This window comes from Schistocerca nitens, chromosome 6 (genome assembly GCF_023898315.1).
Source record: "Schistocerca nitens isolate TAMUIC-IGC-003100 chromosome 6, iqSchNite1.1, whole genome shotgun sequence".
NCBI classification, from domain to species: domain Eukaryota; kingdom Metazoa; phylum Arthropoda; class Insecta; order Orthoptera; family Acrididae; genus Schistocerca; species Schistocerca nitens.
Genome location: NC_064619.1, coordinates 222,702,816 through 222,991,173, shown reverse-complemented (window position 1 = coordinate 222,991,173; position 288,358 = coordinate 222,702,816). Strand labels below are relative to the sequence as shown.

Below are 288,358 nucleotides of genomic sequence, written 5' to 3'. Positions count from 1 at the left end.
TTGAAAGATGCAATCGCCATCTCCGAATTGCTCTTCAGCAGTGGGAAGCAAGAAGGTGCTTAAAACATCATGTATTGTGATAGTGCCACGCAAAACTAGTGGTGCAAGCCCCTTCCTGAAATCCACGACCACACCATAACACCACCGCCTCCGCATTTTACTGTTGACACTACACACGCTGGCAGATGACGTTCACTGGGCATTTGCCATTCCCGCAACCTGCCATCGGATCGCCATATTATGTACTGTGACTCGTCACTTCACACAACGTTTTCCATTGTTCAATCGTCCAATATTTAAGCTCCTTACACCAAGCGAGGCATCGTCTGGCATTTACCGGCGTGATGGGCGCTCGGCCATGAAATCAAAGTTTTCTCACCTTCCACCTAACTGTCATAGTACTTGCAGTGGATCCTGATGCGGTTTGGAATTCCTGTCTGATGGTCTGGATAGATGTCTGCTTATTATACATTACGATTCTCTTCAACTGTCGGCAATCTCTGTCGGTCAACAGACGAACTCGGCCTGTACGCTTTTGTGCTGTACGTATTGCTTCACGTTTCCACCTAAGTATCACTTCGGAAACAGTGGACATAGGGATGTTTAGTAGTGTGGAAATCTCGCTTACAGACGTATGACAAGTGACTCCCATCACCTGATCACGTTCAAAGTCCGTGAGTTCCGCGGAGCGCCCCATTCTGCTCTCTCACGATGTCTGACGGCTACTGAGGTCGCTGATATGGGGTACCTGGCAGTAGGTGGCAGCACAATGCACCTAATATGAAAAACGTATGTTTTTGGGGGTGTCTGGATACTTTCGATCACATAATGTATTTACAGTATGTAAGTTATAATATAAAAAACACCAAATATGGGATCCATCTGCAAACGACGTAATCCAATACATCTTCTAACACCTGTTTATGATGTAGAAAGCGATTTTGCATCTCATTGACCACGTTCCCTTCCACGAAGCAACACGCTGGCGCATACGATTCTGTCTTTCGTGCTTGGAAATGCTCTCCAACGTGAGATTCCCCGCTGTGACGTCATAAAATTGCACCACCTCCACGTCGACGTTCGCTTTTACGTCTCTTGTGAAAGGCAGATTCAAGAAATACATATTTTTGCAGTGTGAGGAGAAACGTGGCCAATGAGATGTAATATCATTTGTACGTCGTAAGTAGAGCTTAGGAAACGCCATATTGTACTATGTCGTTTGCATCTGTAGCCGGTATTTGATGACTTTTATAACTTATGTGCTATGAATATATACTGTTACGAAGTGTCATCACAATGACGATCTCTCGAAAATAAGCCGTTTTTGGTACTATCTTTTATAATAAAATAACGCGAGACGACATATCCATGATTAAAGGCTATTCATTTTTCGTACTAAAACTTGGGTCTTATCAAAGTATGACGTTCCAAGCCATCGGTACACTGAATATTATCAAAAGCATGTCGTTTTTGTTACAATTTAATTCAGTATCAGGTAACGACATAGCGGCGGTTAATGCTTCTGTACATGGAAAGATGCATGACATAGACCAAAAGAACTACTCTCAGCTGTAGTGTGGTGGACAGACGGGCGAACTGTGAAGTCAAATTTAATGTTTCCATAAGGTGAGGTTCAAAAGTCGTGAAGTATTTTATAAAACGCAATTTAACCGTCACCTGTTTATTTGTCCCATTAGTCATCTACCAGTTTCTTCGACGTTGCACTTCATATCAACACTATTGCTTTTATTACATTATTCGTTTTGCACCGTGAACCAGGTGTACACATTTGTTGTTTCCACTTTTATCTGGCGACTGTTTTTACTGTACCTTTTAGTATTGATGTTTCTTTGTTTTTGCTTATGTTCAGTCAAAGATGTTGGTTGATGTGGTCTATTCCTTCACTTTACCACTGATGCAAAAGTATGTTGTTATGTACGTTGTCATGTTACGTCCACCGCCATGTCAACCGCCCGCCATCTTATCCCTAGCCTTGCGGTGCCATGCAGGTGCGGTGTTGAGAGCCGTGTAGTCTATCAGTACATCCCTCTCCCAGCCGGTTTGCAGACGCTTCAGACCGCGGAGCCGCCACAACTCGTTCAAGTAGCTAACTTGACTGCTGAGGTATTCTTCCAGTACTTATTTTTTTGTGATATCTGTCTATTCGACATGGGATATGATTATCAGTATTCTAAGACAAATTATGTCAGATGTTTGTACAATTTCATTGGATAATTTCGATATTGTTCAGCTTCAAAGCAATATACAATGCTTTTAATTAATCTGTTGTACTATATAAGGATACAAATTGAATTTTGCACTCATATACTTTTTGAGTTTTACTACACTCCTGGAAATTGAAATAAGAACACCGTGAATTCATTGTCCCAGGAAGCGGAAACTTTATTGACACATTCCTGGGGTCAGATACATCACATGATCACACTGACAGAACCACAGGCACATAGACACAGGCAACAGAGCATGCACAATGTCGGCACTAGTACAGTGTATATCCACCTTTCGCAGCAATGCAGGCTGCTATTCTCCCATGGAGACGATCGTAGAGATGCTGGATGTAGTCCTGTGGAACGGCTTGCCATGCCATTTCCACCTGGCGCCTCAGTTGGACCAGCGTTCGTGCTGGACGTGCAGACCGCGTGAGACGACGCTTTATCCAGTCCCAAACATGCTCAATGGGGGACAGATCCGGAGATCTTGCTGGCCAGGGTAGTTGACTTACACCTTCTAGAGCACGGTGGGTGGCACGGGATACATGCGGACTTGCATTGTCCTGTTGGAACAGCAAGTTCCCTTGCCGGTCTAGGAATGGTAGAACGATGGGTTCGATGACGGTTTGGATGTACCGTGCACTATTCAGTGTACCCTCGACGATCACCAGTGGTGTACGGCCAGTGTAGGAGATCGCTCCCCACACCACGATGCCGGGTGTTGGCCCTGTGTGCCTCGGTCGTATGCAGTCCTGATTGTGGCGCTCACCTGCACGGCGCCAAACACGCATACGACCATCATTGGCACCAAGGCAGAAGCGACTCTCATCGCTGAAGACGACACGTCTCCATTCGTCCCTCCATTCACGCCTGTCGCGACACCACTGGAGGCGGGCTGCACGATGTTGGGGCGTGAGCGGAAGACGGCCTAACGGTGTGCGGGACCGTAGCCCAGCTTCATGTAGACGGTTGCGAATGGTCCTCGCCGATACCCCAGGAGCAACAGTGTCCCTAATTTGCTGGGAAGTGGCGGTGCGGTCCCCTACGGCACTGCGTAGGATCCTACGGTCTTGGCGTGCATCCGTGCGTCGCTGCGGTCCGGTCCCAGGTCGACGGGCACGTGCACCTTCCGCCGACCACTGGCGACAACATCGATGTACTGTGGAGACCTCACGCCCCACGTGTTGAGCAATTCGGCGGTACGTCCACCCGGCCTCCCGCATGCCCACTATACGCCCTCGCTCAAAGTCCGTCAACTGCACATACGGTTCACGTCCACGCTGTCGCGGCATGCTACCAGTGTTAAAGACTGCGATGGAGCTCCGTATGCCACGGCAAACTGGCTGACACTGACGGCGGCGGTGCACAAATGCTGCGCAGCTAGCGCCATTCGACGGCCAACACCGCGGTTCCTGGTGTGTCCGCTGTGCCGTGCGTGTGATCATTGCTTGTACAGCCCTCTCGCAGTGTCCGGAGCAAGTATGGTGGGTCTGACACAGTGGTGTCAATGTGTTCTTTTTTCCATTTCCAGGAGTGTATTTTTTATGCACTGCCCTTTCATAATTTTTGTAAATCTTGATGTTGATAGACCTCCTGGATGACATTAGTGACTCTCGACATTCAAGTGGATCTTCGGGGTTGAGAGAAGATCATTTAAACGCATTAATCCACAATGCTCCACGTCTCTGTACTCGTGAACTGTCAAATCTGATGAACTGTGATCATTCCTCCACCTTGTGACATTCGCATGCAATGCAGAACGTTCAAAAATTGAATATTTGGTTACCACATGCTCTAAGACAAAATCTCAAAAATTACCAATTGGCTAAAAGTGCATCTCTGCTTGCTCGTCATTAACTGGCTCGTGAATAACACCGACCATTCCTATCCTGTACCGTTCAAAGTGACGAAAATAGTGTCTTAATGCTAACATAATGGAAAAAAGGAATGGTTGAGTCCAAAAAAAGCACCGACGCCCCATGCAGATAGCGCACATCCATGCTATGCATGTGGTGGAACAGTGACGGTGTGGTGTACAACGAATTGCTTTCCTGAGGTGTAACTATCACTGCTGACGTATACCGTCAACAGCTCACACGTCTTGCATACGCAGTCCAAGAACAACGACCAGGAAGGCTGCATGAAGTGATGTTACTCCACTATAACGCCCACCGACATTCTGACAGGCTGACGAAAAACACTAAACAGGAATCGTGTTGGCAAGTAACTCCGCACCCACCTTATTCACCTGATCTTGCGCTCTCAGTTTCGCATCTTTGTCGGTCTCAACCCACAAGGAACCTTATAACGCTAACTTGCCACGTATGATGCACAAGCGTACCATGAAACAAGGTAAATTGACCATCTGAGAGGATTTCGAATTTTTGACTGCACTTGTATCTAATGGATAAAGGTATCGAACTATAATTTTGAATATGGTGAAACTAACAGAAAAACTAAATGGACTTTAACCTTGTGAGTTAATGAAAGTGGTAAAAATCATATGTGAATGACAAAAATGAAAGGTCTCCAGCCCAATTAGGCTCATTAATTTGGAAATATATCCTTAAGAAAATTGAACATTGGCTATTACAGTTACTTTCGTTGATATTTCCCTTTGAACAGCGCACAGGATACAAACTGACACAGGGCTCTCTGAGCTCTGTGTAGCAGCAGTTATGAATATCGCACACACCAGTAATTATAGAAAGCGAATATGTACCAAGCTGATTCTAATAACAGCCACACTCAAGATCATTACTTGAACCAATACTGAAATGTTACTGCATGAAGTGCAGCGCTAAATTTGGACATGAGGGGCTTTTATCTTAACTGACATGTAAAAACACAAATCAAGATAAATAATATCATAAATACACTGTTTATTCTCCTCTACATATATCATTTTTCCTGCACTGGCGCAGATCGCAAGCGTTTGAATTTAAGCTCGTCAAGGTAAGTAATTAATTCTATAATAACTGTCAATTAAGTTAATATTAGACCGTAACAAAGTTAGAGTATTTCATATTATCTATTGAAGGTTTTACTCGTTTCAAAGTATTTCTCGAAAAAAACTGAAACAGAACCTAAGGGCTGGTTTCCGCGTAATTTAGATGTACGTTTACATACAAATTTAAGACATTTCTTTAAGTATTAAGTAAAGAATTTAGGTTGTTTTCATTACACATATATTTAGTAGTGCCGTATCTACTCGTGGAATTAAAGTTTCTAAGTTCTATCTTTTATTTCCTTTCAAAATGTGTAAAATACGTATCGTACATACACGATCGTAGGCCTAATTTTTCAGATATACAGGATTTGAATTTTAGCGTTAGTTTAACTGCATTATGTTACTACATTATTAATAGTATACACGTATATCAGTGTTTCACATAACTTTAGTGACTCTTGTGACCTGTAGTTAATAGAATATTACTGTTATTGCCTAGATAAATTTTGTAAAAAAACTGTAAACTACCATGAACGAGAAGTGTTTGAGCTGCGGTAGGAACGTCAGTTCTGGGGTTCTGTGCATTTGTTGTGGCAGCTGGTTACATTGGGGTGAATGTAGTGGCATGGGAATCAGGGATGTAAATGGGTCCTTCCCATGGTATTGCAGATTGCGTACAAGGGATAGGAAAATAGCGGAACTGGAAGGGAAGATTAGAGCCCTTCAGGCTGAACTGGATAGTGCTAGGGAGAAACTGATGAAGTTAAGGGGGAAAAAGGGTGAAGATAGGTGGGAAGTGGTAGCAAGGAACAGGGGCCACAGAAAAAGAACAGTGTCTGACAGTTTCATCATTGGCACAAACATTAGGTTTGCCTTGCTTCCTCAGTCAACTAAGGAAGAGGCTCAAATAGATGTGTCGTCAGCACTCAACAGACTTTCACTAGGAAACAAACTGTTGTAAAAAAAGTAGAAAGTAGGATGAAAGTTCAGTTAGGTAGTAGCCATGGCAGAGGTGAGCGCCAGATCTTGCAGGAAAAATTAGGTGACAGGTACCAGGTCACAAGTATTTTCAAGCCTAGTGCATGTCTTAGCCAAGTGATAGAGGATGTAGGATAGTTGTGCAAGTGTTTTACAAAGCAGGATCATGTTGTGGTATTGGGTGGAGTGGGAAACAGGATAGGGATCAGGACTAAAATATTGAGTGTGATCTGGTAAAAATAGCATCTACAATGAACCATACAAATGTTGGCTTGGTTTCTGCTTTCATGCAGTATGATCAGCCCCAATTGAACAGTTCTGTGAGGGGGTTCAATATGGAGCTAGATCAGCTGCTTCGGGCAGCTACTTTGTCAGGTATAGGTTTGGTTCCTGTTGATGGTATTGGTAGGTGGGACTTCACAATACATGGCCTGTATCTCAGTAGGAAAGGTAAGGGTAAACTGGCTGGGATGATAGCAAAATCTTTAAGGGGGGGAAGCACTGAAACTCATGGGAGTACTTTTTTACGCTAAGATCAGTGCCCACTCATCCTACATTGATTGAAATTAAGCTTAATGAGAAGTTCAGACAGGTAGGTACTAGAGATGTGAAAATATCACATGATCCTCATAACAGTACAGTGAAAAATAATGTTAGTATGTCACAAGATTCACATAAAAGCGCAGTAAAGAATAATGTTAATATATTGCATCAGAATGACAGTGGATTAAAAAACAAAGTAGATGAGCTTCTTGTTTGTTTAGAAGATTTAGAAACTGAGTGTGAAATAGATGTACTATGCTTGTCTGACCATCATATAGTCACAGATACAGAAATGGTAAATGTAGGTGGATATAAGCTTTCAGCACATGTAAGTAGAGACTCTATGGAGAAAGGAGTTGCCATATATTTTAAAACGTGTCATAGTGTGAAAACTTTGGAAACTAAACAATTTTCTGTAGAGCAACATATAGAAGCATGCGCATGTGAGCTTAAAGTAAATGCCACTTTTATAATTGTAGCTGTGTATAAGTCCCCATTGAGAAATTTTGAACTATTTTTGAAAAACGTGGATTCTTTGTTGTGCTATCTGTCAGACAGAGGAAATCAAATTATTGTTTGTGGGGATTTCAATGTAGATTTTCTGAAAGAGTCCAATGGAAAGCTTGACCTTGAAGTATTACTTGGTTCTTTCGATTTGATATCAGCTATTGATTTTCCTACTTGGATGGTACAAGAAAGCAGATAGATAATGTCATAGACCAAGATAAATTTAATCGAAGAAAAACTTTCTGTCTGATCATGATGCACAGCTAGTTACAGTATATGATATGGTTCTATACAGTAATGCAAAACAGTGCTCCAAATAGTGTGTTCAATTAACAATTCAAAATTTTAGGGAAAGCTAGGATGAGGTGTACAGGGAACATGATGCTAATTTAAAATTTAACCTATTTCATGACACCTTTGTGAGTATATTTGAAAACAGTTTCCCTAAGAAAACAGTGAAATACAATTGTAAGAAACAATATAAAAAGTCATGGCTTACTAAAGAGATAAAAATATATTGTAAACAGGAAAGGGAAATGTATCTTATAGCTAGGTGGAGTAATTATTCCAAAACAGTGAAACATTATAAAAACTACTGCATTGTATTAAGAAAAGTTATTAAAAAAGTCTGGAAGTGTGTGCATTATGTCTGAAATTAGCAAATCAGATAATAAAATTAAAACAATTTGGAATATTGTTAAAAGGCAAACAGCGCAACTAAGAGCACAAGAAGAGTGTATTTCTATCAAACACAATGAAAAATTTGTTAACAAGAAGTCAGAAGCAGAAAATATTTTTAATAATCATTTTTTAACTGTTGTAGAGAAAATAGGATCCAGTTATTCAATAGAAAATGCAAGGCAGTGTATGGAAGAGAGAGTACCTATGCAATTTGATAAAATTGAAATTCAACCCACCTCTCCTGCTGAAATTAGGAAAATAATAAATTCACTCAAAAGTAAAAGCTCACATGGAATTGATGGCATTTCCAACAGAGTACTAAAACCTTGTGTTGTGTTGGCAGAAGAGCCAACACCGTGTTACTAGTGGAAACTGAAATGCACGCGTTTTAGCTCATGCAGGCTGGCGTGAGGAGGGAAGGACTATACTGACGTGAGGTCTGGAACATTACAAGGAGTTAGAATTCAGAAAGCGGACGTAATTAGTTTGATACTTAACTTTAATCCATTAATGATGAACGTCGCTCTTGACAGTACATGATTCACAATATTATCTGTTCAGAATACACTCCTAGTTACTGAATATGGCGCCTTGCTAGGTTGTAGCAAATGACGTAGCTGAAGGCTATGCTAAACTGTCGTCTCTGCAACTGAAAGCGTAAGTAGACAGTGAACCATCGCTAGCAAAGTCGGCTGTACAACTGGGGCGAGTGCTAGGAAGTCTCTCTAGACCTGCTGTGTGGCGACACGCGGGTCCGACGCATACTAACGGACAGCGGCCGATTTAAAGGCTACCACCTAGCAAGTGTTGTGTCTGGCGGTGACACCACAGCTTTTTCCCAACAAATAAGTAGTAGCTTACTGAAACAGGGCATTTTTCCAGACAGACTGAAATATGCTATTGTTAAACCATTGCATAAAAAAGGGGATAGATCTGATGCTAACAACTACCGCCCAATCTCACTTCTGACAGCTTTGTCCAAAGTTCTTGAAAAGGTAATGTATTCAAGAGTAGCATCACATATTTTTAAAAATGGAGTACTAACAAAATGTCAGTTTGGTTTCCAGAAAGGCTTTCCAACATAAAATGCTAGGTATGCTTTCACTGACCAAATATTAAATGCACTGAATAACTAAACACCACCCATTGGGATATTTTGTGATCTATCAAAGGAGTTTGATTGTATGAATAATGAAATTCTTCTAGATAAGCTTGAATATTATGGTATGAGTGGGACAGTGCACAAATGATTTAATTCATATTTGACTGGAAGAATGCAGAAGGTTCAACACATTTTTCCAGACAGACTGAAATATGCTATTGTTAAACCATTGCATAAAAAAGGGGATAGATCTGATGCTAACAACTACCGCCCAATCTCACTTCTGACAGCTTTGTCCAAAGTTCTTGAAAAGGTAATGTATTCAAGAGTAGCATCACATATTTTTAAAAATGAAGTACTAACAAAATGTCAGTTTGGTTTCCAGAAAGGCTTTCCAACATAAAATGCTAGGTATGCTTTCACTAACCAAATATTAAATGCACTGAATAACTAAACATCACCCATTGGGATATTTTGTGATCTATCAAAGGATTTTGATTGTATGAATAATGAAATTCTTCTAGATAAGCTTAAGTATTATGGTATGAGTGGGACAGTGCACAAATGATTTAATTCATATTTGACTGGAAGAATGCAGACGGTTCAAATTAACAGTACAGATAATCTGAAAAACCCAGCAGAGTCCTCTAGCTGGGGAGATATCAAGAATGGTGTCCCACAGGGTTTAGTCTTGGGTCCCTTATTGGTCTTGATATATGTTAATAACTTGCCACTATATATTCGTGAATACGCAAGGCTAGTCCTTTTTGCTGATGATGCAAGTATAGTAATCACAGCCAACAAGCAAGAATCAGCTGAGGAAATTGCAAATAATGTCTTTCAGAGAATTATTAAGTGGTTCTCTGTAAATGGACTCCCACTAAATTTTGAGGAAACACAGTTCACACAATTCTGTACAGTAAATGGAATAACACCACTGATAAATATAGACTATGAACAGAAGTCTGTTGCTAAGCAGAATACTCAAAATGTCTGAGTGTGTGCTTCGATGAGAAACTGAATTGGAAGAAACACATCAATGATCTGCCAAAACGGTTAGGTTCAGCTACTTATGCTATTAGGGTTATTGCAAATTTTGGTGATAAACATTTCTGTAAGTTAGCCTGCTATGCCTATTTTCATTCATTGGTTTAATATGGCATCATATTTTGGGCAATTCGTCATTAAGAGAGAAAGTATTCATTGCACAAAAGCGTGTAATCAGAATAATAGCTGGAGCTCACCCAAGATCACCTTCCAGACATTTACTTAAGGAGCTTGGGATATTCACAGTACCTTCACAATACATACATTCACTTATGAAATTTGTCATTAATAACCCATCTCAGTTCAAAAATAACAGCAAAGTGCATAGGTACAACACTAGAAGAAAGGATGATCTTCACTATTCTGGAGTAAATCTCACTTTGGCACCAAAAGGGGTGAATTATGTGGCCACAAAAATCTTCGGCCATTTGCCAAACAGTATTAAATGTCTGACAGATAGTCAACTCACATTTAAAAGCAAATTAAAAGAATTTCTGATTGATAAATCCTACACAATAGATGAATTTTTAAATATGAAATAGTAACTGTAAAAAAATTAATTAATTAATTTGTATAAAGAAAACTTATGTTAAAGTGACATATTCCACATCATTACGAAATGTCGTATTCATGATCTACGGAACAAGGGTTAATGTATATATCTTAGCAGCAGTAATAGTCCAATTATCTTCCTAATATGTGGAGAATATGATGGGAACCCATAAACTAGTATAGTGTCACTATTCAAGCTCTATGATTATTTCAGTAAGAAAGACTAATTCAAAAAAGTTAATCCTCCACTTCACTTGGAGTAGTTCATAATTTACTTTGCGAGACAAGAAATTCAGTACTGAGCTCAATTACCTTCGAAAAAGGAGCCATTCATGATAGAAATCACAACATTACTATTTTTAAAATGAGCTTAACATATTTGCCTTTTTTATCACAGGTATTTTAGACAGTAACATTTACACAATCTGGCACCATATTCCCACAAAACTATACTTTGCAATGAACTAAGAGCACTTAAGCAAATTCCTATCTAACTTCCCTTTTGTGGTTTTAACTTTAACTTTTGTTACTACTGTTATATTTGACAAACAAATGTAAAAAAACAGCACTTTGAAACACTTGAATGCAAGAATTTAAAACAGGATACTCGGTATTAGTAGCACTTAGGAGAGGATCCTGTATACATTCGTGATTAGGACAGAAGATATCGGTTCTAGGCGCTCAGTCCGGAACCGCACGACTGCTACGGTCGCAGGTTCGAAACCTGCCTCGGGCATGGATGTGTGTGATGTCCTTAGGTTAATTAGGTTTAATTAGTTCTAAGTTCTAGGGGACTGATGACCTAAGATGTTAAGTCCCATAGTGCTCAGAGCCATTTGAACAGAAGATATGGTTCTGGACACAGATTTACAGCATATGCATTATTATTGAAACCAACACATAAATTAAATGGTCCATGTGCATATACATAGCTGGATGTATGAAATTAGTAAAACAGTGCGAAGTTTTGGTGACAAGCGACATGGCGACTAACTGTAATCACAGCTAGCTTTTGTTCAAATGCTCTATAAAATCTCTTCTTGGCGTCGGATTTTCATCATATTAGAGCCATTTCTTTATGTCGAGAATACCAAATAATAGCCAGATCTACATCCGAGACAAATCCTTGGTAAGGCAGCTACCAATTGCCTCTCTCAGCACCGTCGAAATGTACCATGGTAGGGCTATACACGTACTGTTCACACCAGGGAGCCACCCAGTTTGACTGCCAAAATCACCTTTTACATTGCACCATGCCACTTCCGTTGCAGAGGGCTTCATGACACCTTTTATGTATTACAAATACAGATGCCCTAACTATGAACCAGCTTTCAACAAACATTGTCTTTTTTATAATCGTACACATATTATAATAATTTATTCTTTTAACACTTCATTTAGCTTTTTCCATATATACATTACAAAACTCTAATTTCCTGTAACAAATCAAGGACTTTAACTAACAAAGAACACACACTCCATAATTGCGGATACACAGTTACATAATACAAACCTACTTCTGATCGATATAAGTGTTACACATGCCCTATGTTTCATTGAGGTTTCCCGACAGGTATACAACAATGAAACATCAATAACACTGCAAGAAAGTGTTGGGTGTACACAACAAACACTTCACATGACTTTTTATGTAAACACTGTTTCATCAAGTATTAAAACAAAAGAGAACAGGAATTTCTGTTGAATTCAGAAAATATATACTATTCTGTATATGAGTAGTCCATCTTGTGAAAAATGTACATATAGGAATTTATATATTGCTTACATACATAGCTTTCATTACACATGGTTAGTCACTGTATGATCATTAAGAAGCTATGTTTTGTCTGCTTTTAATATTCATGCAGTTCATTAAGAAATCACAATACCCAGTACACTAGATATACTTTTCATCCTTTGTCTGCCTGTAGCTATATTTGGGAGTCCTCCATTATTTTCAACGTCAACACTAGTCTGCCTATTGACACATTTGGCAGTCCTTCTGATCATGTTCCAATATTCAATCAATGCAGTCCTTATGTAAGTCATAGCCTGGAGTTTACATGTAGTGCATATCCCATTATGTTATACTGAATCTGAAAGTTATAGACATGTATCAGTAGTCTTGTAACAAAAAATGTTTTTTCCAACATAGCAACACTTGACAACGTGTAGGGAAGTAGCCTACTCACGCCATATACAATTCATATGCTTTCCATTGTGTGCCAGCCTAGTCCGCTGTAACTAGCTATGATGTCACAAATGTTGCGCAATACCTTAAAAATAATGCAAGTAATCTGAAAAGTTGATAGCAGGTCAGAAGTGATGCTAAAATAATAATGTGTTAAGTTTCTGTTTGGTAACTTTAACAGTTTTCGAAATTTGGATATTTTACATAAAAATCATTGGCGCAACAGGAAGGAGCTAGAAACTTCAAAATTTATATTCGGATCCTTTTTCATTGTTATTTAATGGAAACAGCATGCTGGATCTCACAAAGTAATATTTTGGTTGAAATTCATGATTTTCTGTTGTGTGTCCTAAAAGTTCGGAAGCTAGATAGATTAAGTAAGTGATTATATAAAGCTAGGATGTTTAGATTTAGGTAGAAGGGAGATACGCTATAATAACAAAAATATGAGGAGATTCTAAAAGGTATCTATAAAAGTATAGCTGTAGCGTCTCTCCAAAGAGCAAGGTCAGAGCTCATCTATTGCGTGCAGTACAACTAAACTAATTTTCTCGCCAAAAGTATTTATCCTAACCATATTAAAATTTTATTATACATACTTACCTGTGTGCTGACTGCACAATTAAATTGTGAGCTTCATTGGTCTTCAGCGAATGAAGCAATTAATTATTTAGTAACTTGAAGTGGTGTTCTGCTAGGCCCAGCGGATAGTCAGTAAGGCAAATGTTGTCGGCCGCACTTTCGGCGGTCTGCACCGCGATTAAATAAATAAGAGCGTACGAGCTAGAGTAAGGCCCCAGTTCTCTTCTAGATTCGTATCAGCGCGCACTCCGTGTCGGAAGCCGCGTCGCCTTTGTGCAGTTGCCAGGAACAGCCTTGGATGCCGTATTACGTAACTTGATATGCACTTAACAAAGAGTTCGCATTGGGCTAAAGTGTTAACTGTGGAACGACTTCAGTGATTTATTCTCAGTTTGCGTATGTCGTATTTTCACGTGTCGCCGCAGAAAAGTCTTTCTACCATTACTAGTGTGGCGTTTGATGAGTATTAACATCAAATTTTGGCGAGCATTCACTTTGAACATTTACATCGATAACGATTATTGAACAGTTTCGTTATCTGTGGATAATAGGATCTGCGCAGTAGACTCTGAACAGCTCTGATAGTGCAGTAGCTGATATGGGTTATCATTTGTCTGGAATTTTACACTTTATCGTTTTCAGAATATAGTGAAAATTGTTATAGTAAACTGCATTTTCTATGAATCTCAGACATCATCCTAAATCCTCAGGGTAATAAACTTCAATAATCAATAACTTTTTCTCCATCAGAGTGGGCACAGTGAACTCTAATTACAGGCATCACGTTTTTGCAAATCACTTTCTGGTTGCCAACATTGTAGTTAGTGAACCTGTGTTGAGAACAGCAATAAATAATAGAAATAATATATAATACATAATTTTTCCACCAGCTGCCCCACAAACACAATATCATGAACAAGAACATATAGAGTAAAATACTATTTGTCCTTTATTACTCATTTCTGTGGATGTAAGTTTTTAAATCTACAATATTACGAGCACCTAATGGCTTCTTTACTTAGGATAAACAAGATAATAGGCGTCAGTGTGTGGAGTTCCTTGCACTTCAAAGGGACCATTATAAATACACTCCTGGAAATGGAAAAAAGAACACATTGACACCGGTGTGTCAGACCCACCATACTTGCTCCGGACACTGCGAGAGGGCTGTACAAGCAATGATCACACGCACGGCACAGCGGACACACCAGGAACCGCGGTGTTGGCCGTCGAATGGCGCTAGCTGCGCAGCATTTGTGCACAGCCGCCGTCAGTGTCAGCCAGTTTGCCGTGGCATACGGAGCTCCATCGCAGTCTTTAACACTGGTAGCATGCCGCGACAGCGTGGACGTGAACCGTATGTGCAGTTGACTGACTTTGAGCGAGGGCGTATAGTGGGCATGCGGGAGGCCGGGTGGACGTACCGCCGAATTGCTCAACACGTGGGGCGTGAGGTTTCCACAGTACATCGATGTTGTCGCCAGTGGTCGGCGGAAGGTGCACGTGCCCGTCGACCTGGGACCGGACCGCAGCGACGCACGGATGCACGCCAAGACCGTAGGATCCTACGCAGTGCCGTAGGGGACCGCACCGCCACTTCCCAGCAAATTAGGGACACTGTTGCTCCTGGGGTATCCGCGAGGACCATTCGCAACCGTCTCCATGAAGCTGGGCTACGGTCCCGCACACCGTTAGGCCGTCTTCCGCTCACGCCCCAACATCGTGCAGCCCGCCTCCAGTGGTGTCGCGACAGGCGTGAATGGAGGGACGAATGGAGACGTGTCGTCTTCAGCGATGAGAGTCGCTTCTGCCTCGGTGCCAATGATGGTCGTATGCGTGTTTGGCGCCGTGCAGGTGAGCGCCACAATCAGGACTGCATACGACCGAGGCACACAGGGCCAACACCCGGCATTATGGTGTGGGGAGTGATCTCCTACACTGGCCGTACACCACTGGTGATCGTCGAGGGGACACTGAATAGTGCACGGTACATCCAAACCGTCATCGAACCCATCGTTCTACCATTCCTAGACCGGCAAGGGAACTTGCTGTTCCAACAGGACAATGCACGTCCGCATGTATCCCGTGCCACCCAACGTGCTCTAGAAGGTGTAAGTCAACTACCCTGGCCAGCAAGATCTCCGGATCTGTCCCCCATTGAGCATGTTTGGGACTGGATGAAGCGTCGTCTCACGCGGTCTGCACGTCCAGCACGAACGCTGGTCCAACTGAGGCGCCAGGTGGAAATGGCATGGCAAGCCGTTCCACAGGACTACATCCAGCATCTCTACGATCGTCTCCATGGGAGAATAGCAGCCTGCATTGCTGCGAAAGGTGGATATACACTGTACTAGTGCCGACATTGTGCATGCTCTGTTGCCTGTGTCTATGTGCCTGTGGTTCTGTCAGTGTGATCATGTGATGTATCTGACCCCAGGAATGTGTCAATAAAGTTTCCGCTTCCTGGAACAATGAATTCACGGTGTTCTTATTTCAATTTCCAGGAGTGTATATTTGAATTTATAAGTTTCTTGGTTTATTTCACGAGATTTTTCATGAGTTTTTATGAGAACAAAGTAACCCCCAATTTGAATTTGGTCACTTTAAAGCCTTTATCGTGCCTTTTAGATCTGGCTTCCCCTTTTTCTTTCATTCTTTTTCTTATGAAGTCTTTTTTCTCTCTGAGATCCAGTTCTACACAGGGTGGAAATTGTAAGGTTTTTTCTACTATACTTTTGCTCTTAGGATTAAGTATAATTTCCTCAGGCGTAAGTCCTGTAGGTTCATGATGGAGGGTATTCAGTACAATTTCAAAGTCTGCAATAAACTTGCTCCATGCCTTATGATTGTGATGGCACCAAGTTTGACACAATCTACCTAGTTCATGCATATAACACTCCACTGGATTACTTGCAGAATAGTATACTGAAATATATTTCATTTGACTGCCATTCTGCTCCATCCCTTCCTTCCATATTTTTGAAATCAATTGAGGTCCATTATCTGATAGTACTGCCTTTGGTTTTCCTATGGTATTGAAATATTCAGTCATTCTATTAAATACTGCTTTTGCGGTAGCTTTCCTAATGGGAAAGAGTTTGATAAACTTCGAAAATACTTCTAATATCACTACAATGTAGGTACAATTTCCGGAAGTTTTCGGGAGACGCCCATACAAATCTACTGACAATAAGTCAAGAGTGTCTTCCGGTAAACTGTTCTGCATGGAACCTTGGTTGGTTCGATTTGTGACCTTTGCCCACTGGTAAATATCACATGATTTAATTTGATCTGTTATTTTCTTTGTTGCACTGATATTTATTATTATTGCATCAGAAAGTTTTTCGATACACTTTCTCAGGCTACCATGTCCTGAAGTGCAGTGAAAATAATCAGTTACTTCAGTCTCAAATTGAGATGACCACCACACTTTCCACTCTTCTCTATTTGCATCTTTTGGTTTGTATAAAATATCTTTAAAGATCTCATAAAACTTACTAATTTGAGGATACTTGACATTATTAAAATTTACTTTAACTGACTTCCAAACTTCATCTTCATTTTGGTAATACCGCATATTTTTGCAAATTTGTTCGATTTCTTTTTCCCCTGTCCATCTTTGATGAATCTCACATGAAAAGGGCCATCTTCGTTATTTTCCTTTGGCACATTGTCTATTCCTTCAGGTAGTCTGGATAGAGCATGTGCTACATGATTGTCACTTTCTTTAACTTAGAAAATTTCGTAGTCAAACTGCTGGAGGTACAGTACCAAACGGCTTAATCTGCCAGTAAATAAGCGGCAGTCTTTAAGAAACTCCGACGCTTTGTCATCAGTATGTATAATTGTTTTATTCACCCACAAATAATTTCGAAACATTTTCAAACCCCATATGATACCTAGAGCTTCTTTTTCTGAAATGGTATAATTTCTTTCGTACTTAGTCAGGGTTCGACAAGCAAAAGCTATTGTCCTACATTTTGATTCTACTGAGTCTATGTTGTCTTGGAAAATTTCTATGCAGAATCCATATGGACTGCTATCAGTACTCGAGAAATGGTTCACGCAAAACAGGGTAGTACAAGATATTGTTCCTTATTAATTCGTTTTTCAAATTCCTCTGTCCAAATGAATGCACTATTTTTCTTAAGTAAGCCATGTGAGTGAGGATCATTAAATGCTTGCCCCCTTGGCGAATTTGTGGTAAAATCCGCAGAGACCGAGATACGCTTTTAATTGCTTTCGGTTCTTATGTGGTGGACATTTTTCAATGGCATTTAACTTCTCTGGGTCCTTTCCAGTCTCAGAAGTGGTAATTATAGTATATCCCAAGAATTTTATTTCCTGTTTTACTAACTCGAATTCTTCAGTTTTAGTGTCATTCCTCCTGCTTGAAGAGCAGAAAGGCTTTTGTCTAATAATTCACAGTGTTCTTTCCAATTTTCCGTAGCAAGTCGTCCATGTATATGGTAATATGGCACTTAGTTCCGTTCCTAACATGGAATCTAAAGCCCAAATGAAGACTTCAATGGAAGTTCAAATGGTTCAAATGGCTCTGAACACAATGGGACTTAACATCTACATCTACATCTATACTCCGCGAGCCACCTTACGGTGTGTGGCGGAGGGTACTTATTGTACCACTATCTGATCCCCCCTTCCCTGTTCCATTCACGAATTGTGCGTGGGAAGAACGACTGCTTGTAAGTTTCCGTATTTGCTCTAATTTCTCGGATCTTTTCGTTGTGATCATTACGCGAGATATATGTGGGCGGTAGTAATATGTTTCCCATCTCTTCCCGGAATGTGCTCTCTCGTAATTTCGATAATAAACCTCTCCGTATTGCGTAACGCCTTTCTTGAAGTGTCCGCCACTGGAGCTTGTTCAGCATCTCCGTAACGCTCTCGCGCTGACTAAATGTCCCCATGACGAATCGCGCTGCTTTTCGCTGGATCATGTCTATCTCTTCTATTAATCCAACCTGGTAAGGGTCCCATACTGATGAGCAATACTCAAGAATCGGACGAACAAGCGTTTTGTAAGCTACTTCTTTCGTCGATGAGTCACATTTTCTTAGAATTCTTCCTATGAATCTCAACCTGGCGCCTGCTTTTCCCACTATTTGTTTTATGTGATCATTCCACTTCAGATCGCTCCGGATAGTAACTCTTAAGTATTTTACGGTCGTTACCGCTTCCAATGATTTACCACCTATGGCATAATCGTACTGGAATGGATTTCTGCCCCTATGTATGCGCATTATATTACATTTATCTACGTTTAGGGAAAGCTGCCAGCTGTCGCACCATTCATTAATCCTCTGCAGGTCTTCCTGGAGTACGTACGAGTCTTCTGATGTTGCTACTTTCTTGTAGACAACCGTGTCATCTGCAATTAGCCTCACGGAGCTACCGATGTTGTCAACTAAGTCATTTATGTATATTGTAAACAATAAAGGTCCTATCACGCTTCCTTGCGGTACTCCCGAAATTACCTCTACATCTGCAGATTTTGAACCGTTAAGAATGACATGTTGTGTTCTTTCTTCTAGGAAATCCTGAATCCAATCACAAACCTGGTCCGATATTCCGTAAGCTCGTATTTTTTTCACTAAACGTAAGTGCGGAACCGTATCAAATGCCTTCCTGAAGTCCAGGAATACGGCATCAATCTGCTCGCCAGTGTCTACGGCACTGTGAATTTCTTGGGCAAATAGGGCGAGCTGAGTTTCACATGATCTCTGTTTGCGGAATCCATGTTGGTTATGATGAAGGAGATTTGTATTATCTAAGAACGTCATAATACGAGAACACAAAACATGTTCCATTATTCTACATGAGTCTCCTAGAACTTAGAACTACTTAAACCTACATAACCTAAGGACATCACACATATCCATGACTGAGGCAGGATTCGAACCTGCGACCATAACGGTCGCGCGGTTCCAGACTGAAGCCCCTCATACCGCTCGGCCACCATGGCCAACTAGGCGGAAGTATTAAGACCAAAAGGGAGAACTTTATACTGGTAACATTTTCCCGCAAATAGAAATGCGGTATACTTCCGAGACCCTTTATGCAATGGGCTTTGCCAATACCCTGCCGTGAGGTCTAAGCTAGTCAAATACCGCACATTGTGGAACTTTTGCAACAGATCGTCTAAATTTTCTGGACGATCTGCTTCTCTTTTGACAACCTTGTTTAGTGTTCGTTCATCGATTACTACTTGCACGCCTCCAAATTTACCGAAGAATTTTCTTTGGTTTAACATTCTTTGCAATTAGAAAACGAATAACATATCTGATTTCACACGCGGCGGCATTTTCAATTACGGCTGACATTATAAAGAAGCACTACAAAGCACACGTTGGAAGCAGCGATCTGAAAATGGCATACATGTCTTCTCCTTGATTCAGTCTCCTAAACTTAGAACTACTTACACCTAACTAACCTAAGGACATCACACATATCCATGCCCGAGGCAGGATTCGAACCTGCGACCGAAACCGGTCGTACATTAAATAAAATCACCTTCTGTTGTGACTAGTAGCGGTTATTATTCTACACCCCATAAAGGAACAGTCACCGAGTTCAACTGCACCCACTATGGTTAAAATTCACAAAAATTATCGTGGTAGCTCCTTTTTATTTCGTAGATCTCTAAGATCCATTAACTTACAGACATGAGTGTATCAGTATTAGTATCACCATTTCTACGTCTGAATCATATTTCGTTAGCCAACTAATGGTGTGTGGCGGACGGTACTTTCGGTGGCACTATCTGATCCCTCCAACACTGTTCCACTCGCGAATAGTGCGAAGGGAAGAACGATTGTCAGTGAGCCTCTGTATTGGCTCTAATTTCTCGAATTTTCCCCTCGTGGTCAATACACGAGATGTATGTGGGGGGAAGTAATGTGTTGTCCCGAAATTTCAATAGTAAATCCCTCCATTATGCACAACGCTTCTTTTGTAACGTCTGCCAGTGGAGTTTGTTTAGCATTTCCGTAAAGCTCTCTCGTCAGCTAAACGATCCCGTGACGAAACGCGCCGCTCATCGTTGGATCTTCTCTATCTCTTGTATCAGTCCTATCTGATAGGGATCCCCGATAGATGAACAATACTCAAGAATCTGGCGAAAAAGCACATTATAAGCCACTTCTTTCGTGGATGAGTTACATTTCCTTAAGATTCTTCCGATGAATGTAAGTCTGTTGTTTGCTTTTCCCTCTATGTTTAACTCGTATGTGGTCATTCCACTTGAGGTCGCTCTGGATAGTTACGCCTAGATACTTTACGGCAGACGCTGTCTCCAGCTGTGTGTCATCAATAGTGTAGCTGTACAGTAGTGGATGCGCAATATGTTACATTTATTTACATTCAGAATCAACTGCCAGAGCCTGTACCATTCATCAGTTCTCTGCAGGTCGTTCTGCAATTTCTTACTATCTTCTGGCTTTGTTACTTTGGTACAGACAACTGAATCATCTGCGAATAGCCTTAAAGAGCATCCGACACTTTCTACAAGATCATCTATATATACCATAAATTGCAACGGTCCTGTTACACTTCCTTGTGGTACTCCGCCTTTACGTCTGATGATTTAGTTCCGTTAAGACCGACGTGCTGAGTTCTATCTGCAAGTAAGTCTTGAATCCAATCGTAAGTCTGCTCTGATACTCCGTAAGCTCGTATTTCTTTTACATTAAACGGCAATGCGAAACGGTGTCAAATGCCTTACTGAAATCAAGGAACACGGCATCAACCTGAGCGCCGTTGTTCATTGCCGTGTGGATCTCAAGAAAGGTCACAGTTCATAGTAATCGACGGAAAGATATCGAGTAAAACAGAAGTAATGTCTGGCGTTCCCCAAAGAAGTATTATAGGCCCTCTGCTGTTCCTGTTCTACATAAATGACACATGAGATGCCTCTTAGATTGCTCTTGTAAAGTCATCATATGATAAAAACCAATTGTTGAATGATTTATACAAGATATCTGTATGGTTCTGAAAGTGGCGCTTGTCTGTAAATAGCGAAAAGTGTGAAGTCGTCCACATGAATATTAAAAAGAATCCGCTAAATTTTGGTTGCAGAATAAATCATACAAATCTGGAACCTATGAATTCCACTAAATACTTAGGGATTACAGTTACAAATAACTTAAACTGGACGATCACATAGATAATGTTGTGGGGAAAGCAAACCAAAGACCACAATTTGTTGTGTAACACCCCACCCGTCACTTATCTGGTTTTGGTGTGTGTTCACCCCAGGTAATTGACTAAGAGATCAACAGAGTGCAAAACTGCCGCAATGTCGGATACCGCAAAGAAAGTAATAAGGCCCTGTGACTCCTGATTGAAATGCGGTGGCATTGGTGACATTAATTGATTCAGAATTGATCCCTTTTAATTAAAAAGGGGTGCACATTGATGTTATATGCAGCTATTGAACACCAGATGCAAATGTTGAACATAAAATTAATTAAGAAAGTGACTTGGGATTTCAACTACTTGATTGAAAACAGATGCAGTCGATTAGCACAGATTTATTTTAACTCACGACCTTCAATCATCACATTACATGATTCTCCTAACAGGCAGTGGTAACAAATTGCGTTTGCGTGGAATAAAGCATGATAAATCAAAAGTAAGTCCTATTGACTGACCCAGGCGTAATGCAAAGTGCGAGAAGAATTTTACAATACATGGCCCATGAAACCCTCGTGGAAACTTTGCCGACATGATCCAACAAATTAATCAGTGGCCAGAGCGGGCGCAATATCACCGAATTCAGCATCGCAGGGCGTCGTTATGCGGAAGTCGGCTGACCTCGTGGTGCTGTAAGGCTGCGCTCGTCTATTCACTTCTAGCTATCTTGCTCAGTACATAGCTGAACGAAAACTTTCTATCTCCAAGCTCAATCGTTCCATTTGCTAAGTCCTAAACTGCAGAGATGCTCACTCTCTCTCAGGCAAGCTAAGAACGCCACGTCCACACTCTAGGCAAGTTGGGAACAGAAGACCTCTACGGAGACTTCTGACAGTCTGCTCTTCGCCTTGGTTTCCCTTCCAGCAAAATCACTTACGCCAATTGCAGCGCAAGTCGCGTTAATATTGCGTCACTTCCCAGCGCCGACCAATGCCTGCTTTGGGAAGTGAACAAATTCCCACAAAATTTCCCTTCCTCTCAACTTCTGCTATTTAGCTCCTCCCAGGCCACCTAACAAGATTAGCGTCTGCACAAAACACCAATTTTTCCGGAATTCTGACTCCCAGGAGAGTACTTCAAATTCCTTGGTCCTATGTTCCCATCGGAGGCCGGCGTATTTCATTCTGTCGCTCTTCACCTGAATTACTTCGGACTCTGTGGACCGTGAATTCAGCGTGAAGTTGCTATAGTCACGAACACTCATATTTTGGCCTCTGTTGACCGCTCCACCGTAGCTTTGCGCGGCTTACTCGCATGTTTCACTGAAAATGGGACGACAGACATTTATCAACAGGCGTACAAGTCCTCCGTCTGCTTCCCGGTACACCAGCATGGGGTCAACCACCCACTCACTGTCACACATCTTAAGGCAGCTGGAGGCCGCTCCCCGTTACCACTTTCTCAGAGCTTGAGCCGCCCTAAGCTGCCTATTGTCGCTTCCCTTCACCGCTCCCCAGTTGGCTAAGGTCAGCTCTGTATACTTCCCTGGGATAAACTAGCCTCCAGTAAATCGACACGTTTCCACAAAGTTTTCATGTTGTGTGAATTACTTTAAAACCATCACCCGACATTAATTATTCCAATACGTCCATACTATACCCTCTACAAGATGCATTGTGCCTTGTCAGTCATTTTGTTCAGCCCTTCTGTTCGCTCAACATGAGTTAGGTGATCTTTAATGACTTCATGTAAGGGTCATAGTTCTTGCCATCTTACAATTGGTACAACACTCAGAATGTGCAACAACACGCTTGTACGCACTCTTCTAGATTAGTGCTTTGCGGTGTGGGATCCGCATTGGATGGGACTGACGGAAGACATCAAAAAGTTCAAAGAAGAGCAGCTCTTTTTGTATCATCGCTGAATAGGGGAAAGTGTGCTACAGACTGATACGAGAATTGGGGTGGCAATCATTAAAACAAAGGCGTTTTTCGTTGCGGCACGATCTTCTCGTAAATTTCGATCACCAACTTTCGCCTCTGATTGCGAAAATATTTTGTTTACTTCCATCTACGTAGGGAGAAATGATCATCATGATAAAATAAGAGAAATCAGAGCTCACACAAATATTTAAGAGCTCGTTTTCCCGTGCACCATTCGAGAGTGGAACAGTAGAGATATAGCTTGAAAGTGGTTCGATGAACCTTCTGCCAGGCGCGTAATTGTGAGCTGCAGAGTAATCATATAGATTAGACGTAGATGTAAGATGTTGTTGAGTGTTCTTAGGAACAGCAGTGATGTGGTCCTAACATATTATCCTCGTATTGTACAAACTGCCACAGAAGGATAACATCGAAATTTTCTGAGAAGATTACCGGAATCTTTCAAGAAGAAGCATCTGGTGAAGCTGTCCAAGTGGGTGCCTTTCGTCCACAACAATGCCCCAGTTCATTCTGCTCTGGAAGCACTCACAGTGCTACGTCATTGGGCCTCACCCGCCGTATTTTCCTGACATGGCTCCCACTGAAGTTTTTCTCATTCCTCGGATGAAGAAACCAATGCATGGCAGGCATTTTCACAATGAGGGCGACGTGAGTCTCGAGGTGGAACATTTCCCAAGCAACCAAAATGGAGACCTCTACAGCCGAGGTCTTTCCAAAGTGCTTCTTCGTTTGGAGAAATGCGTCACATTGAAGCGTGAATATGTAGAGAAGGACTGAAACCGTCATTAAGTTTCATTTTCACTGCTTGATAATTAAAGCATTATGTCTAGCCTTTTACATGTTCGAAATCAACTAGTAGACACAAGAAAAAAAGGAGATCAGAGAACAGATTGAAATGGAAGAAATCATGACAGTAATGATAATGCACTGGAAATGTCCATATGTTCAATAATGGACCAAAGAAGTTCTTAGATGAAAATTGATAGTAAAACATCAATACCACAAATTAATGAAAGAAGGATATATGGCTTTACAAAACATGCGCTACCAACATGTATGCTAACACACCAAGACTATAACACATGTATAACTCACGATATAGATCTTCTGTGAAGTTTGTAAACTACGAGTAAAGAACTGACAATCTGACCGTGGGAGGTGAAACATTAGTCATGCAAGATCGCTCAGTAGGTATGAAGACGCCAGCTGAAGCCATGGGCATTTGTTTGACGTTTCGTCTAGCCCTGCAGTGTTAATCCATGAACAAGTCGCTCATATTATCTTCACAAAAATTATACACTATCAGATATTGTATCTGAAACAATGCCACTGCATCGCACAACAGTGGATAAAAATATAAACAAACAAGCAATGATAACATCATTTATTTACTTATTGCTTATTTAGTCTGACCAGATGAAGGCTTTAAAGCTGTCTCTTACAACTGACCAGGAGCAGCACATGCCAAAGATATTACAATACCTTCTCAGCAACAACAACAATAATAATAGATCCAGCGATCAGAGGCCCTGCAGACCACGCGCTACTTCCACAAACTGCCTCCATTCCTTCCTGTTTTGTGCCCGGTTCCTCCAGGTGTCTTCAGTTCCCAGGGCTGCTAGGTCCTTCGTTAGGTCGTCCATCCAGCGCTGCTTGGTCGTCAAATGGGGCGTTTGGTGTTTGGTTTCCCCTCTAGTGCCATCTTCGCCTGTCTTCCATCTGGTATACGGGCTACATGGCTCTCCCATTGTATTCTTTGGCTCTTTATCTTCTTTTGGATAGTTGGTTGGCGCATCAGAAGGTAGATTTCCTCGTTTTTCCTCTTCATCCACTCTCCGTTATCTAAAACTGGTCCCCATATCTTCCTCATTATTCTTATTTCAAATATTAATAGGTTTTCCTTTTCTCGCTTATTCATGCACCATGTTTCTGTACCGTAAATTACTGCTAAGATTTTCATCTTAATGTTCACTGAGATCGATTTAGAGCCGAGCGTCTCTCTGAGGGAATGCATGCATTTCATCATTTCATTCCCACTGCTATTCTTCCCTAGATTTCCATTTTTATATTGTTGTCCGTGGCAAACTAAGATCCCAAGTATTTGAACTGGTGTACTCTCTTGAACCTCTTGCCATCTATCTCAAGAAGTTCTTCCTGCTCTCGCGCCGGCCGAAGTGGCCGTGCGGTTAAAGGCGCTGCAGTCTTGAACCGCAAGACCGCTACGGTCGCAGGTTCGAATCCTGCCTCGGGCATGGATGTTTGTGCTGTCCTTAGGTTAGTTAGGTTTAACTAGTTCTAAGTTCTAGGGGACTAATGACCTCAGCAGTTGAGTCCCATAGCGCTCAGAGCCATTTGAACCATTTGAACCTGCTCTCGCGTTCTTCCTAATTTCATGAAATCTGTTTTGTCCTGATTTACTTTGAGTCCTACCTTCTGTCCATAACTGTCCATTTTCTGGTACATTTCTTTCAACTCGTGTTTTGATTCACTTAGTACTACTATGTCATCTGCATATGCAAGACAATCTCTACTCCAGCCAACTCCTGTTGCCTACACTCTTTTATTACTTTCTCTAAGACGAATTTGAACAGAACACATGAGAGAGCATCCCCTTGTCTGAGGCCTGTCTCAATCTCGAATGTTTCTGATGTGGCTCCTCGGAAACGTACTGCTGCCTTTGACCCTTCTCAGGGATTCTGAAGTCATGCATTGCACTGTATAGGCCATTCCTGTGGATGCTGTCTTATGCACGTTGGAAATCGATGAACAGGCTGTAGATATCTTAATCATATTCCCAGTGCTTTTCAAACAATTGGCTTAGTGTGAAAATGTGATCTATTGTCGATCGGTTTGGTCGAAAGCCAGCTTGGTACTCCTGCATGTTGTTCTCTATGATGGACAGCACCGTATACGTTACATTCAACAAGCTGATTCCTCTGTAGTTACCGCATTCCGTTTTGCTCCCTTCTTGTATATTGGGCATATTATAGCCCATTTCCATTCTTCTGGCAGTGTCTCCTTCTCCCATATCAATTGGATCAGTTGATTAATTCTGATGTTATTCTGTCCTCCCCTGGGTCTTTGTTGTTTCTGAGTCCTTTGATTGAGATCTTCACGTCTTGTTCACTAACTTCCCATTTTTCTTCATCTTTCCTTTCCTCTGTAGTGTTTGCAGGCAATATCTCATCTGGGTCTGGGCGATTCAATAATAGTAGTAGTAGTACGAAAGGGCATTTAAAATGAGACAGATGATCTTAGCACATTTGTAGCCGTGTTTGGTATTGTCAGAAGCGGAGTGGGTAAAGGAAGATGGAAATGACAGTGACAGTGGCTGTTGGGACAAGGGGTATGGAAAGGTTCTGCGGGAGGAGGAGGACTGACGAGAATAAGCTGCAAAAAATTTAGGACAGATGGCCATTTTGATAGATGGTGGACCATTAGCTGTCTTTTGAAGTTCGGTAGGAATTTATCTTCTCTGATATCATGAGGAAGATCGTTCCAAAGTCGAGTTCCTGATACAGAAAATGTTTCAAGTAATAGGACCCTGCATTTACTTTGTCGAGGGCGAGTATATTTGCTGTGCTGTTCAGGCAGTAGAGTAAGAGTTGAAGACAAATAAGAGGGACTGCAGCGACTGAGAAGACGATTGAGCAAACATGAAGTATGATGCTCTGTACGCTTATAGGCACGTAGTCATGATTATTCTTCGTAGGGTGGTTGAAAAAGCGTGCGTCACAAATGTATCGTACACAAGCATTCATAGCCACTTCCGGCCTGCGTGAGCTTTCGTACGAAAGTCCTTGGAGAATGACACTACCGCAGCCAAGTATGCGGGGTATTAGTGTCTCTACGAGCTTCATTTTAAACTAGTAAGGAAATATATTTTTATATTTATGTAGTGAGTGAAATGAGGCTGACTCCTTACAGACTGCAGTTTTGTGTTCAGTCTAGTCTAAATAATGAGTGAGAACTATCTGCAAGTTCTTTGCAGACGAACAAAAGGTTATTTCTGCGATATTTAGTATTATTCGTAGAAGAGATTCTCTGAACTGAGGCTTACTATGAGGGTGAGTCAAATGAAAACATTAAATTTGCAATAACAAACCGAAATTTCGCTTCGTTATCCTGTAAGTTGGTAAGCGTGCTACAAACAGCGTGCAGAATGGCCTGTAGGTGGCAGTATAGTGCAGATGCACACATACCATCACAGTATCAGTATAAAGATGGCAGCTCCACTTGAGACTTGCGCCAGGGAAGAACAGGGTTCTGTTATTCGGTTTTTGCGTAGTGAAGGTGTGTAACCTATTGAAATTCATCGACGAATCAAGGTTCAGTACGGTGATGCATGTTTGTCAGAGCAGCAAGTCTACGAGTGGAGTAGGAAGTTCGCAAATGGTGTGACTTCAGTGGAAGATGCTCCTCGTCCAGGTCAGGCACAACGAGTTGTGACCCCACAGAACCTTGCAGCAGTTGAAGCCATAGTGAAGGAAAACCGCCGAGTGACACTGCATGACAATGCAGCATGTTTGGTGCTCCCGTTTCACAAAGTGTCTGCAAGATGGGTGCCACGGCAGCTGACTCCTGAAATGAGAGAACGACGTGTTGATGCTTGTGAACAACTTCTTCGGCGCTTTGAACGAGAAGGTGATGGCGTTCAAAAATGGTTCAAATGGCTCTGAGCACTATGGGACTCAACATCTGAGGTCATAAGTCCCCTAGAACTTAGAACTACTTAAACCTAACTAACCTAAGGACATGACACACATCCATGCCCGAGGCAGGATTCGAACCTGCGACCATAGCAGTCGCGCGGTTCCAGACTGTAGCGCCTAGAACCGCTCGGCCACTACGGCCGGCGGTGATGGCGTCCTTGCAAGAATCGTTACTGGGGACGAAACCTGGGTTCACTTCCACCAACTGGAAACGAAGAGAGCGGGCAAGGAATGGCGCCATTCCTCAACACCAAAACCAAAGAAGTCTCAAACAGAACCATCATCAGGGATGGTTATACTGCCTCTTTTGGAACGAAAAAGGCGTAATTTTGGAGCATTACATGCTTAGAGGGACCACTGTCACCAGTGCATCATACACAGATCTCCTAGAAAACATCTGCGGCCTGCAATCAAATCGAAGCGACGTGGATTGCTGTCAGCAGGTGTCCTTTTGCAACATGACAATGCAAGGCCCCACACTGCCCATACAACAGTTGCAACAATCACAGACCTGCATTTTGAGTGTCTTCCTCATCCACCATACTCACCAGACCTTGCCCCAAGTGATTTCCATGTGTTTGGACCACTCAAAGACGCAATGGGAGGAAAGAAGTTCCGTTCTGATGAAGAGGAATGCCACGCAGTGCATGAATGGTGGTGCAGACTACTAAAAGAATTTTTTTCTAAAGGAATTTATGCACTTTGTAAGCGCTGGAGGACTTGCATTGAGCGTGGGGGAGATTATGTTGAAAAGTGATACAGCTTTGTACCACCTCTGGACAATAAATATAATTAAAAAATATTTAAGGTTTTCATTTGAGTTAACCTTGTAAGTCTTATGTGAACAACTAAGATTGCTTGCGTTTTGGATGGGTTATGTTTCAAACCTATGTTCTGTGCCCACACTGATAGGTCAAGTAAATCGGCATTTACATGCTGGATGGTTGTATACAGTTTTGTTGGACTTGCTCTTAGATATAACTGAATGTCGTCAGCGTATAGGTGATATTTGCAGTGGGTGAGAATAGTTGACACATCATCAACATATAATGAGAAGAGTAATAGACCCAATATTGATCCTTATGGGACCCCTGATACTACTTCCTTCCATTGTGACCTTTCCCTTGCAGTAAATACATACTGTTGGCGAGATGTAACCTGCAGAGCAGTGGAAGAAAAAATTCAACTCGAGAGTCTAGAAAGTAGAATGTCAAAGTCGACAGTGTCGAAAGTTTTGCTGAAGGGACTGATTACATACCACGCTGTTTTCAAACAAGAGCACGTAGATTTCAAGAATGTCTAGGAACGGCATCTGTGTTAGTGGACTTTACAGGGGAGCGAAATACATTGCGATCTGCTTTCCCTGGGTGGCAGTGTAACGAAAGGGAACGAATTACAAGTGACGTCTGTCGGACTGCTTGCTGCAGTCTAACACAGAATGGCAATTTGGAAAGCTGCCATGAATAAATCATCCTGAAAGAACTTTTTGCATATTTTGTAGAGAGTGGCAGAAGTGAAAGGTACGGAAGTGCTTTCTCATATAGTGAAGACATTGCGTCATCTATCAACACGAAAGGAGAGTAACGATTTGACCAGAGGGACAGAAAGATGCTCTAGGTGGAAGAACATAGTTAGGACAGAGTTTTAGGAACTCGCCACCAAGATCTTTAGTCCTATTACGCAAATACATGGAATGGAAAAACAGGCAAAAGTTTAAAATTTTCTGTAAATGTCATAAAATACGTGATCACACTCACGTGTACAAACCCTCACACTAATGTTAAAACATACAGGGTGTTCATAAATCACTTACACAAAAATGATCTTTACTTGTGAAAAAGGTAAATAACCTACAGAAATGCTTGATACTGCACTGAACTCAGTATATCTTCAAGTTTTATTCCTGCTTAATACTGTTTGTTCTCGATTTTTGCTGCTAGGTGGCATGCGCGAATGAAGTATGCCGAAGTCACCATGGAATCGTATAAAGGTGCAAAGCGTGAGCAGTGTTGTTGATGGTTCCATGAATCCAAATCCGTGGTTGATAATATACTAAGAAAAAAGAAAGTGCATAAAATTAGACCAGTTCTGTATGCCGTCAACAGCAATAACTCAGTAGTTACAAAGCCTCGTGTAAAATCCCTCGTAGTGCCAACATTTCCGACAGCCTTGCAAAACAGTTGAAGTCTCGCAACTTCAGACCTGTATTTTATACCAATAGCATGTACAAACTGCTATTCAATAATAAAGACAAATTGCAAGCTTTGTCACAGGGTGGTGTATATAAAATCACTTGCAATCGGTGTTGAAAAGTGTACACTGGTCAGTCAGGCAGAGCTGTGGCAATTAGGCTACCTGAATGTGAGAGGAGATGAAGATTAAGGAAGGAAGAGTCAACCTTTGCTCATCATCTCTTAGCAGAAAACCACTCGTATGATGTACAATGTGAAGTTTAACATTCTGTTAAGAAAAACAGTAGGGTGGCCCTTCCAGAAGTAATGGAAATCAACAAACACATGACACACAATACCAGCCTTGTATAAAATGATCACACTCCATTTACATTTTCCCCATTGTTAAATTACGGTTTCGTTACAAATACCAGATTCAAACTGTATATTCATCATACCCCCTTCTTAGTTAAAGTAATTATCTCTATGTGGCAAAAATGTAATGTCTTCAATGTAAATACTTTGTCACTTTTTTGTGTCTTCTGTGCAAATAATATCTGTGTAAGTCGCACATCAAGTTTGTTCCACATCATGTTTATCCTCCTTAGGGACATTCAATCGTCACCTGCAGATGGCCTGAGAAGCTAAAAGCCGGTTTGTTACCAAATAAATATAATTTTGCACTCCTTTACGAAGTATTTTCCTTTTTAATACTACACCCTAAGACAAAAAAAAAAGCCGCACCTCGGAGGAATTATCCGAATGGGACGAAAATCGGTAGATATGATGTACATATACGGACAAAAATCGATCACAACTTCAGAAAAATTGGATGATTCACTCGAAAGAAACAGTTTCTCATACTGAGCAAGTCAATAACGCGTTGGCACAACTCTCACTCTTATGCAAGCAATTATTCCACTTTGCATTGAATGATAGAGCTGTTGTACACTCCTGGAAATGGAAAAAAGAACACATTGACACCGGTGTGTCAGACCCACCATACTTGCTCCGGACACTGCGAGAGGGCTGTACAAGCAATGATCACACGCACGGCACAGCGGACACACCAGCACCCGAGGTGTTGACCGTCGAATGGCGCTAGCTGCGCAGCATTTGTGCACCGCCGCCGTCAGTGTCAGCCAGTTTGCCGTGGCATACGGAGCTCCATCGCAGTCTTTAACACTGGTAGCATGCCGCGACAGCGTGGACGTGAACCGTATGTGCAGTTGACGGACTTTGAGCGAGGGCGTATAGTGGGCATGCGGGAGGCCGCGTGGACGTACCGCCGAATTGCTCAACACGTGGGGCGTGAGGTCTCCACAGTACATCGATGTTGTCGCCAGTGGTCGGCGGAAGGTGCACGTGCCCGTCGACCTGGGACCGGACCGCAGCGACGCACGGATGCACGCCAAGACCGTAGGACCCTACGCAGTGCCGTAGGGGACCGCACCGCCACTTCCCAGCAAATTAGGGACACTGTTGCTCCTGGGGTATCGGCGAGGACCATTCGCAACCGTCTCCATGAAGCTGGGCTACGGTCCCGCACACCGTTAGGCCGTCTTCCGCTCACGCCCCAACATCGAGCAGCCCGCCTCCAGTGGTGTCGCGACAGGCGTGAATGGAGGGACGAATGGAGACGTGTCGTCTTCAGCGATGAGAGTCGCTTCTGCCTTGGTGCCAATGATGGTCGTATGCGTGTTTGGCGCCGTGCAGGTGAGCGCCACAATCAGGACTGCATACGACCGAGGCACACAGGGCCAACACCCGGCATCATGGTGTGGGGAGCGATCTCCTACACTGGCCGTACACCACTGGTGATCGTCGAGGGGACACTGAATAGTGCACGGTACATCCAAACCGTCATCGAACCCATCGTTCTACCATTCCTACAGGACAATGCACGTCCGCATGTGTCCCGTGCCACCCAACGTGCTCTAGAAGGTGTAAGTCAACTACCCCGGCCAGCAAGATCTCCGGATCTGTCCCCCATTGAGCATGTTTGGGACTGGATGAAGCGTCGTCTCACGCGGTCTGCACGTCCAGCACGAACGCTGGTCCAACTGAGGCGCCAGGTGGAAATGGCATGGCAAGCCGTTCCACAGGACTACATCCAGCATCTCTACGATCGTCTCCATGGGAGAATAGCAGCCTGCATTGCTGCGAAAGGTGGATATACACTGTACTAGTGCCGACATTGTGCATGCTCTGTTGCCTGTGTCTATGTGCCTGTGGTTCTGTCAGTGTGATCATGTGATGTATCTGACCCCAGGAATGTGTCAATAAAGTTTCCCCTTCCTGGGACAATGAATTCACGGTGTTCTTATTTCAATTTCCAGGAGTGTATATTCTCCGGAGGAATATCGTGCTAAATCCTGTCCAATTGGCATGTTAAATCGTTGAAACCCTAATGTAGTTGGAGGGCCCTGCCCATAATGCTCCACATGTTCTCAATTGGAGAGACATCCGGCGATCTTGCTGGCCAAGGTAGGGATTTGCAAGCAAGAAGACAAACGTACAAAACTTTCGTCGTGGGCGGGTGGGCATTATTTTTTTAAATATTCTTTATTCACAACTTTATAATTATACAATACTAACCCACTTCCTTATGTGTTTGGTGGGTCCTAAATTTTATACAAACATTGATTGCAGCTAATTACAATTTTACTAAGTGAGCTACAGCCAGAACTAAATTAACAATGGGCAACTGATTTATTATTAATATTTTCTCTATAATACCTATGCATAACTAATCACTACTGCCTGCAGCGTCACAGGTGTGTCAGCAGTTTACAAACCTACTTTATTGCCTTGCCCATCGAGCTAATCCCTATGAGCGTGCCCCTGACACTGGGCAGGCCAAAGATGTTAATCGCTGCAGGTTCCTAACTAAATTTCCTAATTCTAATTCCTACGAACTAATTCTGTTCTGTGTCATATCCGGTGCTTGTCTTATATCGGTGGTGTTGTACCCCACTCCCCCTAGTAATGTAGGCGCCGGATTCCCGACTGCGAAGAAAGTCGGCCTGTCCACGCACAGGCGGTATGGGAATAGGACACTGGACTCATCTGGTATTAGATTTGTCTCAGGGTGTTAATTAATCAATGTCCCTCAGGTTTTCTTTCAACACTTTTCGTTATACCTCGTTAGCCAATTTATTGAGAGTTTGAAAAGTGTCTTATCGTCTAAGTAACTGGTAGGTGTCATGGTCGGGTAGTTGGTCACGTAATGTAGATGCTACATCATTGAAAAGGGGGCGCTCGTAAACCACATGGTCTGGGGTGCCCTCTGAAACGCTACATTCACACGCGGGCGTAGCCCTCTTCCCAAACCGACATATATACGTCGGGTAGGGCCCAGGACCAGTAAGAAAGTAGAACAGTCCTCGGGTTGGTTCAAAGTACTTCATGCCCAGTCGTTCCCTAACGTTCGATAGAAATTAAAATGTTCTACGACCTGTTTCTTCTGCTTCCCACGATTCGTGCCATAACTGCTCGCCTCTTCGCCTTATCTCACCCTTATCGTCAACCCCAATGCCTAATATGTCTTCTATTTTCCCGGTATTCCCTTTTTTGGCCCAGAACCACGCAGCCTGTTCTCTGATTTTGATGTCCAGTGGGCAGAGCCCCATTATGACTAATAGGGCTCCTCCTGGAGATGTCCTGTAGGCCCCCACAGATCTCAATATCATATTTCTCTGAACTCTTCTCTTGTCGGCCGGAGTGGCCGTGCGGTTCTAGGCGCTACAGTCTGGAGCCGAGCGACCACTACGGTCGCAGGTTCGAATCCTGCATCGGGCATGGATGTGTGTGATGTCCTTAGGTTAGTTAGGTTTAATTAGTTCTAAGTTCTAGGCGACTGATGACCTCAGAAGTTGAGTCGCATAGTGCTCAGAGCCATTTGAACTCTTCTCACTGTCATGGCGGGTGCTACCCTCGTGAGCTTGTGCGCCCAGATTCCCACTATTGATACCAGGATACTTATGATATATCTTTATGAGGTGAGAGGGAAGGTGAAATCTTTTATGCCCAATGGAAATCAGATTGTTTAGTACTTGGAGGGCTCTCTGGGTTACGGTGTCAATGTGCTTCCCGAAGTTCCACCTTTCATCAATGATGATTCTCGGGTACCGCGTCTCAGGTCGCCGAAGAACCAGTGAACCCTCGATTCTCACAGTTGGATTTCTGATCAGCTGTCCTTTTAGCAGAAGGTATGTTGATTTACTTGGTGATATTTTCATTATCTTGCTAAAAGCCCAGGATGGTTTATTATGGAGGACACAAAACGGGTCATAGAATATAGTCAACGTACCGCTGCAATGTAAGGTGCCGCGGATAACAACCAAAGGGGTGCTACTATGAAATGAAACGGCGCCCCAGCCCATCAGTCATGGTTGTCGGGCAGTATGGAGGGCGATAGGCAGGTTAATATCCCACTGTTATCCAGGGTGTCTCTAGACACATCCCAGCTGGTCATTGGGGTTCCGTTTAAAAGTTGGATTCAACGCTGAAGACAGTTTTACTCCATCCAATGAGATTTCAAGCCGAAGACAAGACTGGAGCCTCCCCAGGGAGTGATGGGATATCAACCTGACTGTCGCGGGCATAAGGCGCTACAACCAGGAGTGATGACCTGGGGTGGCATTTGTTTCATGTCAGGACCCATTTGATTGTCATCCGTGGTACCCCTACAGTACAGCGGTACGTCGATGATATTTTACGTCCCGTTTTGTACTCCTTCTTGCCAAGCCACCATGGGCTTACATTTCGGGAAGATAACGCCAGCCCGCACACGGTGAGAGTTTCTACTGTTTGTCTTCGTGCTTGCCAAATCCTACCTTGGCCCGCAAGGTCGCCGAATCTCTCCCCAGTTGAGAACGTATGGATCATTATTGGGAGGGCCTTCGAACTAACTCGGGATTTTGGCGATCTATCGCGACAGTTCGACAAAATTTGGCTCGATATCCCTCAGGAGGACATTCAACAATACTGTCAATGATTACCAAGCCAAATAACTGCTTGCATAATGGCTTTAAATAGACCGACGCGTAACTGACTGGCTCAATTTGTGAAACTCAAATCAAATGGTTTAAATGGCTCTGAGCACTATGGGAGTTAACATCTGAGCTCATCAATCACCTAGAACTTAGAACTACTAAAACCTAACTAACCTAAGGACATCACACACATCCATGCCCGAGGCAGGATTCGAAGCTGCAACCGTAGCGGTCGCGCGGTGCCAGACTGAAGCGCCTAGAACCGCTCGGCTACGACGGCCGGCAGTTTGTGAAGCTCTTTCTCTTGAATAAATCATCCTACTTTTCTGAAATTGTAATCATTTATTTGTCTGTAGATATACATCATATCTAACGATTTCCGACCCATTCGAGTAATTCTTTCGTGATGCGTCGACTTTATATTATTTTATTTTATTTTTCATTTATTTTATTTTATTTTTTTACTCATTCCGCGAGTTAAGCATCAAAATAACTGACAAGACGTCAGACGTGGACGATAAACAGTTCTGACAGGAGAGAATAGAAGCTTGTGAAATGTGATATTACACAAGAATGCTGAAGATTAAATGCGTAGATCAGATGACAAATGGAGAGTAACTGAATCGAAATTGGGAGGAAAATAAATTCATGGCATGACTTGACTAAAAGAAAGGATTTGTTAACAGGATACATCCTGAGGTATAAGGAATAGTCAGTTTAGTAATTGAGAGACGTGTGTGGGAGGGGGGAGGGGAGGGGGAGAGGCATAAAACTTGCAGAGGGAGATCAAGGTTGACTACAACAAACAGCTTCAAATGGATATAGGTTGCAGTAGTTACACAGAGATGAAGAGGCTTGCACAGGATAGACTTACGTGCACAACTTCGCTACAGCAGTCTTCAGAGTGAAGAAACACAGCATTACATAATCTTCATAAAAAGTTGTGTAACTAGGACCAATAATGAAAAGACAGCCTGTTTATTATGATATGGCGATGTAAGGCTGTAATAAGTGAAATAATCACTATTTTACAGAAAAGTTTCCTGGGAATTAAATGAGAATAATTGGATATCAAAGAGAAAACTTTACCACAACGCAAAAAGATGGTTATTATGTTTTCACGTTAAAAGTAAAATGTTTTATTTTAAACTAAATTTAGAAACGAAGATAGCTTTGTTTCATTCAAATAAAACTATTTTCTTTATAGCAGATATTCCCATCCTTTCTGAGACTATTACCCATGAGCGCAATCAGATATTGGCTAGTACCTGCCTCCCTTCCCCTGACCATCACCAACATTAGCGCCCAACTGAACTTCAGAATGAAGAAGAATTTTCTTTGAACGCTTTTATTGTTTAAATGGTAGAAGGTAAATTATATTAGGTTTTAGTAGTTGTCTTATTAAACATCTAAATAATGAGACGATTGATACTGTTTAATTCTAACAACATTTTATTTCTGTTTAAAGGAAGATGAAGAAATTCTCAGTGCATCGCAAGTGTTAACTACAACTCCTCCTCAGAAAAGAAAGCTAATTATCCACATTGATGGTAGATACGAGGTGCGGCTAGAAAAAAACCGGACTGATGCTGGAAAAAACATTTATTTACAATTTCATGTTATCTCCTTCAATGTACTCTCCTCCTCGGTCTCTACACCGCTCCATACGAATTTTCCACTGTTCATAGCAATGCTGCAGATCATTTTCGGTAAGTCCATACATTACTTCCGTCGCTTTTTCTTTTACTGCTTCAACAGTCTCAAATCTAGTTCCTTTCAAAGCTGACTTGACTTTAGGGAAAAGAAAAAAGTCACAGGGGGCCAAATCAGGTGAGTAGGGTGGATGATCTAAGATGGGAATGTTGTGTTTTGCCAAAAACGTCTTCACTGACAACGCACTGTGAGCTGGGGCATTGTCTTGGTGAAGGATCCATGACTTTTTTCTCCACAAATCGTTCCGTTTTCTCCGTACTCGCTCACGTAGGGTAGCCAGGACGCTAATGTAGTAATGCTGATTCACTGTTTGTCCCTCTGGTACCCAATCAATGTGCACAACCCCTTTGATGTCAAAAAAAAACAATCATCATTGCCTTGAATTTCGATTTTGACATTCGTGCTTTTTTTTTGTCGTGGAGAACCAGGAGTTTTCCAATGCATCGATTGGCGTTTAGTTTCGGGATCGTAAGTAAAAAACCACGATTCATCGCAAGTAATAACATTTTGTAAGAAGGTGGGATCACTTTCAATGTTTTCCAGGATGTCAGAACAAATCATTCTTCGGCGTTCCTTCTGTTCAATTGTGAGACACTTTGGAACCATTTTTGAACACACTTTGTTCATGTTGAAACTTTCATGAAGAATCTGCCTAACACTTTCCTTGTCAACTCCTGTTAACTCAGACACTGCTCTGATTGTTAAACGGCGATCTTGTCGAACAAGTTTACCGATTTTTTCAATGTTTGCATCAGTTTTTGCTGACAATGGTCTGCCAGTGCGAGTTTCATCACTGGTGTCTTCGCGGCCATCTTTAAATCGTTAAAACCACTCAAACACTTGTGTTCGCGATAAACAATCATCGCCGTACACTTGTTGTAACATTACAAACGTTTCACTTGCAGATTTTCCTAGTTTGAAACAAAATTTGATGTTAACACGCTGTTCTTTCTGTACACTCAACATTTTCCGACGCACAGACAAAACGTCAACTACTTAAAACAGACGCCACGGGCAGACTGAGTGCAGGAGGCAGATGAAACTCGAGCAGTAGGCGGAGCGAGAGTCACGTGACAGGCCACGCGACTTTCAGCCTTATTGCATTCGTTTTATTGTTTCACCAGTACTAGTCCGGTTTTTTTCTAGCCACACCTCGTACTTATTAAAAAGTGCTTCCTCTGCACCACTCATCTCCCTAGTGACACTTGCTTCGCTAACACCCTGCAATCCCCTTTCAATATCAATCAAGCCAATACTTACTACTTGCGTACCGCTAGATCCTGGACCTCTTTACCTCTGAAATAGTGGGAATTTGAAGACTTCAGGACGTCAGTGATTTGCGTCTGACCACTGCCGCACAGTAATATAGTAGCCATTCCATAATTACTGATGTGTTGTTATCTCAATTAGATCGTTTATTGTAGCGAAATGAATAATGAAGCAGCTTCGGTCCATTGTGGGAACTACATACAACTCAGAGAAGCCATTTTCACGGGGTACTTAAGCATATATGTATCAGTTTTACTGTCACAGATGGATGATACAAAGTATATGTCCAGTAGGTAGACTATGTGAAAAACAAGGAAGATATATTCGTTTCACAAGCTTTAACATTCACCACATTGTTTCACGAGTTAAAGCATTTGGAATAAAAAATATAATTATTGGTAACTTTTGTAATCAGTATTTGGGTTTTACGAAATAGTGAGGATAATAATAATGATCTTTTGAAAGTAGTTCAGTTTCGAGATCCAAATAATTCTTTCTTTTTTTGGGGGAGGGGGGGCTCATCAGTCTTCTAGCTGGTTTGATGCGGCCCGCCACGAATTCCTCTCAGAGTAGCACTTGCAACCTACGTCCTCAATTATTTGCTGGATGTATTCCAAAACTTTGTCTTCTTCTACAGTTTTTGTCCTCTATAGCTCCCCTCTGATACCATGGAAGTCATTCATTGATGTCTTAACAGATGTCCTATCATCCTGTGCCTTCTCCTTGTCAGTGTTTTCCACATATTCCTTTCCTATCCTATTCTGCCCAGAACCTCCTCATTCCTTACCGTATCAGTACGCCTAATTTTCAACATTCGTCTGTAGCACCACATCTCAAATGCTTCGAGTCCATTCTGTTCTGGTTTTCCCAAAGTCCACGTTTCACTACCATACAATGCTGTGCACCAAACGTACAATTTCAGAAATTTCTTTCTCTAATTAAGGCCTATGTTTGATACTAGTAGACTTCTCTTGGCCAGGACTCCCCTCTTTGCCAATGCCAGTCTGCTTTTGATGTCCTCCTTGCTCCGTCCCATCAGTTATTTTGCTGTCTAGGTAGCAGAATTCCTTAACCTAATCATGATAAGTTTCTTGCTGTTCTCATTTCTGCTGCTTGTCATTACTTTCGTCTTTCTTCGATTTATTCTCAATCCATATTCTGTACTCATCAGACTGTTCATTCCAGTCAGCAGATCCTGTAATTCTTCTTCATTTTCACTCAGGATAGCAATGTCATCAGCGAATCGTATCATTGATATCCTTTCACCTTGAATTTTAATCCCGCTTCTGAACCTTTCTTTTATTACCATCATTGCTTCTTTTATATACAGATTGAATAGTAGGGGTGACGGACTACATCCCTGATTACACTCTTTTTAATTCGAGCACTTCGTTCTTGGTCGCCCACTCTTATTATTCCCTCTTGGCTCTTGCACATATTGTATATTTTCCGTCTCTCCCTATAGCTTACCCCTATTTTTCTAGAGTTTCATTTTACTTTGTCGAACACTTTTTCCAGTTCCATAAATCCGATGAACGTGTCTCGATTTTTCTTTACTCAAATACTACTGAACCTTTTTTTTTACCCATAAGAAAATTTCGTTTTGTCCTTCTGGAGGTAATTATCCCCAAGTGAATCACTGCTTTGGATCTATAACAGATGACATAGAATCACACATTTTGAACGCAGGCATGCTAGAGACGTATCCATAGAACGGTAGCAGTAGAACCGGCAGCCGACAGGCGTTTAGTGCCACTTGCAGCTAGACTGCTCGCTCTTCGCATATGTATCCGATTCCATTTGGTTCTCGTGGACATAGTTCGTGGTTTCTCGAAGTTCTCGTTTCTGCTCTTACCTACCCAAAGTACCACAGAATAACATTCTAGAGGACTGAACTTGTAAATTTCTCAATTCTCGTATGTAAATTCGATACAGCTTGGTTCTCGAGAACAAAGTATTCAGTTCCTTGGAGTTCTCGATTCTCCACATTACTACCTGAAATATCGTGGTCTTGCATTCAGTACGTTTATGCTCTCAGAAACTTTCAGTTCTCGAATGTGTATTCGATTCCATTCGGTTCTCAAGAATACGGTTTCCCGATGTCTTGAATTTATCGATTCTGCTCATCATTACCCAAATTACCCAGGACTCGCATTGGAGCGGACTACACTCGTAAATATTCTCGGTTCTCTTGTGTGGTTTGATTCAGTTTGGTCCTCGATGTCTTGAAGTTCTCGATTCTACTCATCACTAACGGAAGTACCATGTACTCGTTTTCGGGAGGGTTGTACTCATAGAAATTCTGAAACGTGCAGTCGTTCTCATTTGGTTCTCGATTCCTTGAAATACTTAGTTCGACCCATAAATACCCTCCTAATACCATGGACTTCCATTGAGGACGAATTTACTCATATTCTTGTTCATTTATGTCCATTCGATTCCTTGAAGTTCTCGATCCTGCCCGTCATTATCCAATGTTCTCGCCGCTTTCAGAAGGACTATAGTCGTAGAAATTCACGGCTCTCGAATGTGAATTCGATTTTATCTGGTTATCGATTCCTTGAAGTTCTAGATTCTGCCCAGAAATACAACGGACTCGTAGTCGGAGGACGATGGTTCAAAACCCCGGTGTGGGTTTTCTGTGTAGAGTCCCCAAATCTGCGACAAATTTCCCTTCCCACCTTACCCCAATGCGAGCTCGTGCTTCGCCTCTAACGGCCTTGTCGTCGACGGCACGTTAAACCCTTACAATGCATCCTTCCTTGTACTGCGAAGGTCACTCTTCGGAGCGAAAGCTGCAACACGTTGTGGTCCCACGGTGTCAGGGCGCCAGCTCTCTCTCTCTCTCTCTCTCTCTCTCTCTCTCTCTCTCTCTCTCTCACACACACACACACACACACATGCAGGGCCAGTGACGAGTCGGCCAACGAGGCAGGCAGGCATTGGCCATGTAAGGCGTTGGGCGGCGAGCCGGACATTGTTCTCCCTACATGGCCACAGCTGGTCGCTGGCCGCGGTCGTAAATCAGAGCGGCCGAAATCCGGAGGCGGCACAAAAGAGCCCAGCCGCCCGGCCGCAGCCACACGCCACAGCTTACCAGTAGCACAGCCCTAGCAGGTGCCGCCTGCCCTAGCAAGGCCTCGCACGCCCGGGGGCGCCACCTAGCTCTGACAGCCCTACCTGCCTCTTCCGCGATTCCTTCATTGACACTTTCATCCCGGCCTCCTCCCAACGTCCTACAACCTACAAACATGATCCACCGTCTACTTTCTATCCCTAAGTCCCTAGAAGACTTCAGCCTGGAACTTAACACAGCAAAAACAATAGCCATAAATAATGAATTTGACCCCAACACCATTGACAAAATTTTAGTTAGAAAGATGAAGAAGCCAGCCAGTTCCCTACAGTCCTCAATGAAAAACACAAACAAACTGGAAAAGAAATTGTTCAGATTACGTTTTATAGGGAAAACATCAAATAGCATAAAAAACATCTTGAAGGCAATGGATTTCTCTTTGTTTTTCTATGCCCCTCAGACAATAGGTAGTTTCTTGTCCAATGCAAAAGACAAACAACAAGCAGTCGCAAAAAAGTGGGATTTATAAAATCACATTCCGTGAGTATCAGTCTTGCTACATTGCACAGATGGGGAGGTCAATCTGTACCAGGCTTAAAGAACACCACAGAAGCTGGAGATTGAGGAAGCCTGGTTCAGCCTTTGCAGCACATTGCCTGAACAATAACCACAAATATGTAATAGATGTACAAGTCTTACACACATAGGAAACGGGGGAAAAACTCAACCAATTAGAAATTTTAGAAATTAAAAGACAGATGTGTATATCCCCACACGTATTATTAAACGAACAAACCCAATTCAATTATTCACCTCTTTTAGGTGAGATCACAACCCGAGGGTAGAAGCTAAACTTTGGGCCCCAGTAATTAAAAAGCTCTTGGCCGAGGCATAACTTTACTCCAGTCATTGTAGTGTAATTGGGTCAATTGGCTCTGAGCACAATGGGACTTAACTGTGGAGGTCCTCAGTCGCCTAGAACTTAGAACTACTTAAACCTAACTAACCTAAGGGCATCACACACATCCACTCCCGAGGCAGGATTCGAATCTGCGACGTAGCGGTCGCGCGTTTCCAGACTGTAGCGCCTAGAACCGCTCGGCTGTAGTGTAATTGCTGAATGTGTAATAGTATATGTAATGACGTAATTGTACATTAAGCTGTGGATCGATACCTCAAGAAGTCGAGACGATATCTTCGCCTTGTCATCGTGTTTATCTGTGCATCATTATCTTTGGGAATCAGTAACGTACTTGAAAATGGACTTATAACCCGAAACCTAGGCTGTGCAGTAACATCAATAATAAAATTGTGAAACAAGGTCAAAAACAGTGTTTTTTTAGCTAAGTATTTTTTGTGTGATACAACAACAAATTGGCAATTTTTGGATTTTTACCTTTGCCTGTACTGTGAACATCACTTCTTGCCAAATTTCATGATTCTAATCCAAAAGGGGATTACCCTGTAAGTTATGATGAGTGAGTTTGAGTATCAATATATCTGGCATAAATTGCCGTATCTTTGACTGCATTGACCACAAGCTTGCATTTATTAAACCGTCAAGAGACCGTAAACTTTAGTATGTGACATAAATTTCAACTTGATATGCCCAACCGTTCCTGAGAAAAAGGCATCTTAACAAACAGACTGACGGACAGACAGTCAGATAACAAATGACGAAAAAATTTTATTTCGAGTGACCTTATTACAAACTAACGATTTGAGCATTTCTTTTTCCTTTAGTTGTACTGCGAAACCTTGCTTCTTGCCAAATTTCATGATTCCAGGTCAACGGGAAGTACCCTATAGGTTTTGACGAGTAAGTCTGCGAGTATCAGAATATGCCAGTTATATATCCGTATCTTTTGATTACACTACTGGCCATTAAAATTGCTACACCAAGAAGAAATGCAGATGATAAACCGGTATTCATTGGACAAATATATTATACTAGAATTGACATGTGATTACATTTTCACGAAATTTGGGTGAATAGATCCTGAGAAGTCAGTACCCAGAACAACCACCACTGGCCGTAATAACGGCCTTGATACGCCTAGGCATTGAGTCAAACAGAGCTTGGATGGGGTGTACAGGTACAGCTGCCCATGCATCTTCAACACGATACCATAGTTCATCAAGAGTAGTTCAAAATGGTTCAAATGGCTCTGAGCACTATGGGACTTAACATCTATGGTCATCAGTCCCCTAGAACTTAGAACTACTTAAACGTAACTAACCTTAGGACATCACACAACACCCAGTCATCACGAGGCAGAGATAATCCCTGACCCCGCCGGGAATCGAACCCGGGAACCCGGGCATCAAGAGTAGTGACTGGCGCATTGTGACGAGCCAGTTGCTCAGACACCATTGACCAGACTTTTTAATTGGTGAGAGATCTGGATAATGTGCTGGCCAGGGCAGCAGTCGAACATTTTCTGTATCCAGAAAGGCCCGTACAGGACCTGCAACATGCGGTCGTGCATTATCCTGCTGAAATGTTGGGTTTCGCAGGGATCGAATGAAGAGTAGAGCCACGGGTCGTAACACATCTGAAATGTAACGTCCACAGTTCAAAGTGCTGTCAATGCGAACAAGAGGTGAACGAAACGTGTAACCAGTGGCACCCCATACCATCACGCCGGGTGATACGCCAGTATGGCCATGACGAATACACGCTTCCAATGTGTGTGCACCGCGATGTCGTCAAACACGGATGCGACCATCATGATGCTGTAAACAGAAACTGGATTCATCCGAAAAAATGACGTTTTGCCATTCGTGCACCCAGATACGCTGTTGAGTACACCATCGCACGCGCTCCTGTCTGTGATGCAGCGTCAAGGGTAACCACAGCCTTGGTCTTCGAGCTGATAGTCCACGCTGCTGCAAACGTCGTCGAACTGTTCGTGCAGATGGTTGTTGTCTTGCAAACGTCCCCATCTGTTGATTCAGGGATCGAGACGTGACTGCACGATCCGTTACAGCCTTGCGGATAAGATGCCTGTCATCTCGACTGCTAGTGATACGAGGCGGTTGGGATCCAACACGGCGTTCCGTAGTACCCTCCTGAAACCACCGATTCTGTATTCTGCTAACAGTCACTGGATCCCGACCAACGCGAGCAGCAATGTCGCGATACGACAAACCGCAATCGCGACAGGCTACAATCCGTCCTTTATCAAAGTCGGAAACGCCAACCTTGTGTGAATGCTCTGAAAAGCTAATCACTTGCATATCACCGCGTCTTCTTCCTGTCGGTTAAATTCTCGTCCGTAGAACGTCATCTTCGTGGTGTAGCAATTTTAACGGCCAGTAGTGTACATTGACTTAGAACCTTCAAATTTTTACGCAGGCGAAGGTTCATGGATCTCGGTATGTGGAACAAATTTCCACTTAATACGTCTACGCGTTCCTGAGATAAAGGGTTGTTAACAGTCGAATAGACAGACAAAACGGACAACATAAGTGATCCTGTAAGGGTGCCGTTTTTATCGACTGAGGTACGGAACCCCGAAAAAGAAAGAAAAATTCCTCCCAGAAGAGTGAAAAAGCAATTTACAAATGACTCTAACCCTGTCCTTCAATTTTCTGCTATTTTTATGGTAAATTTTCTAAAGTTTACTTACTAGCGAATTTTCTTCGCATGTAACGTTTAACTCTCACAGTCAAAGAATGTCTTATGCTTAGCATGACAATACAGAATTAAACGATATTTCTGTACTTACGTCCCACGTCACTAAAATTATTTCAGGGATTATCTTCAATGGATTGAATTGTTTTTTCATTTAATAGCATTTAGTACGAGTCGGTCTTGGGGGTCTAGAGCTAAACAGCGTGCCTGGAGACCGAAATGTTGCAGGATCGAACTCTTGTCGGCCCACGGAAATTTTTAATCGGCCTTTAATCTAGCTACGGCCGCCTAGGAGCCCTTGATATAGCTTTCACTTTTTAACAATTCGAGGAGCCACCAGGAACGACACGAGATCCGTATTCCACGTTAAATTGTAGGTCCCATTTCCCCAGTTGGATAACTAGGATAGATTAGGGACACGCAAGTAACCGAAGTAGCGCCCAATTGAAAGACGTGCACATGGGCATTGAGCCACATGCAAGTATTGCACCGGAATAAGATTCAGAGATGTATTTCTGTAATACAGTATCGAAGTAGTATTTACTTTAAAAACAAAAAGTAATCCACCTTCACGTTAACTGGATTTATATTATTGTTAAAGGTGTTACCAACACCTCAAGGAAACAACCTAATACTGAGGGAAAATGTGGGGGTAGGGGTGGATGATAAATCGCTTGAGTGGAAAAATGTTCTCGAACCGATCCTGTGTAAACCTGTTGTCAACAACACCGCCTTTACTGTTATCCATGACCGCTAGATTTACTTCCTATTTAATTTAATTTTATCCATATTTAGCAGCTTCAAACGTGATTGTACTCAATACACTGGAGGTATGAATTAAACAGATTTCGCAAGCCACAGTTATTTCAGTAATTTTAAAGACCTATTTCAAAGTTATTTCCTACATATGTCAATTGTTTAATATTTACATCTTTAGAATTACGAATAAATTCATCTTTGACCACACCATGTTAAAAACATCTGTGAAGTGTTTACAAACATGTGTATACAAATGTGCCTCTCGAATGAAGTGACATGTACGAAAACGATGGAGAAACGAATGTTTGCTGGTGCTAAAACGTTAAAAACGCTTTTCTTGGATTATGTGGTAAGTTTACACTGTTCATCTTTTCCACTATTTCGCACATTCTTTCCGCGTTTGACTTAAGAAATTCATAACCTAATATCAAATCTTTTCATGACAGGAATTTGCATTTCACCTACTTCAAGAGAAAAAAATAAAGTCTGTTTTAAGACAAATTGCACCTGATGATAGACCCACAGGGTCCGAAATGCATCGTGTGCTTAATAAAACATGAAGAGTTGTGACTGAAGGCGTTTTTTAATTCATACCTCCAGTGTACTTTCTGTTTAAGTTTTTGAACAAGCACAGCAACCAGCCCGCTTCATATTTAGGTTTATTGATGTCAGCACGCGTTTGGGGCTTAATACACTGTATTAGTGAACCTGCAAGCGTTGCAGGTAATAGTGGGAAATAAGGTACAAGTTACAGAAAAAATGACAGATGCGGTGTTCAAGATGCAGTCCATAAAGACTTTGTACTGACGAAGACGTAAATAATGGGTTCGTTCACAAATAACTTTTCAGCTACCAATCACGATTTTCTTTTGTTCATATTTTACACGGCGTGTTCCGGGAAATGATTCTTATTTTCAAGTGTGTTTTCTCTTTATTTACGTAATTATTTCGATGTATGAGGTTCTGCTTTGTTTTGCTGACTTGACTGCAACATATAAAAACGTGCAATTTTTCGTTAGTTAGCCGGCCGAAGTGGCCGTGCGGTTAAAGGCGCTGCAGTCTGGAACCGCAAGACCGCTACGGTCGCAGGTTCGAATCCTGCCTCGGGCATGGATGTTTGTGATGTCCTTAGGTTAGTTAGGTTTAACTAGTTCTAAGTTCTAGGGGACTAATGACCTCAGCAGTTGAGTCCCATAGTGCTCAGAGCCATTTGAACCATTTTTCGTTAGTTATCGGTTTTTATATGTAGTTAGTGGCGAAATTTGGAAGAAGTTTTACTTACAGTTTTCTTATGGTCCATTTGTGCAGAGCCTCACACATACCAAACATTACGTACAATTTTCAATGCACAGCACACATCGACAATATCTTTCATAAGCAAACAGTTACAAAGAGGTTTTTAAATGTAGTTAGCAGAGATAATGTTACGAGTCTCCCACAGAGTATGATATGCTTTTACACAAGGGGTATTTATCGTAACAGTGTGGATCATACTGTGCGTGTATCTACTTTACAATAGTGCTGTGTGTTACTATTTATAATGGACAAAATCAGAAGATGTAAATCTGAAGGTGGGCGAAAGTCCGATATGTGTCTTGGCATAAATCAAGCAATACAAGAAGTGTTTCGTGTTTGTGTTTCTTCGTCACGGATAAAATAAATTTGGTCTGCCTTTATTTTCTTATTTTGTTCGCTTAGTTCTCTGAAACATTAGCCTACTCATTGCGTTATGCACCTGTTTCGTAAGCCGGAGCAGTTTAGGTCTTTCCCAATGATTCTTTCGTCCCGCCGCGGTGTTTTTGTCCTGCAGCATAATTACAGAGTTCTCGTTTACGTTTGATTGACATTTGTATTTAACATTGCAGGAAGTGCCTCTCAGTCCCGTGCAACAACCGCTTTCTCTTCTCTCTCTCTCTCTCTCTCTCTCTCTCTCTCTCACACACACACACACACACACACACACACACACACACACGAGAGAGACAGAGGGAGAAGTAAGGCGGGCAGTCCTGCGTGGCCCCCCAAACTGCAAGCGAGTGTGTGCCGGCAGTGGCAGTGGCAACCCTGCGAGGGCCCGCGACCAGTTTCGGCGCTTATTTATGGGCTGGCTTTGTTCCCGAAACCTGTCAGGCCGATCGAGAAAGTTACAGCCCGCCGTGGCCAGTCGGCCTGCTCTTTGCACACGCACGATCCGCCTCGTCCTCGCGGCTGGCCAGCGCGCATGCGCGGACACGCGCTGCCAACATAACCGTACTCCCTACGTCCCGTCAAGTGCGTTTACGTGGGCCATACTTCACGACAATCTGTGGCCGCAGCAGTGTTGCTGCAAATACCTGGCAATATTCAGGACCAAATTTACGCGAAAGCTATTTGGGTTTGCAACCTAGGGGCCTAAAATGCCTTCATAAATCAATGCAAAAAAGACAACACCATACTACATCTACATTTATGCTCGGCAAGCCACCCAACGGTGCGTGGCGGAGGGCACTTTACGTGACACTGTCATTACCTCCCTTTCCTATTCCAGTTGCGTATGGTTCGCGGGAAGAACGACTGCCGGAAAGCCTCCGTGCGCGCTCGAATCTCTAATTTTACATTCGTGATCTCCTCGGGAGGTGTAAGTAGGGGGAAGCAATATATTCGATACCTCATCCAGAAACGCACCCTCTCGAAACCTGGACAGCAAGCTACACCGCGATGCAGAGCGCCTCTCTTGCAGAGTCTGTCACTTGAGTTTGCTAAACATCTCCGTAAAGCTATCACGATTACCAAATAACCCTGTGACGAAACGCGCCGCTCTTCTTTGCATCTTCTCTATTTGCTCTGTCAACCCAACCTGGTACGGATCCCACACTGATGAGCAATTCTCAAGTATAGGTCGAAGGAGTGTTTTGTAAGCCACCTCCTTCGTTGATGGACTACATTTTCTAAGGACTCTCCCAATGAATCTCAACCTGGCACCCGCCTTACCAACAATTAATTTTATATGATCATTCCACTTCAAATCGTTCCGTACGCATACTCCCAGATATTTTACAGAAGTAACTGCTACCAGTGTTTGTTCCGCTATCATATAATCATACAATACAGGATCCTTCTTTCTATGTGTTCGCAATGCATTACATTTGTCTATGTTAAGGGTCAGTTGCCACTCCTTGCACCAAGTGCCTATCCGCTGCAGATCTTCCTGCATTTCGCTGCAATTTTCTAATGCTGCAACTTCTCTGTATACTACAGCATCATCCGCGAAAAGCCGCATGGAACTTACGACACTATCTACTAGGTCATTTATATGTATTATGAAAAGGAATGGTCCCATGACATTCCCCTGTGGCACGCCAGAGGTTTCTTTAACGTCTGTAGACGTCTCTCCATTGAGATCAACATGCTGTGTTCTGTTTGCTAAAAACTCTTCAATCCAGCCACACAGGTCGTCTGATATTCCGTAGGCTCTTACTTTGTTTATCAGACGACAGTGCGGAACTGTATCGAACGCCTTCCGGACGTCAAGGAAAGTGGCATCTTCCTGGGAGCCTGTATCTAATACACTCCTGGAAATTGAAATAAGAACACCGTGAATTCATTTTCCCAGGAAGGGGAAACTTTATTGACACATTCCTGGGGTCAGATACATCACATGATCACACTGACAGAACCACAGGCACATAGACACAGGCAACAGAGCATGCACAATGTCGGCACTAGTACAGTGTATACCTTTCGCAGCAATGCAGGCTGCTATTCTCCCATGGAGACGATCGTAGAGATGCTGGATGTAGTCCTGTGGAACGGCTTGCCATGCCATTTCCACCTGGCGCCTCAGTTGGACCAGCGTTCGTGCTGGACGTGCAGACCGCGTGAGACGACGCTTCATCCAGTCCCAAACATGCTCAATGGGGAACAGATCCGGAGATCTTGCTGGCCAGGGTAGTTGACTTACACCTTCTAGAGCACGTTGGGTGGCACGGGATACATGCGGACGTGCATTGTCCTGTTGGAACAGCAAGTTCCCTTGCCGGTCTAGGAATGGTAGAACGATGGGTTCGATGACGGTTTGGATGTACCGTGCACTATTCAGTGTCCCCTCGACGATCACCAGTGGTGTACGGCCAGTGTAGGAGATCGCTCCCCACACCATGATGCCGGGTGTTGGCCCTGTGTGCCTCGGTCGTATGCAGTCCTGATTGTGGCGCTCACCTGCACGGCGCCAAACACGCATACGACCATCATTGGCACCAAGGCAGAAGCGACTCTCATCGCTGAAGACGACACGTCTCCATTCGTCCCTCCATTCACGCCTGTCGCGACACCACTGGAGGCGGGCTGCACGATGTTGGGGCGTGAGCGGAAGACGGCCTAACGGTGTGCGGGACCGTAGCCCAGCTTCATGGAGACGGTTGCGAATGGTCCTCGCCGATACCCCAGGAGCAACAGTGTCCCTAATTTGCTGGGAAGTGGCGGTGCGGTCCCCTACGGCACTGCGTAGGATCCTACGGTCTTGGCGTGCATCCGTGCGTCGCTGCGGTCCGGTCCCAGGTCGACGGGCACGTGCACCTTCCGCCGACCACTGGCGACAACATCGATGTACTGTGGAGACCTCACGCCCCACGTGTTGAGCAATTCGGCGGTACGTCCACCCGGCCTCCCGCATGCCCACTATACGCCCTCGCTCAAAGTCCGTCAACTGCACATACGGTTCACGTCCACGCTGTCGCGGCATGCTACCAGTGTTAAAGACTGCGATGGAGCTCCGTATGCCACGGCAAACTGGCTGACACTGACGGCGGCGGTGCACAAATGCTGCGCAGCTAGCGCCATTCGACGGCCAACACAGCGGGTCCTGGTGTGTCCCCTGTGCCGTGCGTGTGATCATTGCTTGTACAGCCCTCTCGCAGTGTCCGGAGCAAGTATGGTGGGTCTGACACACCGGTGTCAATGTGTTCTTTTTTCCATTTCCAGGAGTGTATTTTCTGGGTCTCATGTACAAATAAAGCGAGTTGGGTCTCACACGATCGCTGTTTCCGGAATCTATGTTGATTCCTACAGAGAAGATTCTGGGTTTCCAGAAATGACATGATACGCGAGCAGAAAACATGTTCTAAAATTCTACAACAGGTCGATGTCAGAGATATAGGTCTATAGTTTTTCGCATCTGCTCGACGATCCTTCTTGAATACTGGGACTACCTGTGCTCTTTTCCAATCATTTGGAACATTCCGTTCCTCTAGAGACTTGCGGTACACGGCTGTTAGAAGGGGGGCAACTTCTTTCCCATAGATTCTAACGTATAAATGAATACTTCGTAAACGGTACAGCCAACAACACAGTCACTGAGACACTTTTACCCAAAGAAAAAATTATAACTATCTTCTCATGGTCTAAAATTACTCTTCACACTATTAGCGAAGTAATTAACAAGCTTGAAAATTCTAAAACAGAGGACTATTACGGAATGAGTAATTTTGTCGTAAAGAGCACATCAAATGAAATTAAAAATGCCAATGTTTTATCAAGCCAACGTAATTGTGGCAGGTGTTATTTTCCCTGAGGCTCTTGAAACTGCTGTTGCCCTCCCGGTGTTTAAGAAAGGAGAAAGACAACTCCCTAGTAACCATAGACTGGTCTCAATTGTTCTAGTTGTATCAAAAATAATAGAAAGCAGTACGCATAAACAAATATGTGAATACTTTGAAAATAACAAGTTACTGAATGCAAATCAGTTTGGCTTTAGATGAAATATGTCAACAGTAAAAGCAGTACAAAATCTGCTAGATATTATACACTACTGGCCATTAAAATCGCTACACCACGAAGATGACGTGCTACAGACGCGAAATTTAACCTACGGGAAGAAGATGGTGTGATATGCAAATAATTAGCTTTTCAGAGCAATCACACAAGGTTGGCGTCGGTGGAGATACCTACAACGTGCTGACATGAGGAAAGTTTCCAGCTAATTTCTCATACACAAACAGCAGTTGACCGGCGTTGCTTGATGAAACGTTGTTGTGATGCCTTGTGTAAGGAGGAGAAATGCGTACCATCACGTTTCCAACTTTGATAAAGGTCGGATTGTAGCCTATCGCGATTGCTGTTTATCGTATCGTGACATTGCTGCTCCCGTTGGTCGAGATCCAATGACTGTTAGCAGAATATGGAATCGGTGGGTTCAGGAGGGTAATACGGAACGCCGTGCTGGATCCCAACGGCCTCGTATCACTAGCAGTCGAGAACACAGGCATCTTATCCGCATGGCTGTAACGGGTCGTGCAGCCACGTCTCACGTCTCGATCCCTGAGTCAACAGATGGGGACGTTTGCAAGACAACAACATCTGCACGGACAGTTCGACGACGTTTGCAGCAGCATGTACTATCAGCTCGGAGGCCATGGTTGCCGTTAACATTAACGCTGCATCACAGACAGGAGCGCGTGCGATCGTGTACTCAACGACGAACCTGGGTGCACGAATGGCAAAACGTCATTTCTTCTGATGAATCCAGGTTCTGTTCACAGCATCATGATGGTCGCATCATGTTTGGCGACATCGCGGTGAACGCACATTGGAAGCGTGTATTCGTCATCGCCACACTGGCTTATCACCCGAGGTGATGGTATGGGGTGCCATTGGTTACACGTCTCGATCAGCTCTTGTTCGCATTGACGGCACTCTGAACAGTGGACGTTATATTTCAGATGTATTATGACCCGTGGCTCTACCCTTCATTCGATCCCTGCGAAACCCTACATTTCAGCTGGATAATGCACTACCGCATGTTGCAGGTCATGTACGGGCCTTTCTGGACACAGAAAATGTTCGACTGCTACCCTGCCCTGCACATTATCCAGATCTCTCACCAACTGAAAACGTCTACTCAATGGTGGCCGAGCAACTGGCTCGTCACAATACGCCAGTCACTACTTTTGATGAACTGTGGTATCGTGTTGAAGCTGCATGGGCAACTGTACCTGTACACGCCATCCAAGCTCTGTTTGACTCAATGCCCAGGCGTATCAAGGCCGTTATTGCGGCCAGAGGTGGTTGTTCTGGGTACTGATTTCTCAGGATATATGCACCCATATTGCGTGAAAATGTAATCACATGTCAGTCCTAGTATAATATATCTCTCCAATGAATACCCGTTTATCATCTGCATTTCTTCTTGGTGTACCAATTTTAATGGCCACTAGTGTATATGAGGGTGTTGGAAAGATACATAGTGCATGCGGTACGCTCATAGGCTTCAGCAAAGCCTTCGACTCTGAGTCACGTGAGACTATATTATTAAAATTAGTTGACTATGACATTAAAGATAAATCATTAAGTATATTTCGAACCTATCTGACATGCTATAATTAGTGTATGCAAATAATGAGCCATCACAGTTGTTAAAAATAAAGCATGGAATACCACAGGGACCGGTTTTTGGACTTTTCATTATACATGTATAAATGATTTCTCAAGACACATACCGTGTGAGAATGTGCTGTATGCTGACGATATCACACCGATGACAACAGCTGAAAACACAAAATGTTCAAAATTACAATAGAGACGAGTAACCTCTGGTGTCTAAGCAACCAGCTGTCCATTAACTAAACAAAAACAGAAGAAATTCATTTCAGCCTCAGAGCAATGAAGTATGGGAATAAGAATGTGAAATTACTCGGACTTTTGACTGACAAAGGATTATCATGTGATGGACACACAAATTACTCGAGCAGCAAGCTGGCAAAAGTTTTATTTTTGTTACATAAATTGAGATAGAATGTTAGTAAGAATCTGTTACTTTCCTGTTACTATGCCTTCATCCATTCAAATTTGCAGCACGTACTACTGTTGTGGAGAGATGCACCATATTCAGCTAACATTTTTCAGTGACAGAAGAAAGCCATAAAAAATATTCTAGGTCTGACTCCCAGAGAGCTTGTAGAAATCAGTTCACATGAAAAATTAAACAAACTTACACTAAGAAATAATATTCATTTGCACAATACAAGTATTAGCCACGTGTCAGATTTACTGTACTCAAGAAACTCTCACTCACTCTCTCTCTCTCTCTCTCTCTCTCTCTCTCTCTCTCACACACACACACACACACACACACACACACACACACACACACACACACAACAGCCATAAACACATGAGGCTTAAATTCTTCAACAAAATTCAGTCCAGCTCACTGGACTCCCTTACACATGTACAAGAAACTTTTAGAAACTTTGCTAAAAGAGCGAGAATTTTACACAGTTGAACTCATGGAGAGGGTAGTGTCAGTAAAATTGCATGTAATAATCATTATGTGTTTAGGTGTGTGTATATAATCATATGAGTTGTTGCTTCAACTAGCCATAAGTAATCATGAAGTGGTTCAAAAAATGGTTCAAATGGCTCTACGCATTATGGGACTTAACATCTGAGGTCATCAGTCCCCTAGACTTAGAACTACTTAAACCTAACTAACCTAAGCACATCACACACATCCATACCTGAGGTAGGTTTCGAACCTGCGACCGTAGCAGACGCGTGATTCCAGACTGAAGCGCCTAGAACCGCTCGACCACAGCGGCCGGCATCATGAAGTGTAAATGTACATAATTAATATGTACAAGTACATAACTGATACACATTTGTAATTTTGCATATATATGAGACTAGCCTTGTCAGCGTGTAATGTGTAGAGAGAGAGAGAGAGAGAGAGAGAGAGAGAGAGAGAGAGTGATAAGTATTTTAGTAACTACACTCCTGGAAATTGAAATAAGAACACCGTGAATTCATTGTCCCAGGAAGGGGAAACTTTATTGACACATTCCTGGGGTCAGATACATCACATGATCACACTGACAGAACCACAGGCACATAGACACAGGCAACAGAGCATGCACAATGTCGGCACTAGTACAGTGTATACCTTTCGCAGCAATGCAGGCTGCTATTCTCCCATGGAGACGATCGTAGAGATGCTGGATGTAGTCCTGTGGAACGGCTTGCCATGCCATTTCCACCTGGCGCCTCAGTTGGACCAGCGTTCGTGCTGGACGTGCAGACCGTGTGAGACGACGCTTCATCCAGTCCCAAACATGATCAATGGGGGACAGATCCGGAGATCTTGCTGGCCAGGGTAGTTGACTTACACCTTCTAGAGCACGTTGGGTGGCACGGGATACATGCGGACGTGCATTGTCCTGTTGGAACAGCAAGTTCCCTTGCCGGTCTAGGAATGGTAGAACGATGGGTTCGATGATGGTTTGGATGTACCGTGCACTATTCAGTGTCCCCTCGACGATCACCAGTGGTGTACGGCCAGTGTAAGAGATCGCTCCCCACACCATGATGCCGGGTGTTGGCCCTGTGTGCCTCGGTCGTATGCAGTCCTGATTGTGGCGCTCACCTGCACGGCGCCAAACACGCATACGACCATCATTGGCACCAAGGCAGAAGCGACTCTCATCGCTGAAGACGACACGTCTCCATTCGTCCCTCCATTCACGCCTGTCGCGACACCACTGGAGGCGGGCTGCACGATGTTGGGGCGTGAGCGGAAGACGGCCTAACGTTGTGCGGGACCGTAGCCCAGCTTCATGGAGACGGTTGCGAATGGTCCTCGCCGATACCCCAGGAGCAACAGTGTCCCTAATTTGCTGGGAAGTGGCGGTGCGGTCCCCTACGGCACTGCGTAGGATCCTACGGTCTTGGCGTGCATCCGTGCGTCGCTGCGGTCCGGTCCCAGGTCGACGGGCACGTGCACCTTCCGCCGACCACTGGCGACAACATCGATGTACTGTGGAGACCTCACGCCCCACGTGTTGAGCAATTCGGCGGTACGTCCACCCGGCCTCCCGCATGCCCACTATACGCCCTCGCTCAAAGTCCGTCAACTGCACATACGGTTCACGTCCACGCTGTCGCGGCATGCTACCAGTGTTAAAGACTGCGATGGAGCTCCGTATGCCACGGCAAACTGGCTGACACTGACGGCGGCGGTGCACAAATGCTGCGCAGCTAGCGCCATTCGACGGCCAACACCGCGGTTCCTGGTGTGTCCGCTGTGCCGTGCGTGTGATCATTGCTTGTACAGCCCTCTCGCAGTGTCCGGAGCAAGTATGGTGGGTCTGACACACCGGTGTCAATGTGTTCTTTTTTCCATTTCCAGGAGTGTATATATTGATATTAGCAAGTCTATTAACAACTGACATTGTGGTCTTACTAATATGTACGGTAGTTTTATTAACTCATTAAGTTGATGTATTAATGGTATTAACTCTAGTTTACATGTTGACAAGGCCAGTTGCATCAAAATGTAGTGAACAGCTGATAAGAAACATTCTAAAAAATCATCTTACAAGGAGACCGTACCTACTCATCATCACCGAATCCGTCCAAATGCATAGTAAGTCCAGGACTTGGCCAGAAGTGAAAGACACGGAAGTTGGAACTTCAGATGGCCAAGCGTTTAGAAAAAAAACCGTATTTTTGGCGCAGGTGAGATATGAACCATTTACGTTAGATTAGTCTCGAAGCAGCGTTTGGCGCAGCGGAAAGAGTGCAGAATGGTAAGATGAAAGTCATGGTTTGAGCCCCTCCGTGGATACTTTTTCTTATTTTCAATTATTATCTTACTTATTTTGCAAATAAACCTAGATAATGTTCAGTATATTGTACTCGATATGATAGATGACTGTGTGCAGGAGAACACATTTTTTCTGTTAATTGACTCGTGGGAGGATAAACGAATCCACAATTATACGACGAGATTTTTCAAGTTGATGGATTGACATCAGGCAGTATTATGTATTATCGTGGTTCCCCCTGCCCCATAGTCGCACAGCTAGTGCAACCGTGCGATGTTTATTTTTCTAGTCAGTTAAAGAATTTGATCCTAAGTTTCAAAACTGATTTTATCTCGTCGAGGGAGAAAAGGAAATCACATCCCGAGAAAACTGCATCAAAATACATCCCATTGTGCATCACACGCTGTCATTGCAAATATTCAGCGACATGATGTGTTACGCATTGTTTACTGCCAAACTGTGCGATGAGAGAGAAACTTTGATGATAAACCAAGTTTGCTTCTGTATAGAAACTAAAACGACCATGTATCTGTAAAAATTCTGCGTTTATAACTTGTACAAGACGCAAAGAAAATTACTGCTTCCACCTGTTTTTACGATGAATACTACCCAGCATGTGTAAATCAGCAACTGCAAAATAATACAATCCTTTCCTCGAAATTCATTTGCAGTCCCAGATCTTCATTTGCCTTTCGTTTACATGTCTTTTATGAAACTCTTGAGCAATACTGTGTCCTGAACATTATCCCGGTTTCTTTGCCGTGTAAGTAACGTAAGAAACGAAAATAAAAAAGTGTTTCCACGGAGGTGTTCAAGCCCACGACCTTCGCACTACCATTCGTAACTCTTTCCGTTGCGCTAAGCGGTGCCTCAAAACTAATCTAACATAAAAGCTCAATGTCTCACCCGACACGTGCCAAAAATGCTATTTTTTTCGTATCTCTCAGCCATCTGGAGCTCCCAATTCTGTCTCTTTCATTTCTGTCCAAACCTGGATTCAGCATAAATTTGGGCGAAATTGGTGGTGACGAGTGGGCGCGGTCCCCTTGTTAATATCGTGACGGACGCTCTTATAATCATAAAAATATCGACATGACTAAGAACGAAGTCTATCTACACCGCACTGTTGGATAAAACATTCTCTGACGTCTGCCGGCATAACCATTTGAAATGGACTTGTTTGGGTGCTTTTCTCAGTGGACAGCTCGTATGAATTAAGTCACTTTTCACCTCTTAAAGAGTGTTCTTGCAAGGAGCCACTGGGGGTAAGGCTCTACTCAAACCAATTTGCCACTGACATGTACTGAGCACCCCACTCAAGGTGCAAGTTCTCCACTACAGTCCAGATGTATGTAGATGAATTGTACACGACAAAACGGAAGGAAGGGTTGGCCTTAACACGTGGACCGGACTGTGTGCCCCGGTGATTATACGTTAATAATTACAAAGACGTGATGGGAGCTATCGGCTACTATCATGAAATAAGAATTACAAATTATTGACTGCAAATTCAAAATACTGCGCTCAGAACAACATTGGGCCAAATAACTCATCGCCAGGGAATGAGTGCATATTAATGCGCGATACACTACTGGCCATTAAAATTGCGACATCAAGAAGAAATGCAGATGATAAACGAGTATTCATTGGACAAATATATTATACTTGAACTGACATGTGATTACATTTTCACGCAATTTGGGTGCATAGATCCTGAGAAATCAGTACCCAGAACAACCACCTCTGGCCGTAATAACGGCCTTGATACGCCTGGGCATTGAGTCAAACAATACCACAGTTCATCAAGAGTAGTGACTGGAGTATTGTGACGAGCCAGTTGCTCGGCCACCATTGACCAGACGTTTCCAATTGGTGAGACATCTGGATAATGTGCTGGCCAGGGCAGCAGTCGAACATTGTCTGTATCCAGAAAAGCCCGTACAGGAGCTGCAACATGCGGTCGTACATTATCCTGCTGAAATGTAGGGTTTTGCAGGGATCGAATGAAGGGTAGATCCACAGGTCGTAACACATCTGAAATGTAATGTCCACTGTTCAAAGTGTCGTCAATGCGAACAAGAGCTGATCGAGACGTGTAACCAATGGCACCCCATACCATCACATCGGGTGATAAGCCAGTATGGCGATGACGAATACACGCTTCCAATGTGCGTTCACCGCGGTGTCGCCAAACACGGATGCGACCATCACGATGATGTAAACAGAACTTGGATTCATCCTAAAAAATGACGTTTTGCCATTCGTGCACCCAGCTTCGTCGTTGAGTACACCATCGCAGGCGCTCCTTCCTGTGATGCAGCGTCAAGGGTGACCGCAGCCATGGTCTCCGAGCTGATAGTCCATGCTGCTGCAAACGTTGCCGAACTGTTCGTGCAGATGGTTGTTGTCTTGCAAACGTCCCCATCTGTTGACTCAGGGATCGAGACGTTGCTGCACGATCCGTTACAGCCTTGCTGATAAGATGCCTGTCATCTCGACTGCTAGTGATATGAGGCCGTTCGGATCCAGCACGGCGTTCCGTATCACCCTCCTGAAACCACTGATTCCATATTCTGCTAACAGCCATTGGATCTCGACCAACGCGAGCAGCAATGTCGCGATACGATAAACCGCAATCGCGATAGGCTACAATCCGACCTTTATCAAAGTCGGAAACGTGATGGTACGCATTTCTCCTCCTTACACGAGGCATCACAACAACGTTTCACCAGGCAACGCCGGTCAACTGCTGTTTGCGTATGAGAAATCGGCTGGAAACTTTCCTCATGTCAGCACGTTATAGGTGTCGCCACCGGCGCCAACCTTGTGTGAATGCTCTGAAAAACTAATCATTTGCATGTCACAGCATCTTCTTCCTGTCGGTTAAATTTCGCGTCTGTGGTATGTCATCTTCGTGGTGTAACAATTTTAAGCGCCAGTAGTGTAATTATGAATCACCGGGAAGGAAGGGACTGGTAATGTTCCAACAGAATAAACCGAATGGATACGAAACGTATCTACCATTGCTAACTGACTATTAACAGTGAATTTAAATTGGTGGTGATGACTGCATTGGTAATTTAGTGCCTAAAAGAATGAGAACCCCAAAGAGCAAAATCATGGGCGAGAGATCACCTCAAAAGTAAATGATCAGTTAATATGAAACAACATGCTTATCATCCTGAACGATTTTCGTGTGCCATTTCACTGTGGAACTTACATCAATTGCATTAAATGCATTCGCAGTTGCGAATAAGAGCAACCATCAAATGTAGAATGGAATGACGACAGTGAAAATTTGTGCCGGACCGGGAATTAAACCCGGAATTCTCGCTTATCGCGAGCGGTCGCCTCACCATTTGGCTATCCGTGCACGACTCACGGTCACACCCAAAGTTCCATATGTCGTCACCCATGCGTCTACAACCTTTACGCGTTCATCCATTATACAGGGTGATTCAAAAAGAATACCACAACTTTAAAAATGTGTATTTAATGAAAGAAACATAATATAACCTACTGTTATACATCATTACAAAGAGTATTTAAAAAGGTTTTTTTTTCACTCAAAAACAAGTTCAGAGATGTTCAATATGGCCCCCTCCAGACACACGAGCAATATCAACCCGATACTCCAACTCGTTCCACACTCTCTGTAGCATATCAGGCGTAACAGTTTGGATAGCTGCTGTTATTTCTCGTTTCAAATCATCAATGGTGGCTGGGAGAGGTGGCCGAAACACCATATCCTTAACATACCCCCATAAGAAAAAATCGCAGGGGGTAAGATCAGGGCTTCTTGGAGGCCAGTGATGAAGTGCTCTGTCACGGGCTGCCTGGCGGCCGATCCATCGCTTCGGGTAGTTGACGTTCAGGTAGTTACGGACAGATAAGTGCCAATGTGGTGGCGCTCCATCCTGCTGAAATATGAATTGTTGTGCTTCTTGTTCGAGCTGAGGGAACAGCCAATTCTCTAACATCTCCAGATACTGTAGTCCAGTTACAGTAGCACCTTCGAAGAAAAAGGGACCAAAAACTTTATTGGCTGAAATGGCACAGAAAACGTTCACCTTAGGCGAGTCACGTTCATACTGAGTTGTTTCCCGCGGATTCTCAGTGCCCCATATACAGACATTGTGACGGTTGACTTTCCCGTTAGTGTGGGAAGTTGCTTCATCACTAAACACAATCTTTGAAACGAAAGATTCATCTGTTTCCATTTGAGCAAGGATAAAATCACAGAAATCGATTCTTTTAATCTTATCAGCTGCAGACAGTGCTTGAACCAATTTCAGACGATAAGGTTTCATAACTAACCTTTTTCGTAGGACTCTCCATACAGTTGATTGTGGAATTTGCAGCTCTCTGCTAGCTCTGCGAATCGATTTTTCTGGGCTGCGAACAGAACTTTTCCCTTTGCACAAACACCCATTCTCTGTAAACTGTTTATACCAACGTTTAATACACCAACTATCAGGAGGTTTAACACCATACTTCGTTCGAAATGCACCCTGAACAACTGTCGTCGATTCACTTCTGCCGTACTCAATAACACAAAAAGCTTTCTGTTGAGCAGTCGCCATATTAGCATCAACTGACGCTGACGCCTAGTCAACAGCGCCTCAAGCGAACAAATGTACAACTAAATGAAACTTTATAGCTCCCTTAATTCGCCGACAGATAGTGCTTAGCTCTGCCTTTTGTCGTTACAGAGTTTTAAATTCCTAAGGTTGTGGTATTCTTTTTGAATCACCCTGTATATAGTCCCATGCAGGTCAGAGTTGTACTTGAAAGTCGCTTGCCCGGTATGGCAAGAGAAATACGATATTGCATTGCCTCTGTTATTCTGATTACGATGCCAAGTTCCTTTGAACGTGCATGTACTTTGGTTCGAGTCCCAGCCCGGCACAAATTTTCATTGTCGTCATTCCGTTCTACAGCTGATGGTCGCTCCAGTGCCTGTTCCTTTGGACATGCATGCGTGTCTGGGGCACACAGCACGGTCTACGTGTTAAGGCCAAACCTTCCTTTCGTTTTCTCGTGCACAATTCATCTACATACTTCTGGACTGTAGTGGTGAACTTGCACCTTGAGTGGGGCACTCAGTACATGTCAGTGGCAAATTGGGTTGAGTAGACCCTTACCCCCAGTGACTCCTTGCAAGCGCAGTCTTCAAGTCTTTAAGAGGTGAGAGTTGACTTAATTCATACGAGCTGTCCACTTTGCATCGTAATCAGAATAACACAAGCACTGCAATATCGTATTACATCAATTGCGTGCGAGAAGGCCTGACGAGGTCGCAGGCGGAGATGGACACTGGCTTGGCGTGGCCCATCTGCTCTCCAGAAGACTGCTGACTGTCCTCTGAATTGTTAAAGCCGAGTCAGCTGCTCCACTTAGGTTCCAGACGACCACCTCTGCCGAACTCCGAACTTTGAATCACCCTGTAAAACTTGTATTGTCCGGAGCTCGTGGTCGTGCGGTAGCGTTCTCGCTTCCCACGCCTGGGTTCCCGGGTTCGATTCCCGGCGGGGTCAGGGATTTTCTCTGCCTCGTGATGACTGGGTGTTGTGTGATGTCCTTAGGTTAGTTAGGTTTAAGTAGTTCTAAGTTCTAGGGAACTGATGACCATAGATGTTAAGTCCCATAGTGCTCAGAGCCACCAAAACTTGTATTCCTACTCCTTCAAGAAGTGAACGCGTCAAAATTGCAGTTTAAGCCAATCTGAGATCGCGTAAACCTCCCAAACAGAAAATTTGAAACAATTTTGCTCTCGAAGCTTCGGCGGCACTTTTTGGAAGATTGCGAGTGCTGACCTCTGACACTGCTGCTCACATCTATTACTTTCCCCTCTTTGGGGAAGTGTGAGGGGGAGTTTGTAGCCTTTCGGCTTTTACTCCCCTGTGACTTGTGTGTGTGATTTTTCTATAGTTTTTTTGGTGTCTGTGACTTGTGATGTTTGTTGTGAGTGAGTCTGGTACTTGCCTGGGGTGGGCGAAAAGATTGGTGTTATATGGGAAGGAACTGGATTAGGGATTGGATATTGGGATTATCTCTTCGACTTAATCGTCGAAGATCGTCATAGGGCGCTTATGCTTATCGCGGAACATGTCATACCGACCTAGGGAGTGGATGAGCGCGTTTCCGGATCTGGAAGAACCCTCATAGAAGGCCCTTGCCAGATCCTGGAAACGCTCTCTCAGGAGTGGGATTTCGGCTGCGGCGTGCAAGTCGTCTGTGGGGAATCCGAGAGGTAGGTGCAGTGCCCTTCTGAGGGCGCGGTTCTGCAGCCTCTGGAGTTTGTCCAGGTGCTGCTTTGCCGCGTATCCCCAGACAGGGCACGCATACTCCATTACCGGCCGGATCAGGGCCTGTTAAACATTTACTGCTACTGGGCAGGGAAGGGAGCTGGTTGTGTTCAGGATAGGGTATAGGATGGACATTCTGGCGCAGGCCTTCCTGTGGACCTCGTCTATGTGGGGTTTCCACGTAAGACGAGAGTCCAAGGTTACGCCAAGGTACTTGGCGGTTCTGCGCCAGGGGAGTTGGATTCCATTTAGGTGAAGGTGGGGGGGGGGGGGGGGGGGGACGTTGAGGAGGTTCGCGCCTTCCGAGCCTGCGGGTAATCAGCATTGCCTGCGTCTTCTCAGAGTTGATGGTGATGCGCCAGCGACGGGCCCAAGTTTCCGTGTCATCTAAAACCTTTTGTAGCCTACGGATGACCAGGTCCTTGTTCGCGTTTCTCGTGTAGAAGGCTGTATCGTCAGCGTACTGTGCAGTGCGCACCAGGGGGGCCGTTGGTGTGTCCGCAGTGTACAAACTGTACAATACGGGCCCCAGGACCGATCCCTGTGGCACCCCGGCACGAATACGCCTTCTGGTGGAGGTGGTAGTTTCTACTTTGACGGAGAAAGTCCTATTTGTGAGATAGCTCTTGATGAGCTGAACTATGCTCCCGGGAAACCCTTGTGTGTACAACTTGTAGAGTAGCCCTCTATGCCATACTGAATCAAAGGCTTTGGCTACGTCTAGTAGCACTATACCGCAGTAGCCTCTGTGGTTGAAGCCCTCTGTGGCTGCTTCGATGACCTCTGACAACTCCTTGTTCCAAAAAGTTGCGAGCACCGACCCATGGCAAATCGCCATTCCCGAAGTTGCAAGCGCCGACCAACCAAAGCTGTCCCTCTAGAGCTTTCTGTGAATTTCCTTTCGCAATGTCCCCATACCACGATGCAAAAGACTCACCTGTGGAGGCGTTCTGTGGCTCCTACACAACACTGAGATGTCATCTTTACGAAGCATGCAGCATTGCGTGGGTGGTCGAGTTCATTTTGGAGAAAGCTCCGTATTCTTATTCGCTGCAGTGCTTCTGGACACTCAGCACACAAGCACTATTTCCCGTAAGAATTGCTAATCCTATCTAAAGTGTCATAGAGGGTTCAGGCAGGCCGATATCGTCGTCACCGTCGTTGCGTCGTCACCGTCGTTGTCGTCGTCGTCTTCGTCTTCGTCCCCCTCGCCCCCCCCCCCATCCCCCTCCCCCCCCCCCCCCCCCAATTGTGTGGTCAGTGACTCACCTCATTTGATGAGGCTGGTAGAAACTGCTGAGCCATAATTCCACTAACTACCACAGAAATGGGATCATCATGCATTTTACAATTCAAACAAAAAAGGAAAACCTATACAATCTTCACACATTCCCTTGGATAATACCACTCCACTATAAACACATTGCAAATTACAGAGAAAAGTGTTCTGTCATTTTGAGGAATAATGTTTGTTTGGTGAAAAAGAATGTAATATGAGACTGGCTACAGCTGTGTGAATTTCATCACCAGCCAATCCGGCCGAAAGAATTGCGACAAGGTTATCGTATGAAGACTTGTCCGAATATGGCAAGTTGAAGCAAGTCCTTTTGTGAGACCATGTCCCTAACATTCGTTGTAGGAGGTTAGATGGGATGAGAAATGCAGAACTGTGCCTTAAGGCTTGATTTCTTTTATTAAGTTTATACCTTACGCATTTGTCAAACCATCACTCTCTACCATTCGTAGGTTAGTACAATTTAATTTTACATACAGATCTGAGCAGCGTATTAACATAATCACACACATGCCTTTCCCCCTGAAGCGTCTTTCACAACCTTCTCAACTGTCAGGCACAGACTCCACGGTAGTGAGAAGACAGAAACTCACGAATTTATTCCAACTCATACTCACTCACTCAGACTAGAGATGGCTATCTCAAGTAAGCTCTCAGTTCTCTGTAAATCAAAATACATATGACAAAAATACATCATTAGAACGAATTTCATCACTAACTAAACCTAATCATACAGTAATCAAACAGCAATCAAAATAAACAACACTAGTACAAAATTCTATTACCATGTTCAATAGACGAAGATTATTTGTCACTCGATAATCAACATTAAATTCGCATCTTTACCATAACTGAAAACTTTTATATCAGCGACCCAAGTGATTGTCCACAGTAATTTAAAATGTTCCAACAGATGTAAGGTACATCACAACCCAAGAAAGTACACTAAATTATGCCATGTCGAATCTTATTAGTCTACAGAGCGGAATTTAAGGAAAGTGAGGTGGCCGCATCTTGGTCTCAGGCACTGGCTGATAGTTCGACAGCGTCAGGGCGCTGTCAGCGGCGGCAGTGGCACTGGAGTCAGAGTCGATGGTGGACAGAGAGACCTCAATTACTGGTGACATGCGGGCATTGTCGACGGCGAGCACTCAAGCTGGCTTTATCCTGTCGATGGACACAACTAAAGGGTCCCCTGTAACCACACAGTAAATATTTTGTCATTTCATTGTAAAACGAGGTGAGGACCCGAGTACTGTGGGTGGAGTGGAGGTTGGCAGGTGTCGGTGCATAGTGTACCACGAGAGCGCGACGTGAGGTTGTTGTGCACAAGGTCTCGACCTCTCCATGGCGCCATGGACGCGTTAGTTGGAGCCAGGCCATATGGCCATGATGCTGCTGGATGTAAGCTGGGACACAGGAAATAATAGAGAAAGGTTATGGCTTGGTAAGGTCACCTGGTATGGCTAGGCGCTGCTTGTGCACCAGATTGGTGGCATACACTTCCAAGTAGGCCACCTGAAGACCTAATAGGACCATTTTGTGTCATAGCAGGTAAGTGCATATTTTAAAGCAAGGTTGAAATGTTCCACCATGCTACTGGCTGTAGGGCGGTAGCTGGTGGTGAAAAGAACTATGGTGTCACAAGTCTCATACAGGTTTTAATAAACAGGAAGTGAATTCCCATCCACTATCTGATGATAACCGGTAGGGGCAGCCAAAACGTGAAACATAGGCAATGATCAACACTCCAGCAACCGTTTCAGCTAAAATATCTAGGATAGGGAGGCTGCTGATCAGTCTGTAGTCGTCAGAAGATAACAGCAGCCATCTGAGGATGACAGAGGGCCTGACGATGTTGATCTGAACGTGGGAGAACCAGTGCTCATAATGGGAAACGGGAAATGGATGGGTGAACATGACAGCCCACTTCTGCACGCTATAATGCGACGCAGGTGCAGGCCCAAAGCCGGCCGAAGTGGCCGTGCGGTTAAAGGCGCTGCAGTCTGGAACCGCAAGACCGCTACGGTCGCAGGTTCGAATCCTGCCTTGGGCATGGATGTTTGTGATGTCCTTAGGTTAGTTAGGTTTAACTAGTTCTAAGTTCTAGGGGACTAATGACCTCAGCAGTTGAGTCCCATAGTGCTCAGAGCCATTTTGCAGGCCCAAGAGGGACAGTCCCATTGGCTGCTCAGCCAGAAGAAACATGCAGGTTTGCAGAAGGCCGAGGGAGTGGGGAAGGGGGCTTAGGGGAGGTAAGAGCAGAAGTGGTCTTTGGAGCCTTGGGGTCAGGGTAGGACATCACAGGAAGACAAAGTTGGAATTCGGGTCCTGAAGTAACTGAGCTAGTGTGGGGTTGGTGGGCTGTGCTTTTGTGAGGGCCTCTACTCTAATGGAGAGCTGAGTGCACAGGATTGGCTGAGTCAATCGCAACAATTTCATGACACTAGTTATGTGTGTATATCAGTAGAACACCAAGCTAAATCTAAATACTCCTGCCGATGGAACTGTTGGGGCGAAATTTGGGATGCATCTTTCTGACGAAACCCTGTCATAAGAGGATGGTGATCATTGAAGATTGTGTAAAGGCATCTCTCAACTGAAGGGTGGAAATACTTCACTGCCTCATAGATGCCAAGCAGTCCCCACTGTACATAGCCCATTTGCGCTGGAGCTCAGCTACCTTAGTGGAAAAGAAGGCCAGTGGCTGCTAAGTGTCTATGACATACTGTTGAAGGACTGTGCCAATCGCAAACTGACACGTCAGCGATGATAGTGAGGTGGGGAGAGGGGTAGGGGATTGCCAGAAAGACCACATTGGTGAGGTCATGCTCAGTACTCTCTAAACTGGGCCATCATAGGCTAGGTCCACAGTATAGGATTGTTACCCTTCATCCCATTCAGTCGCCTTGCAGTGTGGCAATGAGAGATTCCTGAAAGGAGACTACATGTTCAAGGAAGTAACAAAAAATTTGCCATTCATAGGAATCTGTGAAGCTCTTTATACATCATGGAACGTGGGAATTCGGAAATCGCATGGATTTTATTGGGCACAAACAGAAATAGTGTCCCCTAAGAATTCAGTCTTGGCTACCCCCAAGACACATACAGGTATTTATAGGTTGAGAATGAACTCTGCTCTATCCAGGCGCATAAAGCTATCATGGTCACTGTGATCAGCTATGTCCCAGGAGTAGATGAGAATGTCGTCCAGCTAGGCAAAACAGCTCGGAGGGCTGCAGAGGACACTGAGTAAGAAACATTTCCATGTTTACACATCCTTACTGAGTCCAAAGGTCATGGCAGGACTTCGAAGAGGCCAAAACTTGTAATGATGGCCATCTTGTCAATGTGTACTGGCGCAACTGGAATCTGTGTGAATGCTTTCACACAATGTATCTTATTACGGGTGTCACAGTTGGAAATGTCATCACTATAGCTGTGTAGGAGTAGGACAGGATAACAGTTGAAAATGATTCTTTCACTGACCCACCAAGCGTATCAGGTCCTGTCCTTTATAGGTGCTAAATGAAGTGCAGAGGACCAAGGCCTTTTGGACAGTTGGAGGATTACAGCGGCAATGGGAGTCTCAATTTCTGCCTGCACAAATCAGTGCTTGTCTGGTGGGAAAGATCAGATGCAGCAGTGAACCTGTGGGCCCAGGGTGGTCGCAATGTAGTGTACAGTGTCATAGTACACATCACGGATGATGTGAGGGGGACGGGGATGCGGATGAGGAGCAGGACTTGGGAAAGGAGACCGCCAAGACGGCCAGTTTAAGAAAGTCCTTTATTGGCAGTGTGAGCATTGGGGTGGTAAGTGCAGGGGTGCAGCGACCTGACGTGACATCGACTAGGCAATGCTGCACAAGGTCAGGGAGAAGAATGGAATGGGAGATATACTCTGCACTGAACATCGAGCTGGTGACATTGTCTATTGTGAAAGTCCAAACAAACTCATCAACAAGGCTGATATCAGCTTCATGGGTGTGGGGTCTGTAGATAGTGATGAAGGAGCCATTTGCAGCAGTGAGGAGGAAACTGAAGGGGGCCGGAACAAGACAAGAGTGTGCACAGGAAGATGGATGAGTTCAAGTCAGTGTCAATGAGGTAGCCGATTAGCAAAGTGGGCCTAAGGTGGTCAAGTGCAGAAAGGCACAGGGAAATTGCTGAGCAAGTGGGCGCACCTACTGCTGGTCACAGACTGCGTTTAGGTCCCATAAGCATGAAGGTATGCAGTAGGTGACTTCACTGTCGAAGTGCTCATGGTACCACCACATGGACTCAGAATTATGTAGGTCTCCCAGCTCAATGAATGTGGGTGGTAACATATGTGTGTGGGCGTGTGTGTTTGAGGTCGCCATGGACGTGGAAAGCATGGTTACTCAAGTCATGTGAGTAGTGACCCTTGGTCACGTGGGGCTGGGGAGGTGGGGGTGAGGAAGTGGGCAGGCATGAGTGAGTGAGGACAGCAGTTAAGTTTGCCATCTCATTGCTCAAACACGCCATAATTTGTCTCAGGTCTGACTATACATCCTGAGGTATGGTCAATGGAGACACTACTGCCTGTTGTGCTACAGGGAGGCTGGGAGCTTATTACTGCAGTCCGTCTCTAATGCGCTCGTTGTCGACGGGACGTTAAACACTAATCTCCTCCTCCTCCTCTATTACTGGAGTGGCAAAAAGGGATTGGAGCACAGGTAGAAGGTGAGGGTAAGAGTAAGGGGACCAGCTGGCGGCTGTGCCCAGCGATGGGCTGAGGGGCTCAGAAACACCTGGTCTGCTATGATGGTGTTTGTGTCAGTGTCTGTATAGTCGTGTGTGGTGAACGCTATATGGATTGCGGCAAGCAAGCAAGAATTTCAGTTGTGGAATAAAAGCTTGTCTGGCTAGACAAACGGGTTTGACTAAGGCACAGAGGTACTGCAAGAGCTGGGTGGGCCTCATGTTGGAACACTCCTCTGAAGAACATAGTGCCTAGGAGCGTTCCATTTTGGACGATGACAGTCAAAGCACTCTCTTAGTTTACGGTAGCTGTCGGACTGCCAAGGACTGGTGATCATGTCGTGAGTCTCTGCTACGACAGTGTGGTAAAACATAGCAAAAAATGGGCGAACTTGCTATGTCACATATAAATCTGGACCCGATGAAGATCACCTCGGTGGAGGAAAACTGTAGGCGCAAGTCACGGGTGTCTAATGCAGGAAGGTGGGCAGAAGCTCTGTTCGCCTAAGGTGTAGAGGCACAGCGCTCAGGAGTTGTGCAAACTGGGAGAGAAACTGATTTATACCAGGCGCCTGAGCCAGTGGTTTGGACAGGATAGGTGAAGTGATCTGACTGGACGAAGCATTCTCCATCACAAATGACATTTCAGGGGTCTGCTCAGTGCAATGGCTTACCAATGCAGGCTGCACCTCGGGCATGAATGGAGGATAAATCTGACAAGCAGAAAGAGGAAAAAATATCCGCTTGGCACTAGCAAGTATGCTGGTGCAGGGTGGAAACTATGACTAAAAAACGCTTGTTGAGCAACACAGAGGCAGAGGAAACGTGGCCTAGGGGAAGGTGAGCTGCATGGAGTATGTGAGGAATGGGGACGTTGGTAGGGGGCTTGACGTGCGGACCGCCATGTGCTAATACTGGCAGCATGAAAACGATTTGGATCACCTCGGTTCCAAGAGTTCCGGAACCTGTACAGAAAATTGGAATAGAGATCAACATAAACATCATTTCCGCCCTTTTTATTGCTCATGAAAACCACACATTGCGTGTTGTACGACCATACAGCGAGACCTTCATAGGTGGTGGTCCAGATTGCTGTACCCACCGGTACCTCTAATACCCAGTAGCATGTCCTCTTACACTGATGCATGCCTGTATTCGTTGTGGCACACTATCCACAAGTTCATCAGGGCACTGTTGGTCCAGATTGTCCCACTCCTCAACGGCGATTCGGCGTAGATCCCTCAGAGTGGTTGGTGGGTCACGTCGTCCATAAACAGCCCTTTTCAATCTATCCCAGGAATGTTAGATTGAGTTCACGTCTGCAGAACATGCTGGCCACTCTAGTCGAGCGATATCGTTATCCTGAAGGAAGTCATTCATAAGATGTGCACGATGGAGGCGCAACTTGTCGTCAATGAAGACGAATTCCTCGCCAGTATGCTGCCGATATGGTTGCACTATTCGTCGGAGGATGGCATTCATGTATCGTACAGCCGTTACGGCGCCTTCCATGACCACCAGCGGCGTACGTCGGCCCCACATAATGCCACCCCAAAATAGCAGGGAACCTCCACCTTGCTGCACTCGCTGCACAGTGTGTCTAAGGCGTTCAGCCAGACTGGGTTGCCTCCAAACACGTCTCCGACGATTGTCTGGTTGAAGGCATGTGCGACACTCATCGGTGAAGAGAACGTGATGTCAATCCTGAGCGCTCCATTCGGCATGTTGCCGGGCCCATCTGTACCGCACTGCATAGTGTGATGTTTGCAAAGATGGACCTCGCCATGGATGCTGGGACTGAAGTTGCGCATCATGGACCCTAATGCACACAGTTTGAGTCATAACACGACGTCCTGTGGCTGCACGAAAAGCATTATTCAACATGATGGCGTTGCTGTCAGGGTTCCTCTGGGCCATAATGCGTAGGTAGCGATCATCTACTGCAGTAGTAGCACTTGGGCGGCCTGAGCGAGGCATATCATCGACAGTTCCTGTCTCTGTACCTCCTCCATGTCCGAGCAACATCGCTTTGGTTCACCTGGACGCTTCCCTTGTTGAGAGTCCTCCCTGCCACAAAATAACAATGCAGATTCGATCAAACCACGGTATTGACCGTGTAGGCGTGGTTGAACTAAAGGCACCACGAGCCGTGTACCTCCTTCCTGGTGGAACTCATCAGCTGTCGTACCACTTCCGTCTAAGAGGCGCTGCTCATGCATGGTTGTTTACATCTTTGGGCGGGTTTAGTGACATCACTGAACAGTCAAAAGGACTGTGTCTGTGATACAATATCCACAGTCGACGTCTGTCTTCAGGAGTTCTGGGAACCGGAGTGATGCAAACCTTTTTTTAATATGTGTAGTTCATACGAAACTGCAAACGCCAAACGTCTTTCAAGAACAGTAAAAACAGTTCAACGAAATTTATAGCGATGGAGCAAACTCTCAGGGCAGAAAGAATACAGGTTGCGCTGTCTACTGGGTACGAAACATGGAAACCACGAACAATTTCCCTCCCCAAAGAAAGGTCTGTCTTCTCTACAGGAGTATATGCCATTCGAGAAGCAGCGATGAATGGTAGCAAAGCTTCTCCCAATCATAACAGATATCAAGAATGTACTTCAGTCTTTTCAGTCATCTAAAATGTTGCGAAAGGAAAGACGATTATAGTTTAATGTCCTGTCGACTGCGAGAGCGTTAGAGACGGAGCATAAGGTCGTATTACGAAAGGATGGGGATGGAAGCCCCCCCCCCCCCCCCACATGAACCATGGACCTTGCCGTTGGTGGGGAGGCTTGTGTGCCTCAACGATACAGATAGCCATACCGTAGGTGCAACCACAACGGAGGGGTATCTGTTGAGAGGCCAAACAAACGTGTGGTTCCTGAAGAGGGGCAGCAGCCTTTTCAGTAGTTGCAGGGGCAACAGTCTGGATGATTGACTGATCTGGCCCTGTAACACTAACCAAAACGGCCTTGCTGTTTTGGTACTGCGAACGGCTGAAAGCAACGGGAAACTACAGCCGTAATTTTTCCCGAGGGCATGCAGCTTTACTGTATGATTAAATGATGATGGCGTCCTCTTGGGTAAGAATAGTCCCCCATTCGGATCTCCAAGCGGGAACTACTCAAGAGGACATCGTTATCAGGAGAAAGAAAACTGGCATCTACGGATCGGAGCGTGGAATGTCAGATCCGTTAATAGGGCAGGTAGGTTAGAAAATTTAAAAATGGAAATGGATAGGTTAAAGTTAGTTATAGTGGGAATTAGTGAAGTTCGGTGGCAGGAGGAAGAAGACTTCCGATCAGGTGAATACAGGGTTATAAATACAAAATCAAATAGGGGTAATGCAGAAGTCGGTTTAATTATGAGCAGCTAAGCTACTACAAACAGCATAGTGAACGCATTATTGTGGCTAAGATAGATACGAAGCCCACGCCTACTACAGTAGTACAAGTTTATATGCCAACTAGTTCTGCAGATGATGAAGAAGTTGATGAAATGTATGATGAGATAAAAGAAATTATTCAGGTAGTGAAAGGAGATGAAAATTTAATAGTCATGCGTGACTGGAATTCGACAGTAGGAAAAGGAAGAGAAGGAAACTTAGTAGGTGAATATGGATTGGGGCTAAGAAATGAAAGAGGAAGCCGCCTGGTAGAATTTTGCAGAGTATAACTTAACCATAGCTAACACTTGGTTCAAGAATCATAAAAGAAGGTTGCATACATGGAAGAACACTGGACATACTAAAAAGTTTCAGATAGATTATATAATGGTAAGACAGAGATTTAGGAACCAGATTTTAAATTGTAAGACATTTCCAGGGGCAGATGTGGTCTCTGACCACAATCTATTGGTTATGAACTGTAGATTAAAATTGAAGAAACTGCAAAAAGGTGAGAATTTAAGGAGATGGGACCTGGATAAACTGAAAGAACCAGAGGTTGTAGAGAGTTTCAGGGAGAGCATAAGGGAACAATTGACAGGAATGGGGGAAAGAAAGACAGTAGAAGAAGAATGGGTAGCTTTGACGAATGAAATAGTGAATGCAGGAGAGGATCAAGTAGGTAAAAAGAAGAGGGCTAATAGAAATCCTTGGGTAACAGAAGAGATACTGAATTTAATTGATGAAAGGAGAAAATACAAAAATGCAGTAAATGAAGCAGGCAAAAAGGAATACAAACGTCTCAAAAATGAGATCGACAGTAGGTGCAAAATGGCTAAGCAGGGATGGCTAGAGGACAAATGTAAGGATTTAGAGGCTTATCTCATGAGGGGTAAGATATATACTGCCTACAGGAAAATTAAAGAGACCTTTGGAGAAAAGAGAACCACTTGCATGAATATCAAGAGCTCAGGTGGAAACCCAGTTCTAAGCAAAGAAGGGAAAGCAGAAAGGTGGAAGGAGTATATAGCGATGTTCTTGAGGACAATATTATGGAAATGGAAGAGGAGGTAGATGAAGATGAAATGGGAGATATGATACTGCGTGAACAATTTGACAGAGCACTGAAAGACCTAAGTCGAAACAAGGCCCCGGGAGTAGACAACATTCCATTAGAACTACTGATAGCCTTGGGAGAGCCAGTCCTGACAAAACTGTACCATCTGGTGAGCAAGATGTATGAGACAGGCGAAATATCTTCAGACTTCAAGAAGAATATAATAATTCCAATCCCAAAGAAAGCAGGTGTTGACAGATGAGAAAATTACCGAACTATCAGTTTAATAAGTCACAGCTGCAAAATACTAACGAGGAATCTTTACAGACGAATGGAAAAACTGGTAGAAGCCGACCTCGGGGAAGATCAGTTAGGATTCCGTAGAAATGTTGGAACACGTGAGGCAATACTGAGCCTACGACTTATCTTAGAAGAAAGGTTAAGGAAAGGCAAACCTCCGTTTCCAGCATTTGTAGACTTAGAGAAAGCTTTTGACAATGTTGACTGGAATACTCTCTTTCAAATTCTGAAGGTGGCAGGGGTAAAATACAGGGAGCGAAAGGCTATTTACAATTTGTACAGAAAGCAGATGGCAGTTATAAGAGTCGAGGGACATGAAAGGGAAGCAGTGGTTGAGAAGGGAATGAGACAGGGTTATAGCCTCTCCCCGATGCTATTCAATCTGTGTATTGAGCGAGCAGTAAAGGAAAGAAAAGTTCGGAGTAGGTATTAAAGTCCATGGAGAAGAAATGAAAACTTTGAGGTTCGCCGATGACATTGTAATCCTGTCAGAGACAGCAAAGGACTTGGAAGAGCAGTTGAACGGAATGGACACTGTCTTGAAAGGAGGGTATAAGATGAACATCAACTAAAGCAAAACGAGGATAATGGAATGTAGTCGAATTAAGTCGGGTGATGCTGAGGGAATTAGATTAAGAAATGAGACACATAAAGTAGTAAAGGAGTTTTGCTATTTGGGGAGCATAATAACTGATGATGGTCGAAGTAGAGAGGATATAAAATGTAGACTGGCAATGGCAAGGAAATCTTTTCTGAAGAAGAGAAATTTGTTAACATCGAGTATTGATTTAAGTGTCAGGAAGTCGTTTCTGAAAGTATTTGTATGGAGTGTAGCCATGTATGGAAGTGAAACATGGACGATAAATAGTTTAGACAAGAAGAGAATAGGAACTTTCGAAATGTGGTGCTACAGAAGAATGCTGAAGATTAGATGGGTAGATCACATAACTAATGAGGAGGTATTGAATAGAATTGGGAAGAAGAGGAGTTTGTGGTACAACTTGACTAGAAGAAGGGATCGGTTGGTAGGACATGTTTTGAGGCATCAAGGGATCACCAATTTAGTACTGGAGGGCAGCGTGGAGGGTAAAAATCGTAGAGGGAGACCAAGAGATGAATACACTAAGCAGAGTCAGAAGGATGTAGGCTGCAGTAGGTACTGGGAGATGAAGATGCTTGCACAGGATAGAGTAGCATGGAGAGCTGCATCAAACCAATCTCAGGACTGAAGACAACAACAACAACAACTGGGATGAAAGTCGGCCGTGCCCTTTTCGAATGGATCATCCTGGCATTTACCTGAAGCGATTTAGGGAAATCAAGGAAAACCCAAACCCGGATGGCCAGATGGGAAATCGAACACTCATCCTCCAAAACGCAAGTCCAGAGTGCTAACCACTTTGCCACTTCTCTCAGTCAGTATGATGCAGACATCTGATTAACTTATTTTGGATTCAAGCAAGAAGTGAAAATAAGAATACCGTAGTTTCCTAATAGAGAATTCGAGTTAGTATTTTGCAGCCATGACTTATTAAACTGATAGTTCGGTAATTTTCACATCTGTCAACACCTGCTTTCTTTGGGTTCAAAATGGTTCAAATGGCTCTGAGCACTATGGGACTCAACTGCTGAAGTCATAAGTTCCCTAGAACTAAGAACTACTTAAACCTAACTAACCTAAGGACAACACACACATCCATGCCCGAGGCAGGATTCGAACCTGCGACCGTAGCGGTCGCGAGGTTCCAGACTGTAGCGCCAGAACCGCTCGGCCACCAGCGACCGGCCACTTTCTTTGGGATTGGAATTATTATATTCTTCATGAAATTTGAGAGTATTTTACATGTCTCATACATCGTGTTCACCAGATGGTAGAGTTTTGTCGTGGTTGGCACTACCAAGGCTATTAGTAGTTCTAATGGAATTTTGTACTACTTTTCCCTCTCTTCCTTTCCCTACTATCGAATTCCAGTCTCCCATGACTATTAAATTTTTGTCTACCGTAACTATCTAAATAATTTCTTTTATCACATCCTACATTTCTTCAATCTCTTCATCATCTGCGGGGCTAGTTGGCATATAAACTTGTACTACTGTGGTATGAGTGGGCTTCGTGTCTATCTTGGCTACAATAATGCGTACATTATGCTGTTCATAGTAGCTTACGCGCTCTCCTATTCTTTTTAATTCATTATTAAACCTACTCCTGCATTACTCCTATTTGATTTTGTATTTATAACCCTGTATTCACCTGACCAGAAGTCTTGATCCTCCTACCACCGAACTTCACTAATTCCCACTATATCTAAATTTAACCAATCCATTTCCCTTTTTAAATTTTCTAACCTACCTGTCCAATTAAGTGATCTGACATTCCACGCTCCGATCTGTAGAACGCCAGTTTTCTTTCTCCTGATAACGACGTCCTCTTGAGTAGTCCCCGCCCGGAGATCCGAATGGCTTAGCTTAGGAATATACTGGTTAAAAGACTCTGTGCGCGTTGTAATTGGTCTAATATCTTCACGCCCCCCACGTTAGTCACACGTGGGAGACTAATATACACCGAATGGGGGACTATTTTACCTCCGGAATATTTTACCCAAGAGAACGCCATCGTAATTTAACCATACAGTAAAGCTGCATGCCCTCGGGAAAAATTACAGCTGTAGTTTCCCCTTGCTGTCAGCAGTTCGCAGTACCAGCACAGCAAGGCCGTTTTGGTTAATGTTACAAGGCCAGATCAGTCAATCATTCAGACTGTCGCCCCTGCAATTACTGAAAAGGCTGCTGCCCCTCTTCAGGAACCACACGCTTGCCTGGCCTCTCAACAGATACCCCTCCGTTGTGGTTGCACCTACGGTACAGCATCTGTATCGCTGAGGCACGCAAGCCTCACCACCAACGGCGAGGTCCATGGTTCATGGGGGTGGGGAGTCACATAGAAGTAATATTTAATGAGGATGTTGATATACTAACGAAAGAGCCCATGAACACGCACAAAGACAATTTTAAACTACAGTAAAATGAAGTTGACTATGTCGTTAAAATAAAACCTTGAGAAGAAATGGAAAGCAGATAGAATCAAAATAAAATATTAACAGATAGAGGTTACGCAAAACACAGGCGAAAACTGTGGTTTACTTCGTTAAAAGAAAACAGCAAACAAGTAACGTCACTAATGAGCATGATATTCATTAACAGTTCGTTTCCTAGACATTTGCATCGAATCAAGGCTACTAAGTTCCCATGTTACGAGTGTGATTGAACATGAATTGGAGATTTTAACTATGCAAGTTTTTTTCCACCCACCAGGTGCTATGACAATAGCCAAAAAGATCTGCACAGAACAATCCTAAACTGTACCGCCATTGTTCGTGACTCCAACAACAGTGTTGTTCGTGTTCGATGTTGTCACCAGCCCTGATAGGGTAAATACGGGGTCCGAACAATACTGATGTAAACATTAGGCTGCATATTCTTCCAGGTTTGCTATTATCTCCTTGAATTTTATTTTGCGCGGGGATTCAGCTGTGTGCAGTCGGGTACAGTAATAACCTGGCAGAGTAGCTCGACCGCACAACTCAGCGATGATAACACAATGCGCAACGCTTTACCGGCACATGTTAACAGGGAAGCCGGTCCATCAAGCCCGTAGTGACGTGAACAACTGCAGATAATCGTGTGGAAACTTGTTTCTGTTAGACAGTCCACAACTGAACGTTCGTTTAATGTTGCGAGTGCTTTATTTTAACACTTCTCACAGATAGGTATTTGAAAATGCTGGAACACTGAAATCATTTGTATCAAAAGTATTAAAATAAAACATTCGGAAGCAGATTAGAGCGAACATTGAATCAGCAGATAATTAATAAAATCGACAAGTAGTAGATAAATAATAAAACTTGAAATGCCATTTAAGTTTTAAAAGGGACAAAATTAATATACAGTAATATCCTGGTAATACGCTTCTTAAGGGAGCAGACAGAAACCATACTTTAGCTAAGAAAAAGAGCATACAAAAATATTTTTGTAAACACAGTATAATTTACCTGTGAGAGAAATGTTTGATTTTAAGAAAGTATTGCAGAGATTTTGCCGTATAATGAAAGACTGAAGCCACTTAAGGTATTACTCACCTCAGTCATGTGGTAACCTCTGAACTCCTTCCATCTGTGAATGTAAGGAAGGCATTTTATCAGTGAAACTGCTGTCTCCAATACTGACGAATAGTCAATCAACAGAAACCATCGAAGAGCGCATTTCATCTTCTTTCATTATGTATTGTTCTGCAGCCACCAACGTGCGACATAAACGTGTGACAGAGCATCGGGCATTAATTTAAACATGTCTAGCAGTTTAAATGTCGTATTATTTCTTGTGGCGTGTCATTTAACTTGGCTCCAAAGAAGTTCCATGGGGTTCAGGCTGCAGTGGTAAAGCGGTGACCTAACGACAACGTGACCCGCAGACTGTGCCGTTTCATCGGTAAGGTACTGATCTACCCGGTAAATTTCATCCTGTTCAGTAACTCAAGTTTAATCGCAGAGGGATCGACATGTGCTTCCTTTTCCGTCAGTCAGTTTACAATCTGTTCTTTCCTCCAAGATTTTGTGGCCTATGATCAACCCTAGCAATATAAGACGCACTGTCCATAATTATAGCACTATTGGGCTCTAATTGGGGTAGAATGTCTTTGAACCACTTTAGGAATATTTCACCATTTATGTCTTCATGATAATCTCCAGTCTTTTTTGATTGAAAAATCAATTCAATATTTTCCACAAAACCACAGTTGCTTCCTATATGCAGTTCAAAAATGGTTCAAATGGCTCTGAGCACTATGGGACTTAACATCTGAGGTCATCAGTCCCCTAGAACTTAGAACTACTTAAACCTAACTAACCTAAGGACACCACACACATCCATGCCCGAGGCAGGATTCAAACCTGCGACCGTAGCAGTCGTGCGGTTCCGGACTGAAGCTCCTAGAACCGCTCGGCCACCCGGGGCCGGCTCCTATATGCAGTATAATTAGCCTTTAGCCTTTTTCTTTTTCCCGTCGAATTTTCTAACCCCTGTGACAGACCTGCAAAAAAAGCTTCTCTCTCATCGGTCACGGTTTGCTAGTCCACACTTTTTGTGTCACGTGTTCTGCGTTAACCCATGTTTCGTCAAGGTAGAAAAATCTTCCGTTTCTCGCACCTGAAGTGTTGAATCTGCCGGAAATAACGCCTTCTCCACAAAGCAATATCCTCTACATCTGCGTAGATACTCCGCAAGCCACCGTACGGTTGGTCGCGGAGGGTACCGTATACCACTAATAGCCCATTCCTTTCCTGTTCCACTCACAAATAGAGCGAGGGAAAAACGACTATCTATATGCCTTCGTATGAGCCCTAATTTCGCGTATGTTATCTTCGTGGTCCTTACGCGCGATGTATGTTGGTAGCAGAAGAATAGTTCGGCAATCAGCTTCGTCTCTAAATTTTCTCAAGAGTGTTTCTCAAAAAGAACCTCGCCTTCCCTCCAGGAATTACCACTTGAGTTCCCGAAGCATTTCCGTAACACTTACGTGTTGTTCGAACCTACCGGTAACAAATCTAGCAGCCCGCCTCTGAATTGCCTCGATGTCTCCCTTCTACCCCACCTGGTACGGATCCCAAACATTCGAACAGTACTCAAGAATAGGTCGCATCAGCGTGCTATATGCAGTCTCCTTTACAAGTGAACCACTCTTTCTCAATAAACTATAGCTGACCACTCGTCTTCCCTATCACAGTTCTCACATTCTCGTTCCCTCTCACATAGCTTTGCAACGTTACGCTCAGACACTTAAATGACGTGACTGTGTCAAGCAGGACACTGGTAATACTGTATCTGAACACTGCAGGTTTGATCATCCTACTCATCTGCATCAACTTATGTTTTTGCACATTTAGGGTTAGCTGCCATCCATCACAGCAACTGGAAATTTTGTCTAGGTCAGGGCTTCACAACATACGTGCTCGCGGAGCAAGCTGTGAGTAGCAAGGCGCGAGCACGGAGCAGCGCGAGCACGCTACCCCCACTACCGGACCAGAGCGGAGAGTGGGGAGAGTCACGTGGGGTACACAACAGCTGCCGCCAGTCGATGTAAATCCGCGGCCACCTGCAGGGATATCACCCACGAATTATTACTGTGACAAATGAAGCAAATAATGGAGAATGTACACGTGCCACATAATTTTATTAGCTTAGTGTATGCCTCTACCATCTGTAGACACTGAAACTAAAGAGTTCCACGACAATCCTGTATTTTCAACACTTTCTTCAACACTACTTAAAATATCACCTCCGGTTGTAGTGTTCTTCATGGCTACTACATCGAGGAGATCCTCCCTCACCTGAAGATCTCTATTAACACCTCTAATAAATATGGCAAGCTGCGCTGTTCCAGTGATATCAACACTTTCGTCCAGAGCTAGAGAATACGCCATAAAATCTTTACAGATATTTGCAAGCTGGCTCTGGACGTCGTCTGCCATGTCCTGTATGCGACGCATAATGGTCATGTTAGATAATGGCACAATCCGAAACTGTTCAACTTGAGATGGACACAAATGTTCCGCTGCAACTACCAAACATTCTTTTATTAAATCGCCATCAGTTACGGGGCGCAGGGATTTTGCTAAAAGCAAAGCAATGTTGTAACCCACTCTGAGAGCTGCCTCAGTTGATTTTTCTTCGTCGACCAGATCTTCGGATAGCTTCCTTTTAAGTTTAATAACTTCCTGTGCACAATCTGGTCAATCACATTTTCCACGTCCGTAGTCTTTCGCATGGTACGACATATAATGTCGCTGCAAATTAAATTTCGTAAAAGAATTCAACGTTTTGTGACATACTAAACATTTTGCAACACCATCTTTTTCTGTGAACAGATACAATTCCTCCCAATGGGGGTTGAACTGCGAAAACATGGTTGGGGTTACACAACGGCGACTTGACATGATTCTTAACCAGCAAAGTGTCTGCTAAGAGCTGATCGTAGTACTTTAAACGTTACACAGTCGGCGCGAATTCAATAGGCACGCTGCGGCCCTATTCAAACGTGCGCGCGCATTTCCCCTCCCTCCCCTCCCTCCCTCCCTACTCCACGACCTTGCAGCTGCTCGCGAGCACGTGCCTGAGCAGACGCGAGTACTCGCGCTCAAAACCGGCCAGTTGTTAAGCCCTGGTCTAGGTCGTCTTGTATCTTCTCACAGCCACTCAACTTCGACACCTTATTGTATACTACAGCATCATCAGCAAATAATCGCAAATTGCTACGCATCCTGTTCGCCAAATCATTTATGTATATTGAGAACAACAGCAGTTCTATCACATTTCCCTGCAGCACTCCTGACGATACCCTTGTCTCTGATGAACACTCGCCGTCGAGGACAACATACTGGTTGCTATTTTTTAAGAAGTCTTCGAACCACTCACATATCTGTGAACTTATTCCACATGCTCTTATCTGCGTTAACAGCCTGCAATGGGGCACCCTGTCAATTGCTTTCCGGAAATCTAAAAATATGGAATCAGCCTGTTGCCCTTCATCCATAGTTCGCCGTGGGAACGGGCAAGCTGAGTTTCGCGCGAGTGCTGCATTCTAAAACCATGCTGATTTATAGACATAAGCTTCTCAGTCTGAAGAAAGATTATTATTTCGAGCTGAGAACATGTTCAAAGATTCTGCAGCAGGGAGAAAAGACCGGCCGGAGTGGCCGAGCGGTTCTCGGCGCTTCGGTTCAGAACCGCGCGACCGCTATTGTCGCAGGTTCGAATCCTGTCTCGGGCATGGATGTGTGTGATGTCCTTAGGTTAGTTATCCTTAAGTAGTTCTATGTTCTAGGGCACTGATGACCTCAGATGTTAAGTCCCATAGAGCTCACAGCCATTTTGAACCAAACAGAAATATATTGTTCTGTAATTGTGCGGCTACTTTCTTTTACCCTTCTTATACAGGGTGTAACAAAAAGGTACGGCCAAACTTTCAGGAAACACTCCTCTCACACGAATAAAGAAAAGATGTTATGTGGACGTGTGTCCGGAAACGCTTGATTTCCATGTTAGAGCTCATTTTAGTTTCGTCAGTATGTACTGTCCTCGATTCACCGCCAGTTGGCCCAATTGAAGGAAGGTAATGTTGACTTCGGTGCTTGTGTTGACATGCGACTCATTGCTCTAAAGTACTAGCATCAAGCACATCAGTACGTATCATCAATAGGTTAGTGTTCATCACGAACGTGGTTTTGCAGTCAGTGCAATGTTTAGAAATGCGGAGTTGGCAGATGCCCGTTTGATGTATGGATTAGCACGGGGCAATAGCCGTGGCACGGTACGTTTGTATCGAGACAGATTTCCAGAACGAAGGTGTCCCGACAGGAAGACGTTCGAAGCAATTGATCGCCGTCTTAGGGAGCACGGAACATTCCAGCCTATGACTAGCGACTGGGGAAGACCTAGAACGACGAGGACACATGCAATGCACGAGGCAATTCTTCGTGCAGTTGACGATAACCCTACTGTCAGCGTCAGAGAAGTTGCTGCTGTACAAGGTAACGTTGACCACGTTACTGTATGGAGAGTGCTATGGGAGAACCAGTTGTTTCCGTACCATGTACAGCGTGTGCAGGCACTATCAGCAGCTGATTGGCCTCCACGGGTACACTTGTACGAATGATTCATCCAACAATGTGTCAATCCTCATTTCAGTGCAAATGTTCTCTTTACGGATGAGGCTTCATTCCAACGTGATCAAATTGTAAATTTTCACAATCAACATGTGTGCGCTGACGAGAATCTGCACGCAATTGTACAATCACGTCATCAACACAGATTTTCTGTGAACGTTTGGGCAGGCATTATTGGTGATGACTTGATTGGGCCCCATGTTCTTCCACCTACGCTCAATGGAGCACGTTATGATTTCATACGGGATACTCTACCTGTGCTGCTAGAACATGTGCCTTTACAAGTACGACACAACATGTGGTTCATGCAAGATGGAGCTCCTGCACATTTCAGTCGAAGTGTTCGTACGCTTCTCAACAACGGATTCGGTGACCGATGGATTGGTAGAGGCGGACCAATTCCGTGACCTCCACGCTCTCCTGACCTCAACCCTCCTGACTTTCATCTGTGGGGGCATTTGAAAGCTCTTGTCTACGCAACCCTGGTACCAAATGTAGAGACTATTCGTGCTCGTATTGTGGACGGCTGTGATAGAATACGCCATTCTCCAGGGCTGCATCAGCGCATCAGTGATTCCATGCGACGGAGGGTGGATGCATGTATCCTCGCTAACGGGGGACATTTTGAACATTTCCTGTAACAAAGTGTATAAAGTCACGCTGGTACGTTCTGTTGCTGTGTGTTTCCATTCCATGATTAATGTGATTTGAAGAGAAGTAATAAAATGAGCTCTAACATGGAAAGTAAGCGCTTCCGGACACATGTCCACATAACATATTTTCTTTCTTTGTGTATGAGGAATGTTTCCTGAAAGTTTGGCCGTACCTTTTTGTAACACGCTGTATACAGGAGTCGCCTGCGCCTTTTTTTTCTGTCGCCTGAGTCTGTGCTCGGTGAGAGGTTCATGATAAATGCACGTTAGGTAATTACGCTATTTCGTTTTCTACTTTCGAAATGAAAACCAGCATATTTTATCAGTTTATAAAATGTCGTTCTTTTAAAAATAGGCTTACCGCTTCGAGTACTTTGTTTATTGTAGGTGCTTGGTTCCTGAAGAAAAGTGCGTCCATCTTCGATTGCACAGCATTTATGAAGAAAGCATCACATTTTCCTAAAATACACGACTGACGTTTTCTTGTCTTTTCCGGCGTTGACAGATTACCCGTATTGTGTCTTTCCTACGCGCTTACATTACATTTGTAAACTCGGATGCTATTGCTGCAAATTCCTTTACGGGAAGCAACGAATGTTTCTCCGGTAATTTCTCAAGAACACTGAGGACTATCAGTTTTTCACTAATTTTTAACTGTGTTCGTCTCCTGTTTCCGAAACGAGTACGATGCAGTTGCAGCCATTTTCACCATACAAATAGGAAACACGAATGAGTGAGAAACATAACAATGACTGTCAGCAGGATTGTTCAGAACCGATAGTAGTGGGGAGGAAAGAGAGACTTAACGCCATTTTCTTCACTAATTGCAACGGGATAGGTTCTTTGTATCCTCCTACCCACCGGATGTTTCTTCAGAAGTACGTAACTGAACCCTCCTGCACAGGAAGATCACCACATACAAACTGAAATATGATGAACAGTGCATTCTCACACAAAGGTTGATTTTCCTCCGCACACTCCATTTACTCTCAAGCGCACAACACAGGATATATTTTCGATAAACATTAAAAAAAAAAGAGTTAACTGAGAGAGGAATCGAGCCCCCAACCTTCTATACACAAGCCAGTTACTACGGGGTGTTCAAAAAGTCTCTCTGCAGTGCCGTATGATTGTTAGCCGCGCGTACCGTATGCCGCAGTGAATGTACCGAAATGAATTTCAGTGAAATACAAGTTATTAATTTATTGAATATTCATGTTTACTGGGATAAACGAAACAGTGGAATGTTGGGAGAGTCCACTTGAAGGGAAGTAACCCAGGCAGGCGAACAATCATACGACACGCGCGGCTAACAATCATACGGCACTGCGTAGACTTTTTGAGCACCCCGTATATCCACGACGCTACCACAACTGTGAAGATTTGGAGATATTTTTATAATGATACTATAACATGTTTCTCGAATTTATTAAAAAGAAGGCGAAACCGTAAACGTTCCGCCATTTCGTCTTCAGATCTTCAAATAAGAAATTGAGAGAGTATTTACAAACGGAGCCGACATGTGCCGATCGGTGCTAGCTATAAGGTTTTGTACAGAGTTGTTCAAAGAAAGTGGCTGTACACAGAGATTTGGAAAAAACAATACATGACCAAAGCATTTAGCATACTGATCAGCAAAACCATTGCTGTATGTTAATGCTTTGGACCGTCTTAGAGTTTCATTAGCGGTGGTATAACACAAAAATCTAATACATAATTAGGCTCTTCTTCAAATGGCGTAACAACATTCGTGAACGTCTGCTACGAGCGCTGCTGACCTATCGCTGCCAATGTGTTTGTTTGCACAAGGGTCGTTCTTATGACGAACACGAGTTGCCAACCGTACGATCTGGATAGTACATTTATGATAATTAAAGATGGTGCACGAACGTACGCTCCTGGAAATTGAAATAAGAACACCGTGAATTCATTGTCCCAGGAAGGGGAAACTTTATTGACACATTCCTGGGGTCAGATACATCACATGATCACACTGACAGAACCACAGGCACATAGACACAGGCAACAGAGCATGCACAATGTCGGCACTAGTACAGTGTATATCCACCTTTCGCAGCAATGCAGGCTGCTATTCTCCCATGGAGACGATCGTAGAGATGCTGGATGTAGTCCTGTGGAACGGCTTGCCATGCCATTTCCACCTGGCGCCTCAGTTGGACCAGCGTTCGTGCTGGACGTGCAGACCGCGTGAGACGACGCTTCATCCAGTCCCAAACATGCTCAATGGGGGACAGATCCGGAGATCTTGCTGGCCAGGGTAGTTGACTTACACCTTCTAGAGCACGTTGGGTGGCACGGGATACATGCGGACGTGCATTGTCCTGTTGGAACAGCAAGTTCCCTTGCCGGTCTAGGAATGGTAGAACGATGGGTTCGATGACGGTTTGGATGTACCGTGCACTATTCAGTGTCCCCTCGACGATCACCAGTGGTGTACGGCCAGTGTAGGAGATCGCTCCCCACACCATGATGCCGGGTGTTGGCCCTGTGTGCCTCGGTCGTATGCAGTCCTGATTGTGGCGCTCACCTGCACGGCGCCAAACACGCATACGACCATCATTGGCACCAAGGCAGAAGCGACTCTCATCGCTGAAGACGACACGTCTCCATAAGACGGCCTAACGGTGTGCGGGACCGTAGCCCAGCTTCATGGAGACGGTTGCGAATGGTCCTCGCCGATACCCCAGGAGCAACAGTGTCCCTAATTTGCTGGGAAGTGGCGGTGCGGTCCCCTACGGCACTGCGTAGGATCCTACGGTCTTGGCGTGCATCCGTGCGTCGCTGCGGTCCGGTCCCAGGTCGACGGGCACGTGCACCTTCCGCCGACCACTGGCGACAACATCGATGTACTGTGGAGACCTCACGCCCCACGTGTTGAGCAATTCGGCGGTACGTCCACCCGGCCTCCCGCATGCCCACTATACGCCCTCGCTCAAAGTCCGTCAACTGCACATACGGTTCACGTCCACGCTGTCGCGGCATGCTACCAGTTTTAAAGACTGCGATGGAGCTCCGTATGCCACGGCAAACTGGCTGACACTGACGGCGGCGGTGCACAAATGCTGCGCAGCTAGCGCCATTCGACGGCCAACACCGCGGTTCCTGGTGTGTCCGCTGTGCCGTGCGTGTGATCATTGCTTGTACAGCCCTCTCGCAGTGTCCGGAGCAAGTATGGTGGGTCTGACACTCCGGTGTCAATGTGTTCTTTTTTCCATTTCCAGGAGTGTATTATTAAGGTCCCTGTAATCAACACAAAAGCGCCAACTGCCATCCTTCTTCCTAACGAGGACCACTGGTGACGACCATGCGCTCTGCGAAGTCTGAATGATGTCATTGTTCATCATTTTTTCTCTACCACGTCGCGAATTATTCGACGTTCCGTTGCTGACACACGGTATGCTCTCTGGCTTATTGGTTGATGGTCTCCAGTGCTAATCCGGTGCTTCACCGTCGATTTGTCTAATTTTCTCTTCACCTGTGGATTGAAGCATTCAGAGAACTCTTGAAGAATGGCAAGTAGCTTCTTCTGTTGTTCGTTAGTGAGATCTGGTTATAGTCGAGCTACAAGACCTCGTCTCGTAGTGGTAGCGCTAACTTCGCCCACAGACTCGGCATGGGAGGTTTCTGATGCTCAGCTGTTCTTCAACTAACGGCTCAGCGTTTGCTATGCACATGCGTCTTGGAAGGATCTGCGGTTCTCAGCGACAGTTAACTATCCACAATTCACCGAATCCGTTCTTAAACGAGACGACAGAGGCTGGGATGATCAAGTTACTCTTCAGTGGTACGCTTCTCTTACATTCCACTACAAGCTCCAGGGGTTTATGCATGGCATGACACGTGACAGTTACCTTTCTAGCGCTGACTGCAGGAATGATCACTTCATCCAGCACACATAGTCTCGACACACTCGAATGCGTATCTTCCTGTACACAGTATCTCATCTCGTCTAGCATAATCTTCGAGCGACCACAATCTATATTTGCCTGAGAAGCTTTCAAAAAGTCCCATCCGAGAATGACGTCGTGACTACACTCTTGTAAGACGATGACTTCTAAGGGCTATGTATGGACACTTATACCCACATGGATGACTTCTTCCTATAGGTATTATACAGGTAGTTACAAAAAGGTTCGGCCAAACTTTCAGGAAACATTCCTCACACACAAAGAAAGAAAATATGTTATGTGGACATGTGTCATGAAGCGCTTACTTTCCATGTTAGAGCTCATTTTATTACTTTTCAAATCACATTAATCATGGAATGGAAACACACAGCAACAGAACGTACCAGCGTGACTTTAAACACTTTGTTACAGGAAATGTTCAAAATGTCCTCCGTTAGCGAGGATACATGCATCCACCCTCCGTCGCATGGAATCCCTGATGCGCTGATGCAGCCCTGGAGAATGGCGTATTGTGTCACAGCCGTCCACAATACGAGCACGAAGAGTCTCTACATTTGGTACCGGGGTTGCGTAGACAAGAGCTTTCAAATGTCCCCACAAATGAAAGTCAAGAGGGTTGAGGTCAGGAGAGCGTGGAGGTCATGGAATTGGTCCGCCTCTACCAATCCATCGGTCACCGAATCTGTTGTTGAGAAGCGTACGAACACTTCGACTGAAATGTGCAGGAGCTCCATCGTGCATGAACCACATGTTGTGTCGTACTTGTAAAGGCACATGTTCTAGCAGCACAGGTAGAGTATCCCGTATGAAATCATGATAACGTGCTCCATTGAGCGTAGGTGGACGAAACTAAAATGAGCTCTAACATGGGAATTAAGCGTTTCCGGACACATGTCCACGTAACATCTTTTCTTTATTTGTGTGTGAGGAATGTTTCCTGAAAGTTTGGCCGTACCTTTTTGTAACACACTGTATATTCCCCATTAGCCACCTTCAGCAGAGATGTTTTGCTGTCGACGAATACGATTTTCTGCAACTGGCGACGGTACTTCTCCGAAATGACTTAATATGATGCTCCAGAGTCCACAAGAGCTCGGGCTGGTCGGCCACCCATGAGGATATCGACGTAGTTTCCTATCATTTTTGTAGTAATCGACGGCGGAAGATTTTTCTCTTCGGCGGCCTCACCTACAAGGAAGGTCGCACCCTTTAGTTTTCCAGGTTGCGGCGGTTAGGTAATCGCTGGAAGGGACAGTTTCCTTACAACAAAACAAGAACAAATGTCTAATAAACAACGGCTCTAAACGCGCATATCTTAAGAGATATGAACACTTGTTTAGTTTACACACACACACACACACACACACACACACACATATATATATATATATATATATATATATATATATATATATATATATATATATATATATGCAAGGTTAGCCGAGAGCGCTAATGTGCTGCTTCCTGGACTCGGGTAGGCGCGCCGGCCCCAGATCGAATCCGCCCGCCGGATTAACGACGAGGGCCGGTGTGCCGGCCAGCCTGGATATGGTTTTTAGGCGGTTTTCCACATCCCTCCAGGTGAATAACGGGCTGGTCCCCACGTGCCGCTTCAGTTACATGACTCACAGACATTTGAAACACATCCGCACATCGCCATGATTTACACTAGACGCCAACAGATGGGGTACTCTGATTCCGTTCCGGGGTGTACGGGGTGGCGGCAAGAAGGGCATCTGGCCACCCCTTCAAATTAACATGCCAAATCCGATTTAACCACGCCACTCCCGCACACAATGCGGGACAAAGGCGCAAGCAATAAATTTATATAGAAACACGTATGTATTCAGCGATGACAAGGCATGACAGAATCTCTGACCAGAGAGTTATTTATCGTTGCTAGTCTGCGCTTGACCGCGCGAGAGTTCAGTTCAGTTCAGTTGCGAGGCAGTAGTTGTACGTAGCGAGTCGCGAGAGCATGTAGTTCGTTCGTGCCAGTAGCGCGCGAGAGACAGTCGGAGTTGTGTGTGAGGAGTCGGCAGGCGTCGACATGGGTCTCTGGTCAAGATTCGGGACAAGGTATATTTTTTAATAAGGTAATGAAGCAGCATTGTGCACATGTGATAATGTAATGTATATTAACTGTAATTAATTTGTTCAAGAATTGCCCCAATAATAATTTTGTTCTGAAAGCAATTTTTTAAGAAAATAATAATTACAATTGAAACAATATTTCCTTTGCTTTTCCTCCCAGAATCAATTTATCAGGATGATTTTAACGTTAATTTTGTGGGGACTTAACATTTTTTCACATTTTTGTTATCATTGAGTTTTATTACTGTTGGAAGCTAACATTTGGCACTAATTGCATTTACATTCTATTCATACAGGGTGTTTCAAAATTGACCGGTATATTTGAAACGGCAATAAAAACTAAACGAGCAGCGATAGAAATACACCGTTTGTTGCAATATGCTTGGGACAACAGTACATTTTCAGGCGGACAAACTTCCGAAATTGCAGTAGTTACAATTTTCAACAACAGATGGCGCTGCAAGTGATGTGAAAGATATAGAAGACAACGCAGTCTGTGGGTGCGCCATTCTGTACGTCGGCTTTCTGCTGTAAGCGTGTGCTGTTCACAACGTGCAAGTGTGTTGTAGACAACATGGTTTATTCCTTAGAACAGAGGATTTTTCTGGTGTTGGAATTCCACCGCCTAGAACACAGTGTTGTTGCAACAAGACGACGTTTTCAACGGAGGTTTAATGTAACCAAAGGACCGAAAAGCGATACAATAAAGGATCTGTTTGAAAAATTTCAACGGACTGGGAACGTGACGGATGAACGTGCTGGAAAGGTGGGGCGACCGCGTACGGCAACCACAGAGGGCAACGCGCAGCTAGTGCAGCAGGTGATCCAACAGCGGCCTCGGGTTTCCGTTCACCGTATTGCAGCTGCGGTCCAAATGACGCCAACGTCCACGTATCGTCTCATGCGTCAGAGTTTACACCTCTATCCATACAAAATTCAAACGCGGCAACCCCTCAGCGCCGCTACCATTGCTGCACGAGAGACATTCGCTAACGATATAGTGCACAGGATTGATGACGGCGATATGCATGTGGGCAGCATTTGGTTTACTGACGAAGCTTATTTTTACCTGGACGGCTTCGTCAATAAACAGAACTGGCGCATATGGGGAACCGAAAAGCCCCATGTTGCAGTCCCATCGTCCCTGCATCCTCAAAAAGTACTGGTCTGGGCCGCCATTTCTTCCAAAGGAATCATTGGCCCATTTTTCAGATCCGAAACGATTACTGCATCACGCTATCTGGACATTCTTCGTGAATTTGTGGCGGTACAAACTGCCTTAAACGACACTGCGAACACCTCGTGGTTCATTCAAGATGATGCCCGGCCACATCGCACGGCCGACGTCTTTAATTTCCTGAATGAATATTTCGATGATCGTGTGATTGCTTTGGGCTATCCGAAACATACAGGAGGCGGCGTGGATTGGCCTCCCTATTCGCCAGACATGAACCCCTGTGACTTCTTTCTGTGGGGACACTTGAAAGACCAGGTGTACCGCCAGAATCCAGAAACAATTGAAAAGCTGAAGCAGTACATTTCATCTGCATGTGAAGCCATTCCGCCAGACACGTTGTCAAAGGTTTCGGGTAATTTCATTCAGAGACTACGCCATATTATTGCTACGCATGGTGGATATGTGGAAAATATCGTACTATAGAGTTTCCCAGACCGCAGCGCCATCTGTTTTTGAAAATTGTAACTACTGTAATTTCGAAAGTTTGTCCGCCTGAAAATGTACTGTTGTCCCAAGCATATTGCAACAAACGGTGTATTTCTATCGCTGCCCGTTTAGTTTTTATTGCCGTTTCAAATATACCGGTCATTTTTGAAACACCCTGTATCATTTAATAATAATTACGGGGAGATTACACTTAGCAGAATGAATATTCACATTTAAATATTTTCTTTTTCATTTTTGCTGGGAGGTTACACTTGGCTCTATTCCCATTAACATTTAAGTATTGTCATTTACAAAATTCCTCTTGATCATGGAGCACTATATTTGGTTTTTGCCCTAATTCTACGTTGGTGTGCCTTGTAAGAGCGTGGTGTTGACACGACAATCTGTCCACCACCGTGAGCGATGGAGACATTATGGTCCCACTGTTTGGTATAGCTAATGTACTGCCAAAGTGAAAACATGGAATATTACTACGATATTTCAGTGTCTTGGCTACGCTGATAAATACTTCTGGGAAAAGAACTTCAAATTGTCTCACTTGGTGTTGTACTTCTGTGGAAAGATATGGACTTTCAGTGCAGCTGCGTGCAACCTAAAGTGCTACAACCATGATGCAATCCTTCCCTTTCCTATCCTAATTCTTGTAACATAGTGAAAATCTTTTTTTTTTTTTGCTACAATTATTTATATTCATGGCCTATACATTTTTTTCGATTTGCTGAACTACAGTACATGTTCACTTATGTCACTTATCAACATGGTTTTTTGCCATTATGTTTATTTGTTGTGAAAATGCTAAAGAGTTTTTCAGTGCGTGTGCACTTATGTCCTTTGTTTTGTACTCATTGCATATATATTTTGTACTCGGAGCATGTGCACCACATTTACTTCATGTTCTACATCTGTATATTCTGTGATTGTAAAGTTAATTAGTTAAGAAAAAATTTGTTGCTCATGGCAAGTCCAAATGACTCACCATCGCTGCCAAAGTTCTGCCCCCCCAGTGGAGGGTTATGAAACACGAATGTATTCAGCGATGGCGAGGCATGACAGAATCTCTGACCAGAGAGTTATTTATCGTTGCTAGTCTGCGCTTGACCGCGCGAGAGTTCAGTTCAGTTGCGAGGCAGTAGTTGTACGTAGCGAGTCGCGAGAGCATGTAGTTCGTTCGTGCCAGTAGCGCGCAAGAGACAGTCGGAGTTGTGTGTGAGGAGTCGGCGGGCGTCGACATGGGTCTCTGGTCAAGATTCGGGACAAGGTATATTTTTTAATAAGGTAATGAAGCAGCATTGCGCACATGTGATAATGTAATGTATATTAACTGTAATTAATTTGTTCAAGAATTGCCCCAATAATAATTTTGTTCTGAAAGCAATTTTTTAAGAAAATAATCATTACAAATGAAACAATATTTCCTTTGCTTTTCCTCCCAGAATCAATTTATCAGGATGATTTTAACGTTAATTTTGTGGGGACTTAACATTTTTGTTATCATTGAGTTCTATTACTGTTGGAAGCTAACATTTGGCACTGTTTGCAATTCTTATTCTATTTTTTATCATTTAAAAATAATTGCGGGGAGCTTACACTTACCACGATGAATATTCACGTTTAAATAATTTTATCTTTACAAAATTTCTCCGGAGAAGTTACTATATATATGATGCTGGTATTTACAACAGAGGTTTTACTGCCAGTTAAATCTATTGAATGAGGAGTGTTTAAACAATAAAGACAGCCCCCAACACTATGTACCTGTGGATATAATTCATGGAAAAAAGTAGTCTTATCTGATTTTTGCTTCATGAATGAGTTACGAGGACCTTAAATATTCTACGTCATTTCATCTTAAGGTCTTGGCTGTGTGACAAACTTTCACAGAGATGATAGTGACCAAAGGCAAATATGCTATTAATAAAACTAGGAATGTGACCAAAGAGACAGGAAGGTGCCAACAACCTACTTAAAAGACGAAATTATAACTTTCAGTTGAAATCTGGCAAACACAGAACAGTGATTCTTAGAGGTCAAAAATGTCATAAGCTGCATCATTTACAAATTAAAGTAAAAGAAGACTGTAACGACCCATGTTGGATTGACAGCACCATTTGGCAAATGTTATGAAACGGAGATTGGTATGCTTTCGCCACAAAGAAAAATGAGAGAAAAATAATAGATACAACTTAATGGCAACTCATGCATCCTAAGAAGGGCTACTAGTATTCCTGAAATTTGTAACTTACCACGCCAGTCCTGGTGAACGTTTTATCATCAGTCAGTTCTAGAAAGTTCTATTCATAGTCAATGAACCTATCTAAAACTTTCATCCACGTTCTCGTGGATCAGTCTGAAGCTGAAATTGAAGACAGTAGATGTTATGTTATGTTAACCGGGGACCTAGAAACGACAGAGAAGCTCCGTTCCCGCCGCAGCCGCAGTGGTCCGCAACCCCACATCGACTACCGCAATCCACTTCACCCCTCCGCCGCCCCACACCGGACCCAGGATTATTGTGCCGTTCGGCCCCCGGTGGACCCCCCAGGGAACGTCTCACACCAGACAAGTGGAATCCCTATGTTTGCGTGGTAGAGTAATGGTGGTGTACGCGTACGTGGAGAACTTGTTTGCGCAGCAATCGCCGACATAGTGTAGCTGAGGCGAAATAAGGGGAACCAGCCCGCATTCGCCGAGGCAGATGGAAAACCGCCTAAAAACCATCCACAGACTGGCCGGCTCACCGGACCTCGACACTAATCCGACGGGCGGATTCGTGCCGGGGCCCGGCGCTCCTATCCGCCTATTAAGCCGTGAGTTAGACCGCACGGCCAACTGTGCGGGCATAAGACAGTAGATAGTAGTCAGAAATATAAAATTTCTACATTTCAAAACGTATTCACAAGGCCACTGTCATATCAATGTTTGATCAACGCTTACATTCACAAATGGCACGCACTGAAATAAGCACCCGATGTACTGAAAAACAAGTAAAGAACTCACCAAACTTCAATGGGATATCTGTTACAGAATTAACCTCTTCCTTAGTTCATACATCTTTCCACAAGAAAGGAGAAGAGTGTAGTTCACTCCAATTTCCAAAACGGAAGGATTCACAAAATTGCAGATCAACAATGTGCTAACTTCCATCTGTTGCAGAAACGTGGAACGTATTTTAAGTGCAAACATTGTTATTTCTATGGAGTAAAATTAGTTTCAAAGAATAAGGGCAGGTTCAGGGGAAGAAAAAACAATTACTCGAGCAATACACGTCTTGCTTTATTCACACATGACTTCCTACAGACAGTTCATACAAGAGAACAAACAGATTCGACTTTCCTAGATATCCAAAATGTCTACAACACTGTACACCATTGAGGACTATCAGCCAAGATTCGATCATAAGTCGTATTTTTAAACATACGCGACTACTTAGAGGTACGTTTGAATAATTCACTACTGGCCATTAAAATTGCTACACCAAGAAGAAATGCATATGATAAATGGGTATTCATTGGATAAATATATTATACTAGAACTGACATATGATTACATTTTCACTCAATTTAGGTGCATAGATCCTGAGAAATCAGTATCCAGAACAACCACCTCTGGCCCTAATAACGGCCTTGATACGTCTGGGCATTGAGTCAAACAGAGCTTGGATGGCGTGTACAGGTACAGCTGCCCATGCAGCTTCAACACGATACCACAGTTCATCAAGAGTAGTGATTGGCCTGTTGTGACGACCCAGTTGCTCGGCCAGCATTGAGCAGACGTTTACAATTGGTGAGAGATCTGGAGAATGTGCTGGCCAGGGCAGCAGTCGAACATTTTCTGTATCCAGAAAGGCCCGTACATGACCTGCAACATGCGGTCGTGCATTATCCTGCTCAAATGTAGGGTTTTGCAGGGATCGAATGAAGGGTAGAGCCACAGGTCGTAACACATCTGTAATGTAACGTCCACTGTTCAAAGTGCCGTCAATGCGAACAAGAGGTGATCGAGACGTGTAACCAATGGCAACCCGTACCATCACGCCGGGTGATACGCCAGTATAGCGATGACGAATTCCATTGTGCGTTCACCGCGATGTCGCCAAACACGGATGCGACCATCATGATGCTGTAAACAGGACCTGGATTCATCCGAAAAAATGACGTTTTGCCATTCGTGCACTCAGGTTCGTCGTTCAGTACACCATCGCAGGCGCTCCTGTCTGTGATGCAGCGTCAAGGGTAACCGCAGCCATGGTCTCCGAGCGGATAGTCCATGATGCTGCAAACGTCGTCGAACTGTTCGTGCAGATGGTTGTTGTCTTGCAAACGTCCCCATCTGTTGACTCAGGGATCGAGACGTGGCTGCACGATCCGTTACAGCCATGCAGATAAGATGCCTGTCATCTCGACTGCTAGTGATACGAGGCCGTTGGCATCCAGCACGGCGTTCCGTATTACCCTCCTGAACACACCGATTCCATATTCTGCTAACAGTCACTGGATCTCGACCAACGCGAGCAGCAATGTCGTGATACTATAAACCACAATCGCGATAGGCTACAATCCGACCGTTATCAAAGTCGGAAACGTGATGGTACGCATTTCTCCTCCTTACACGAGGCATCACAACAACGTTTCACCAGGCAACGCCGGTCAACTGCTGTTTGTGTATGAGAAATCGGTTGGAAACTTTCCTCACGTCAACACGTTATAGGTGTCGCCACCGGCGCCAACCTTGTGTGAATGCTCTGAAAAGCTATTCATTTGCATATCACAGCATCTTCTTCCTGTCGGTTAAATTTCGCGTCTGTAGCACGTCATCTTCGTGGTGTAGCAAATTTAATGGGCAGTAGTGTAGACTCAGTTACGTTATAGGTCTCACCGAAATGCGCATTTTAGGTAGAAACAAAAGTGTAATACGGTATCGTCGTCCCCCCCAATCCTTCCCAAAGGAGCGTGACAGAACCACTCTTGTTCTTAAAATACACAAACACGTTGTCAAATAGTTAACAGTGCAATCAGATTATTCGCTAATGATGCTGTCGTCAAGAGGAAAATATCATCGTTCGACGAACGTAAGACAATGAATAACGTTGTTGTTGTTTTTTGGGGAAGGAGACCAGACAGCGAGGTCATCGGTCTCATCGGATTAGGGAAGGATGGGGAAGGAAGTCGGCCGTGCCCTTTCAGAAGAACCATCCCCTCATTTGCCTGAAGTGATTTTGGGAAATCACGGGAAACCTAAATCAGGACGGCCGGACGCGGGATTGAACCGTCGTCCTCCCGAATGCGAGTCCAGTGTCTAACCACTGCGCCACCTCGCTTGGTCAATGAATAACGACTTGGACATAATTTCCATTCGTGTAATGAATGGCAGTTCTTAAAAGAGGATAAATGCAAGATAATGCTGAAAGGGTAGATCAGCGGAGGCTGTGTGGAGGGGACTAGGCGGTTTTTTTCGTTAGAGGGTCTCGGAAACGTGCAAAAAGGACTTCAGCTTCGAAGGATGCAGGACGAACAGAGAAAAAATGTAAACTGAGTAGCAATCAGTACTGTAGTTGTAAACTGCGTAACTGTGTTGGGAAAGAACCAGAACTCAAGCGCTGATAGAAAGCGCTGGATCTCAGATCATTATAGGTAAAGAAAGCTGGCTAATAAGCTCAGCCGAAATTGTTACAAAGGACCTAAACATGTTCAGAAAGGATGGACTGAAGCAATTAGTGGTCGAGTGTTTATTGTTGCCAGAAGTAGTTTACCCGGTACCAGTAGTGAAACTGAAGTAGATAGTTCCTGTGAGTTAGTATGGGTATCAATAATTGGTTCCTTGTACCGATGCCCCGACTCATAATAGTCAATGAACAGGTTGCAGAAAGGTTGGGTTTCCTTTCAAACAGGTATCCGACACATTCAATAATTGTTGCTGGCAGATTTCTATCTGCCCATGACATGCTGGCGAAAATACGTGTTTAAAGTCGGTGATACGTACAAAACGTCGTTCTAAATCGTACTGAATGCCTTTACAGCAAATTATTTTAAACTAGTTCAGGAGCCCACTCGAAGTGTAAATGCCGGCCAGGGTGGCCGAGCGGTTCTAGGCGCTACAGTCTGAAGCCGCGCGACCGCTACGGTAGCAGGTTAGAATCCTGCCTCGGGCATGGATGTGTGTATGACCTAAAGTTAGTTAGGTTTAAGTAGTTCTAAGTTCTAGGGGACTGATGACCTCAGAAGTCCCATAGTGCTCAGAGCATTTGAAGTGTAAATGGTTGCAAAAACATTCTTGACCTCTTAGCAGCAAATAAGCCTGACTAAATAAGGAGGATCGTGACACATACAGGGATTAGAGTAGCCATAATGTTACTTTAGCTAGAATGAATACCGTAAAGTCCAAAGCCATAAGAAATAAAAGCAAGATGCATCTATTTAAAAATGTAAATAAAGATTCGCTTGATACCTTCCTAAGAGACAGTCTCCACTCCTTCCAATCTGACCACGTAGGCGTAGACCAGATGTGGTTTAAATTCGAACAATATTCCCAAGATTAGAGAAGTATTACAAAACTTCGAAATTTAGGGTAAACTTCAAAGCGAGATGCGTTTAATAATTTCCACAATGAAACTCTGTCTCGAAGTACGGCAGAATTTCCAAAGAGATTCTGGCTGTACGTAAAGTGTAGCGGTGACAAGACGATTGTGCTCGAACATTATGAATCACCTCGAAGTAAACGATTTATTGATCAATAGCCACCACGCATGCAGACACTATCTTTCTTGAGAAACAGAATTCTCTCTTTATTCTCACGAAGTAAAACTGATCGCATATTTTTAAATTTCCTGAAGGCTTTTGGTACCGATCCTCACAAGTCACTTCTAATTAAATTGTGTGTCCGTGGAGTATCATCTCTGTTGTGTGACTGCGTTCGTGATTTCCTGTCAGATCACAGTTCGTAATAATTGACACTTGTCTGCCCTCTTCTGGAGTATTGTTGTGCAGTGTGGGATCCGCATAAGAGATGATGATTGTGAAGATGATGATGTTTGGTTTTGCTGGGCGCTCAACTGCGCGGTCATCTGCCATTGTCACGAATGATGATGAAATGATGAGGACAACACAAACACTCAGTGCCCAGCCAGGGAAAATCCCCAACCCGGCCGGGAAAGTAACCCGGGACCCCGTAATCCAGTGGCAGCAACGCTACGCATCAGATAGGATTGACGGAGGATATCAAAAACGTTCAAAGAAGGGCAGCTCGTTTTATATCATCGCGAAACAGGGGAGAGATTGTCACAGATACGCGAGCTGGTGTGGTAGCCATTAAAATAAACGCGTATTTCGCTGTGGCAAGACCTTCTCATGTAATTTCAATCACAAACTTTCTCCTCAGTGTGAAAATATTGGTGGTGCCCATCTACATAGGGAGAAATAATGATCATAGTAAAATAAGACAAATCAAAACTCGCACAGAAAGATTTAAGTGTTCGTTTTTCCTGCTTGCTATTCGAGAGTGGAAAGGGTAGAGAAATAGCTCAAAGGTGGTTCGATGAATCGCCTACGAGGCACTTAATTGTGAATTGCAGAGTAATCATGTAGATTTATATCATGTAGATCAGACAGCTGTTACAAAGAGGAAGAACCTGACACTATCCAGGTGTTAAATTTAACTTTTGGAGCCCTCTCATCGTTTAAACACTAGGGAGGGGGAACTGAAGATCTAGATTTATCAGATGGGTTATGAAAATGAGCTGTGCGTCTGTAACGAAAATTGCATTCAAGACACTACTACAACTCAGTCTACAGTACTGCTTCAGCGTTTGGAATCTGTATCAGTTAGGCATGAGACCATCAAACAAATTCACAGACATGCTGCTGGGGTCATGACAGATCAGTTTCTTGACTTCTCACACTCATGGCACAAGTTATCGTGGGTACTAAGATTTTTTCTTTCAATTACATTTACATCTCATCCAGGGAAACCCTAGATGTTATTTCATTGTTTACTACAGCCTGTCTTTGTTCCATACAATGACCGGCAAAGACACATTAAGCAGCTGGAACCAATGGTTTAATGTAGAAATAAATTTGTACACGTACATATATTTCATTAGTGGGTTCATTAATGAGTGAGTGGCGGCGATCTGTGAATACTAGAACTGCTCATAGAGTTTTTGTTAATGGGGCTGATTGAACACGTAATGGGCTCACAGTTTTGCAAATTTTAGTTAGCTTTGTGAAGGATGACCATGAGCGCTTTGTACACATGTGGGGCAAAGCTATCAGCACCTGATAGTTTGAGGGGACAGTATTGTCTCTGCATGTGGCCAACTGATCAATTCAGGATTCACACAGGAATTTGGGGCATTTAGATGTGATAGGACCAGAGAAACTGTACAACATTGTTATCTATTAACTCATTTGCGTCATAACCTATCTGTTCTGGTTGACAAGAAGAGCTCGGTAATTCCTTGACATCTGGACATAGTTAATGGCATCAACACCCAGTGTTTTTCTGGACCATTAGCTGGTGACTAGTAGAAGCTGGCTTATTGAATCCCCATCCCACAAGTAGACTGCCAATAACACCAAAACACACACTGTTGGAGTGGTGGCATACCTGGGACTTACAGACTACTACTGCGTGATGTCAAATATTTTCTGTGATGAATCTCAGTTCTGCACCATCTTGGATGACAATTACCTACGATTATCGTGGTACTGAGGGATGAGGCACTCGTGGCAAAAGTTTTGTAGACACACTGTGTTTTTACCCATACTGTCATGACATGGAGAGCTATCATATATGACTATATATCTTTGTTAGTGAGTCAGGAAACATTCGACGGCACATTATACAACAGACACCTTGTGTCCTGATGTTAATACTCTTCCACTGACAGCACATGTGTTTATGAACAGTTTGTATAATGTTGAGTTGCTCCCTTAGCTAAAATTATCGCTGTCTCCACTACAACCTGTAAGGGATCAGTTCCGATGGTAACTCTATCCCAGAACTAACATCCAGGGCCAGTTACAACAGTTGTGGGTCAACTTGCCTGAAGCAAGCAGAGCAGTGTAGCGAAATGAATGCACGCATCCATTCAAACATCCTAGCATCAAGGAACATTTAGTGTCTCGCTACTGTCAGTTTGCTTAACTTTATTTTGTAATCAATGCAATAAAACCACATATGCCATCTTATTTCTGGATCACTCAAGGTGTGCACTTTTGTTCCATTTACATTCCTCCTAAGTATCTGTCAATGACTGTGCTTCACAGACCATTTTATCCTGGAGTAAATTCCTGCCCCTTGGTAGTACTGACTGCTGTTGCACTCTCATACCACATGATTCACAAATACTGCACAACTTTAACCATGTCTTGCCATCTTTGATTTATTCTTTTCAGGTGGCTCATATATGGTCCATGTCTAATCAGATATACTATTATTACCCTAGCAGGTTGCATGTACTTTAAACTAAGCCAGATCTCAACATTAAAGTAGAAATGGGAAATATGTTTATATGTAGGAGTTCTACTCATTGAGAGTTTCCCTTACAAAACTAAGAAAAGTGCTTGCTATCGTTTCTTCTTTTTTTAACAAACTGTGTTAGGTGCCTTTTAGTTTTGAAACTTCAATCTATTGGAACAACCAGAAGACAACACAGCCTCTTGTTTCCGTCATAGTTCCTAACTGCCCCAGTATCAGTTCAAAGCCACTGTGCCAAAAGATTGGGCCTCAAATTGGGCATTGAGAACTTCTTTTGATTATTCTTAAGTAAACTGCTTTTCAGAGGCAGTGAGTTGAGCTCACCAGAGAAAACGTTTATTTGAATGCTGCATAATTTTGGTCTTGCACCTTGAGGAGGAATGTGTCAAATGGTTTACAAGTACCATATAGTGGATATTCTTCCTTGATATATTGTATAATTTTGTAAGGCAAAACAATTTCATCTCTCAAAAGTCTGCAGAACGTTTGAGCTTCATTCCATCAGACCCTGGAATCTATTTTTTGTATCTGTATTAACACAGTTACTTACTCTCCAAAGCTGTTTGTACAGAGCAACTATCATAGCGTGTTTTCATCTCTTCTCTCACCTGGTTCTGTCATTCTATATCATTTTTGTAGCTGTAAGATGAGATCAATGTTCCTATTAAAAAGCTTGTATCACTCATGACCTACCTGATGTGAGAAAAGAAACATCTAGAACAATTAAACATGACTACTGGAAATGAGGGTCGGAATCAAGGAGATATGCACCTCACTAGCCTGTTATAAGCCGTTGTACCACAGTGGACGACACACAGTCTTCGGCAACACCAACAACTTTAGAAGAGGAAAAATCCAGGCAGTGCTTGATTCTTCTAGTGATGGAAACCTGTTAGAGCAACGGATTCTTGACAAAAGTTCAAAGATTGATGAGAATCATACAGAACAAACCAAATGGAACTGTAAGCAGCATGAAGTAGGGATAATTTGCTCCCCTTTTGGACTGTTTTTTGAAACAAAATTGTATAATGCATAATAGTTTTGTAAAATGTAAATGTAAAGGCCACATCGTAACATAAAAAGGCATCAAAGATTTATTTCTGAAATTTTATAATGTTTAAAAAAATTGGATCAAAGTAGCCCCTGGAGCAGCTTACTTTCCTCCACTTAATATAAATATTAGTTTTAGACAACGTAATAACCTGAGACAATTTACTGTGTTACCTTTTAGGACCACAGCAAAGGATCATGTATGTACTCTGGCACTGAGAAAACGCCTTTCGCTTAACCCTTTTGACGGGGAAATGCCTTCAACTTTATCATCCCATTTGAGAAAAAGTACATCTTTATTTACAGGTCATTTCCAGTTATCAAGAGATGGTGTCATGGTATTTATGGATACACCATCTTCGCCAAAACTTTCAATAATACCAGTGTAACATTTATTTTAATACTGTGTAACCACAAAAACAGCAGTCTCCTTGCTGATTTGTTCCAGTTTTTCCTGTGGTTTTGACCGGCTCTCTTCATGGTCTGCAGATGCTGCTTACAGTTCCATTTGGCTGGTTCTGTCTGAATCTCATCAATCTTTGAACTTTTGTCAAGAATCCTTTGCTGTAACAGGTTTCCATCACTAGAAGAATCAAGCACTGCCTGGATTTTTCCACTTCTAAAGTTGTTTACAAGTATCTAGCACTGGTCTGGAAGCATTTTGTGACATTTCAAGCATGTGTTCCATTTCTTAAGGAGTGCAGACATTCTTCCAGATTTTCAGTGCCATAAACTACATGTTGCCAAGGTCCTGGCTTCTGTTTACACACATACCATACTGTAACAACATTAATCTCTTAGCAGTACATTTTCAATGTAATAAGATTCATCAAAAACTGAATCAGGTCTAAAACTAAGTAATGAAAATACTGTGGAGCTACTATGTCACTCGGGCAAAGTTGCCCCATTTTTTCCCAGAAAATAACCTTTATGGCTGCTTTGCTCAGAGAGTTATAAATGACATGCCAATTACAAGTTTCTGGGCATGAAAGTAATTTCTACACATAAATAAATGGAATTTGCCTTCTGTTTACGTAATTATATGGTGTGTGTATTGAACCGGGGACCTCAAAATGACGGAGAGACTTCATCCCACTGTAGTCTTCAGTGGTTCAAAACCCCACAGCAAGCCACAGCAGTCCACCCACCCCACTGCCACCCCACAAGAAACCCGGGGTTATCGTGCAGTTCAGTTCCCAGTGGACTCCCCTTCCTCCCCTGGGAACATCTCATACCAGGCGAGTGTAGTCCCAAATGTTTGCGTAGTAGAGTAATTATGGTGTACGTGTTCGTGGGGGCACTGTTTGTGTAGCAATCGCCAACATAGTGAAACTGAGGCGGAATAAGGGGAACAAGCCTGCATTCACTGAGGCTGATGGAAAACCCCCTTAAAAACCGTCCACAGGCTGCCCGGCACACCAGACCTCAACTCTTAAGCTGCCGGGTGGATTCGTGCCAGGGACCAGCACGCCTTCCCGCTCAGGAAGCAGCACGTTAGACCACACGGCTAGCCAGGCGGGCTTAGTTTATGGTAGTAATATACTACTTTCTTGACAAAAATTATCTGAAAAAATACAGTAGTACAGATTTTGCTAGCAGAAAATATTCAAGATGGTAAACGGCAGAATAGCTCAAACATATGAGCCAGGAGAAACTGTCAACTGTTATACAGAATCAAAACTGTTCTGACATTTTTATTGACATAGGTGCTATGCAGGATTGAATCTTTTTTCAGAGTTGGAGCAAAGTTACACCCCTAGGGGCAAAGTAATCTCACTTTACGGTATCAGACTCAACAAAAATAAAAGATGTTAAAAGAACGTCACTGTCAATTCTTCACACAGACAACTGAATACAAACACTCACTAATGATCCTCAAACCTACCTTCATATTTACGACAGAGGTGCTATATTTTGTCTTCAGATGAGGGGAATGGCGATTATATTGACTCTTTTTAAGATAATATTCAGATCACAATTTGACCTTATCAAGGACTAAATGGGTTAAAAAACATTCTACTCTACACTTCATGATCCCACCACTTCTCGAAGGTAAAACATTCTACAGTACATGTGAAGTCCCCGATTTTAAGTACACATCATAATTTGGTCCCGGAATAAATGCTTGTAACATTTCCCAGATTAATGAGGACCCGTGAGGGCACAGAGTATCGAGAAGTACAGATAATCCACAGTTAGCATGCACTTTAGTCCGAGAAGTTAAAGTTCATAAGGGCATGACCTTTCAGTAAAGTCCAGCTTTATTAGGTGCTGTAAACCTGTTCTGAGAGAAAATTGTTCTATTAGGTGTAACTGAAGAAGTCATTGTAAAAAGCTTCAGCCGAGTCTTTGCTAGCAATATTTTTTTCTGTCTTGAACAGCAATTTCTCTAATACCGTAGCAATGCTTTAATCAAGTCAGCTGTCCTGATGAAGCCTGAAAATTTTCCTAAAATATTCAGAGTTTATGGAACTCTCTTGCTTTCTCTATTACCCTATGACCCAATATCGGAACTCCTACTCTCTTCTGCTTGAATCACAGAGTGCTTCACCTGGCTTCCCAAAGTTGAAGTTTACAGACACTGATGCTGTTACTGTCTAGCTCAAATGTCAGCTTTGGTTGCAAAAATTAAGAACTTCTTTTTAAGTCTCTCACTGTTCGTGTGCCTAGCTGGTAATCCTGAGAAAGGTTTATTGCTAATTTGGCCTTTACTAATGTTCCTATAACTTCTAACATCTTAAAGATCATTCGAACATCACATTTTTGTTTACCTGTTATCTTCCTAGCACATGTAAAATCACTCGTATCAAGAAATCTGATACACTTATTGTCAATGATCTGTTTTAGAATCTACAGTGACATTCACCAGCAACTAAAATAGCATGTTCAACACAATTTCTTTTGGCAATGTTTAACAGTATGCAGTCATTCTGCATCAAGGTAGAAGGAATTCTGAAGGGAACCATTATCGACCTTTAGTTTCCAGGGGAAAAGACTAGACAAAGACAGGAAATCAGATGCAGAATGTTTGAAAGTTAGAGCTCCCTCATTTACCTGAATATTAAGTAGGAAGCAATGGAAAAATGTTTCACAGGGATGTCCAGCAACTGAACTGAAGATCTGCATCATCTTCTGGCAATAAAACATGAGACACTTGCGAAACAGTGTATTCCAAATGAAAATTTTTGTTACAACTCGCTGTTCCCAGCTATGCGTTGCTGTGACTCAGTCTGGTTAAAAGGAGAAGAAAGAAAAGAGAAAGCGCATTTCTAATATGTATAGGAATTGGATACATGTCCTGATCTCCTCTCCTCTCCCTCTCTTGACCTCCCCCTCCCCCTCTCTCTGCATCTCCTCTCCACTTTCTATGTCCATTTCCTCTCATCCCTCTTCCATGCCTCCACCCCCCTTTCCCCAACCACGAGCCTGGTTTATTGTTATTGTATATTCAAATTCTGTAGCAGTATTCTAATCATACGCAATAAGCCATAAATACAACTTTCCCCATTTGATAACAACATTTATACATGATCCCGTCACATTAATGGGGCCACCACTTATTTTCGACATCAAGGTGTGCAATAACAACTCATAGACAGCAGGTGGCACCACTAGCAGTAGAGAGGATACAAAGTACATAGGGGGGACATGGAAAACAGTGCAGTCATTACTGTAAAGTGAATAGACATGCAGCTGTTGAGCAACAGACTGTCCAGATGAACCAAGGGCCTACCAACATCATCTCCCAATGATCATTCAATGAACATTGCTGCATACGAACTTCCGCAGTAGGTGACTGGTACATACACCCATGCTGATTGCTGTTCATCATTGTTGAAGGCTACAATGTGCACACTGATACTGTAGTTAGTGACAAGTGGCCTTTCCAGATGAATCACATTTTATGCTCCATCGGACAGATAGCCGTTGTCCTGTATGGCCCTGCAACAATCTTTGGAAAGGTTCACTCCTAACGAGAGAGGGTTACGGTCTGGGGAATGTTTTTGTGGCGTTTCTGGGAGACCTTGTCATTCTGGGAGGTACCATGTATCAACACAAGTATGCAACTATCCTTGAGGACAATATCCACCTCTACAACCAGTTTGTTTTTACTTGCCAAAATGCCATCTACCAGCAGGACACTGCAATGTGCTTGGTTTGAAGAGCTCAAAGATGAGTTTGCTGTACTTCCTTGGCCATAAAATGCCCCAGATTTAACCCCAATTGAGAATTTGTGGGACCACCATGATCAGACTGTCTGTGCCATGGATCCTGAATGGAGAAACTTAGTGCAAAGGGCCATGGCACTGGAGTAAGAGTGGGTCCACATACCTGTTGGTACCTTCCAGAACCTCATTGTCTCTTCCTGTACATCCGCACCGCTAAAGGGTTATTCAGGCTTTTGGTCTGTAGTCACATGAATGTGACTGGACTGTACATTAAAAATATGTACAGCCTATGTCTGTCCAAATGTTCATTACAGTACTGTGCAAAAATTCAAAGTAACTCAGGCAAGGACTTCAAGATTTCTGGTACTGATACTTCCCCATTATATTATACATATTTCAATAATAATATATAAAAAATAGATATATAAAACACACGTACTCAAATACAACATTATGTCAAATTTTCAAACCAGCTAGTGAAGAACTTTCTGAGATTTAAGATTTTGTACAAACGAACATTCACAAATTTATTTTTATAGATTATTATAACATAATACTTCAGGCTTCACTTACTTTATTTTTTTAAAAAAATCATTCCACTAGTCACAGATGGCCTGAGTTTGTTGTATCATTCTTTTCACATCTGATTGCCTTGCACGTTTATGTTATTATGGCTCAAAACTGGTTTTAGCAGAGTGCAGATCGATCATCAAAAATATGTAAATCACAGAATTTCTTTTTTTTGTGTGTGTTTCTTTTTTTGCAACAAATGTAAGAACCCTAAATATAGTGAGTGGCAGATAAGAACCAGTGCACTGTAAATGTATTACCTGTTCTTTCTATACATTACTGCCTGAGGAAATTAGCAAAGCTGATGAGGGCATCCTAACGGCACTTGGAAGAACCATTCAGTCTTTAGTGATGCCAGGTAACAGCCAGTATAATGAGACAAACAAAAGCCACGGAATTTATGGTTAAATGATGATGGCATCCTCTTGGGTAAAATATTCCGGAGGTAAAATAGCCTCCCATTCAGATCTCCGAGTGGAGACTACTCAGGAGGACGTTGTTATCAGGAGATAGAAAACTGGTATTCTACGGGTCGGAGCGTGGAATGTCAGATCCCTTAATCAGGCAGGTAGGTTAGAAAATTGAAAAAGGGAAATGGATAGGTTAAAGTTAGATATAGTGAGAATTAGTGAAGTTCTGTGGCAGGAGGAACAAGACTTCTGGTCAGGTGAATACAGGGTTATAAATACAAAAATCAAATAGGGGTAATGCAGGAGTAGGCTTAAAAAAAAATAGGAGGGCAGGTAAGCTACTAAAAACAGAATAGAGGAATGTATTATTGTGGCCAAGATAGATACGAAGCCCACGCCTACCACAGTAGTACAAGTTTATATGCCAAATAGCTCCGCAGATGACAATGATGAAGAGATTGATGAAATATATGATGAAATAAAAGAAATCATTCAGATAGTGAAGGGAGAAGAAAATTTAATAGTCATGGGTGACTGGAAGGGGGGGTAAGGAATGAAAGAGGAAGCCACCTGGTAGAATTTTGCACACAGCATAACTTAATCATAGCTAACACTTGGTTAAAGAAACACAAAAGAAGGTTGAATACATGGGGAGATACTGGAAGGTTTCAGATAGATTACATAATGGCAAGACACAGATTTAGGAACCAGGTTTTAAATTTTAAAACATTTCCAGGGGCAGATGTGGTCTCTGACCACAATCTATGGGTTATGAACTGTAGATTAAAACTGAAGAAGCTGCAAAAAGGTGGGAATTTAAGGAGATGGGACCTGGATCAACTGACAGAACCACAGGTTGTAGAGTGTTTCAGGGAGAGCATTAGGGAAGGATTGATAAGAATGGAGGAAAGAAATACAGTAGAAGAAGAATGGGTAGCTTTCAGAGATGAAATAGTGAATGCAGGAGAGGATCAAGTAGGTAAAAAGATGAGGGCTAATAGAAATCCTTGGGTAACAGAAGAGATATTGAATTTAACTGATGAAAGGAGAAAATACAACAATGCAGTAAATGAAGCAGGCAAAAAGGAATACAAATGTCTCAAAAATGAGATCAACAGGAAGTGCAAAATGGCTAAGCAGGGATAGCTAGAGGACAAAGGTAAGGATGTAGAGGCTTATCTCACTAGGGGTAAGATACATACTGCCTACAGGAAAATTAAAGAGACCTTTGGAGATAAGAGAACCACTTGCATGAATATCACAAGCTCAAATGGAAACCCAGTTCAAAGCAAAGAAGGGAAAGCAGAAAGGCGGAAGGAGTGTATAGGGGGTCTATAAAAGGGTGATGTTCTTGAGGACAGTATTACGGAAATGGAAGATGATGAAGATGAAATGGGAGATATGATACTGCGTGAAGAGTTTGACAGAGCACTGAAAGACCTGAGTCAAAACAAGGCCCCGGGAGTAGACAACATTCCATTAGAACTACTGATAGCCTTGGGAGAGCCAGCCCCAACAAAACTCTACCATCTGGTGAGCAAGATGTATAAGACAGGCGAAATACCGTCAGACTTCAAGAAGAATATAATAATTCCAATCCCAAAGAAAGCAGGTGTTGATAGATGTGAAAATTACCGAACTATCAATTTAATAAGCCACAGCAGGAAAATACTAACATGAATTCTTTACAGACGAATGGAAAAACTGGTAGAAGCCGACCTTGGGGAAGATCAGTTTGGATTCCGTAGAAATGTTGGAACATGGAAGGCAATACTGACCCTACGACTCATCTTAGAAGATAGATTAAGGAAAGGCAAACCTATGTTTCTAGCATTTATAGACTTAGAGAAAGCTTTTGACAATGTTGACTGGAATACTCTCTTTCAAATTCTGAAGGTGGCAGGGGTCAAATACAGGGAGCGAAAGGCTATTTATAATGCGTACAGAAACCAGATGGCAGTTATAAGAGTTGAGGGGCGTGAAAGGGAAGAAGTGGTTGGCAAGGGATTGAGACAGGGTTGTAGCCTCTCCCCGATGTTATTCAATCTGTATATTGAGCAAGCAGTAAAGTAAACAAAAGAAAAATTTGGAGTAGGAATTAAAATCCATGGAGAAGAAATAAAAACTTTGAGGTTTGCTGATGACATAGTAATTCTGTCAGAGACAGCAAAGGACTTGGAAGAGCAGCTGAATGGAATGGAAAGTGTCTTGAAAGGAGGATATAAGATGAACATCAACAAAAGCAAAACGAGGACAATGGAATGTAGTCGAATTAAGCCGGGTGATGCTGAGGGAAATAGATTAGGAAATAAGACGCATTAGATTAGGAAATGAGACGCTTAAGGTAGTAAATGAGTTTTGCTATATGGGGAGCAAAATAACTGATGATGGTCGAGGTAAAGAGGATATAAAATGTAGACTGTCAATGGCAAGGAAAGCGTTTCTGAAAAAGAGAAATTTGTTAACAACGAGTATAGATTTAAATATCAGGAAGACGTTTCTGAAAGTATTTGTATGGAGTGAGAGGATATTGGAGTAAATTTGGGTCAGTGAAGTGCATAAATTATCCTCTTTTTTTTTCTTTCTTAACAGTTAGCTGACCTGGGATGATGATCTTCTTTCATATTCGAGAAACTACTTACAAATACACTACTGGAAATGGAAAAAAGAACACATTGACACCGGTGTATCAGACCCACCATACTTGCTCCGGACACTGCGAGAGGGCTGTACAAGCAATGATCACACGCACGGCACAGCGGACACACCAGGAACCGTGGTGTTGGCCGTCGAATGGCGCTAGCTGCGCAGCATTTGTGCACCACCGCCGTCAGTGTCAGCCAGTTTGCCGTGGCATACGGAGCTCCATCGCAGTCTTTAACACTGGTAGCATGCCGCGACAGCGTGGACGTGAACCGTATGTGCAGTTGACGGACTTTGAGCGAGGGCGTATAGTGGGCATGCGGGAGGCCGGGTGGACGTACCGCCGAATTGCTCAACACGTGGGGCGTGAGGTCTCCACAGTACATCGATGTTGTCGCCAGTGGTCGGCGGAAGGTGCACGTGCCCGTCGACCTGGGACCGGACCGCAGCGACGCACGGATGCACGCCAAGACCGTAGGATCCTACGCAGTGCCGTAGGGGACCGCACCGCCACTTCCCAGCAAATTAGGGACACTGTTGCTCCTGGGGTATCGGCGAGGACCATTCGCAACCGTCTCCATGAAGCTGGGCTACGGTCCCGCACACCGTTAGGCCGTCTTCCGCTCACGCCCCAACATCGTGCAGCCCGCCTCCAGTGGTGTCGCGACAGGTGTGAATGGAGGGACGAATGGAGACGTGTCGTCTTCAGCGATGAGAGTCGCTTCTGCCTTGGTGCCAATGATGGTCCTATGCGTGTTTGGCGCCGTGCAGGTGAGCGCCACAATCAGGACTGCATACGACCGAGGCACACAGGGCCAACACCCGGCATCATGGTGTGGGGAGCGATCTCCTACACTGGCCGTACACCACTGGTGATCGTCGAGGGGACACTGAATAGTGCACGGTACATCCAAACTGTCATCGAACCCATCGTTCTACCATTCCTAGACCGGCAAGGGAACTTGCTGTTCCAACAGGACAATGCACGTCCGCATGTATCCCGTGCCACCCAACGTGCTCTAGAAGGTGTAAGTCAACTACCCTGGCCAGCAAGATCTCCGGATCTGTCCCCCATTGAGCATGTTTGGGACTGGATGAAGCGTCGTCTCACGCGGTCTGCACGTCCAGCACGAACGCTGGTCCAACTGATGCGCCAGGTGGAAATGGCATGGCAAGCCGTTCCACAGGACTACATCCAGCATCTCTACGATCGTCTCCATGGGAGAATAGCAGCCTGCATTGCTGCGAAAGGTGGATATACACTGTACTAGTGTCGACATTGTGCATGCTCTGTTGCCTGTGTCTATGTGCCTGTGGTTCTGTCAGTGTGATCATGTGATGTATCTGACCCCAGGAATGTGTCAATAAAGTTTCCCCTTCCTGGGACAATGAATTCACGGTGTTCTTATTTCAATTTCCAGGAGTGTATTAAGCAGAAATATGTTATTTTTTGTTATCTTAAAATTTATAATCAATCAGTAAGTTTAGAATAACTAAATATTGCATTTATATATGTAAAAACAAAGATGATGTGACTTACCAAACGAAAGCGCTGGCAGGTCGATAGACACACAAACAAACACAAACATACACACAAAATTCTAGCTTTCGCAACCAACGGTTGCCTCGTCAGGAAAGAGGGAAGGAGAGGGAAAGACGAAAGGATGTGGGTTTTAAGGGAGAGGGTAAGGAGTCATTCCAATCCCGGGAGCGCAAAGACTTACCTTAGGGGGAAAAAAAGGACAGGTACACACACACACACACACACACACACACACATACATATCCATCCACACATATCCAGACACAAGCAGACATATTCAAAGACAAAGAGTTTGGGCAGAGATGTCAGTCGAGGCGGAAGTGCAGAGGCAAAGATTTTGTTGAATGACAGGTGAGGTATGAGTGGCGGCAACTTGAAATTAGCGGAGATTGAGGCCTGGTGGGTAACAGGAAGAGAGGATATATTGAAGAGCAAGTTCCCATCTCCGGAGTTCTGATAGGTTGGTGTCAGTGGGAAGTATCCAGATAACCCAGATGGTGTAACACTGTGCCAAGATGTGCTGGCCGTGCACCAAGGCATGTTTAGCCACAGGGTGATCCTCATTACCAACAAACACTGTCTGCCTGTGTCCATTCATGTGAATGGACAGTTTGTTGCTGGTCATTCCCACATAGAATGCGTCACAGTGTAGGCAGGTCAGTTGGTAAATCACGTGGGTGCTTTCACACGTGGCTCTGCCTTTGATCGTGTACACCTTCCGGGTTACAGGACTGGAGTAGGTGGTGGTGGGAGGGTGCATGGGACAGGTTTTACACCGGGGGTGGTTACAAGGGTAGGAGCCAGAGGGTAGGGAAGATGGTTTGGGGATTTCATAGGGATGAACTAACAGGTTACGAAGGTTATGTGGACGGTGGAAAGACACTCTTGGTGGAGTGGGGAGGATTTCACGAAGGATGGATCTCATTTCAGGGCAGGATTTGAGGAAGTTGTATCCCTGCTGGAGAGCCACATTCAGAGTCTGGCCCAGTCCTGGAAAGTATCCTGTCACAAGTGGGTCACTTTTGTGGTTCTTCTGTGGGAGGTCCTGGGTTTGAGGGGATGGGGAAGTGGCTCTGGTTATTTGCTTCTGTACCAGGTCGGGAGGGTAGTTGCGGGATACGACAGCTGTTGTCAGGTTGTTGGTGTAATGGTTCAGAGATTCCGGACTGGAGCAGATTCGTTTGCCACGAAGACCTAGGCTGTAGGGAAGAGACCGTTTGATGTGGAATGGGTGGCAGCTGTCATAATGGAGGTACTGTTGCTTGTTGGTGGGTTCGATGTGGACGGATGTGTGAAGCTGTCCATTGGACAGATGGAGGTCAACGTCAAGGAAAGTGGCGTGGGATTTGGAGTAGGACCAGGTGAATATGATGGAACCACAGGAGTTGAGGTTGGAGAGGAAATTCTGGAGTTCTTCTTCACTGTGAGTCCAGATCATGAAGATGTCATCAATAACTCTGTACCAAACTTTGGGTTGGCAGGCCTGGGTAACCAAGAAGGCTTCCTCTAAGCGACCCATGAACAGTTTGGCATACGAGGGGGCCATCCTGGTACCCATGGCTGTTCCCTTTAATTGTTGGTATGTCTGGCCTTCAACAGTGAAGAAGTTGTGGGTCAGGATGAAGCTGGCTAAGGTAATGAGGAAAGAGGTTTTAGGTAGGGTGGTAGGTGATCAGCATGAAAGGAAGTGCTCCATCGCAGCGAGGCCCTGGACGTGCGGAATATTTGTGTATAAGGAAGTGGCATCAATGGTTACAAGGATGGTTTCCGGGGGTAACAGACTGGGTAGGGATTCCAGGCGCTGGAGAAAGTGGTTGGTGTCTTTGATGAAGGATGGGAGACTGCATGTAATGGGTTGAAGGTGTTGATCTACGTAGGCAGAGATACATTCTGTGGGGGGCTTCGTAACCAGCTACAATGGGGCGGCCGGGATGATTGGGTTTGTGAATTTTAGGTAGAAGGTAGGGGTGCGGGGTGTTGGTGGGGTCAGGAGGTTGATGGAGTCGGGTGAAAGGTTTTGCAGGGGGGCTAAGGTTCTGAGGATTCCTTGAAGCTCCACCTGGACATCAGGAATGGGATTAATTGGGAAACTTTGTATGTGGTGTTGTCTGAAAGCTGACGCAGTCCCTCAGCCACATATTCCCGACGATCAAGTACCACGGTCGTGGAACCCTTGTCCGCCGGAAGAATGACAATGGATCGGTCAGCCCTCAGATCACGGATAGCCTGGGCTTCAGCAGTGGTTATGTTGGGAGTAGGATTAAGGTTTGTTAAGAAGGACTGAGAGGCAAGGCTGGAAGTCAGAAATTCCTGGAAGGTTTGGAGAGGGTGATTTTGAGGAAGAGGAGGTGGGTCCCGCTGTGACGTAGGACGGAACTGTTCCAGGCAGGGTTCAATTTGGATAGTGTCTTGGGGAGTTGAATCATTAGGAGTAGGATTAGGATCATTTTTCTTCGTGGCAAAGTGATATTTCCAGCAGAGAGGACAAGTGTAGGACAGTAAATCTTTGACGAGGGCTGTTTGGTTGAATCTGGGAGTGGGGCTGAAGGTGAGGCCTTTGGATAGGACAGAGGTTTCGGATTGGGAGAGAGGTTTCGGATTGGGAGAGAGGTTTCGGATTGGGAGAGAGGTTTCGGATTGGGAGAGAGGTTTCGGATTGGGAGAGAGGTTTGGAGGAAAGGTTAACTACTGAATTAGGGTGTTGTGGTTCCAGATTGTGTTGATTGGAATTTTGAGGTTTTGGAGGGAGTGGAGCTGGAAGTGGGAGATTGAGTAGATGGGAGAGACTGGGTTTGCGTGCAATGAGAGGAGGTTGAGGTTTGCTGGAAAGGTTGTGAAGGGTGAGTGAGTTGCCTTTCCGGAGGTGGGAAACCAGGAGATTGGATAGTTTTTTGAGGTGGAGGGTGGCATGCTGTTCTAATTTGCGGTTGGCCTGTAGGAGGATGCTCTGAACAGCCGGTGTGGATGTGGGAGAGGAAAGATTGAGGACTTTTATTAAGGATAGGAGTTGACGGGTGTGTTCATTGGCTGAGTTGATGTGTAGGTGAAGGATTAGGTGGGTGAGGGCAATGGATTGTTCAGTTTGGAACTGGTATAGGGACTGATGGAAAGAAGGGTTGCAGCCAGAGATGGGAACTTGAAGCGTGAGGCCTTTGGGGGGTAATGCCAAATGTCAGACAAGCCTGAGAAAATAGAATATGGGAGCGTAATCTGGCTAGGGCAAGGGCATGTTTGCGAAGGGAATGTAAATAAAACTTAATGGCATCGTTGTGGGGGTGTTGTGAGGGTGACATGGTATTAGAAGGTGGAAAGTGTAACATGAGGCTGAAATGAAAATGAAAATAAAAATATATGGGGAGAGATAAAAGTGAACTGGAAAGTAACTGGAGATCTGGTGTGAAAAAAGGCGAAAAAGTGTTGGTTACAGCTGGGCTATGTCGGACTTGGGTTGGTAGACAACGATGTGCACAAAGGTTAGGTGGTTGTGTTGCCGCCAAAACACGTTAAAGGACGGAGAAATTCGGGAAAATTTCGAAAAAACTGCGTGTAAATGTATTAAAAGGAGTGGTTTTGTGGTGGCAGATTATGAAAATGAGGCTAACAATTGTCTGACGAAGAAATAATGACGTTAAAACCAGTGGGAAGCGGTTAAAAATTATCAGTGATGTGGGAAAAACGGAAATGGAAATAAAGCGAAAGTTATTAGAACTAGCCGAAATGGTTGTTTAATAGGTGAAAGGAACTGTTTGTGAACTAGAAACGGTGGATTTTATAGCAGTGGTAGTGTTGAAAGCGGAAAAAAATTTTTTTGGTTATGGTTTGGAAGTGGGTTACGTATTATAGAGTATATATAGGCGGGATAAAATTGTATAGTAGATTACGGTAAAAAGGAGAAGGTGAATACAAAGTGAAACTATTGGCAAAAACAGAAAGAGAAAATAAGACGACAGAAAAGATTTCGAAATGCAACAGTGACAATAACAAACCTACTTGTTGGGTTCAAATTAATGATATGAATATAATATATTATATAAATTATTATATTATATAGATATTTAATTATTATTATTATTATTATTAATTTAAATTAATTATTATATTATATAAATATTGCATTTTGTACGTAACACATTACTTTACAGACAGATATCTTGTTCGAAATGATAATGTGTTTTTCATTATTTCATCATGTTCATGAGTAATTACTTAAACAAATAGGGCCAATTTTCTAATAAACTGCATTAGTTTTATGTTATCTAAGTAAGTTTACCATGGGTCCTTTTGGATTACAGGAGCCACTCCTCCTGCTTTTTGGGGAGTGGTCTCCTTTAATCAAAAAGTATTTACATTCTATCAGAACTTTCCTACAAGCTAAGTTTATTAGAGAGAAGCTACATCCCAATATCAAATCACAAATTATTCTTTCAGTGTTTATCATGGGTATCCGATCACAAAAATAATACTGATTTTTCACCTTTTCACTGACAACATTTTTGACACAGGAACATCACAAATTAGTCTGGAATTTCCGATCTGTTACAATTTGAAATCACTGATATGACCAAACAACAATATATTTTTAATACACACTAAAAAACACAATACGGTTTTGACAATTTATTCAGATGCTGTCTGGAGCAAAAATTAATTATAGCAGAGAGCACTGAAGCTATTCTACAGTCTTCTGGGCTTAAAATATTTATGTTTATTTTTATAATAAAGTACACTGTCTGCATAGAATTGCAGATCTAACGAAGACAAGAAATGTAAGCTGTTACTTGGTTCTAATCCTGGCCCAATAATCTCACCATCAGACACTGTGAGAATTTTAGTGAATGTAGCACAAATATAACTTACAAAGACTGATATTATCTCCTCTGATAGAAAGTGATCCATACTGTATTCCAGTGCTAATTACAATAGCCTTATTCCAATAGAATACAGTGCTCCACATATTCCCATGTTTGTCAGTAACACTGTCATGGTATGTGAGCACGACATTACCCCCCTCCCCCTCTCTCTTTGTGTGTGTGTGTGTGTGTGTTTACTTTCTCACAATTTCTTCTTTATGTTCCATTGGGTTCAGAAATTTTGGTTCAAATTCAGTACACCTTTGATACCTAGCAGTGATTCTTATAGACGGGACTTCAGTTAACTATGAAAGGATGGTAAGTGTGATTTTTTTAAAGTAATGGAGTAAAGTGATGGTGCCCACAAACAAGAATATCTGAGCTGGATGTGTAATATTTTGGGACCGGAAAAATTCACATAATGTGAAAAATGCCTCAGAAATTACCTAATAGACAACATTTTGTAGCAAATAATTTTCAGATGAATTATTGTATCAGGGACAGTTTGAAACAGCGTAGATCACCTGGCAAAGCAGATTCTGGAAAGATAATGAGCCTAAGAACTTGTCTGCAAAATAAAAAGTGCACAAGTGCAACGACATATTGTTGCAATCAGTGCTCTGGTGCAGATGCCAGTTGTGGGCGGTTGAATGATCTGATTAAAACACACGAAGCAACATGTATAGTAGTACTCAGCTGTGGGTCCTAGAATTTTAAAGCAAAGAAACGTGTGTGTTTATTAGCAATGACTGGTACATTGCAGAAACTTTTAACATGGCCGTTTCGGGGGGTGGATTTTTTGAGCTGTCGTCGCATCGAATGCAACTACTGTGTTAACAATTCTCTGTCAACCTCAATATGCAATTGCATGGTAGCCATTGCGTATTGCTTACTGTTTTGTTTTCTTTAAGTCATGCAAAGTACTTTTGAAAACATTTTCTGGAAACTGTCTTCAGCAGCCCACAAGCAATGGAAATATTTTAGACCCTGCAGCTACAAACAGGCCTTACCTTATCAACAGCATCAATATAGAGACGGGAATTAGTGATCATGACATCGTTATAGTGACCCTGGTTACTGACGTTAATAAATCAGTCATGAAGCATAGGAGGTAGTTTCTGCTAGAAAGAATACACAAGCAGTTGTTAGCAGCTCACTTAGACAATGAGCTTACATTTAGTTCCAGTATGATATTACCAAGTCTGAGTGGAACCCCAGTTTGGTTTTACAAAGTACTCTAAGGCACTGGCCCCTTACTTAGCTTGCATTTATCGTGAATCTCTCACCCAGCACAACGGCCCAAATGAATGGAAAAAGTGCAGGTGACTTCTGTATCTAAGAAGGGTAAAAGAACTGACCCACAAAATTACAGACCAATATCCTTAACATCAGTTTGCTGCAAAATTCTTGAACATATTCTGAGTTCAAATACAATAAACTTCCTTGTGAGTGGAAAGCTTCTGTCCATGAATGAGCAGGGTTTAGAAATCATCGCTTGTGCAAAACTCAACGTGCCTTTTTCTCACAAAATCTTGTGAACTATGGATAGGGCAAAGTCCATTTCTCCATGTTTCTGAAAAGCATCTGACTGCACACTTAACAAAGACAAAGGTTTGAGCATCTGGGATACATTCCCAAATATGTGGGTGGCTCAAAGAATTCTTGAGTAATACAATTCTGTATGTTTGTCCTTGGTTGCAAGTGGTAATCAGAGACAAGGGTAACATCAGGAGCACCCCAGTGAAATGTGATAGGACCACTATTATTTTCTGTACACATAAATGATCTTGTGGACAGAATGGTCAGCATTGGTTTACTGGGATAATTACGGGAAAGTGCAGTTCATCTGTAAATGAGACCTATTCTTGAATACTGCTTCAGTGTTTTGGATCTGCACCAGATCAGATTAAAGGAAGACATCCAAGCAATTCAGAGATGGGCTGCTAGATTTGTTACTAATATGTTCAAACAACACACAAGTGGAGGGAAGGGCAATGAAGATATGAGAAATTAAGGATCATATGGAGGCATATAGACAGTCGTTTTTCCCCCACTCTATTTGCGAGTGGAACAGGATAGGAAATGACTAGTAGTGGTGGAGGGTACAGTCTTCCACACACCTTTGGTGGCTTGTGGAGAATGTATGTAGATGTACACTGAAATGAATGAAGAGACTAATAGTTGTCTATCAAGGATTTCAATTACGACCCTCACATCAGAAATCCCTGTGATAATGTGTCAGTTCTGCTTTTGCACAACATTGTCTAGGCTGTTGCCCTGCAAGGAGGAGGCAGGATATTTCTTCCCATACCACCCCTCTCCCCTCTGGCGGTGAAAATTCAAGTTTGTTTACGCTTGCACCATCCGCTACTAAGTAGTGTTCATACTCTGGACTATAGTGACTGGAAAACAAAACCTGTCACTTATTTCAGTCACGCCAAAACTATTCCCCTAATATTCAAATACAGTTATTTTCAGTTCTACTTCTACACGAAGTGCCTTGTTGGTTCTAACTGTAGAACTGTCAAGTACAAAAAAAAGCAAATATTACCAAAAATAGACACTACATTTTGCAGTTCCTAGTAATACAGTCAAATCTCCATATAACGATTACCAACACAATGATAAACCCAGGTACAGTGGTAATTTTATACGGCCCAGGCTGACATCTTATAGGAGTATGTTAATTACCCCTCATTACAATGATGAAGTAAATTTAGCAACACCTTGTTACAACAAAGACAAAATTTTGAGGAATTTACTATTTCCTACTTCTAAGCAGTCCACTATAGCGGTAGATATTCTTTATACTAGACTTTCAGTGTTTTATTTCCAGAAGCTTCGCTACATACTACAGCACTGTATTTATTCTAGCGGTAAAGAGAATAGCATACAGCCACGGGCAAGCTGTGCTGAGCGGCAAATGTCAAAGAGCTCCTTTTTTTTGAATGAGTGTTTAGTTTGTCCAATGTTGAGCTTCAGTAGCAGACAGAAGTGTTTCGTTGGGCTCATACACAACTTATCTCCGTGACTTTTGGAATCTGTGAATGTTTTTAGTTCACGTAAATGCTTTGGGCTCGCTAAGATTTGGACAATGGCTAGAACTCAGAAACAAATAAGGTTGGAGACAAAAATGGAGGTTTTGAAAGACATTGATGCCGGAATGAAACAAGTAGAGGTGGCAAGGAAGTATGGACTTGCATAATCAACATTGGCTTTATTCCTTAAAGAACGAAAAGAAATTGAAGAAAGTTTTGTAGATTGCAAATTTAACCCTCCAAGAAAAAGAATAAAGACGGCTGCTGCTGATGATGTGGACAGTGCTACAGTGCAGTGGTTTAATGAGATGCGTGCACAGAATGTGCCAATTAATGGTCTGTTGATATGTCAAAAAGTGTTACATTTCGCTAATTTGCTTGGCGATTCTAATTTTAAGGCAAGTAATGGATAGTTGTCAAGATTTAAGGACAGGCATGGGATGATTTTTAGTCATTCCAGGAAAAGAAAAATCAGCACCTTTAGGTGATGCAGAATTTTGGAGGAAAAACACCATGTGTAAACTATTAGAAAAATACCGTCCTCAAAACTTGTACGACACAGATGAGATGGGACTGTTTCATCAACGATGCCAGAGAAGACAATGGCCTTTGGAAGACAAAACTGTAATGGAGGGAAGCAGTCTAAAGTACGCGTAACTGTTGTGCTCTGCAACAACGCATATGGGACACACAAATTGACAAAACTGGTGATTGGATAATCAGCAAACCCACAGTGCTTCAAAAATGTGAGAAGCTTACCAGGTAAGTGGGTACATACATTTACTTTTACCTTCCTTTAATTTATAAGTTAATTCAGTACAGTATAACTTCAGCTGTAATGTTTTGCTACAGCTGTGTAAATGTGATTTCTTTCATTGCAGTCAATAACAAGGTAAATCGAAAAGTATGGATTATGTCTACTCTTTTTAGTGAGTGGCTGCTTTCGCTTGATAAAGAGATGTCACTGAAGAATATGAAAATTGCATTGCTGGTGGATAATTGTAGTGCGCATAACAACATGCCAGTATTGAAGAACACTGAACTATGCTACTTCCCCCTGAACTGTAATTCAATTCTTCAGTCACTAGATATGGGGATAATTAAGAACTTTAAGACAAAATAATGTTCACGTTTAGTTCAACACGTGATCGCAAACATTCAAAGAAAGGTGAGCAATCCCTAGTTTCAATGTGAAGAGGGCTTGTGACACAATTGCTCGTCCCCGGAACAGCGTACAGCCGAATGTGATTGCAAACTGCTGGAAAAATGCAAGAATTTCCAAAATTGTATATGTTGTGGTGGATGAAGTAACACACGATGTTCAAAGTGGTCTGTAGATTTATTCAGCAGTTACTGGTAAAACCATACATGCTTCAGTAGTTGACTACCTGTCAGTGGATGGTGAGGCATTGGTGTTTGAAGCCTATACCGATGAATCTATCGTCGAGGAGTTAAAGAGTAATTCGCCTGCTGAAAATTCTGACAATGACAGTGATGTGATACGTGCAAATTCCCCTCCTCCGATGGAGCTACTAGGTCAGTTGGAAACCACTCAGCAAGTAGCATCTTCAATCCCCAATGTTTCAGCACAGCAATTGCTTGTGTTAGAGGAGAGAAGACAATATTCACAAGAGAATCTTTAAGAAAAAAGAAACAAAGGAAACTAAGTGAATTTTTCTGTATAAAGAAGTAAGATATTCTACAGTTACAATATCAATAAATGAAGCGAACAAAATGTGTTTCATTATTTGCTTTTTAACGTTATTTTTCATCGGGAAAGTACTACAGTAATGTACTTATCAGCCACGAAAACATGGCTCTTTGTTCCGAGTCATGATAACAAAACCTCATTATAACATTAACCCTGGTACAACACTTTAATTTTCATGGTCACATGAAATTCGTTATATCAAGGTTTGACTGTATTACAGTATTCCTACATACTGATCATAGCAATATATTCAGATTATAGAAGAATTTCTTTAGATCAAAGAATTTATTACTATAATTAGCCAGTTGCATTGGATTGTACATGCTAGTTTGTACAAGTAATTACTATTACAGATATAAAACTGAATGTCATAAACAAGATTTTTAGATACAAGCATACAACTTTTCAAGCTTCATTTAAGTATATCAGTCATCCATGCCAAGACAATATGTAAATTTTTGGCCTTTTAAGCACAAGGAAAGAAATTGCACAGTTTATTACAGTTAATAATCACTTGTTACAAAAGATACTCCACCAATAAAACTTGTAATACTATTTTGTATAAAATATTTATGACATATTTACAAAAGACAGGTGAAAGTCAGGATAAATAAGGAATATTTTTGTCACAACTGAACAGCTTATTTTTTCTTCCTCTTGGATGGTCCTTCTTCACTTGCTCTATCCACATTGCTTGGATTCTGTGCAATACGTCTCACTGTGGACATGCCGTCAACAAACTGCGTTCTAAACAGCACATTTGCATTCTCAAACATACCATCCTTCAAAGAAACAACGATGAACTGCAAACCAAAATTTCAATTGTGAAAACAATTAATTCAAAAACATACAATAGAAAGAAAAAAAAGCTACATGTAAAAAGTTTTCCAAAGATAACTGAATGTTTTCTGTTGTTGTTGTTGTTGTTGTTGTGGTGGTCTTCAGTCCTGAGACTGGTTTGATGCAGCTCTCCATGCTACTCTATCCTGTGTAAGCTTCTTCATCTCCCAGTACCTACTGCAACCTACATCCTTCTGAATCTGCTTAGTGTATTCATCTCTTGGTCTCCCCCTACGATTTTTACCCTCCACGCTGCCCTCCAGTACTAAATTGGTGATCCCTTGATGCCTCAGAACATGTCCTACCAACCGATCCCTTCTTCTGGTCAAGTTGTGCCACAAACTCCCCTTCTCCCCAACCCTATTCAGTACCTCCTTATTAGTTATGTGATCTACCCATCTAATCTTCAGCATTCTTCTGTAGCACCACATTTCAAAAGCTTCTATTCTCTTCTTGTCCAAACTATTTACCGTCCATGTTTCACTTCCATACATGGCTACACTCCATACAAATACTTCCAGAAAAAACTTCCTGACACTTAAATCTATACTCTATGTTAACAAATTTCTCTTTTTCAGAAACGCTTTCCTTGCCATTGCCAGTCTACATTTTATATCCTCTCTACTTCGACCATCATCAGTTATTTTGCTCCCCAAATAGCAAAATTCCTTTACTACTTTAAGTGTCTCATTTCCTAATCTAATACCCTCAACATCACCTGACTTAATTCGACTACATTCCATTATCCTCGTTTTGCTTTTGTTGATGTTCATCTTATATCCTCCCTTCGAGACACCATCCATTCCGTTTAACTGCTCTTCCAAGTCCTTTGCTGTCTCTGACAGAATTACAATGTCATCGGCGAACCTCAAAGTTTTTATTTCTTCTCCATGGATTTTAATACCTACTCCGAATTTTTTCTTTTGTTTCCTTTACTGCTTGCTCAATATACAGATTGAATAACATCGGGGAGAGGCTACAACCCTGTCTCACTACCTTCCCAACCACTGCTTCCCTTTCATGTCCCTCGACTCTTATAACTGCCATCTGGTTTCTGTACAAATTGTAAATAGCCTTTCGCTCCCTGTATTTTACCCCTGCCACCTTTAGAATTTGAAAGAGGGTATTCCAGTCAACATTGTCAAAAGCTTTCTCTACGTCTACAAATGCTAGAAACGTAGGTTTGCCTTTCCTTAATCTTTCTTCTAAGATAAGTCTTAAGGTCAGTATTGCGTCACGTGTTCAAGTATTTCTACGGAATCCAAACTGATCTTCTCCGAGGTCGGCTTCTACTAATTTTTCCATTCGTCTGTAAAGAATTCGTGTTAGTATTTAGCAGCAGTGGCTTATTAAACTGATTGTTCGGTAATTCTCACATCTGTCAACACCTGCTTTCTTTGGGATTGGAATTATTATATTCTTATTGAAGTCTGAGGGTATTTCGCCTGTTTCATACATCTTGCTCACCAGATGGTAGAGTTTTGTCAGGACTGGCTCTCCCAAGGCCGTCAGTAGTTCCAATGGAATGTTGTCTACTGCGGGGGCCTTGTTTCGATTCAGGTCTTTCAGTGCTCTGTCAAACTCTTCACGCAGTATCGTATCTCCCATTTCATCTTCATCTACATCCTCTTCCATTTCCATAATATTGTCCTCAAGTACATCGCCCTTGTATAGACCCTCTATATACTCCTTCCACCTTTCTGCTTTCCCTTCTTTGCTTAGAACTGGGTTTCCATCTGAGCTCTTGATATTCATGCAAGTGGTTCTCTTATTTCCAAAGGTCTCTTTAATTTTCCTGTAGGCAGTATGTATCTTACCCCTAGTGAGATAAGCCTCTACATCCTTACATTTGTCCTCTAGCCATCCCTGCTTGGCCATTTTGCACTTCCTGTCGATCTCATTTTTGAGACGTTTCTATTCCTTTTTGCCTGCTTCATTTACTGCATTTTTATATTTTCTCCTTTCATCAATTAAATTCAATATTTCTTCTGTTACCCAAGGATTTCTACTAGCCCTCGTCTTTTTACCTACTTGATCCTCTGCTGCCTTCACTACTTCATCCCTCAAAGCTACCCATTCTTCTTCTACTGTATTTCTTTCCCCCATTCCTGTCAATTGTTCCCTTATGCTCTCCCTGAAACTCTGTACAACCTCTGGTTCTTTCAGTTTATCCAGGTCCCATCTCCTTAAATTCCTACCTTTTTGCAGTTTCTTCAGTTTTAATCTACAGGTCATAACCAATAGATTGTGGTCAGAGTCCACATCTGCCCCTGGAAATGTCTTACAATTTAAAACCTGGTTCCTAAATCTCTGTCTTACCATTATATAATCTATCTGATACCTTTTAGTATCTCCAGGGTTCTTCCCTGTATACAACCTTTTATCATGATTCTTAAACCAATTTGTATTCTCAAACATACCATCCTTCAACGAAACAAGGATGAACTGCAAACCAAAATTTCAATTGTGAAAACAATTAATTCAAAAACATACAATGAAAAGAAAAAAAAGCTACATGTAAAAAGTTTTCCAAAGATAACTGAATGTTTTCTGTTATGGTCGGCCAATACTTTCCTTCAGGAAGCTAATACCCAGTACTATCAAAAGAACACTAGGACTGCAAGACTTTTATATAAAAAAATCTCAACAGTGGTCAAATTAACCACATCAGCAGAGCTAAGCTTTTCTTTATTTTAACATACTGATAATTTAAAAAAAATGTACTTTATAAAAATAACAATGAGGCAGAAGTCTTACACTATTATCATTTGCAGCTTCCACTTTTGCTTGTGACTGAATTCATCCAGCAGAAGGTAAAACAGTGTTTGCTTGTGATCACAAATCCTGAATGCAAACAACAGATTGCTTTGAAATAATTTTCCATACATTTTCCACACACAGGTTTCTTAGATGCGCTAAATTTGCAAATCACCTTGTTCTTGAATTTTGACACACTGCAGTTTTCAAGGAATATTTTCTAGCCACCTCAATTATGTTTTGAATCATTTCTAATTTCTACACGTGAATATGGAGCACTGAAGGGGGGGAAAAAAAATTCCCCTGACCCTAATAAGCAGACAAGGTAATCTATCCTTGCTTCATAACAATACTTTCATTCAGTGATGCTTTTCATACACTTACTGGTATATCACTTCCTAAATATTCCACTTTACCCATTAGGCTTACATCAATAGTCTTTAATATTTCGAGAAATATGAAAAACTGTCTGTCACCACACTCATTCCACCTTAAGCTTTCTGATATTTTCAGAATGGTTTTGATTCTCTGGTCGATGTACATCGTCTCACAGATATGGAAATCTGCTAAAGTAGTATTTGGTGCCTGCAATTGCTACATAAAATTTGATGCCACATTTACCTGTTGTATTCATGGTGCATTATGTAAATCTGCATCTGGCCTTAGTGGGAAACACCTGTTCTTCAACTGAAATTTTTCCTTCTCAGATTAGAATGTAGGCAACAATTTTCAAATAAATGATTTCAAACTTTTAACACCGAAGCAAATCTGTTTTCTGTCTTACTGACCCGTGTTTCTTGATACCTAAGCATTTACACTCTAAAAAGAATCTAAAGTTCGCTCTTGACACTATATCGCAAAATTTTATATATTTCAGTACTTTCGTATATGAACAGCTGCCAAGAACTAATAGCTATATGAGTTTTGCTGTTTCTCTTCACAAGTGGGGTTGGTTTTGTTGTGTAACATAAAACATTTGCTTCTATGGCTTCCACCTGCATTCACGATATCAAGATACGATTCTGAAACTTCCATGTTGGCCTGCGTTTTCCGAATTCTGAATGGCCCATGAAAAATGAAGTTAACTGACATCTACCTATCTTCAGCAGACACATCACAATTACTTTCACTTGATTCAGCAATGCCCGAAATACAATCATCACTCCTGGCTCCTATTTTTCTTTCAGTTTCACTCCCTTCTGACTCTTGTTCTGAAATTCACCATAAACGGTGAAAGTGTTCCATTACATCCGTGTCTGATATTTTCAATATCTTTGTCATGACACAGATAGGTATAGCAAGGCAATACAGAAATGGAAAAGTTATTTCTATTAAAGGAGTTCTACTTTCAATGAAATTATTACTCATTGGCACACTGATTTTTCCATTGTACTGACGACAATAATGATCTGAATGACAAGTTACCAGTATGTTAATGTTCTCCAGAACCTCAACGAAATATTATGCAGGAGTTCTGTAAAATGCCTTTGCAACTGCCCTTTGCAGCTGCCACTGAAGTGAAGTGTGCAGTTTTATGCACTGTGTGCTACTCCTAGTTTGCTTTGGAATCACACCCACCTCCAATATTAACACAGAGACAATTAGCACAAACGTCTGTTTCCAGGTAACTGTTCCTTCATGGAACAATGAGTTGTACTTTGTCATCATCTCATTACAGATTTGAAAATTGTTCATGTACTGGTCACCATGTCAATGGAGTCAGATAGTTCTGTTGTTATAAACAGTGTGTCCCATTTCCACTGGGACTGTGGCTATGAAAAATAAAAGTCATTGATGATGTTAAAAAAATCACTACATTTAATCAAAATAATCTCCCCCGAATCAAACCAACCTGAAATCATTTTGAAAAGGCAACTGCAGTCATTTTTTTGGTGTTGCATTTAGTACTGCAATACATTCTTCTTGGATGTCCTTAACTGTGTGCTTTCATTGTCAATTTCAATATGGCGAACAACCAGAAGTCGGCTGGGGCAAATTCAGTGAATACAGTGGGTGATCCAGGAATGTGAGCCACCTGTTGGCCAAAAACTCATGCACAATCTTCACTTTGTGGATGGGGGTGTTGTCATGGAGCAGCAACCAGAAACGTGCCTCTTGGTATTCGTGTCAAATTTAACAAATTCTCACCCACAAATGCTGGAGGACTCAAAAAACTTTATGGTGCCTCACTGCTCCACTGTCACTTTCCAATGAGTCTCAGGCACATACTTTTACATTCACAGCCAGGATGCCTGCTGCAAGCTAGAAATTTGATTTTCCACACAGCAGTTTTTGAAACTTCAAGGATCATAATCATGCAGCTCACCATGAGATGGCAATGCCGTTTGAAATTTCACACAAGCAGTCCCAACGGAAACAGCACACACTGTGTACATCAGTTCCAGTAAATTTCGAAACTGTCAATTCCTGTAACACTGAGACGACAATTTCTTTAGTATGAAGGAAAACCTTTCATTATCTGATACCGCTGCCCTAACTTCAGATGAATTATTTTAACAGCCCCCATAATATCTTTTCAAATACTTTGTGGGTATCAAAATTTAACATCTAGATGTAATAAACAAAATGCTTTCGATCTGACCCCACATATGCTATGGTTACCTATCTTTTGGCTTTTAACAAATTACCTGATGTTTTACCATCATCAGAAATTTCCGTTTTTAACATCATAGTCATTTATTTAATGCTTAAAGACTATCATCCATATACTGGTAGTCCATACTTACAATAGAAGTCCTCTAAGCTTCAGAGGTACCTTTAAACTATCAAAACCATTGACTCCCCTAATGATGATTATTTTATTAAACCCAAGAAAACAGTCTGGTGTGTTGTAATGTCAGTAAAAGAGAATCACGAGATCCTATGTGAATCTGTAGTGTATCACACATGCAAATCTGTCATCGAACTGTTACAAACAGATCCTGAAAAGTTTTATTGGAAAAGACTAAAAGAGAGCAATAAAACAGATTGTTCCTTGTTATCAGCTTTCACACAAACATCACTTAGGTGGTTCATAAGGGGCACCAAATAGTTATGAAAGTTGGTGAATTTGATATTGGTTTGACAAACCAGGAATATAGTATCTTCTTTTTTTAAAAAAGAAGTAATTTGCAAAGAAAGACAGGTGCTCATCACTAAACACACTTTTCAGTGTAAAAACTGTGAATAAATGTATACTGAGGTGGTTGTAGAAAGTGTTGCATGTCTCCCCTAAGAAATAATTAATGAATAAATCGAAAGACATGTTCCCAAGGTCTTAATACATGCAAGCACAAAGAGCACAGGGGAGGGGGGAGATCTTAATTTTTCATTTTATTGCATTTTTTTTACTCCTAAATGCTGGCCTGTTGTTCTATCTATGACTTGTCAACTGTCACCAAGTACAAATTCCCACCTCCCCCACCCCCACCATTTGAATGCTGTTAAGAGCATAAGCTTTAGAATGGAAACTTAATTCACTGCCTATCACACCTTAACAATGATAGTAAAATAATAGTAATAATAAGTACTCCCTCAATGCTTACCTGCGAGTGTTTAAAATGTGTTCGCAACATAGTACCAATGTTCTGTGTATGCGACAAGTCCAAAGCAGCATCTACTTCATCCAGGATATAGATTGGAGCAGGCTTGAAGAGCAACATAGCCAGTATAAGAGAGAGGGCAACAAGTGACCTCTGTCCTCCTGACAGTTCCTGTAAACCTTCTTTCCACAGTCCACCAAAACCCACTTTCACCTGCAGAAAGAGTGGAAATGAACTGGTAACATACAATATAAAGTTTGGCCATAGAAAACTATTTACCAACTACAATATCATTAATGTTACACTGAAGATACATATGATGATAAACCACATACACTACCTACCTCAAGTCCATCAAGAACGTCTTTGCCTTTCGGAGGCTGCAGACAAGCTTGTGCACCTGGTAACAGTGTTGTGAAAATTGAGCCAAAATCTTTGTTGACTTGCGTCCATGCTTGTCGAAGGGCCTGTTTCTTTTTTTCATCCAACTCTTGTAATACTAACATAATCTTGGCTCTATCATTTTCTACTATCTGTTTCTTTTGTATCAGGTCATTATACTGGAAAATTAATAAGTGAAACAGTAAATCTATGGTTCTGACACTCACTGAGGAAAAAGTTGGTTCCAGCATGAGAATTAAATTTATCTTACTAGCCAGAAGATTTACTGACAAACAAGAGGAGAAAACATAATAACAAAGCTATTTAAAGTTTTTACCAACAATTTGAATTTAAACATAATGAAATACAGTAGAAACCCACTTTTATGTTCCCAAAATTAATGTTTTCCAACTATTTAAGACATTTTTTATTGCTCGCATCAAATTTCCTATGTTTACAATGTTAACTTGCACCCATTTTTGCACTAATGTACTTACAATTTACCTGCAATTCATGCTTTATGAAAAAATGTTTGTGGAGGAAAACACTGACGTACAATGATAATGGCATGGCACTGGCTATCAAGAACTTATTTACAAATATTACGTGGTTAAGTTCCTTGACACCAGGGCAGTCTACTCAGCACATCAAAATCTGTGAAAGTCAGACCAATTCATGCTCTATCTCCTGCCGCTGCCAAGCTCTACTCAGCACAGTGGCTGATGGAAGTAACTAGGTTCACTCAAGTAAATGTATATTGACCAATCACAACTGTTTCCAAACTGTCTCCATTGCAAAAATCATGTTTTGTAGTTTGGCCACTTCAGTGCTAGCTGACACCTATGGTCACTGTGTGTTGCTCAAATATTTTTGTATTAAACACAACACATATATTTTCATGCTTAGCAAGATGGATTTCAAGAATTTATTCTCATTGTCAAATGCAAATATTTATGTATGTAAACATTTTTTGTGGTGTTTCACAAACTAACAACATGAGTCACAGTGTGTGTGTGTGTGTGTGTGTGTGTGTGTGTGTGTGTGTGTGTGTGTGTGTGTGTGGTTTCCTCCATAATGGAAGAGGCACAGTACCTTATAACCTCAAGAAGAATACGGGGCAAACACCACAAAATACTTATGTAAATATTTACACTTGACAGTGAGAATAAATTCTCGAAACACATCCGGCCAAACATGAAAAAAATACACAACAGATGCAGTGTTTCGTTATTTAAATAATGAATGTGCAGATGTAAGCTTCCCAAAAACATTGGTGCATGAAATTGAGTGAAATGTTTCTGCCTCCCAGATGGTTACCAGTTCCAGTTACATTAGCGGCTTTTTAGATAATGATCCTTTATCAGATGATAAACAAGTCCTTAAAGAATATTTTGATGCCTGTTACGTACATATAACATACACAAAGAACAAAAATGCAAGGGTGGATCCTGTAAGTAACTTTTACAGCTTAAAAATATATTTCCCACATTTTACAACACTTTTTAGTCCCTTGAATTAGTGTAAAACTGGAGTTTTGCTGTAGTTGTAATCAGTGATTTCTTCCTAAAAAAAAGTTTGAGGGTACTCTGACATTGGATATAATGCAGCAAAAATTACTTATAACTGAAGCACGGGATACCACCCGTCTGCTTTTAGCCATGACGTCATCAACATCATCACGGTAGCGGGACCATAGACACATTTATCGGTAGCTGGCGTTGGAGCTTACGAATATCCGTTTAGCACTACCATCGCTCACTATTAGCGGGCGAGGGAACTACAAGCTTGTCAAACTGGCTGCCAGCGATTCAGTTGTCGAGAATGGTTGCCACAGCTTCGAAACGCTTGAAACAGTCAATGACATCGCTTTTCCCACCAAAAACTGCACTGGTATCGTTCGTATTGCAATTACCAACACGAAAAGTGAAATAAAAAAATTACGTGCGTGAAATAAATCTTTGGCGTTCTTCCAAGTTCTCAACATCGTAAAAAAATTACTTTGTCGACGATAACGTTTAGGGGTACGCATCCCCCAGCGTTCCCTCAGAAAAACAGCATTGGTTATAATTATGAGAAGTAAGTGCACCAAATTGTTTCTTGTAAAGTATGCACTGCATTACAATTGAATTGAACTAATCAACGTTACAAACTGTTTTATTGAGAAAGCATCTGACTAAAAAGTTAACGTTATACTTATTCTAAACCTTGCCATTTATTGAGTGTCTATGATTTGACAATGCTAGCAAAAATAAAATAATCAAAAAGAAATGTAAATGTAGGCTTCTGCAGCCATTGTCACAGTCAATAAAAATTTTATGGTTTTGTTACTTCATATTCAATGTGTGAAACTACTGACATTTTGGTCACTGTTGCATGTGACCTTTTTCAGGGTGTTTTTGTTAACAGTAAAAGCTGTGCTGACCAAGTGCATTACCTGCTTCCATGCTCAACACGCAGTGCTGCGAACAAGCCTGCGCCTACCCAAAGATGTTTTTATTTACAGTAAACAAAAACACGCTGAAGGAGGTCACTTGCAATAGTGACCGAAATGTTGGTAGATTTACATATTGACAATGTGGTCACAAACCCATAAAAATTTTACGGACAAAAAGAAATGTTTTAAATTAAATCTACGGACTATTCCTTTTCAAAGTTTTTTGCTTACTCATCATCATCACCATCATCATCATCATCATCATCATCGTCGTCGTTGTCATCGTACAGCTGTAAAATTTTTATCTTCGTTGTCACAAATATTTGGTTGTTTCTTCTGAATATTAATCTGAAGGAATTACATTTTCCTGTAGACATACGAGTCTCACCATTACTTTCGATAAGAACAGAAGCTGTAGTAATGAATTAAAATTTGTGCCATGGCCGAAACTTGAACCTGTGTCTCCAGATTACCAGGCAGATGCGCTAACCATTGCATAACTGTAGCATGGTAGTCACAGTGCTATGTTGATGAAGTTATTAGCACATATGCCTAGTAAGCAGGGGACCCAGGTTCAAGTCCTAGGTGTGGCACAAATTTCAATTCATTATTTTAACTTCTATTATTCTGAATATGCTGCATTTTCTGATGTGGTTATGGTGGGACCTGAAAACATAGCTGTTTTTTCCGGATTCGTATCAGGTTTCACTTCTATTCTGACATGTCATAATGTCTCTTGTTTCCAAATGTATCATCTGCCCACCACTCTCTGATTATCTGTGTAAACCAGCAGCTGACACACCCTCTTTCTTTCCCATCATATGGCACATTAAGTTGACAACACTGCAGCACAAAACACGTAAGCCACTGGTCCCTACCTATACCTTTACAGTCCTCTGCAGAAATGACTAATATTGTCGATTTTTTGAAAAATTTTAAGCCAGTTCCATTCAAACTACAAACTGATTGAGGCAAACTGCAGTTTTTAAACATGGCTGATGTTCATAAAAAGCCAATGTGCATGGTAATAAATTTCTGTAGTTGGCAGCACAACAAAATTCGGCACCCACTCACCACTCCTCTGCCCACACTCATCCTAGCTCTCAGCCAATATGGTTCCACAACCCTTCCACAGTGGTGTCCTTGAAGAACTGTGAAATACAGACTGCAATACCTTCTAGGATGCAGGTCATATGTACAACAGCAAGTAATACATAAATAAAAGATTGCAATCACAATTCAGTCATTCTCCAATTTCAGCTTGTCCCACAATCTACTGATTCCTGCTGGCACTATTGCCACAACAGGTCTTGCTGCTGTAATTTATTCTCGTCATAACAATTGCCATCATTTTAATATGTTCTGTTTCATTTTTCTTCTTGTTTCATCTGAATGTAACCATCATGTTCTAAAACTGATTAAAAGCTGGTAATGTTTTACTCTGTATTCTAATATGTGAACAGTGACCAAAATACAAGAAGAATTTGTAAGATGACAGAGTTTAATTGTATTTCCTCCTGTGTTTCACAAAATTGTCAAATTTTAAGCAGAGCAATAAATCGTTGTAGTGGCTAGTTCGTAATCTCTCGCATATCCCTTGTGTCAGTGCTGCACAGAACAAATCAAATGTGACATTATTGATTGAACAATGTTGATATTGTACAAAGTGCTTTCGTGTATCAGAAAATCTTCGAACACTGACACCATTTGCATAGTCCTGCAAATCCAAATTTTTCAAAATAAATCTGTAAGTGACCCCCATAGCCAAAATTTCATCTGCAAGTGTAACACAAATCTTAAAGGCTCTATCAAACTATGTTAAAATAATGTAATTGGATAGATAAAAAATGTACTCACAAGTGGTGGCAAGAGAACACACGCATACAAAAAAGGTTTTATGTATGCAAGCTTTTGGAGCTAGTGGTTCCTTCTTCCAGCAGAAGGGTTGAAGTGGAAAGAAGAGGGGTGAAAGAAAAGGGCTGTTGGGTCACGGAATGCTTAGAGAACAGGGTTAGAAGGAAAGACTGACTGTTGGAGACTGCATCAGAAAAGATTCGAATATCTGAGAGCTTAAAGGTGAGGGACACGGTAATATACAAGACAGAGATTACTGTTAAAACATCATGAATGAGTTAATAAGAGTGAAAAGCTAAATGCACATTATTTGTAAGGAGTGAAGAAAGGAGTTGTTACGGTGAAGAAATGCTGAGACGGAGGAAATTAATGTAAATTACGGCCAGGTGGGCAGTGAGAACCAATGACATGTTGTAGTGCTAGTTCCCACCTGCGGAGTTCTGATTGCCTACAGTTGAATTGAATTGAATTGAATTTTATTTGATCCTGTAAGATTACATTGTGTACAGTAAATGTACGTGTAATATAGGACATGTCAAAGTATTAAAATTCTTTATCACTTATTTTCCTACACCTTTAGCTTACATTTTTACATCACTGATAATGAGTAACAATATATACAAATTTAATGGCAACTGGGGGTATGCTCCGTACTTCATTCTTCTTTCTTGTATTGTGGGTGTGTACACTAGCATTTGTAATCCAGTCCTCACTACCTTTTGTGATGTACATTATTGTTTTGTATATATACAACGATGAAAAAGTTAAGATACCTAAATTCTTGAAACAGTTTCTGCATGTTTCAGAGGTCTTTCTTCTTAAAATGGTCCTAATTGCTTTTTTTTGTAATGTGAACACTCGTTTTGTCTCTTGTTTGTTTGAGTTTCCCCACACAGTCACTCCATACTGTAAGTATGGTTCGAAAAGTCCATGATACACTGTACACAGAAGGTTCTTGTCTGAATACTGTGATAGTTGCATCATTAAGAATATGACAGAGCTCAGTTTCTTACAGACATTATTAATATGTTTTTTCCATTTCAGTTCATTATCCACAAGAATACCTAAGAATCTAGCAGATTCTACTTCTTCCAGCCTTGTTCCATCAACCTCTAAATCCATGTCTACAGCCTTTTCCTTGTTTTTAAACACTGCATACGTAGTCTTTTTTAGATTTATAACCAGTTCATTTTCCAACAGCCATTGAGCTGTGACATTTGCAGATATGTATGCTCTTCTCTCAAGCTGTTCCATATTTTGGTCACTGTTTAGTATTGTCATGTCATCAGCATACAATATTTTCTTTTCTTCCTCCTCAACACCTATATCATTAACAAATACATTAAATAACAATGGCCCCATTACCGAACCCTGCGGCACTCCATATTTGATGGATTTGGTTTCTGATTGGTACGAGTTTCCTAATGATACATACTGCTTGCGGTTGCACAAGTATGATTTTATCCATTCACCTGGTTGCCCCCGAATGCCATAGTTGCTTAATTTTTGTATCAGCATTTCATGGTCAATGGTGTCAAATGCCTTTGAAAGATCCAGAAACATTGCAGAGACAACCTTTTTCTCATCTAAGGACTGTAAAATGTATTCTGTTAGACTGACAATTGCTGATTCTGTAGATTTACCCTTTCTGAAACCATGTTGTGAGGTCATGAGAATGTTATGTTTGTCCAAATAGTTAACTAATCTGGTATACATAAGCATTTCTAGGATTTTTGAGAAACCTGATATCAGTGAAACTGGTCTGTAGTTGTTGGGATCATCCTTGCACCCTTTCTTGTACACTGGCACTACCTTCGTTATCTTCAGTTTTTCTGGAAAAATTGAATCTCTGAAAGAACAGTTTGCTATGTTCAGCAGTGGTGTTATTATCTCCTCACATACCAGCTTTATTACATGATTTGATATTTCATCATCACCAGCTGATTTCTTGGACTTCAGTTTCTGTATAGTTTTCCGCAATTCATCTTCCGTGACTGGTCTTAAGAACATAGTACTGCATGATCTTTTTGGTACCTTAATCCCTTCTGTTTTTGACTATTTCTTTCCAATTTTAGGTTTTCTACTACACTGATATAGTTATTATTCAGTATGTTTGCTATTTCCATACCATCTGTGACCACTGTGTTGTCTACTTTAATTGACCTAATACCTTCTTCTTTGTTTGACCCATCTTTTTCCTTTCTTTCAGCATTGATTGCATTCCAAGCTGCCTTTGCCTTGTTTTTTGAGTTCGCTATAGTGGTGTCAATTGCTCTTGCTTTCGCTTCTCTTATTATTTTTCTATAGTTCTTTTTTAACATTTTATAGTTTTCAGCTTCGCCCATCCGTCTCACGTCCTGAAGCTTCCTTCGCTGTTCTAGTACTTCACTCGTAATCCACTGTGCTTGATCTTGATGCCTTTCTTGTCTCTTTACTTTGGGAAATGCTACATTAAAATGGTACCATGGACATGGACAATTTTATCAACAGGATGCAGGTTTTCAATGAAATGCCGCCTGAAATTCAGTACTGGCTGCCATTAAATCAAAACAGTCAAACAGGCACCGAGGTCACAACTTTTATGTTGTAGAGCATGCTCTGCAGCAGGATATCGTGTGTTGCCGGTATACACCCACTGCCTAAGCCCATTCATACTAACTGATAACTTGGTGTTAGTCTTGCCGATATAAAAGGCCAAACAGTGTTTACATAGCAGCTGATATACGACTTGTGCCCTCAAAGGATTCTCAAAAGGCATGACATCAAGTGTATTTTTTGACCACCAGCAAAATGAATGAATTTATTGCGCTTGGTCAAAGACGACCTTGGCCTTAGGAAACGTGACGCGTATAAGATCTCATTCCAGTGTAGAAAATCTTATATTGGGCAGACATGCTGAACTGTGTTAAGAACATTGCGCCGAACACTGTCATACACGTCTGCGGCAACCTGACGAATCAGTAGTATCGGAGCATTGCCTGAACATAGGGCATTGTACGTTTGAAGTAAATTTTATCCCCTGCATCAACTTTGAGACTGTGTTGTTAAGGAGGTCATACATATTTGTACCATGGACAATTTTATCAACAGGGATGCAGGTTTTCAATGAAATGCCGCCTGAAATTCAGTACTGGCTGCCATTAAATCAAAACAGAGAAAGCAAGAACTTCAAATTCATGACTTGACACAATGTGCTGCTGAGATTTAATTCAGGTTTTGACCACAGGAGCGTCTGGCAGCACAGTCATTGCCCACAGCGCACATGCAAAAGGCCATTCTGCAGCTTCCAGCAGGGGGCACTTTCTATCAACTGCGAGCGCCTTCCCATGCATGCATGTTGCCTGCTCCCAGTCTTATAAATTTCAATGCCGCTGCGCAGTTATCATCGTCATGTCTTACAGCAGTGAAAACAGCAACTACCACCACCTGAAGATGTCTAGCAGTTGCATAGATGAAATATTGTGCAATTTACACAATATGATCTGGTGGCAAACTCGAGAAATGTATCTGTATATCTGCCTTTGTTGGCCAATACCTGCAACCTTTAGTACAGACTCCCCTCCTGTAGTAAAGACACCAACCATTTCCTAGATTGTCTGGAATCCGTGACAGTCCCACTCCTACCACACACACCTTGCTCATCACTGCTGATGCCACCTCCCTCTACGCCAACATCCCCCAAGTACATGGTCAGTGTGCTGCTGAACATTTCCTCAATCAGTACCCACCCGATTCCCAACCTATGAGATCTTTCCTGCTCACCTTAACCAACTTTATACTTACCAACAACTACTTCATCTTTGAGGAACAGACATACAAAAGAGGTCATGGGTACAGCCATGGGAGCCAGGATGGCTTCTACCTGTGCCAACCTTCTCACGGGCTACTTGGAGGTGTCTTTCATGTGTTCCATAAGCCTTCAGCCCTTTGTTTCGCATAGCTAAATTGTTGACATCTTTGTCACAAGGACTCCTGGTGAGGCTGGACTGTTAAAAGTCCTGGAATCTCTAAGTACCTTTTCCTAATTAAATTTCACATAGTCCTATTCCAAATCCCATACCACTTTCCTTAATATTGATCCCGTCCTCACTGAAGGCCAGCTGCACCCTTATGTGCACATTAAACCTGCTAACAACAGTACTTATGTTTTGCCAGTTGCCATCCTTTCTGTGTCATACATTCCCTCCCATACAGCGTCGGCATTCAGGACAAATGTATTTGTTCAGATGCAGACTCTTTCCAGCAATACACCACCATTCTCACCTCAGCCTTCACTGGACATAATTACTCTAACAGCCCAGTTCAAAAGCAGATTTCCCAGGCCATCACATCCAGTCCTGGTACTGTTGATCCCTCCAAAAAACAACTTCGGAGCACACCACTTATCACTCAGTATTCTCCTGGTATTGAATGTATTAATCAGCTACTTTGATAAGGTCATGACTTTCTAAAATCATGCCCTGAAATGAGATCCATTCTGTTTGAGATTTTGTCCAGCACACCTAGAATAGGTTTTTAGCGCTCTTCCAATGTCTGCAATATCCTTGTCAGATCCTATGTTCCTATCTCTCTGTACCATCACTTCTACTCCTGTGACCATCCCCACTGCAAGACTTGCCTTATGGACCCTCCTACCAACACCTATACCTACTCTGTAACTGGCAAAACATGTACTGCCAAAGGGAGAGCCACCTGTGAAATGGTATCAGATACGAACTGTTATGGTTTGGCCTTTTACAACAGCATGACTACCACTAACTTATTACGATGAATGGGCTTAGGCTGTGGGTGTATACCAGCAACACACAAGCAGAGCATGCTCTACAATGTGACAGTCATGACCTCGATGCCTGTTTCACCACATGCACCATCTGGATTTTCCCCCAGACACCAGTTCTTCAGAACTCTGCACAAGGGAACTAGCACTACAAGTGCTTGGTTCTCAGCACCCACCTGGCCTTAACTCATGTTAATTTCTTCCATCTCAGCATTTCTTCATAGTAACTACTCCTTTCTTCACTCCACTTTAGTTTTCTATATCTTTCATTTTTCTGACCTGTCTATTTCTCGCCACCCCCCTCCCACTTCTGTTACATATAATGCACTTAGCTTGTCGCCCTTATGAACACGTGCACTATGTTTTAGCAGTAATCACTGTCTTGTACATTACCCTGTGCAGTGCAGTCCCCAACGATGTCCTGTCTGGTAAGTCTCCCCTGACCCAGGGTTCTGGATGATTTTTCCGAACTCTACCTCTTTCCCTAAACCTCTCTAGTTCTTTCCTTCACACCTCTTTCTTCCCCTTCAACTCTTCTGCTGGAAGGAGGAGCTATTAGCTCCAAAAGCTTGCATATGTAAGATCTTTTTTATATGTTGGTTCTCCTGTCACCACTTGGTGAGTAGATTTTTGATCTATCCAATTACATTATACTGTCAAAAATTATTTTCGTTGTTATGTTAAACAATGTGAAAATGTTGACATCAGCAACAATAGTTTGATCTCTGAATATAAGACAACCTTGTATTTTTTGAACAATGAATCTGGCAAAAGACTGTCTTATAATCAGTTAAATACGCTATTTTATGCAAGTTTGCATAGGCTCCCCTACCTTGTTTCATAGAAGAACATTATAAGAATTAAATTTTTGAAAGAAAAGAACCATCTTAAATATTTCCATAGCATGCAAACAACTGGAAACATTACTTTTCCTCGAAGTACATTTCATACGCAGTACATGTTTATGGAGATATTTTGTTTTGCTATATTACAGTCTTGACATTTTAGTTCTGTTTGTAACTCAAATTGAATGAAGCAGCCACAAATTTTCAGTGAGTTACAGTAGGTTTGTGTCATATTAAAGCTGGTTAATGCTACTAACTTTAAAATTTCTCCCTTGGTGAGGAGAGGGAAAAATATGTCATTTATGAAAAATTATGTATTGAATGTAACTTCAATAACGAGAACAAATTTTACCTGCTCTTCTTCTTTATCAAGCATATTCATTGCACGGATATTCAATCTACGACCTAATTCTTCTTTACGCTCCTCTAAAGTATTAATGGTTTTACAGGCTTGTTTCATATCCATTGAATTGTAATCATATGCACCTTTAGGCTGGCCAAAAAATTTTTCTTCGTCTGGAATCCACTCATTTTCTTCAATAATCTTGGCAACCTGCAACAAATCTTGACTATTAGATAACATAAGAGGAATCTATATACATATATTCTAAACTAATGCTCCAGCAAACAAATTACAATCAAATACAAGAAACAGCACAGAAAGAGGTCATCCTCCCTGTGAATTATCACATCAATAATTTCACAAGATACCCCAATCAGTCCAAAAAGTTTTGAGACTGGATCAACAAAAAATATAGAAAAGTTAGTGGTTTTAATGTTTCAGGTGTTCTACACAGTCTCATCCCACTTGTGTGCTACACACAGACCCTTCATACAACCATGTGAAACAGTGAAAGACCTTCCTTGAGATGTTCAACTTCTGCATCATATTGGCCAGAATGTTGGTTATTTTGTCAAAACGTTGAACCTCTACATTGTTGTTCTGTGGTAGGTTTCGTATTGTTAACACCAAGTCCACTCATTCATGATGATTTTTCTCAGAAACAAATTGCCCACATTTTGTATTTCAATCAAGTTTTGGCAGGCTTCCATGTGTCGTTCTCGTTCAGGAGTCAAGGTGTGTTCGACAAACTTTACACACTTTTCTTCTTTTCAAAACATTCTGGAGAATGTCTAACACTTTGCTTACAAACTACAGTGTAACAACACCTGTGACAACACTGCTAACACACTATTCTCACAGCCCCACTATTAAGCACTGCCTGCTCACAAGTGACAAGTCAAATGCACAGCTGTTAATTCAAGCTGTTACTGTAGCTGTTTTACTGATGTAACTTATAAGCCTGGAAAAAACTTAGTCTAAGGTTTTTGGACGTACGATGTATTTATCTGTAGTTCTGCACTGCAGAGAAAGATTCTATGTAGAGCAACATTTTATATATTCACACCCAGTTCTGTGCCTTTGATTATTACTACTTGCATCACTTTGTAGAATTTGAGCACCTATTATGGATTACAGTGAAGATCTGATCTGCCTATCACCATCTCTTGCCTTCTGTTGTGCACACCAGAAAGCCTGCTCTATTACTATGGAAGCTTTGGAACAAAAATGAGTTTAACTTTTGGGCAGAAGCCTTAATTAGTCTGCTATATACTTGAATCCTCCTTGTTTCTAGTTCCCAAAATATCAAAAGTAGACGCTTTATGTCAGATGAGAGGTGAAAAAGTAAAAGGCCTCAAACTAAAGTGCATACAATAAAAGAAACACAAAAAGAATAATCTTCAGGTTTATTATTTTGCCATGTGTGTTCAGGGAAATGTCCTCTCTTGGAGTTACATCAAAATATTATAATTTATGAGTACAAAAATTTTATCAGTGTTGGAGACAGTCAATAAAACCAATGTGATAAGGTTAGTAAAATTAAAAGAGAGCTGAATATTATCAAGATGACAATAACATTTCTGTTAAAATTTTGTATAGTAAATGCTAGTTTTCAAGTAATGTATTGGATATCTTCGTCTCTTCTAGACTGGTATAAAGAGCGTCTCAGAAGGAATGGTCAATATTCAGAGATATGACAGGAACAGTCAAAGGAAAATAGTCTATTAAAAATGGGCTCTTAAATGCATACCTTAAGAGCAATGAGCATATGTTAATCTTTGCTTCTCTAAAACACACTGTTTCTATTGAACAAGTGCACACACCGTTGTGGTATGCATGTTAGAGCTCACGTTTACTACATTTTTTTTGCTTTGAATGACCTCCCAGCCATGTTCCTGAATAATGACCATTCTCCTGGGAAATTCTGTATAAGGTTTGTAGTTTTTATTTCTAACTTGTCTTACTTTTCACAAAATTTTTATTTGTTTTGTACATTGGTACATCATTTATCATCTTATTTATAGTAAGTTACAATTATACATGTCAATGGCAAAATATTTTTCAAGGGTTCCATCATGCAATGCTGAAATATTAAGAAAGGCTAGCTTGCACTGTAAACATGGCTGGCATTCAAAACAATCAAAAATTTACTCCAATGCCCGCAAGTATTGAGCATTCTATGGCAAAACTAATATTTTAAGCCTATTTATGAGTATGGTTATGCCTAGTAAATTCCCATGAAGGAATGGAATGCTTTATTGGGCCTTCATGGTCAGAAAATTAACTATTATAAGAATCGTATAAGGAATTTCAACAATGTACAGTTCCTGGTTGACAGCCATCTGAATTGCTCAGTGTCTAATCTGCAACTGAAAATGCAGAAAACTTGAGTTTTGATCACATAGACTCAACATCATCACTGAAGACCATTTACTTTTCAATTAATGAATTTAAACACGGTTGGACAAGAACCGTCAACAAAGCGCACACTGGCCGTCCAACTGAGGTTACCACAATTGCAAGACCACCAAATAAAACTTCGTGAGAGTGCTGAGACTGTACACATCCCAACTGATCAAGTGCATTATGTCATGCATGGGGAATTGACTACAAAGAAGCTGACTGCAAGGTGAGTGCAGCAAAGGAAAATAGTCTATTAAAAATGGGCTCTTAAATGCATACTAACCAAAAAATTCTGGTACACAGCCATTCGTCCACAAAGCTCAAGAAGTACATCATGTTTCCTCAACACCCCTCACTCCTAAGTTTCTACTTTTGATCATGTCATTCTTTATCTCACCACAGAACATGTAAATAACTACTGTACATATGGAATGTAATACACTTATGGGACATGAAAATTACAGAAAAAATAATCAAGCAATGAATGCAAATACCTGCTTCTCATTATCAGTTGCTTCTGTTTCATACTTCTTTTTGTCAAGACCAAGCTTCTTTATTTTTAATTGCAAGTTACCAACTTTCTTTTGAAGATCTGCCTTGTGCTCAGTCAATGCTTGAATATCTTTGTTTTTAAGACTGATTTCTTTTTTGACTTCAGAGAGAGCATTCTTCTTCTCTGTTACAACTTCCTGGAAAAGTTATTTTAATAACTGTAGCAATAACATGAACTTATGTCTTACACAAACTGCAGCACAAAAAACAAAGCCTAAAATGTGTAAATACTTTCATCATAAATGACTGGGGCAAGTAATGAATAAAGAAACATTTTATGCTACAGAAGTAGAGCAACAGATGAGTCCTTTAATTTTAAAATGATAAAACTATCATAGGAGGAAAAAAAGGGGAAACAAGAGTGAAAATATTCTATTGCATGGCACCATTCCCACTTTCCTTTCACAACATACTATAAACTGATACTAAAAGGTGGAAGAATCAGCAATGATCAACAGCATGAGAATGCAAAATGCAATGGAAACCACAGCATTAAGGGGACACAGTGTGTATCTACAGGATATGTGGCTTGTAACCCGTGGTCTAGGGGGGCATAATCCGTATCACTTCAGGCATGGGGGGTTACCTTCATGATCTCCGATGTTATTGAATTTAGCGCATGTTAAAATTCAGAAGTAAGAAAGAAAGATATTTTTTGTTTTCTCCAAAAAAAATTCCTGCCCCGAGATACAGGCCTCCAAAGATGACACTGCAAAGTGCTGTATCTTTGTAACAGTTCTAGGTATTTTGTACAGTTTTTTGTTTGATTTTTTTGTTATGATTACAACGATACCCTTCATTTCGACATATCTGTCAAGTTCTTTTATTGTTGATTAGCACCAAGTAGTACTATATTCTCTATAAAGGAGAGCTTCCACTTTTAAGTTGGACAGGTTTTATTTTAAAAAATCATTTTTTAAACTTTCAAGGGTAAATTTATATCTTCACTAAAGTTGTTTCTTATTAATTTCTTTGTTACAATGTATATTTCTATTGTCTTTGTTGCAGTTATGTCTTTTCACTTTCATTGTGGCTGTTATTTCTTACACTTTGTTGTTTCTTGTCAGTTTTTTGTCATGGTTATTCATTGCAAGTTTCTGTATTGTAGCTGTTCAATGCTAATTTGTTTACTGAAGAGGATTCTAAGAAATCTGATACCATCCAGTGAGTTCTGTGTTTATGTGAGGAATTTTCCAGTTGACACAGTTGCAGTATGTTTTGTGAAAAGGACTGTTCAAAATGTCTTCTGACTGCGGCCACAGAAGAGTGAAGTGTGCTGACTTTGCTTATCCATAAAAGAGCGACATAAAAAGACTTTGGTTACGTTGATAATAAGTGGTCTCATTTGAAGACTGTTTCAACGTGAAGATGTTTCCAGTGATGACTTTCTGTGTTCTAAATGTTTTGACAGAACAACAACAATCTCAGTATCTGAACAAGGTGAAGTCTCCATGGTGTAGATGATGCAGATTTTACATCAATAGTGGAAGAAATAAATACCCTGAATCAGTCAACTACAGAGGTAGGTGTTAGTCTTGTTAAGAAACCGTGGTCAGTGAAGTTGAGTCATGCGCTCTATGCATCAAGAAAGCACAGAGAAATTACTAAAGCTATGGATGAATACACTATAGCAAAAGTGACCACATCTTCAAAGTAGAAATTCCATCTTCAGAAGAAAATGAACCAAAGCACTCTTGCAAGGAATTTTTCACAAATATCAATTCAGCTGCTGAATATTGTGCATTCTACAGCGAAAAGATCCAATTTTTAACTATTATTCCACAGACATTTTCAAAGGAAACAATTTTGAACCAAGTTCCATCAATATCAAAGCACATGGTAGACAAATCAAGAAATGTGAAGTCTGTAAAAGGAGTCTTTGGAAGACCAGATCCCTATTATGGTCATCCTGTAGCAGCAGCTCAAGTTCAAATAGTGCAGTCCTTTTGTATGGAAGATAAATGGGACTGTTCTTGCCAGAGTGCCAACAAAAAAAGACACTATAACTGTAACAGTTGAAGGTCAAAAAGTTGTGAAAGTGAAGAGGTACATGACTCGCAGTATTAAAGAAACTTTTGCAGTTTATAAGAGCAACTGCACAACTTCACATATTGGAAGATAGAAATTTTATGCACTATGACCTAATGGGTAGTTCCACACCCACCTACAGGTGTCTGTGTGTGTACTGCACGAATTTTGAACTTTGTGTGGTAACTTTGAAGAACTTACTAGAGCACATGACATATGAAACCTTGGTTGAGCGAGTGAAGTCATTAGTAGTCTTGTGACATAAAGCGAGAGACTTGTTGGTTTCAAGAATGTGGTGACTGCCCTATAAAGGGAGGACTGTCTTTACAGACACTTGGCCTGGAAGACGTAGCAGATAACTCTGCAGAAATTACACATGTGACATGAGCGGAAAATAAACAAATTAAGAAAACTGTTGCCTTTGACAGTTTCATTGATGAACTTGGTAAATGCTCGCTGAAAGCAGTAACACACCAGCATCTGAAGAAATTGCAATGACAACACACTGCAGAAGTGAAAGGGTATGTACATCTACATCTACATCTACATCTATACTCCGCGAGCCACCTTACGGTGTGTGGCGGAGGGTACTTATTGTACCACTATCTGATCCCCCCTTCCCTGTTCCATTCACGAATTGTGCGTGGGAAGAACGACTGCTTGTAAGTCTCCGTATTTGCTCTAATTTCTCGGATCTTTTCGTTGTGATCATTACGCGAGATATATGTGGGCGGTAGTAATATGTTGCCCATCTCTTCCCGGAATGTGCTCTCTCGTAATTTCGATAATAAACCTCTCCGTATTGCGTAACGCCTTTCTTGAAGTGTCCGCCACTGGAGCTTGTTCAGCATCTCCGTAACGCTCTCGCGCTGACTAAATGTCCCCATGACGAATCGCGCTGCTTTTCGCTGGATCATGTCTATCTCTTCTATTAATCCAACCTGGTAAGGGTCCCATACTGATGAGCAATACTCAAGAATCGGACGAACAAGCGTTTTGTAAGCTACTTCTTTCGTCGATGAGTCACATTTTCTTAGAATTCTTCCTATGAATCTCAACCTGGCGCCTGCTTTTCCCACTATTTGTTTTATGTGATCATTCCACTTCAGATCGCTCCGGATAGTAACTCCTAAGTATTTTACGGTCGTTACCGCTTCCAATGATTTACCACCTATGGCATAATCGTACTGGAATGGATTTCTGCCCCTATGTATGCGCATTATATTACATTTATCTACGTTTAGGGAAAGCTGCCAGCTGTCGCACCATTCATTAATCCTCTGCAGGTCTTCCTGGAGTACGTACGAGTCTTCTGATGTTGCTACTTTCTTGTAGACAACCGTGTCATCTGCAAATAGCCTCACGGAGCTACCGATGTTGTCAACTAAGTCATTTATGTATATTGTAAACAATAAAGGTCCTATCACGCTTCCTTGCGGTACTCCCGAAATTACCTCTACATCTGCAGATTTTGAACCGTTAAGAATGACATGTTGTGTTCTTTCTTCTAGGAAATCCTGAATCCAATCACAAACCTGGTCCGATATTCCGTAAGCACGTATTTTTTTCACTAAACGTAAGTGCGGAACCGTATCAAATGCCTTCCTGAAGTCCAGGAATACGGCATCAATCTGCTCGCCAGTGTCTACGGCACTGTGAATTTCTTGGGCAAATAGGGCGAGCTGGGTTTCACATGATCTCTGTTTGCGGAATCCATGTTGGTTATGATGAAGGAGATTTGTATTATCTAAGAACGTCATAATACGAGAACACAAAACATGTTCCATTATTCTACAACAGATTGACGTAAGTGAAATAGGCCTATAATTATTCGCATCTGATTTATGACCCTTCTTGAAAATGGGAACGACCTGTGCTTTCTTCCAGTCGCTAGGTACTTTACGTTCTTCCAGAGATCTACGATAAATTGCTGATAGAAAGGGGGCAAGTTCTTTAGCATAATCACTGTAGAATCTTAAGGGTATCTCGTCTGGTCCGGATGCTTTTCCGCTACTAAGTGATAGCAGTTGTTTTTCAATTCCGATATCGTTTATTTCAATATTTTCCATTTTGGCGTCCGTGCGACGGCTGAAGTCAGGGACCGTGTTACGATTTTCCGCAGTGAAACAGTTTCGGAACACTGAATTCAGTATTTCTGCCTTTCTTCGGTCGTCCTCTGTTTCGGTGCCATCGTGGTCAACGAGTGACTGAATAGGGGATTTAGATCCGCTTACCGATTTTACATATGACCAAAACTTTTTAGGGTTCTTGTTTAGATTGTTTGCCAATGTTTTATGTTCGAATTCGTTGAATGCTTCTCTCATTGCTCTCTTTACGCTCTTTTTCGCTTCGTTCAGCTTTTCCTTATCAGCTATGATTCGACTACTCTTAAACCTATGGTGAAGCTTTCTTTGTTTCCGTAGTACCTTTCGTACATGATTGTTATACCACGGTGGATCTTTCCCCTCGCTTTGGACCTTAGTCGGTACGAACTTATCTAAGGCGTACTGGACGATGTTTCTGAATTTTTTCCATTTTTGTTCCACATCCTCTTCCTCAGAAATGAACGTTTGATGGTGGTCACTCAGATATTCTGCGATTTGTGCCCTATCACTCTTGTTAAGCAAATAGATTTTCCTTCCTTTCTTGGCTGAAGAACTATGTTTGGTGCTTCACCATGATTTTGCTGAGACCTTGTCTGTAATTCTCTCACAAGAAGTACAAGGTTATCATTGGAGTAATGACCAGGTTTCAATTTTTACAGGAGTGACATATTTTCAAATCAAGATGACAAGTGTTGCAGTTATAAGTGATGACACAGGGCATGACTCAGCAAAGGCTTTGCTAGCAATGCGCAAAATTCTTCAACTGCAAACAGGAGCAGAGAAGATGAGCATTATTTCTGATGGTGTTCCTAGTCATTAAAAATCGTTACCAGCTGTTTGAATTAAGTCGCTTGTGCCAACTGACTGAGCACACAGTGCTACTACTCACGGGAAGGGGCCTTGTGATGGGGTAGGAGGCCTGCTGAAGCACCATGCTACAAAACATAATCTTTCCACACCAAATGCAGCTGTGATTCAGAATGCTGGGGATTTTACGAGAGTCATGAAATCTTACACATCCACAGTCCTCATCCTTTTGTCCAAATAGGAAATCGAAGAATTCCGTGAGCAGAGAAAAGAAGACTGGTCCAAACAAACTACTCCTATGAAAGAAATTCACAAGACACTTTTTTTGGACTAAAGCGATGAGCGAACTCATATTGCAGGCACTTTAAAGAGCAAGATAGAAGAAATTTCATCGGTAGCCAACACCTCAGAAACAGCAGGATAATATTCAGATTCACAACCTGAGAAGGGGAATGTTTGTGGTGTGGATTGCAGAGATCAGACACCAGTTATGAGTTAAACGAAATTGTAGTGTACTTTATGCTACCACATGGAACGGTTGCTGGATATGGGTTTACAGCTGGACAACAACAATGCCATCAGTGCTCACTTTCTGTTCACAATGTTTTGAAGACTGTAAGTGCTCCAGTTCACATTGGTTAAACAGGAAGGCATCATTCTACAGCAAAGGAAGATACTGAATCAGTGCAACATATTTTTGGTTCATTGACTGGCTAATTTCAGTACAAGAGTGCACAGAAGTTATATAAACTGAAACCTTTTAAGTGTTTGGACCTTTCACATACATTTTGGAACCCTTTAAAATGCTTGGAAAATGAGTCTCTCACTCATCTTTCACAACTAAAATTATGTTAAATAAGGCTAGGTTTTGACTTTTATGAGTCTCTTATGTGGTAATAAAACAGGTTTTATGTACGGCAAAAATTTCAATTGTTTATAAAACCTGTTCAACCTAAAAGTGGAAGCTCTCCTTTTCAGGGAATGCAGAACTATATGGAACTAAACAACAGAAAAAAAAATGAAAATTTTAAGGATTGGCATTTTTGAAAAAAAAAGAAAAAAAAAGAAAATTCCATAAATTATAAAAATGTTCAAAACGCTATAGTAAAATAACTGACAGATAAGTCCAAATTGAGGATTTTTGCAATCATAAAGCAATTATCTTTCAAATAAAATAAAATATAAAAAAAAATCACTAGAACTGTTTCAGAGATACAGCATTTTAAAATTATTTCCAAAATTCACATCTTCAAAATTGTATGCGCACTGTCATCTTTGGAGGGCCATATCTCGGAGCAGAAATTCTTTTGGAGGAAACAAAAATCTGTGTGTTCTTTCATTTTAACATATGCTAAATCCAACAACATCCGAGACTATGAAGGTAAGATTTTTTCCTAGGCTGCCTGAATTGATATGGAGTATGCCAGGGGTACGGTCTTTGATTAGTAATCAAAATGTCCTTGGTCCCTGGTTCAAAATCCACCACCACTTAACTTTTGATTAATAATCAGCATTGGAGGCTGATGACTTCTGGCATAAGACGTCACCCTCATTCTGTCAATGGCCTCATCAAGGAGGGCAGAGGAGCAGACAGAGGTTCAGGGCACACACTTGCCCTTGGGATGGGAAACTGCTCCTAAAGGTGGAAGAATCAGCAATGATCAAAGGCATGAGGATGCAGAAGACAATGGAAACCATTGCATTAAAGACACACAATGTGTATCCACAGGACATATGGCCTGTAATTGAAAAATTGTCATGATGATATCTCCATTGGCAAAATATTTTGGAAAAGTCTCCCACTTGGATCTCTGGGAGGGCACTGTCAAGGGGGAGATGACCTTGAGAAAAACATTGAATAGTCAACAAGTTGGGTGTCGAACATCAGAAGCAAGAATGTGGTAGAGAAGCTAGAAAATCTAAAACTGAAAATGCAAAGGCTCAATATAGATACAATAGGTGTCAGCGAAGCGAAATGGAGAGGAGGGGGGGGGGGGGGGGGGGGGAGAGAGAGAGAGAGAGAGAGAGAGAGAGAGAGAGAGAGAGAATATGAGGATATACTGAAAGGGTAATATAGTATGTAATGGGAGATGAAAAGCTACTAGTCATGGGGGCTAGAATGCAGTTGTAGGGAGAGACACCAACTGAATTCTGTAATAAATTTCAGAGAGTAATAGCGAATACTCTGTTGAAAAATCACAAGAGGAGGTGGTATACTTGGAAAAGAAAGGGTGGTAAAGGAAGATTTAAGTTAGATTATATCATGGTCACACAGATTCCGAAATCAGATACTGGATTGTAAGGCGTACCCAGGAGCAGATATAGACTCAGATTACAATACAGTAGTGATGAAGAGTAGGCTGAAGTTTAAGACATTAGTCAGGAAGAATCAATACGCAAAGAAGTGGGATACAGAAGTACCAAGGAATGACAAGATACTGTTAAAGTTCTCTAAGGCTATAGATACAGCAATAAGGAATAGCTCAGTAGGCAGTACAGTTGAAGAGGAGTGGACATCTCTAGAAAGGCCAATCACAGAAGTTGGAAAGAAAAACATACGTACAATGAAGGTAACGGTGAAGAAACCACAGGTAACAGAAGAAATACTTCAGTTGATGGATGAAAGAAGAAATTACAAAAAGTTCAGGGAAATTCAGGAATATAGAAATACAAGTCGCTGAGGAATTAAGTAAATAGGAAAAGAATGGTAAGCTAAAATGAAATGGCTGCATAAAAATGTGAAGAAATCGAAAAAGACATGATTGTCGGAAGGACTGACTCACCATAGAGGAAAATTCAAAACAACCTTCAGTGAAATTAAAAGAAAGGGTGGTAACATTAGGAGTGCAACAGGAATTCCACTGCAGAGTAGAGAGAGGATAGGTGGAAAGGGTACACTGAAGGCCTCTATGAGGGGGCAGATTTGCCTGATGTGATAGAAGAAGAGACAGGAAACAATTTAGAAGAGAGAGGATCCAGTATTAGAATCAGAATTTAAGAGAGCTTTGAAGGACTTAGAATCAAATAAGGTAGAAGGAATAGATAACATTCCATCAGAATTTCTAGAATCATTGGGGGAAGTGGCAACAAAACAACTATCCATGTAAGTGTGTAGAATGTATTAGTCTGGTGACATACCATCACTTTTGGAAAAATATCATTCACACCAAGAACGAAACGCTCAGATTAGAAAGGGCATAAGACAGGACTATGGTATTTCCCCCCTACTGTTCAATCTGTTCATTGAAGAAGCAATGATGGAAATAAAAAGGAAGGTTCAGGAGTGGAATTAAAATTCAAAGTGAAAGGATGTCATTGATACAATTTGCTGATGACATCGCTATCCTGAGTGAAGGTGAAGAAGAATTGCACAATATGCTGAATGGAATGAACAATCTAATGAATACAGTATATCGACAGAGTGAATCGATGAAAGTAATGAGAAGTAGCAGAAATGAGAATAGTGAGAAACTTAACAGGATTGATGGTCATGAAGCAGATGAAGTTAAGGAATTCTGCTACCTAGGCAGCAAAATAACCAACGACGGACAGAGCAAGAAGGGCATCAAGCGCAGACTAGCACTGCCAAAAAGGGCATTCCTGGCAAAGAGAAGTCTACTAGTATCAAACATAGGCCTTAATTTGAGGATGACACTCTGGAAATATATGTTTGGTGCACAGCATTGTATGGTAGTAAAACAAAGACTGTGGGAAAACTGGAACAGAAGAGACTCAGAGCATTTGAGATACAGTGCTACAAAAGAATGTTGAAAATTAGGTAGACTGATAAGGTAAGGAATAAGGAGATTCTCCACAGAATTAGCAATGAAAGGAATGCATGGAAGATACTGACAAGAAGAAGGGCCAGGATGACAACATCTGCTAAGACATGAGGGAATAACTTCCATGGTACTAGAGGAAGCTGTAGAGGGAAAAGTCTGTAGGGGAAGAAAGAGATTGGAATACATTTAGGAAATAATTGAGGATGCAGACTGCAAGTACTACCCTGAGATGCAAAGGCTGACAAAGGAGAGAAATTTGTAGTGGGCCACATCAAACCATGGGCAGGGAAGGAGGGATTACTGAGCATATATTAACAGAATAACAGTCTATCATGACATGCATGTACTCTGAACCACACAGGAATGAGTATACAAAGAGTGAAACCATTGATAGCTTCTTCCACTCACCTTAACTGACTTTAACTCAGACTCAAGTGCCTGATGTGCCTCTTCAAGTTTTGTTATTTCTCCTGAAATATCCATCAGTTCTTGTTTGCTTGTCTCCAGTGAAGATTTCAGTTCACCAATTTCCATTTCTAAAGTCTCATAATCCTAAAATAAAATAATTCATAAATTTCTCTAACACTTCTACAAATACAGAACAATTAGGGCTGGTTGTATAAAGCAGCTGACATTAGATTGATAAAGAACACGACTTCAGATGAGCAACGAAATTTTGCAGATCAAGTTGAAGTCAACTGCAATTGTAAGATTACAGTCTAGTGGCATTACAAAACAATGGTTTTGTTTTGCTCAAATTTAAGTTAAAATAATTAATAAAGAAGTTGCTATTAACACAAAAAATGTTAAGTAAATATGTGAATACACCATTCTATCACTGCTGAAGCTCGACCTTTTTCCTTCTTATTCTTTATTCTCTTTTCTCTTCTTGTTTAAAAGAACCAGGAGCCAAGGTGAAGAAATTATCATCTATATAAGTAATGTGTGTAATGATTATAGGTAATAACTGACATCATAAAACGTTTAAGAGATGACTCTCATGTAATGTGATTAGTATAAGGAATTTTATAGACACTTAGAAGCAGAATAAGAAACGAAAATTCAAAATATTTTCACTGGAAAGTTAAATACATGGAGTTTGACAGCAGCCAAAAAAGACTGAACATGTCTTTCAAAACTTTCTCTAGGACCTAATAGCAGTAACTACATAACTCATATTTAATTTTTAACGACAAAACAAGTGCTTGAATTGAATATCGATGAACAAGACTAACAGGATGCATATGTAAGCTAATTTGTAATTATAAGGCAGTGGCTCAATGGTTGCATCCTGGAATGCAGTTCAGATGATACCAGGTTTGATCCCATGTCAGTTCCTGGATTTTTTTTTCGATCTGCCACTTCTTTTGCATATGGCAATGTTTGTTAGTGCATATAATTTTAATCTGTGTAAGTTTAGGACTCAGAGTAAAATTAAATCATGTGGCAGGTATTACAGTTGCAGCATTTGACTTTACCACTATATATTGTTGTCAGTGCATCAGATGAAGAGCCAGAACGAATTGTAGCTTGCAGTGTTATTTAACTCTGCACAAGAACAAGAAATTAACAAATATGTAACAAATACTAATATAAACTATCTTTCAAGCAGCAAATTTGTTTTTGAGACAAATATCTGCATCTCATCACAGGTGTTAAGAGATAGTAGTAACTGTCACTTTAAGTCTGCAGTTAGCTGCTGCCCATTTTCATTAACAGTACACCTGACTAAATTACCACTTCCAGTTTCATGCAATTCAAAGTTGAAAACTTTTGACACTGTTTATGCTCAAGTTTCCACAGCACATGCAATTATATAGTGATGAAATGTTATAACTGTAAAACACATCTTAAAATAATACCGACATGCACAGATACTTTCTTGGGTATTTTCTTAATACTGACATTCACACTTGCAAACATTTCCAATAACAATCTGTCCCCATGTTCTGTGGGTTTACCTTTTCTTTGTTGACCACAGTAACTTTAGCAGTGAGTAAGTGTGTGTGTGTGTGTGTGTGTGTGTGTGTGTGTGTGTGTGTGTGTGTGTGTGTGGTTTAGGGATGCTCAATAGTGAGGTTATCGGCACCATTACAAATATTAAAAGAGACGTGTTAGTAAAAGGGCTAAAAACGTTGTCACACCATGAATAAATAGTAAACCTACAAAATGACACTCACTCATTCACTCACTCCCACCTATCTCACACTGAAACACACAATCACTTCACCACACCCATTTTAAGGCACTATACCTAGGATTAAAACAGAAGAAAAACAACAGAAGAGCTGAAGTAAAGCCACAGGGAAATGCAACTGACTGACCACTTACAAAAAATGTGAGTGAGCCAGTCACACTGTTAATACTTTAAGAACATCTCCCTAAAATTTTAGTAAACAAGCTGGACATATCACAAAACCGTAAGCCTCGAATCAAACTCATTTGAATGATTTAAAATAGAGGACAGACTGGTCGCCAAATCTGCTGCTGCTCTCTGCTCTGAAAATAAAACACAGTCTAGAAAAATATGGCACACAGTATCCTGTGTGCCACAAGCATCATACTAGCAACCTCTGTGTAGGAGCACTGGCTTTCCATGCGCACTTTTGAAGAGCTGAAGCAAAGGAGGTAGTGAATGTTGGGGCACATGGCCCTACACATCTTTTTTTGCCTCACCATACGGGATGTGTTTCTTTGTTTTAAGTTCTTGTACCTCCTGTTCTTCAAGATAAATGCTGCAGTCCCTACTCCAGATAGGGTGATTCCCAGAGGAATTCACATACTTGAAAGGATATGAACAAATGACTCCTCCGTCAGCGGCCTTTATCACATTTACCACAAGTGGCTTCTGTACATCAGAAAGTGGTGTGCCCAGAGGGCTAGCATTTAAAACAGTACATTGGGGACATAGGGCCCATGCTTAAGCAAAGAAACCTGCCTTTTCATGCTCTGAGAGTTTTTAAAATTGAGAATAATAGAGTCGGATTTTACAGATCCCCAGCCACCTTTCTCATGATATTCTGTACACTATCAAAACCTTCTCGGGCCCATTCACCAACAATATCTTCTTGGGTCCACTCAACTGTCAATTCTTCTTTGCCGATGTCCACCAGATCTCTGCACCTACCAACACCTTTGCTGCAGTTTAAGGTGTTGCATAGCTCAGTTTCGATTGCATATTCCCTGAGGCATTGAGCTTCCTGGAGGTTCTTTACTTGTTGGGAACTAGAAGTTTCTATCAATGGCATCCCATTGTGCAATCAACTGACAGATTTTATAAAGTGCCAGCAATGACATTTAAATCTTTTTGAATATACAAAGGTGAAACTATTTCAAAGCTCCTCTCTTTCTTTTCAACTATTAGAAACATGTTCTGACTAGCAGCATGCATTCTGTTAATTTCTGAGTACAGAGGACTAACTGCACAAGCCCTCTTCTTAAACTGGGTGGTGGTACCTATCGGCAGCCCATCCATTCCACGGAGATGGAGGAGAACATTTACAGGGTTCCATCTTGATGACATGAGCAGGTACGGAACTAAAGGTCCACCCTGACAGAGGCCCACTTGCCTAGGTAAGCCTTATACAACTGAGAGGTGGCAGTTTCCCCAGAGGTTGCCCACTAATGACTGTTCCACCCCAACAGCCAAGCACTTCATTGGAGCACAGCACACCTTTAGACTGAGATTTTTTTCATAGAGTTTCATAACATCCTCACAATTCGAAAACAAATGCTAAGCCCCTGAGAGCATGAAACACAAAGAACAAACAAAAATGTCATAGCTTTCATCATGACAATGACAGCTTTCTCAAAGCTTGTCAAATAAATGAACATTTGACAGTGAAAAACAATGAATTAATGTAGAACAGAATAAGCTCATGTAATTTTAATTACTTGATGCAGTTGCACACCCGAGACCTTTTTATTTAATGTTACCGCCACGAGATTCTGAATTCTTACATAATGCGTAACTGCTTACATTCACCTGATTTACTCCTTAACTTCTATTTCTTCATTTACGTCCAACATAAATTGCATAGGCAGTGTTTTTTATCAATGCAACAAGATGTTGAATCCTCTCAAAACAGTATTTTTGAGGCAAAAAACATTAGAATGAGAAAAAGTCCTAAAATTGGTTTGAACACATGCAAAAGTGTGTAAAACTTAAAAGGCAAGTAGTCTAAAGAAAAAACAAAATGATTTGTACCAAAAAATGTTTTTATTTCACTATATCTGTGTAAACTTAAAAAGTAGACCTCGTAACATCGACTCTTCTCTTTTCATGCATAGTTGGATAAACATTTTAATATGAAGAAGAAAACTATACATTTATCTTAAATTTAAGCCTTGTGCCACAGAGTTCTTTAAAATATCACACATGCTACCTATCGGATTTATGCGACCCACAATGCCTTCAAAAACCATGTGAGAGATTTTCACATCTTGTGCGTGGTTTCTGAAGGCATTGTGGGTTGTGTAAAACCCATAGGAGTAGGGACAGCTGAATCTTCCTGTATATTCATGAGGAATGAGATGCACGTAAGATCCCTGTAATGTGATCTTTATTCAGATTTTCTGGAGTTTCCCTAACCATGCCACAAATAACAGAATGGTTCTTTGATACATTTACATCGACACTCTGCAAGCCACCATACAGTGCGTGGCAGAAGGTGCTCTGTAACAGCACTTGTCATTTCCTTTCCTGTTCCACTCACAAACAAAGCGAGGGAAAAACGACCATCTGTATGCTTCCGTATCAGCCATTATGTCTCATGTCTCATCTTCGTGGTCCTTACATGCAATGTGTATTGGTGACACAAGAATCTTTCTGCAGTCTGCTTCAAATGCCAGTTCTCTAAACTTTCTCAATAGTGTTTCTTGAAAAGAATATAATCTTCCCTCCAGGTATTCCCATTTGAGTTCCCAAAGCATCTCCGTAACACGTTTTGTTCGAAACTACTGGTACAAATCTAGTAGCTCGCCTCCAAACTGCTCCGATGTCTTCCTTCAATCCAAGCTTGTACGGAGTCCAGACACTCTAGCAGTACTCAAGAATATGTCGCACTTGTGTCCTACATGCAGTCTGCTTAAGTTGATAAGTTCAATCTATTACAGTTTTTATCCTTGCCCAATGATGATTTTGAACTTCCACTTCTAGTGAGATGTAAATGAGGTTTTACGCATGTTTTCATTCTTTTCACTGTCACATCTGCTTTGTAATTCCAAGTTTAAAATGGTTAACCCTAAGTGGTTTGTTGGGACTGATTAGTGTCATCAACTCCACTGACAGTGGATACTGTCATTTTTGCCTGACAAAGAGTGGGATAGTCATAAAGTACACAAAGACTGGTTGGTATGACATAGATATCAAAGTACATGGATATTCTTCCATACCTTAGAAAATTTCTTCATATTCAAGTGCAGCATTCATTCTTAAATCCAGTGCACTCGTCTGGGGGGATTTGTAATGTCACGAAGTCACTTGCAGTTCACTTAATGATGAACAGTAACTATTTTCTTCACCCCTTCCATGTGCTTTGTGAGGTCTTGATAATAATAGAAAGTATTGTTACTATTCCAAGGAACCCCGTATTGTGTGTCCTAGCCAACCAATTTAGCACAACTAGAGCATGTAGTATAAATTAAATACTAAAACCATCACAATAATGAACAGTGACAGTACTGATGGTGTAAATTATACTGAAATACCATCAGATGTAGTAAATTTACCTGTTGAAGTTTTTGCCATTTCTCCTGGGTTGCCTCCGATTTGGTCTTAAGCCGATTCATATCTTTCTCTGCATTTTTCCTCTCCTTTTCTATAACCTCTTTAGCATGTTCCACTTGATATTCGAGGTCTTTCACTTTTTTCGCTCCATCTTTCTCAATCTGCTTGCATTTTTCTACTTTCTCCTCCAGTTCCTCTGAAACAGTACATTTACTTGTATTACAAAATTATAATGGCAAATTAACAATATAAACCTGCACTAAAAGCTAAAAATGTAGAAAAATAAAAAGTTTATTATTCAGTTAAAGGCAGCTTTACCACAAAAACAACCACAATTTATTCATCAAAAAGAGTTTTGCATCAACCTCGGTTCCAAGAGTTCCAGAACCTGTACAGAAAATTGAAATAGAGATCAACATAAAATCATTTCCACCCTTTTTATTGCTCATGAAAACCACATACTGCATTTTGTACCACCATACAACGAGACCTTCAGAGGTGGTGGTCCAGAATTGCTATACCTCTAATACTCAGTAGTACGTCCTCTTGCATTGATTCGTCGTGCCATACTATCCACAAGTTTGTCAAGGCACTGTTGGTCCAGATTGTCCCACTCCTCAACAGCGATTCAGCATATATCCCTCAGAGTGGTTGATGGGTCACATCGTCCATAAACAGCCCTTTTCAATCTATCCCATGCATGTTTGATACGGTTCATGTCTGGAGAACATGCTAGCCACTCTAGTCAACCGAAGAAGTTATCCTGAAGGAAGTCATTCACAAGATGTGCACAATGGGGGTGCAAACTGTTGTCCATGAAGACGAATCCCTCACCAGTATGCTGCCAATATGGGTGCACTATAGGTCGGAGGATGGCAGTCACGTATCGTACAGCTGCTACGGTGCCTCCCATGACCACCAGCGGTGTACGTCGGCCACACATAATGCCACCCCAAAACAGCAGCGAACCTCCACCTTTGCTGCACTCACTGGACAGTGTGTCTAAGGCTTTCAGCCTGACCAGGTTGCCTCCAAACACGTCTCCAACAATTGTCTGGTTGAAGACATATGCGACACTCTTCGGTGAAGAGAATGTGATGCCAACCCTGAGCAGTCCATTCGGCATGCCACTGGGCTCATCTGTACCGTGGTTGCAAAGATGGACCTCGCCACGGACGTCGGGAGTGAAGTTGCGCATCATGCAGCCTATTGCGCACAGTGAGTCTTAACATGACGTCGTGTGGCTGCATGGTAAGCATTATTCAACATCATGGCGTTGTTGTCAGGGTTCCTCCGAGCCATAATCCGTAGGTAGCAGTCATCCACTGCATCCCTTAGGCGGCTTGAGCGAGGCACATCATCAACAATTCCTGTTTTTCTGTATATCCTAACATCGCTTTGGTTCACTCCGAGACACCTGGACACTTCCCTTGTTAAGAGTCCCTCCTGGCACAAAGTAACAATGCGGACACAATCAAACCGTAGTATTGACCGTCTAGGCATGGTTAAACTACAGACAACACAGGCCGTGTACCTCCTTCATGGTGGAATGACTGGAACTGATCGGCTATCTGACCTGTTTAGATCTTTGGGCAGGTTTCGTGACGTCTCTGAACAGTCAAAGGGACTGTGTGTGTGATACAATATCTACAGTCAACACCTGTCTTCAGGAGTTCTGGGAACCGGGGTGATGCAAAACGTTTATTGATATGTGTATTTTAAAATCAGAGGTACTGACATCTCTCAATGCTACCTACATGTCTCGTATACTTGTTTATATGATTTCAAGCCTGAATTATAAAGCAAAATTAATCCTTTAAGCTGACCACCAGAAAAATTATTCGTAGTACTTCTGATTCTTTGTCTATTATTTATGTACTGAAAATTTAATTTTTCCTTATTTATATCATAGATAAATAAATTATCACAGTGTTCTTGGTACCGGAGATTTGGACTTCAGATCGAATCGAAACAGTCATAATGAAGTTTGTGCTTAAGTAAAAGACGATGTACAAAATTATGATGGAAATAAGTTTTTGTCTTAAGAACTTAAGCAGTTTTTCTGCCTCACAGTAAGAAAAGCTGAGGAATCTATGCTGTAGTAATCAAGGTTATGCTCCCACATAAAAGGTAGGTATATTTTGGTTCTTTCTTTATCCTCTGATCAATTAAAGGGTTTAATAACAATAATAATCCCCCTACCCAGTATAGTGTCATCATTGTTGATAATAAAAGCAAATATTATGCAACATTTTATTACAACTATGTAATAAATTGAGTTTTTTTTTTATTTTCTGTGTATCAATGACACAATTTCCTGGGCATAATTTTTGAAACATTAGGGTGATGGTGTATGGAATTTTTAATGTGTATGAGGCATCCGTCATTAATTACAGTGGGGCAGCATAGATGGAACAACGGAATGGAGGGTGGCAAGAGTGGTACAGAATTAAGAATGAGAAACTTCCAGCTCTCCAATGGTACCATAAAAACCTCTTTCCATATTGATTCCATCAACTAACAACAGTACCTCAATTTTTACAGCCGCAATACTTTCCAGCACAAAAAAAATCCCTATCCTTGAGTCTGGCCACCAACATACAGTGACAAGCAATCCATTGCCCTGTGTGCAGAAGTTACCACTAATGTCTGTACCAAAAGGTACTATCTTCCAAACTTAGTTCACAAATGGATCTTCAGTGTTATACCCACTATGCCTCATATCTTCCAACCACACCCATGAACTGATAGCAAAGGATCACCCTCCTGATTATCCAGTTCCATCCCAAATTGGAACAACTTACCACATTATTCACCAGAGCTTTGATTACAGATCATTACGTATATAAATAACCAAAAATCTTCCCTACCTCTCTCTGAGTGGTATTATGCTGCTCACCCTATCTATGAAATATCCTGGTCCACAACTACTCCCAACCCCTTTTGACACGAGTCATATCCTTGTGAAAGACCCTGGTGCAAGCCCTATCACATGCACCTACAACACATCCTACTCCATTTTTTTCACATATATATATACCAGCTCTGTTGTGACTTTTTCCACCTTGTATAAAATCATGACCACCAACGAACTATCCATCTGAATGAATGGCCACCACCAGACTGTAGGCAAGAGCAGAGTTGACCACACAGTGGCAAAACACACTGCTGAGCATCAAATGTTTGACTTCACCAGCTGTTCACAATCCATGTCATAAGGATCTCTCTCTGCAACCCAAAGATGTATTGTCATCAAAATGTCCATCACATAATCCTCCATCCCTCAGTCCCCACTAACCCATCCCCATTTTCACTTATTCTGCCATCAGTTTCCTCTGTGCAGTCTCTCTCTTTCCTGCATTCTATCTCATCATCTTAACACACTCCTCCACTTAAAAATGCCACAACTGTACTCTTTCCCTGCTGCAGGTCCATGATGGTTTTAACTCTAGTGATGTACAGGGACAGTGTTGAAACTGTGATGTGATTAATATTACAGTTGTCATCTACTTATGCTAAAGCACAAGTGGAATCTGCATGCTAATGATGTCTGACAAGCTCAAAACAACCAGGTGTTTCATGAATAATGGCTTCAGCCAAATGGGCACTCAACTCTTCTGGGGTGTCTGCCACTGTCTTGTACACCGAACACATCTTCTCCCATAAAACAAAGTACACAGTGGTGTGGCAGGGAGCATGTTGGCCGTGGTAGTGTTCCAGTCCTACCAATGCAACAATTGAGGGAAAACACTGTCTGAATGTTCCTTCACATCATTGGTAAAATGTGATAAGACCATGTCATGCTGGAACCGTAATCATCATAAACAAGACAAACACTTTTAAGACAGGGATGGTGTTGGTATAATTAGCACTAGGGAAAGTCATCAGCTGATAGGTCAATACATCCTAATCCTTGAATGAGGGACTTTCTTCAACACTTACAGCAGTACTTCGTGGAAAAATACTTAGTTATTTCCTTCATCGCATGTTTTTTGCAGAAGATACTGCCCAATTAGATAGCCATGAACAATACCAGCCCAAATATTTAAGGTAAATCTCTGTTGATGACCGTACACACAAGTTGGCTTAGGGTTTTCCAATGTCCAGATATGGTTGTTATAGCTGCTGAATATTATTTCCACTGTGAAGGCTGCCTCATCAGTAAGCAAGATACACATCTGGAAGTCAGGCTTGGTATTGTGATACCATTGGAGAATTCCACACATTACGTGAAGTCATCAACTGATACACCCTCATATTTGAATTAATGCATGCGTGTCTTGTGCAGGATGTTACAACTTTGGAGCTGTAGGTATTTAGTTACTTGGCTATGAAGCGTTTGCTGGCACTGGGGTGGTTCTCAATTCGCTATAACACAGCTTCCTCAAACCGAACAGTTCACACATCTTTCTGGTCTCACGGATCCTGTTTAACGAAGACAGCCATCATGTGTTTGGAAAGTGAAATGATTTGGTGTCTCCTTCTTAAAAGACTTTCTGCATACAGGCACTTTGCTTCTTGACTGTTGTCTCTCCATAAATGAAATGCATGTCATCGGCTAAGCCAGAGTGTAATCAGTCATGAAGAACCTGTAAATATTAGTAGTAACTTTCATGTAAATGCAACATAACCTAAACAAGAACTACATAATTGTTTACGAATGGATGTGAACACTGCTAGACGTTTAAGACCATTCCTAACAGTAAGATGTAATTATGTTGCAAATGAGATTCCAATATCAATGTGTTGCATAGGAAGCGGTCAAACTACAGTAAACAATGGCCCACAAGAAGTCTAGAGCCAAGCCTTTCAAGGACCCCATTTGGGTAGCAGTGTACCTGTTGACATTTGTTCATGTAACAAAAGAGTTTCCTTTACCTTCTCTAACAATTCTGTCAATATTTATACATTGTTTTTTTACACGCTGTATATTGTGGGCACTTAGCTGCTTTTTCTTTCTCTCTTTCTTTTTTTTTTTTTTTTTTTGGATTGGGGGGGGGGGTGTAAATATTTCAATTCCATTCATCTCAGCATTGTATCAGCTTTAACATTTTGCTGTCACCACTTTTTCTGCCTGTAATGCCACTGCTTTCTCCTCCTCACTGTCAATAAATTTGATTTTGTCAACAACAAGCTTCTACTGTCTGGCAACAGGGCACAAATATTAAATACTGTATGTGATATTTCTTATAAGCTGCTGTGTTTTGGAATGCTATGGCAGAGAGAACAAAAGAAAAACTTATCTTGGCTTAGTATCTTGCCTTCGGTTGTATGTTCACAGAAATTGGAAACAACAAACTGCTAACACAGTTTCAATTATGTATTTACTCCACACCAATGAAGAAATCCAAGATTGTTGTAGATAAAAACTTACTTATGTCAGCTTTGATTTGTTCAATTTCTTGCATCAGGCGGTGATGGGCAGTATGTTCCAACTGGTTCTGCAGAAGTGAGAGTTTGTGTGTTTTCACTTCCAATTGTTGTTTATAAGAATCATAGCTGAAAGAAAAACAAAAAAATAACTAGTGAAAATAAAATGAAATAAATGCATATTTGAAAGTTACAGTTTTAAGAATGTAGACAAACAGAGGGAAATCCTGGATGGAGTAACAACAACATGAAACAGGATAGTGTGTCCTTATTCAGATGTAGAAAACACACACACACACACACACACACACACACCTCCAGAAGCTGCCAACTGGCATTCGGGCTGTAGTGTCCTGGTGTGATAGTGGCCAAGGAATTTGAATGTGTATAAACTTTGCAGACCATTTGTTCTATTGCAAGAGAAGACTCTATAAACAACCAAATCCTGAACACCAAGATGGCAAAACCTATGCTAAATTTTTCATTTGGAGCAGGGACGGCCAAGAACGCGGCACGTGTGCATGCATGCGTGCCGAGCTTTTACACGCGTCAGATCGCTCCCTTCTGACATCACACGTCCGCTACCACACCAGCTGACTGCGCGCGCATACGTGGAACTACGAGCACGCCGCACGCGACAGTGCATTCACGTAAGGAACACCGCCCTGCTAGCATGTGGCTTAGTTTCATATTACGACTTTTGATAATATTAAGCTCTGTACAACACATAATGTTGAGCAATACTGAATCTTTGTTGGCTGTTCATACACCTACAGAAAAATAACAATAACGCTGGGTTTGAAACTGCATTACACCAATAATATCGTGCTTCTTACATCGTCACGCGTAAAATTCTTACAACATTTAAGCTGAGATATAGAAACAGACTTGAAAGTAGTCTACAGCATGCAGTATGATATGGAATAAGTGATTCCAACTACATGTGAAACATCAAATTTTATATTCTGGAACAACTGAACAAAATTTGCAATAACTACAATTCTCAACAAAACATATGACAAATACAACAAAATTATCACCATTAATTTAATTATTTTTGGTTCATTGTAGACATAATAAAGTACATATCCGGCACAAACTGACGGTACACGGACAAACGCAGACAGTTTCTCATATTTTCGTCACTCAGATTGCCTGACTTATTTAGTTTCATAATCAAAATAAACCTTTCACACACGTATGTCGATCCAAACACTGATATAACTTTTGCAGCCTCATTGTGGAGACGGAGACACTCTTCCCGAGGAAAACCATAGTAAAATTCCTGGACAGTTTTTACGTAAAAAAATTTGTCCTTTAAACGGGCATTACACTGCAGATCGATCAATTCCATTTGCAAATGCAGTGGAGTACTTTCAACTGAAATGGCAAAGGGCCTAGAAAATATTTCAAAAACAGATGTCAGACTGGTAGTGTCCTGAAAACATTTAGAAAATTGTGCCTGTAGTTCCTCCAACACAGAAACGAATTCGTCAGAAGTTGCATTCTCTCTGACTTTAGAGAGCGTAGGGCAATGGGCGGTATTCATTTTTATGAGTTGTTCCTTCCACAATGCGAGTTTCTTATTAAATGCATCCACTTTTTTCATCAGATCAGAAATAAGCTGCTACTCACCTTGCAAAGTCTTACTGAGAGCGTTCAAGTGTGCAGTCAGATCATCTAGAAAGGCGAGGTCTGCAATCCATTTTGGATCTTCTAATTTTGGCTCTGCCTTTCCTTTTTCCTTCAGGAACTCAACAATAGCGAGTCTTAAATTGAAAAATCTTTCGAGGCACAATCCTCGACTTAACCAACATATTTCCCAGTGGTAAATAACATCTCCGTACTCTTCGTTCAGTTCCATGAGAAACTGTTGAAACTGACGGTGTACTAAGCCATGCGACTTCAAAAAATGTACTATGGTGACTACCAACTTCATCACGTGCTCCAAATTTGCATACTTAGCACAAAGAGCTTCTTGGTGTACAAAACAATGAATTCCGTACAAATCTTCTGTCGATTGTCATAGTTTTTTACCAACAATGCTAGCTCCATCCATGGTGACTGAAACTAACATTTTCCAATTCAGGCCAACGGCTTCAACTACCTCTTCAACTTCTTTTGGCAAGTCGGTACCCCTCGTTGTGTGTTTCATTGGTACTAAATCTAACAGTTCTTCCGTCACATGCAAATTTGTGTCGACTCCACCAACATAAATCGCTAGTTGTGCTGTGTCCGAAATGTCTGTCGACTTGTCCAAAGCAATAGAGAATGCAATAAACTTGTAGGCACTATCAATTAACTGCCTATAGACATCCGCTGCCATACCAGCTATGCAGCGAGCAATTGTCTGTCTGGAAAGACTAATTTCACTAAACTACTTTACTTCCAGTGGCGTCAAAGAGTTCCGCTGTCTCAACAATACATTCCTTAATGAAATCACCATCACTGAAAGGCTTATTCGCTCTTGCAATTTTGAGCGCTTTTTGTAGCTTGCTCTTAAAGACAGGTCGCTACATCGGTTGCAGGCTAAAAAAAGGAAACAAAAATTGAGTGAACTCTAAATTCGAATTCTAATGACAAATATGTAGAAATACAAATATCAGAAACACAAAGATTTGTAAGTGGTATTCACGTTCGGCCCGTCTCACTGCATAACACTACGTCTTTTTAATTCCGCCAACTTGTTTGATCTATCAACCCAACTAAATCATTAAGACCTTTGTGTGTGGTGTTATAATGCCGTTCTATTGCAAATTTAGCATTGGAGGGCAGCGTGGAGGGTAAAAATGATAGAGGGAGACCAAGAGATCAATACACTAAGCAGATTCAGAAGGATGTAGGTTGCAGTAGGTACTGGGAGATGAAGAAGCTTGCACAGGATAGAGTAGCATGGAGAGCTGCATCAAACCAGTCTCAGTACTGAAGACCACAACAACAACAACAACAACCACAACAACAACAACATTGCAAATTTGCGGGGCTCGGCGAGTATGCGACTGCATAATAGACATTGAGAATTTTCATCCTTCTCTTCGAAAAAATATTGCAATTCCCATTCAGCTCTGAAGGCTCGTGACGTGTCACTACCCCCTGCCTCTTTGTGAGCGTGTGTTCCATTGCAACAACCACTGTACAGTACTTATAAACTTCCTACGAATCACTAACAAATAGCGAGGAATAAACATGGCTGCCACTACGAATCAACTAATGCACCCTATGCCGGATGAAAAGATGTCGCATCGCACAGCTAGTGCCGCGCCGTGAAAGACCCAGGAAAACTGAGCAGTGGCGAGGCGGACAAAGCCCTGGACAGCACGCGTGCAGCACATCTGTACACGCGTGCAGTTTGGCACGCCATTGCCATCCCTGATTTGGAGTATGCTGCTTAGTTGAAATGATGGTTGAACAATGGGTAAAAAAGATAAACAGCACCTAGAAGTGAAATTCATGTGGTTACGGAAGAGAGTCAACAAAAGGAGCTGTGGTCAGAGGTAAACAAATCAGAAGATCCTACAATAAATACATAAAGGAAGATGAATAGCCGTCAGGTAGCAGGGAGAAAGACAACACTTCTGGGCCACATATTAAGACATAACAGATTTTTGAATGCTCAGTTATGAAAAATGAGACCAACATGGGCCCCAAAAACAATTCTTTGAAGATCTCAGACATGCACTGAGTTACTAAAAGCCTGAAGAAGTGCTGAAGACAGAAACGTAACAATCGGAAGGAGACTATGAAGATACTGAAGCACCAACCACACACTTCTTACATCCTGTCAGCAGAGTAAAAAGATGAACAAATCTTCTGAAGATATTAGTGCATCAATCTAAATGGAATATGTTCTTTCAGGGAACATCGTAGCCGCTCCACAAAAGAACCACACATATGCAACAAATCCGCACACATTTTTCCTGAATCTAAGGATGAAAAAGTGGGACATGCAGATTAATTGCAATAAGGCTAGTACCACACCACCTCGAACAACAGATCCCATTACACTATAGTATTGTTACAGCCTAAGTATGCGACATGTCAGTAGCCCATTAGATGTGATGTGTTAAGCACTTGTTAATTATGGATACATACAAGTTCTTCTTACAGCTCATACATGGCTAAGGAAAAACTTAAAATTATTGAAGAAGCAGAAAAAATTGGAAACTGTGTGGTGGAGGAAATATGATGTGAGTGAGGGTTGTATTTGTGACAGGTGAAGAAACAAAATACGGCTTTAAGAAACGAACGGCAATTGCCGGGCATTTTGTGGCCACAATGCAAAGCACCTGGACCTAGGAAAAAGGCTCTGTTATTATACAGACCAAACCACAGGCTTTAGCCAAAGAACTAGGTGTCGCTGATTTTGAAGCTAGCCAGGACTGATTATCAAGATTTTTTCAGTCAACATGGATTAGGCCACTTGAGGAAAACTACCATCTTTGAACTGCTTCCAGGGGATTATGAGCAAAATTAGTGAATTTTCATTGCTACATCATAAATTTGCACCACGAACATTACTGTATATCATCACAAATTGGTAACACGCATCAAAAGGGGAATCAAGCATCATGATACAAACTGGTGGCAGTGAGAAGCAAAGGAGTACAGCTATGTGTGTAACTGGTGATGGAGAAAAGGTAACACCTTATGTGATATTTAAAAGGAAAAATAACCTGGAAAAAAAAAAAAATCAGTGAAAGGCATATTGGTGAGACCTATGGACAATAACCTCGTTGTTGACTGGGTGTCACGTGTTTGGAAATGTCACTCTAAAGGATTACCGAATTTATGTAACACATCAGTCCTGGACAGCTTCTACGGATATACAACTGGAGAACTGCAAGACAAGTTACAAAAAGGGAAAAATTACTTTGTCATCCATGTAGGTCTAATATGTATCATGCAACCACTATATATGTGTGTAAATTTCCCATTCAAAGTTGCACTTTAAAAAGGGAAACATGCAATGGATGGTGTATACACAAACGCAAGTTAACGCCAGTATTTCATTTTTTCCACCCTCCCTTAAAATCAGGGGGTGCAGATTATTCATATGTACACAGTAATCTGAGAAGATTTATTTCATTGACATGTTGTGAAAACCATGACATCCAAAGAGTAAAATTATTAATACAGAGATCAGTCTGCCATAGCAGCACAAAATTTTATACTTTCCCAGCAGAGTAAGAGACCATATACATTGCACAAATATCCTATTTGGAAGAAAGACAGCAGACGTCATCTAGAAGTAATATCATGATTGTCACACCTGTGTTATTAGTGTCACTGATTATGGTTCATTATCTTTCATTTCCAACCTCAACTCTGTCCTGGAATCGCTGATGCTAATGCATAATCATGAAAGAAAACTTCTTACCATCTTGCAACTTCACTGACCCTTTTAATTTTCTCTTCCATCTCTCTTAGTTTTTGCTTTTTATCTTCAAAGTCATCAACCATGGCAAAAATCTCTTCCAACTGTGACAACACTGGTGTTGAAGTGCTAGGTGCACCTATCATAAGGAGAAAAAGAACAGTAATTAATTCTAGAGCTAAAAAAGCTGGTTTCCAATTTGTACATTGGATGACTCTCTGGGTAAATTGCAACAGCAATTCAAGTACTTGCAGAAACACTTAGGATTACAGCGAATTTTTAAAGCATACAGAAAAATGTCACTACCATCTGTAGATTATTTTTTAACAGACAAATGATGTTAAAATCTCATACCTCCTTGCAAGACACCTGCAGGATCAAAAATGTCTCCCTCCAAAGTCACACATTTCTTCTTGATGTTCTCATTAAACGTAACCTCACGTGCCATGTCCATATTGTTTGTAATCATTGTTTCACCAAAGACATACTGGAGGACAACACGATATTTGTCATCAAATTCCACAAGGTGTATTGCTGGTACTATATTTTCTTTACCAACCTAAAAATTAAAATAAAAAGTTAATGCATTGACAGCCCCTGAAATAAAACAGAGTGTGCTTATATTTTTAGTAACACCACAAATACTTACCAGCTTCTCTGCAGCTTTAACATACTTAGGTTCAAGAGCTCTACCAATTATTCTGTTTAATGGAACAAATGTTGTACGACGTGGTAAATCACCATTTTCTAGGAGCTTTCTGCCAGTTACTTCATTATCAATTACAATGTTGTACAGCTGAAACAAATTTACACACATTTTACAAAATGTTGCCAATTGCAATATGCCAAACAATTAATAATAAAACAAATATATAATAAAATTCTCAGTAGTACATCAACTTGTTTAGTTTTAGTGATGGACCTTCACTACTCATGCTTGAAAGAAAATTATTACATATCTTTTACTGCCTCTGAATGCCATATGAAACCTTCACAAATTCGCTTGAAACAAGGAAAAAAAAAAAGAAACAAAAAAAATCTACTTTTTGACTTTCTGCCAATTCCTTGACCATTGTAAAACTTTTTATTTTAAGCCACGTATCATTTTCGCAGCTCTTACAAATTGCGCATGTAGTTCCCACACAACAAAGAAGTGAGCTAGCTGGCCTAATCAATCAGATTAAAGATGTTCACATCCCAGCGAATAATAGATTCTCTCTCTTGGTGTCACTAAAATGTATACAGATATCACCAAAGCTGAAGCTATACCCATTATCAAAAAAGTTACACAAGTTTAATAAAATGAGACAAACAGAAATTGATGAACTGAGTGATCTTCACATGTTAGTCCTGTTTCTGAGCTACTTTAACTTCACTGAACACATATATGAACAAAAAGGAGGCCTACCTATGGCGAACTGCCTATCAGAAAACCTAGCACTCAAGAGGAGGGTGCGCTCACATATTCAGTGTATTCTGAAAAGCCACTACTTATGAGTGCATAATGCAAAACAGTTCTCGTCCATGGCGTCATAAAAAAGCTTATTTTCATTCACCACTTGACAGGGTAATGAAATATCCTTTACATGAGGTGAATACCACTGAATTGCATACACTGAAAAAGGCAGCATCTAACAATCACTTTGATGCAACACTAATTATGAGATTATACACCAAGAAACAGAAGTAACAAACTAGGAATAGAGATCAGGTCACATTCAAAAGAAGTGAACAAAAGAAAAAAGATAGGTCTTTAGTTTTACCATACTGGGGTCATTTCCTGGCAAGGCATTTGGTTTGGAAAACGAGGCTGTAAATTGGCTTCAGGACAGTGAGCAATGTAAGGATCACGTATTGTACGTGCTGTGGATAACAGTTAGGCATATAAAGCATCCAAGGTATATAAAATGATACATAGTGACTGTGGCAAGTTTTATGTTGGGCAAACTGGGGAAACTTCAAAATGTGATTTAGACAACATGTTAATGAATCTAGTTACTCAGAATTTACTATTCATTTAAGAGAGTGTAAGTGTGCTGTTAATGGCAACACTAGAAACATAACCATTCTTCACAAGGCAGGAGAAGGTCGATTATTGAATTTCCTGGAAGAAATGGAGATGGACACTCACATGACAAAACAGCCTGACAATGTACTTAATGACAGAGTTCTGTAATAAGACACACATAAAAATTTTTAACAGTTTTTTTTTTTTGAATGAATAGGTTTGGATTAGAGTTTTCTCTGTTTTCCTGCATGTGAAATTTACTAAATTTGGCAAGCTATGTTGGGTTACCCACAGATCCAGATCCGAGGTGGCAACCTTGTCGTGTGGTAAGAGATTTTGTTGCATTATGTCCCTCTACCTTACTGTACTGTTTGTGACAGTTAACATCAATTTTATCTCTTTACATATATTCCACCCTTATTGTTAATTGTCCAAGTGCAGTATTTAATACATACACAGGTAGTGAGTACATGCCAGATGTATCTACATCTGATCTCAGAACAACATCAGTTTTGAAACCATACAGAATCTGTAATTGCCACACACAACATTTGATTTGGATGTACACAATATGTATGCAACTTTATGTTTCTACTGTTAAGTATACAAAATATTATGTTGTAGATGTCGATACATATACTTTTGTTTGTTTGTCCTCTGTATCGGATGCCTCTGACGACGTGATATAGAACCAAGTACCAGTCTGCGAATTAAATTTTTTAAAAGCAGCTAATGATGTACGACGAGAGGTCTTAACAAAATTAATAATAAATTAGATGCAAATGCACGTGAATTGAACAATACTTTAAATGCAAACTTATGTGAACTGAAGAATAAACTAGGCACACACTTTCACGAACTGATCACTTAACCATACACACACTTTCACGACCTGAACAATAAACTAGAAACACACTTCCACAATCTGAACAATAAACTAGACACAAAGATCTGTACATTGAGCTACAAAATAGACAAAAACACATCCGAGTTGAAGACAATGAAGCAGGAAATAAAGAAATACATGCGAGAGTTAATCACAAATTTGAAAATGAGGTGATAGGATTGACGAATAGGTACTGAACATTCTGACTACAATCAGTACGGTAAACCATGATGAAGGGAAAGAATCTGAGATGGCTGAAGTTCAGTCTCAATCTTACAGCAACAAGAAGTTCACAGAGTTGAGTACAATGATTCTTGATGCCACTGTTGACAGACAAAAGTTATTTGATGAAATTAATTTAGACGGCAAGTTGATTTCTGTTGTACTGTAACATTCTTCTGACCTAGAAATTAAATTTAATGAGATGTATCGTTTGTTCAAGGCCCAACAAAATTGTAATGCTGTGACTGATAGAAGCTTGATATGAGAGGATAATGATTCTTTAATGCAAGGAAGCTGTAATGGTTACTCCAGTGTAATGATCAACAATTTCACTACCAATGAACAATTTAAAGTCTCATTCTCATGTATTCCTAAAGACTAGCATTTGTGCATAACAATTGTCTATCAGATACTACGTATGAGGAAAGTACGGCATGGAAAAATTTGACATCTGAGGAGTGTGAAACAACATTCCCTGATTGCCAAGCTTTGGGAGAGCAAATTGCATAATTTACTATGTCTTGATTAATATGCCATGAATTGATAACTGGACTCTACAACAGTTTTGAGGAAGAAATTCAGGAGGAACACTTGACAAAGACAGCAACAGAAGGAAAAAAAAGGAAGGAGACTGTACACTCATTTTGGAAGGAAGAAAAAAAATGTCTGGAAAGAGAAGACCTTCACTTTCAGGTGGTAACAACTTATGATGAATTGCTAAACTACTTTTCATGTAGAAATTCATTGTGTGTACCATAACAATCGAGTTATAATAAATGGTTGAGAACCCTTCCAGTGACAGTTTGGAAAACTATGTCTTTCTGCTGTGCTTGTGTGACCTCCTCTATGCAAGAGAAGCAAAATCATGACTTTGGTAATGTTTTGGGACCTACATTTTATCTCTGATAACATTGGTTTGTTTCACACAACTTTGTGTGTGCAAGTGTCTACATGTTTAACAGTGTGAGCAGCACAAATGTGTTTTCTATTTGATACTGTTGTCTGTTTTTTCTGTTTATGCACAAGGTGTCATCATTATATTATCAAACACAAGCTACTTGTTTGTGGGAATAATGGAATATCAGCACACGTGACAACTTTGAGCTGGTGTGTGCCTCACTGCACGGCACTGTGAAGCTACCACCCCAAGATGTCACACAATATCAGTTGGTAACCACCAATGTGCATGAAACACACTGTACCACCCGCGATTCAATGTGATGTGGAGTTACCACACACACGGGTCTGGAGTCTGTATGTTTGTAAATACATGCACGTAAGTTACACACCACCACAGAACGTCAGTTACATGTGACGAATGACGTGCCAGTTAAGTTTTTAATAAAGCAGAGCACCTGCAAGTGAATTGCATATTTAAAATCAAATAGTATGAGGTAAAGTATGTTCACACATGGTTACTATGAAATTTTGAGATATGTATGCACAAGCACTTATTTTACTTGTGTAAAATGTGTGCACCAACTTCTCTGCCCACTTCTATATTCTTTCTTCATTTCGGATCTTACATTTAATATTTATATGACTAAGTTTGAAGCATAATGCATCTTATCTTTACATTTTATCAGAGAGAAAGTGTGTGTGTGTGTGTGTGTGTGTGTGTGTGTGTGTGTGTGTGTGTGTGAGAGAGAGAGAGAGAGAGAGAGAGAGAGAGAGAGAGAGAATAATCATGATGTTAACACTGATTATGATATAGTTTAGTTCTTTAAATACATTCAATATTTAAGATTTCACCTTTTGAATGATAGCAGTAAGTTTTGTTAATCAAGCAACTTACTGCAATGCTTGCGTCATGCATCCAGTGATTGACAATATTAATATCATTTTTCAAGCTGTAAAATGTGTGATCTTAAGGGTATAAGAAAGAGAATTTAATCATACACTAAAAACTAATTTTGTTTTCTTGTGTAACCCTGCTTACAATATCTTCTGTATTATGATTAATGTATTTGCATTAAAACTGCATTATTATAAGGCCAAAGATGAATTCTTACCTATTAATAAAGTATTTTTCAGCTGCAGACAGTCATATAAACGAAGCTTGAAGTACCAGCAATTAATAATTATGTAGTTCTCACTGAGAAATCCACGCAGTTATCTTCACTTCCAGACACAGATGACTTGCACTCATGAGGGTTTATTGTAGTAGGATCAAGAATCATTCCCCTGCCAATTTCTCTGTGGTACTCTTCATCCCACAGTTTTTTTGCATGTCTTATACAAACTGCTCAGGCAGATGTTAAGATGCTGTGCACTACCTTATTTGTAAGCCTTTCAACATCTGTACTTTTGATTGTATTGAACTTCTCAACACTTCACGCACGTTCACACCGGTTTCACATCTTTATAATGACAGTGGTACATTGGCAGTCTAACAAAGTGACCATGCTGCTTTGCAATTTCAGCTTTCATTAACTTAGTGCATAGGGTTTTGGGCATTAACAAGAAACAGCAACTCTGCTTTGATCTGCGATGAAATACAAGGTATTTCATTAAGAGGTCAACTGCATAATGAAGTTTGTTGCCTTTTTGTCATCGTAATTTCAACGTAGTTCCCTTGTACAGTACTGTACATGACAATAACGAAAAATCATGGAGATACAGCAACAATAGTTCCCAAAACTACCATTGAAAGACACTTTACTTCTTGTCAAAATGTGTATCTTTAGAATTGTTAGCCGTTGAAATCTTAAAAACCAGCTTACTCTTCTGATCAGACAAAGCACTGTAAGCTGATCACCTTAGCCAAATGGAGTTTTTAGTCCAGCATACCCACTGCTCATTTCCCACAACATTCTCCTTGCACAGTTTTGACTATCTTCAGTTTCTACTAAGTAATAAATTTGAAATGTGCCAGCTTCTTTCTTTCCTTGCATTCTCTTAAATAACTGTCCTCATGGCTACGATACATTCTGTAAGTCATTTTTGTATTTGTCTATTTTCTTGAAACACATGTCACTTGGTATCCTAAACAGGGTCAATTTGATTGTCAAGACTTTCAGCTACATTCACATGTAAAACTATTTTTTCTGCTGCAGGACATTCACATTTAGCATACATAATGAATACTTTGAGCGCCAAAGCATGTTTTGCAAAATCAACTGCATCATCCATTTCTTTTTTGTGGTTGTGCTGCTCACAAGGTGACTTGGGAACAGTCGAGCCACAGACTTGAATGAACACATTAAATTTGCTGGATATTCGGTATACAGTCTTCAAACAACCAGCTTTTGCGTCTACTACTGTTGTTGGCATCAGCACGATTTCTGCCTTGTGCCATATTGGATTTGGTGGAATACTTACTTTTAAAATAACGATACACAAGGAACACTCTTCTTGTTGCTAGTTTGTGCAGGATTTTATGTGACTGCTTCCTATCATTCACAATGAACACTACAAGAGCAAAAATAAATCACCACACTTAACACTAGGACTGAAATGAACAATAAGCAGAATACACCACAATTTGCACAGAACGAAGACAAGCAAGTTACTGACAAGCAACAGGCTGTGAATGTTGTGACACTTAGGCTTGCTACTGTGCTTCCAATCTTGACCCACCATTGTTTGTGCCCTGAACTCTAGTACATCAACAAGTACATGATTCATAATTATCCAATACGGAGAAGCAATAGAACCTTAAGCAATATGCTCAAAACATAATGGCAACTGTAAATTACTGCAATGCACTGTTTGAAACCTGAGACTGGTTTCTTGTAGTGAAGTAACATAATATCCTGAGTTAGGGTGAACTATAAACTAAGTCTATTTTGTTAAACTGTAGATGACCTAAGTAGGCTTCCAAGAAACACACAGAATAGTGTCTGACATTACACTGTTAATGAAAAAACTGTATCAGGTTACAACCTAGCAGTTATACATAAATGAACTATAAATGAGAAATGAGTGACAACCCAATTTTGCAGTGAAAAACTGAAAGTTCAAAATATAACTTTAAAAAATCAAATTAATAACACAAGGACAAATCTGTACACCACTTTCAACTAATGAAACTGAAGGGCAAAGGAGACAGTTCCATTCCAACTCTCTCTCTCTCTCTCTCTCTCTCTCTCCCTCCCTCTCTTCAACTCCCTCTCCTCTCCAAATCAATCATTTTAGATGTTTCCAAATAGCAGAAATTTATCATTGACAGTCACCATCTAACAACAATGAGGGTCCTACTTCAATGTCAAAAAAAGGTACATCATCAGTTTCACGTGCTTGGTTTCACTTACCCGTCCACCTGCTGCAGCCTCAAGAGCCATAGCCTTACTCATGTCCTTTATTTTCACTAGCCTTGCAACCATTCCTATAATGGACTTTTTGTTGAAGTTTGGCTCAGGATCGGAATATTCAAAAAACAAATATGGGTACCTGTCGAAAAGAAGGAACAAAAACACATTAACTACAATTTTGGAGCAATGAGAAAAAAAAAAAAAAAAAAAAAAAAAAAAGAGGTGGTGAGCGGAGAAGAGTACAACTAATACACACAGAAGGCCTTCCAGAATGTGTATTGCACTCTGCATTGCTTACTGAAATGAATGTCTGACATATCAACAACTTGCTATGTGAGACCAACTTGGACTCGTAGGACTTAATGTCATCCAGGCCTGCAAGTCTAGTGGATTCACAAGCACTTTAAATAAGTTAGACATTATGGTGTCACAGAGGCACTGCATTTACCACTTACAAGAACACAGTTCAGTCACAGTAATGTGATCACCACCTATGTTTGACATCAACATGTAATAAACACTCAAATGGCAGGTGGCAGCACTAGATGTGGAGGGTATATGTAGTATGTCAGGAAGACGCAGAAAACAGTGCAGTTGTCATCATAATGTAGAAAGAGATCGATTTATCTGACGTCGCAAAGGGCATGATCATTGGCTTTCGGTGCAAAAGTGAAAGCATTTCCAAAAAGGGCAAGTTTGTAAACTGTTTGCTTGCTGCAGTCAGGGTGTATACGTGGACAAGGAAAAAAAAAGTTCCCGGATTTTCCGGTTAAAAATACACTTTCTCCTGGGTGAAAATATACTTTTTTCATGTTAAGTGACAGTATACTCTTATTTGGCACTGTAAAACTCATCAATCCTTTGAATGTTAATGGTTTTACATACCAGAGTAGAATTTCCCAGCACTTTAGAAAACGTAAACTCAGGGGGGAAAAACACATTTTGAAAGACCTTTGATGTGCAGTAACATATATGCTGCATATTTTCGTATTATGAAGGTATAAATTCGAATTCCAACAAACACTGCATGTCACTTTCCGAAGCACTGAAATCGAGATTGCGATGCGCTTTTGTAAGCCAGTCATAGCTCATGTCACGTGATGTAGTCAGCCAATAGCAAGATCACTCTTAAGTAGCGCGAACACACAAGTAAGAACAGTTAATGGTTTAAATTAATATACATAGCATACACCTGTAATATTGGTCTCTAAGATTAATGAGCTGGAAGAGAAGCTAAGCCTCCACATATAATGCTGATATTTTTTGCACTTGTTACACTTTAAGTTACATCACACAAATGTGCCAGTAATATTTTTAATAACGACATAAATGTCTGATCTTCTGGGATAGAAATTCTTCTAAATGGTCGTCCTCAAAGACTTGATTTTTAAATTAGAGTCAAATGCTTTGTGATTTAAGAAATTTATCGTAGATTCTCGCACATAGCTCATCTTACGTAAAAGGAAATCTTCTTTGAATGTAACGCTTTTCAAACCACCATTCGCAATATTTTCCCGCGACCTGTTAGAAATAGGTTCGTTTCAGCAGTTGCAAGAGAGCGCCAGACAACAAGCGTCACTGCGCTTGCGCAGCTACGATGACGCAGGAAGCCCATATGTTCGTAGGTGTAAAACATTAAAAGATCTTACATTATGTCATAAAAGAAACAAGACATCAGAGGATACTTCAAGAACGTCGGACTTTCGTGAACCACACTAAAACGCACAATTCGGCTTAAAATGCACATCCGTATGCAAATTTTCTTGGAGTACCAGTACTGCATTATCTTATGTTTGGTTCTTTATTACGGCATAATGCCATACGTGCACTTGAAATGCAGCGAACAGTTGAAACCAGCCAATAGTGTGAAATTAAACACTTCGTTTCAAATAAATTGACTGCCAAACAGAAAAGATTAATAAAAGCCAAATCTCTTTAGCAAACCGGCCAAAATAACTTCATTGTTCTGTAAGGCAATTAATGTTTGAATTTCAGATAGGTGGAAATAAAATCTAAAACTAATAACATATTTTAGGCTTCCGTAATTACACGAACATATTTTAATTCATTTGATAGCTCCCGGCCGCAAAAATCCGTTTTATCATCATTTAACGTGAGAGCAATAAATGAAGAGGAAACAACAAAATCACTAAACGTAAACACAGGTCACGTGGAGACTCCCAACCACAACTCAGACTGCTCTGTGCATCAGCCCCAGGTTTACTAATTTCCGAACCGTGGCAATATTAAGTAGTGGCGCCCAGCCACACTTCCGTAATGAGAAGCAGGAGAAGGTACTACTCATACGCGACTCAACTGCGCATGCGCAAGAGGCTGCCCGCAATGGCTCAAACGAATCTAATTTAAACAGGTGTCACGCCACACTCATTGGAGGCAATTTGTTGTTACAAAGCATTGCACGGTCTTCCTAAAGCCTTTGACACACTTTGCTGTTGGCAGACGCTTGTATGAGCACTGTTTTGTTGTTGTATACAGTGCGTTTCCTTTGCAACTTAAGTTTTATTTTCTTTCTTTTCTTCTCCTGTTCATGTTTTGTTGCTGCAGTATTATTCTGCAGTAGCAGGATACAGTAATATCCTTTGTTAGAGTATTGGTTCTTACTAGTCACAATCACATAAATTTAACTGAAAACTAAAACAATGAAAAACTCCCGGAATTCTAAACAATTTCTGGGTTTTTCCCGGTTTTCTCCCGGATGAAAAATTTCCCGGATCTCCTGGGTCGTATACACCCTGTGCAGTGGTTAAAGTGTACTGTGTAAGACAAAACTGTGTTATCCAAAACCGGCAGCTGTGATGCACCACAGGACATAGATGACACGGGATGAATGACAGCTATGGAGATGTGTACAGGCGAATAGGTGTGAAATTGATGAGCAACTGACCACCCAGATGAACTAAGGAGGCAACCAATAGTGGTGCCATGATGACCATTCTGTGAGCATTGCTTTGTATGGGTCTCAGCAGCTGGTGCTTGTTTCATGCACCCATGCTGACTGCTGTTCATGGGCAAAAAAGGCTGGAATTTGCATGAAAATCCCGCAACTGGATAGTGGCGACAGGTGGCTTTTTCAAGATGAATCACGTTTTATGCTCCATCAGCGTGAAATGCCTGGAAGCAAACACCCTGTACCAATTGTAGATGTCCACGCTGAAGGAGGTAGCATTATAGTATGAGGAATGCTTTCATGGCATTTCCCGGGTGATCTCGTCACTCTGGAATGCACACTGGATCAACACAAATACGCATCTATCCTAAGGGACCATGTCCACCCCCCCATAAGCAGTTTGTTTATTCTCAGCATGATGGCATCTACCAGCAGGACAATGTAACACGTCACACAACTTGCAGTGTATGTGAGTGGTTTGACGAGCACCAGTATGAGTTTATCATAATCCCCAGATTTACACTGAATTCAAAATCTGCGAGAAACCTAGTCCAACTGGCCACAGCAGTGGAGCCAGCATCACGTCACATCCCTGTCTGTATGCTCCAGAAGCTCAAGGACAGTCCTCCTGCATGCCTCTCAGTGGTCCACTCTACAAACGGGAATTATTCAGGCTTTTAATAGAAGGTCACCATTAATGTGACAGGACAACATATGTTAAAGGAAGGAGCTATAATATGCCATGAAACAGTTCTTTGCTTGTTATGGGTGTGATGTCAGACCACGTGGTCTATAATTCATTAAAAAATTTCAAGTTTTATTTCCTGTTGTTGTTGTCGTCGCCTTCAGTTCAAGGACTGGTTTGATGCAGCTCTCCACGCTACTCTATCCTGTAGAAGCCTCTTCATCTGTCGCAAACTACATCCTTCTGAATCTGCTTGGTCTATTTATTTCTTGGTCTCCTCCTATGGTTTTCACTCTCCACATTTCCCTCCAATACTAAATTGGTGATCCCTTGACGCCTCGGAACATGTCCTATCAACTGATCCCTGCTTCTAGTCACGTTGTACCACAAATTCCTCTTCTCCCAATTCTATTCAGTACTACTTCATTAGTTACATGATATATCCATCTAATCTTCAGCATCCTTCTGTAGCACCACTTCTTCAAAAGCTTCTTTTCTCTCACTGTCTAAGCTGTTTATCGTCCATGTTTCACTTTCATACACGGCTACACTCCACACAAATACTTTCACAAAAAATGTCCTGACACTTCTGCTTCCCTTTCATGCCCCTCAACTCTTACAACTGCCATCTGGTTTCTAAAGAAATTATAAATAGCTCCCTGTATTTTATCCCTACCACCTTCAGAATTTGAAGGAGTATTCTAGTCAACATTGTCAGAAGTTTTTTTAAGTCTACAAATGCTATAAACATAGGATTGTCTTTCCTTAATCTCTCTTCTAAGATAAGTCGTAGGGGTCAGTATTGCCTTGCGTGTCCCTACTTTTCTATGGAATCCAAACTGATCTTCCCCAAAGTCCGCATCTACCAGTTTTTTCATTCTTCTGCGAAGGATTCATGTTAGTAATTTGCAGCCGTAACTTAGTAAATTGATGGTTGGTAATTCTCACACCTGTCAGCGCATGCTTTCTTTGGAATTGATGTTATTTAATTCTTCTTTAAGTCTGAGGGTATTTTGCCTGCCTCATACATCTTGGAAGATGGAAGATGTTTTGTCATGGCTGGCTCTCCAAAGGCTATCAGTAGTTTCAATGAAATGTTGTCTACTCCTGGAACCTTGTTTCAACATGGGACTTTCCGCACTTTGTCAAATTCTTCGTGCAATATCATATCTCCCATCTCATCTTCATCATGTCCTCTTCCATTTTCACAATACTGCCATCAAGTACATCTCCCTTGTACAAACCAACTATATGTTCCTTCCAATTTCTGCTTTCCCTTCTTTGCTTAGACTGATTTTTCATCTGCACTCATGATATTCTTATAGATGGTTCAGTTTCCTCCAAATGTCTTTAATTTTCCTGTAGGCAGCATCTATCTTATCCCTAGTTCTACATCCTTATATTTGTCCTCTAGCCATTGCTGTTTAACCATTTTGCACTTTCTGTTGAAGTCATTTTTTATACGTTTTCATTCCCTTTTGCCTGCTTCATTTATTGCATTTTTATATATTCTCTTATCATCGATTACATTCAGTATCTCTAGTGTTACCCAATGATTTCTACTACCCCCATCTTTTTAGATAGTCTATAAACAGGTTGGCATAGGAGGGCGCCATTCAAGTGCCCATGGCTGTGTCGCAGAGTTGTTTGACCACCACCTCCTTCAAAGGAGAAGAAGTAGAGTATCAGTTTTTCCCTGTAAAAAGTACACAAATTTAACTGAAAACTAAAATAATAAAAAATTCTCAGATGAAAAAATTGCCAAGTTTTTTCTGGAGCGTAACACCCTGTTCTAAAAAAAAAAAAAAAAAAAAATTGGGGTTGCGTTGTCTTTCTAATCACTCTACAAATCTGGCCATTTTGACAAAAGAATCCAAACAGTAGAATTTCTCACCAACTGGACATTTCAACTTAGACTGTGGGAGTTCTGTTTCTGGCATACAGCCTTTCAGGTTCAAAGTTAACAACATGTTACACTTATAGCACCTCTGAATTCTCAGCCTATTTACATCTTTCTGATGGTGGGATTTTTCCAGCTGTACTGGTGCACCAATATCAAGTTCTTGATGTCAATAGGTTAGCTGTTCAACAATGTTTACTTTGAACTATATAACAGAGATAATATTTTATTTAAAAGTTTTATCGCAGATATGTAGTGTATTTACTATGCTTGAGCCAATGAACATTTCGGCGGCTACTTTTCAAAACCATTTTCCTTCCTGGTTTGGGGAAGCAGTGTAGCTCCTCTTCTGCTCTGCTATACCAACAAATAGTTGGCCTTTGTCATATGTTATTCCATATGGAGGGGAAGGCATGTGCACTAAGAGAGAATAAATTGTGTAGCTACACACTCGCCTCATGTGGCCTACGCAACTGGAAGATAATGTCAACACCTCAGTGAGACAAATGTGTCATATCTTTAACAATGGGAACTCCATGTAGGAATATCAACAATGTAGGAAAAGATAGGCTGCTATTAACTGTAAAGACGACATGTTAAGTTGCACACAAGCACAATTAAAAGACACTAACATAAAGCTTTTGGCCACAGCCTTCTTCAGAAAAAGAGAAACACACACCATTCACAACACAAGCAAGCACACCTCATTCAAACATCACTGCCAACTATCGCATGGTATGCAAGCAGCAATCTGGAGGAAGCAGGGAAGGAGACGGGATAGTTGTGAACAGGTGGAGGGATAGACACAAGTGATGTGTGCAGGGACTAGAATGCAAACAAGTGCAGCATCAGGAGGTTGTGGGGCAGGAGGGTAGGAAAAAAGGAACAAATAAGGAGAGGAACAAAAAGATGGGTGGGCGTGTTTTCAAAGAGCAGCAAACATAGAGGGTGGGAGACGAGAATGGGGGGAGATGATAGGATTGGGGGGGGGGGGGGGTGGAAATTATTGGGTGGAGGGTGTGGGGACAGTATGTTAATGTAGGTTGAGCTCAGGATACATACAGTGCAAGACGTGTTGTAAGGATGACTCCCATTTGTGCAGTTCAGAAAAACTGATGATGCAGTTGAGGATCCAGATGGCTTGGGTAGTGAAGCAACCAATGAAATGAAGCGTGTTATGTTCAGTTGCATGTTGTGCCGCAGGGTGGTCTAATTTGTTCTTGGCCACAGTTTGGTGGTGGCTATTCATTCTGGTGGACAGCTGGTTGGTGGTCATATCAATATAAAAAACTGTGCAATGATTGCAGCAGAGCTGGTAAATGACATGGCTGCTTTCACAGGTGGCTCGGGTAGGATAAACCTGTGACACGACTGGGATAGCACATGCTGGGTCTTCCACAGGGATAAGGTACGGTGTCTTGTCCCTGAGTCTAGATCATGAAGATATCATCAGTGAACCTGAACCAGACTAGGGGTTTGGCGTTTTGAGAGGCTTGGAAAGTCTCCTCTAGTTGGCCCATAAACAGGTTGGCAAAGGAGGATGTCTATGGCTGTGCTGAGGCTTTGTTTGTATACCATCCCTTCAAAGGAGAAGAAGTTGTGGGTTAGGATGAATTTAGTAAGGCGTATGAGGAATGAGGCTTTAAGCCTTCAGCTCTTTCCAGAATCTCTCCCCTGAATATATTTCCCTCCACCCCTGTAACAATCCAGACACCCATCTTCTACATGCTCTCCAAACTCTACAAACACAAAAATCTTGGATTCCCCATTGTGGCTGGTTATTGTGTTTCCACCGACAGTATTTTGGCCCTTGATTACCAATACCTCCAACCAACTGCTCATACTCTACCCTCCTACATCAAAGACACCAACCACTTCCTTCACCAACTCTCCAGCATCCCCATCCTTCTACTTCCTGGATTGCTACTCATTACTCCTGATGCCACCTCCCTATACACCAACATGCCTCATACCCACAGTCTTCTGCTATTTAACACTGCCTATTCCAGCCCTCTTCAGACTCTAAACACACTACCTCATTCCTCATACACCCTACTAACTTCATCCTAGCCCTCTACTTCTCCTTTGAAGGAGGATGTATACAAACAACTTCGTGACACAGCCATGGGCACTTGAATAGCAACCTCCTAAGCCACCCTGTTTATAGACTATCTGGAGGAGACCTTCCAAGAACCCCAAAATGCCAAACCCCTAGTCTGGTTCAGGTTCACTGATGGTATCTTCATGATCTGGACTCTGGGACAAGACACCTTGTCTTCATTCCTTAACAACCTCAACATCTTCTCTCCCATCCATTTCACATGGTCCTCTGCAACCTACCACTCTACTTTTGTAGATGCTGACCTCCTCCTCCTCTGATGGTTTCATCCACACCTCTGTCCACATTAAATCCACCAACCACCAACAGTACCTGCATTTCGACAGCTGTCATCCCCTACACACCAAAAAATCTATCCCATACAGCCTGGCTGCTCAGGAATTGCCTATCTGCAGTGACAAGAACTCCCTTCTCAGTATGCTGAGAGTCTCACCAATGTCTTCACAGACAGCCACTATCCCTCAGACCTAGTCTGTAAACATCTCCTGTGTCGTCATCCCCCCCCCCCCCCCACACACACACACCCAATCCTCCCACCACCCTCAATGACCAGCCAGAAATGCATGTCTCTTTTGTCACTCAGTACCACCCTCGACTGGAACAACTCAACCATATCCTTCGGCAGGGCTTTGATTAACTATCATCATGCCCTGAAATGGGGGACATCCTACCCGAAATACTTCCCACGTCACCCACCCTACCTCCACAACACCCTAGTCCATCCCTATGCCACTCCCAATCCCAACACCTTGCCACAAGGATCATATCCCTGTGGAAGAACTTGGATGCATGACATGCAAATTCACCCACCCAGCACTTCCCATTCTAGTTCTGTCACAAGTATATCCTACCCCATCAGGGGCTGGGCCGCTTGTGAAAGCAGCCATGTCATTTACCAGCTCTGCTACAATCACTGCACAACTTTTTGTATTGATGTGACTACCAACCGGCTGTCCACCAGAATGAAGGGCCACCAGCAAACTGTGGCCAAGAACAAACAGACCATCCTGTGGCACAACATGCAGCCAGACATAACATGCTTGACTTCAATGCCTGCTTCACTGCCCGAGCCAGGCAGATTGCTGCCTGCATCTCGTGCCATAGTTGTATTCAAGTGTGCATGAATGGTGTGTGTGTTTCTCTTTTGCTGAAGAAGTCTGTGGTCAAAAGCTTTTTGTTAAGAGTCTTAATTGTGCCTGTTTGCAACTTAATGAGTCTTCTTTACAGTAAGTACCAATCTATCTTTTTCTACATTGTTGATACATTTTAACAGTTACTTAATTCATATTCTTCATAGAAAAATCTAAATCATGAATTTATATCACAGATGCAGTACTTTGCTCGCATTAAAAGGAACACAAAAGGACACAAAATGGCAATTCTTTACAGTCCATATGCAGCACTTTAGTTTTTAACCCTTTTAGTGCCAAATACGATCTGATCATGATCCAGATTTTCGGCGAAAAATGCCAGTAACGATCTGATCGTGATGCCCTTCTCATTCATTTTTTCCGCGCTTGAAGGCAAAGTTGTTAGTATTTCCTAGCCAAGACGCAGAAGGAAGGTCGAAGGCACAGTATATCGATCTTCTTTTCGATTGTCAGTGCGATATTTCGAGTAAAATAAACTTCTCTGGTGGTGTTTATTTACCGACTATTTCGCGGCAGCATGGCGTCGTCAAGTAAGAAGTTGCGGTTCGATACAAGTGATTTAGACAATAATATGATAAGTACTGGAAGTGAAGATGAATTTGCAGGATTTGCAGAAAGTTAATCGGATTATGAGATGTCAGGTGGAGAAGAGGACTTGTCGTTTTCTTCTTCAAGTGACGATTGTGCGTCAGCAAATGACGACGACGACGACGACCAAACACAACTAAATGGCAGTGCAAATACTTTTGTTGAAGTAATGGATGAGGCATCAGATAATCCACGTCCTCCAAGCTTTGTGTATGCAGAAGTACCAGGCCTGAAACATATACCAGCAAACGCCACACCAATTGATTTTTTCAATTTGTTCTTCTCACTGCAGCTTTTTACGATTATGGTGACAGAGACTAACAGATACGCTCGCCAGTTGATTCATTCAACGCATTTATCGCCAAATTCGAGAATCAAACAGTGGCAACCAACAACTGTAGCAGAAATGAGGGCTTTTATAGCAGTAATTTTGAATATGGGACTGATAAAAAAACTGACGATTTTTAGTTATTGCTCAACTGATGCAAACCTGTTGACACCATGGTTTTCACAAATGTTTTCACGCAACAGGTTTCAGTTGTTGCTGCGGTTTTTCCATTTTGTAGACAATTCGAAACTTCACCCTCCTGGTCACCCATTATATGATCCAACAGCCAAGTTTCAAGTGTTGGTGGATATTGCCAACAATGCTTTCCGTCGCTACTACACTCCACACCAGCAACTGAGTGTCGATGAAAGTCTTGTTGGGACAAAGGCGCACTCACAGCTAATCCAGTACCTTCCCAATAAACATCATCACAGATGGGGAGTCAAATTTTGGATGCTGTGTGATTCAGTCGTAAATTACTGCCTAGGGTTTTATGCATACCGTGGTGCAAAAAGTGATGATGACAAAAACGAAATAAAAGAGAATGGCCTGGGATATGTAGTCGTCATGAAACTACTAGCTCTTGGGAGCTACATGCAAAAAGGTTACCATGTGTTTTGCGATAACTTTTTTACATCTATTCCTCTGGCAGAAAAGCTGTATTCAGTTGGCACTTATCTAACGGGAACAATTAGAAGAAACAGAAAATTCCTGCCACGTGGTCTTCTGTCGAATTATGCTGTAGGTCAGCTTAAGTTTTTCAAGAAATCTTTTATACTTCTCTGTGGCTTCAGACAGAAGAAATCACAGAGAAATCCAGTCCTTCTTGTGAGTACATCATCCTCTGCTACATCATCAGAAAAGACAATTTGCAATAGACAGTCGGTCAAGAAACTGGATGTTATTTTTGAATATAATACGTATATGGGTGGCATTGACTCATCTGATATGATGGCATACTGCTATTTAGATGAGAGGAGGACTGTCAAGATGTGGAAGAAGGGAGTGTTCAGCATAATTGCCAGGATGTTGCTGAATGCATATGTTTTGTATAAGGAAAGCCTAAACCCCAGCGACAAACCATTGACACGGCTGAAGTTTAACAGCATAGTCATTTGCAAACTTTCTAAACAGTGGTTTCAGGCAAGGACTGCAACCACAAGTGCAATAGATATAAATGTACCTGCTCCAACAGTATATGGTGTAGAGACTCTTCCAGGGAGAAAGGAACGCTACTGTAGTGTTTGTTCTACGAAGGATAAGAAGCGGCGTTCACGAACAGTGTGTGTTTGTTGCAAGAAAGGACTGCATCCTTCATGTGTTGGTCAGCATGTGTGCAAGTAGTTGTCATAACTGCAACCTCACATTTGTCAGTGATTTATGACTGAAGAACTGAGAACACGTTCAGAGCAAAACAATTTTTTTTTTGTAATGTTATGTTCTTTTTGATTTTTTCCTTAGTGAAATAAAAAAAATTTGTATTCCTTTATGGTGTTTTTGTTAAGAAAACTACAGAGATTCTATATATACCTGAAATTTTTGAGTATATCATCATTTGATGGGTCTCAGAGTAAACTGAAATCAAAGTTTTAATTTTTTTCGATAAACCCCATTATGAAAATAATTTTTTTCTCTGAAAATATGTTCTTTGACAATGTGTATTGCACATATTACTGTAGCCAGCAGCATTCCCTAAAAATTAAAAAAAAAATTACATTCCTTTATGCATTAGTTTAGATTTTATTGCAAGTATGGCAGAGGTCTGCATTTTACTGTAAAATTGCATGGCACTTTTAACATGATCTTTTGAGAAAACGTCTGGCACCAAAAGGGTTAAAGCTGTGTACAAGGACTTTATTCAAACCCAGCCCCAATTTTACCTGCCATTCATATTGCCAAGAAAATATAAAAGCGCCGCATGTAAATGGAAAGATACAAATATGAGCTCTGGCAGAGTACAGTTTGAAACTGCCCAGAAAGTTTTTTTAACAACATGCTCCATTACAAAATTTGTAATATTGCACATATATATGGTGTGTGGAGTGTTTATGTAATGTTTGTGTTGTACGATGATGATGATGATGATGATGATGATGATAGAAGGGAGAGGGTGAAATCCAATAGTGGCACACAGCCTACTACTAACAAATAGCATCAAGGGGGCTGCCAAGCTTAATGTCCCCATCCAACACACGGATCACCATCAACAGTGTCACATGCTTTCACTTCATGACACACTGTGGAGAGGTTTCATATTTAAATCAGGACATTGGTGCAAACCTGGTGATCAGGAACTTAGCACCACCACATCTCCTTCCCTTGCCGGCCAAATGCTGGCAATGAAACTTTTTTCCACCACCAGGATTTGAACCAGCTTACACCCCCCTCCAGATCGAGCACCACCGCTATGTACAAGCAATGACCATCTATGATTCTAAAAAATGGTTCAAATGGCTCTGAGCACTATGGGACTTAACATCTGAAGTCATCAGACCCGTAGAACTTAGAACTACTTAAACCTAACTAACCTAAGGACATCACACACATCCATGCCAGAGACACGATTCGAACCTGCGATTGTAGCTGTCACGCGGTTCCAGACTGAAGCGCCCAGAACTGTTCGGCCACTCCGGCCGGCCTATGATTCTAAATTATACATGAATCTCTCTGTGCTTGATACATGTAAAGCGATATCCTCTTGTTACATGAGGATGAAGCAGGAGTTTAACTAGTGTTAACTAACATGAGCTACAATGGAGCATTTCCGAATCGTCTAAGGGTCTTTTTGGGGTTAACTCGTGGTTTCTGCACATACAGCACTGCCGTAAAAATCAGCTTTATGGATTTTCATAAATTTTGCAGGTTTCTGGCAAAGGCTCTTTTGGCTTGACCAGACAGAAAAAGGGGTGCACAAGAGCTTGAGTCACTATGAGCTACACAACTCAAAAAACGCAAAAGTATACAAACCCCACCCAAAACCTGGTCTGGACAGCTGATACGATAGGTATGGTCACTGGCCCCCAGTGGATGCCTTTTGCTACCATGAACATACCAAGATGAGCACTGAAACAGCAGATCTACAAGTGCATAAAAAACAACCAGTACCTCTGTTTTGCAAAGAGAAAGAACTGTTTCAAGCTCTTTCACAAAAAGTGAAGCAGTCTGCAACTTATATTTGCATTAAAAATCTTACAACTTTCTTGAAATAACTTTTTGTCATAAAATGTGTAATATTCTGCTAGCATTTCTATCACATAAAAGTAAAATAAGAAAAAACTTTCATTCGTTACTGTTCTTCACAATACGTATTATGTTGCAGTGAGTCAGAACTCACCACCTAAAATGAAACCTGACCTACACAATCATACTAGTGCTTTCGCCATAAATATTTTAGTGTAAAACCTTTTTTGGTATTTTTTCATTGTTTAATACACACAACTATTTAGAGAATTAAGCTTCTCTTCTCTGTGAAGTTTCTGATTTATTATTTTTTCTGACTTTAAAGCCTTCTAACTTAGTCCTTTGATGCGGCACAGTGGCAGAACAGGGAGCTTCAGTCAGATTTTCAGAAATGTTGTAAAACTGTCTGCAAAAGCTTGGCAGTTTACCTCAATTCCACTCTGTTTTCTCCCCAAGAATATTGTTTCAATTTTGTGGTTCTTAGCTTCAGATTACAGGTCCTTACATGCTTCTAAAAGAAGTAAAGACACTAACCCATCTCTCGTATTACACTTTTTTTTATTTCAAAAAGCCGAGAGTATTATTCCATAAACTTCACTTTAGATATCGTATATGTTAGATTTTCATGAATTATGTTTCTTAAATTGCTTTAACACCAAACTCCGTAATGATTTCATCTATTGTTTCTACATATACAAATCAAAGATTTTCTTGAAACCAATAATTTATACTATTATTGGCTTACCAATTATCACTATGGTGAATTATTGATTTTAAGTTAAATATGTTCTCTGGTGGAACTTTCCTTTTGAAAAACCACACAGATATTCTCCCAATTGTCTGTCCAAAGTTTCTTCAACTCTGCCCAGGAAAATTTCTGATATAATTTTGTTTGCTACCAGTAGAAGTTACACTCCATTGTAGTTGACATTCTGTTTGTCTCCCTATTATGTAGTGACTGGATTAATGGTATTATCTACTCCATCAATAAACACTTCCGGGCTAAGTTGCCGTGGTCGATCTGTAAAACTACTTCTCCCTGACGTTTCGTTCTCAACTACGGAGAACATCTTCGGAGGTGATGTCAACGACTGGCTGCTAGGAGCTGGGGCCGCCGCTTATATGGATATCGTAGAGGGCGCCACCGCACGTCACGTGGCGTCGATGTGCAGCTATCTCTGGCTATCGTCTGTTCTCTCGATTGCAGGCAATCAATTGTCATGTGATTGATGCAACGTCGACCGCCATATCTTATCCAATTTTAATCCTTCTTCTTTACGATTAAAATTGTATTGATGTTTGTGGATTTCAATTGCCTCTCTATACATACGTGTATAATAATGTGACGTCCTCACTAGCACGCTTGTTTCACCAAATTTTATTTCGTGATCTCCATCCTTAAAAACATGTTCCGCTACTGCCGATTTGTCGATATGTCCCAAGCGACAGTTTCTTTTGTGCTCCGTCAACCGTGTATTGATGCTTCTTTTTGTAGTTCCTATGTAAACCCTGCCACAACTGCATGGAATTTTATATACCCCTGGGGTGGCTAGGGGGTGATGAGCATCTTTTGTTGATCTTAGGCATTCACTAATTTTCTTAGTAGGTCTGAAAATGGTCTCTACGTGAAACTTGGCTAGTACTTTCCCTATGCGATCCGTGATATTATGGATGAACGGAAGAAATACTTTTCCAGCAGATGGTTGTTGCTCTCTCCTATTTTTAGGCATTTTTCTATTTGGGTGAAGTGCTCGGTTAATCTCGTTTTTCGTATAACCATTTTTTGCAAAGGCCATTCGTAAATGATTTAGTTCTTCTTGTAAGTAGCCTGGTTCACAAATATTATTGGCCCTATCCACTAATGTTTTTATGACCCCCCTCTTTTGCCTAGGGTGGTGGTTTGAGTTCTTATGGAGGTAGCGATCAGTATGTGTACCTTTCCTGTAGACCTTATGGCCTAAGGTCCCATCCGCCCGTTTGATAACTGATACATCCAAGAAGTTAAGTTGTCCGTTCTTCTCCTTCTCCATAGTAAATTTAATCTTTGGGTTGATGCTATTTAAGTGTACCAGGAAATCATTCAAGTCTTCTTCCTCATGATTCCATATTACAAAGGTATCATCCACATACCGATACCACTTCGAGGGGCTTTTTTTGGCCGACTGCAGTGCTTGATGTTCAAAATATTCCATGAATAAATTCGCAATTGCGGGACTTAGGGGGCTTCCCATGGCTACCCCATCGATCTGTTCATAAAATTCGCCATTGTACTGAAAATAGGTCGAGGATAGACAGTGTTGGAACAAGGCTACTACATCAGTAGGGAACATATCGGCTATATGGGAGAGAGCTTCATCAACTGGAACCATCGTGAACAAAGACACTATATCAAAACTGACAAGGATGTCATTAGGACCGACAGTAATTTCCCTCAATTTCTCAATGAAATGTAGAGAGTTTTTAATATGACTTTCAGTTTTGCCTATGTAAGGTTGTCACAAAGAGGCAAGGTGTCTTGCTAGTTCTTGGGTAGGAGCTCCAATTGCGCTGACTATTGGTCTCAAAGGAACATCAGGCTTATGTATCTTTGGTAATCCATATAATCTCGGAGGATAAGCCTCCATTTTACAAAGATACTTTTTAACTTCTGTAGGAATGGAAGACCGTTTTATCAGACGATTGGTGGCATTCAGCACATTCGTTGTGGGGTCCTTTTTCAACTTCTTGTATGTGCTGGGTTCCAGGAGATCACTGATCTTCTTGTGATAATCCTCAGTATTCATTAAAACAGTAACATTTCCCTTGTCAGCGGCAACTATAATAACATTCTTGTCTGTATTGATCTCTCGCAAAGCCTTCCTTTCCCCTTGAGACAGATTGCTACTGGGTGGCTTAGCTTTGCGTAATATCCTGGAGGTTTCCATTCTAATTTCGTCAGCAGAATATGATGGTAACTGACGAATTCCTGCCTCTATATTAGCAATAATGTCCTCCATAGGAATCTTGGATGGAGTTATTGCAAAATTCCCTCCTTTAGACAGAACAGAAAGTTCTTCCTTAGACAATTCTTTTTCTGATAAATTAATAACCGTTTGGGAATTGTTTGGAATCGGTGTTTCCTGTCGACCCTCTTGTAGACGATCAAACTTCTCCTTCTGCCTATTGGAAGACACTTCTGCACTAATCTCCATAGATCTAAATGTTAAACTGTCCACTTTGTTTCAATGACAAAACTGCATAGTATTGCTAATAAGTAAATGAAGATTTAGCAGTTGACCATCACATACCGCCAGTCCTCATCGTGTCTGATGTATCCGCTCACGTAGTAATGCCAGTTCCATATGAGAGTAAATACGGTTAGCTTGTGCCGAATGAAACATTCTTCTAACTAACGGCACAAGCTAACCGTATTTACTCTCGTATGGAACTGGCATTACTACGTGAGCGGATACATCAGACACGACGAGGACTGGCGGTATGTATTGGTCAACTGCTAAATCTTCATTTACTTATTAGCAATACTATGCAGTTTTGTCATTGGAACAAAGTGGACAGTTTAACATTTAGATCTATGGAGATTAGTGCAGAAGTGTCTTCCAATAGGCAGAAGGAGAAGTTTGATCGTCTACAAGAGGGTCGACAGGAAACACCGATTCCAAACAATTCCCAAACGGTTATTAATTTATCAGAAAAAGAATTGTCTAAGGAAGAACTTTCTGTTCTGTCTAAAGGAGGGAATTTTGCAATAACTCCATCCAAGATTCCCATGGAGGACATTATTGCTAATATAGAGGCAGGAATTCGTCAGTTACCATCATATTCTGCTGACGAAATTAGAATGGAAACCTCCAGGATATTACGCAAAGCTAAGCCACCCAGTAGCAATCTGTCTCAAGGGGAAAGGAAGGCTTTGCGAGAGATCAATACAGACAAGAATGTTATTATAGTTGCCGCTGACAAGGGAAATGTTACTGTTTTAATGAATACTGAGGATTATCACAAGAAGATCAGTGATCTCCTGGAACCCAGCACATACAAGAAGTTGAAAAAGGACCCCACAACGAATGTGCTGAATGCCACCAATCGTCTGATAAAACGGTCTTCCATTCCTACAGAAGTTAAAAAGTATCTTTGTAAAACGGAGGCTTATCCTCCGAGATTATATGGATTACCAAAGATACATAAGCCTGATGTTCCTTTGAGACCAATAGTCAGCGCAATTGGAGCTCCTACCCAAGAACTAGCAAGACACCTTGCCTCTTTGTGACAACCTTACATAGGCAAAACTGAAAGTCATATTAAAAACTCTCTACATTTCATTGAGAAATTGAGGGAAATTACTGTCGGTCCTAATGACATCCTTGTCAGTTTTGATATAGTGTCTTTGTTCACGATGGTTCCAGTTGATGAAGCTCTCTCCCATATAGCCGATATGTTCCCTACTGATGTAGTAGCCTTGTTCCAACACTGTCTATCCTCGACCTATTTTCAGTACAATGGCGAATTTTATGAACAGATCGATGGGGTAGCCATGGGAAGCCCCCTAAGTCCCGCAATTGCGAATTTATTCATGGAATATTTTGAACATCAAGCACTGCAGTCGGCCAAAAAAAGCCCCTCGAAGTGGTATCGGTATGTGGATGATACCTTTGTAATATGGAATCATGAGGAAGAAGACTTGAATGATTTCCTGGTACACTTAAATAGCATCAACCCAAAGATTAAATTTACTATGGAGAAGGAGAAGAACGGACAACTTAACTTCTTGGATGTATCAGTTATCAAACGGGCGGATGGGACCTTAGGCCATAAGGTCTACAGGAAAGGTACACATACTGATCGCTACCTCCATAAGAACTCAAACCACCACCCTAGGCAAAAGAGGGGGGTCATAAAAACATTAGTGGATAGGGCCAATAATATTTGTGAACCAGGCTACTTACAAGAAGAACTAAATCATTTACGAATGGCCTTTGCAAAAAATGGTTATACGAAAAACGAGATTAACCGAGCACTTCACCCAAATAGAAAAATGCCTAAAAATAGGAGAGAGCAACAACCATCTGCTGGAAAAGTATTTCTTCCGTTCATCCATAATATCATGGATCGCATAGGGAAAGTACTAGCCAAGTTTCACGTAGAGACCATTTTCAGACCTACTAAGAAAATTAGTGAATGCCTAAGATCAACAAAAGATGCTCATCACCCCCTAGCCACCCCAGGGGTATATAAAATTCCATGCAGTTGTGGCAGGGTTTACATAGGAACCACAAAAAGAAGCATCAATACACGGTTGACGGAGCACAAAAGAAACTGTCGCTTGGGACATATCGACAAATCGGCAGTAGCGGAACATGTTTTTAAGGATGGAGATCACGAAATAAAATTTGGTGAAACAAGCGTGCTAGCGAGGACGTCGCATTATTATACACGTATGTATAGAGAGGCAATTGAAATCCACAAACATCAATACAATTTTAATCGTAAAGAAGAAGGATTAAAATTGGATAAGATATGGCGGTCGACGTTGCATCAATCACATGACAATTGATTGCCTGCAATCGAGAGAACAGACGATAGCCAGAGATAGCTGCACATCGACGCCACGTGACGTGCGGTGGCGCCCTCTACGATATCCATATAAGCGGCGGCCCCAGCTCCTAGCAGCCAGTCGTTGACATCACCTCCGAAGATGTTCTCCGTAGTTGAGAACGAAACGTCAGGGAGAAGAAGTTTTACAGATCGACCACGGCAACTTAGCCCGGAAGTGTTTATTGATGAAGACGCCGGCCGTGAAAGCCTACATGGAATGGTATTATCTACTCTTCTCAAATATTTTCTGTTTTCCAAAAGTTTTCAAAAAGCTATTTTTGGTTCTAATCACTTCCAATAATACTGCTGTATATGAGTCTTCAGCACTTACTTTGCACTTTTAAGTGTTTTGATAACTTAATGGATTTTCAAGTTTGTTGATGGGAAATTATGTCAAAATTTTCTGGTATTCCATAAAATTCTAATTTAATTATGGATAGGTATGGCAGAATGTTAGAAAAATCTACTGTTGAAATTATGCAGCACAATAATCCTGACTGCAAAAACAACTAACTCCATCTTCATATTTTGTTTTTTCCTCTTACATATGGTATTAACCATCATTAGAACATCAAATATTTAACCTCTTTACTTATTTTTTGTGAAAAAATTTAGGAATTTTCACTTTTAGAGGAAATAGTAACAGAATGCAACATTCAAATCCCACTTGACATATTCACTAACTCACATCTGATTCTAGCAACAATATGTCATCCTTTTAATGGAAATACTTACCCGGACTGTCCTTAATAACAGGCAGTCATAATGACATACACGCATTTCATCAACTATGTGGCAATAATGAAGAAATGGAACTCACCGAGATTCAAGCCTTTCCACTTTTGCTCTCATTTGCCGTAGAAGCCCTTCTAGCTGCCTTTTCTCTGTTATCAATCGCTCCAAATAACCATCTTCATAATCAAGTTTCTTCATTTCTTCCTAGAAATGAAAATAAATGAAAAGTTAAAGCCTATTACCAACATTATTTTCATAACAAATCTGGAATCTAGGTCAGCTGAAGATTCTGTAATGTTTCCAGATTTTATAGTAAGTGCTGAAACTTTTTCATGAACATTAACAAAGCCAACAATTAAAGTAGCTCAATTCCAATATAAGTTTTACCTGACATGCTACACATTCATCATTTAAAGATAAAGAAGTTGTTATAACAAACTGCTTGTCATTTTAAGTTATTTCTTTTGTCGTCTTAACTAACATTTCTGATTTCATCCTTGGACTGTGACCCCATTCCATTACCTACTACCTCTGTATATTTTTCCTTCCTACAAATTCCACTTTATGAATACCTGGCACTGAAATTTTTTTAATTACCTGACACTGAAATGAACGCACATTTAAAACAACCTTGTTCCATCATTCTTCATGAATTCATTTTCTGTGAATTCTTTTTACCAATTTTGCCACTGCTCTGATCGAATGTCTCTAACAGAGAATTTACTGTAGTTTCTCCACAATATTTACTCAGAGTGAAAATTTCTACAAATTATATACCAAACAAGTTAGCACAATGCTTCCAGGATTGAATCTGCAGGCACATTAACAACAATGGCTGGTATGGTGACCAGCCTGGATGTGGATTTCAAGTGGTTTCCCATATCAGACTATGTGAATACTGGAATGGAACCTATATTTCCCCTCACTTGTATGATTCGCTATGATTTAGGAAATGTTCTCAAGCTTTCACATGAGATAACACTAGTCACAAACAGAGGGATACAGAAGTCATGTCCCAGGAGGAGGAGCCAGGGAGGTAGGTGTGTGTGTGTGGGGGGGGGGGGGGGGGGAGACATGGGGGGGGGCAGCTTGAAGACAAGATGTAATACCACGAAAAAGATGATCTTTTAAAAATTACGATGGTGGCAAGGTTTAAGCCAATCAACCAAAGCATGGGATGATTTGCATACTTGCACAATGTAACAATGTAATTATAAGCAATATGATCACTTCTTTAAAAAAATAAAACAAAATAATAAAGCACTGCACTGTTACTTTAGCTCCACATTGTGTAACTTTACATTCATCAACACACCTCAACAGCTTTAATTTCCTTCTCCACTTTTGTAAACTCTTGTTTACGTGTGTTGTAATCCCTTTCTGTGGTCTTGAGTTCACTTTCCTTTGGTGGCAATATTTTCTTGAAATGCTGAATCTGTCTTGTGGAGTTCTGAACATCTGTCCGAGCTTGTGCCAACTCCTGCTTGACCTCTGTAAAAAGTAATATTTTAGATAAATTTGGACCATTTGTGTGAGGTATATGCATGCTCATAGTGGGCAAAAGTTTTGGTGATGGACACCGTGGTCTTTAGCAGCAAAACTAAAATAACAAAAGACAAGTGCAGCTAAAAGCAATAAAACATTTAAAATTTGAAGACAAGAGAAGAGTACAAAGGGATAAGAATAAAAGCATAAGAAGAAAGCAAATGCAGAAAGAACTATGTTAATATAGCAGACATCTCTGACTACCTGATCACTAAATTGAAAGAGGAAGAGCCTGCCCTGCACACCACACTGATATCCATAATAGAAGTTTTGACTCTAATCCATACAATACAGAACATTTTAAAACACATACATTAATCCTTGTAGTCTGCTAAAATAGGGTAGTTCCCACTTAATTATACTGTTGCTCTTTTGTAGGAATCCAAAACAGTCCCTCTAACTATGACATACACTGGGGCGACAAATATTGTCTTATACCTTCTTTTGCCCAGTGGAGGGTAGGGGCTCAATGTGGTATGGATACAACAAGTCGTTAGAAGTGCCCTACAGAAACATTTAGCCACGCTGCCTGCATAGCCGTACATAATTGTGGAAGTGTTGCCACTGCAGAATTTTGTTCATGAACTGACCTCTCGATTACATCCAATAAATGTTCAATAGAATTTGTGTCGGGCAATGAGGTTGTTGAAATAAATGACTCAAACTGGGAAGAAGGTTCATCAAACCAACTGCAATCAACGGTGGCCTGGTAACATGGTGCATTGTATTCCATAAAAATTAAATTGTAATTTGGAAACATGAAGTACACAAATGGGTGCACATGGTCTCCAAGTAGCTGAACATAACAATTTGCACTCCGTGATTGGTTTAGTTTGACCAGAGGATCCTTTCCATTATATGTACACACAGCACACACCATTATGGAGTCACCATCAGCTTTGCAAAGTGCCTTGTTGAGAGCTTGGGTGCATCGTTCCACGGAGTCTGTGACACTCTCAAACCCTACCATCATCTCTCATCAACTGAAACTGGGATTAATTTGACCAGGCCATGGTTTTCCAGTTGCCTAGCGTCTAACCAATTTGATCACAAGCTCAGGAGAGGTACCACAGGTGACGACATGCTGTTAGCAAAGGCACTCGCGTTGGTCATCTGCTGCCGTAGCCTAATAACACCAAATTCTGCAACACTGTCCTAACAGATACATTTGCCAAGCATCCCACATTGATTTCTGTGGTTATTTCACGCAGTATTACTTGTTTGTTAGCACTGAAAATTCGACTCAAACATGGCTTCTCTTGGTCATTAAGTTTACCTCAATTGCGTTCAGTTTTCTTCCAAGACTGTTGGTGCAATTTTGTGGTTTCTAGCTACACATTCCATGACCTTACTTTTTTTTTTTTTTTTGAAAAAAGTGAAGACACTAAGCCATCCTCTTGTCCTTTGAAACCTCTTTTCACAGACCAAACCCATGGACTTGCGGAAGCTATGCCTCATAGTACATCACTGTTATTGGTTTTTCCAAGCTTCAGGAATTTGGTAAGTATCAGACTTGGAGATCAAAAAAGACAGTGACTATCATCTTGCCTGAATAGCGCACAGTTTTTCATTTGAACAATCCTCATACATTCAGCAGGTCTTTGTACAAAATTCAAAGGGCCTAATTATTTAATCATGTTCCAATGATGGACAAACAATGGGAATGTGGGAAATTAGTGGCATCCGGGGTTTTCTTAAGTGCCATCAATGTTTACGCATCCATTCCGTCGACCTCCTCACTGCTGCTGCTGATGAGTTACCCATATCTCAGCAAATAAAACAGTTTTGAATGTTATCATACAACTTACGTGTCTCTTTGTGTGCTATCATTTGGAGAAAACGCCATTTCAATACCTTGAACTGCTTACAAAATATGATACCGGTTATGACTGCACAGTTCCCAGTGTTCAAGGATGGAATGAGGTGTGTTACGCGTGGCCATGTGCCGGGTATAAAAACCAATATCTCAAGAATGAAACCAAGATATTGTTCTCTTATCGATTTTAAATAAAGTTTTGGCATGTAATCTACATTTCATACTCAAGCAATGTGTGACCTAAAATCCACCATCAGCGAAGGCAGACAACACATATTCACCTCTGTAAACTCTTTAAAAATACAAGTAGTGCTTTATTTAATTTGATGCAATACAGTAACTATGACAAATAATAAGAAATATGGCCCTTTATCAAGAGAAGATATCCGATTGTAAGATGTGCAAAAATCAAATTTTTCACCACGTAGTTATCTTAAAATCAGATGACAAGTGTTTCATAGGGGCCAGAATGCCATCTCTTAGCACATGTAGCAACCTCAGGTCAAGCAGTACAGTGACAACAAAGTCACACTCAGCACAGAATGCAGAGAGTATGTCTGTAGCAATCAAAGGTTTAAAATCACAACAGGAACAATTCACAAGGGTCTACGTTTTACATTTAATATTTCTCACCCTACCATCTCTTGCCTTTTAATTGTTAAATTGAACTGCCTTTTGGTAGACGGAAAGAAGTAAAAAAGAAACATTTTTTAAAAATCATCACTAAATATGGAGAAGTGAGTAGGGTTATTTACTATGAACATTATGTTATTAATAACTACTGAAAAATATTACATTAATAACTACTGAAAAATATTACATTTTAAACACCACTCTAACAGACAAGTATCTCATTTTAAATGTCTGACAGGACACCACTGACTTGATATCTCAGACACACAGGGGATGTGATGGTTGCACAACTGGGAACAGTTATTCATTTTTCAACATAGAAAACATTTGAAAATGTAGCACACTCACGAATAAGCTGCTCCTGCAGTGTCGTAGCAACACCATTTTCATCAGCAACCATACCAGCACTGGCTGCCTGAAATCTTCGCTGTGCATCCTCCAAAGCCTTATTGTCTTTTTCACATTCCTCACGCATTTTTTCAAGTGCTTGTCCTTTTGTTACAATTTCTTTCTCTTTGCGAGCCAATGTAGCTTCTTCCTATTTAGAGAGAGACCCTTTTTTTTTTTTAGATATTACAACCATATTATGTACAAAATAACTCAATACAGTCAACAGCACAAATAAAAAAAAGTTGTTAATATTGTCAAAAAATCAGTGTTACCAATTAGAAAAAAATTCTTTTACTCTATGTGAAATGCTAAAATATTTTAATTTTCATTGTCTCTACAGCTTTAAGCAAAAGTGTGTCAACATTTCAAAGAAATATCCCTTGTCCCATTTTCTACATCTGTTTAATTACAACTTACATCTACATAAATATTCTGCAGGCCACTGTACAAGGTATGCAGAGGGTACTTCATACCAGTATTTCAATTTCCTTTCCTATTCCATTCACTTATTGAGCAAGGAAAAGGAATTGTCTAAATGCCACTGAACAAACCCTATTCTCTCTTATCTTTTTCCATGATCCCTGTTGGTGGCAGCACAATGGTCACACAGTCATCTTCAAGTAAAAGTTCTGAAATTTACCCAACATGATTTCGCCAGAACTAAATTGTCTTTCTTCCCAGGATTCCTGTGTAAGTTCTCTGAGCATTTCTGTCAGTATTTCATTGGCGCCACATCAACCATTTATGATTCTTGCAGCATGTGTCTGAATTCACACATTGTCTTTTGAGACACCTACTTGATAAGGCCTCCAAACACTGAAACACTATTACAGAAATGGCCACAGAGGCATCTTGTATATAACTTCCTTTACAGATGCACCATATTTTTCCCAGAACTCTAAGAAAAGTCTTCCATTCATCTTCCCCAATACTGATTTTAATGTGACCATCAGATTTAATATTGCTTCTTACAAGGGAACCTCCCCATCGCATCCCCCTCAGCTTTAGTTATAAGTTGGCACAGGGGATAGGCCTTGATAAACTGAACACAGATCAATTGAGAAAACAGGAAGAAGTTGCGTGGAACTGTGAAAAAATAAGCAAAATATACAAACTGAGTAGTCCATGGGCCACATAGGCAACATCATGGACAATATGAGCTCAGGAGCGCCGTGGTCTCGCGGTAGCGTGAGCAGCTGCAGAACGAAAGGTCCTTGGTTCAAGTCTTCCCTCCAGTGAGAATTTTATTTTCTTTATTTTTACATCGTTATTATCTGTCCGTTCGTTCATTGACGTCTCTGTTCACTGTAATAAGTGTAGTGTCTGTGTCTTGCGACCGCATCGCAAAACCGTGCGACTAGTAGACGAAAGGACGTGCCTCTCCAATGGGAACCGAAAACATTTGATCGCAAGGTCATAGGTCAACCGATTCCTCCACAGGAAAACACATCTGATATATACTATACGACACTGGTAACGGCATGTGCGTCACATGACAGGAATATGTTGTCGACCCACCTAACTTGTACACTTGGCGAATGATTAAAAAGATTCTTCTACCTTGCCCGATTTAGGTTTTCTTGTGGATGTGATAATCACTCCCAAAAAAGTGATGAAAACACAATAGTTTGTCACATAAACTGAAAATAAAAAAATTAAACTTTTCACTCGATGGAGGATTTGAACCAAGGACCTCTCGTTCCGCAGCTGCTCACGTTACCACGAGACCACGGCGCTCCTGTGTTCTTAGAGTCCTTGATGTCGCCTATCTTCCCATGAACTACTCAGTTTGTATATTTTGCTTATTTTTTCACAGTTCCACACAACTTCTTCCTGTTTTCTCAATTGATCTGTGTTCAGTTTTTCAAGGCCTATCCACTGTGCCAACTTATAACTAAATCTGAGGGGGGTGCGATGGGGAGGTTCCCTTGTTAGTATGACCCCTAAATCCTTATATGATGCTACGTGCGCAAGGTGTTCACCGTTCATCTTAGAACCAGATAATGCACCCTTTTCACTTTGTTTTGTTTTGGGCATTATCTCACTTTCATCCACATTTTAAAAATGCTGCCATTCAATACACTCAGTAAAAATTTTGTCTGAAGCTTTCCGCAAATCCTTTCAATTGTTCAATGATTTTACTTTCTTTTACAAAACTAGATTGATTGAAAATATTAGAGCTCCTTTCATGCTTCCATAGTACACACCTGATATTACTTTCGCTTCTGTGGAATATTGGCAATCTAGTGTAACACTGAGTTAACTTACTTCCATTGTAAGATTATGGATTTATGCAAGTGCAAGGTAAGTCATTGAAAATGTAAAACACTGGTACATTAATAACTGGTGTAACTGGCAGAATATTGAGTGGAAGCATGCAAACGTGCATGCATTGTGTTGTATGGGTGCTGAATGTTGATTTGTGGGATGAAGTTCCAATGCCTGTTGCATTTGGTCAGCCAATACAGGAATGGTTAATGCTGTTTGTGGGTGACACTGGCGATGTCCCATATGTGTTCGACTGTAGAGAGATCTGGTGATCAAGCAAGCCAAGGCAACATGGTGACACACTGTAGAGTATGTTGGGTTGTAACAGCAGTAAGGGGCAAGTGTTATCCTGCTGGAAAGCAGCCCCTGGAATGTCGGTCATGAATGACAGCACACCAGTTCGAATCACCAGACTGACATGCAATTTTGCACTCAGGGTGCATGGGATAATCACAGGAGTGCTCTTACTGTCATATGCAATCACACCCCAGACCCTAACTATAGCTGTAGGTACAGTGTGTGTAGCATGCAGACACGTTGGTTGCAGACCCTCAACTGGCCACATAGTGTGTTTAAAATAAGTTGCGACTTTTGACAGTTCAGTACGGAGTGAGTGGAGGGAAGCGTAGTTGACAGCTTATGCTGGATGCGTCAGCTGGTGACCACAGTATACAGCTGGGCCTATGTAGGCGCAGAACCTGTCAGGCTCACTTGATAGTGCGTTAATAGAAAGCCGCACAAACCGGCCGATCTGCGATCTGCCTCAAACATTTTAAAGGAAGCTATTCGGTAATAAACTCTAATTCTCACACATCTTATAGTTTAATTTGTCAGCTTTATGAAGAGCCAGCTATCATTTCGTTAATAGTGATAGTTACTGTGATATTTTGATAGTAGGTAAACTACTGCAAGAAATTCTTAGGTGCAGTGAAAAATAGGTATCATTATGAATTTGAGTTTTGTGCATGTTACGTTACATGTTGCTGCATATTAAATGTAGGTGGTATATTGAATTATTCTTTAAACTTTTAAGGATATAGCCATCTGCTCCCAATTTCGAGAAAAGTTAATGTATTTAAAGCACTCCGTGAGGGACTCGAGCATCAATGAAAAAACTAGAATTAAATTTTCACAAATCTCATAAACGGCTTGAGACATACAAACAAGATTTTGTAAGTGACTGCACAAAGATAAGAGTGTTTTGTCATACGATTATTATGCGAAACTTCCAGATCAACCGTGATATTCAAACGATTACAGATTTTTTTTTCAATGAAATAATGTAATTATTGAGAGCCATCCTTAGCTGGTGAAACAAGAATTGCTGTCAATTTTGTGACAATATAAGTGAAGAAATTACAAGTTTATTTTTAAACTAAGAATGGACTGTTACATAAACTATTGACCTGACTGGCACTCAGTTGTTAGTTTAATAAGGCACTATTTCAGGGTTCTGTCACAATTTCAACTGCATTAGAATGATAGTGAGATGAATATTCCTGAACTCTGCTGTGTTCTGACAAAAGCAGAAGATTTTAACATGGCAACAAGAGAAGTTATGTATTCGTCAAAACTTGTAACAGTTTTTCGTGAATCAATGCCTCCTGAACTGCCTTCTTGGTATAGCTGATAAATCATGACCAGTCCTGTCAGCAACATTTTCAGTAGGTTCTTTGGTCAACATTTCAAGTTCACTGAGCAAAAACCTCTTCTTGTTTTTTGCCACATTACTTATCATCTAGGCCTATATACTCTGTCTGATTTAAGTGAGCATGACGCGGAGGAAGTCTGATTAAACTATTCCCTTTACAAGTGTTGGCTTGTACAGCACTACAAGTTCCACTACCTTCGCCTTATAAATGCTAAATTCACCTTTATCTCATGCAACATTTCTTTGTACTCGCAAAATATCCGCTTTCCTTCCCTGCATTGTTGGAGCTTTATACATCACAACAGACTGGTAATGCGTTTTGTCCAATACTACTGCTGAATTCCAAGCAATGTTTTGCAGCAGAACGTTATCTTCCCAGCCAATGGATGTGTTCTCTGATGACACTTATTGAAAGTCTCTTATTCAAATGTACTGCGCTGTTGTGATCAATGCAACACTAACAAAAAACACCTGTTCACAATACTTGACAACTACAGAACACTTCAGTGCCAAAAAATACGGTGTTATAACGAGAGCTGATGAACAGTGATGCATCTAATTTGCGTTGTTTATTCATGGTCTAGCAACGGGGGCGTGTTACCAGCTGATCTGCTGGCAGCGTGGTAGGGAAAGCCGGCTCGCCATTGGTGTTACCTGGGCACGGCGTCACGTTCCTGTCCAGTCAGCCAAACGTCACAAGTCGCAACTAATTTTAAACACACTATAATCAACACAAGGCCACCACTGTCACCAAGGGAGAACCAGCTGTCTTCAGGAAATACAACAGAACTTCATATTGCCTCGCAATGAGCTCTTGCTTAACACCACTGAAGTTGCACATGGCACTGGTCTGGGGTCAGTGGCTCAGAGGTGTCCTTGAAGTAACTGCTTTGTAAGAGTTCGTTGTGTCACTGTAAGGCTATTGCCAGAGCCATTCGCCAAACATGATGGTTTTTCCTCTCGCTTGTGCCTTGTGGCCGTCTGGAGCCCTGTCTCCTTGTGACATTACATTTGAGCGATTGCTGCTGCCAGTAATCATGTACTGTGGCTACATTCCTGCCGCATATTTCTGCATTATTATGGAAGGAACATCCAGTTTTTCGTATCCCAACCTTTTTCAAACTTGAGGTTTTGATATTTGCGTCTTTGGGCCTTACACGCATCCTTGACCAACATCAGCTCACTATGTCCAATCACAAATGTAACTAATGCTCACGACTGTTAAAGAGTGTATTTAAATCAAACCTGATTTGCAGACTAATAATGACACTATTAGGTCCACTCTAATGTGATTGGTGTGAAATTTGAAAGGACATCTTTCAGCTGTAGAGACATGCCTACCAGCAATCCTCCTTGGGGGTTGCGATTTTTTTTTCCATCTGTGTATGCCTCCGGTCAATCTCATATTTGCAATGATACTTTGTATGTTCATATCTTCATTAGAAGTCAGCAATGTGATAAAGTATCAAATGCCTTAGAGAAATCGAGGAAAACACGACTGGCCTGTTGACATGCATCTGTTTGTAAGATTTCAGGTACGAATAAAAGAAGCCATGTGCCACAGGAGGATTTTTTTTCTTTTTCTGAATCTGAGCTCATTCTCTGAGACAAGCTTGTTTTACTCTACAAACAGTATAATTTTTGAACTTACAATATGTTCTTGGATCCTGCAATAGATGACTATTGAGTGAAACCGGCTTATAATTCTGTGCATCCAATCTATTACCCTTTTAATAGACAGAAATGTCCTGTGCTCTTTTCCAGTCAGCTGCACAACCAAGTCTCAATAAATATGAGATACGATAGGAACCAGTTCAGTGATGTATTAAATGTAAAATCTAACTGGAATTCCACCAGTGCAGGGCACCTTGTTTGCTTTAACTAGTTTTAGTTACTTTTTCAATATTGTGAGTGCTAATATCAATTTCATTCATTTGCAACTCTGTGTGTGGTCAAACATTGGTACTGTAGTATCTTCTTGAATGAACACATTTTTAAATGTGGAATTTAACACTTCTGCTTTCGGTCTGTTGTCTTCAGTTTTGTCACCAAGTGCACCACAAAAGATTGAATGCAAGGTTTCAATCAGTTCAATGGCTTTACATATGACCATAACCTACTAGGATTTTCTAGTAACTCTTTCCTCAAGATCTGACCAAAAATTATTGTAGGCTTAATGCATGGCCTTCCTACACAATGCACGAACTAGTGTAACTTTTCTATACCAGCAACCCTGGAATTCTCTTGCAGTGAGGGTGTAGCAGTCTTTGTTTTTGCAATGTTCTACAAATGGTACCACAAAACCAGGGTTGGTCTTTGCTGTCTCTGATTTCCTTCCTTGGGACATACTTGCCCAACTGTGGTTTACTTGATCCACAATTTTTCTGTATGTTCTCAGTTTGCCCTTTAAACAAGCAGATGATGACTGTCAGTTTGACCACACAAATATGCCAACCACATATAAAAAAAGTCATGATATTCAGTTTCTAATAATCATTCTCATATTTTTCACATTAGATATAAACAATAAAGACAAATGCACAGTGAAATCCCACTTTTACACTTTTCAAGGGACATCAAAAAATTGAGTAAAATGAGGGAAAAAACTTTTTATGCGGTAAAAGTTAAGTATAGAATCACCTCACCCCCTGCATTTTTGTGGTTTGTGTGTGATGTATGTACATAACACACGCAAAATACATGCCAGGGACTTTTTTTTACTAGCAAATAAAAGTTATGTGAATTTTGTGCTACATTTAGCTGCTGACATAACTGGAACTAGCAACTGTCTGGAAAGTAGAAACGTTTGACTTAATTTCAATCATCATAATTGACATTTTTGGAAAACCTGCTACTGGGCCATTCATTTTTTGAGTAACAAACACCGGACCAGTTACATATTTTTACCAACAACTGGACATCTTTCAATTTTTCTGTATATGGGAAACAATACTGCTTCTTTTCCATGTCATGTTGTATTTTTAAATGCATGCATACATTACAAGTTTGGATATTCTGCTGTCATACCTCCTTCAAAGCCTTTTCCAGTCTGTTTTTCTTGCTTATTTCTTTATTTACTGCTTCTTTACTCATTTTTACTTTGGCAGAAATAACTGCTTCCTCTTTCTCCATTTTGTTCAGGGCTGTTTCTTGGTCCTTTAACCTTGCACGGGACATCTGAAACAAGGAAATGATTAAAAAAAAAAAAAAAAAAAAAAAAAAAAAAAAAAAACATGAAATGGTTTTTATAACTCAAGGAAGTCTGTACATAGCAGCAGAGATACATTGGGTAATGTAATGTTGGTTAATGTTGATGTACACACGCACATACTGGAGCACATGTTTACGATTTTTACTATGTAAAAATTGATTTTTTTGTGCGCATGAGGACAGATCACCAGTGTTAGATTTCCAGGACATCTCTCTCCCAATTCTTAGTAATTACTTTTTGATATGATTGCTGTAAGGTTTCAGTGTTCTCACATGGTGAGTTATGGGAGTTTTGATATTTTTTATTTTAACTTTTTGGTTATTTTCATCTCTTGTGAATAGTATGCCATATCTGGGAGACTTGTCTAACAGTAATGGAATGTGAGTCGACAATGTTGCACATAGCTGGTAAGAGAGTAGGAGTGATGTGCTATGATACTGTGAATAAATTTAATGGGCATAGTTTTTTAAAAAAATCAAACATCCTGCTCATGTCCGATCCTAAATAAAAAGCCACAGTAATGAATGGTAAATGGAGTCACATTTGCAAGCTGTGAAAGGGAAGGAATTAATAGGCATTACTCAGCTAGCAACAGAGACAAGTAGCGTTGTACTACCCACTGTTCAGTGGCACTTTGTTTGTGAACTGTGATCACCTTCAAGTGAACAATTATAGCATGTATTTTCTTTTAATTTAGCATACATTTACTGGGAGCAAAACAATGGCAAGAGGAAAGATAATAACTCATTACACAGGAGCAGTACTGAACAGTGAAGTAATGAGTATGTTTGTTTTTAAGAAAAATAAAACTTCAAAAGCTGAACAACATTCAACTTCTGGCTCACATGTCCATCTACTACTCAAACTCCAATAAATGGCAAATAGCTGTCTCCACTCACCCACAGATTTGAATTTCACCCAGGATGTTTCATTATCCATTATACAGACAATTACTTCATTATGTACAAAGAAGACATACAAAGCCAGAGATTTCAATCACTGTCATGAACTGATTTCAAAGTCTGCAAAGACAAACTATGCACAGGTGAAGAATGGTGACTTAACTCCTGATTGTAACGTACAACTTCACATACTTTGACTGCACCATGAACTATTTTTCATAGAGAACCAAATACAAAACCTTGTCCCTCACATGAAGAATGACAATAGGTAATAAGTTTTATTCTGAAAGAAAAAAAGGCCCCTCTCTCTGCAATGAGTTCACTGCAAGTCAGACAAAACTTAGATGATGACTATATCAGCATGCAAATAATATGAGAAAATAAAGACACTACATGAAGCCTCAAGTAGCACATTAAAACTTATGCCACAAAAGTCACCATCCTATGTGTGACAAAGTATACACTGAAAATCAGTATCACTCCCCATTCCCACAAGTGCAGCAACCACAATATTTCCAAGTATATAATAACCTGGATTTTGCAATTTTAGTGTTTTCTTGCTGCTCTATACATGAAACAATATTAACAGTTTTTTTAGTGTTTCTTTACTTATTCACAAGACAAGAAAAAGACAGACTGCTACCTACCGTAAACATGACACACTAAGTTGCAGAAGCAAGCACACCCGAAGAACACACGACCGCCATCTGCGGCAACTTGGACTTTTCTCATGAAGGCTTTGGCCAAAAGCTAATGTGGAAGTGTCTTTTGGTTGTGATTGTCTGCAACTTAATGTCATCTTCAGCATAAGTGTCACTCTATATTTTCTGTATATTGCTGATATTCCAACGTGGAGTTACCAGTTTCAACAGTATTTAGAATTTCATCTCCCAAAAGTAAGTTCTGGTAAGTTATTACGCCTCCTTATAATTTTATGACTGTCAATCATTAGTACACACTTACAAATAGAGCATTCACAAAAAAGAACATAAAGAATTAAGGGAGTCATTCAACCTACAGAATAGAATACAAATATTTGAATCTTACACATGCAAATCTGAACTTCACCAATTATCAATGAAAAGAATCAATTTTGGAAAATACACTGTATCTGAATAGACAAAAAATCTACTCACCAAGCATCTGCAGAACAAACTGCATAAAAGTTAAAAAATGTGCAATATTTCAGAGCCAGTGTGGTGTTCTGGCAGAAGGGTGGAAGGGGAAGGACAAGGGATAAATGAAAAGGACTGGTGAGGTTTAGAAAATGGGGACAATTCTGGAAAAGTTGCCCAAAACCCCTAGGTCAGGGGAGACTTTCTGGATAGAATGCCTTCTCATGCCATCCAGGAAGTCTCCCCTGACTCAGCTTTCTCTGTGAGTTTTCTACATCCTCACTATTCCTACACCTCACCAATCCTGTTGCATCATCCCTCTTCCTTACTCTTTAATCCTTCCAAGAGAAGGCACAGCCAGCAACTCCAAAAGCTTGCACATTTTGTTAACTTTTATGCGCTTTCTGCTGCCATTGCTTGGTAAGTAGAACAATGGTCTGCATTTCAAAACTTTTTCCCTTAGGTCATGGTTTTTTAGGTGACTTATGTTTAGTGCTTGCTGAATCAAAAAATGTAACCAATTTTGCTCAATCTGATCAGTTTTCTTTGCTATTAGGTATAGAAGCCATTCAGGTGTTTGAAACTTTTATTACTGTAGCAAAGAGAGATGGGGTTTGGGCTGTCCTCGCATCTAACTTGTAGCAACCTGCAGGCTAGTATGACATGAACCCTTTGACAGAAAGCAAAATTGTTGCGAATGAATTGAAAGGGAAAGAATCATCCTGACTGATTTTGCTACATTTGTGGAAAATGTCAACATGGCACAAAGGAAAGTAAAAATTACTCATTTTGTGAGGAAAATCTATCACACATATTTTGCAGCCAACATTGGTGATAGGACATGCCCTCTGAACCACAAGTACACTGCAAAACGTGTTGAAAGTGAAATTTCCTGGCAGATTAAAACCGTGTGCCGAACTGAGACTCAAACTTGGAACCTTTGCCTTTCGCAGACAAGTGCTCTACCCAAGCATGACTCATGACCCGTCCTCACAGCTTCAACTCCGCCAGTACATCGTCTCCTACCTTCCAAACTTCACAGAAGCTCTTCTGCGAACATTACAGAACTAGCACCCCTGGAAGAAAGGGTATTGTGGAGACATGTCTTAGCCACAGCTTGGGGGATGTTTCCAGAATGAGATTTTCACTCTGCAGTGGAGTGTGCGCTGATATGAAACTTCCTGGCAGATTAAAATTGTGTGCCGGACTGAGACTCGAACTCAGGACCTTTGCCTTTCGCGGGTAAGTGTTCTACCAACTGAGCTACCCAAGCACGAATCACGACCCATCCCAACAGCTTCAATTCCATGAAAGGCAAAGGTCCCGAGTTCAAGTCTCGGTCTGGCACAGTTTTAATCTGCCAGGAAGATTCATATCAGTGCACACTCTGCTGCAGAGTGAAAATCTCATTCTGGATGTGTTTAAAGTCTTTGGTGGTGGAACAAAAAGCAACAGAAGGGTCTCAGTATTGGTGTATCTGTGATTTGGGAGGGAAAAATGACAGGCTTCGTAAACGACAACTGTGGCCCAAATGTTTAAAACAAGGCTTTGGCAAAGATTTCGAGTCACAAAAATGTTACTGACTGCTATTCCTGCATGGCAAATTTTCTGTGTAAGTCAAATGAATTTGATCCTCATGAACTTAATGTGTCTCTTTGTTAGTGCCTTTTAGATTAATTAAAATAAGTATTATTACTGAATTAATTTTATGAATATATCTCCTTTTACTTTTATGTAGGAACCAAATGAAAAAAAAAAAGAGTAAAATATCTAGACATGCCTTCTGCCATACGACCAGTGACTCATGGACCAGGAATTCAGATTCCAACACACCTCGATAACCAGAGTGACTTTTCTGGCCCAGATGATGAAATGCATGAAGAGGATACTGGGGACATTTGCGATACATATCACACCCCATCCAACTGAGGCCAATCAAATCCTATAACCCAAGCTGAACTGAATGATTTAATATGAGATTTGTGGTTACCCAAAGAGTCTGCCCAGTTTTTAGGATCATGTCTTCATTCTCCTGTAATAACCTTCTACTGGTACCATAGTCACAAAGAAGTTTCGACAGTGTTTTAGAAAGGATGAAGCAGGTTCTCTGGTTTACTATAATGACATTGATGATCTAATTGAAGCTTTGGGCACAAAATATATCTCTAATGAATGGTGGTTTTTCATAAATTCATGAACTACATTCATAACGTAACTGCTTTTCTTCCAGTTGGTCATTAGTACAAACAAGTCAAACCTACAGTAACATGGAATGTTTGTTAACTTCTCTGAAATCCAAGCATCACAACTGGAAGATATTTGGAGACTTAAAGGCATATTTTTGAGCTTAATACACTGTGTGCTTAATGTGTTGATTTTGTAAGTGTTTCATACCATAAGCAGGAACACATTAACACTATTTGTTACAAGATGTGGCCATGCTGCTGGGCCTAGAATGTGGCTACAACAAATATTCATGTTTCCTATGTCTACTGGACAGTTGGGCAGATAAGAAGCACTATCTACAACACCTATGAAAAACACGACCTGTCCTGACACCAGGTTCGCACAACGTGAAGTCGCAAGCTCTCATGGACCCTCAAAAAATTCTGCTTCCACCACTGCACATTAAATTCGTTTGATGAGATCCTTTATAAAAAGGCTATGCAGAAAGACAATACGACTTTTACTTTCTAAGAACAGAAATTTCCACATGTCAGCAAGTCAAAACTTAATTAGAAACTTTCGATGGTCCTCAGATCAGGTAACTTATGAAAGATCCACAATTTGATGAGAGTATGAAATACAGAGAGGAATGCCTGGTTAGCACTGAAGTCAATAAGAAACAACTTTCTTGGCAACTGCAAGGGCCCAGAGTAAAAAATGCTGTTGAGGAACTACTGAAATACTTCCAGGTTCTTGGTGCTCGTATGTCTATAACAATACAATTTCTCAGCTCACATGTAGATTACTTCCCCTGTGATTATGGAGACTACAGCAGAAAGCAGGGTGAGAATTTTCATAGAAACATCAGAGTGACAGAGAGATACCAGGATTGCTGGGTTGTGAACATACTTGCTGACTATTACTAGGGCTTAAGAGAGACATTCCAGATGCAAAACACACATGAAAGTCCTTGAAAACAAAACAGCCTTTCTTCCATAAAATGATGTTAATGTGTGATCTTATATAAATAATTTAGATTTAACTCAAATTCAAGACTGTTTTCAAACCATAACCAGCACATATATAGTATTCAAACCATGATCAGCATATACACTCTATTAAAAAAAACTTTTCATATTTTAAAAAGTGTAATACCAATAAAAACTTACCTGATTCAAGAAAATTAATTACATTTCTGAATTCAGCACGCACAAAATATTAAGAATCAGTGTAAAAAAACCTTTACCTCAAAAATGATGCAGATCAGTGGAATTCTTATCCATCCAATTACATATAACTTAACACTCTGTTAGAGATGTTTTAAAAATGAATGTGACGACAAACAGGATTATAAAAGATTAAATTATAGAAGTTAAAAAACCATTTACCGAATCAATTATTTCTTGCATCTCAGCTACTTTTCCATCTATTCCTGCTGCTTCAGCTTCAGATTCTTTTATTGCTACCTCAGCCTCTTGTATCTCAGTATCAACGTTTCTACTGGCATCTTGCACTTCTCTCACTTTCTCCTGCAAGTGACACAAAATAGGTTATACTTGTAAATGTATAGCTTTTAAATGAAAGTTTACAAATTTATACTATATACAGAATAATTAACAAGAAATGACAGCTTTTTAACCCGTTCACTGTTCTAGATGTGTTGTTGCAAATGGCGCATTTTCTTTGCAACTACAGTTTTATTTTGGTGCCATTCTCTTGTTTATGTTTTTTGCTACAGTATTAGTAGTGGGCTAACGTAAATTTTTTTATTTCAGTCATCAGTTTTTACCAGTTAAAATTACAAATTAGCTGAAAACTAAAAATGATGAAAAATTCCTGGAAGTTTAAAAAATTCCCAGATTTCCCAAGTTTTTCCAGGATTTTCCGCTTGTCCCAGGGCTCATACATCCCGCCTATGGATGTCTATGACGGTGTAGAAAAAACAAAGCAGCACGCATATACATGTCCACAGCACCTGGATGTGTATACACGCCCATACCAGCAAAAGGGTTAATCTCTCAGCACATGTTGATCTAACAACACCAAACATTCATATTAAATTATGTTTTGTGGTAGCAACAATATTAACATCAGACAGGTGGTCAATCACCTTAAGAATAATATAATTTCTGGATAAACATCCACAACTTATGGTCGGCTGGTTAGCGCCATTGTCTCTAATTCATGGGGACTTGCGTTAAGATTCCCAACTTCAGCAATGGCACTTAAGTCTAGTACATGCTGCGTTCAAAAATTCATAGTGGACTCAAAGCTTTATGACCTCTGCTGGCAAGCATGTTAAATGCATGATTTCTGCACTGTGCTGCTGCCTAATTACCGGAATCTGAAATATCTGCAGTTCTCAACAGCACTCCAGTTTATTGCCAGCCTGTGTTACCCCCTTACAGCTTTTGGTGGGCAGATGTGTATCTGCTCACCCATTGTTCACACGCATGGCTGCAGCTTTGAGAGGGCAAAATTTGGTAATAGTTATGCTTTTTGATGTCCTGCAAAAAGTACTTGATAATTCTGTTATGGAAGGAGATGTGAATGATTCTGATATGGAGCCAGATTAGTATACCGCTAAATGCTAAAGTATTAAAGAAAAGAAGCAACACAGTGCAGTGATTGCAAGAATGCATACTCCGTAAAAATAATTTTAGTAATTTGATGTTCGATAATTTTATCATAGGCAAGGAAAATGATGACACAGTGACTTTTTAGCTGTCAGCTTCTCTGTTACTGCCTAAGAGACACAAGACAGCAGATGAAAGAACTGGATGGCATGCAGATGACAATCCTCCCATCATCCTTTTTTTAGAAATTGCCTGTGCTGATTATCTGCTCAATTTTCAGAACAATGCATTGTTCCTCATTGTTAATTGTCAGTAGAGTTACTAAAAACGTTAAAAACTGAGGCTAATAGTTATGCCAGTTTAAAATAATATTCAAATTAAGAAGACAAAATAAGTTTAAAGCAAGTAGTTTGAGGAAAGCAGACTATGACAAAAAATTGAGGCTATTTACTTGATTTTCAAAGTAATACTTTCCAAGTGCATTGACACAAAAAAAGGAAGCAAGAAGAAGAAAAAAAACTCCATGCTTAAGTGACTATTGATCAAGAGTATCAGTATTCCGTAACTTCTTCCCTTTAACTGTTTATCAGCTTGATTGGTTCAATGCAATTCTGCTGAAGTATTATCTCAATTATAACACCAAAAACACTCCTCTTTGCCAGCATAACCATGACTCTCTTCCAAATCTGTGCAATTCTAATCATTCATATTTTGTGTGTTCCTCCAATGGATATTTGACAATTGATGAACTATGTCTTTTCGGAGTTATGTACATGAAAAGCAAGTCTTTGAAGTTTTATACCAAACTTTTTGTTATTTGTGATCCTTTGACTGGGTATGTACTTAAAATAGAGGTGTACAGGAGCCACACGTTATGACACTTTTGAACTGACAGTTGAAGATCTGTTTCAAAAGATGTTATACCATGTACATCATCTACCGTATTTGACTGTTTATGGGAATGCAAGACAAGGGAAGTAGGCACTACCACATAAGATCCACAGTGTATGGTTGTAAAGCCAAGAATCCAGAAAGAATATACGATTTGTGTGAGAAGGGGACGTCTGCTCCATCTGAAACTGAGGGACACAAGGTATGCTCCGATGCTCTCAACAGGCTACACTACGTCTGCAATGGTGGTAGATGTGTGCTTGTGGGGTAACCAGTGAATAAAACAAAATCTAGCACTTTGGATTTATAACATTCACAAAATAAGCATCGATAAATCACACAAACTGACTGCTTACTATCATTTCAAGAGCACGCATTCCGAATGGTGTAAGAAATAATTATTCCATTTCTTTGTAATGGGCATTTCTAATGCAATCTTACATTGAGCACATACAAAATATCAATGAAAATAAAAAGAAAGTACCGTTCTCAAACTTCTTATGTTCCTCTCAATGGATATTTGACAGTTAATGAAGTATGTGTCTTTTTGGAGTCAAATTCATTTTTGCATGTACATGAAAAGCCAGACAATTAAGTTTTCAACAGAAGCCACCCTAAATTTATTTTTAAGGTATTGGTCTCAGCAGACTTAGTGAGATATTTTGCTGATGAAGTACCAGCTACTGAGAAAGAATTGCTTCCAACATGTCTACAAAGAAATGTTTTGTACAAATTGTGATGATGTATTTTAAATTTTTGTTCCAAAACATAGCCCACTGAGGAAAATTAAGCCTATACGAGGTGTACAAATTTTCTTTTCACACTAAAAAAAACACATCAGTGAAACAGGACTGACTTCTGTTATTTCTAACAGATTATAGTAATATCCTCATGAGCAAACACACAAATTTTGAATAATGTGGAGGATTACTACTTCATTCAGTGGTGCACAAGAACAGTGTTTAGGCTTAACAGCCTTGCACTGTGCAGCATCTAATGTTACTTCTTTCCTAAGAACTCTGTTCAAATGGCACAATGGAATTTAAAGATTGCCACACATGGGCTGCGATTCTCCACACAAGGGAGGGCTGAGCCTCTTCTCCGTATGGATCTGCCTAAAATCCAACGAGACAGCTGCATCACATCAGTCCATCCGAGTTTTACCACACATAAGTGGCTTGGCTTCACAGAATCTATTTGGTATGCTAGATCATTCATGTGTTGCATTCTTTACAATGTTTGAAAATTAAAGAGCAGCTGCCAACCACTGAATATTTTATCATGGTGGAAATCATTGCTGACTGTTGTAAAGGAAGACAGGCAATATAAAGCACTGATTTTAAAATACTGTTCACATGAACGACATTACTATTGTTTCATGTGCTCTCACAATGATTTCAGATGTGTTATTGGGATGATTAAAAACACTTAAGGACTTGTTTAGATACTAAGCAAAAAAGGAAGGGAAGACAAAAACCATTCATTTTTGTTTATTTTGTTTCTCCTTGTACTATAAAAATGTGGGCAATAAATAGAATAAGTTCAGAAGAGCTATAATGTTAACTTTAAGCAAGTAAAAGAAATTGTAATTTTGATTAGTAAGAATATGATCAAGGAAGACAATGAACCTGGAACTGAATTTTTTGACAGGGATCGTGAGTGACAAGTTCATGAACATACATGTTGGTCAAAATAAACAGGGTTGTTAATATGTAAAAAGGTGGAATTAACTTCCCATGTTACAAGCCAAAGCACTAAAAAGGATATTGTTTTACATTATATTATCTATTTGTATATGTATTTAATTATGAGTGTTTATACAAGTAATTCGGATTTGTATGAACATGTTGAAATTATTAAAAAGAACATTTTGCTTGAAAATATACTATTTTTTTTAGTTACATAACATTTATGTATGATAAAATTACTGTTGTTTAAATCAAGAAGGGGATATGTCACTCATTTCCTCTTATTGTTTTCTATTACCTGCCTTTATTCTATTCTTAGAGATTTTGGTGTAAGATTTTATTCTTCCTGATTAGAATGTGGAAGTAGATATAAGGTTTGGGAATAATACTGCTCCAGATTATACAGTTTTTTTTATATATCTCAAAACTACTGTTGAATGATATGTCCATCTTTTGATCTCAACACCTCAATTACATTGTTTTATTACAATCAACATGATACTAGCTTGGTTGAGATATGATATAGTTCTATGATCAATCTGGTGTCTTCACCAGAGGTCACACAAAGCACCCCAATAATCGTAATTTTTTTTCCTAAGAAAATATTCTACAAATGGAAAGCATGACCACTGTCTCAAATCTTGAGACCAATGGGTAAAAAATAGTCACATGTCAAGAAATAAAGGCAAAAATTGAAAAACAGTGAAAGGCAAGGTCATAGTTTGTTACTCCTACAGAGGTTTACATACCCTGAAAGTCATGGCCAGTAGGAGAATGATTATTTATTGTGTATCAAAATTAGGGAAGATGTAACCTGTTACCAATCAAGCTCATTAGTGTAAGGAAATGAGGTTACGACTTTATAAATATAAAACAAAGATGCTGTGACTTACCAAACGAGAAAGCGCTGGTAGATAGACACAATAAAAAACACAAAAACAAACACAAAGAGACACACACACACACACACACACACACACACACACACAAATTTCACGCTTTCGCAACCCAAGGTTGCCTCATCAGGAAAGAGGGAAGGAGAGGGAAAGACGAAAGGATGTGGGTTTTAAGGGAGAGGGTAAGGAGTCATTCCAATCCCGGGAGCGGAAAGACTTGCCTTAGGGGGAAAAAAGGACGGGTATACACTCGCGCACACACACACACACATCCATCCACACATATACCATATATGTGTGGATGGATATGTGTGTATGTGCGCGAGTGTATACCCGTCCTTTTTTCCCCCTAAGGCAAGTCTTTCCGCTCCCGGGATTGGAATGACTCCTTACCCTCTCCCTTAAAACCCACATCCTTTCGTCTTTCCCTCTCCTTCCCTCTTTCCTGATGAGGCAACAGTTTGTTGCGAAAGCTTGAATTTTGTGTGTATGTTTGTGTTTGTTTGTGTGTCTGTCGACCTGCCAGCACTTTCATTTGGTAAGTCACATCATCTTTGTTTTTAGATATATTTTTCCTACGTGGAATGTTTCCCTCTATTATAACTATATATAGACACACACACACACACACACACACACACACACACACACACACACACACACACACACACACCTGCGCATATACAGACACAGGCAGTCATATGTAAAGGCAAAGAGGTTGGGCAGAGATGTCAGTCAAGGTGGAAGTGCAGAGGCAAAAATGATGTTGAATGACAAGTGATGTACAAGGGGCGGCAACTTGAAATTAGCGGAGGTTGAGGCCTGGTGGGTAACAGGAAGAGAGGATATATTGAAGAGCAAGTTCCTATCTCCGGAGTTCTGATAGGTTGGTGTCAGTGGGAAGTATCCAGATAACCCGGACGGTGTAACACTGTGCCAAGATGTGCTGGCCGTGCACCAAGACATGTTTAGCCACAGGGTGATCCTCATTTCCAACAAACACTGTCTGCCTGTGTCCGTTCATGTGAATGGAGTTTGTTGCTGGTCATTCCCACATAGAAGGCTTCACAGTGTAGGCATGTCAGTTGGTAAATCACGTGGGTGCTTTCACGTGTGGCTCTGCCTTTGATCATGTACACCTTCTGGGTTACAGGACTGGAGTAAGTGGTGGTGGGAGGGAGCATGGGACAGGTTTTACACTGGGGGCAGTTACAAGGGTAGGAGCCAGATGATAGGGAAGGTGGTTTGGGGATTTCATAGGGATGAACAAAGAGGTTATGAAGGTTAGGTGGATGGCGGAAAGACACTCTTGATGGAGTGGGGAGGATTTCATGAAGGATGGATCTCATTTCAGGGCAGGATTTGAGGAAGTTGTATCCCTGCTGGAGAGCCACATTCAGTTTGATCCAGTCCCGGAAAGTATCCTGTCACAAGTGGGGCACTTTTGGGGTGGTTCTGTGGGAGGTTCTGGGTTTGAGGGGATGAGGAAGTGGCTCTGGTTATTTGCTTCTGTACCAGGTCGGGAGAGTAGTTGCGGAATGCGAAAGCTGTTTTCAGGTTATTGGTGTAATGGTTCAGGGATTCAGGACTGGAGCAGATTCGTTTGCCACAAAGACCTAATCTGTAGGGAAGGGACCGTTTGATATGGAAATGGGTGGCAGCTGTCATAATGGAGGTACTGTTGCTTGTTGATGGGTTTGATGTGGGCGGATGTGTGAAGCTGGCCATTGGACAGATGGAGGTCAACATTGAGGAAAGTGGCATGGGATTTGTAGTAGTACCAGGTGAATCTGATGGAACCTAAGGAGTTGAGACTGGAGAGGAAATTCTGGAGTTGTTCTTCACTGTGAGTCCAGATCATGAAGATGTCATCAATAAATCTGTACCAAACTTTGGGTTGGCAGGCCTGGGTAACCAAGAAGGCTTCCTCTAAGCGACCCATAAATAGGTTGGTGTACGAGGGGACCATCATGGTACCCATGGCTGTTCCCTTTAATCGTTGGTATGTCTGGCCTTCGAAAGTGAAGAAGTTGTGAGTTACGATGAAGCTGGCTAAGGTAATGAGGAAAGAGGTTTTAGGTAGGGTAGCAGGTGATCGGCGTGAAAAGAAGTGCTCCATCGCAGCGAGGCCCTGGACGTGCGGAATATTTGTGTATAAGAAGTGGCATCAATGGTTACGAGGATGGTTTCCGTGGGTAACAGATTGGGTAAGGATTCCAGGCATTCGAGAAAGTGGTTGGTGTCTTTGGTGAAGGATGGGAGACTGCATGTAATGGGTTGAAGGTGATCTACGTAGGCAGAGATACGTTCTGTGGGGGCTTGGGAACCAGCTACAATGGGGTGGCCGGGATGTTTGGGTTTGTGAATATTACGAAGTAGGTAGAAAGTAGGGGTGCGGGGTGTTGGTGGGGTCAGGAGGTTGATGGAGTCAGGTGAAAGGTTTTGTAGGCGGCCTAAGGTTCTGAGGCTTCCTTGAAGCTCCGCCTGGACATCAGGAATGGGATTACCTTGGCACACTTTGTATGTGGTGTTGTCTGAAAGTTGACGCAGTCCCTCAGCCACATACTCCCGATAATCAAGTACCACGGTCGTGGAACCCTTGTCAGCCAGAAGAATGATGATGGATCGGTCAGCCTTCAGATAACGTATAGCCTGGGCTTCAGCTGTGGTGATGTTGGGAGTAGGATTAAGGCTTTTCAAGAAAGATTGAGAGGCAAAGCTGGAAGTAAGAAATTCCTGGAAGGTATGGAGAGGGTGATTTTGTGGAAGAGGAGGTGGGTCCCCCTGTGACGGAGGACTGAACTGTTCCAGGCAGGCTTCAATTTGGATAGTGTCTTGGGGGGTTGAATCATTAGGAGTAGGATTAGGATTATTTTTCTTCAGGGCAAAGTGATATTTCCAGCAGAGACTACGAGTGTAGGACAGTAAATCTTTGACGAGGGCTGTTTGGCTGAATCTCGGAATAGGGCTGAAGGTAAGGCCTTTGGATAGGACAGAGGTTTCGGATTGGGAGAGAGGTTTGGAGGAAAGGTTAAATACTGAATTGGGGTGTTGTGGTTCCAGATTGTGTTGACTAGAATTTTGAGGTGTTGGGGGAGTGGAGCTGGAAATGAGAGATTGAGTAGGTGGGAGAGACTGGGTCTGTGTGCAATGAGAGGAGGTTGAGGTTTGTTAGAAAGGTTGTGGAGGGTGAGTGAGTTGCCTTTCCGGAGGTGGGAAACCAGGAGATTGGATAGTTTTTTTGAGGTGGAGGGTGGCATGCAGTTGGCCTGTAGGAGGATGCTCTGAACAGCCGGTGTGGATGTGGGAGAGGAAAGATTGAGGACTTCGATTAGGGATAGGAGTTGACGGGTGTGTTCATTGGCTGAGTTGATGTGTAGGTGAAGGATTAGGCGGCTGAGGGCTATGGGTTGTTCAGTTTGGAACTGGTATAGGGACTGATGGAAAGAAGGGTTACAGCCAGAGTTGGGAACTTTAAGCGTGAGGCCTTTGGGAGTAATGCCAAATGTCAGACAAGCCTGAGTAAATAAAATATGAGAGCATAATCTGGCTAGGGTGAAGGCATGTTTGCAGAGGGAATGTAAATAAAACTTAATGGGGTCGTTGTGGGGATGTTGTGAGGGTGACATGATATTAGAAGGTGGAAAGTGTAACATGAGGCTAAAGCGAAAATAAAAATATATGGGGAGGGATAAAGGTGAATTAGAAAGCAACTGGAGTTCTGGTGTGAAAAAAGTCAAAAAAGTGTTGGTTTAAGATGAGCTATGTTGATCCTGTGGTGAACTTAGGTTGGTAAACAACGATGTGTACAAAGGTTAGGTAGTTATGTTGCCTCCAAAACACATTAAAGGGTGGAGAAATTTGTGTCTCAAATGTCTAGACAGAATGCACAGCACAAATTTAGCATGCAAGATGCCTCAGAAATCGCTACAAGCACTTCTCAAAACCACATGTTTCTGATCACTGTTTTACAAGCCCTGGAGTAAAAGGCGAGTATGATTTTTGTAATTTGAAATTCAAGAGATTGTTATTTCATAGTGTTTTCTCTGGATTGAGTCTCTACAGAAGGTAAGTTGTGTGTCAGGAGACATAACTGATCTCCATTTCCTGTAATTTCTTGTTGTGATTATTTAAAATAAAAATAATTACAGAAGACACCACTGGTTAGAGTAAACCAATAGTGACACCTAATCATTACTAGTATGTCAGATACTTCAGTCTGTAGATTACACTGCAGAAACAGGGCAGTCAACAGAATTAAATACACAGTTAATGATTAATTGTTGCTAATATAAATATTAAATCAAGGGGCACTGTCAACAAAGGATACTAAAAACACAAAGAGGGAAAAATTTATCCAGGAGACACTAGAATATGGAAGAAAATATTTGAAATATTTGGTTGCACAGAAATGTGGCTCAGTGTTTCATTGGTGAAGTGCCAGACTACAAATCCAAAGATTTCAGAATTGATACCCAATCAATCAGGTTTTTTATCTGTCACTTGTAACTTCTATCTCTGGCAATATTTGTCGGTCTGAGAATGATGAGTTACACAGTGGTTTGGAATCCACATTAAACTTTAGGTCCTCCTGTAACTGGCTGGGTAAGACAGTTCAAAGGTTGGAAGAAGGCAACAGCATGCCGTGTCCAACAGGACCATGGCTAGTATAGCATTGTCATGTTCAAACCAATCTTTGGATTTGTGACAGCTTTGTTTTACTGAAGAAAAAACTTTATTTCAATGTCTCCAAGCACTTGCATCTACAGGCAAAGATGAATAATTATCAGGAAATGCCTCTCACTTTTTTACTTATTAGTTCTGATTGTCTGAATGAGCTACACCACAACTCAAGGAAGAGGCATGTTACAGGAATATTCAATCAGTTCACAAATTAGTTGTCATCCCTCTCTCATAAAATAAAATGAATAAATAAGCAGAACAAACATTCAGCATACTTCACTGTTGAGTTTAAGTTGTGACTGGTTGGCCATTAACAAAAGAAAATTCATATTAACCTCAAATGCAGTTACTGTATAGAATGTAATATATGCATTCTCCCACTAAAAAGGTACACATATGTTCATTAAGAGTAACCAGAGGAACATTTTATTTAGATCTTCTCCATATCTAATTAATTGCAATGCTTTTCCACAATGTAATGAAAACTGGACAAATACTAACCTTTACTAACAAAGAGATAGAGGGGCTGGCCAGTACTTACCTCAGCTCAGTACAGCCGATACATACACAAAAAACAGAATGGAAAATTTATGTTCCTAGCTTTCTGAACAAATGTTCCTTCATCAGGGAGGAGAGAGGGGAAAGAATGGGAAGAAGGGAAAGTGGATTCAGTTACTAACAACCCAGGTTATGAAGCAACAGGGAAAGGAAAACAGGGAGGGTAACAAGGATGGAGGCATGGTTGTCAGAGGGAAGCCAAAGATATTCTACTGTAAGTACTGTGCCAGCTTCAAACCAAAGAGGATGCATACAGAAGTGAAGATTGGTTGGTTTTTGGGAAGGAGACCAAACAGCGTGGTCATCGGTCTCATCGGATTAGGGAAGGATGGGGAAGGAAGTCGGCCGTGCCCTTTCAGAGGAACCATCCCGGCATTTGCCTGGAGTGATTTAGGGAAATCACGGAAAACCTAAATCAGGATGGCCGGACGCGGGATTGAACCGTCGTCCTCCCGAATGCGGGTCTAGTGTCTTACCACTGCGCCACCTCGCTCGGTAGAAGTGAAGAGGTATACAGTATAAAGATAAACACAACTATGTAGGATGAAAAGATACGTGAATGGCTAAAGAGGAAAGGGAAAGAGGAGAAGACTGAAGAGTAAATGGGAGTGAGGTTGTTTAACGTAGGTTCAGTCCAGGGGATGGCGGGATGATAGGATTTGTTAGAGTGCTAGTTCCCATCTCCACAGTTCAGAGGGACTGGTGTTGGGTGGGAGAAGCCAAATGGCACATACGGTGTAGAAGGTTCCTAGGTCCCTAGAATTATGCTGGAGGGCATGCTCCGCTACTGGGTATTGGACATCTCCTAGGCGGACAGTTCGTCTGTGTCCGTTCATGCGCTCAGCCAGTTTAGTTGTTGTCATACCGATGTAAAAGGCTGTGCAGTGCAGGCATGTCAGCTGATAAATGACATGTGTAGTTTCACACGTGGCCCTGCCTTGAATTGTGTGTGTTTTACCAGTAGCGGGGCTGGAGTAGGTGGTTGTGGGGGGATGCATGGAGCAGGTTTTGCAGCAGGGTCGGTTACAGGGGTAGGAACCGCTGGGTAGAGAAGATAGTCTGGGAATATTGTAGGGTTTAACAAGGATGTTACGGAGGTTAGTGGGGCGACGAAAGGCAACTCTGGGTGGTCTGGGGAGAATTTTGTCAAGGGATGATCTCATTTCAGGGGTTGACTTGAGAAAGTCATATCCCTGGCAGAGTAATTTGTTGATGTATTTGAGGCCAGGATAATATTGGGTGACAAGGGGGATGCTTCTGTGTGGTCTGGGGGTAGGAACATTGTTGCTGGACTGGGAGGAATGTATTGCTCGGGAGATCTGTTTGTGGACAAGGTCTGCAGGATAGTTGCGGAAGAGAAAAGCACTGGTCAGGTTATTGGTGTAATTGTTGAGGGATTCATCACTGGAGCAGATACGTTTGCCACGAATACCTAGGCTGTAGGGAAGGGAACGTTTGATGTGGAATGGATGGCAGCTATCAAAGTGAAGGTACTGCTGTTTGTTTGTGGGTTTGATATGGACTGAGGTGTGGATGTGAGCTTCAACAAGATGAAGGTCAACATCCAGGAAGGTGGCTTGGGTTTTGGAGAAGGACCAGGTGAAATTCAGATTCGAAAAGGAGTTGAGGTTATGGAGGAAATTAAGGAGTGTTTCTTCACCATGAGTCCAGACCACAAAGATGTCATCTATCCCATTCCCTCCATCCAGACTGAGCTGCAGAAAATCCTAAAAATCCAAGGTCCCTCACAAGGCCTCACAACGGCTTCCATAGACTTACTCACTCCACCTGAGCCCCGTACTCCTACCTTCTACCTATTACCCAAAATCCACAAAGAGAACCATCCTGGCCGTCCCATTGTAGCAGGCTTCAAAGCCCCAACAGAACGTATCTCAGCTCTGGTAGACCAACACCTCCAACCTATCACCCGCACACTCCCATCCTACATCAAAGACACAAACCACTTCCTAGAACGCCTCAAATCCATTCCCACTCCTCTCCCACCTGAAACCTTTCTTGTCACCATAGATGCTACATCCCTTTACACAAACATCCCACATACCCATGGTCTCTCTGCCCTTGAGCACTACCTCTCCCAACGCCCACCCGAAGATCTTCCAAAAACCTCATTCCTTATCACACTTACCAACTTCATCCTAACCCATAATTACTTCACTTTTGAAGGCCAGACCTACAAACAAATCAGGGGAACGGCCATGGGAACCAGGATGGCTCCGTCCTATGCTAACCTCTTCATGGGCCGCATGGAGGAAGCTTTCCTGAAGACCCAACAGCTGCTTCCCCTGGCCTGGTATAGTTTTATAGATGACATCTTTGTGGTCTGGACTCATGGTGAAGAAACACTCCTTAATTTCCTCCATAACCTCAACTCCTTTTCGAATCTGAATTTCACCTGGTCCTTCTCCAAAACCCAAGCCACCTTCCTGGACGGTGGCCTTCATCTTGTTGAAGCTCACATCCACACCTCTGTCCATATCAAACCCACAAACAAACAGCAGTACCTTCACTTTGATAGCTGCCATCCATTCCACATCAAACGTTCCCTTCCCTACAGCCTAGGTATTCATGGCAAACGTATCTGCTCCAGTGATGAATCCCTCAACAATTACACCAATAACCTGACCAGTGCTTTCCTCTCCTGCAACTATCCTGCAGACCTTGTCCACAAACAGATCTCCCGAGCAATACATTCCTACCCGTCCAACAACAATGTTCCTACCCCCAGACCACACAGAAGCATCCCCCTTGTCACCCAATATTATCCTGGCCTCAAATACATCAACAAATTACTCTGCCAGGGATATGACTTTCTCAAGTCAACCCCTGAAATGAGATCATCCCTCGACAAAATTCTCCCCAGACCACCCAGAGTTGCCTTTCGTCGCCCCACTAACCTCCGTAACATCCTTATTAAACCCTACAATATTCCCAGACTACCTTCTCTACCCAGCGGTTCCTACCCCTGTAACTGACCCTGCTGCAAAACCTGCCCCATGCATCCCCCCCACAACCACCTACTCCAGCCCCGCTACTGGTAAAACATACACAATTCAAGGCAGGGCCACGTGTGAAACTACACGTCATTTATCAGCTGACATGCCTGCACTGCACAGCCTTTTACATCGGTATGACAACAACTAAACTGGCTGAGCGCATGAACAGACACAGACGAACTGTCCGCCTAGGAATGTCCAATACCCAGTAGCGGAGCATGCCCTCCAGCATAATTCTAGGGACCTAGGAACCTTCTACACCGTATGTGCCATTTGGCTTCTCCCACCCAACACCAGTCCCTCTGAACTGCGGAGGTGGGAACTAGCACTCCAACACATCCTTTCATCCCGCCATCCCCCTGGAATGAACCTATGTTAAACAACCTCACTCCAATTTACTCTTCAGTCTTCTCCTCTTTCCCTTTCCTCTTTAGCCATTCACGCATCTTTTCATCCTACATAGTTGTGTTTATCTTTATACTGTATACTCTTTACTTCTGTATGCATCCTCTTTGGTTTGAAGCTGGCACAGTACTTACAGTAGAATATCTTTGGCTTCCCTCTGACAACCATGCTTCCACCCTTGCTACCCTCCCTGTTTTCCTTTCCCTGCTGCTTCATAACCTGGGTTGTGAGTAACTGAATCCACTTTCCCTTCTTCCCTTTCTTTCCCCCCTCTCTCTCTCCTCCCTGATGAAGGGACATTTGTTCCGAAAGCTAGGAACGTAAATTTTCCTTTCTGTTTTTTGTGTATGTATCGGCTGTACTGAGCTGAGGTAAGTACTGGCCAGCCCCTCTATTTCTTTGTTAGTATTTGTTTCACATCTTTATATGAGATTTTCCATTAATCATTCAAATACTAACCTTAGCTTTCATGTACCTCCATGCAACATATATTTTCATTAGCCTTTCCAAATCTCTAACTACTTTCTGGTATTCAAGATATCTTCCTTGTTCTTCTTTTAGCTTCTGTATTTTAGGAGATATGTCAGTGTTAATTATCTGAAATGAAGAATTATCGGACACTATGAAATGTTTCTTAAGGGTTCAATTACAACAAACTTATATCTATTCCACCCCTCGACAAACTTCCAATAACACAATGTACAATGAAGTTTTAACTTACATAAATTTCTAAGCAACTGCAAAATCTTTTTATATAATATTTACAAATTTCAACTCCCTCTTATTACAGAAACATTCATTTAAAAAACCTCAATTTTCACAACAGCATCGATATTGACAGAATGAAAAAAATGTACTGGAAAGTAAAACTATTGAAAACTGTGTCTAAGACTTTTGCAATATCTACACATAGAAACCTCACATTACGAAAGCACTTCACGTTTTGTTCACACCGGACAGTTTGTTGTCAATAAGTATTATGGTTTATTGTGCCAAAGCTATGATCATAACGCTTTCTTCTTGATCTGACACCTCTTTAATGATTTGAAATAGCTAAGATGTGGACCCTGTGAGTTTCTCAAAAAAATATTTTAGTGTGCAAACAAAATATTTACTTTTAGATTAGTTCAGCAGATGTACAAACACCCACATGACACACTAAAAATAAACGTAATCCTAAAACGAAGTTTCTAAACAGATACATTCTAGAATGTAAAACCTATTGCAAACATTATGAATCTAGTCCAATACCTCAAAAATAAATTAAACATCTGCCTATAGTTAGAGAGAGTACTACGTAGCCCACAATCATTTGCTTTCTCTGCAGAAGATAGCATGATGATTGGATCCTACAGCTTATGAAGAATATACCACTTTTACTGCAACATCTGAGCTACCAATGGAATAAGAGGTGAGACTTTTAAGTTATGACAAAAGCAATTTGTAATAGCTGCCTCTTAAAATTATCCAGGCTCAACTCTTACTGCAACACAGAAGTAGAAAATTTTGTAATTATGGAGCTTAAAAGAACTCAAAATTTAGAAGCAAGTATTTTGTAAGAAAACTTTAACATCAATGGAAATCATGTTCAGATGGTATCCACCAGATTTTTAATGTACACTGCAATCTCAGCAGTACGCCCATCATTACCATATTTTTCCACTTAGCACATCCGTTTTTAAAAGTCCCAGTCCCAACTACATTAAATGCAGGTTAAAAAGACTAATTTACACATTTCCCTCCTGGCTTAGTGCATTCAAATTTGGCAGTATCTGCACTGTTTTGCTGCCACGAGTTCTGAGAGTGGTAAGAGTAGGACGTTTGCTGCCACGCAGTGCAGAAACTTATAAGAACACATTATTATCCAGGGCGGCAACTTTGCTGTTTCCTATGGTAGGTAGAAATCGTACATGGAAGGAGTTCGTTTAGGTCGGCAGTACCTCTGATACTACAAACTTCTGGAGTGACCAAACAATAAACAAAATATTTATTACACTACAATTCTGAGCTCAGTCACTTGTGTTCTTTGTTCATATTTAGCATCTCTCTCCCAGTAAGTGAATTTTATTTTTTTTGTCCCCTTTGTCAAATGGTGTACCAATACGTCATGAACACAAAGACAGTGAGAAAGTGGAACATTAATCAGGAAGTGGACAAAATTCACAAATGAAGTCTGCTGATATTGCAAAAGAACTGAACATTCCTCCATCATTAGTCAATACAACAGTGAGCAAATAAAAACTATCTGAAGCAGCTTGTTTGGAAAGAGGAAATGGCACCTGAAAATTATGCTTTAAAAATGTGCAGACATTTTCATGTAAATACATGTCTAATGTGAAAGCTTAGGTAACAGCAACTGTATTCTAACAATTCTTGCATGCCTGGGATGGCAGTTCGGGTGTTAGAAATAGGAAAATCGTTGTGTTTAATGAGCACCCCATGACATCATATCTACTTGATACAAATTTAGTACTTTTTTCTGCTCAACTATACAAGCCATCTTCAGACACTCAACCAAGTCACTATAAAATGCCTGAAATAATAATATAGGAAAACTTTTGTGCAGAAGACACTGGCCTGTCCACGCTACAGTGAGAAATGTAACAATCTAGGATGTTATGCATTTTGTAGGAAGTGCGTGGGATTCTGTGTGAGAAAGCACAATCTCAAACCATTTCTGACCAATGCCAGCAAATAAGGGGGCAAGAAGAAAACAGTGCCTATCTTAGCTTTGATGAATATGTTGAACATAATTAAGCAGTTGCTGTCAGTCAGTCCATGACAACTGATGAAGTACTGCAGGAACAGATGGAAGAGAAGCAAAAAGAAAGTGAAGACAATGATGAGCCAGAATCTTTGCTGGTTCATACAACATCAAAAGCTACTGAAGGAATGGACACATTGAAGCAGTGTGTGTTGAGTTTTGAAGTCTATAAACATATTAACTAAGATCTACAATACAATATTAAAATTCAGACAAAAGAAACAGTCAACCATTGGTACGTTTTTCAAACCTCTGCAAAGACAAGACTTCAATCTATATCTAAGTATTTTAGTGTAGTTAGGGACAACCCTTACTCAATTACCAGTAGTTTTTCAGTACTGGAGATGCTAAATGAATGACTTTCGCTTGTATTGAGAATTGTAATAAAAATTGCAATATTAGTGTATTCTTTTTTCAACATCACATGCGGGATTTGTAATTTGGAAGTTAGAGGATATGCTCTCATGTCACATGACCGTTCAGCATTCCAACCGGCTGAGAACAGAAGCGTTCAACTCCAATATATTGGATTTAGCCAATGTTCCCATTTGTAACACATTTCTGTGCCTTTTATGCTAACATGTAGTTCTGAGTATTTCTGAGGGTGTTATTCTGAATGTATTCCTGAAACGGCACATTTATTGCAGTCAGGAAATGTGGCATTAAGGGTTCACGTATTACCCCAACAACGGTGCACTTTATTCCGCATTTTCGCTGAAGAAAAAATAGAATCATTTCCAAATTAGATAATTTTCAGTAGTAAGTTTTTCTGCGTATGATGTTCAAAATCTATGGCCCCTTCAAGAACGTGCTACTGATATTCCACTGCATTGCAGATGTTAAAATACACTTGTTATTACATGACAGGTCTCAATTGCAGAGAATCACCGGGAAGAAGTTTACAGTTTTTTCTTTCTCAGTCATATAGTACACAAATGAAACCTGAATAAGCATATTTTAACAAGAGCTTATAGGTGTCTTCAACACGGCATTTCTCAACTGCTATGGAAACAGGTTCTTGCACAAATTTAGTTCACGTTTATTTTAACTTTACAACACAGAGATTTGTGTGTGTTAAGAAGCATGTGTGTGTTTCAAACAAATGACACATTACAAAAGCATGGGCCAAGTTGCTTCATCTTAATTGCATTAAGAAGATATACAATTCACATTCTCCTCATGTCTAGTTTCCAAGCACCAATATTATTAAAAAATACTAATTTTTGAAAATGACTAACGTAAGATCCTTAGTGGAATACATGAACAATGATCACGAGGGTGAGTAACATTAAACATACGGTAATATTCACCCAGTTAGTAGTGAAATATTTTCAAAATACGAAAATAAAATGATCTATTTACGTCATTTAGCTGCCTAAGTTTGTTGTCCTTTTTCTCTATTGTTTTCTCTGCAGCAATTTTTTTGTTCTCATACATTTTTGTGCCAGCAGCTTCTTCCACCATAGCTAGAATCTGTAACATGCAAACAAGCATAAAATGTTAGGAAATAGGATTAACTTAAAATAGTAAGTTACATAAACACTGTTAAGGCAAGAACATCTGAGAATTATTAATACATAATCACAAAAATGTCTACAGAAATACCAATGTATAAACCAAAGCTTTCAGCAATGGTGGTTCCTTACTTTGGGGAAAAAGCAAAGTAGTAAAAGTTGAAAGCAGCAGAAAAGACAAAATTTGCATATTTTTTATGATAGCCAGTTTTTCAACTTCAGTTCTTTGTTATTTAATTATTTCTTCTGTGACTTTTTTTTATAAATGTTACAACTATACAAACATCAGCTATTAATACCCTGTGTCATGAAGGACCTGTACAGCACATTAAGCCACATTCTTTTGAAACAATTTATGAATAACTCGGGCAAATTCTGACATTCCAGAAAGTTTCATACACAAATGGCAACAGCAATTGTGGCTTTAGAAATGGTTGCCCATGCACATGAGTGGTGGTGGTGGTTGTGGTGGTGGTGATTGTGGTGAGAGGAGGAACACAGCTCTTAGCAGGAGTGGCAAAATGTGGATTGATTAAGGTAATAAACATAAAACTAATATGAGTAGAGAGAAGACGGGGAGGAAAGAGTGGGAAGCAAGATAGTACACTGTGGATACAGCAGAGGTAGGGGTGAAAAATGACAGAAAATGTGTGGGTAAAGGGAATGGGAAGGGGGTTGTGAAGAATGGGATATGCACATGTTTAAGGCCATGGAAATTGCAATAACAAATAATTTTCTGGAGGTACAGTTACCATTAAGTTCAGAGGAGAGGGCAGACACAGAAAGGGGGAGGGGGGGGGGTATTGTATAGGCATTGAAGTAGTTTTAGATGGGATAGGGAAGCTCATGATGGGACTGCATTAGGAAGTGGCAGACAGGAGTGCAGCACCGATCATACATGTGGGTCATCAGGGTGTATACCTGGACAAGGAAAAAAAATTCCCGGATCTCCCAGTTAAAAATAAATTTTCTCCAGGTGAAAATAAACTTTTTCCGTGTTAAGTGACAGTATACTTTCTCTCGGAACTGTAAGACTTATTTTTTGAATGGATATGGTTTTATACAGCAGCGTAGAATTTCCCGGCACTTTAGAAAACAAAGCTCAGGGGGAGAAAAAACACGTTTTGGAAAGATCTTTGATGTGCAGCAACATGTACGCTGCATATTTTTGCATTACGAAAGTATAAATTCGAATGGCAAGGAAATCGTTTCTGAAGAAGAGAAATTTGTTAACACCGAGTATAGGTTTCAGTGTCAGGAAGTTGTTTATGAAAGTATTTGTATGGAGTGTAGCCACATATGGAAATGAAATGTGGACGATAAATAGTTTAGATAAAAAGATAATAGAAGTTTTCGAAATGCGGTGCTATAGAAGAATGCTGAAGATTAGATCGGTAGATCACATAACTAATGAGAAGGTACTGAATAGAATTGGGGAGAAGAGAAATTTGTGGCACAACTTGACTAGAAGAAGGGATCGGTTGGTAGAACATATTCTGAGGCATCAAGGGATCACCAATTTAGTATTGGAGGGCAGCGTGGAGGGTAAAAATTGTAGAGGGAGACCAAGAGATGAATACACTAAACAGATTCAGAAGGATGTATGTTGCAGTAGGTACTGGGAGACAATGAAGCTTGCACAGGATAGAGTACCATGGAGAGCTGCATCAAACCAGTCTCTTGACGGAAGACCACAACAACAAATTCGAATTCCACCAACAGGAAAAGTTAATATACATAGTGTTGCTACAAGAAAAGCAAAGCTTTCACATATAATATCTGTCGCAAAGATTAATAAGCTACAAGAGAAGCTAAGCTTTCACATATAATGTTGATCTGTTTAGTGCATGTTACAATTTAAGATACATCACACAAATAAGCCAGTAAAATTTTTAATACTGACATAAATCTCTGATCATCTTGGCTCGAAATTCTTCAAAATGACTCATCAAAGAGTTGCTTTTTAAAAGAGAGCAAACGCTCTGCGATTTGAGAAACTCATCGTACATTCTCGCACGTAGTCCATCTTGCGCAAAAGGCAAATTTACTTTGAAAATAATGCTTTTCGAGCAACAATTCGCAACATTTTGCAGCAAACTGTTATAAATAGATTCATTTCAGCAGTTGCCAGAGTGTGACAGATACGAGGTGTCACTGCGCTTATGCAGCTATGGTGACGTAGGAAGCCCGTATGTTTGCATGTTCAAAACATTAAAAGATCTTACATTATGTCATAACAGAAACAAGACATCAGAAGATACTGCAAGAGTGTCAGAATTTCATGAACCATATTAAATTGCATAGCTTGCCTTACAGTGCACATTCGTATGTCCAGATTCCCAATGACGTAGGCCTCGAGCTGATATGAAGCTTTTCAGTGTGGTTTTCAGGACGTAAATTTTCTTGGAATACCAGTACTGTATTATCTCATGTTTGGTTCTTTATTATGGCATAATGCCACATGTGCTAGAAGATGACAACGTGCACTTGAAATACAGTGAACAGTTGAAACTAGCCAATAGTGTGGAATTAAACACTTCGTTTCAAATAAATTGAGTGCCTCAGCAGGAAAGCTTAAGAAAAGCCAAATTTCTTTGGCAAACAGACAAAAATAACTTTATTGTTCTGCAAGGCGATTAATGCTTGACTGTCAGAACGGTGGAAATAAAATAAAATCTAAAACTAATAACATATTTTAGCCTTCTGTGATTATGTGAATGTATTTTAATTCACTTGATAGCTCCCAGCCACAGAAATCCGTCTTGTTTTCATTTGACATGAGAGCAGTAAACGAAGAGGAAACAGAAAAACCACTAAATGTAAACACGAGTCACTTGGAGACTTTTCAAAAATAAGTTCATTTTGTAGTGCACATCTTTCTGAAGAGTCTGATACATAAAACATATATCTTCGAGGAAATGTAGGACACTTTATTTGGTCTTAAGTGTGCAGTGCAGAACAAGAACTCTTCAGAAAATCTGGACGCTTTATTGCCTATTAGCTAATAACTTGCTCTTCTGTGTGACATAAAATTAAATATAGGATACCTAAAACCAGTAAAGACAAGAGACAGGCAAGACAGTACACATTTCTTCAATCCTTAGGTCCTAGTGATTTTTCTCTCTAATCTTGCTACAGCTTTACATGGCATGCTTTCCTTTCTGCGAAAGAACTATTACCTTATCAAAGTTCATCAAATGTTTTGCTACATGAAAAATAGAAATATTGTTGTCTAATACTGAGAAAGCTCTTAATACAAATAGCAACCAAGACTGGTGTGTTTCTCGGTCTGATTACATCTATTTTGTCACTGTGTGCTGGATAAAACAAAATAGGCCTTTCTAATATTGCATCAATTGTAACACACACCAAATAAGCGAGACTGTTTTGGCAATAATGATCATTTTTGTAATACGACAGAATATAATTCAGGAAGTACCAATACGAAATACCAATTTGGCCTACTACAAGCAAAAGGCTTTACGTTAGGAAATAGTTTCACATTTCATTCGTACGCTCCAGTTTCTCATGCATGAGACCGAAAAGTAGTAGGATGAAATTTTTGTATAAATTTGGAATCGTCATATTCTTCCATAATTTGTATGACGTCCCCATTTTTCCTCCCTCCTTGTTCCAACAAAGTCTTGTCATCACGAGTCTGCAACTATTCCTACCACTGTCAAAATTAATTCTCCGATTAACTTTATTAACCCTGCCACAATCACGGGTTCAGTTATCCAGCGATTATTCTCCGCTTAGGTGTTATTACGTGTTCGTACAATGCGTTTTCCGCACTACTCTCAGAATGGAACTTAAGCGGCTGCTAGCTGGGGACAACAACTGGCCCTGTCTAATGTAGCGATCTGGCCAAATATTTTCTGTCAAAATTTCACTTTCTTGGATACACCAAGAAGATAATATGTAATCTTTCTTACCTGTTATTCCTGTTAGTCGTTTATTTCCACTCTGGTAGCCTGAATCTATAGATTTTGCTAGTAATTATAATTATGCTGAACATTCGCAAACCGAATCAACCACATAATTGAGCAGCAGTTGGCATTCACTGGTTTGACTTTATTCCATTCTGCTCGCATGTTGTCTGCAGGAAAAGTTTATTTCTAGATGTTATGAGGATTCCCCTGACAGAGACATCCACATACACTATGCACACATTCAAAAATCAACTTATAATTCATGCTAGGTGCTTTGTGAAACAATGTTTTTTTTTGCCCCCCCCCTCAAGAATATGAATTTTCCTCCTGCCCCCAAAAATTGCCAGCCGGTTCAGACACCCCTCTTTGCCCACACCCCCCACTAGATCCAGGCCTGCTGCACACGTGTGAATCTGGCAGCTTGGGCGTGCTAGTAAAACTTTTCCGGGTACCATGTGGCTGGTTGCTGCTACTGCTGCTTACACAGCCAACAGCCACATTTCTGTAGCCAGGAGCAGGAGAAGGTACTACTTATACATGACTCAACTGCGCGTGTACATGAGCCCGCTCATAACTGATTAAATGAGTCTAATGTAAACAGTTGTGACATCACACTCATCGGAGGCAATTTGTTGTTATGAAGCATTGCAGACTTCTGAAAGCCTTTGACACATTTTGCTGTTGGAAGACGCTTTTACGAGCACTGCGTTATTTTATATGGCGCATTTCCTTTGCAGTTTAAGTTTCATTTTCGTTTTTTCTCTCGTTCATGTTTTAATGCTGCAGTATTATTCTGCAGTAGCGGGATACAGTAATGTCCTTTGTTACAGTATCGGTTCTTACCAGTCAAAATTACAAAAATTTAACTGAAAATTAAAACCACAAAAAATTCCTGGAATTCTAAAAAATTCACGGGTTTTTCCCGGTTTTCTCCTGGATGAAAAAATTCTCAGGTTTTTCCCAGATCTCCTGGGTCGTATAAACCCTGATCATCCACATGGGAATGACCTGTAGTGTATAACAGTGGGAGTAGAATGAAATTAAATTATATCATTATGTAATGTGAGGTAGTATATTTAATAGAAACTCTACAAGAAGGATGCAGTCAGGAAGGTAGTATTGGTTGATAGACTATTCACAGCAGTGACAGGTTTGCTGGTGCCACTTGAAATTTGTCTTTGGTTAAATAGGCTAGATATTATCTGTTTAAAGTTTCTGACAAATTTATTCAGATTTCCAACCGCAGAAGAGGCACCAAGGCAGTAAATGAGGGAATTATCTGCTTGGTGTGAATGACAGCTTTCAAAATGGCAGTACTGTTGGTGATCAGCACATTTGATATGGTCATAGTTTTTTGAGGTCTCAAGAGAGGTGGAGATCAAGATTCAGGAAGTGGGTCATTAAGCTGAGAAGTATCCTTTGAAGCATATTTTGGAGTGGGTGTTAAGAACGTGTGAAAAGAGCAGAAGCTGTGACATGGAACCAGATCACAAAGCCATCAATGAATCTGAACCAGACGAAGGTTTTAATGTGTTGGGTAGATGGGAAGGATTCCTACAGACACATGACCACACTCGCATACGAAAGTGCCTTATGTGTATGTACAGCAGAACCAAGAATTTAGCATTCCATGGAGAAATTATGGTTCAAACACAGCTGACTTCAAGATTAAAAACAAAGGAGGGAGGGGGGGGGGGGTGTTGCCAAGTGGAAGCTTTCATTGGCAGCACAGTCAAGTAGTAAGGTGTAGTTTTTATACTGGTCCACAGCATCAACAGGTTCAAAGATGAAGGCTTATGGTGATGAGACAGAACAAGTAAGAAAAAGAAAGAATACATGTCGTCCATCTAGGAAGCGTGACTACAGATAACTGGCTGGAGATTCTGATCAATAAAGGCAGCAGATCTTTGTGTGTACATGGCTGAACTACAGACCCTTGTCATTGATGTCGATTTGCAGTAGGATTTTGAAACATAATCTGTGTTCAAACACTATAAATTACCTCAAAGGGAATTATCTACTGGCACACAGCCAGAAAGGATGGAGAAAAAACAACTCTTGTGAAACAAAATTAGCTCTTTATCCACATGAAGTAATGAGTGCTATTGACAGGGGACCTCAAAATCATTCAGTATTTCTAGATTTCCAGAAGGCTTTAGACACAATTCCTCACAAGTGACTTCTAATCAAATTTTACAACTATGGAGTATAACCTCAATTTTATGACAGTCTTCTGCTGTTCCTAATCTATATAAATGATTTAGGAGACAACTGAGTGGTCCTCTTAAGATTGTTTGCAGATTTACTGTGTAGTGAAGTCATCTGAAGATCAAAGCCAATTGCAAAATGATTTTGACAGGATATCTGTATGGTGCAGAAAGGGGCAATCTGCTTTCAGTAAAAGTGTGAGCTCATCCACATGAGCACTAAATGAAACCTATTAAGATTTCATTTACATGATAAATCACACAAATCTAAATTTTGTCAATTCAACTAAATACCTGTAATGTAATTGGATGGATAAAAAATCTTCTCGCCAAGTGTCAGCAGGAACACACACACACACACACACACACACACACACACACACAGATGTTTTACTTATGCAAGCTTTTAAAGCCAGTGGCTCCCCTTCCAGCAGAAGGGGAAAGAGGAGGGGTGAAGGGAATGCAATTGGAGAGGTTTAGAAAAAGGGGTAGAGTTTGGAAATGTCACCAAGAACCCCAGGTCAGGGGAGACTTACCAGACAGGATGAGAAGGAAAGACTGATTGTTCAGAACTGCACTTGACGAGATTTGAAAACCTGAGAGCTTAAAGGTGGAAGACAGGATAGCATGCAAGACTGTAATTACTGCTAAACATCACACATGAATTAAGAGTGACAACCTAAGTGCATTGTATGTAATAGAGATGGTAGGGGGACGGCAAAAAATTAACAGGTCAGAAAATGAATTATGTAGAAAACTAAAATGGAGTGAAGAAAGGACTTGTTACTGTGAAGAAATGCTGAGATGGAACAAATTAACATAAATTAAGGCAAGGTGGTTGGCAAGAACCAGACACGTTGTAGCACTAGTTCCCACCTGCAGAGTTCTGAAAAACTGGTGTCTGTGGGAAGAAACTTTCAATTGTAAACTTCAATTCCAACAATCACATAGATAATGTTGTGGTGAAGGTGAACCTAAGGTTCTGTTTTATTGGCAGAGCACTCAGAAGATGCAACACATCAACTGAAGAGAGCACCTAAACACTATTCTGCCATCTTTTGGAGTACTGCTGTGCAGTACGTGATTCTTTTCAGGGTAATCGTGTAGATACAGATGGATGCGTTATAACATGCCCTGAATGGTACATGCTGAATAACTCTTTCATCTAACATGTTGTATGAATCTTGAAACTGTGTGTGTGTCAGAATGGTGGAATGTGTAAGGGAACAATACCTGTAAAATTTATGTCATAGCAAGTACTGACTTGGCAGCAGACTCATTGAAGATAATATGTACCGAATAGGATGTTAACCCCCCAATTCTCATCTGAAACTGATAAATAAGGCATGCTTGAGAGTGAATAAATTTTGATACTTTATTAATAAACGTAATTCTTGAGGCATATTGTGTCCATTATTACGATGAAACACTGCAGAGGGAAGTCTGAATTTTTAACTGTCTAGACTGAGAACCCGGGATGCAATTTAACTGTAAAGTTCCTATACCGAGAAACCATAATTCAAGTGAGTGTTGTATGCTATTTGATAGTTGCATTGATATTTCTGAGATGCCAAATTTTATTAAAGATCTTCCTTCATTAACCCTAAAGAAGAGTGAAGGTTAGAAAGGAGGAGGAAAGGCTTGACTATTTTTTTTCCCAATATACATGAAAACTGATTAACTTAGAATACAATCTTGAATTTTTTTCACAGACTCAGAAAAGAGAGGAAGTTTATGCTTTAAAACACAGATTTCTCTAGGCACTCAGTTAAGATTATCAAGTAGACCAGTTGTTATGTCAGTTGCCAAGAAAAGATGTGGCATTTCAGCAATACAAAAGCAAGGCAGGAGAAAAGATATTAGACTGTGCAGCAAAGAAAACAGAAATAAAGTCATCACATAAATGCAACAATTAATTCCTTACTGAATGGCAGATAGCCAATTTTGTTAAAAAAAAAAGGGGGGGGAGGGTTAATTAGTAACTTGTTTCCTTTTGCTCATTGGACTCATCTATCCTAACAGCTTAACCTATGCACGACATTTCAACACTGAATCTAGTTACACTGATGTTTATGCAGCAAGTTGTTCGATTGCTTTCTCCTTGTCTTCAACAAGGTACTGGAGAAAACTGCATTTGTACTTACCTCCATCGGTTTCATGTTGAGAACCTTCGTGATACGGCCCTGCATGATCAAAAAGTGAGGGTTGTTAACATTTAACTGCACAGAGCAGAATAAATCATTCACTCGCTTTGCCTGTACATTTGTACCATTGATGAGATACTTGTTTTTACCTCCAACCACCACCTGTAAAAAACATATGCAACTGAGATCAGAGGGTAATCTTAGATTAATGATACCAATAAAACTGCCTTGGGAACTTAATGTCTCCAGCAAAACAGATAAAACAACAAAGAAGCAACTCAAGAAAGCACAATTATAAATGTTTTCACACAGCACTCCACATCAGCACATATGGCAAAAGTGTACTTACTATGTCCACTGCACACAATTGCTGGTAATGGTTCCCCATGATGAATGATGAGAACTGAAAGTAGAAAATCATTAAGAGGATGTAGGTAGCCAATCACATTCCTCATCTGTAATCTCCTATTCTTTGTAAATGAAGTTAGCTGGTATTTTGTTTAAGCCATAGCAATCTAAGCTGTGCTATTAGGCCCCAACCTAACCACAAACTCATAAATCACAACATATTACAGAAAAGCAGCCAAATATTTGTGACAACCGAGGTCAGAAATATCACTGCTGCTTGATCCACACAGAAATGTACGCTGTGCTATTAGGTTCCACTCTAACACAACCTTGGAACTCCTGACATTCAGAAAAAAAATTAACATGACAAGACTGAGCAACTATCAAAGGAAGAGCTGTGGGCACGTGAAGTCCACTTCAGCCACACATCTAAATATTCAAATACCACTCCTATCGATTCATGAACACTGTATTCTGGATTGGTACCAGTCCCTATGTTAGAGCTACTAAGTTCACTTAGGCCATAGTGCTTCTTTGTGGTTGAGGCAAGTGCAAGAAGTAGTGTCTACCTTCTCAATTGCCCCAAAAACACAGTCTCCATTATTTCTCAGAAATCCAAAGCCTTTTTTTTTTTCAGGCATCTATCTCACACAACATCCTTGGCCTGCTAGTGACACTGGGACAAGATGCAAAGGAATAGGGAAACTCGTAATCATTCAATGTTAATTCTCCTTATTTTTATCTGTGGCTATTAGTGTTTTGTAAAAGATGTAGGCGATGATACACTATAATGTCCCTTTCGTTACTTGAACAAGTTTATAATTCAATATAGATTTTTACCACGTTCAACCTTGATTGCAATTCCTCACGTTGCTGTTGATCCCAACATTACCCCTTAGTATAGATTTGATTCTCACAAACAGTTTGACAAGAACTCACATAAAGGTGTACCACATATTACTTCCAAATTAGTTAATAGAATTTAGTCATTCTAGATTCCAAGCCAAAAATGTTATCCGAGCATGTCTTCCAGCACAATAAGAGAACACAAAAGGTGTCAATTTCTTCTTTTTATACATCATCAGATTAACACACAAATTCCAGTTCTTCTCCAAGTTTCTTACTTGATGAATTGTTGCAGGTTCAACATGAGGGGAATTATTTCTTTGTTCCAGATCAAACATTTTATGTCTATAAAATATGCTGTATCCGACATGGCCTGTTACTACTCTTTTTTGTTCGCATGTTTCATAATGCATTCACCCAATTTTGTTCTCAGCTGATGCAGAGCCACACTTGGGTGAACAACCCTACATAATTGAGATGCAGTAGGTACCGCAGGGGCCTCTCAATAACAAAAATTCTCTCCAATGGCACAAAGTTCTACGATAGCTATAAAAATCTGTTTATACCCTCCTCACAAACAAGGTAGCCACGTGAAGATCTTTACTTCTCCCATGACACAGTCTTGTAATGCCACACTCAACAGTGATCACTGAGGTATGCACAGAGTTTATAGTAACAGAGGTCACACAACACTGGCCAGCCACAACCACTCATATTAGTCAAGCACTTAAAGAGATGAAGAGAGTCTCGTGCTCAACAGCAGTTGATCACTAAGTGGAACAGAACTGTATGCAATATCTTCAAAACAAATCTGGAATTATCATTGTTGTTGTTGTTGTTGTTGTTGTCTTCAGTCCTGAGACTGGTTTGATGCAGCTCTCCATGCTACTCTATCCTATGCAAGCTTCTTCATCACCCAGTACCTACTGCAACCTACATCCTTCTGAATCTGCTTAGCGTATTCATCTCTTGGTCTCCCTCTACGATTTTTACCCTCCACGCTGCCCTCCAATACTAAATTGGTGATCCCTTGAGGCCTCAACACATGTCCTACCAACCGATCCCTTCTTCTAGTCAAGTTGTGCCACAAACTTCTCTTCTCCCCAATCCTATTCAATACTTCATTAGTTATGTGATCTACCCATCTAATCTTCAGCATTCTTCTGTAGCACCACATTTCAAAAGCTTCTATTCTCTTCTTGTCCAAACTATTTATCGTCCATGCTTCACTTCCATACATGGCTACACTCCATACAAATACTTTCAGAAATGACTGCCTGACACTTAAATCTATACTTGATGTTAACAAATTTCTCTTTTTCAAAAACACTTTCCTTGCCATTGCCAGTCTACATTTTATATCCTCTCTACTTCGACCATCACCAGTTATTTTGCTCCCCAAATAGCAAAATTCCTTTACTACTTTAAGTGTCTCATTTCCTAATCTAATTCCCTCAGCATCGCCCAACTTAATTCAACTACATTCCATTATCCTCGTTTTGCTTTTGTTGATGTTCATCTTATACCCTCCTTTCAAGACACTGTCCATTCCATTCAACTGCTCTTCCAAGTCCTTTGCTGTCCCTGACAGAATTACAATGTTATCGGCAAACTTCAAAGTTTTTATTTCTTCTCCATGGATTTTAATACCTACTCCAAAGTTTTCTTTTGTTTCCTTTACTGCTTGCTCTATATACAGATTGAATAACATCGGGGAGAGACTACAACCCTGTCTCACTCCCTTCCCAACCACTGGTTCCCTTTCATGTCCCTTGACTCTTATAACTGCCATCTGGTTTCTGTACAAATTGTAAATAGCCTTTCGCTCCCTGTATTTTACCCCTGCCACCTTTAGAATTAGAAAGAGTGTATTCCAGTCAACGTTGTCAAAAGCTTTCTCTAAGTCTACAAACGCTAGAGATGTAGGTTTGCCTTTCCTTAATCTAGCTTCTAAGACAAGTCGTAGGGTCAGTATTGCCTCACGTGTCCCAACATTTCTATGGAATCCAAACTGATCTTCCCCCAGGTCGGCTTCTACTAGTTTTTACATTCGTCTGTAAAGAATCCGCGTTAGTATTTTGCAGCCGTGACTTATTAAACTGATAGTTCGGTAATTTTCACATTTGTCAACACCTGCTTTCTTTGGGATTGGAATTATTATATTCTTCTTGAAGTCTGAGGGTATTTCGCCTGTCTCATACATCTTGCTCACCAGATGGTAGAGTTTCGTCAGAACTGGCTCTCCCAAGGCCGTCAGTAGTTCCAATGGAATGTTGTCTACTGCGGGGGCCTTGTTTCGACTCAGGTCTTTCAGTGCTCTGTCAAACTCTTCATGCAGTATTATATCTCCCATTTCATCTTCTACATCCTCTTCCATTACCATAATACTGTCCTCAAGTACATCGCCCTTGTATAGACCCTCTATATACTCCTTCCAACTTTCTGCTTTCCCTTCTTTGCTTAGAACTGGGTTTCCATCTGAGCTTTTGATATTCATACAAGTGGTTCTCTTTTCTCTGAAGGTCTCTCTAATTTTCCTGTAGGCTGTATCTATCTTACCCCTAGTGAGATAAGCCTCTACATCCTTACATTTGTCCTCTAGCCATGCCTGCTAAGCCATTTTGCACTTCCTGTCGATCTCATTTTTGAGACGTTTGTATTCCTTTTGGCCTGCTTCACTTACTGCATCTTTTTATTTTCTCCTTTCATCAATTAAATTCAGCATTTCTTCTGTCACCCAAGGATTTCTACTAGCCCTCGTCTTTTTACCTACTTGATCCTCTGCTGCCTTCACTACTTCATCCCTCAAAGCTACCCATTCTTCTTCTGTATTTCTTTCCTCCATTCCTGTCAATTGTATGCTCTCCCTGAAACTCTGTACAACTTCTGGTTTAGTCAGTTTATCCAGGTCCCATCTCCTTAAATTCACACCTTTTTGCAGTTTCTTCAGTTTTAATCTACAGGTCATAACCAATAGATTGTGGTCAGAATCCACATCTGCCCCTGGAAATGTCTTACAATTTAAAATCTGGTTCCTAAATCTCTGTCTTACCATTATATAATCTATCTGAAACCTGTCAGTGTCTCCAGGCTTCTTCCATGTATACAACCTTCTTTCACAATTCTTGAACCAAGTGTTAGCTATGATTAAGTTGTGCTCTGGGCAAAATTCTAAAAATTTTCATAAAGTGCAATAATGCTGCTGTAGTGCAGTAATGACTGTTACTGGGTTTACATTATATACTTCTGCAAACTATATGTAAGATGATTTTAAGGTTATAGCTCGCCCTTAGTAGACAGCATTTTCCTTTCAATGATACGTGACTCATTAAATTATGTAATCACATGTTACAAAACTTCATAGCACCACAAAACACTACAAACTTGCCATGCAAAGTGTATAAGTTGACAAGAACCATGAGCTGAAGAACAGACGTAATCTTTTCCTCCTATCTATGTAATTATGTAGTTCTCAATTCGTTCGAGCAATCAATCATTCATAATAGGAAACACAGTCATAGCTCAGGGACTCGAAATGATTCAGAAATTTTACTCGTTAGAATGAAATCTGGCAATGATTCTTCTTCTCTGCAGGCTCGTGCTTTGCGGCAGTCTGCTAATCTGTACAAATAAAATGTCTTGTATTTTTGGGAGCGTTGTATAATCAGTCGGGAAACCTCAGATCAAGCGGATATTTGGCTTTGATGAAGTTTAACCTTCCGAAGAAGTAATGGAGCTCTTGGATTATTAAATGCAGGTTCACATCCAGTCTTTCGGAAGTTCCCTTCTGATTAACAACTACGCAATACATCGATGAATATCATTAATTCTCAAATGTCAAATACACACCTTTTGTATGAAGCAGCAGTGTGTGTGATATATATGGTTATAATAGAGGGAAACATTCCACGTAGGAAAAATATATCTAAAAACAAAGATGATGTGACTTACGAAATGAAAGTGCTGGCAGGTCGACAGACACACAAACAAACACAGACATACACACAAAATTCAAGCTTTCGCAACAAACTGTTGCCTCATCAGGAAAGAGGGAAGGAGAGGGAAAGACGAAAGGATGTGGGTTTTAAGGGAGAGGGTAAGGAGTCATTCCAATCCCGGGAACGCAAAGACTTACCTTAGGGGGGAAAAAAAGGACAGGTATACACTCGCACACACACATATCCATCCGCACATACACAGACACACGCAGACATTTGTAAAGGCAAAGAGTTTGGGCAGAGATGTCAGTCGAGGCGGAAGTACAGAGGCAAAGATGTTGTTGAAAGACAGGTGAGGTATTAGCGGCAGCAAATTGAAATTAGCGGAGATTGAGGCCTGGCGGATAACGAGAAGAGAGGATATACTGAATGTCAAGTTCCCATCTCTGGAGTTCTGACAGGTTGGTGTTAGTGGGAAGCATCCAGATAACCCGGACGGTGTAACACTGTGCCAAGATGTGCTGGCCTTGCACCAAGGCATGTTTAGCCACAGGGTGATCCTCATTACCAACAAACACTGTCTGCCTGAGTCCATTCATGTGAATGGAGTTTGTTGCTGGTCATTCCCACATAGAAAGCTTCACAGTGTAGGCAGGTCAGTTGGTAAATCACGTGGGTGCTTTCACAGGTGGCTCTGCCTTTGATCGTGTACACCTTCTGGGTTACAAGAGTGGAGTAGGTGGTGGTGGGAGGGTGCATGGGACAGGTTTTACACCAGGGGCGGTTACAAGGGTAGGAGCCAGAGGGTAGGGAAGGTGGTTTGGGGATTTCATAGGGATGAATTAAGAGGTTACGAAGGTTATGTGGACGGCGGAAAGACACTCTTGGTGGAGTGGGGAGGATTTCATGAAGGATGGATCTCATTTCGGGGCAGGATTTGAGGAAGTCGTATCCCTGCTGGAGAGCCACATTCAGAGTCTGATCCAGTCCCGGAAAGTATCCTGGCACAAGTGGGGCACTTTTGGGGTTCTTCTGTGGGAGGTTCTGGGTTTGAGGAGATAAGGAAGTGGCTCTGGTTATTTGCTTCTGTACCAGGTCGGGAGGGTAGTTGCGGGATGCGAAAGCTGTTTTCAGGTTGTTGGTGTAATGGTTCAGGGATTCCGGACTGGAGCAGATTCGTTTGCCACAAAGACCTAGGCTTTAGGGAAGGGACCGTTTGATGTGGAATGGGTGGCAGCTGTCATAATGGAGGTACTGTTGCTTGTTGGTGGGTTTGATGTGGACGGACGTGTGAAGCTGGCCATTGGACAGGTGGAGGTCAACGTCAGGGAAAGTGGCATGGGATTTGGAGTAGGACCAGGTGAATCTGATGGAACCTAAGGAGTTGAGGTTGGAGAGGAAATTCTGGAGTTCTTCTTCACTGTGAGTCCAGATCATGAAGATGTCATCAATAAATCTGTACCAAACTTTGGGTTGGCAGGCCTGGGTAACCAAGAAGGCTTCCTCTAAGCGACCCATGAATAGGTTGGCGTACGAGGGGGCCATCCTGGTGCCCATGGCTGTTCCCTTTAATTGTTGGTATGTCTGGCCTTCAACAGTGAAGAAGTTGTGGGTCAGGATGAAGCTGGCTAAGGTAATGAGGAAAGAGGTTTTTGGTAGGGTGGCAGGTGATCAGCGTGAAAGGAAGTGCTCCATCGCATCAAGGCCCTGGACGTGCGGAATATTTGTGTATAAGGAAGTGGCATCAATGGTTACAAGAATGGTTTCCGGGGGTAACAGACTGGGTAGGGATTCCAGGCGCTCGAGAAAGTGGTTGGTGTCTTTTGCATGTAATGGGTTGAAGGTGTTGATCTACGTAGGCAGAGATACATTCTGTGGGGGCTTGGTAGCCAGCTACAATGGGACGGCCGGGATGATTGGGTTTGTGAATTTTAGGAAGAAGGTAGGGGTGCGGGGTGTTGGTGGGGTCAGGAGGTTGATGGAGTCAGGTGAAAGGTTTTGTAGGGGGCCTAGGGTTCTGAGGCTTCCTTGAAGCTCCGCCTGGACATCAGGAATGGGATTACCCTGGCAAACTTTGTATGTAGTATTGTCTGAAAGCTGACCCAGTCCCTCAGCCACATACTCCCGACGATCAAGTACCACGGTTGTGGAACCCTTGTCCGCCGGAAGGATGACGATGGATCGGTCAGCCTTCAGATCAGGGATAGCCTGGGCTTCAGCAGTGGTGATGTTGGGAGTAGGATTAAGGTTTTTTAAGAAGGACTGAGAGGCAAGGCTGGAAGTCAGAAATTCCTGGAAGGTTTGGAGAGGGTGATTTTGAGGAAGAGGAGGTGGGTCCCCCTGTGACGTAGGACGGAACTGTTCCAGGCAGGGTTCAATTTGGATAGTGTCTTGGGGAGTTGGATCATTAGGAGTAGGATTAGGATCAGTTTTCTTCATGGCAAAGTGATATTTCCAGCAGAGAGTACAAGTGTAGGACAGTAAATCTTTGACGAGGGCTGTTTGGTTGAATCTGGGAGTGGGGCTGAAGGTGAGGCCTTTGGATAGGACAGAGGTTTCAGATTGGGAGAGAGGTTTGGAGGAAAGGTTAACTACTGAATTAGGGTGTTGTGGTTCCAGATTGTGTTGATTGGAATTTTGAGGTTTTGGAGGGAGTGGAGCTGGAAGTGGGAGATTGAGTAGATGGGAGAGACTGGGTTTGTGTGCAATGAGAGGAGGTTGAGGTTTGCTGGAAAGGTTGTGAAGGGTGAGTGAGTTGCCTTTCCGGAGGTGGGAAACCAGGAGATTGGATAGTTTTTTGAGGTGGAGGGTGGCATGCTGTTCTAATTTGCAATTGGCCTGTAGGAGGATGCTCTGAACAGCCGGTGTGGATGTGGGAGAGGAAAGGTTGAGGACTTTTATTAAGGATACGAGTTGACGGATGTGTTCATTGGCTGTGTACCTGTGAAATATATGTAACAGCACAATTTATTGCATGCTGCTTCCTGTTTCTCAGGTATATGTTCTGCACTCAGATCTAATGCTCAATGTCTGAAATATCTCGTGGTGAAAATTTACACACATGTATGTCTACAATAGTAGTGATTATAGCTTAATAAAAGATACATTTAAATTGTCTTTCATTTACCTGGGCATCTCATTTATCCCCTATTTCTCTACACACTGCTTCCTTCCACATTGTGTCGCTGTAGTAACAGTCACTCATAGAGTTCAGAATGGGAAGTAACCAACTTTATTAAACATTTGTTGTCTTCCGTATTGTAAATCTAAAGTTAAAAAAGTCTCTCACAAAATTTCTTCCAATGAGTACAACCGGCAGAAAACGGATGTTAAAGAGTGGCAACCTGGCAAACTGTAACCATGTTACAGTAACTACCTCTGACAGCACATATTAGTCGTGCTGTACAGTTGGTGCAGGGGATAGAATTTTGGGATAACATGCAGGAGGTTGATGATTCAATCCTCGGTTGAGGCATATGTTTTTTATTTAGTAAATGTAGTCCAGGTGGTACAGTGTCTGGCATCGTAATCATCAACAGCGATTGCAGTGCGTTCACCAACTAGAAAACATTTGCTCTTACATACTACAATTGGAGAAATGAAAGACGAGTCAGCTTTGAAAGAAGCCCTTTCCATGTTGTGGTCGTGAATTTATTCGCACCACTTCATCTACTAGATGTGAAACCTGTTTTGTTTGTACCCTCCTCCAGTGCTCCCATAGATTAGTACGAACTATTATTCTTGCCTCGTTCAGGTCCATTACATTTTGTTAGAGCCTTACGTTACCAACAGGACTGTCAATGTGCTTTGCGAATCATGTCCAAACTCTGTTACTATTTGTATGTATTATCCCCATGGTCCCACTAATTTTGCCTTTCAAAACTGAGTCTGGTAACCACATGCTGTTTAATACGTATCGCAATGCATCATCACTATTATTCTGCAGATGAGATTGTGGAAACATCACATCTATTACCATTAGCGAAACAGCGTAATTCGAATCATAGCGTGTAGGCTTTCACGGCCAGTGTCTTCAGTAATTAAAACTTCCGAGCTAAGAGGCCGTGGTCCAATAGTAGAAATACTTCTCCCTGACGTTTCGTTGCCAGCTGCGGGCAACACCATCTGAGATGAGTCTACGACTGGCTGCTAGGTCGTGGAGGTCCTGTTTATATAGAGCGCGTAGAGGGCGCCACCACTCGTCACGTGTTGTCAACAGTAAAACTATCTCTGGCTGGCGTCATTACTCTCGATCGAAGGTAATCGATTGTCACATCTTTGGTACAAAGTCGATCGCCATATCTTATCTAACTTCAAGCCTTCTTCTTTCCTGTTAAAATTATTGTGGTGTTTAAAAATCTCTACAGCCTCTCTATACATACGTGCATAATAATGTGATGTCTTAGCTAACACGCTTGTCTCACTAAATTTTATTTCATGGTCACCCGTTTCAAAAACATGTTCCGCTACAGCCGATTTGTCCGTGTGTCCCAGTCGACAGTTCCTTTTGTGTTCAGTTAGGTGAGTATTGATACTTCTTTTTGTGGTTCCAATGTAAACCTTCCCACAACGGATCCCAGAACGGATCCATCAAACACGTCGAGGACTGGCGGTAACATGCAGTCAACTATTAAATCTCCATCTATTTATTAGCAATACAATGCAGGTTTGCGATTGGAATAAGGTGGATGGGCTAACATTTAGATCCATGGAACATAGTGCAGAAGCGTCTTCTAATATGCAGAAGAAGTAGTTTGATAATCTACAGAAGAGCAGACAGGAAACACCGGTTATAGACAATTCTCGAACAGTTATAAATTTGTCCGGAAAAGAATTATCCAGGGAAGAAACTTCTGTTCTCTCAAAAGGAGGAAATTTTGCAATTACTCCACTGAAGATTCCAACGGAGGATATTGCAGCTAATATAGAGGCGAGGATTCGGCTGTTACCATCACACACTGCCGATGGAGTTAGGATGGAAACAGCCAGGATACTGCGTAAAGCTAAGCAGTAATCTGTCTCAAGCAGAAAAGAAAGCATTACGGGAGATTAATGCGGACAAGAGTATTATTGTACTTTCTGCTGACAAGGGAAATGCTACCGTGGTGATGAAGAGTGAAGACTACCACAAGAAGATCAGTGACCTTTTTGATCTTACCACTTATAAAAAGTTGAAAAAGGATCCTACAATGAAAGTGTTGACAGTTACCAATCAATTAATAAAGAAGTCTTCTATTCCGTCAGAGATAAAAAAGATCTTTGCAAAACGGAAGCTTATCCTCCTAGATTATATGGGCTACCTAAGGTGCATAAACCTAATGTCCCACTGAGATCGATAGTAAGTGCTATTGGATCCCCTACTCAAGAGCTGGCTAGACATCTTGCCACTGTGTTACAACCGTTTATTGGAAAAACTGATGATCATATTAAAAACTCTATGCACTTCATCGAAAAATTGAAGGAGATTACCGTCAGCCCCAGTGATATTCTTGTCAGCTTTGATGTGGTGTCTCTGTTTACCATGGTTCCTGTCAACGAAGCTCTTGCTTGCATATCTGACATATTTCCTACTGATATAGTAGCTTTGTTTAGACATTGCCTTTCCACGACTTATTTTCAGTACAATAATGAGTTCTATGAACAAATTAATGGAGTGGCAATGGGTAGCCCTCTAAGTCCAGCCATTGCTAATATTTTTATGGAATTTTTTGAACAGCAAGCACTGCAGTTAGCCAGAAAAAGGCCTTTGAAGTGGTATCGGTATGTGGACGACACTTTTGTCATATGCAATCACGGTGAAGAAGAACTGAACCGTTTTTTGAAGCATTTGAATAGCATCAATTCAAAAATACAATTCACTATGGAGACAGAGTAATGGACAGATTAATTTTTTGGACGTCTCAGTAATTAAACGAGCAGATGGGACTCTGGGTCACAAAGTCTACAGAAAAGATACGCATACCAATCGTTATCTTCATAAGGATTCGAACCATCATCCCAGGCAGAAGAGAGGTATTATCAAGACATCGGTGGACAGGGCTCATAAAATCTGTGAGCCAGCTTATTTGCAAGAGAAGGTTGGTTTGTGGGATGAAAGGGACCAGACTGCGATGGTCATCGGTCCCTTTTTCCAAAAAAAAGTTAAAACCGCCCAAAGAGAATAAAAAAACAAACAGCAGGAAAGACGTCAGACGACACAGGACGAAAAAGACTCCAACAGAGATCAGACAAAACAAAGTAAAACACACAGAGTGTGACGGTGGTTGGCCGACCATAGAGAAAAAAAGAGGAAAAGCCAACCACCAAGAACACATTAAAAACTCAGTTTAAAATCAGAGGCTAAAAGCCAGAATCAACGCTAAAAAACACTCAGATTAAACTATAAAAACCCCCTGCCCGAATAAAACGCAAAACGAAGTCCACCATGGCGGAGTCATCTAGTGAAAGGGCAGGGAGCGTATCAGGCAGCGCAAATGTCTGCCTGAGCACAGTTAAAAGCGGACAAGTTAATAAAATGTGCACCACCGTCAAAACCGCCCCACAGCGACAGAGAGGCGGGTCCTCACGACGCGATAAATAACTGTGAGACAGTCGGGCGTGGCCAATGCGGAGCCGACAAAGAACAACTGAATCTCTGCGAGTGGCTCGCATGGATGACTGCCACACACGCGTCGTCGCCTTGAGAGAACGGAGTTTGTTTGGCGTGGGCAGATTGCGCCATTCAAGTGTCCCAAAGCGAGAGAACTTCGCGGCGGAAGACTGCCCGCAAATCAGTCTCCGGGAGGCCAATGTCCAGGGTGGGTTCAGTGGTGGCCTGTTTGGCCAGGCGGTCAACATTCTCATTGCCCGGGATACCGATGTGACCGGGGGTCCACACGAAGACCACAGAGCGGCCGCAACGCGCAAGAGTATGCAGGGACTCATGGATAGCCAGCACCAGACGAGAACGAGGAAAACACTGGTCGAGAGCTCGTAAACCGCTCAGGGAATCGCTACAGATAACGAAGGACTCACCTGAGCAGGAGCGGATATACTCTAGGGCACGAAAGATGGCGACCAGCTCAGCAGTGTAAACGCTGCAGCCATCCGGCAAGGAACGTTGTTCGGAATGGTCCCCTAGAGTTAGCGCATACCCGACACGACCAGCAACCATCGAACCGTCGGTGTAAACAATGCCAGAGCCCTGATACGTGGCCAGGATGGAAGAAAAGCGGCGGCGGAAGGCCTCTGGAGGGACCGAGTCCTTCGAGCCCTGTGCCAAGTCGAGCCGAAGGCAAGGGCGAGGAACACACCACGGGGGTGTACGCAGAGGCGCCCGGAAAGGAGGTGGAACAGGGAAAAACCCAAGCCCGCAGAGAAGCTCTTTGACGCGGACCGCTATTGTACAACCAGAGCGGGGCCGACGTTCTGGCAGACGGACGACCGATCGTGGGAACAGGAGTCGATAGTTAGGATGCCCGGGCGAGCTTAGAACATGGGCAGCATAAGCGGCCAGCAAACGTTGGCGTCGGAACCGCAGTGGAGGGACACTTGCCTCCACTAGTAAGCTGTCCACAGGGCTGGTGCGGAAAGCACCAGTGGCAAGGCGTATCCCGCTGTGGAGAATTGGGTCCAGCACCCGCAACGCAGACGGGGATGTTGAGCCATAAGCCAGGCACCCATAATCCAGGCGGGACTGGATTAACGCCTGGTAGAGCCGTAACAGGGTAGAGCGGTCGGCGCCCCAGCGGGTGTGGCTCAAACATCGCAGTGCATTGAGGTGCCGCCAACACGCCTGTTTGAGCTGCCGAATATGAGGCAGCCAAGTCAACCGAGCATCAAAAACGACCCCCAAAAACCTGTGGGTCTCAACCACTGCAAGGAGTTCGTCGGCAAGATAAAGCTGCGGCTCAGGATGGACTGTCCGGCGCCGGCAGAAATGCATAACGCAGGTCTTGGCTGCCGAAAACTGAAACCCATGCGCTACAGCCCAAGACTGCGCCTTACGGATAGCGCCCTGTAGCTGACGTTCAACAGCTGCAATGCCTGTAGAGCTGTAGTAAAGGCAAAAGTCGTCAGCATACAGGGAAGCGGAGACAGAATTTCCCACGGCCGCAGCAAGCCCGTTAATGGCTATTAAAAACAGACAGACACTTAAAACAGAACCCTGTGGCACACCGTTCTCCTGGACGTGGGAGGAACTATACGAGGCTGCGACTTGCACGCGGAAGGTACGACACGACAGAAAATTGCAGATAAAAATCGGCAGAGGACCCCGAAGACCCCATCCATGAAGCGTAGAAAGGATGTGATGACGCCATGTCGTATCGTACGCCTTCTGCATGTCGAAAAAGACAGCGACCAGGTGCTGACGGTGGGCAAAGGCAGTACGGATGGCCGACTCCAGGCTCACCAGATTGTCGGTGGCGGAGCGGCCTTTACGGAACCCACCCTGAGACGGAGCCAGAAGGCCCCGAGACTCCAGTACCCAATTCAAGCGCCGGCTCACCATCCGTTCAAGCAACTTGCAAAGAACGTTGGTGAGGCTAATGGGACGGTAGCTGTCCACCTCCAGAGGGTTCTTTCCAGGTTTCAAAACGGGTATGACAATGCCTTCCCGCCATTGCGACGGAAACTCCCCCTCGACCCAAAGACGGTTGTAAAGATCGAGAAGGCGCCGCTGGTAGTCCACTGAAAGGTGTTTCAGCATCTGACAGTGGATGCCATCTGGCCCAGGAGCGGTATCAGGGCAAGCAGCTAGGGCACTGCGAAATTCCCACTCACTAAATGGAGCATTGTAAGATTCTAGGTGGTTGGTGCGAAACGAAAGGCTCCGACGTTCCATCCGCTCTTTAATGGAGCGGAAGGCCTGGGGGTAATTCGCAGAAGCGGAACTCATAGCAAAATGCTCTGCTAGGCGATTTGCAATGACGTCGGAGTCAGTACAAACTGCTCCATTCAGTGAGAGCGCAGGGACGCTGACAGGTGGCCGATAGCCGTAGACGCGTCGAATCTTGGCCCAGACCTGCGATGGAGTGACATGGAGGCCAATGGTGGACACATACCGCTCCCAGCACTCCTTCTTGCCTTGGCGGATAAGGAGGCGGGCCCGCGCACGCAGCCGTTTGAAGGCGATAAGGTGGTCTATGGAGGGATGTCGCTTGTGACGCTGGAGCGCCCGCCGGTGATCTTTAATCGCTTCAGCGATCGCAGGCGACCACCAAGGCACAGCCTTCCGCCGAGGGGACCCAGAAGAACGGGGAATGGCAGATTCGGTGGCAGTAACGATGCCGGTGGTGACCGATTGAACCACCGCATCAATGTCATCAGTAGAGAGAGGCTCAAAAGCGGCAGTGGAGGAGAACAAGTCCCAGTCAGCCTTATTCATAGCCCATCTGCTAGGGCGCCCAGAGGAGTGGCGCTGTGGTAGTGACAAAAAGATCGGAAAGTGGTCACTATCACACAGGTCGTCATGCACACTCCATTGGACAGACGGTAAGAGGCTATGGCTACAGATTGAAAGGTCAATGGCGGAGTAGGTGCCATGCGCTACACTGAAGTGTGTGAAGGCACCATCATTTAACAGCGAGAGATCGAGCTGCGACAATAAATTCTCAACGATGGCGCCTCGACCTGTTGCCACTGACCCACCCCACAGAGGGTTATGGGCGTTGAAGTCGCCCAATAGCAAGAAAGGTGGCGGCAATTGGGCGACCAGTGCAGCCAGGACATGCTGCGAGACATCACCATCCGGTGGAATGTAAAGACTGCAGACGGTAACAGCCTGTGGCGTCCACACGCGTACAGCGACAGCCTCTAAAGGCGTCTGGAGAGGGACAGACTCGCTGTGCAGAGTGTGAAGGACATATATGCAGACGCCACCAGACACCCTTTCATAAGCTGCTCGGTTCTTATAATAACCCCGATAGCCACGGAGGGCGGGGGTTCGCATTGCTGGAAACCAAGTTTCCTGGAGAGCAATGCAGAAGAAAGGGTGAAGGCTGATAAGTTGGCGGAGCTCAGCTAGATGGTGGAAGAAACCGCTGCAGTTCCACTGGAGGATGGTATTGGCCATGGCTGGGAAAGGCGTGACGGGACTGGGAAGGCAGATTACGCCGCCGGGTCACCTGCTGCCTCCGATTGAGCACCCGCACTAGTGCTATTCATGGCGTCTGAGGGACCGCCGAGATCGAGGTCCTCAGCGGACGCCAGAATCTCCACCTCGTCTTCAGACGCAGAGCTGGAAGGTTGCGGTGGGGTGGCTGCCACCGCGAGTTCCTTGGGCTTAGAGCTCTTCTTCTTTGGTTTCTCACGCTGCTCCTTGGGTTTAACTGGCTGGGAGGGCTTCACCGATTCAGTCTCTGGGACTGAGGAGGATCGTGAAGCCCTTCGACCAGCTGATTGTGGGCACTTACGCCACTGTCGGTCGTCAGCCTTCCCGCTGGTGGAAACCTGGGAAGGGAGGGACCCAAGGGACCCCTTGCGAGCGTGAGAAGCCGAAGAAGTTGGACACTTCTCCGGCTTAGAAGCAGGGACGGACGTCCCTGAAGGGGGGGATGGTGTTGCCCCTGAGGTAGGTGGCGCAGGAGCAACCCGGTGGGTAGAGCCCCCCACTGGCAAGGGGGCAGGAGGAGTTGTACCACTCAGCGATCCGGCCGGAAATCGCGAAACTGATGGGGCGACCACAGGTGTTGTAGCAGCGGCATAGGAAGATGTCAGTCTCACTGGATGTAATCGGTCGTATTTCCTTTTGGCCTCAGTATAAGTCAGTCTGTCCAGGGTCTTATATTCCATGATTTTGCGCTCTTTCTGGTATATTCTGCAGTCTGGCGAGCAAGGTGAATGGTGCTCCCCACAGTTGACGCAGATGGGAGGCGGGGCACATGGAGTATCGGGATGAGATGGGCGTCCGCAATCTCGACATGTGAGGCTGGAAGTGCAGCGGGAAGACATATGGCCGAACTTCCAGCACTTGAAGCACCGCATCGGGGGAGGGATATAGGGCTTGACGTCACATCGGTAGACCATCACCTTGACCTTTTCCGGTAACGTATCACCCTCGAAGGCCAAGATGAAGGCACCGGTAGCAACCTGATTGTCCCTCGGACCCCGATGAACGCGCCGGACGAAATGAACACCTCTACGTTCTAAGTTGGCGCGCAGCTCATCATCAGACTGCAAAAGGAGGTCCCTATGGAAAATAACACCCTGGACCATATTCAAACTCTTATGTGGTGTAATAGTAACGTTAACATCCCCCAACTTGTCACAAGCAAGTAACCTGCATGACTGGGCGGAGGATGCCGTTTGTATCAGTACTGACCCAGAGCGCATTTTAGACAAGCCCTCCACCTCCCCAAACTTGTCCTCTAAATGCTCGACGAAAAACTGAGGCTTCGTGGAGAGAAAAGACTCCCCATCAGCTCTCGTGCAAACTAAGAATCGGGGCGAATAACTGTTACCTCCAGCCTGAGACTTACGCTCTTCCCACGGCGTGGCCAGGGAGGGGAACGTTTTTGGGTCGTACTTCTGAGCATTAAATTTAGCCCGAGAACACTTAGAGACTGCTGGCGGCTGGCCGCCAGCGAGAGATGATGTACCACGCTTCATTGCGGGTCATCCGCCCTGATGCCACCTACTCCGACCAAGGGCCCTCCCCACGGGCGCCACCCAGCCACAGCAATAGCCACCTGGCAGGACGGCCATTGCCGGGAGTCCTGATGCCCCAAGGAGATGGGCATCTACTCCTTAGCATACGTGGGGAGTTAACGGCGCAGGCATCAGTAGAGCGATCCCTGTGTTGTCAGGGGGCTACAACCAAGAGGGTACATGGCGGCCCCACCACAACGGGCTGGCTACCGTGCTGGATCTTAGGTGCAAAACTGTCCACGGTCGTCGTCGCAGATAAAAGAAACACTGCAGAGGACAGCGTGGTAATCGCCCAAGAGATCGAAAACGAGCGGGACACCATTGCAACGACGAGAAAGCCGGCTAAAGGTCTAAACGCACGACGGATACAGTGCACCATGTAAGGCGCCCTTCCCCAATTGGCTCGCTCTTCGGAATAATTTAGAAAGATGGAGGTCAAACCCGAGAGGGGACCTGCACATAAGGCCGAAACAGTTGAGACTCCTTTTAGTCGCCTCTTACGACAGGCAGGAATACCGCGGGCCTATTCTAACCCCCGAACCCGCAGGGGGGTATTTGCAAGAGGAACTAAACCACTTGCGAACCGCTTTCCAGAAAAATGGGTACGCTGGCAAGGAGATAGATCGAGCACTCCATCCCAGAAGAAAAATGTCCAAAAACGTGCAACAACAACAACCATCGGTGGGGAAAGTTTTTCTTCCATTCATCCACAATATTACGGACCGTATCGGGAAAGTGCTGGCCAAGTCCAGAGTTGAAACAATCTTCAGACCCACCAAGAAGATTAGTGAATGCTTAAGATCGGCAAAAGATGCACGACACCCTTTAGCTACTCCTGTTGTGTATAAAATTCCGTGTAGTTGTGGGAAGGTTTACATTGGAACCACAAAAAGAAGTATCAATACTCGCCTAACTGAACACAAAAGGAACTGTCGACTGGGACACACGGACAAATCGGCTGTAGCGGAACATGTTTTTGAAACAGGTGACCATGAAATAAAATTTAGTGAGACAAGCGTGCTAGCTAAGACATCGCATTATTATGCACGTATTTATAGAGAGGCTGTAGAGATTTTTAAACACCACAATAATTTTAACAGGAAAGAAGAAGGCTTGAAGTTAGATAAGATATGGCGATCAACTTTGTACCAAAGATGTGACAATCGATTACCTTCGATCGAGAGTAATGACGCCAGCCAGAGATAGTTTTACTGTTGACAACACGTGACGAGTGGTGGCGCCCTCTACGCGCTCTATATAAACAGGACCTCCACGGCCTAGCAGCCAGTCGTAGACTCACCTCAGATGATGTTGCCTGCAGCTGGCAATGAAACGTCAGGGAGAAGTATTTCTACTATTGGACCACGGCCTCTTAGCCCGGAAGTTTTAATTACTGAGTGTAATTCAAAATCGAACATTTCACAATTAGCATTGTCGGGATGAATCATGCAGAATAATATCTGTCCGAGGGATAATGTGTGTTAGGTGGAATAATGAGCAGGACTGACAGCGTGTTTATATTGTATGCGCTGTCCACCAGACAGGGACTAGTTGCAGTCGGAGTAACATTCCCGTGACAGACTCCAATGTACATGCGTACACGTATTGATTTTCTCATTGTAGTCCACATTGATAGCTCAGTGGTAAGCGCAACAGAATGCTATGCTACGGAGCCCAGGTTCAATTCCTGTCTGGGTCGGAGATTTTCTCTGCTCAGGGACTGGGTGTTTTGTGTTGTCTTCATCATCATCATCATCATCATCATCATCATCATCATGCAAGTTGTCGAAGTTGTGTCAACTTAAAAAGACTTGCACCAGGCGGCCACCCTATCCGATAGGAGGCCCTAGCCACACAACATTTCATTTTTTTCTCACTGTAATCCTCTAAACCAGTGTGGCAGGCATACGGATTACACAAACGATGAATATGTGGATATGCTTCTGGTCCTTGGTGCATCTAATAACCTGGCTGGTGTTGCCGCTCGTGAACATGCTGCTAGATATCCTCATCAATGCCATCCAAATAATGTGTTCTGTCGTCTGGAGCTGCACCTTTGGGAGTCAGGTTCCCTCCTTCCATCATGTGACACAGGTCGTCCACAGATTCACCGTACCCCAGCTACTGAGAAGCTATTCTGGATGTCATACACCAAGAATCTCGGTGAAGTACATATAGCATAGCAAGGCAGTTGCATGTCTCTCAACACATGGTCGTTAACGTGCTGCACGAGCATGGGCTACACCCCTATCATTATGCTTACACACAACACCTGCATCCTGCAGATCACCACCAGCAGATGCAATTCTATGAATGGTTCCAACAATAACAGTAAGCCAACGATGGCTTCGTAAACACGGTACAGATGAAGCAGCAGTCACTAGTGAGGGTGTCTTCAATATTCACAATGCCCACCATTGGTGTGAGGGTAAACCATACGTCACCCGCGACCGTTGATATCAAGTTCGCTTTGGTATCAACGTCTGGGTCGGAATACTGGGCAACAGGTGTTTGGACCCCTACATGTTCCCTGACTGGTAGACTGCACGAAGGTATCGTGCATTCCTCTCAAACCATCTGCCTCATGCTATGGAAGATGTTCCACTACATGTTCGGGCAAAGGATATGCTTCCAACATGATGGTGCACCTCCACACACTGTAATTAATGTACGACAGTATTTGGACAGAAAATTTCCTGGGAAATGGATCAGATGTGGAGGTCCAGTTGTATGGCCACTGCGTTCACCTGAGCTAAATCCCCTGGATTTCTTCCTGTGAGGACACTTGAAGGAGCACGCCTACTCTACTCTGCTGACGAATGTGGAAGAATAGGTAGTGTGCGTTCATGCTGCTCTTGTTACTGTGGATGCAGCTTTGCTGCGAAGGATCCAGAGCTGTATGATCCGGCAGTTTGCGCAATGTCTGGACGTACAGGGACGTCACACTGAGCATTTGTTGTTCTGAGGACAACATATTCTGTTGTGAAGGTCATGTGGTCATTAATATGGACATTATTGTTGTCACTGGTTGCTAATGTGCAACATCTGAGGGCTCTTATTACAGGCAGTATAAATGACAAGTAGATGTTCTGTTATTATACTGTGCTATCATCTTTAGCATCTTGAAACTGATATTGTTTTTGTAGTTATTCTGTCCTACTACGTTATGTCCAGTGTTGTAACATGTTATAAATTTAGGATATATGTGACCTAAGAAACCGTGTATATTGCAGTATGAAATGTCAGAATGAAATCAGCAAATAAAAAAGATGCACCCAACCCAGGATCGAACTCTCGACCTCCTGATGCTAACCCAAAACTCTGTCCACTGCACAAACTGTACAACACAACTGAGATGTGCTAACAGATGTAGTTACCATTCATGTGGTTACAGTGTTGCCAGACTGACAGTCTTTAACATCCTTTTTCTGCCAGATGTACTCACCGGACGAAATTTTGTGACAGACATTTTTTATCGCTGGCATGTGAGGAGACGTGCTGCGAAGCCCAAGTGTGCGAATTTTGCTTCACCCTGTATATGATGTAGAAGTAACTTTGAGTGTGCCCCAGTGAAGTGTGTTGGGGAGCGTTGCTGCGCATATTGTGTATTAGTGACCTTGCGGACAATATTAATAGTAACCCCAGACTTTTTGCAGATGATGCAGTTACCTATAATAAGTATTGTCTGAAAGAAACTGCATAAATATTCAGTCAAATCTTAATAAGATTTCGAAGTGGTCAAAGATTGGCAATTTGCTTTTAAATGTTCATAAATGTAAAATTGTACACTTCACAAAATGAAAAATCATAGTATATTATGACTAACATCAATGAGTCACACTTGGAGGCAGCAAAACAGACAAACACCTGGATATAACACTTTGCAGGGATATGAAATTGAATGATCACATAAGCTCAGTCATAGGTAAAGCAGGTAGTTTACTTTGGTCTGTTAGTAGAATAAAGGGAAAGTACAATCAGTCTACAAAGGAGATGGCTTGTAAATCACTCATGCAACCCATTGTAAAATATTGCACAAGTGTGTGGTCCAAATAGGATCAGCAGATGATACTGAACGTATATAGAGGAGAGCAGTACAAATGGTCACAGGTTTGTTCGACCTTTGGGAGAGTGTTACAGTGACGCTGAAGAAACTGAATTGACGGACTCTTGAAGATAGAAGTAATCTATCCCGAGAAAGTCTACTAACAAAATTTCAAGAACTGGTTTTGAATGATAACTCTAGTAATATACTACAGCACCATATGTATTACCCACATAGGGATCGTGAGGACAAGATCAGAATAATTACAGCATGTACAGAGGCATTAAAACTATCATTCTTCTTGCACTCCACATGTGAATGGAACAGGAAGAAACCCTAATAACTGGTACAATGGGATGTACCATCTGCCATGCAGTTCATGGTTGTTTGCAGATGTAGATGTAGATTTAGATGTTGATATGTGGTTAGTAGCGACCTGTCCTACCATTAATTTTTTATCTTATCTGTCATATTTATAATTAAATCTATGAGATCATATGCTCTCAACTTAGAATTCACCTAGCAAATACGTACAATTATTAAGAATGACTTAAGATTTATTTTAAACATATATCCACCCTGGAAATGGGATTTTGGAGCTTTGTTATACCAGATCTGACCACTGATATGTGGGATGTTCTCTGTTCTGGATAACAATTCTGAAGAGAATAACTTGTCCCAATATTCATGAAAAGTAGTTGTAGATATGATAGGAAATGCACAATGATTCTGTGATGCAATGAGCATTAGCAATTACTATTTTTGTCTTCTGTTTTAAAATGTAATTATGCACACTTCAACCACTGGATAAAGAATTACACTAATTTCCAGCAGAATGCAAGCAAAGACGGGTTTCATTGCAAAGACGGGTTTAAAAAACATTTAAAGCGTAAACGAGTGGTCAGTCTGCAATGTACAAAAAGTAATGCAAATATGAAGAGTTTATGGCCGCCTCAAAGCCTTTCTTATATAAGCCGCAGAGGAACGATACAAAAGGCAAATTCTGGAAAGCCCAATTATAATCAAGATACAATAAGACAAAAGATGAAAGCCAGGACAAATAGGAGAGAAGTGAGAGAAAGTAAGGTAGGTGAGTCACTCTGCCCTAAATGCAGTTGGAGGTTCCTGGGGCATGGTATGCAGTGGGAGACGCACCCTCTGCATTTGCATTCAACCAGCACTACCTCACTCTCTGTACTGCAAGGAAACGAGCAGCACAGACAACTTGATAAATTTCAGGAAGGACAAGACATTAACAACGGCAAATATAAAAGAATTGAGAGAATATATTGGTGGGAAGGATTGGAGCCAGGCCAGAAAACGGAGCAAAGGTCTCTTGGACCAAAGCAGGTGAGGGATGCCCCTCCGACCCCTCAGGTGGTCAATGAGGCAAAAATGCCCCACCTCACATAGACGAGTAGGAACAACCTTGTAGGTAAAACATAAAACCAGGTTAGCCTCACTGGCATTGTATACTAGCACCAGAGGTAGTGTGTCAGGAAGTTAAGATATCAACACAAAGCAGCCAAATTTGGGCAGTCTAGCAGGATGTGGACCACCACAGGCAGGCACCACATCTGCAGTAAGGTGGATCCTCACACAGGAGAATGCGGTCTTGGGTAAGCTAAGTCTGGCCAGTACATAGCCGGCAAAGAACAGTGAATTCCCTGTGAGAAGCATGCGAGGACTGTCATATAGTCGTGGTCTCCTTTATTGCCCTCAGTTTGGGGAGTTCAGGATAGACCATTTCAAGTTCCAGACGTCCAATAACTGATTGCGTACAGTCACTCAAAGAATCATTTCCAAAATCGGAAGCTGATAGCCATTTTTACCAATCGGCTGTCTTGTTCGCTCCCTGAGATTACAGGGAGCCAAACAAAGACAACTGGCCCTACAGCTTGATGGAGGTCACAAAAAAAGATCCTGGGTAGTCATGACGAATGGGTGACAAGGGTAGCACTGGTCTATGGCCTGAAGGCTGTTCAGAGAGTCACTGCACAGGAGATTTTCGGTGCAAGAACGAGCATGGCTAAGGGCTTGTTTGATGGCCACCATTTCAGCAAAACGACACTGCATCCATTAGGCAGGGAATGTACACTACTGGCCATTAAAATTGCTACACCATTAAGATGATGTGCAACAGATGCGAAATTTAAGCGACAGGAAGGAGATGCTGTAATATGCAAATGATTAGCTTTTCAGAATATTCACACAAGGTTGGCGCCGGTGGTGACACCTACAATGTGCTATCATGAGGAAAGTTTCCAACTGATTTCTCATACACAAACAGCAGTACCGGCGTTGCCTGGTGAAACGTTGTTATGCCTTGTGTAAGGAGGAGAAATGTGTACCATCACGTTTCCGACTTTCATAAAGGTCGGATCGTAGCCTGTCGCGATAGCAGGTTATCGTATCACAACACTGCTGCTCGCGTTGGTCGAGATCCAGTGACTGTTAGCAGAATATGAAATCGGTGGGTTCAGGAGAGTAATACGGAACACCGTGCTGGATCCCAATGGCCTCGTATCACTAGCAGTCAAGATGACAGGCATCTTATCCACATGGCTGTAACGGATTGTGCAGCCACGTCTCGATCCCTGAGTCAACAGAAGGGGACGTTTGCAAGACAACAACCATCTGCACGAACAGTTCGACGACGTTTGCAGCAGCATGGACTATCACCTTGGAGACCGTGGCTGCGGTTACCCTTGACGCTGCATCACAGACAGGAGCGCGTGCGATGGTGTACTCAACGATGAACCTGGGTGCATGAATGGCAAAAAGACATTTTTTTCGGATGAATCCAGATTCTGGTTACAGCATCAAGATGGTCGCATCCGTGTTTGGCATCATCGCGGTGAACGCACATTGGAAGCGTGTATTCGTCATCGCCATACTGGCGTATCACCCGGCGCGATGGTATGGGGTGCCATTGGTTACACGTCTCTGCCACCTCTTGTTCGCATTGACGGCACTTTGAACAGTGGACGTTACATTTCAGATGTGTTACGACCCGTAGTTCTACCCTTCATTCGATCCCTGGGAAACCCTACATTTCAACAGGATAATGCACAATCGCATGTTGCAGGTCCTGTACGGGCCTTTCTCGATACAGAAAATGTTCGACTGCTGCCCTGGCCAGCACATTCTCCAGATCGCTCACCAATTGAAAACGTCTGGTCAGCGGTGACAAAGCAACTGGGTCATCACAATACACCAGGCACTACTCTTGATGAACTGTGGTATTGTGTTGAAGCTGCATGGGCAGCTGTACCTGTACACGCCATCCAAGCTCTGTTTGACTCAATGCCCAGGCGTATCAAGGCCGTTATTATGGCCAGAGTTGGTTGTTCTGGGTACTGATTTCTCAGGATCTATGCACTCAAATTGCGTGAAAAAGTAAACACATGTCAGTCCTATTATAATATATTTGTCCAATGAATACCCGTTTATCATCTGCATTTCTTCTTGGTATAGCAATTTTAATGGCCAGTAGTGTAGTTCACTGCATACTGAGTGTATATGCAAAGCCGATTTGTCCATTAGTGTATACCACTTTCAAACCCAGAAATGCATCGAGTCACAGGCAGTGAAAAACCATGGAGTCAGCTGAGCTTTTTGGTCCAAAGAACAAATCGAGACCGATCTGAGGTCGGGACACACACCACTGGGGAATACGCAATTGCTCTCCAAAAAGAGACAACATCAGGGAAGTTGAAATTCAGAGCAGAGACATTGTCGAACTGCATTTGTGACCACAGTTCTGGGTTTCTGCTGTGGAAGGTGGACCTCCCTACTAGGAAAAAGGAAATTGAAATCTGAATGCTTTGGAGAGCTGCAAATGTGTGTAGCATAACTGAATGGCTGTTGCCAGCTGATCCTTACTGGAGGCTGTTCACAAGGCTAGTTCAAAAGGCCCCTGTTGCAAGTCAGACCCCACAGTGGTGTACTGGGTCCAGTGACCTCAATGATGAGGGCGGCGTCGAACCATATGTCAGACTCCCACAATGAAAGTGGGACAAGATCAGGGCAAGTCACAGAAGGGTACAGGAGTCTGCATCCCAGCTGGTGTTACGAGGCAGTGAAGTGTATTAAGGTGTTTTGTTTTTCATCTGGTAAAGATGGGAAAGACATGTCAACTGTGCATCAAAGACTGCTACCAGAAAACGATGAGTTCTAGTTGTGGATGAACTGTATGACATTGACAGAAGTTCACAACAGTGAGTCTTGGCAGCTGAAAACAAAGAGGTAGGTGAGGGCCCATGGCTGCACCTTTTGAATGGCACCCCGCAATCAGCATTCAGCAACACCCACACTATTACAGCAGGACGGTGATACTGAAGACCCCACAGTTGCTGCTATACCACTGATGGCCATTAGAAAGAGAAGGGCACTCGATACAGAGCCAGAGAGGGACAATCAATACAGAGCCCTGTGGGAACCCATTCTCTTGGATATGGAAGATATTGTGGGAAGCACCAACTTGAACCCGGAATGTATGGTGCAATAGTTCTGGTCAAAAATTTGAAGTGGGCCCCGGAGACCCTAATCATGCAAGTAGCAAAGGATGTGGCGTCACCACGTGGTGCCATAAGCCTTTTGTAGGTCAAAGTAAGGTGTGGACATCGATCAAAAGTTGTTCAAATGACAGTCTGCAGGCAAAAAAAATCATCAGCAGTAGAAAGACCTTAGCAAAAACTGCCCTGGGATGGGACCAGATGGCCCCGAGACTAAAGAAGCCAACACTGCCATCTGTACACCATGTATTCAAGCAACTTACAGAGAACATGGAGAGACTAATTGGGTGATGGCTGTCTATCACTAGGTGGTGCTTACCCAGTTTTAGCACTGGCTTTCTAGCCACTGAGATGGGAACTCACTCTTGCTCCAGATGTGGTTGGAGGTGGTAAGGAGAGACACTGACAATCCACCGAAAGGTGTTTCAGCATTTGGTTGTGAATGTGATCTGGCACTGGGGCTGTATCAGGGCAAACTAAATGCACTGAATGGAGCATTATATGGTTCCAGGTGGCATGTAGTGAAGGAAAAATCACAAGAAAGACAGAAGGGCAACAAACACTTTAATGGAAAAAGGGAAGAAGAAAACCACAGAAACGCAAGAAACAGGTAGAGGAGATTAAAACAACAAAACAGATCATCATGGCTAGCTGACCACGAGAATAAAAAGGAGAAGCCAGCCACTCCGCAACACATTAAAACTTCCACCCTAAAAGCACTAGGGTGGAGGATACAGGGGGACAAAGGACATGCGCTAAAATTTATATCAAATGATAAAACCCACCCTCACGAATAAAACGTAAAACTAAATTAGCCGATGAGGCATTGTCATATAAAATTAGCAGCAACGAGTCCAGTAACTGAAGATTTCATCGCAGGGCAGTCAAGGTGGGACAGTGCACCAGAATATGGGCCAATGTCAACGGGGTGTTGCATCGACACTGAGGCAGGTCTTCACGGCGCAGGAGGTAGCTGTAGGTCACCCAAGGGTGGTCAATGCGGAGCCGGCAGTGAACCACAGAGTCCCTGCGAGAGGCCCACATGGAGGACTGCCATACAATCGTAGTCTCATTAATGGCACGCAATTTGTTGTGCATACTGAGACTATGCCTTTCCGTCTCCCAAAGCCAAAAAACCTGGCGACATAAAAACGAACGCAGGTCAGTTATTTGAATGTCAATCTCCATAAGTGGTTTCCGTGTAGCCTGTTTGGCCAGCCTGTCAGCAAGTTCATTGCCTGGGATTCCGACTTGTCCTGGGGTCCACACAAACACCACTGAATGACCAGACCATTCCTGATCGACTCCTAGATAGTCGCTACCAAGTCAATCAGGCATCAAAAACCAGTCCTAAAATCGATCCAGCTCCACTACAGTGAGGGGATCTCCAGGAAGGTAACGTCCTGGTTCCGGATGAATGGTACAATGCAGACAGAAGTGCATAACACACAACTTTGTGGCCGAAAACTGAAAGCTGTGGGCTAGGGCAAATGACTGTGCCTTATGAATGGCTCCCTGTAGGTGCCACTCAACAACACCAGTGCTGGTGCAGCAGTACAGAGAGGGTGATACAGACGGCCCTACAGCTGCTGCTAGGCCGTTAATGGCCACTAAAAATAGAGAGAGACTCAATACAGAGCCCTGCAGGACCCCATTCTCCTTGATATTGGGGGGGGGGGGGGGGGGGGGGGGGGGGGCACTATGGGAGACACCAACTTCGACATGGAAAGCACGAAGCGACAGCAAATTCTGGATGAAAACCAGGAGCGGGCCTCTGACACCCCACCCGTATAATGGACCAAGGATAAGATGTCGCCACATGGTGTGATACGCTTTTCATAAGTCAAAAAAGATGGCAACAAGGTGTTGGCATCTGAAAAAGGCTGTTTGGATGGCAGACTCTATGGACACAAGATTATCAGTGGTAGAACGACCCAGACGGAAGCCGCCCTGGCACAGAGCCATTAGGCCATATGACTCTAGGACCCAACCCAACTGCTGACACACCATACGTTCCAGCAGCTTACAAAGAACATTGGTGAAGCTGGTGGGCCAATAGCTATCTACATCAAGCAGGTTTTTGCCGGGTTTTAAGGGCGCTCAACTACTGAGGTCATTAGCGCACAGTCACAGTTGTTAGAGCACATGGAATCTAGTAAAACTCAAGGGGAGGGGGGGACAGCAGAAAGTCCTGACAAAGATGCAGATAAAAGACGTAAAAGAGTTAGATGTCTTTGGACAAGCCAGTCAAAATTATAAAACGCAGAACACGAGCAGCTGCTCGAGCGTCATCAGCTAAAATATCCGGTAAAGTAGATGGCAGGGACAGGACAACACAAGATTGACTAAGTGGGGACACGACAATAAAACATGGCGCACTGTTAATGCTTGACCACAAGGGCACTGCGGGGCTGGGTCACCGGAGAGCAGGTAGCGGTGGCTAAACCGGCAATGCCCAATCCGCAACCTGGTCAGAAGGACCTCTTCTCGCCGAGATGGTCGGGAGGAGGATGTCCAAGCAATTGGGAGCGGTTTTACTGCCCGGAGCTTGTTTCCTTGGAGGGATGACCAAGCATCCCACCACAACGACACAAGCCTCTTACAAACATCCCCACGAATGTCAGATGATGGGACACAATGGGAGGCTGGCCGAGGCAGGACGACTGCAGCCTTGGCTGCAGTATCTGCAGCCTCATTCCCAGGCACTCCTACATGGCCGGGAACCCACAGAAAGCTGACAGGAGAACCATTATCAGCGAAAGAATGGAGGGACTGCTGGATCCTTTGCACCAAGGGATGGACCGGATAGGGAGCTCCAAGGCTCTGAAGAGCACTGAGGGAATCACAGCAGAGTACATACGATGAATGGCGGTGGCGGCGGGCATACTGAACGGCCTGATGGAGAGCAAAAAGCTCGGCCGTAAAGCTGGAACATTGGTCGAGGAGCCGGTATTTAAAGGTGGCGGCCCCCACGACAAAGGCACAGCCGACACCATCGCCAGTTTTGGAGCCATCGGTGTAAATAAAGGTGTGACCGACAAGTCAAGCACGAAGTTCGACAAACCGTGAGCAATACACTGCAGCCGGAGTACCCTCCTTCGGGAGTGAGCTGAGGTCGAGATAAATATGAACCGGAGCCTGGAGCCAAGGTGGTGTCGGGCTCTCACCCTCTCTGAAGGTAGTAGGGAGGGCAAAATCCAATTGTCGAAGCAGGCGACGGAAGCGGACTCCAGGGGGCAGCAGGGCAGACACATACAACCCGTACTGACGGTCGAGAGAATCGGCAAGAAGGACTGATACGAGGGGTGGTCGGGCATTGACAACAGCCGGCAGGCATACCGACACAGCAGTACGTCGCGCCGGTAGGTCAATGGTAATTCGGCAGCTTCAGCATAAAGACTCTCGACGGGACTAGTGTAGAAGGCTCCGGTCGCAAGACGTAACCCCCGATGGTGGATGGAGTTGAGACGGCGTAAGAGGGATGGCCGAGCAGACGAGTAGACAAAGCTCCCATAATCCAGCTTCGATCGGACTATGGACCGATACAAGCGAAGCAGGACAGTGCGATCCGCTCCCCAAGATGAACCACTAAGAACTCTGAGGACATTAAGGGAATGTGTACAACAGGCCGCCAAATAAGAGGCATGCGGAGACCAACAAAGTTTCCTGTCCAATGTGAGCCCTAGAAACTTAGTTGTTTCCACGAATTGGAGAACAACGGGACCGAGATGTAAGGATGGCGGAAGGAACGCTTTATATCGCCAGAAGTTGATACAAACCGTCTTCTCTTCAGAGAACCGGAAGTCATTTGCCACGCTCCATGAGTATAGGCTGTCTAGACAACGCTGAAGGCAGCGCTCCAGGAGGCATGTTCTCTGGGCACTGCAGTAGATCGCGAAGTCATCGACAAAGAGAGAGCCTGAGACATTAGGTGGAATGCAATCCATAATTGGATTGATAGCGATGGCAAAAAGGGCTACGCTCAAGACTGAGCCCTGAGGCACTCCGTTCTCCTGGAGGAAGACGTCGGACAATACGGAACCCACACGTACCCTAAACTTTCGATCTGTTAAAAAGGAATCAATAAAAAGGGGCAGGCGACCGCGTAGGCCCCTCCTGTGCATAGTGCGGAGGATACCTCCTCTCCAACAGGTATCATAAGCCTTCTCCAAATCTAAGAACACGGCTACCGTTTGGCGCCTTCGCAAAAAGTTGTTCATGATGAATGTCGACAAGGTCACAAGGTGGTGAACAGCGGAGCGGCGGCGACGAAAGCCACATTGGACATTGGTAAGTAGCTGTCGAGATTCAAGAATCCAGACTAACCGAGCATTAACCATGCGCTCCATCACCTTACAGACACAGCTTGTAAGAGAAATGGGGCGGTAACTAGAAGGAAGGTGTCTATCCTTCCCAGGTTTGGGTATAGGAACAACGACGGCGTCACGCCAACGCATGGGGACCTGACCTTCGTTCCAGACGCGATTGTAGGTACAAAGAAGGAAGCTTTTGCCCGCCAGAGAAAGGTGTGCCAGCATCTGAACGTGAATGGCATCTGGCCCCGGAGCAGAGGACCGTGACAGTGCAAGTGCACGTTCGAGTTCCCGCATAGTAAAGGGGGCATTATAAGTTTCCAGATTCAGCGAGTGGAAGGAAGGTCGCCGAGCCTCTTCTGCCTCTTTCCTGGGAAGGAAGGCAGGGTGGTAATGGGCGGAGCTTGAAACCTCCGCGAAAAAGCAGCTGAAGGCGTTGGAGACAGCCACAGGATCAACAAGGACCTCATTACCTGAAGTCAGGCCAGGTACCGAGGAGTGGGCCTTAATGCCCGACAACCGGCGCAGGCCACCCCAAACGACAGAAGAGGGAGTAAAACTGTTAAAGGAGCTGGTGAAAGAGGCCCAAAAAGCTTTTTTGCTGTCTTTGATGACTCTACGGCATTGCGCTCGGAGTCGTTTGTATCCAATACAATTCGCCAACGTAGGATGGTGGCGAAAGGTGCGTAAAGCATGTCGTCGAGCACTGATAGCGTCTCTACAAGCCTCATTCCACCAGGGGACGGAAACGCGACGTGAAGAGGTAGTATGAGGAATGGAACGTTCGGCAGCATTGACGATAACACGGCCTGACTGTCCCAACTGAGAAAATCGTGGTCCGGAAAGGTCGCCAGGGAGGAGTAAAGTCCCCAGTCAGCTTTCGGTATGTTCCAGCTCGAAGGACGTGGGGATGGGGTGTGGTGCAGGAGACGAACGACACAGGGGATGTGGTCGCTCGAATAGGTGTCAGATAGGACATACCACTCGAACCGATGGGCAAGAGTGGTACAACAGATCGAAAGGTCCAAGTGGGAGTAGGTATGAGTAGAGTCCGAGAGGAAAGTCGGGGCACCAGTACTGAGGCAGACAAGATTGAGATGGTTGAAGACATCCGCCAAGAGGGAGCCTCTCAGACAGGATGCAGGAGAGCCCCAAAGGGGATGATGGGCATTGAAGTCGCCAAACAATAAAAACGGCGGAGGAAGCTGAACAAGCAGGTGCATCATGTCAGCCCGACTAACTGCGGATGACGATGGAGTGTAGATGGTACAAACTGAGAAAGTAAAAGCAGAAAGAGTAATACCGACAGCTATTGCTTGGAGTGGGGTGGTCAATGGGATGGGATGGTAATAGACATCGTCCCGAACGAGCAACATGACCCCACCATGAGCTGGGATACCGTCTGCAGGGGTGAGGTCATACCGCTCCGAGGTATAGTGGGTAAAGGCAATACGGTCAGTTGGGCGCAACTTGGTTTCCTGGAGACCAAGGACGAGCGGACAGTGCAGGCGGAGGAGCAGTTGTAATTCCTCCCAAATAGATCGAATACCTCTTATGTTCCAATGTAACAAGGCCATCGCTAGTCAAAAAAGAGGGGGAACGAGACAGGAGAAGAGCTGGTCACCTCGACAGCCGCGGAGGGCCAGGTTTCAAGGGAACAACGCTACAACCGGCGGGAGGCGGATCCTGTTCCATCGAGTCATCGCCAGCTGCGGCCGCTGTCCCGGGTTGCGTAGGAGGGGCAGCATCATTTGCCGACGAGAGGCCAGCTGAGCACCTGGCAGCAGAGCGTCCCGGCGAAACTGAGGACGGCCGGGAGCAAGCAGTGACTCACGGATGGAGCGTCAGACTAAACGCGCCGGGGTGGAGAGGGGGAGAGAGACTTTTTCTTGGAGGCCTTCTTGGAAGTCCGAGGAGGCACAGGGATGGTGGGCTGGACCCGAAGAAGGTCCTCACGCGCGGGGTCCGTTTTGGAACACCGGACCTCGGAAGCTGGGGTCCGGAACGTTTCCCTGACGGACGCCTGAGAAGAGGATCGCTTCTCAGGCGGAGGGGGCGGGGGCCGCAGGGGAGGGGCATAGACCCCGGATGGGGGGAGGAGGTGGAGGGAAGTTTTGAGTTCTTGAATCTTCTTCTCCTTCTGATACGCGGGGCAGTCTAAGGATCTAGGCGAGTGGATGCCAGGACAATTAACGCACCGAGGTGGTGGTGTGCATGTCTGTTCCTCACGAAGAGGACGTCCACAATCGCCACAAAGGGGCTCAGCCTCACACCGTGACGGCATGTGCCCAAAGCGCAAACACCGAAAACAGCGCATAGGAGGTGGGACATAAGGTCGCACGTCGCACCGGTAGCACATCACCTTTACCTTCTCCGGGAGAACGTCCCCCTCGAAGGCGAGGATAAAGGCCCCAGTGTCGATGCGACGGTCTTTGGGGCCGCGCTGGACTCGCCGGACGAAATGCACGCCTCGGCGCTCCAGGTTGGCCCTGAGCTCCTCATCAGACTGCAGCAGGAGGTCCCGATGAAAAATAACCCCATGCGTCCTATTTAGTGCCAGATGCGGGACAATGGACACTGGGATGTCCCCTAGGCGGTTGCACGCCTGGAGCGCCGCCGACTGTGTGGCGGAGGTGGTCTTTATAAGAACGGACCCCGAACGCATCTTACTGAGAGCCTCGATTTCCCCGAAGATGTCCTCAATGTGCTGAACAAAGAACATGGGCTTGGAGGAGGCGAACGTCCCCCCATCGGTTCGAGAACAGACCAAATAGCGGGGGAAGTACTTCGCCCCAAGCCGGCGGGCCTGTCCCTCCTCCCAGGGAGTGGCCAAGGGGGAAAGGGCAGGAGAACCAGAACTAGAGACAGTACCTTTCCTTTTGAAAGACTCGGCCGCAGAGCGACCTGATATGTGTTGACGTTTCATCTGCGAAACGTCCGCCCCGATACCACCCACTCCGACCAGGGGCTCTCCCCACGGGCGCCACCCAGCCTCAGCAAGGGCCACCTGGCAGGATGACCGTTGCCGGGAGTCCTGATGCCCCAAGGAGACGGGCACCTACTCCTTGGCCGACGTGGGGAGGGTGCAGCTCAGGTATCGGCAGTACGATCCCTGTGTTGTCAGGGGGCTACAACCTAGAGGGTACATGACGACCCCACCACAACAGGCTGGCTACCGTGCTGGATTTCTGGTGCCATGGAAAGTCCATCATGATCGTAGGTGCAGATGGGGACGCACGATGGGCGTAACTTGTACAACCCATCAGGCGTTTAGGCCCAATTTGAGGAATAGTGGGTATGGTTACAACGCCGGTACAATGCTGAGTGCCAAGGTCTTAGTGCACTGAGGACCAGTGGTACACCACGTAAGGCGTCCTTCCCCAAAAGGCTCGTACTTCTGTAGAATTTTGAAAAATGGAGGTCAAACCCCAAGGGGGACCATCACATGGAAGGCCGAAACGGTTGAAACTACTTTTAGTCGCCTCTTACGACAGGCAGGAATACCTCGGGCCTATTCTTACCCCGGACCCACAGGGGGATGTGAGGAGATGTCGCTTGTTGTCAGATGAGAGATGTTTAATCATCTGACTGTGGATCCGATCAGATCCAGGAGCTGTGTCAGGGCAATGTGCAAGGGCACTGAGGAGCTCCCACTCTGTAAATAGGGCACTATAGGGTTCATTGTGGCATGTAGTGAACAAGAGGACTCTCTCTTCCATCCGCCGTTTGAGAGTTCGAAAGGATGGGGGGTAATTCACTGATGAAGAGGTGCTCAGCAAAGTGCTCGGCAATCACATTTGCGTCTGTAGATAAAACGCCATTTATGTTAACACCAGGACATCTGTTGGGGTCTGATACCCAAAAACTCATTTGATCTTTGCCCAGACTTGGCAAAGTGATGTATGGCACCCAATGGTCGACACATACCTCTCCCAACACTCCTATTTCCGCCTTTTGATAAGCTGGCGAACGCGGGCACTTTAAAGACTATGAGGTGCTCCAGGGAAGGGTGCCGCATATGCCGCTGTAGAGCTCGCCGATGCTCCTTAGTTGCCTCAGCGACTTCCGGCGACCACCAAGGGCCTGTCTTTTGTTGGGGGCACCCTAAAGAACGACAGATTGCATTTTCTGCTGCATTAACAAGTGTTGTAGTTACCTGATCAACCACCACATCGATGTTACCGTGTGGGGGTGATTCAATGGTGACAGCAAAGATGAAAGTTTCCCACTCAGCCTTGTTTAAAGACCATCTGGGCAGGCGTCCGTGGGCCTGATGCCGGGGCAGTGACAGGAAGATAGGGAAGTGGTCACTACCACACAGGCTCTCATGTGCTCTCCAGTGGATAGATGGGAGATGGCCAGGACTGCAAACCGAGAGATCAATGGCCCAATAAGAGGCAGAAGTCGAGTTGTGACAGTATGTTTTCAACATCTTTGCCTCGGCCAGTAAGAACTCTGCTACCCCACAATTAGCGTTAAAATCTAGTAGGAAAGGTTTAGGGAGTTGATCAATCAGTGCAGCCAATGTGTTCAGGGGTACTGCACCATCTGGAGGAAGATATACATTGCAGACAGTTATTTCCTGCATCGACCAAATCCTAACAGCCATGGCTTCAAGAGAGGATTGAAGGGGCACAGGTTCACTGCATACTGAGTTCAGGACATACACACAAACTCCACCTGACACACTATTATAGTTGCTACGGTCCCTGTAATATCCCTTATAGCCATGGAGGGCAAGGGTCCACATTGCCAAGAACCAGGTTTCCTGGAGGGCAATGCAGAAAACAGGTGTAAAGCTTAACAGTTGCCGTAGCTCAGCCAGGCGGTGGAAGAAACTGCCGCAATTCCACTGGTGGATGATGGTATCGTGAGGCTGGGAAGTCATGAAGTGCGCAAGGAGGCAGGTTATGCCTCAGGGTCATCTGCTGCCTCTGACTGAGTATTTGTAGCCATGTCTTTGGTGAACAAGTCATCAGTGAGATCCAGATCCTCACAGGACGCTAAGATCCCTACTGCATCCACAGATACATAATTGATAGGAAGTGGTGGTGTTGGGGCCACCAGAGGGTGCTGTTTCTTAGCAGACTATTACTTAGTTTGCTTGCTCTCTTGCTTCTCTTTAGGGGCTTACTGGGAAGATTTCTCCGAAGCAGCTTCAGGCACGGAGGAAGACCATGAAGCTCTTCGTCCAGCAGCTTTTGGCTCCTAGAGCCACTGGTGAGTGTCCGTCATGGCATTAGTGGAGACCTTGGAAGAGAGGGCCTCAAGGGACCCTTCCACACGAAAGGGGCCAGAGGAGGCTGTTGCTTCTCTGGCAGGGTGGAGGGGACCAATGTCCCCCTGCGTTTGGTGGGGCCTTGCTCCCGAAACAGGTGCTCTGGGAGCAACAGAGGAAGATTTTCCCCTTGCCACCAAGGGGTGGATGTATTCCGGTGGCCTGGAGGGCCCACTGTTCACAGCACAGAGTGAGAAACCACTGGCACTTGGGATGGCGATGTGATGTGGCTGCAGTGTATGTCGACGTGAACCGAATGGGGTGTAATCTTTCGAATTTACGTTTAGCCTCTGTGTAAGTCAACCGGTCCAGGGTCTTTTACTCAATGATTTTCTATTCCTTTAGGAGTACTGAGAAGTCTGGTGAGCTGAGGGAGTGATGCTCTCCACAGTTGATGCAAGTTGGAGGTGGCACACATGGAGTATCTGGGTGCAGTGGATGTCCGCAGTCTAGACATGTGGCAATGGAAGTGTAGCTGGAAGACATGTGCCTGAACTTCCAGCACTTAAAGCACCGCATAGGGGGAGGGACGTACGGTTTAACATCACAGCGGTAAACCATCACCTTGACCTTTTCAGGCAATGAATCACCCTCAAAGGCCAAGCTGAAGGCACCGGTAGCAACCCTGTTGTCTTTGGGTCCCCTGTAAACGCGCCAGATGAAATGAACACCTCGCCTTTCTAAATTGGCGTGGAGCTCATTGTCAGTCTGCAAGAGGACGTCACCATGGAAATTAACCCCCTGGACCATGTTGAGGCTTTTATGGGGAGTGACGGAAACAGGGATATCACCCAGCTTGTCACAGGTGATTAACACTCAGGATTGGGCTGGGGATGCTGTCTGAATTAAGACTGCACCATTTCGCATCTTGGACAGTGCTGTTACTTCTCCAAACTTATCCTCAAGGTGTTCAATGAAAAATTGAGGCTTCATTGGGAGAAAAGAGTCCCCATCGATTCTGCTACAGACTAAAAACCGAGGTGAATATGGCTCACTCTGTTCCGTAGTTTTACATTCCTCTCATGGTGTAGTAAGGGAGGGAAATGATTTAGGGTCATACCTGTAGGCATTGTATTCTGTCTTGCCCTTCTTAGAGACTGCTGATGTCATACGGTCACCAGCAAGAGATGACTTAGTCCGCTTCATTGTGGGTCATCCACACTGATGCCACGCACTCCGATCAGGGGCTCTCCCCACGAGCACCATCCAGCCACAGCAAAGGCCAACTGGCATGATGGCCATTGCCGTTAGTCATGATGGCCCAGGAAGACAGGCAGGCATCTACTCCTTGGCATAAGTGGGGGGTTTACAGCTCAGGCATCAGCAGTGCGATCCCTGTGTTGTCAGGGGGATACCACCAAATGGGTACTCGACGGCTCCACCACAACGGACTGGCTACCATGCTGGATATTGGGTGCAGAGAAAAACAATATTGTCATGGGGACGAAAGAGGACAGGAGACAAATAGTTGAACTGCAGGTGGAGATGCAAAGCCGTGACAAGAGAGTCAGGGGATTGAATCTAAGGGCACTCGTGCACCACGAAAGGCGTCCTTCCCCATATGGCCTGCACTTCTGTAAAATTTTGAGGTAACAGGTCAAACCACAGAATGGGACCTGAATTCATAGGGCCGAAAAGTGAGAGAATCCTTTTAGTCGCCCCTTACGACAGGCAGGAATACCTCGGGCCGATTCTAACCCACAGGGAGGAAGGGGGAGGGGGGGGGGCAGTGATCGTGTCTCCATCCCACAAAGACTACTGAGCATTAAAGTCCTTCAAGATTAGGAACGCTGAGGAGAGATGAGAAATCAATGCAGATATGCAGATAATACATTCTGAGACACTTAAACATCAGGAGGGAGATAAACATCACAAATGCTAAAATCCTGAGATGCCCTTATCTGAACAGCCACAGCCTCCAAACCTGTATTAAGAGGCACAACTTCACTATATACAGAGTCCAGAACATACATGCACACTCCACCTGACACTGTATTATTGTCGGTGCGATTCTTAAAATTTCCCCAGTAGCCACAAATGGCAGGGGTCCAAATAGCTGAGAATCAAGTTTATTAAAGGGCAATAGAAAGCAGGGGAGGAGCTTAAGAGGTGCCATAGTTCAGCCAGGTGGTAAAAAACCCCTACAATTCCACTGGAGAATTCATGCTGTCAATATACTGTGAGTGTGTGAAGGGACCAAGGAGTAGGTTATGTCTCAGGGTTACCTGCTGTCACCAGCTGAGAGTTTATGGTATCAACACAGGTTCAGAGACACATTGTGCAATGAGATCTGGAGCCTTAAGGTCCACTGGGATCCCATCTCAGCCACAGAAGTAGAACATGTGGGATCTGGTGGCGTAGGGGCCATCAGAATCTCCTTCGTCTTGCATGACTTATTATCTTTCTTCTCCCTGGGGGTTTAGATGACTGGGAGGGCTTCTCTGAATTTGTTTCAGGGACTAAGGAAGATGGCAAAGCCCTGCAACTAGCAGCCTACGTCACCTTCAGCGGACTGGCAGAAACCTTGGAAAGGAGTGTCACGAGGGACCGTTCCCTAATATGAGAAGCCAGAGGAGGGTGATGCATCTCCAGCTGTGGGATGGGGATCAATATTCCCAGTAGGTGGGGAGCCATTGCTCATAAAGTAGGTGTGGGTAAAGCAACAGGAGGAGATCTCCAACAATCAGGGCAGCAAGCATGGTCAAGCTGCCCTGAGGACCTGCTGTAGAAGGCATAATGGGTGAGAGTATTGTCATCAGAGAGGGCAACGTCATCATAGCTGTAGCATATACCACTGTCATGTGGAGGATGTAGACACTTTTACTTTTTCTTGGCCTCTTGGCACGTTAGTCTGTCCATGGTCTTATATTCCTGGGTTTTTTTCCCCTCTCCTCTCTGATAGACCGTGCAGTCTGGTGAGCAGGGAGAATAGTGCTCCCTACAGTTGACACAAATGGGGAGAGGGGTACAAGGAACATTCACATGCAATGGCAAGCACCACATGAGGGGAAGGGGGAAGAGGGATACAGTTTCACGTCTCTTTGGTATTCCACAACCCTGACCTTTCCAGACAAAGAATTTCTATCAAAGGACAAGATGACAGGCCTATTAGCAACCCTATTGTGCTTTGACCCCCTATGGACATGACGAACAAAGTGTACACCCAGGCATTCCAAGTTAGCACATAGTTCATCAAACTGCTAGAGGCAATCACGATGGTAAATCCCCTGATCCATATTCAGATTATTGTGGGGAGAGTCACTGGAATGTCACAACTGAGGCAAGGCCTGTGACTGTGCAAGGGGATGCTGTTTTAATTAAAACTGACCCACTCTGCATTTTTAAGATGGCTGCAACTTCCCCAAACCTGTCCTCTATATTCTGTTTGTTTGTTTTAGGGCACAAAAACAACTAGTGTCATACTTACCCATGTCAAAATGGTAAAATACAAAGGCACGAGTTAAAATCGACTATAAGTCAATCCCAATTGATGGAAGAGAAGACAGCTAAAAACAAGACTGTGGAGAAAGGTCTATAAAACATGCCGCAGAGAAATGGAGGTCCAGAACTAAAAATTAAATAGCCTACGCCAGTCGACAGCCCATGAGACATTCACTAAAACGGCCAATAATCAGACACCAAACACAAACGGGAACGGAAATGGTTAAAAAACGGGAATTCCATCTGGAAATGGATGACAGTTAAAAGTTGGGCACAATGTACACAAAGTGATGGGGGAGCACCATTTAACAAATGGCAATGGCTATAAGGACAGCGCCCAATATGGAACCTAGTTAAAGTGATCTCCTTGCAGCAGGGTGCTGGGAGAGCCTTAATATCACAAAGCTTGTTCCCATGAAGGGAGGACCAACGGTGATGCCAAAGTGACACCACCTGCTGACAGATGCAACACAGATATCATCAGAGGGAATGTAAGAACCAGTAGGTTGACGTACAAGGACTGCAGCCGTGGCAGGAGCATCAGCAGTCTCGTTTCCTGTCAGACCAACATGACTACGAAACCACATATGCATCATCGTGACTTCACCAAGAGTGAGCAAATGACAGCTGTCTTGGACACATTGCACTAAGGGATGGACGCCGTGCAGCACACAGAGGCTTTGAAGGGTGATGAGAGTCTGAGCAGATGACACAATTGAAAAGCCTGTGTCACCAGATGTTCCACATGGCCTGATAAAGGGCGACGACCTCTGCTGTAAATAATGAGCAGTGTTCCAGAAGCCAATACCGAAAAACGTTGGCACCAATAACGAAGGCACACCCAACACCATGGTCCGTCCGAGAGCCGTCAGTGTATACAAAGGTACTACCACAAAGTTTCATGCGAAGGTCATGAAACTGAAGGCGATAGAGCGAAGCTGGAGTAGTGTCCCTAGGAAGCGAATGAAGGCCAAGGTGAACATGGGCTGCCACATGAAGCCGAGGTGATGAATGGTTAACACCCACCAGGAAAGTTGCAGAGAGCGTGAAGTTAAGCTGCTGGAGCAAGAGCTGAAAGCAAACTCTAGCAGGTAATAGAGAAGAGGGATGCGCCAGATACTGGCAATCAAAGAAGGAAGCGTAGAATGGGTGGCCACACATGGCAGACAAACAGCATGCATATCTGCTGACAAGAAAGTCACAGCGGTAGGACAGCATTAGTTCGACAGCTTCTGCATACAGACTCTCAACCAGGCTGGTGAGAAAGGCGTCAGTGGCCAAACGGATGTCACGATGGCGAATAGTATTGAGATGACGCGAGGAGTAAAGGCAGCGTTACAGCACTCATGATTTTGACAAGAGAAGGGTATTGCCCTGCAGATATGGAAGTTTCACATATTAATCATATGGCAAAACACACTCGTCTTTGCTCATTATCGTTTGTCAAAATTTTGTTTCCATAGACCAAACCTTTTTTGAGATACAAGGAATTAATGAATATTTCATTCTTTTTCTATTTATTATTTATATTCATCAGTTGTCAAAATTTTGTTTCCATAGATGAAACCTTTTTTGAGGTATGAGGAATTAATGAATATTTCATTCTGTTTTTATTTCTGCAATGACTCGAGTTTGTGATGCAGTGCTTTACATACATCCCATTTTCCTGAGACTGGAAACAGACAGTGATGTTCCAAGTTCAAAGAATAATTAAATGTATTACCTACATTTAATATGCAGCAACATGTAACCTAACACGCACCAAACACAAATTCATACCAACACCTATTTTTCACTGCAAACTAAGAATTTCTTGCAGCAGTTTACCTACCATGAAAATATCACAGTAACTATGACCATTACAAAATGTAGGTAGTTCATCATGAAGAATTAAGCTATAAGATGTGTGAGAATGAAAGTTTATTACCAAATGGTTTCTTTAAAATTGTTTGATAATGATCGCAGATCACCAGCTTGTTGTTCACATAGTCAAGAGAACTTGCTAAGTTCCACACCAATTAGGCCTGTTATTGCACTGTGGTCACCTGCTGACGCACCCAGCACATGCTGGCTACTATGCTTCCCTCCATCTGCTCTGTACTGAACTAATGAAAGTTACAACTTATTTTAAACATACTATAAGTGAGCATACAGAGCACTTCAAAAAAGTTTCTAACATGGAGCAATTATGTTTTCTGTTGACACTGATTGTTGCATGAAGTGCAGAAAGTTAATTACCAGTGCATGAATCATCCCCACACAGTTGAAAAAATGTTGTCTGCGGTCTTCTGTTGTAATCAGAATAGATATTTTGGTTTAAAACGCAAATTTCTGGTTGTATAGACAAAAGTGATGCAAACATTCATGTGATTAAATAGTTATGCCTGTGAACAGGGATTCGAGCAGCTAAAAAGTGCTGATTTCTTACTAGAATATACAAAATATAATTTGTTTGACTATACACATAATAGTCTACAGAAAATGAGAAGAATCGTAGGAAAGAAATGAATACAAAACAGAACAACTTTGAGGATTTACCAAAATTGAACTGAAAGCACGTGACACCCTGTGTTTCAAGTTTAATTCTGAAAATACTTTGCCAGCTACTTATAACCATTATGTAAGAAACGCAGTGAGGTTTCAAATATAACATTTAGCATACTTTGCAGAAACAGTAAGTAGCAGTTTCTCGTTAAAAACATATTTTTTGGACTGTCCGTGTTTCTTTAGTTACCCATGCTGCCTTGTGTCCACATTAACCTGGGTAATTGAGAGCTTGCTGTATGTGTGGGCAATATGTATCTGGACTACCTATCTGCACACTGCACTAAAGCATATCTCAAAAACTACTGCAGTGAGGATAGGTGCTGATGTCACACACACTCAAAATTATTCGGCATCTAATTTTTTTAAAACTAAGGTATGATGAGTTAGTATGAGGTGCTTGAACAGAGACCTTCAAGGGCAACGAGATATACAGGCCCCGCAACAAACTTGTGATGTCATGCTATAGCTGGCTTGTCTGTCATGCTTTGTGAATGCCTGGCTCAATGCAGGGCCTATGAGAAACCAAAATGTAATTGAAAAGTTACCCACTAAAAGCCTTAGCTTAGTTGTGTATTATTGATAGCTTGCATGCATTTAAAAGCACAGTCAAGAATTATTAAACTTGGCTGAAATAGTTACTCGCCCCCCTGCCAGAGGCAACTGCTGGCCCTATTAAAACAGTGTCATATGCTATGACATACATGCCAGGCTGTCTTTCTCGTGGGCCTTGGGGATAACATGGCACTGTCATCACTGACAACAGCTAGTCGCTTCACCTTCCGCCTAATAAGTCATCAGATGGCACACAGCTAAAGGCGTATATGGGCAGCTCCTCTCTCCGAAACTGATTACTTCCTAAACCAGAGTAGCCTCTTCTCTATCCTGACACTGAGTAAACCCTGCTCCTATCTTCCCAACAATGGAAAATTAAGAAAGTATATACACAATACAGCTCATACTTGCTTTCCATTTTGTATTTCCGTGCATTTCTAATAATACAGTCAGAGGAAACTTAAGATCTAGTCTGAAGAGAAGGAAACTTGAGAACTGTATCAAGAAAGTAGTTACCTCTTCCAGATAATGTGCGAACTAGCATACAATATTATACAGAGTGATTATAATATAATTTTCAATTTCAAAAGACTATACAAAATGAACCATTGCTCAGAACACATCAAATCTGAACAGAATATTGTCGAAGGATAAGGAAAACATTATGGGAATGGGGGTGGGGCGCGGGGAGAATTAAATAAATTTAAAAAAAAATTAAAACTTTACTGCTAGATGGTGCTGCAAGCTGCAGAATAAGCAAAGTAAAAGACATGGGGTACAAGGCTGTTCCTCAGTTTGTGCCTGAAGTACTCAGCATGATTGTGTCAATGCAGTATGACATGCTGCTGGGAAAGCTTTTTTACAAGAATGGCGACTGTGCATGAGTAGCTCTGTAGAAGTTCCGGGCACTCAAGGGTATGAAAAAAGGCACTGGCCCAATGTCTGCCAAGCATCTGGAGAAAATGATTACAGAATTAAGAGAGACAGTTTCTTCTGAAGTGCAGTGTGGCAGAGAGAGCAAAGAAATTGATCTGACATCAGTAGATGCGGCTGTGGTATTGTAGGAGAGGTAGAGTGTGATGTGCAAACATGCAGTGCATGGGGAATTGTCCAAACTTTGCACATTCCTGTGAGCATGGTGCATGAAATTCTAAGAAGCATCCTGCATTGCTACCAAACACAAAATTACCATGTTCAGGAGTTGCTTCACCCATCTGCCAGTATGATAAACATTTACTCTAGAATTTCTCCTTTGTAAGGAAGTGGAAGATGAATGGCCATAGAACATTCTGTGAATAGACAAACCCCATTTCCATCCTTAGGACACACAAGACAACAGCACAATATGGGAAACAGAAAACCCACTCGCACATAAACTGGTACCACTTCAGTCTGCACAGATATCTGAGTGGTGGGAGCTAACAGTATTGTTTATCATACGGCTATTTTTTTTTTTTTTTTTTTTAAGGAGATGGATCCTCCACGGCCTGTTACCTGTAGTGTCATTGCTAAACGCTATGCAAGCCTATTGCACACCAACATCATTCCAACTCTTCAATAATGAGGATGTGTGTGTATAATAATTTTTACGCAAGGTGGCATTCTTCCACATACTGCACAGCCAGTGAGGCAGCTGCTGCAGAGGCATTATCAGCTGTCAATTCGCTACAGCCTAGCCATTCAGATCACCTGATTCCACCCAATCCACGAGACTTCTGGCTGTGGGGTTATCTGAAAGAAGCACTTCAATGACAAACATAATTGAAATGATGGCACACATTGTCAATGTGGCCCCTTAGGCACTTCAATCTGCTGCAGAACATTGTTTCTCGATTTCAACTTGTGGCAGAAAATGGTGAAGAGCATACTGAACATGTCTTGCATCAGTCTCACGACAATTAAAAACTGAAAACCCATTTATGTTATGATGCTTACAGCACTCTCTAGTGGCAGTTTTTTTAAGCAGTTTGAAACTGGAACTTCAATTATAATCACCATGTATTTGTGATAAAGTTGTGTTCCTGCTAACAGGAATTTGAAATCAAACAGATATAGAAAAGAGCGCCAGTAACAATTACTGTGCTTTCATATTGTTTTTTGGGAAATAAGTGCGGTGACAGACTAATCCATACTATAGCTTATTATTTTACATTAGTCACATTCCATGGATCCGACAGAAAGTGGCCCCTCTGATGTGAGAAGAAGTCAAAGCAATATATTTAATGTCATTGCAATACAGTGAAATGACCTATGAAAGACTATTGTATTACAATGATACTTGTAATTAAAAAAAAAAAACCTGAAATATTAATGTCCTCTCTCCTCTTCGAAGAAGGAACTAATAGTTCCAATTGGCCAGCAATTTCTTCTCATGTATAAAACATTCTCAGTTGCCTTGCATCACATTTGAGTAAACCTTCAAGCTTTTGATAAAATCATCTATTATCATCAGGAACAAATGACCATGGCTGCACCTGTAGTAACCTTTCATAGACCATGATTGGTTGGCATACTTCATCATTACCTCATGCTACCAGTGATCATGTCCATATCTGCACAGTTGGCACCACCAAATTTACAGAAACGTAAATAACTCTGACATTTCAGACTTCACAGTGCTGAAAACTCCCTCCCATGCAGAATGAAGATTTTAGACACAATCCTGAATCAAACTGTGCTTCCATATTCAAATTTCTACTGATTATTTAATTACAGAATTCCAGTATGTAGAACCGAGGAACAAGATTTTATCTCTGTGTCTTTGTGAAACTGATCAGTAACTGCTGATTTCTAAAGTACTCAATTTTTAATGTGGCAATGGTATTCTGCACAGCGGTTGACAATTATGAATGGACTGACCAATATAGTTACTACCGCACTCACATGGTATCTTGGAAGTTCCAGTTACCTTTAGACAGAATGTTTCCTTACTGGGGTGCAGCATTTTCTTTATCATCTTATGTAGTTAAAAAATAGGCATAATGCCTCCTCCTCCCAAGACCCAACATGTTTTCTAGACACTTCACCAACAGAAGGATGAAGCACAGTAGGCATATCATGTGAATGTTCAAGATTTTCAGGTTTTCATTTCTTGGGCAGTAACCGTTTATACATCTAACAAACCAGTGACATCAGAAACAAGCGATTTACGTCATAACCATCATGGCAACTACAACTTGATATTGGTGGCAATTTTCTCAAACAGGCTAAGCTACTACAGATCAGTGTCACTGTAACCAGGTTTCCTGTTTTCATATTTGTGATACGCACCAAAATATGATATTCAGCAGCCATAAACATCACATCACTGGTGAAAGCCGACAACTAGTATCACATTCTTCTTGACCCAATGAAAAGAATGATGTAAAATGAAACACAAAGAACAAAGGAAGAGAATTCGGATTGACAATAAAAATGATAAATTAATTCAAGTGCACCCCACTGTTGGGCACATCGAATGACCATCTGGTAACTGCCTCAAAAACAGTTTATGTCTACGTTCACAAACATTATCACATAGGCTAAACACTTACACAAAACATAATAGCTTCTTATTTATCCAGATTCAAGACGACTTTTCTTCGCATTTGTATTTATGAAGTAAAAGAACAATTATTTATTAAAATTGACGGATTATACAAATTTACATAGATAGTTAAATGGTAGTACAAATTGCTTCCCAAATTGCATAATATGCTGACAATTTAACCCTTACATACCTGACGAGTTACTGCAATTTCTTCATACTGTTCATAACCAATAGGGCTGCTTTTGCTATCACGGTTGTCAAAAATGACGGATACACTAGCTTTCGAGACACCAGCTTGGCCATTTTTATACACAAGTTCTTGAAGTGAAGTGGCGCGTACCTACAGAAGAAAAACACAAGCTTATTCGTTACGGTTTAGAACTGCATAACACACAGGATCATAAATTCTGGGTTAAAATAATATTAAATGAAAGTTGTTAAGATGCAGCTGACGTACTCCACCAGATGGAAGTACTATAGAGGTGAGTTATTGCCTGGAACAACTTTTCGATAATGGCTGATTTTGTTTTTTACATTATTCCGAACTGCAGAACATTCATAGGTACATAAATATACTAAGGAAGTACTCAGCTATCAGCTTCAAACGTCAAAATGGGCAAACTAGGGCGTGACACAAGCGCAAAACGAATAAATGAGGGCAATACTTACGTTAGTTAAATTAGAAATGCCAAGAACAAAACAAATGGCATCAAGTATGTTAGATTTTCCACTTCCATTGAGTCCGGTAATCGCGTTAAACAAAGGATCAAAACCATGTATTTCTGTTCTTTTCCCATAGGACTTGAAACCATCCAGAATTATTGACTTAACATACATTATGGCAACAGAATGACACACAACACACCACTATTTCTTTCAAAAAAGCAGACAGTTAACGACCTTAGCGCCAAAACTTTATTTCATATTCATAGTGACACCAAAGATCACCAAATCACCTTTCAGCTTGTGTTTACAACCCGATGGCGCGAATATGGCGCGAACGCACGAAATCGATAATCGAGAGGCAGTGGCCAGAGTTACTAAACACCGCAGACAATGTGTGTCTGTGTCAAAAATCACGGAGTGAATTTGATGGAGGTAAGAATAAATGTTTTATACCTACACGGTACACTGCTGGCAAATGGAAGTTTATCAGTCCGTCGTCTCGCTTTCGTATTGGGTGATTTTTAGTCTTCTATACTACTTGTATGTATTGCACTCTTTGAATTGCAGTGTGAATATGTTGCTCTTATGTATGTACACACGATTCCTGTTTCTTCGAGCGCAACCGCAGGCGCACGGGAATAAAAAGGCATCCACAAAAATTTGCGGAAAGAACACATGTACGCATGGACGCTCTTGTGTCGACACATTGCCTCATTGCGCAAGCCGTCTGCGATGGATCCTCTTCTTTGCTTCGAATCTTGTGCTGCGTTTATTGTGACGAAATAGTGACAGACAAAAAAAAAACGCCAAAGCGTCTGTAGGAAAGAAATATTTAAGTAACAGAGGTACGAGAAATATGAAAGTGACGACAACCTTTTGTTTTCGGGATGAGGTCACAGAGAGATTTTCTACTTGAAATTTCAGAGATAGATCTGGCAATCACATTTCGTAGCTAGTAAACAGGACTTCTATATCACTTTAAACTATTCATTTCGCATTTCGATACAGAGCATTTCAGTGATTATTCCTGAAACTGAGAAATACTTTAGGGAGGCTCTTTTGTGTTATGTGAAGGCTAATTAACTTTCAAATGCGTCATCTGTATTTTAGCTAATAAAAAATTATTCCTGACAGTTATATATATCATTAGCATCTTTCATTACTATTTGTAGTTGTTTGTTGAGAAGCTACACATACACCATCGTTTATTCCGCTCAGACGTCAGTTCCTCAGCTGTCTAACTGTTGCCATAGCATACAGTTTTCGTATGCACTTTTTATAAATTTCTAGCTTATTCTTCCCTGTATGCCTGCTTCGAAACTTACAATATCTTATTCTTTGCAGTAATGTGAACGAAGAATTTTTATCAAATATTTGGCACTCAGGGCATCACATCTCAAATTTTTATTCAAATAATCTTTAAAAGCGGCATTTCATACGATTTCTCTTTGGCGACAGACATTACTGCATATAAATCACTTAACACACTACATACAAAAATGCACTTGAGTCCCAGCTGTTAGTCGTCAGCTTAAAAGGGCAAAGGTTCCCACCAAAGTCAAGAAGCAATGTTCCTTACGCAAGGCCTCCATTTCCAAGAAATTATGCACGCACAAAGGCACATGCATAGTTGCGGTGTTGGAAATTTTTGTGCATGCGCAAAGTTGAACAGAAGAAAGGTGTCGGTAGGACCCGCATATATTCTCATACAATGGAAAATCCATGATGGAATCTAACAATGTTATGAAAGGACAGTTGCTGTTCACTATACACCTGAGATGCTGAGTCGCAGATAGGCACAACAATAAGACTGTCACAAAATGGTTCAAATGGCTCTGAGCACTATGCGACTTAACTACTGAAGTCATCAGTCGCCTATAACGTAGAACTAATTAAACCTAACTAACCTAAGGACATCACACACATCCATGCCCGAGGCAGGATTCGAACTTGCGACCATAGCGGTTTCTCGGTTCCAGACTGTAGCACCTAGAACCGCATGGCCACTCCGGCCAGCGACTGTCACAAAATAAGCTTTTGGCCAACATGGCCTTTGTAAAAAATAGACAACAGATGCACACACACACACACACACACACACACACACACACAAGAGCGCGCGTGCGCTCGAAAATGCTACACACACATGCACATGACCACAGTAGCTGGCAGCTGAAGCTAGAAGTCTAGCTTTAGCTGCCTGTGACTGTGGTCATGTGTGTGTGAGTTGTGTTTGTGTGTTTTTGTGTGTGTATGTGTGTGTGTGTGTGTGTCTGTTGTCTGTTTTAGACAAAGACCTTGTTGGCCAAAAACTTATATCATGACAGTCTTTCTGTTGTGCCTATCTGTGATGCAGCACATCGGCTATATGGGGAGTAGCAGCTACGCATCTATATTGTAATTGATTTCTGCTCACATCACTTTTTTGTGTCATTTAAAACAGAAGCTGGTTTCGTCAAATTGTGTTCTGTAGACTTATGTCTATATGTTACTGAAGTACTCGATTTAAAGGCATTGTAAGGAGATTGCTATTATTCTACTTTATTTTTGTTTGCATCAGTCTTCTGTACTTTATCGCCTTTAATGGAGAACTCTGTGTCTGACAGAAAGTTTTGCTTCTTGCCGTTAATTGTCATGCATTTGGCAGTTGCCTGCACAGTATGGATGTGTATGTAGATGGGTATGCTTTGTAGTCTTGTGGGTTACAGCATTCTTCCTTGCAAATGCTAAAAATGCGACACTAGTTACCCAAATGCATTTGCACGTTATTAACTGATAACGTACTACATACAATACATTTTAGCAGAAGTCAGTGAAAACTTCTGTGCCCTCCATTAAAAGTGAGAGTATGAAAAATGGATGCGAACAAAAATAGCGTTGAATAAGAACAATATACTTACCATGAATTTAAATTGAGCAGTTGACACATGGATTCATAAGCAGCAACAGGTAGAAGAAAGTTCACAGAGCACCGTGCAACAAAACCAGCTTCTGATTTATACAAAAATAAAACAAATATGGAATCATTTACCCCACCCAATATTACAGATGTGAGGAAAAATTAAGCATAATGTGAGAAATATATCTAGAATGCAATTCAAAGAATGCAGTACACACAAGAAGGTCATAATCAGCAATATAATTTCCACTTGATGATGGCTACACAGTGGAAATTGCAATATAGAATTTTACAAATAAATAATCTTATAGTCAAAAGGAGTCCACAATGTCATTTACAAAATTTTATACTGCTGTGAACACCAACTATGAGAAGTTAAACTTAGTTTTTGATTGAGATTTCTCGAATATATTACTTTGCACACTAACAAAAACGTTTCAAACTACATATTATACCACCTGGCTAACAGGCCAATCCATAAAATATAAATTAAAATATTATCACCTAGCACTCATATTTAGCAAAACAACAATACAGGTTCTTGTACCTATTTTCCCATATTCGAAGTTCATTGACAGCCCACTAGGGACACTGCCGTCAGTCTCTGTTCCTGTATCATAAGATGGGCGTTCCACTTTCAATACTTCGATGTTCCGTGCTAAATGTATTCCCATCCTTAAAAGGCACACTATATGAGGTAACGTTCTTTATTGAAGCAAACAATTTACAATGTTTCACGAAGAGCCCACAGTTGATTCAATTAAAATGGTAAAGTTCCTTGTATCGCATAAACGATAGTTCACTAAGGAATCAGGGTATAACAGCGCTTTTCTTTTCATTGTGTTCATTTATGATGGTACCATACTCTTTGATTCTGTTCATGTTCTATGATGAATGAAAATAGATGAATAAAACTTATCCCATGCTCAATGATTGTGCTGATAATTTATTGAATCCCAGTAATCCAAGTTCTCTCTCCCACATCCAAGCTATATGAGACCCCAAAGTGCAAGTATAAATTTGAGAGTTAGATGTGTCTTGAGATAAGGAAAGGTTGGTTTTTTGAAACGATATCTGATAATGAAACAAAGTATTGCACTGCTCGTAATATTGCCTTCCTTCCATTCACATGCCTATTGTGTATTTAGAAGGTACTCATCCTAGTTGCTCGTTGCACATGAAATACAGGGAATATCACCTTATACACTGAGCCAGATTTTCGCTGTCTGAACATAATTTATCCGCAGGGCATCTGGGGGATGGATATGATGCATGTGAGCAAACTTTGGTCAACTCTAAGGGATCCTAACCATGACCAGTACATGTTTCATACTGCCACCTTTCATGTGATCAATCCTTCTTATAATTTACTTCTTGTAATTTGTTTTTCATTTCAGGTGTCAGACATTTCTGTACATGTTTTTCCTCATAGTTACCTAACAACATTGGTTTGCTGTTCAAAAAGTTTATTGGTCATGTTTCTTTTTCGTTGTACTTTTAGGAATTCTATTAGTTCGTATTCCATTGACTGAAGTGTACACAAATAATCTGTAGTAGTTGATGGTTGTGTGAAGAGCTTGATTTTTTTTCTGTTTGATGGATATAGCAGTAATGTGAGGTGTCCATTCTTGCTGTTAATGAAATGTGGTTTGGTTAATTGCACAGCACAATGTCTACCATGGTTGGTAGAAATGAGTGTGAGCATGCTGTCAAAGTCAAGCACTCGATCAACCATGATTGGAATGAAAGATGTGGTAGTTGAGCCATCATGTTCGATTCAGATGAAATTAGTTTGCCACAAGCTGGTGCGAGATATAACATGAATGATGTGAAGCATGAGGAGATTGGTTCAGATACATGGGAAATAGCTTCATCTCCAGAACATGAACACACAGGTGGTATTGTAATCAGTCCAGGATGTTGTACAAGAGATGCTGCAGGTCATGGAAACAACTGCAGAAGACAGTCCAGTCTCAATGTCACTTTATATTATTTGAGGAGCCACTCCAGTAACAGAGTAAGGAGCAAGCCAAAAAACTGCAAGAAAGATTTTTGGAACAGAAGAAAGGAGTCTGGGAGCTGAATGGAAAATTCCAAAAAACGATTTGGTGGACAGGGAAAGTGGATACATGTGATAATCGCGAAAAATCTGCCCACCACACAATTGCTTCGACAAGAAATTGATGCAGTCAGGACTGAAGTAGAGGTAATGAATCATTGGGAAACAGAAGTTACGAATAAAGTGGATGAAAAACATAAACAATTCAAATGAAATGCATAAGTCAGAGGCCAAGGTCTTGGAAATCATGTGGAAGCGAGATCCACAGCAAGAGGACGAAATTCATATGGTGACCAGCAGACTGGAGGACCCTATGTCTGCTGTCCAACAATTGTTTTTCCATAACAAAAGTGACTCGGATTATACACAGCCCATTGCTGTAAGCAGCAGTGAAGACGTGCAGTCACTCCTGAGGTTCAAACAGAACCAAATAAAAATAAATTGACGCAACTGTGAGACTTTACTTAATTTACAGCAAGCAAGAAATGGCGACAGGGTGCAGGGTGCAGCCACATAGTGAATCAAGTTCATGTACTCCCCCAGTTACAGATTGTGATGACTACTGTAATAGAAAATTGAGGATGGAAGATTAAGAGTTATGGGAGCTCTATCACTGATGGTGTAACATCTGAGGTGCCTCCCCACATGTGATATCTGATGTTAGATGTGACATGGCCATAGTGGATGATAATGAGAGTAGGTACCACTTTATATGTGTACAAAAATACGTGACTTATCTGGATCACATGAACGAACAGCAACGACGTGCAAGAATTGCACAGATTGAGGATATTGTCGCAGGAGAAGCTGAGTGCCACAGTCGCTGTAGTGTAGTGGTTATGATACTACACTGTTGCATAGAGGGTCGTGAGTTCAAAACTCACCTGAACTGTAAAATTTAAATTTCTATATTCGGTTCGAGTACATTCTAGAAGTATCCACAAATGCCAAGAATCATTGTACTGGAATGTTCTGTAGCTGTATATATACCGTATGTGTTCTGGCTGAGGCAGTTCGATCTGCGCTCTTGTGTGTGCAAGTGTTGAATAAACCTTCGTTAAATGAAGTTAGTGTTCGTCATTCATCTACTTACATCTTCTTATACGTGACATTATTCTGGTGGAGGCGCCGGGTATTGGAACTTGTGACACCGCAACTCATCGACGACACGGTGGCTCCCAACAGGCCACGACAGAGCCGCCGTTTACATGACGAGAAACCCTAGTTCGAACCATATTCACCATATAGCAATCTATCGGAGACAGAAGAAGAAGAGGACGTTACCATGACAGCAACTGTGTGTCACCACATGAGACATCCTTCCGGGTTCTCTGGTGATGATGGCGAAGATCCAAACAAGTGGATGAAGGTATATGAGCGTATAGCCAAATTTAACAAATGGGATGACACCGTGTGTTTGGCTAACATATTTTTCTACTTGGAGGGCACTGCCAAGCAATGGTACGAGAACAATGAGGAGAAGTTCACAAGCTGGGAAGTATTCCAGGCGGAACTGCACAAGTATTTCGGCGACACACAACGACAGAAGTGCAAGGCTGGAGATAAATTAAAATGCAGGGTACAGCGTCCAGGAAAACGACAGCATCTTACATTCAAGACATCTGGGAGCTGTGTAAAATAATGGATCCTAGAATGAAGGAGGAAGACAAAGTTGCACATCTCATGAAGGGTGTTTCTGAGGACATGAATCAAGCCCTACTCCTGAAGGAGGTTTCGATGGCAGACGACTTCATAAAAGGGTGCCAGTATATCGAGACAATGCATCAAAAAAGAATTACATGGAAGAAGTTTGAACGGCCTACAAACGTCGTATCGATATCTGTGATGGAGGAAGAAACTGATTTCACAAGTGTTGTTCATCAGATAGTAGAGAGGAAGTTCAGAAGGCACTTGGATTGCACAGCGAGCAAAAACCCAAGACGCTTCAAGAGGTCATAAGGGAGGAAGTGGAACAGACATTGAACCCAATCTCTCGTCCTTCATTTCCCTTTAAGACGGTGAAAAAGTCGAGACCCAGGCAAAGTTACATTCTTAAAATGCCGCGTGAGGAACCTGTGTGGGCACCAAGGAAGACTGACGTCTGGAGGACTCAGGATAACCAACCAGTATGTTTCCACTGCAGACGACCGGGACATGTGGTACGCTATTGTCGAGAAAGGCGGCGGATATTTGATGACTCCCGCGCCAGAAGACAGCAGACCGATCTTAGCAGACGCCAACTCTGGGACGACGTAGATGAACAAGAAGATGTGGGTGCAGGACGACTTAGGTCACCATCACCTCAAGCTAGCCGCTGGAGACGACGCTGATC

At 42.1% G+C, this 288,358-nt stretch overlaps 1 protein-coding gene across 1 annotated transcript; it reads right to left on the bottom strand.

Moving 5' to 3' along the window:
* Positions 1-120,455: 120,455 nt before the first annotated feature.
* LOC126262477 (structural maintenance of chromosomes protein 2) lies at positions 120,456-281,386 on the bottom strand. Its single transcript, XM_049959141.1, has 22 exons — positions 281,072-281,386; positions 280,593-280,742; positions 235,421-235,582; positions 226,986-227,096; positions 223,319-223,456; positions 209,537-209,677; positions 203,782-203,931; positions 196,794-196,983; positions 193,767-193,942; positions 192,537-192,655; positions 173,266-173,404; positions 166,546-166,692; positions 166,251-166,455; positions 165,900-166,035; positions 160,527-160,651; positions 155,155-155,348; positions 149,833-149,976; positions 140,645-140,839; positions 137,757-137,957; positions 127,458-127,673; positions 127,117-127,326; positions 120,456-120,777 (listed from the first exon to the last, which is right to left on the bottom strand). Exons 1-22 carry the CDS (start codon positions 281,237-281,239, stop codon positions 120,616-120,618), a joined length of 3,579 nt encoding a protein of 1,192 aa, XP_049815098.1. The 5' UTR covers positions 281,240-281,386; the 3' UTR covers positions 120,456-120,615.
* Positions 281,387-288,358: the final 6,972 nt, after the last annotated feature.

Excerpts from the sequence above, each read along its gene's own strand:
- LOC126262477 (XM_049959141.1), bottom strand. The coding sequence starts at position 281,239 with ATGTATGTTAAGTCAATAATTCTGGATGGTTTCAAGTCCTATGGGAAA. Across the intron at positions 209,678-223,318 it reads GGAGGTACATGAAAGCTAAG|GAGAAAGTGAGAGAAGTGCA; the intron begins GTTAGTATTTGA and ends TGTCACTTGCAG. Across the intron at positions 127,327-127,457 it reads ACGTTCTTGATGGACTTGAG|GTGAAAGTGGGTTTTGGTGG; the intron begins GTAGGTAGTGTA and ends CTCTTTCTGCAG.